At 52.3% G+C, this 275,859-nt stretch overlaps 3 protein-coding genes, 6 non-coding genes and 1 pseudogene across 13 annotated transcripts; 1 reads left to right on the top strand and 9 right to left on the bottom strand.

Annotated features, from left to right (window-relative positions):
• Positions 1–27,475: 27,475 nt before the first annotated feature.
• On the bottom strand, positions 27,476–75,522 carry LOC115645324 (NAC-alpha domain-containing protein 1-like). 2 transcript variants are annotated; one of them, XM_030549795.1, is made up of 9 exons: positions 75,137–75,522; positions 41,111–47,581; positions 37,416–37,709; positions 34,668–34,756; positions 32,640–32,723; positions 30,079–30,225; positions 29,195–29,326; positions 28,148–28,270; positions 27,476–27,652 (listed from the first exon to the last, which is right to left on the bottom strand). In XM_030549795.1, the coding sequence occupies exons 1-9, from the start codon at positions 75,210–75,212 to the stop codon at positions 27,638–27,640; spliced, it is 7,431 nt and encodes a 2,476-aa protein (XP_030405655.1). In that variant the 5' UTR covers positions 75,213–75,522; the 3' UTR covers positions 27,476–27,637. The 2 variants fall into 2 exon arrangements, with proteins under 2 accessions (XP_030405655.1, XP_030405656.1); XM_030549796.1 differs by lacking the exon at positions 75,137–75,522 and adding an exon at positions 58,022–58,168.
• Positions 75,523–92,746: 17,224 nt separating this feature from the next.
• Positions 92,747–122,386, bottom strand: TBRG4 (transforming growth factor beta regulator 4). 4 transcript variants are annotated; one of them, XM_030549797.1, is made up of 11 exons: positions 122,323–122,386; positions 120,042–120,540; positions 115,818–116,141; positions 113,092–113,263; positions 106,920–107,077; positions 106,170–106,280; positions 102,590–102,734; positions 100,330–100,575; positions 99,111–99,222; positions 97,558–97,672; positions 92,747–93,050 (listed from the first exon to the last, which is right to left on the bottom strand). In XM_030549797.1, exons 2-11 carry the CDS (start codon positions 120,462–120,464, stop codon positions 92,949–92,951), a joined length of 1,908 nt encoding a protein of 635 aa, XP_030405657.1. In that variant the 5' UTR covers positions 120,465–120,540; positions 122,323–122,386; the 3' UTR covers positions 92,747–92,948. The 4 variants fall into 4 exon arrangements, with proteins under 4 accessions (XP_030405657.1, XP_030405659.1, XP_030405658.1 ...); XM_030549799.1 differs by having other exon boundaries at positions 122,340–122,357; XM_030549798.1 differs by lacking the exon at positions 122,323–122,386 and adding an exon at positions 121,772–122,033.
• LOC115647313 lies at positions 94,081–94,218 on the bottom strand. The gene has a single exon (XR_003999270.1). It is a non-coding gene; the product is annotated as a small nucleolar RNA SNORA5 (small nucleolar RNA).
• On the bottom strand, positions 99,560–99,697 carry LOC115647315. Its single transcript, XR_003999271.1, has one exon. It is a non-coding gene; the product is annotated as a small nucleolar RNA SNORA5 (small nucleolar RNA).
• On the bottom strand, positions 101,448–101,585 carry LOC115647316. Its single transcript, XR_003999272.1, has one exon. It is a non-coding gene; the product is annotated as a small nucleolar RNA SNORA5 (small nucleolar RNA).
• On the bottom strand, positions 107,383–107,502 carry LOC115647317. The gene has a single exon (XR_003999273.1). It is a non-coding gene; the product is annotated as a small nucleolar RNA SNORA5 (small nucleolar RNA).
• LOC115647311 lies at positions 114,588–114,727 on the bottom strand. The gene has a single exon (XR_003999268.1). It is a non-coding gene; the product is annotated as a small nucleolar RNA SNORA5 (small nucleolar RNA).
• Positions 119,022–119,159, bottom strand: LOC115647312. The gene has a single exon (XR_003999269.1). It is a non-coding gene; the product is annotated as a small nucleolar RNA SNORA5 (small nucleolar RNA).
• A 12,903-nt stretch (positions 122,387–135,289) lies between the features above and the next one.
• LOC115647272 lies at positions 135,290–190,877 on the bottom strand (annotated as a pseudogene).
• A 42,484-nt stretch (positions 190,878–233,361) lies between these two features.
• LOC115647273 (cathelicidin antimicrobial peptide-like) lies at positions 233,362–267,421 on the top strand. The gene is made up of 8 exons (XM_030554175.1): positions 233,362–233,453; positions 234,127–234,209; positions 237,683–238,041; positions 251,465–251,589; positions 263,395–263,617; positions 264,945–265,052; positions 266,091–266,174; positions 267,214–267,421. The coding sequence occupies exons 3-8, from the start codon at positions 237,856–237,858 to the stop codon at positions 267,301–267,303; spliced, it is 816 nt and encodes a 271-aa protein (XP_030410035.1). The 5' UTR covers positions 233,362–233,453; positions 234,127–234,209; positions 237,683–237,855; the 3' UTR covers positions 267,304–267,421.
• Positions 267,422–275,859: the final 8,438 nt, after the last annotated feature.

Below are 275,859 nucleotides of genomic sequence, written 5' to 3' on the forward strand. Positions count from 1 at the left end.
AGAGAGGAAGCTGCTCAAGGATGGGATCTGGTAGGAATTCCTTACATACCTAATGTTTGCCTGTGTTTTTAAAAAAACCCGTTTTTGGGAGAGCATAAACCACGAATGCTTTGAGAGTTTCTTGCTGCTGAAGTTCTCCAAATATAGCTTCACCATGGAAAGACAGTCAAGCACCGCAGAGGTTTTTTTTCTTTCTAATCATGTGATAAACACATGCAGCCCTTCCCGCAAAACAAGCCTTTGGCTCTAAAAGGTCATGGCCCTAGAAACTAGATGGAAACCGTTCTCAATCAGCTTGCCCATCCAATGTAGCCTTGTTCCCCAAGTATGTTTTGATGATTTTTGTCTAGTCCAGTATTTGGGGATATCCCGAGTGATATCAATTATTGTTCCAGCACTCGCAAGACACTTCTCCTCACCATTAGAAAGTGTTTCCGGATTCAGCTAATTTCCCCCCACCCCTTTCCCCATTTGTTTCCCGTTACTCCTTCCAAAAACACCTTAAACTATTCCTCCACCTTGATGTTACTCTCTCTCCATTACTCATAGACCATTATCACACCCGCCTTCCCCAAGTGCAATTCATCCAGCCACGCTAGCTACTCTTACTTTTTCCCCTGTATACCAGTCACTCCAGCCCCGTAATCATTTCTCTGCTCTTCTCTAACTTCTGGCCTACTTGCTGACCGTCTTTCTGGCCCCGCAGTGCCCAGAACTGAATGTAGTCTCCGACAGGCAGCCTTACCAGAGCTTGCTGGCAGAGGCACCAAGATCTCCCTGGTCAGGGGCATTCTGAACATAGCCTAACTTCTGCCTCCATATCACACTGCAAGTTCCTGCTGTCCGCTAGCAGCCCCGTGTCTCTGGGCATTACTGCTTTCTAGGGGTTCCCCTCCTGTGATGCCTCTCCAGTGGGGTTTCCTCCTCTCCCCACATGTTCGCTTTGCATTTCAGCAGATCCAATCACCTGCCTCCTGCAAATGCTCTCACTATGCCTGTGCTGCAATTAGACACCCGTGGCTGGCCCATGCTGCCTGATTTAGCTCGTGGGTCTCAGGCTGTAGGGCTGTTTAACTGCAGTGCAGATATTCAGGCTTGGGGAGCTCTGGGACCCTTCCACCTTGCAGGGTCCTAGAGCCCAGGCTCCAGCCCAAGCCCACACTGCAGTTAAATAGCCCTGCAGCCCAGGTTTTGAATCGCAGTGTAGACATCCCCTTGCAAAGCACAGCCTGCTTTAAATAGGGGAGTTGGAGCAGGAAGCACATGGCTGCTCCCTAAGCTGGCTGCCTTCAATTACTTGGTTTTTGCTACCCTTGGCACTCAGAATACACTGCGGCATGGGTGCCCTGGAGCCCTGTGACCTACAAGGGGAGGACTGAATCTGTCAGTGGCAGGTTTGTATTGCTAGGAGTGTCTAATCAACAGGAACATTCAAGTCGCCAAAGAACATGTCAGATCTATTGTGTGCACCTTTTTATTTGTATACAAAAATGATGGAGATCTTGTGTGCAGCAGCTGCAGCTCTTGGGCTCCTGGTTCATGACCAGTGCTGCCCTCCATCCTCTCAAAGCTTGGCTGTCCCTGCATTACAACCATTGCTCGTCTCTCAACCCCCTCTTCCCAGCACACACAAGTAAGTACACACACACGTGTTCACACGGACACAGAGGAGAAAGGAGTGTTGGAAAGAGCTGGAGTAGCACCACACAAGTGGTCCCGGTGTTGGTGCGCTTTCCCTTCGGACCACAATCATTCTCTTTTATGCTGAAAGGCGCATTTATTCTGGTGCTTTCTGCCTCCCTTTACAATTGTGTTATTCTGGGAAAGAAATAGATAGGAAATTGCAATTTCTGACTGAATGGCCTGTCTAAGAATTGAGTTCAAATACAGTATTGACTCTGTGTATAATTTTGAGAGGCAGACGAAATCAAGAAAACCTTCTGCATCTTGACTGCCTAGTACGGTTGTAACCTTGTTTAGGTACGGGGAAGAAATTGGGTTGTTGCTACACCCTTAAAGCTCTGCTTGTTTTAGCTTTATGTAATGGTATTGAGTCTAAAACACTTCTGAAATGACTGCCTCATCTTTGTCTTCTGTCCAGGGCTCTTCTTAATGCAATTGGGACTAAGTGGAAGCCATTGCTGATTTACCTTAGGCTAGTTTTTTGTACAGAAAAGCCTTTCTAGTCTTCAGAAGCCCTAAGATGACAGTGACGTGATTACTTTCTACATGGATCATTCTTAATTTCCATCAACTTAAAAAAGAGGCTTTCAAACCCAGGAGTATAAAGTTAAATCCATATATTCTGTAGGCACCTAACGGGGGCTGCATTTTCAGGAATACTGGGCACCAAAGTTTCCCATTGACCTCCCCTGGGCCTATGGAGTGCACAGCACTCTTGAAAAGCTTGCCACTTCTTCAGGAGTCTAACGTCTGTTTTTTTGAAAACATTGAAAAACATCAGAGAAGTACTGCCCTAAAGGGGAATTGACGTGAGATCTTGCAGCAGAGAGAGGCTTTCTCTGCAGATGGTAAAATGGTCAGGTGACTGAGACTGCAGTGATATCTGTCTGGCACAATAAAATTGTAGCCTGACATTTGTCTTGATGCAGTGTTACATCAGTACATGATGCGACAGCTTTCTGTATTGAAGTGAAGCCAGGACAGCATGTCAGGATGCCCCAAATTTGGGATAGTTAAAGTATCATCCTGCAAATTAAATGTGTAGGACAGATGAATGGAAAACTGAGGCTGCTGTGCCTTGTTGAATGACTTTCTGGACATCTGGCAAGTCCCATAGCATGCACCCAAACAACAGAAAAGCAGGCTTCTCTTGCTGTGCACAGCTATGTCTTGATGTTGGATTTTCCAAACTGTTCTATTGGGGAAACATTTTAACTGGGCCAATCTTATCTCTGGTGTAACTTTATTGTCTTCAGTGGAGTTACTCCATGGATTAATTTTTGTACTAGTTTCCAAGATTTAGGATCTTTCATTCAAATGTGGTGCTTTTAGATTCTAAGCTAACTGGAATATCAAGAAATGTGTATAGCTTTGTCACAGACCTGAGAACCCAGGCCTCAGTTTCCTTTGGCTCTATAAATCAGTCCTGACTCACTTTGCCTTCAATAATCCTGTATTCATGGGGAACTTCATTCATTAATAACCAATAACTAACTTAAAGAAATAGTCCCAGGTCTCCATTTCCTTCTTACCAGAATTGCCAGTGTCTTCTTGCCTCTTCTCATCAGACAACTGCCGGCATCCCCCTGGCCTTCCCGGACTCAGCTGCTTCACCCCGTCCATGTTGGGCCTCTGTCTCTACTCACTGTCTCTATGGGGTATGTGTCTCCTGGTCAATGTGCTCTTCCCCCTGCTGCTCCCTTCCCAGGTTCAAACTGCAGGTGCTCTGCTCGTGATGCAAACACCAGCTCTCTTCCTGGAGCTCCTGACAGGAGCTCCCCTTCTCCTGGGACTCGGACAGTTCTCTTGGGGCTCTAAGCACTCATTCAGGGCTTATTCCCAGAGAGACCTAGTCCTCCTCTTGTGGGTTCCTCCAGGCTGCATCAGCTGCAGGGCTTCTCTAGAGAGAGCATCTCCCCTCCCTGGGTGACTTCTTGTTATACAGTAGTAGTCTCCTCATAATGCAGCTGCTCCATTTCTAATTAGTTAAAGGGGCCCCACCTGGATCACCTCAGGCTCCCAGGTATTCCCCACAGAGTTGTCATGGGCCAGTTAGGCCCTGATACTCCCTGAAGAGCCTCTGGCCCCATGACAAGCTTCTAATGTGACCCCTATGAGATGTGTGGGGGGGGGAAAGGATTTTTATATCCCAAGCAGGCTACTCTGTGCCTAGCACAATTCTGCTGCATCAATACTGTCTTGCTGCCACCATCTTCTGACTAGACAGGACATTCTCCAGGCATTGTTGGCTCTGGTCCTTGATCGAGAGATACTGCTCTGTCCACTTCCAGCTGTCGCTGGCCTGGTGGAAGCTCTCCTGTGGAGCAGATGGGATTAAATTCTTCCCCAGTGTGTCTGTAGTGCCACCTAAATTCCCACTGAAGGCCTGTTTGGAGTGGCTTAGTCCTCTCTGCTGTGGCACTGGCATGCTACCCCGGGAGTGGGGTGGGGGAGCCTTTCACCATTGACTGGCTTCATGAAGAGGCTTTCTGTGAGATGGGGCCTCATGAGGAGCATTGCACTGAATGGGGCATGTCTGGGGTTCATTTCAGGGCAAAGCATGTGTGATGACCCCAGGGAAGGAGCAGGTGGGAGACCGTTTGCCTGAGCTGAATGACTGACTGCATTTTGTCATTAATTAGCCTACAGTGCATTTATTTTTAGTTCAACACCATGATGCCATAAGTCAGGATTTTCCCAGTGCTCACCTGCTGATGCTTACTGCGTTGGCACCTTAACGGCAGGGCCTCCAGGCCTGCTGATGCCAAAGATGTGTTAATTTGAAAAAATATATGTGTGTTCTGAATGAGTTCTTAAATTGATCAGACAGCTTTGTTTCCCCCGTTTGGCTAGTAACTAGCTGGCAGGCCCATGGCAAGGTGAAACAATATGGCAGCCCATTTGTAAAGTCACCAATTTCTGTGTGTGACTCTGAATGTCTGAGATGATCAACTGGGCAGAACACACATTCACATCCTTGCAACCTAAAGAAGTAAGATGCTAGAAGGTGCATGAACTTGGAGATTGAAATTAAACCTTGTGGTTTCTTTTCAGGTTAACGAATTCACCTTTTGCCTGTTTTGTGGTTAAATTGGCATCATTGCGTGTTTTAGCTCTGTGTAACCCAATCTTTCCTATCATAGAAGATTAGGGTTGGAAGGGACCTCAGGAGGTATCTAGTCCAACCCCCTGCTGAAAGCAGGACCAATCCCCAGATTTTACCCCCATTCCCCAAATGGTCCCCTCAAGGATTGAACTCACAACCCTGGGTTTAACAGGCCAATGCTCAAACCACTGAGCTATCCCTGCCTATGCCATGGGGCAGTGAGGCATTGTAGCTTCTTGGTTAGTGTTGTGTTGGAGAGCACTGCTGTTAAAGAGGACACAGTTGATCTTACTCAATGGGTAGGTGCAGGACAGTGGTGTGGGAAACACAGGGTAATAACATGCTTTTAACCTTTCCATTGGATGCAGGCCTTTTGTGAATGCCTGTTAAATATTCCTGCAGGATTTGTGCATTGGAGTCCAGATTTTTTTTTAACAGCACAAAACATTGGTACAATGCTAAATCCATCAATTCTTCAGAAAGGGGGATGTGAGAGCATTTATCCAGAGTCTTTATGTAGTTTGAGTTCTTAGTGCCTTTTTATATATTCACTGTTTGGAAAGAAATGAAGTTTAACAGTCATTGAACATTTGTGAAAATAAAATATTTTTGAAACAATTGTATAATGAAATCTATAAAAGACAGACCAGTTGCAGTATTTTTTATACTTTATTCATTGGGAGACTTGACTTAATTCTGGTATAAACTGTTAATTGTAGCTTTCAGTTTAGCCAGTGAACGAGCAATGGGTGCTTCATCCCAGACAGGCCCAGAGTGATTCTTAAGCACATCAGACCCTTGGTCTACCAGTAAAAGACACGTCTCTTTCCCTTTTCATTCAAAGATTTTTGGTTGGACTATGAAGCCAACCAAGCTACCAAAGATCCAGTTGAGTTTCGTACATGAAAACAGGGACTTTGCATGTTTTGAAGTATGTTTTACCTTGTGGTGATCTTTGGTTTCATCTGAACATCATTTTTATGCCGGTGTTTTTGTATGTATGCTTTTACGTATGGAGTATTTGTTACAGGTAAATATAATTCTGCACCTGATGCTTGTTCTGGTCTTTCATGCAGTGTGCTGTCCTCTGTCTGAGTTCAGTGTTTGTCCTGGACAATGATACACCCGGGAAATGTTTCTCTCTGGCTTCCTGGGTTTAGCAGAAAGCACCTTTGTCCAACTTCAGCCCAAAGAGTCACAGCCCTGGTCCAATCCAGAGCTCATAGAAAGCTGCTGGAAAGCATCTTATTGACTGCAGTGGGCTTTGGAAAAGGCCCCGAGAGACTGAACTGTGTTACCTGGACAGCTGCAGTAGACAGCGCAAATGATTGGTCCTCGAGTTGTGGGGAAGAGACCGACTTGCTGTTACTAATCTATCTTCTCATGCTATGCAGATACCACCACACGCAGCGTCCTTGACCTATTGCCTCTTCCCTACCGCCTGCCTTTTACTAATGTAATGGAGAAGAACATGTATAGAATGGAACTAATAAAATACAGATTCCAGGTGCTCTCGGGTGACAGCTCCCTGCCCTGCCCTGCCCTGCCCGATGGGTTCCAGAAAGGTCAGTGAGTCTAAGAACATTCTCCTCTTTCCCTGAGGGCGGGCGGCTGCTGCGCTGTCTGATGAGCTGCTGGAGCCCTTAGGTCATGAAAGTCTGAGAGAGAAACATGAGCCCATCAAGCCGATTTCTGCCAAAACAAACTAGTTCTTCTTCCAGTTCCTGGTCTAATCTTACACTCAAGCCATTGAGCGTCTCCAGCCGCTGGTAATAGACTATTGCCCAGGCTGCTGTGTGGTGGCATTGTAGTTTTCCCAAGATAATCTGCCTATGGACCCTGTATGTGTAGTTGTTCCATTAGTGAAATGCTCTTCCCCTTTTGGTGTCCGCACCCCTCAGGAGTTGCAGACTGCCCTCACGTAGCCACTCTATATGGGCTTAGCGCTTCGTCTTTCTTCAGAATTCAGTCCCCTGAGCCTTGCTGATGCTGTTCTCTGTACGGCTTGTCCATGTCTTTCTGCTAACGTAGGGGCCAGAGCTGAATACAACATTCCCCCCAAGGGCTGCTGCAGAACATCAGAGAGAAGGCTGAGTCCCTGGCCTGGTCTACACTACACGTTTTTAAACCGAATTTAGCAGCGTTAAACCGATTTAACCCTGCACCCGGCCACAGAACGAGGCCCTTTATATCGATATAAAGAGCTCTTTAAACTGGTTTGTGTACTCCTCCCTGATGAGAGGAGTAGCACTGAAATTGGTATTGCCATGTCGGATTAGGGTTAGTGTGGCCGCAAATTGACGGTATTGCCCTCTGGGTGGTATCCCACAGTGCACCATTGTGACCGCTCTGGAAAGCAGTCTGAACTCGGATGCACTGGCCAGGTAGACAGGAAAAACCCCGCAAACTTTTGAATTTCATTTCCTGTTTGCCCAGTGTGGAGCTCTGATCAGCACCGGTGGCGATGCAGTCCCAAATCCAAAAAGAGCTTCAGCATGGACCGTACGGGAGATACTCTATCTGATCGCTGTATGGGGAGACAAATCTGTTCTATCAGAGCTTCGTTACTGAAGAGGAAATGACAAAACATTTAAAAAAATCTCCGGGTTATGACAGACAGAGGCCACAGCACAGTGCTGTGTGACAAGCATAACGGAAAGCGAAAGAATCAAATGGATGCTCGTGGAGGGAGGGAGTGGGTACTGAGGACTTGAGCTATTCCACAGTCCCCGCAGTCTCCGAAAAGCATTTTCATTCTTGGCTGACCTCCCAATGCCTGTAGGGTCAAACACTTTGTCCGGGGTGGTTCAAGGTATATCTCGTCAATTTACCCTCCGCTCCCCAGTGAAAGAAAAGGGAAAAAAATCGTTTCTTGACTTTTTTTCAGTGTCACCATATGTCTACTGCATGCTGCTGGTAGATGCGGTGCTGTGGCACTGAACAGCAGCATCCTCTCCCTTCCCCTCCCTGATGGCAGACAGTACCGTACAAAAGGACTGATAGCGGTCCTCATCATCCTGTGAGTGATCCTGGATGGCCTCGGTAAAAATAAGAGTGACTCCCAGTCATTCCTGGCAGATGGTACAGAACGGCTGGTAACCGTCTTCATCATAACAACTGGGGGCTGAGCTCCATCAGCCCCCCCCCCCATGTCTAAAGAAAAGATTCTGTACTGCCTGGACTATCATAGCAGCTGGAGGCTGCCTCCCCCTCATTTAATCTTACTAAAAAGTCAGTGTTTCTTATTCCTGCATTCTTTATTCATCACACAAATGGGGGGACACTGCAACGGTAGCCCAGGAGGGTTGGGGGAGGAGGGATGCAACAGGTGGGGTTGCAAGGGCACCCCCCCATGAAGGGCATGCAGTTCATCATTTCTGCGGGATCTGACACAGAGCGACTGTGCTCTCTGGTACACTGGTTCTCTAGTACACTTGCCCCATATTCTAGGCAGGACTGACTCTATTTTTAGATAAAGTATAAAGGAGGGAATGACCCGGGGAGTTGTTCCCATTTTTGTCTTTGCTCCCCCGGCCGACCTCAGCGAAGGCCAGCCAGGAGCACCCATGACAGCAGCAGACAGTACAGAACAACTGATAACCATCATCTCATCGCCAATTTACAATGGCGTGGCAGACAGTACAATAGGGATGGTAACCGTCTCTGCTACCTTGCAAAGGCAAATGAATGCTGCTGTGTAGCACTGCAGTACCGCCTCTGTCAGCAGCATCCAGTGCACATACGGTGACAGTGACAAAAGGCAAAACAGGCTCCATGGTTGCCATGCTATAGCTTCTGCTAGGGCAATCCAGGGAAAAAGGGCGCGAAATGATTGCCGTTTGTTTTCACAGAGGAAGGAATGAGTGACGACATTTACCCAGAATCACCTGCGACACTGTTTTTGCACCATCATGCATTGGGATCTCAACACAGAATTCCAATGGGCGGGGGAGACTGCAAGAACTATGGGATAGCTACCCACAGTGCAACGCTCCAGAAATTGATGCTAGCCTTGGTACATGGATGCACACCGCCTAATTATTGTGCTTTGTGTGGCTGCGTGCACTCGACTTTATACAATCCGTTTTACAAAACCGGTTTATGTAAAATTGAAATAATCCTGTAGTGTAGACGTACCCCCTGTCACCTCTGTGCTACAATGATTTTACCTCCACTCTGTACTGGCTCCTCCTGGAGCTGTTTGCAAACTCCAGTCTAATGTGCTGCTACCTGGTATTGGAGCAGAGCTAGATCCAGGGTGATGGCTTCCCTGATCGACTCCCTCCCTTTGGGCAGAGTTCTGATGATTTCTCCTGCTGGGCACTTTTTTCCACACTGAATTTCATTTTTATTTTGTGCCTCTTGCTTTGTAATTCAAGAGCTTGATGAATCTGTCCTCACTAATAGCTGCACCTCTTCTCGCTATAGTATGACTCTGAAGTCTAACAGCCTGCGTTGTTCTGCTTTTAAATCAGTAATGGCAGATCTAAAAGAAGGGTCTCATCACACAGCTGTGGGACCCAGCGTTAGCCACTATCTCTCTTCTGCTTGCCACAAGCCATTAATTTTCAGTGTCAGCCAGTTTTTTGGTCTGTCTAAATGTTTCTGCCAAGCCACTGGATTAAGATCATCAGAACTAGTGGCAGTGTTTGAGTAAACCCTCGTATTACCTGCCAGCGTTCCCCTTGTCCACTAACTAATTGTGTCCAAGCAAGCGCAATGTAGCCGTTATCCACCCATTCTGCCTGCTGCTCACCCTCCAGCTGTTCAGTGAATTGTGGGCTAGTGAACAGAGCCCTGGACTGAGAGTCAGGAGACTTGGTTTCACTTCCTAGCTCTGCTGCTGACCTGCTGGGTGACCTGGGACACGTCATTGCCCTGTGCCTTGGTTTTTCCATCTGTGAAATGGGGATAAAGGAGGAGGTGTCTTTGTGAAGTGCTTTGAGCTCTGCTGATAAGAGCTAGGGGTTATTATTTTTCTGCCTTTCCAAAGTATATATTTGTTCATTATTTTACTAGCAATAGAAATGTCAGAAGCCTGGCCAAGTCTCAGCTTCTATTGATGTTAGAGGAGTTATGTGATAGTGAGTGGAAGCTGGCAACCTAATTCACTGAGGCTGGGTTTGTCAAAGCAGCTTCAAGCCTTCCAGGCCCTCTAGTACCAGGATCACACTTCTGATCTCAGTGAAATTTGGTCTTTTCAGTGGCTTTTCTCTACCCTCTCCCTGTTTCCCCTGCTCCTGGAAGTGCCATAGGACACTAATTTGATTTAGCTCGTCTAGCTAATAACCTTGGTTGAATATCATCCTAACAATTGATAGGCACACCTTGAGCAGACTTTGCTTGTGAGGCTTATTTAACACCTTGCCCCAGAGCTGCCTTTGCTGAGGGGGCAAAGGGGTTTTTCCAGCTGTGTTGAATGGAAATAGGGCTGTTATCAGTGTCATAGAACATCAGGGATGGAAGGGACCTCAGGAGGTCATCTAGTCCAACCCCCTGCTCAAAGCAGGACCAATCCCCAACTAAATCATCCCAGCCAGGGCTCTGTCAAGCCAGGCCTTAAAAACCTCTAAGGAAGGAGATTCCACCAGCTCCCTAGGGAACCCATTCCAGTGCTTCACCACCCTCCTAGTGAAATTGTGTTTCCTAATATCCAGCCTAGATCTCCCCCACTGCAGCTTGAGACCATTACTCCTTGTTCTGTCATCTGCCACCACTAAGAACAGTCTAGCTCCATCCTCTTTGGAACCCCCTTTCAGGTAGTTGAAAGCAGCTATCAAATCCCACCTCATTCTTCTCTTCTGCAGACTAAATAACCCCAGTTCCCTCGGCCTCCCTTCCCTGTGGAGCTATCCCTTCGCTTCTGGGAGGTGTGTGTGGATAAAGGGCACTAGCTCCACCATAGCACCTGTTTTCTGGCAAGGGGAGAGAAGAGGATGGCTTCAGACATGGGAGACTTCTCAGCCTGAGCTGCAACGTACAAGGCTGAGGACCCAGAGTAAGAGCTTCTGGGCAGAGTACAGAGCCAGGTGCAAGCTTTGAGCAAAGGAGCTAGTGACTGGTCCCTATGATGCACTGCTTCCAGGGTAGGTCTGTCCTGTCGGCTAGTAGCAAGACCAGTGTAAATGCTCAGTGAGCTCTTAGCCTTGCTCACCCTCCAGCTGGCCCAATCCTAATGTCCATTTCTGGACTTCAGCATTTGCACTGCAAGTTCCTCAGGGCGGGGGTCCTGCCTTGCTGCAGTGGGTATCTGCTCTGGGAGTCGTGCACTGCTTTAGTGCAGGACCCTGGGGCTCAAGGTGGCTGTGACTGGGGTGCCCTTGGTTGGGAAGTGCCTGGGCACAGGGAAGGGTAAGGATGCTCTGCTTTTCTGGCCCTTTCCCCCTGACACTAGGGACACAGTGGGGATACACTTTGAACTGACCCAAATCTTCAACCAGAACGTGAATAGTCAAAGAAGTTTCTCCAGCCTAGACTGAGTTGGGTCTATGCCAGCATGAACCTTTCTTCAGGGCATTCATGGCTACTCAGCCCCTCTAGGTATCAGAGTTCAGGTGTTAGAAGAAACCTTTAGGCTAACATGTGCTGTACCCAAAGCAGTATTAGGGGCTATCACACATCTACCAAACAGGCAGGCATGAGAGGGGGGAGTTCTTTTAAAGGGAGACATCACAGGTGAGGAAGATGATCTGGAAAAGGCTGGGTCTGCTGCTGACTATGGAGAATCCTAAATATTGCTACTTAAATGAAGAAACCCGGAGCAGGGGTGCGGCTGGTTAAATTGCTGCTGTCGTAACTAGCAGCATAAGAATGGATCAGACCAATGGTCCACCTAGCCCAGTGTCGTGTCTTCTGCTAGTGGCCAAGGCCAGGTGCCCCAGAGGGAATGAACAGAACAGGCAATCGAGTCATTCATCCTCTGTTGTCCACTCTCCGCTTCTGGCAGTCAGAGCCCAGGGAGCTGCATCCCTCGCCATCTGGGCTAGTAGTCATTGATACTCTTGTCCTCCTTGAACTGATCTAGTTCTTTTTTGAACCCTGTTATAGTCTTGGCCTTCTCAGTGTCCCCTGGCAAGGAGTTCCACAGAGACTCTGCATTCTGTGAAGAAGTGCTGCCTTATGTGTGTGTGTTAAACTTGCTGCCTATTAATTTCACCAGGTGCCCCGTGGTTCTTGTGTTATGTGAAGGGGGTAAATAACACTTCCTTATGCACTTTCCCCTCGTGGTTTTATAGACTTCAATCATGGCTCCCTTTTGTTTTTTTTTTCCAACCTGAAAAGTCCCAGTCTTTTTAATCTCTCCTCCTAACTTGCAACTTTGTTAGCATGTGTGGCAAGACCGAGAGGTGGGACACAGTTAACTCCTGTGGCTGGCAAATAAATTAACCTGGTTTTCCATTTCCAGGAGAGGTTGTGCCATATTTCTCAGTCCAGGAGGCAATGGAAGGGGGGGGGGGTCCAGCAGCCAGGACCCTGTCCTGGGCAGCAGCAGCAGCTGGGGGCTCTATCCCCCCCCCCCGTCCTCCTACCTTTCTTGTGTGGGTCTGGAAGTCATACCGTAGGGCAGCCCTAACACTGGACAGATTGAGGTGGAGATCAGCTCTAACCAGGGCTGGTGTTACCATGAGGTGAACTGAAGCAGCCACAGAGTGACCAGACAGCAAGTGCGACAGGACAGAGGGAGGAGGGTAATAGGAGCCTATATAAGAAAAAGCACCAAATATCAGGACTGTCCCTATAAAATTGGGGCATCTGGTCACCCTAGGCAGCCACCTCAGGTGCCAGCCTTTGGGAGGAGACCACTAGGACCCAGAGTGTAGAAAATTGTCTGCTGCTGGTCCATCTGTATTCTCTCTGCTCTAGATGCACAGAGATGGAGGAGTGCTGTGCTGGAGGAAGGAGGGCACAAGAGACAGAACAGGCAGGCAGGAGGCAAGGTGACAGGGAATAACAAAGCAGCAGGAGCTGCAGGGGGAGAGAGGAAGAGGAGCCTCTTCTGTACCTCTCGAGCACCCCCAGGAGCCTGGACTGATTCTCACCAGCTTCTCCAGGAGCTTCCTGTTTCCTGCTGCTTCCCCGAACCCGCTTGAGGAGAATAGAAAGTCAGCTGAAGTAGTAGGAGCCAGTTAGGCCCTTCAGACGCTGATATCTTCCCTCACTCAGGCCCTGCGACCAGCCTGCTTATTTGTCCCCTTCAACTGAGTGTTGAGAGCCACTATAGCTGGCAGAGAACAGCAGCCATTAGTGAAAGAAGAAAACGCCCCTCTGGGGCAGCATTCAGAAAAGGAAAGAAAGCAAAGGAAGCTTTTCTATCTAAGCAGGAAGGAGCTCTCCTGAGATACAGACACACATGTTCACGGTGAGCCTTCCAGCCCCAGTGAGGATGTGAGTGGTGAGGAGATGTCTGATCTTCCCGTTAGTCAGAGTGCAGGTGACCTGGCAGCTACTGCAGCATCCATATCTCCATCTCCAATGGATGTAACCATGCACATTCCTGTAGAAAAGTGTAGATCAGAGAAGAGTGTGGTGGAGGCGTAAGAAACAGCTGCTGCTGAGTTTAGTTCCTTAAGTCTGGATGATCCAGGACTGTGGACCCCCTTGAGCAGTAGCCTGAGGGACTTCCTTGTACTGCATGGGCCACAGCAAGTGAAAAACTTCATGTTCCCTAAAGACAACGAAAAATAGAAGTTTCCATCCAACATGTTACTGATGTGAAATCCCCAATGGTGACAAAGTGGAGATGCCCTGGCTTATGTACTCAAAAACGCAGAATGCTGCACACTGTTTTCATTGCAAATACCTCCAGTCTAATGTTCCAGCCACACCGGGTTCTACAGGAACAAAGGAAAAATCTGGCATGCCATGAAAAGGCAGCAAATCACCAGAGAGCATTCCATAGGTGGGAAGAGCTTGATGAGACTAAGGTTAAAGGCCACCAGAGATCATCAGCACCAAGAGAAGATTGCATCAATGTCTCTTTACTGGCAAAGTTCTGAAAAGGCTCATTGCCATTGTGAGAATGCTTGCTACCCAAAACCTAGCACTGCGTGGCACTTCAGATCAGTTGTATGTGCCAAACAATGGAAACATCCTTAAAATTGTGGAGCTGATGGCTGAGTTGGATACTGTACTGCAGGAGCATCTAAGAAGAATCACCATCCAAGAAGTGTACACACACCACCACCTTGGAAAAATAATTCAAAATGAGATTGTCGGAGAAAAACTCAGTTCTCGCTTTTTGTTTGGGTGCAGCAAAATCAAATACTTTATTCTAACTCCAGCAATTGCAATAGAGGGAGGGAGTGCCCTAGGACACTGGGTCGCCCCAGTCCTGGACAGGTCTCTCAACAGGTAAACAATTACAGCAAGCATTTATACCTTTGTTACAGATAACGAGCAATAATATAGACAATAATGAGCAACAGCTGCATTTTGTTTATACATAGGCTATCCTGCTATCTTATTTTCCTCACGTTGGGCGCCAGTCTACGTATTTAATTATCAGTGCAAGGTCGTGATAACTTCTCACACAGTTCTTTCCTACTCGCCTCACACTAACCTCGCTTCTACAAATCTCACGTCATTAGGGTTACAGCTGGCCTAACTCTTGCTAACAGACTGACATGCATTAAGATCCCCTACAAATCCTTGTCAATTCTTTCCCTACTTCCACACTCCCCCCTTTTGTACTTCTAGTACAACAGATATTTTCAAATCTCTATTTGCATTAAACCATGGATTTCTGATTCTACATCAGATGTTTCAACCTTTGGGATTTTCACTGGTGTAATGACAATACATAATTAGCATGGTCATGAAAGGTATTACTATTATGTCTTTTACAACAGCAATGACAATTTTAAACTAACAACAATGCAAGCAATAATATCCCCATAGCAATAATATGATGCGGTTGTTGTACAGTTTTGGTTACAAAGCATAATATATCATACTTAGTACACAAAGTAGACACTCTATAAGCTGTATGAAAGGCATTCTTTTCAGCTTGATATATATTCTGAAGCATGTGACTTTACCCTTGCAATTCAGAGATTCTTTGAACCTCTGGTAACAATGAAAGCAAATTTTGAAATCGATCAGGTACTAAGATGGTCCAATTAAACTAAGGGCTACTTGCAAAATTCTATCTGCAGGCCAGTAAACAATATGATTGTCTGCAGTGGTGATGAGATTAAAATGTATATCTTGCAATGTGGCGGTTTTAACATACATACAGCTATCATTAGCTTGAAAAGTAAGTGTCCTGTCAGGATAGTTCAGTGTCCTCTACCCTCCCAGCAAACATTATCATAAACAGTGACAACTTCTCTTGGCTTCAGTATATGGATACACTGAAGCTGCAGGGGTTCTAACAGCCAAATGTCCATTGACTCCCTATTCCTATACAAAATATCAGGTGTTATTTTAGAGGTACTGACTATAAATCAGTTAGGTATACCAGGTGGTCTAATTTCCCAGATGTCTCAGTGAATAATCCAGTCCCATATGCATCCTTCCCATGGACCCGTCAGGATTCGGTATGTGGGAGCCCACCCCCCATCCCCCCAACTGGTCCAAAAGCTTGGAAGGAGCACTGTGAATGTCCACACTTCCACTCAGAAAGTGTCCAGATATGTCTGCATGACCACAGATCAGATGGTACTCCTGATGTGTCTGTAAGGGCAGTGGGCCAAGTCTGGTGCTCAAGATCACTCCAAATGGCCATCAGCTGGTCATTCAGGAAATCCTGAATTTCCGAACGTGCTAGATCCCACTGCAATGCCTTCCCAGCCTCAGTGATATTCAATACCATCTCTGTTAGTAACTTCTGGGTCATAGAACTAAGGGTGGAAATAACATGTAACTCACCAACTCTAGCCTGTATTTGGGTTAGCTGAGCTCCAGAAATAAGGCTAGTGGCCTTTTCTAGTTGGCCTGATTTCTCATCATGTTCTTGGCTTTTAAAAATATTCCAAATGGCTGCTGCACTATTGGCCCCATCCCATAGGGATCCGGTCAAGTCCCTCTTCTTCCAGAGGAAATAACCCAGGCCCTCTGTTGTGCTAATCTAATGGTAGCCCCTAGTGTTGTATTAATCACAATCCATTGATATCCTAATACATATCTGTTTGGTGTAGTACTATATCACATTTGTTGGTTATATACCTTTAACTAATCTCAGGTACTTTCAAGAGGCATTGACATTAATAGCATAGGAGGGGGTGTATTGCAATAAGGTACAGGTTACATTATTCGTCACTGGAATGGTTTCAATATAAGTAAAATTTCCAGTGGTGGAACAAACTCTTTGGGTATTCATTTGATTATTTACTAATTGGCTAACCAAATAACAATAAGGGCTTCTTTCTTGTAACGCAGTACAAATTCCAGGTATAGCCATCATATCTACTTCACTATGGAACCCGTCAATTCCAATTATAAATTTTTGGAGTTCATTTGCAGTAATATTATGGATCTTTATTTCCACTGATCCATTTGTTCTCCACTCAATTGTTCACTTATATGGGATATCCTGAACTTTAAAAATATTTTTCCTTTTTTTTTTTTCTTTTTTCCCCCCAAACAATCTTTAAATAAATCACTAAAGGGTGAAGGCCTTGGTCATTGGTTTTATCAAATATATGGCATTGTCTGTATTTGGATGTATTACAGGAGTAATAGTGTAATGGAGGTGGCAGAGGCAGTGACAATGAAGTGCCTTTAGTACTTGTCATTTAAAAATCCAATTAGAGAGAGCAATACATGCTGAAGTATTTAACCAAAACACAGGGCACAGCCTGTACAATAAACCCCAAAATCCAATCAATACCACATTCCCAAGCAGGGTCCCACAAATTTCTTCCTGCCAGGGTATAATTCTTTTTTTCTTCACCAGGATCAGTTCTTAATGTCCTTTCTAGTCAGGAATTCCTGGACTTTTGCAATTTCAGTGGAGTGAGTGTTTCTTCTTCCCCGAAACAGTCGTGGTTCAGCATCCTACAGGGGAGAGGTTACCAGCACATTACCCTGTAATGGTTTTGATTCTTCTAGAAAAATTCAAAGGCACAGTAGATCTGTCAGTGGACAAGGGAGAGGTTACTAGCACTTCACCTTGTACTTTTTACCTACTGTCCAGAAGGCACCATGGAGCTAGAAGGAGAAATGGCTAATCATCAGTAGGAGAATTCTCCTGAGGTGGAGGGGTCTTTTTGCAGTGAGAATCATGGGTCCAGGCAGTTAGTCTTTGGCACTTCACAGTGGCGTTGGTAGTCAGCAGGACTTTCCAGCGTGGAGCCAGAGTAGTCTTTCGTTGGTGGACCTTTACATTGATCCAGTTTCCTGATTCCAAGGAGTGGCAGGGCTGCTAGGGTCTTTGGGTAGCGCTGCTTTACCTGTGAGAAAAGAAACCTAACACATTTCATTAGTGCCTGGCAGTGTTTTGCAGATCTCATAGCTGCTTGGGCACATTCAAGCCCCCTTTCCTTTTCTTGGTTGTCAGCCAAGTCTTAGCTGTGAGCAGTGTCCTTGAATGGAGTCAGTGTCTTATCTTTAGCTTGAGCATACTAGCTATTTTTTTTTTCAGTTAATTCATTCTGTTCTTTTTCCTTCTTCCCTTCTTGGCTTCTTTCAACCTACAAAGGAAACTTCCACTCTTCACTCATACACCTTTTTCCCAACCATGAACACATAAACATTTCCATTATACAGTGCATTAGTCTTATTATTCAACGTATGCCACATATACCCTTCCACTAAAATAACTTATTACAGAGCTTTGGAGCAACAAGCCAGGACAAGCACACCCACTTTGAGGAGTTCACTCAATACAACCTCTAGTCCAATAGCTTCCCACCATCCCCAGCCCTCTGGCTAGAAATCTGAGGTAGCCAGAAAGATCCCATGTACAATATGGGGAGTGGGTTAACCCCTCATGTCCTTGCTTCCAAAGACTGTTTGTCAGCAAATTTTAACAACAATTTTTTAATTAACAATCTGGCCAATGAAGTTTCTTTTTCTTACTTAAGCAAATGTATTAGACTTTAGTATATCCCATTCTCCTGATTTATCCAAACACCTTGTATTCCAAAATTGAATAAAACAAGTATCTGCATTTAACCCTTCTATTTGATTTTAACTAGACTATCCTATGAAACTATTAAACACAACAATTTTGGCCATGAGACACACACCACAAGACAGGACATAGAGCACAAAACATAATTCCTGTTGTGCCAGTAAACACATGATACGTTGAATGCTGTTCAGCTGGCATCAGTTTTCTCTGATTATCTGAAAGACAAAAAAACCAGAGGTCTACCCCTTCTGGGCAGTCAATCATCACTTAAAATATACAAATACCCTTGTTGATTTCAGGCAAAACAGAGGAATTACCCCATATTTCCTTGTATTTGTTTCATAGGCAGCCCAGGTTTCAGTGGCTTCTACCTTATCAGTTAGATAATTTGCATTAATACAGAGGCTTTCTGGCTTGCTTTTGGATCCAAAGCTATCCACAGCTTAAAGATTCTTACCTTAAAAGGGACATAATTAACTTTACCAGAATTTTGATTGATTTTTACTTTTAACTCCTGCTTTCAAACACTGAAAGAAAACATCACTACTTATAGTGCCCCTTAGAGCCTAATAAAATTTCAATGACATAGCACTGTATATATTTCTTTAGCTAATTCAGCTAAACTGTTCATAGCCAAATGATTGCAATCTAATAATTTCTTTGCCTGAATTTATTTACAAACATTTCAAAGACACCAAGAACTTTCCTCTTTAGCATTTTACAAAGTTCAACTACTGTTCCCTCCTGCAACTACAGAGTTAACTTCTCACTCTCCCTTAAATCACTTGCTTGTCTCCCAACAGCCACTTTTATCAACTCAAATCACCATTTCAAGTATTGTCCTGGGTATTTGAAATCCCCATGCTTACACTTACTGACTCCTTTCTTGCACTACACCCTCAAAATTCTCCAACCTGTTTTGCAATCTTTCTGTCTGTTGCCTGCCCGCTTGGGTCCAATCCTGCTTTCCTTGCTGAACCGTCCCTTCCATGGGCACCAACTTGTTCCACTACCAGTTTAGCTAGGAGGGTGGGCTTCTCAACTAGCCCCCACCCTTCCTGGTCTCTTCCCTTAAACATTTTTACTCACAAGACTACCCCAGTCCTCCCTCGTGAGGTTTGCCACCTGGGCAGAAAGGCATGGCCCATTAGCGTTTAACTATTCAATTTCCTCTTGTAGCAAACACACTGCTGTTATGGCGTATGCTGAGCACAAATGGTTACATTTTGACAAGTCCCTGAAGGACCGGTACGTACTTAGCCAGGGCTTCCTTTCCTACCTGGAAGTCCTATCTCAAGGCCTGCAACTTGCCCTGGGCGTAGGTTTGAGTTGCTGCCTGGTTCATGATCTGTGCTCTTAGTTGCTCAATTCTAGTTATCAAGTACACATCTCTTCCCTTTTCTCCAACTTCTCTATTGGCCAGTCCTGCTACAACTGGGGTAGATCCACCTGCCACCCTTCCCGGTCAACCAGCATGGACAGAGGAATGCTAAACCCCTCTCCAGTTCTCAGACTTACTGCGGCTCAGAGTGGGCACTCCTTTAATCATGCAATCCTTAACATATAACATCAACAATACCAAGCAAAGCAAACATAAAAATAACAAGGGTAAAACAAATAGATGGTGTAAATTCTGCAGGGCTCCCCCCTTCTCAATTGCTCACCAAACTGTGACAAATTTCTGTTACAAATCTATCCCTTGTGTCAGGTGATCAGGCTGACACTGCAGGACGTTGGGGGAAGATAAAGAAAACACACCATATGACTGAATTTTAAAGCTTCATTAATAAAATAATAAAACAACAATGGAGAATGTTGGGAACGCTCCCACATCACTCAGGAAAAACATTAATGCCCCAAGCCCTATGCCATTTTCATACTCACACATGTCCAGACTGGCCACGTCTGTGTATAACGTTCAGAGAAGGGAGAGAGGTGGACGGAAGATTATCCTGTATACAGCTTGTCCAGAATTTCCAACATGCTTTCGCTCTTGGGAGGGCTGTTCTCTTACATCCTGGAATCTCCTGCGGTGTTTCTTTCAGAGATTCCAGTTCAGGTTGGCTGCCTGTGGCTTCTTCGGTGTCACCAAGCCACACTGGCTCTGGGGTCACAAAGGCACTCTGTTGGATCTCACTGGACAGTTAACTTGTATTGCCTTTGGTTTGCCTCTGTCTATATTTTTTCACGGCCAGCTGGGGCCGAAAGCAGTTTTTCTTTGTACTTGACCTTGAATGCAGAGCAACTTTCTCTTTATCTCTAGGCCAAGCTGAATTTCAAATTAACCCGTTCCTTTCCTCAATAGACAAATTGCTCACACTGTCAGAGGCTTTTTGGTGATTAAAAGCTCCTCTTAGATGTATGATCTTATTTAGATTGAAGGTACCTTCTAGTGGGCATTGTTTAGATGGATTTTCACACGTGTAAATATTCCAATTCTCTAAATACCTGCAGGTTGTTGGATCATGATGTATGTACATGTAATATGTGGGGGTACCCTTAGGGGGTGAGCTGGAATGCTTAAACTGTCCCCTACCCATTTTCCAATCACACACACACAGGGGGGATGCCCTGTCCGCGCTAGCGGCACATAAACTAACGATCTCTCCCTACAGGGTACTCACACAGGAGAGGCTAACGAGGATGGCCACAACTCTCCTACACCTCCCTTCAGCAAAGAGCGTCGGCTAGTCTCCGGGAGACGGCGCCGCTTACTCTGATTGCATCCAGTGAGATGATCAGACTGTCAGTAGCCCACATGGAAAGGAAAGGGAGAGGGAAGATAGGTTCACACGCTCCTAGACCCAGGTAGCTTCCTCACCAGATGATGCCAGGCCGAGTCAGCCCACCATGGGTTGGACCTCCTAAAGATCCACTAGTTACCGGGCTTGCGTTAGAGTAGTCCTGGTCACGAGCTTTTGCTTCACAGGGTACTCTGGGCGTCTTCTGGGAACAGTCACTCACACTGGTGTACACACACACACACACACCAAGGCCTTTATTTCCAAATACCACGATGCATCTGTGCCTTATGTCTGGACCCAATATCATGAGGCGGTATAACAACTCCTCTTGAGGCAGTAAAAACCCCTCAGCACCGGTGCATACCTAATGCATTTCACTATGCATTACCTTATTGGCCAACCCAGCAGTTTCCCAGTACTGCTATAAACTAACCTTATTGGGGCCTTTCCCCAATACTACTTTGCATCTGATCTTGCTGCACAGTTCAGATGGCGTGAGCCCAACAGAGACAGAAGGCCCCACGGACAGTCCTCCGACGACACCCTAATAGAGATTTCAAAAGGTCTCATACCTCTCTTGTAGCACCATGGGGTTCGAAAGGGAACGATCTGTAGCAGCTGCCTGTATCTCAGTAGGCGTTGCCATCCCGGACGAGCCCCCAAATTGTCGGAGAAAAACTCAGTTCTCGCTTTTTGTTTGGTTGCAGCAAAATCAAATACTTTATTCTAACTCCGGCAATTGCAATAGAGGGAGGGAGTGCCCTAGGACACTGGGTCGCCCCAGTCCCGGACAGGTCTCTCAACAGGTAAACAATTACAGCAAGCATTTATATCTTTGTTACAGACAATAACAAGCAATAATATAGACAATAATGAGCAACAGCTGCATTTTGTTTATACATAGGCTATCCTGCTATCTTATTTTCCTCACGTTGGGCGCCAGTCTACGTATTTAATTATCAGTGCAAGGTCGTGATAACTTCTCACACAGTTCTTTCCTACTCGCCTCACACTAACCTCGCTTCTACAAATCTCACGTCATTAGGGTTACAGCTGGCCTAACTCTTGCTAACAGACTGACATGCATTAAGATCCCCTACAAATCCTTGTCAATTCTTTCCCTACTTCCACAAGATCATACAGTTACTGGCAACAAAAGTCAGACGGAAGATTGTGGCAGATCTGAAGTCAGCAAGCTATTACTCTGTTATTCTGGACTGCACACCTGACATCAGCCATAGCGAACAAATGCTGCATTTTGTAACAACAGAACCTAGTGAAAATGTCCCTGCAATGGTGACTGTCAGAGCATTTTCTAGAATTTATTGACATTGATGATACTACTGGAGCTGGTATGACAAATGTGCTTCTTATGTTTCACTTCTAGCATGACAGGAGCAGGTAGACTCCAACCCCAATCAGGCCTGGGTCCTACTGCAAGGGCCCCAGTTGTGGGGATGGACTGGCCATTAGAATGAGATTCAGACGTGTTGCATAGGGAACCAGAGTCTGTCCATTAACTTGCTGCTCATGTGGACTGGACTTGAGCTAGGGCTCCTGAAAGAGGCCATGTCACTATGTAGCATCCAGCAACCACCCTCCTCACTCATCACCACTAGCAACTGTGGGATGCCCCGAGTTCCTCTCAGGCTGGTCACTGATCAGCTGCACCAGCCTGTTTTCCCAGCCTACAAAAATTCAAGCTTTGGAAACTTTCCCATCCCCAAGTGGGCAGAATCGCAAGTAACATTTTCATGAGCTGAAATCCAAAAACATTAACACAGTGCTTTGATTTTAACCAGTTTCAGAGTAGCAGCCATGTTACTCTGTATCCACAAAAAGAACAGGAGTCCTTGTGGCACCTTGGAGCCTAACACACTGATTTGAGCGTAAGCTTTAACCATTACTTTAAAATAGCGGGGGGGGGGAGTGTACCATAATTAGCTTAAATTTTGAAGCAAAAAGTTGTCCTAAGTCAGGAAAAAAATTTATTTTGAAAGTCAAAAAATCCCTTTTCTTTTACAACTTGAAAGCTTTGAATCAAGAAATTCTTCAGTCCCACCCCTTTTGGTTTCAACAGCTTCGACTTCTATTTTTGTTCTTTTAAATGCCCAACTCTGCCCTGCAGTGTGGTGGAGAAGACAGCAGTGCAGAAGGGGTGTGGAAGTGGGAATTGAGAGCAGGCAGGTTCTCACTGCCCCTGTCCTGGCCTCTACTGGGAATGGCAGACTCAGCAGTTCTGGGGAGGGTGGAGTCAGCAACCACCCACCCCAACAAGCCTTTCATCTCTCGGAGCTGCAGAAAAAGCTGTTTTTGCAACTAAACAAACTTTTAGGCCTTCAAAAAACACAGCCAGCCTGATCGGGCAGGGGCACTGGGGTGAGGGCAGCCACAGCACCCTGGCTGAATGCAGCAGCCATCAAGCCAGGGGGGAGTAGGTTACCAGTTTACATACTGGGGACTCAAGCTGGGAACTGGCACATGAGGCAGTGTGGCCTGGTGGATAGAGCACTAGACCAGGCCTCAGACCTGGGTTCTAGTCCTGGCTCTGCCATGGGCCTGGTGGGTAGCTTTGGATGAGTCACCCCTGTACCTCAGTTTTTCCACCTGTCACTGGGGCTAATGAGCCTGAGAGTGGAAAAGTGCTATGTCAGAGCTACTTATTATGGCACTTGAAATACAGGCCCCCAGGGCCTGGGGAGGGAGGAGGGAAAGCAGTGCCCATGCCAGGTGAGGGGTTCAGAGAACTCAGAGCTCCCTTGAGCAGTAATAAGAATGGGCGTGAGGGCGATGAAATTAGAAACAAGCCTCAGCTGCAGAGGGCATCCTTTATGCACCCCTGCAGCTGTGCTGGGCTCTTGGGCCCCTTGGGCCAGCAAGGGAAGGGGGGGGGTGCCTGTCATGCCACACAGGGCCTCCCTCTCCCTAGTTGTCCCCTGAGGCGGGGGGGGAGCCTGCCAGCTCTCTTCTGGGGAAAGGGCCCTCCTTGTCCCTGCACCAGGGATGGGGAAGAATTCTGGGGTCAGCTGCTGGGTTCCATGAGCCCCTGCTAGCAGGCAGTGGAGATGGAGCAGGCCCAGCTACACCCCCACCAGCCTGTGTAGTTCTCACTTGCACCCCCCTTCCCTGGAGGAAGATTTCCCCTAGAACTCTGGCCTTGGCAAGGGGGTAGGGAGATCCCACCCCAGCTGGGAAGTTTTACCCTACTACCTCACTGACCCCCTCCCAGTCCAGCTGCTGCCTGCTGGCCCCTGCCCCCTGCAGGGCCCATGGGGGAGAGGGGGAAGTTCCTGTGACTGGAAAGGGGAGCTGTCCTAGCCACTGTGGCCTTTAAACTGCATCCCACGCTGGCCAGGAGCCCTGTGCTCAGACTTATCAGTGCCTAGGACTGGCTCCACCTTGCTACTGAGCTGTAGGGGTGCCACGTGCTAATCCCAAACACCCCTACTCTGCCTCCAGCCCTTCTCCAAGGCCTTGCCCCACTCACTCTGTCCCTGCCCCCTCTGTCGCTTGCTCTCCCCTACCCTCAGTCACTTTCACTGGGCAGGGGGTGGGGGGGTAAAGGAGGATGTGGGGTGCAAGCTCTGGGAAGGAGTTTAGGTGCAGGAAGGGGCTCAGGGCTGGGGCAGGGGGTTAGGATGCAGGAGAGGGTTTGGGGTGCTAGCTTCAGGAGGAGGCTCAGGGTGTAGGCTCTGGGAGGGGGTTTGGATGCGGGAGGGGATGAGGGGTGCAGGCTCTGGCCGGGTGGCACTTACCTTGGGTGGCTCCCTGTCTGCCCTTGCCCTGCACTGCTTGCAGAAGCAGCCAGCACATCCCTGGCAGTTCCTGGCCAATGGGATGGTGGTGCTTTCAGGCAGGGGAACATGGAGACCCCCAGGGGCATGCTAGCACTTCCCAGCACAGGGTGAAGGCAGGCAGGGAGCCTGTCTTAGCCCCACCAGATTTTAAGTGCTTAAAATCACCCATCTTGGTTTCAGTAGCTCCCAGGAGATAGAGCCCAATTCCGGGAGATTCCTGCCAAAACCAGGAGGGATACAAACTACACTGAGCTTGGGAGGCAGGCCCAGCCCAGAGCACTGTGGTGTCACAAAGAAACCCCCCCCCCTTTGCTGTAGGGCAGTGAGATCCCTGGCTTAGCCCCCTGGAGTTAGGGTATTGTGATTTCCCCACACTGCCCCTAGGTTCATCCCTCCCCCTCGTCTGCAGGCACTGCGTTGTCTGAAGCGCAGACCCCAGGTGCCTGCTGGTCTATGTCTGAAGCCCCACCACTCTAGGGTTGCCAGGTGGCCAGTTTTCAACCGGAACGCCTGGTTGCAAAGGGCACCACTGACCAGGCTGTTAAAAGTGGGGGCCCAGGGTTAAGGCAGGCTCCCTGCAGCTCCTAGAAGCAGCCACCAGGTCCCTGTAGCCACTAGATGCGTGGGCCCCCAGGGAGGCCCCATGCACTGGCCCAGCCCCAAGGGCTGGCTCTGTAGCTCCTATTAGCCAGGAACTTAGAGCAATGGGAGCTGCAGGGGTGGCAGCTGGGGGCAGCACACAGAGCCTCCCTGGCTACCCATGTGCCTAGAGGCTGCAGGGACCTGGTGGCCGCTTCCCAGGGGCTGGGGTAAGGGCCTCAGCAACCTTGCATCTGACCCCCCCTGCCCCAGCCTGGAGTCCCCTCCCACACAAACCCCACACCCCAACCCCCTGCACCCCACACCCTTCATATCTGGAGCCACCCCCTCACAGCCAGAGCCCATACCTGTCTTCCAACCAACCCCAGGCCAGAGCTCTCTCCTGCACTCCAAACCCCTCATCCCTGGCCCCACAGCCTGCACTGCCAGCTGGAGCCCTTGCACCCTAACCCCCTGCCTCAGCCTGGTGAAAGCAAGTGAGGGCAGAGCCTTGGAGCAGGGGCATTTGGTTTTGTGTGATTAGAAAGTTGGTACCCCTACCCCATCCATGGATGCTGCCTGAGGCTCCTCCCTTATCTGGGAAGGGAAAGTGGCTGATGTGATTACAAAGCCATTAGCCATTATCTTTGAAAGCTCATGGCAACCAGGGGAGGTCCTGGATGACTGGAAAAAGGCTAATGTAGTGCCCATCTTTAAAAAAGGAAGGAGGAGACTCTGGGGATTTACAGACCCATCAGCCTCACCTCAGTCCCTGGAAAAGCCATGGTGCAGGTCCTTGAGGAATCCATGTTGAAGCACTTGGAGAGGAAGGTGATCAGGAACAGTCAATATTGATTCACCAAGGGCAAGTCATGCCTGACCAACTTGATTGGCTTCTACGAGGAGATAACTGGCTCTGTGGCTATTGGGAAAGCAGTGGACAGGATATATCTTGACTTAAGCAAGGCTTGAGATACATCTTCCACAGTATTCTTGCCAGCAAGTTAAAAATATAAATTGGATGAATGGACTTTAAGGTGGATCGAAAGCTGGCTAGGTCATTGGGCAGTGATCAATGGCTCAATGTCTAGTTGGCAGCTGCTGTCAAGCAGAGTGCCCCATGGGTCAGTCCTGGGCCTAGTTTTGTTCAACATCTTCATTAATGATCTGGATGAGGAGAATGATCTCACCCTCAGCAAGTTCACAGATGACACGAATCTGGGTGGAGAGGTAGGTACTCTGGACCCTATCTCTACTCTCCAGTATGACCTAGACAAATTGGGCCAAAAGAAATCTCATGAGGTTCAACCAGGCAAGTGCAGAGTCCTGCACTTAGGACAGAAGAATCCCATGCATCACTACAGGGTGGGGACTGACTGGCTAAGCAGCAGTTCTGCAGAGAAGGAGCTGGGGATTACAGTGGATGAGAAGCTGGATATGAGTCAGCAGTGTGCCCTTGTTGCCAAGAAGGCTAATGGCGTTTTGGGCTGCATTAGTAGGTGCATTGCCAGCAGATCAAGGGATGTGATTATTCCCCTCTATTTGGGACTGGTGAGGCCACAACTGGTGTACTGCATCTAGTTTTGGGGCCCCCACTACAGAAAGGATGTGCAGAAATTGGAGATTCCAGCCAAGGGCAATGAAAATGTTTAGGGGACAGGAGCACATGACTTATGAGGAGAGGCTGAGGGCATGGGGCTTGTTTAGTCTGCAGAAGAAGAATGAGGGGAGATTTGATAGCCTTCAACTACCTGAAGGGGGGTCCCAAAGGGGATAGGACCTTGGCTGTTCTTGTTCTGTCATCTGCCACCACTGAGGAGCAATGGTCTCAAGTTGCAGTGGGGGAGGTTTAGGTTGGATATTAGGAAACACTATTTCACCAGGAGGGTGGTGAAGCCCTGGAATGGGTTACCAAGGGAGGTGGTGGAATCTCCTTCCTTAGAGGTTTTTAAGGCCTGGCGTGACAAAGCCCTGGCTGGGATGATTTAGTTGGGGTTGGTCCTGCTTTGAGCAGGGGGTTGGACTAGATGACGACCTAAGGTCCCTTTCAACTCTGATAGTTTGATGCTACAAGCCCAGCCCAATTCTCAGCACTCAGCAGAATGAGTCAGGTATATCCACACTGCAGCCCAGGCAGAGACATGCTAGTGCCTCTCAAGCTAGCATGCTAAAGCTAGTGTGGACATGGCAGAAGGGGTGCCTAGCCACTCAAATACAAGCCTGGCTGAGCTCCTGGGTTTGAGCTCAGGTTGCTAGGCCTGGCCACAGCATCCACTCTGCTGTTCTAGCTTGAGCAGAACTAGCACCTGCCCCTCTTGCCAGATGGGAGGACTGGTCCCAGCTGCAGCATAGACAGGCCCTGCCCTCCTTTCCAGCTTCCACCCAGCTGAACTGGAGCTTCAGCCCAGCTCCCACCCTGCCAGAACCAGGAGCTGCCTGTTCATGTGTGACCTAGATCAAGGGAGAAGAAAGGAGACCAAACCTGGGTGCATTTCAAGTGAATACATGAGGCCATTTTATTGAGCAGCATGAGAGATGCAGACTAGTAGGAATATTTGCAGTTCTAGAGTATTTAATACCAGCTGTACTGTATAGGAGTAACTGTGCATCTATACAGAGGGGGGTGGGTCTGTTTGCACATCCAGGCCAGCAGCTACATGGTCAGCTCCTGCAGGAGAGAGCAGAGGGTTAGATGGGGACCGCAGGGTCCAAGGAGGGGAGCACAAGGGGTTTTCTCTGGCATCTCTACAGGAGGGCCGTTGCTTAGTGCTTTAAGTCTCCTGTTTTCAGCATCATTACACAGGACAAAGCCTGGGGGACACCTGGCTGGAAGGTGGAAGGACCCCTGGTGGGAGGTGGAAGGGCCCCTATCCATCAGATCTTGGCAGTACCTCCCCCTACAAGCCTTCTGCTCATGAGCAGAGCTTCCCTAGGCAGAGGAGGTTTAGTAGCTCAAGCAGAGCACAGAGCCAGGAGGTCCCAAGTTCTAATCCTGCCTTGGCCAGCTACTGCCTTCTTGGGAGACTTGTCTCTGCCTCAGTTTACCCCCTCTGAAGTTGGGGCATTGCTTCCTCAGATGGAGACTAGTCTGTGACCACATCCCCATCAGCAGGGTAGGATCTTATGGCAGGCGGCCAGGCACAGCCTGGGCACTGGCTCTTACCATGATGGCATTGACGATATCGTTGTTGTTGTGTCTGAGTGCCCGCACAGCTTTGGGACGCGACACGTTGGCCTGGGCCATCACCAGCTCAATATCTCTCACCTCCAGTCCAGTCTCATCAACCTGGAGGGGAAGAGCAACTCATCATGCTCCAGACTGGGAGAGGGCACAGTGCCACCCCCAGACCCTGCTCACACCCCAAAACCAAATATATTTGGAAGGGGAGGGGAATTGGCTCCAAAGGCAGGAGTGTTCACTTCATCCTGCTGGTCACTTGGACAAATCTGCCCTGAACAAGGGATGGCTACTGCCCAGCTCTGTATCCTCAAGCCGAACCAAGCTAGCCGAGCCCACTCCTTGGGCACCTTTCTGCCTCCAGGCCCGTCCTCAGGCACAGCTACACAGCCATGCTGGTTCTCAGTGAGCGAACCCTGGGGTGCACTATGGCACTCAATGCTGCTCTGGCATCCTGCCTTCTTCCCACTGATCCCTGACAATGTACTGGTCTGCCCTGACTAGTTAGGTCTGTCCCCACCAGGCAGAGACTAGACTGTTCTCCCCTCTGCTGCTCTAAAGCACAGGAAGGAAGCTGGCTATGTAGGAAGCTATCCCAGTTCCCAGCACCCAGGCCGGATGCAGGACAGACAGCAGCGTGCCAACAGCGTCCGGCCATCGGAATGAGCCTCCAGTGGGTTACAACCAAGACATGGACACGAGTTCTCTTCCTTGTGGCTGGTTCACATCTCCTAACCTCAGCACCATGTAAGCGGGGCCCAGCAGCTCATTGGTGGCACTAGGGATGGGGCAGAGTCCAGGACCAGACATTGGACTGACAGCAAGTGGTGCTGCAGCAGTCACCTTCCCAAGGGAAGGCCCAGGAGCTCTGCTGTACTGGCTACACCCATGGACCCTGGAGAGGGATGAGGTGTCACCAGCTAAATCTCTTCTGCCCTTCACCCCCAGCCTGACTCAGTGCTAAAGCTGGTGCCCAGTGAGTGTTGTGGAATCGGACTGCTACTGCCCCCAGCTTCCTTTCTCCAGCCTTACCTCCTCCTCTTCCTCGCTCTCCTCTTTGATCGTGAGTGCTGGGGCCGTTTCTGTGATCAAAGGCGAGTGCTCCATCGGCACCTTGAACTTCTCCGCTGCCGCCTTGTGCACCTGCTGCGACAGGTCTTCGATCTGCAGGGACAGACCCGGGTCAGCAGGGGAGCGGTTAGCACAGGAGGCGGATGGAGATGCTGCTCACTGGGGAGTCCCTGCAGTGACTCCAGGGAGCAGGCTAGCGATCTGCCAGCCATATGAAGGGCTGGGTGGGGTGAGAGCAGGGAGAACCTGTCTGAAGTAGAGTAGAGCTCTCGCCTGCCTCCAGCTCTGAGGACATGGAATAGGGTAGGTCATGGGGAGCACCAGTGCCCCCAAGAGCAAGGTGCAGACCAGGCAAGGAGAGAAGGGGGAGGGGGTCGCAGCAGGAAGACTCCTGTGCCCAGACTTGTCTCCTAGAGGAGGGAGAGTCCCCACCCCATGGGTGGGGTAAGCAATGCACTGTACTAGTGACAACCCTGTCATGCAGGAGCTGACCCAATTTTCCTCCTCTACAGCTCTGAGTTCAGCCCTGCCCCCTCAGAGAACAGCCCTATCAGGGCTGGAGCATGGGAGTGAGTCAGTGATGGCCAGGGTAGGGCCAAGCCCTGAGTGGCAGCTAGTCAGGGTTCCCATTTACACCAGGCACTAGACTGGCCTGCAGGAGCCAGTCAGATTCCAGGCCTCCCAGCAGGACCCGAGTAGCTGCTCGTGTGAGTCCCTCAGCAGCTGGAATCCAGGCTGTGCCCGCCTGGGCCAGCGACTAGCTCTGTGCCATGGTGCTAGTGCTCTGTGCCATGGTGCCCCAAGACACACACGGCAGAGGGGTCAGGCGGCCCCCAGAGCCTCACCTTGGCCTCTCCAAACACTATGTAGATGTCGGAAGCCGGGCTCTTGAACACGTCCGGCTTGGTTATCACAAATAGGATGTTCTTGGACTTCCGGATCGTGATCCTGGTGACGCCGTGAATCTGACGCAGCCCCAGCTTGGACATGGCCTGCAGGGAAGACGGACTGACATGTTAGTGGCCTCAGGCAGCAGCAGCAGCCCCTGCAGCTGGAGCGATGGACCAGGGACCCCAGAACAAGCCTCATGGACAGAGGGGGACCGCCTTCAGTCTGTGAAGTGACCTGTCTGAGGCCTTTGGCTGCCGCAATGGAAGTGCTGACGCCAGGAGTTACCACGGCTGGCTGGCCATTGGTTTGTCTCCAGGGACGCTGGATGGCCTCCATCTCAGAGTGCGGGCTGTGTTGTCTGGGGCAGCACAGGCTGAGGGCATCCATGGGCAGCACCTGTTAGCCCATTCCTGGTTCTGCTCCTTGGAGATGCCAGACTCATCTTGCACAGAGCTATGCAGACCAGGAGAGGGGGCTGTTGGGCTGGAACAGGCTGTTGATGGTGCCAGGAGAGACACCCATGTCTAACTGTCAGAGGGCCAGTGTCCCATCTCCCACGTGAGCTCTGCCCTGCCTGAGAACCCACCCTCTGACTTGCATTACACCTGGTGCCACTGATGCAGTAGGGACTGTCTGTGTGGGGAGTGGGAGAGCAGGGGAGGACTTTAGGGGATGGATGATGCCAGGGCCTGTAACCTGAGCTAGGTAAGGGAGGGGAAAGGTCAACACCTTTGCCAGGGAAGGGGACAAGGGAAGGGAGTGGCAGGAGGGAAGCAGTTTGAGTTTGGGCTTGGGGCTGTATGGGCAGAATTCAGGGTATCCTAGCTAGGATCCAAGCACCCTGAAAGCCCAGAAGGACTCGGTGGAGGGGTCCTGACTGTGCCTGCAAGCTCTGCTGTAACCTGTGTTCCTGTTGTCCAATAAACTTTCTGTTTTACTGGCTGGCTAAGAGTCACTGTGGGTCCCAGGAAGAGGGGTGCAGGGCTGGACTACCCCACACTCTGTGACAACCACTTCCTAGCCCCCGCAGGGATTTTACACGCCAGTGTTTGGAAGCAGAGGCTGGAGAGATGTAGGCATGTGACCCTGCCCTGCAGGGAGAGGGGCAGGCAGCCCAGTGAGCATTCCCCATCCCTAGTTGCTGTGACGTGGCATTGGGAAGCGCCCTGTACAGCAAGGCCACCCATCCAGACAGTCCAGAGCCCTTCTGCACACAGTGGTAGGTTAGCTCTGACTCCCACCCAGCCCAGGGGAGTTTGGTGATAGCAGGACAGGGCTAGTTGGGCAGCTTCTCTGATGGGGCTGTGTGGACAGGACACACAAGTGGTTGTACAAGGTGTGTTAATGGATCCACCCCCAGGCACATGCTCCAGCCCCCAAGATCCTCCTTGGGATCAGCCCAGCAGGCTGCCAGGAGAGCAGATGCTGCCAGAGGAGACCTGGGTTTGGGCTGTGCAGCTGCAGGAGGGCTGGGAGCCCAGCCTCTGCATGGAAAGGGGCAGAGGGCTGCAGGGATGACAGGCCTGGCCAGGCAGCACAAGCCAGAGCCCTGGGAGTTCACAGGCTCCTTGGGAGCCCAGCCCACCCCTCGCTGCTGCCACTCCAACCCCTGTGCTCTCTCAAGCAGCATCCTGAGCTGTCCTGTCCCTGGGGAACAGTGCCAGAGGCAACCCAGACAATCCCTGGGCAGACCTAGCAAAGCCAGTGCCACAGAGACCTGCTCCATGTCAGAGGTGCTTTAATCAGGGCTAATCGCCAGAGCCAGTGACGAACACAGACAGGCTTATCCAGCGCCTAATCCCCCCTCAAACCTGTGGCTAGTCGGCCAGCCTGGGTCTCATCTCAGCCACGAGGCACTCCCTGTTTCTGCCTCCCATTCATCTCGGCAGCCCCTTGTGCCCTCATGCGGCAGAAGGGGTGGGACTGTGCTCCTGCTCCCCAGGAGGCCCTGGCTCTCCATCCAGCCCATGGCCCAGCCTTGTGTTTAAAGGCTCCCCACACACTTGCTCCAGCCCATCCCAGGCTGATGTCCCTGCTGAGCCCTCTTGTCCCTCCAGCGTCACCCTGCAGATGGAGCGCGGGGGATTGGTGCGCCCAAGGGACACTGGAGGCGGCGTGCTGGGCAGTTCAAGGTGCATCTCGAAGCCGGAGTCATTGTCTGTGTTTTGATCATTTGGCCAATTCAGCAGCCCCCTGCAGGAGCTGCCGCACTGGACGGGCTGCTCCAAGCTGAGTCATCGCCCAGGCAGATGGAAACAGGTGTTGGATGCAGCCCTGGCCTGGGTCAGAGCTTCCAGCCGCTCCTCCAGCCCCCAGCAGGGCCCTGCAGGCAGGGCTGTAAAACCACTGACTCCCAGCCCCTGCCCTGCACAGAGCGAGTCCTGCCCAGAGACCTGACGTGGCTCAGGACAGGCATTGCCAGGAGCCTGCAATTGAGGCTTCCCTCCCCCACAGCAGGAGCTCACCCGGGGGGCCAGACCTTGAGCAAGGTGCGGCACCCTCACACCACACTGACCTTTCTGGCTTTCTTCTCACTCCGGCTCTGCTTGGCTTTGCTGATGGTTTCCTCCCCGGTGCTCAGCGAGTGCGTTAGCTGGGCCTGCAAAACAAGTGCCCTGTAACAGTGGCTCCCCCATGTCCCGGCCTCTAGAGGGAAGAATGGAGCCATGTGCAGGGGCCAGGACAGCCATGCCTCTGGCCACAGCCAGACCAGAATGGAGGAGGCTGGAGCAGTGCCAGAATCCAGCTCCGTCAGAGTGCCAGGCTCGTTCAGCCTGAACGTTTGCCCCCTCTGGATGGCGTGTCCAGTGGGGGAAACAGGCACAAATTAAGTCATTTGCCCCAAAGCCAGAGAGTCTGGGCTAGACCCAGACTGGGGGTGCGTGTTGCAGTCCCCACAGGGTGACCAGATGTCCTGATTTTATAGGAACAGGCCCAATTTTGGGGTTGGTCTTATATAGGCTCCTATTACCCCCCCAATCCCTGTCCTGATTTCTCACATTTTCTGTCTGGTCACCCTAGATCCAAGTGCCACACAAGCATACCGACATCCATGCTGGCATCCCAAGTTCTCCCATCTCAGGGTGGGTAGGAACAGCCTCACGCCCCTCCCCAGAGACAGGCACTGTAGCAGTCCCCCCGTTTGTCTCGTGCATTCTGGGAAGGCTCTGGCAGAGAGGTAGGTCTAAAGCCACCACCCTGCCTTGCCCTCATTGCTGTTAGCTGGGGAGAGGCATGAAGCATGTGCCCGGTGCCTCAGGCCAGTTGCGCAGCTGGTTCTCAGACCCACACTCCACCTAGGAATTGCACCAGAGCTTTCCTCAGGCACTTTCCTCCTGGCAGCCAGCACTGCCCCCCAGCCTACTCTGGAGCCCCACCCTGAGGTGGGGGAGGAGGGGAGAGACCGTTCGGCTACATCACACACAGAGGGGCACATGCTGCTCCCGCTGCAGGATGGCCGTTCGGGCGGCATGTCGTGCTGGGAGAGAAGCAGCAGCAGCTGCCCTGTTCTCTAGCTGAATCAGAGTGAACCTGCGTCTCCCTCATGCCACCACCACCTTGCCGGACCCCAGCTCAGCCTGCCCCCACTCGCAGATACTGCATCATGCCACTGTTTGCTGGCCCCTCAGGCCCCACTCTATGGAGACAGGGCACAGCCTGGAGAGCAGGATCTCCCCAGCCCAGCTGATCCCCGCAGGCAGCTCAACCCTGAGCCAGGACCCCTGATTGACTCCCAAGGGAGGAAGCTGGCTGCTGGACGTACTCCTCTCCTGGAACAGGACAGCATTGGAGGCAGAGGGGAGGAAGCCAAATGCAGCTCATTGTCTCTGGCCTGGAAACCCTTTGGGGCAGGGGCTGCATCTGACAGTGCTCCAGAGCCCTTCAGCATTGCCACGAACGTGTGGATCGGTGGGAGGGACACTGGAGCTCTGACAGACACAGCCCCTGCCCCAAAGGGTCTCCAGGCCAGAGACAAGGACGGCCCTTGGAGATGGGTATCCTGCAGCCAGGTCACTACGGCAGGGATCGCAGGGCACAGCTCCCAGTCCAGGGACACCTGGTGACTTGGGGAGCTGTAGGAGGAGTTCCAGGACTACAGAGGCCATCTTCCAAGGTCTCTTCACTCCAGAAGGGTGCTCAGATACCAATGGGTGTCTCCACCACCTATTGGTCTGCCCCCTCACCCCAGAATTATCCAGGCAGAGGGAGCAATAAGACACTCTCCCTCCCATCTAGGTACATAGCCAGGGTGGGCCTGATGTGGAGATCTGTTCACAACCCCTTGCCAGGGATGGGGGTGCTCTTTCTTGGATGCCATGTACGTGGCCTTCACAATCCCATCTCCTGGGGCCTGTTTTTTCCCCCAGAGCTCGGCCTGTCTGCTGCTGAGTTAATGCTGTCCTGTACCACAGGCCTCTGCTTCCCAGCCTCCTGGTGGGAAAGGGGAGGGCCCCCCCAGGGAGCTAGTTATTCAGGCTAGTTCAGTCATTTACTGTGCCAGGACCCTCAGGCTGTGTGGGCCTCTCCCTGGGCAGCCCCGTACCTGAGTCTGAGCTGTCCGGGGTTCTGAGATGTCTGGCTCCTCCAGCTCTGGAATAGACTCATCGTTGCTCTCCGAGTCGTTACAAGAGCCTGGAAGAGAGGAGGCCATCAGTGCCATGGCTGAAGCCCCTTAACCATCTAACCCCTCCTATTGACAGGGCCGAGGACACTCAATCCCTTTCTGGCACCGAGTCACAGCCCTGATGGCTGCAGGAAAGGCCAGTTGCACATGCAAGTTTTCCCAGGTTGAGGCCACAGCACTGCTTCCCTTTCAACAGCAGTGCTGAAACCACCACTCAGCAGGAGGTGCAGGGGCATCCAAGGGGCATGAATGCAGGACACAGTGGGTGGGATGCACCTGGCTCTGTTCCAGGAGGGACTTGTCCCTAGGTGCTGGACATATATAGCCCTGGAGCTTATGGTCAAGCTGGACAAGTAGGAAGGGAAGGGACACACCCAAGGTCACCCAGTGGGTCAGTGGCAGAGCCAGGAGACCTGTGCTCTGTTCTTAAGAACCAGTCCCATGCCCTGTTCATGGGCTGTGCTGTCTGTCTTGCATTTACACAGCCTTTTCCATCTCCAGTGGATCCTGCCTGCTTTAGAAGTGAAGTGCTGCCACTTCTGGGGTGGAAGGGGCACCTATTTACCCAGCAACGTTAGCTCATTGTCACCTGTCTCCAACAGACATTCCACATCCCTCAAGTCCTGCAACTCCTCAGATTGGAGTTTGCCCAAGACTACCAAGAGAGAACCCTGCTCCTGGGACCTTTGCTACCCAGAGTGCTTTGCACCTGAGTTGTAAAGCCTCACTGAGGGAGGCCATGTGACTTCACAGATGGGCCCAGGCCACTGCCTTGATACTCTAACGGTTTCCTGGCTCTGCCAGTGAGCTTGAGCTGCTCACTGCCTCTCCCATCCTGGGTCTTGTCTGTTTAGACCCAGTCCCTTGGGGCCAGGACTAAGGAAAGCTCTGGTGTGGACAATGCACTCCCCTGAGTGTCGTGCTGACCTAACCCTGGGTGTGGACCTGGGTAGGCAGGGGAGGGGATGTCCCCATTGACCCAGCTACTGTTGCTTTGGGAATAGGGGTTCTTAGCCCAAGAGCAAACCCTTCTGTCACCGTGGTCTGCGTCTTCACGTTGGTACCTGTAACTTAGGGGCCCTAGGCGCCAGGTGCTGTCGGGCCAGACATGCTGTGGCAGCGTTGCTAAGCTGGGGCTCCAGCCAGCGGGATGGCACGTCAAGGCCTTGGTTTACCAAGGCAGAGGCTGGAGCACCCTGCCCTGGTGAGTCACTGACATGGGGGACGGACGGGTTCCTGGACATGCCCAGAGCAGCTCTCGGCGCTTTGGCAAAAGCAAAGCCTAGGACCCGGGATGATTCTACAGGAGCTGTCCTGGCCAGGGAGGGCCCCAGGGTCTCCCCTCCACATCCTGGCTCACCACATTAGATGCCCAAGGCACCTCCTCAATTCTCGCCCACCCCCAAGGGCTCATGCCCCAGCCTCCATCCTCTTCACTGAGCAGGGACAGGGTGGGAGCCACTGCTCAGAGCTGCAGGGGTGTGAAACCCCGCAGCCTCCCACCCACACTGGGCCTCTGCCCCAGCGTTGGTTACTTACTGCACTGGTTGTGTTCCTCATGGGGCTGGCAGGCCACCCTCCCCACCCAGCACGGAGTGGGAGTGGGATGGGCAGCTGGGCACGTGCCCCATGCTAGGTCCCATTCACTCTTGTTTGCTTTATATCGCACCATCCTGAATCAGGGCCTGGAACCCCACTCACCCCTCAGGTATTGAGTGGTTAACAGCACCCTGGTCTGAGCAGAGAGATCAACCCCTTGGCATAGGCACCAGGCCCAGCAAGCCCGTGGTTTGGGCCTGGGAAGGGCTAGCGATGCACAGCCCTAGGTTTTATCTGGGCCTCTGCGGCAGTGCTGGGAATTGCATGGCAAGAAGCTCGGAATCCAGCAATGCTTCCTTCCCTCCTCCCATGTGTTTCAGTTCCTGCTGGACAAGGAACAGGCCTGTTTGCGTAAGAGGGGGGGATAGAAAGCTTTGAAAGCCTCACCGTGCAGCTGGTCCCTAGGGCAGTGCAGCCAGCCAAGCTGCTTCCCTTTGTTTGCTGTGCTCGACAGGGTTTGCTTTGCAAGAGCTCCAGCTGGAGAATTCCCCTGCCCTGCGGCACACTCTTAGCCGTACAATGCAGGAGGCTGCGCCGGGCATGCAGACCCATTAGAGACCTGTCAGCTGCTATCCAGCAGCTATTACAGGAGCCCATTGCGGCTCTGCTGTTTGGCCAGGAGACGAGGATTATATCAGCATCTAGCTTTGTGGGCATCCACAAGCGAGCGCCTAGGGCAAGTGCCATTCCTGGAAATAGTCCATTGCCCTGTCCTACCCTAGCCTGACCCCTGGGATGTAGCCTAGCACTGTTAGCCCTAGAGGCTGGCTCTGGTACCCAGCAGTCCCAGTGCCAGGGGCCAGAGGCCTGACTAGAGTAGGTTAGGAGAACGCCATTGAGACCAGTGGAGCCATGCCAATGACCAGCGGAGGATCTGGCCAGGCCTTGTAGGGTGCTTTCCCCAGAGGTTCTGCTTAGCCACCCGCCTCTCTGAAGCAAGCTGCCGCAGGAGAGCTACCATGCTCCAGCGAGCTAGCAGAGGGCGTTCAAAGGCCAGGAGAGGACTGCATGGAACTCAGTAGGTTTGGGGAGGAGGCCATTCCCTTCCTCCCACCCGCACACATGTACCTTTATGGTTAACTTCACAGCTTCTCTGCCCCACCAGCGGCTTGTCCTCCAGCAGCGTCATGCCAGCCGCCTCCCTCAGGGTCTCGATCTCTGGGCAGCGGTAGGGTGGCTCGCTCTCGCTGGAAGAGCTTGATTCCAACTGGACGAAGCCACGATGGGCTTGCCTCTCTTCTGCGGAGGCGGAACCCCTCCCTCTGGTGTCTTTGTTCCCTGGGAGCTGGGGCCTCCCTCGGGAATCCTGGGTGCTGAGGAAGGGGTCTCTGCATGGGACAGGGGATGCGGAGCTCTCCAGAGCTGCAGTAGAGGGAGGAATTGCATTAGGTTGGGTTCCTGCCCCTGCCCCTTGACAGATTAGGGTCTCCAGAGCGGAGGGCCCAATGGAACCCACTGGGGGGCCAGCTGCATGGGGACACGTTTCTCCCATCAGTGGTAGCACTGGGACCAGAACCTGGGCCCTATTCCTAGCCCCCTGCTCCACCCAGCCTTCCAGCTCCTTACAAAGGGAATCTAGGCCAGAGCCCTCTGGATGTGCCCCCTTTTCAAGCAGGAGGTGTAAATTCCCACTCAAGGAGCCCTACCCGTGGCTCTCTCATTGAGCTAGTACGTAGCCATGGAGGCTAGCAGCTCAAGCCACATTAGGACAGCAGCAGCTCTGGGCTAAGCAGCAGAGAGTCACATCCTCATATTCCATCTAGAGTGCATCAAAACAATGCAATATCGGGTGGTTAGGAAGGAGATCCTGCCCTAACAGAACCCACTGTCAGAAAAACAGGGCTTAGGATGTTTAAAGAAAACTTGATTTGACATTGTTCCGTCTGGCAAGGAATCACTCAGTTGTGAGTGAGAACTCTTCCCTTCCATTGTTCTGCCTTGTGGGCCCCACTTCCCTATTGTTTGTCTGGTTCTTGGATTGTTTCAGACTGTAGCATAACTAATTTTGCAAGGTTTAAGTCAGCTACGGTAGTGGACTCTGGTGGAGTAAAGAATTGTTTCATAACGGGCTGTGATTGGCAAAAAATACTGCTTGGTAGGACTTCTGTTTAAAACGATTGGTTAAAGGTAGAGTTAAGCAGGACTCAAGTTTAAGTATAAAAACTGGGGTCCAGAAGGAAGTGTTTTTGAGAACCAACTCCAGGATACAGCCCAAAGATCAGAGCTGCCAGCCCTCAACATCCTGCCAACCATATTGTGCAGGAAGCTGGAGGAGCCCCCTCCCCCAACCTGATCCTACCTGGCCACCAAGGTGCATGTGCTTTCTTGGGAGTGGTGAGCATTGTGTGCTTAACGTGGGCACTCTGTTCAGAGAGGTTATGGAGATTACTGGGTAAGGCCACTTCCCTGATAAAAGGCCCTGCAAGCTCTCAGCCCTAGGAGCTAGGTCAGGGTGGGAGGTGCTTAACTTAACTGGGCCCATGGAAGGGTAAAGGTGAGGTGCCCTAGAGCACAGGTTCTCAACCTCTTTGAGGGTGTTCCCCCTGCCCCAACATGCTACAAAAACTCCATGGCCCACTTGTGCCACAACTGGTTTTCTACATACAAAAAACCCAGAGCTGGCAACAGGGGGTAGCAAGCACAACAGTTGCCTGGGGCCCCTTGCCCCTTTGTCCTGAGGTTCAACAAGGACAAGTGCAGAGTCCTGCACTCAGGACGGAAGAATCCCATTCACTGTTACAGACTAGGGACCAAGTGGCTAGGCAGCAGTTCTCATCCACTGTAACCCCAGGTCCTTTTCTGCAGAAGCTGGACAGCAGTCAGTGTGCCCTTGTTGCTGAGAAGGCTAATGGCATTTTGGGCTGTATAAGTAGGGGCATTGCCAGCAGATCGAGGGATGCAATCGTTCCCCTCTATTTGAGATTGGCGAGGCCTCATCTGGAGTACTGTGTCCAGTTTTGGGCCCCACACTACAAGAAGGATGTGGAAAAATTGGAGAGAGTCCAGCAGAGGGTAACAAATGATTAGGGGGCTGGAGCACACAACTTTGAGGAGAGGCTGAGGGAACTGGGATTGTTTAGTCTGCAGAAGAGTGAGGGTGGGATTTGATAGCTGCTTTCAACCTGAAAGGGGGTTCCAAAGAGGATGGATCTAGACTGTTCTCAGTGGTGGCAGATGACAGAACAAGGAGCAATGGTCTCAAGTTGCAGTGGGGGAGGTCTAGGTTGGATGTTAGGAAACACTATTTCACTAGGAGGGTGGTGAAGCACTGGAATGGGTTCCCTAGGGAGGTGGAATCTCCTTCCTTAGAGGTTTTTAAGGTCAGGCTTGACAAAGCCCTGGCTGGGATGATTTAGGTGGAGTTGGCCCTGCTTTGAGCAGGGGGTTGGACTAGATGACCTCCTGAGGTCCCTTCCAATCCTGATATTCTGTGATAAGTAACTTTTCCCTGCCATGCATGACAGCAGCATCCAGCTGGGAGGACCACTGGACCTGCCCTCTTGGGAAGGCTTCTTAGAGCAGTGATTAATTGGCTAATAATCCCAACTGTCCCTTCATGCAGTGGCCTGGTTAGTTTTTAGCAGAGCAGGGCTGCCTGCCAAGCAGAAAGGGCTGTCACCTCTGGGAGATGCCAGCATCACCCAGCACTTTAATGGAGTTCAGAGATGTGCAGAGGTCACTGACATGGCAGAGAGGATATGGCCAGGCCAGGAGATAAGAGCCTCCAGATCTGGGACCCCCGGATGAGGAATGCAGCTGTTCCTGTTTGAGAAGCTTCCTCCCAGTCCAAGAGCTAGTGACCTTTGTGATGCATGCTTGAGATTGTCCATCATCCCTCACCATAGCCAGAAATGCAGCTCCCTGGGGTGCAATGAGGGGTTTACTAACACTAGCCTGGGAGAGAGGGTCAAGGACACTCTCCCAGCTGAAGCTGCAAATAAATTTGACTGGAGCTCAGCTAGCCCATCACCTATTCTTTCAAGGAGAGCCATGGGATCCTTTGTGGCCCAAGGGAGTCAGGACATTGGTCTTGAGCAGTTAGGGGGCACCAGCAGCAGGACAAGCCTTTTCCCCTGCACCTTGGACGGGTGCTGGTTCAGTACCAACATGGAGGGAAGGATGCTCTCCACGGAGCTGTCACTGTGTGACATGTTTGAGGTAGTAGTGTGCTAACCATTCCCACCACTGCACCATGCCTACCTCGGGGTAGGTGGTTCCTGGCTCATGTGAAGGTTACAGGATGCAATGAGTCCAAACACAGGACTTGGGTAAGAAATTTAGAAGCATTGCCTGAGCCACATCTGAGCAAAACTGGGACCTTCACACCTGCCCCATGGCCAGGGTTTGGGTTTAGTCCCATTGGCGTATGGGGGAAGTTAGGGGCTGGCAGCAAGGGGAGCTGGAAAGCTCTTGTTCAGCTCCTGGGGCTGAACATTTGGTCAAATGCACTGCAAGGATCTCCCTGCTCTTCGAGTCAGTGATGCTTTCCCAAGGGAGCAGGTCTGCTGCCAAGTGCTTTAGAGAAACATGTCTCCATGGGACTAGGCCAGAACTGCTGGTGGATGTTTGTGTTGGAGAAGCCTGTCCTCGGAGGGCCCACCAAGACCACTGGCACTAGGTCCACTAAGCCTACACTGATGTTAGCCTGTTCTGTAAGGGAGAGGGTTAGAAAAGCACCTGCCTGACCTGGGCAGACCAGGTCATTCCCAGCAGATGTTCCATCCCCTAATACAGGGAGCAGGAGGGGGAAGAAGGGACGTTACCTTCTAAGTATTTCCTGGAATCCAGCAGGAGAGATGGCTGGTCTTCAGTGCAAGTGTCCTCTGTGACAGAATGTGCTTCAGATGTGGGAAGCCCTGAGTTTTGGCCTTGGATAGGATCCTCTGAGCAAGGTGGCAAGAAGGATAAAGCAGGAGGCACTTCTATGAGTTCAGAGCAAGGAGGAGGGGAAGGTGCATCCTCCACAGTGACTTCAGGAGAGGCAGGCTGACGTGACTGGAGGGGAGCAGCTGCAGGGATGGGGCAGGGCTCTGGTGGAGGAGACTCTGGAGGCTGGAAGTCACTAGCCAGGGAAGCTGCCGAGGGCTCAGGAGAAGGAGAGGAATGGAGTATCAATGGACTGGTTGCTTCTGTAGTCGAAAGCGTCTCATTCTCCCTGCTGCTTTCAGTATCGCCCAATGGGATTTGGCTTTGCTGATTACCTCCGTTTGCTGGATGCTGTGGGCTCTGCAGGTGTCCTGCTTGGCTGGCCTCTGGCATGGCACCATCTACACCTGCCTCACCAGGGCTCTCCCAAGGCTCTTCTACCCTGGGTGAGATCCCCAGCTCCGCAGGCTCCTCCAGGCTCAGTGACCTCTGGTCCTGGTCTTTAGCATGAGTTCCAGAGGAAGTCTGGATGGACTCTTCCTCCAAGGGCCCTTCACTGTGCAGGCTGGAGTCTTCCTCTGCGGAGAGATCCTGTTCCTCTAGCACAGGGGTCACTGACTCACTGCTGCCCATGGAGGAAGCAAGTAGCACAGGGCTGGGTGTCACCTCCGCTGCAAGCAGTGTCTCACAGATGCTCTCCAATTGTGCTTGTTCTGAAGTGCTCTCGTCCTCAGAGGGCTGCCGAGCACCCTGGTCCTCACTGGGCTGCCGAGAGGCACTGCCAGCAGCAAGTTCATGAGTGGGCGTTTCAGGTTCAGGCTGAGCTTTGATCACCCTCTCTTGTGCTTCACTGGCCTCCAGGGAGTCTGGGGTGGCCTCTCCTGAGGAGCTCTCCAAGACCCTCTCCTTGAGGCTGGCAAGGACACTTTGTGCTTCTGTCACCATCTGGCTGCTCACAGGACAAAGAGGCCCCACTTTGAGCTGGGAGGCCTGGAGGTTCCCAAAGGAGCCTTGTAACATGGCAGTGATTTCCTGCCACTCACGAGATGCTGCTGGCGGGTCAGCAGGGTTCTCCACCAAGGCACCAGATGGCTCACGCAATCCAAGGCTGATCGCCAGGCTTTCTGCAATGACGGCTTTGGATTCCAGCAAGTCAGGGCTTGTTTTTGTTGGCCCTGAATATTCAGCAGAATGCTCTGCTTCCAGGCTTGCGCTGGGGCTGCTGTCCCCAGGCTCTGCAGGGGGCTGGCCATGAATAGCAGGCTCGCCTATGTAGATGATCTTCTCAGAAGCAGTGAAGAGCAGTTGCTGATTGCTAGGCACTGGCACATTGGATCTTAGCCTGGTGCACTCTGAGTGAGTGGAACGTGGAGCTTCTTGCAGGGAGGAATAGTGCAAACACAAAGCCAGGCTGTGCTCAGGGGGTTCTGGGGCCAGGCTGTGCTCAGGGGGTTCTGGGGCCAGGCTGTGCTCAGCTGAAGAGACCCCTGAGGGGCTGGGCTCGGGCAGGGATGGAGAGTCTCTGCTGCTGATGCCCACGTGGAGATATTCTGGTGGTAGAACTGCTTCCTTCAGCTCTGTTGGAATGTCACCCTCTTGCTGCTCTGTTAACTGGCTCTCAGCTTGTTCGGGAGCACCCAGTTCTCCCCCCGCCCTGGAGGATTTCTGCTCAACTAGTCTGGTGCTCCCTCCCATGCTCTCCTCAGAGGCCATGAAGAAGCTGGAATCCATGTGCATGAAGGACTGTGTGGTGTCTGGTGGCTCTGGGGAAGATTCTCTGGAGGAAACAGCCTTGTCGGGTTCCTCCTGTGTAGAGTCCACAGTGGTCATCTTATCATCAAGAGCAAGGGGAGGCCTGAGTGCTGCACAGCCTGGTGTTTGCCTGCCTTCCGGGGAGTCTCCACTGAACAGGTCATTGCTGAATGCAGAAGAGCTGCCTTCAGAAGCTGCCTCTGCACTCTCTGCCAACTCCACCTCCATTTCTCCTTTGGGCGAAGGAGTTCCTGGCTGACTTTCTTCGGGCTGAGCCTCGGCCTCCCTCTCCTCATCGGTGAGGTAGACCCCTTCTTCGGATGTAGCTTCAGAGCCGAGTGCTTCCTCTTCCGTCACATCACCCAGACTCTCACTCTGCTGCAGAGCGGCTGGCTTCATTTCTTGAGGAAGTTGGGTGCTACCCAGCCACTGCTCTTGGGTAGAGGCCCCCTTCCCACCAGGCAGCTCATCACAGCCCAGCTGGTCTCCAATTGTTTTCTTGGCTGTTTCTTCTGCATTGGTGCTCTCTATTTCCCCTTCGAGCACAACATTCTTGCTGCTGCTTGTTGAGACAGATGAGTCTTGATCCTCTCCAGCTCCATGCTCAGGCTCCCAGGGAGACTCAGAGCTAGCTGTCTCCAGAACATTCATGTTGCTGTCCCTCAACTCAGGCAAGTCTGGATCCAAGCTACAGACACGTGGGGCCTGGAACACCTGAGCCCCTGGTTCAGGCAGGGTTTGGCCTGGAGCAGCTGCAGTGGGAGTTTCCATTTCAAGCTGGTCTCCTAGGGGGCAAACCTGAGCAGAGACAGAATCTGTTTGGCTGCATGACTCACTTCCTGATACAGAGGCATAGGTGGCTTCCTCAGCAGATCTGGTCTGCAAGTCATGGCTGACAGTGCTTGAACAAGGAACTGGGGTTACCATTTCCACAGGTTCTCCCAGGCTCTCCAGGGCCTGAACAGCTGCCTTTGGCTGGGTCTCTCCCATCGCAGCAACGGGTGAGGCACCAAACGTGGATTCCAAGTCAGATTCTGCAGCCTCAGCTGTGAGCCACTTTTCTGCGCTTGCCATGAGCTCCTCTTGATTCTGGTCTGTGCTGCTGTTCATTTCTCCCGGCAGCTGGATGCCAGGAGAGGCAGGGCTGCTCTCGTCCAGTTGAGGTTCTTTTGAGTTGGAGTCTTTGGTCTCTCCAGTCCCTGAGCATGGCCAGATTGGCTCAGGGATGCTGCTGTCTGCCAGGGCCGGCTTCTTGCCTAGGGCTTCTTGCCCCCAGGTTGGTTCGGTGCTCTCTGGAACCGCTATGGCCTGAGGGAGCAGCGAGAACGCCGTTGTGCCGAAGTACCTTTTCACATAGGTCTCTCTCTCAGACTCTGAGCTTGCATCCAGCTCTCTGCACTCCTGCTGCCTGCTCCCATCCAGCGTCCTCTGGAGTTCCTGCAGGTCTCTCTGCATCGTGTGCAGGTCCAGGCTCTGGGACTCTGAATCCCCCGGTGGGAGAAGGGGCTCTTGTTGCTGATCCACCACAGCCAATGTGGGCTCATTCTGGCTGGCTGTGTCCACGAGCATGTTTGGCTGTGTGTCATTTTGTCCCAGAAGGGGCACGGAATCCAGGCTGGCTTCCAAGAACAGCTCCCCTTGTTCCTCATTGTTGTTGACTTGATCGAGAGAGGAGGCTTCCTCCAGCTCCTCCTCAGAGGAGGAGAAGCAGGCGATCAAGCACTCTCCTGCTGGCTCGCTGTCAGCTCTGGTCACTTCAGGCTGTTCCAAGCTGGCACCATCGGAGGCTCCCAGTTGGGCCACAAAGTGATCTTCCCTCTTCCCTCCCAGAGAAGTGCTGTCCTGGTCTAGGAGCTCCAGGAGGTGCACTTCAGACTCCTTCAGTTTGGTGCCCATCTCAAACACAGAGGCATCCCTGGCGGTAGGCTCAGCGAGTTCAGTGGGAGCTGGCTTCTGTTTCCAAGGCAAGGGTATTGCAGATCCCATCCCATCCCCACCTCTCCATGGAGCCACACACACTTCAGCTGACTGGCTTATCGGCTCTGCATTCTCCATGACTACCTCCAGCCCAGGGAAGACCTCAGTCTCCTCGTCTGTATCAAAGCAGGCTATCAGACACTCCCCTGAGTTGGGGAGCCCTTTCTCCAGGGCCTCCTGCATGTCCGACAGTGAGGACTGGTGCTCCAGGGAGCTCTCTGAGGAGGAGCCAGTATCCCCTGGAGAATCTGCCTGGTCAGATTCAGCTCTCAGAGCAGACTCCCCAGGGGATGGTGTGCTGTCTGGTTTCAGAGAGAGGCTCCAGCCTCGGCCTGTGGGTGAGATGCTGCCGCTTCCTGGGCTGTCTGAGTCGCTGTGTTCATCCACCAGCGCTGCCTTGGGTTCAGCGAGTGCTGCTGATTTCAGCATCCCCTCACTTTGGGCTGGTGGCTGCCTCTCTTCTTCCTCCCCCTCTTCCTCTTCTGTGGATCCTTCCAGCTTATCCTGGTGAGCCACATTACCCTCCGGCACGAACCCAACCTCCACCCCTGTGTGGGGGACTGTGCCCAGCGCCGAGAAAGCCGTGTATTCCTCATCGGTGTCAGAGGCATCTGATGATGTCTCCATCTCGCTCTCGCTGCCCGAGCAGGAGGCCCCCTGCTCAGAGTCCTCTGCAGCTGGCTTCTCCCCTTCCTGAGCTGAGGGGGTCACCACAGCGTATTGCTCAGTGCTGTACAGCTGCTCATCTGCCTCGCCATTGTACGAGGCGGAGTCGGAGGACTGGGAAGTGTCATCTTGGTAGGCAAAGGACTCATCCACGCCCTCGTTGATGGAGTTCTCCGACAGAGAATGCAGGAAGGAGGCAGAGGTGCTGTCATCTTCCTCCGCCCCGTAGACGATGTCGTTCTCTACAGACTCCCCCTGGGGGAACAGTGTGATCTCCAGCGACTCGGCCTCAAAGATCAGGCTCCCGCGAAAGGGCAGCAGAGTGGCAGGGATCATCTGGTCATTGTCCGTGAAGTCTGATGGGAGCTCTGCTGAGGAGCCAGTGGTCTCGGCCTGCAGGCTGCTGGGTGTCTCTGCATCCGAGGAGCAGCTTGCCCCAGACACGCTGCTGGACTCTGACTGGAGGCCTGGCAAGGGGATGGGGGAGCAGGACACCAGGCTGGACTCCAGAGGCTCTTTCGCTGCATCCCCTGTCCCCAGGCTGGCACTGGCTTTATCTGAGGTGAAGACTTCCACCTTCAGGAGCTGCCTGTCCAAGGTGCTTTGCAGTGGCTCATCCCCAGAGTCTCCTCCTGGATGGGGCAGGTCCTTCTCCTCAGCTGGCAGCAGCTCCCCTGGATCCTCTGGCTCTGTGGTGAGCGGGACCCATGCAATAGAGGTAGCAATTTCAGAGTCCCACTCTTCTTCTGGCGTGGTCTGACCATCCCCTTCCTCCTCCACTGGCACTGAAGGCAGAGTCATGTTGCCAGAGGAAAGTCTCTCCAAAGACTGGTCACCTTCCTCTTCCTCCTCCAGCTGCTCAGGAGACAGACAAGAGCTCCTGGCAAACCGAGCCGGCTCCTCAGAAAGCTCCAGCTCCAACAGGGATTCCCCATAAGCAGTTGAGGCTTCCACGGTCTCCGACTCAGCAATCAGGTTGGGAGAACATGACGGGGATGTGCTGGAGGTGCCAGAGGAAGCCCAGCTGCCCCCCTCGGCGGTGATGTAGGACCCCGATGGAGAGGTAGGTGGGGAGCACAGCCCTTCGTTGTCCATATCGCTCTGCTCCTCGCTCAGGTGGTCCTTGGCATAGGGGAGGTGCTTGAGGTGGGAGTAGACTGTTTTGATTGGCGTCGAAGGGGCTGTGAAGTACAGGTCCGGATCCAGGACTGGTTTGACCTGGGGGGGCTGCAAGGGTCCTGCCTCGGCCAGCTCATCAGGAGGGTCTTTGGCAGGTGTGGGACATGGGGAAGGCACATCGGCCATGGTTTCACCCTGAGAAAACAACTTCTCCTTTAGCGCCACGCTCGGCTCTTCAGGCTCCCAGGGCAGCAGACGAGGAGGCCGATAGAGACACACTTGCCTGTTGTCTCTGGGTTTGGGGCAGGGAGACTCCCCTGGTGTGGCCTGGGCAGAGAGTTTCCGAACAGCCTCAGAGCTGCTCTCTAGGATCCAGTTTTCCTCGTCACTCGACTCTTCTCCGGCATAGGCTGCGAGGCTTTCAGCGCCAGCTGCCTCTGATACGGGAGCCTTGTCGTCCAGCAGTGAGCTGTGCAGCTCCACCCCCGTGTCTGGCTTGTCATCGCTGCACTGGGTCTCCTCCCCCATCACAATCCTGGTGTCCAGCATGTCCACACTCAGCACTTCCTGGAGGCCTTTGGGAGGCGTTTCCAGCAGGACCTGGCTGCACTCGCTCAGGCCAGTGGGGGAGCTACCAACAGCTGTGTCGCAGCTGGCTCCTTCTGGCTGGGGCCTGTCCTCTTTCTTGGCCGGCAGGAAGGCCAGGGCTCCTGGGCTGCAGAGGGTGGGCTCCATGGCAGTGGGGCTTGTACAATTGGGGGCTGCTGTCAGGGAGACCTGCAGTGGAGTCAGGGCGGAGGGGGGTGAAGAGTCACCACTGGGGGTGGACGTGCTGGAGGCATTCTGAGAGCCATCTGGGGAGAGATCAGAAGGACACATTGAGTCTGGCACTTGCTCCAGGACTCCCCTACGCCACCCAATGCCACAGCAGGGCTAAGCCTGTGGAGCCAGCAAGGACTTGGAGCTCCAGCCTGGCCACCAGACCCCTTGGATGAAAGCATTACAACCCAGATTTGCTTTTCACTAGCCATGGGGGTCTGCGCTTCACTGTAGCCTTGGAGTGGCCAGTTGTGCTTTCTGGTTCCCATGTACAAGCTCCAGCCCTGGTTCCAGGCCAGGGAGGTGGGGAGACTGAAGTCTAGCAAGAGGACACCTCCTCCCACCCCAAAAGCCTGTCTCAAGTGCTGTTCTACTCTGAAGAGGGACTCTGTCAAGCTGGCCCCTTCTCACTCGAGATCCAGCCCCATTCATATCCAGTCACAGCCAATCCTGTTAACAAGACACGGATCTTGTTCTACTACCCTCTGCAGAACCTGCCTAGCTAAGGACCAGCAAGTCGACTTGGTTCTGTTCTCCCTTGTGCATGAGCATCATTCATCAAGTTCCAATCAGCTACCCTTGTGCAACCCCTGCCTTCAGCAGGGAGCAGGGCTTGACCTGCAGAACATTTGTGATGGTGCATAAGGGATGAATGTCAGCTGGATGGTTAGATCCCCAAGGGCTTGCAACCCTGGCAATTCAAAGAGCACCATCTCCCTCTGGTGCACTGGTCACCCATGATCTGGAACTCTAGAGTAAACAGTGCCATTTACAGAGTCACTTTTCAAAGTAAGGATAGTCACAAATGCTGAAGTACAACCCCATTCAGCCGAGTAGAGGGTACTTCCAGCTAGTGGAGGATGCTATTTCATTAATTTCCTTGCCATACAGACTACACAAATAATGCATGAGACTGACGTTTAGTGTTTCCTTAGGAAAAGTTCAGTCTGATTTCAGTTTTGTTAGTTCTAGTGTCTGATTTTAGCCAGGTTTCTGTTGATCAGAAGTCAGACTTGACTGTGGACCATTTCGACATAAGCATCTGCCCAGCGACCAAACCAAGCTGAAATATTGCTACTATTTAAAACGTCTGAGGTTTATGTGAACGCAAGACAGCATCTCTCAGCAGTGTGTGATAACGTAAGTGTAAGACAGTCAGATACACAAGTACCGGACAGGGAGTGCTTAATTTGATTGTTGGGCAAGCCATGCTTGGCAGACCCATACCAAAGAAACTAAGTCAATTGTGTGTTGCTGAAAGGAACCGACAGAGCCTTGGAGACCCAGATATTCTTTCGATGGACCGGGTTTCCCCAGCCATTTGATTAGCATATTGGGCAAATTATTCATTGTTTGCTGTGTTACTGCAAGTTTAGCCCTTTATGTTGTACATGGATTGATCCTAGTTTGTACAAGTCACTGGCAAACACTATACACATTTCAGAAAGCTGTTCCCTTCAGCACCTGCTCTTCATGGGTTGGTCACTGCCAGGGAGATAAACAAGGAACATGTCCTGAGCACCTCTGGGCAAATAGTCATTGTGAAACCTCAGGCTTGGATGTTTTCACCCCCATCCAGCCCCCAGCCAGGCTAGGGGAACAGATCAGGACCTGCAAGGAGCAGGACGGACTCCCTGCTTCTGTTCACTTCTTTACACAGCTCTAGTTTCTGCCCTGACTGGCACCAGAGGCTACCCCCATAGTTTAGGCCTAGGGAATCTGCGAACAAACCCCACCACTGCTGTCTCCAGCTCTGGCAGACTAGGAACAAAGCCGAGATCAGCAGCTTGTCTCACGCTGACAACGAAACAGCGATCGGGTGGGGAACAGCTTTCAGGCACTACAGCTAACCAGATGCCAAAGTAGCTGTTGGACGAATGGCTCTAGATCCCATTTGCAGTCCCCTGCCCCCTAAACTCCCCATCCCCTCAGATGTGCTTCCATTACATCCCCCCACCCAGGTTTGTGGTTAGAGATGGGCCGCTCCCTGGGCAAGGTAGGAAGCAGAGCAGAGAGAAAATTACCCACAAGTGTCCAGGGAGGCTAATGCAGTTGCCTTGTTTGACTGGAGAGCTGCAGCAATTGGCTACAAGAAAGCTCTCTAATGCTGGAGCACCAAGTGCTGTAGCAGTGAAACTTGCCAGCTCATTCTCTGTCTCCAGCAGTCACTTTACCCAGCCCAGGCGTGCAGCAGCAGTGTGAGGATGCCATGCATGACAGGACAGATGGGACCAGGACACAAAGGCTCCCTGATCCACCCAAAGCCATGCCTTCCTCAGGTGCGCAGTCATGCCAAGATAAACCAGTGTCCTGGCCAAGTCTGAACTCCTCAGAATTGCCTGGAGTCTTGGAGGAAGGCAGCAGACTGGTTTCAATCACACCCAAAGAGCAGATCCTGCCCTGGTGCCGGGACACTGACCGTACCAGCGCAGAAAACACAGACAATGCCACTTTCTGGAGTCAGAGCCCAGCTGCAGCACCCTAGACATTCTGCATTAAAATGCAGACTCACCTCCATGCCTGCTTGGCTGATATCTGGAAAAGAATCTCATGGGAGACAGCTGGGCCTGCAGCCAGAGCACACACAGTGTACGCTGCAGGGATTGCAGAGGGGCCATTTCTTTAACTCCATAGGCAGCTACCTTCCCAGGGGAAGAAGGGGGCAGGATGGACAGAAGCTGCTGTTGACCTGATCACTACACCTGAAGGGTCAATTGGATGGGGGCAAGGACAGGGGCGGCTCTAGATATTTTGCTGCCCCAAGCACAGCATCATGCTGCGGGGGGCCCTCTGCTGCTTGCCGGTCCCACGGCTCCAGTGGACCTCCCGCAGGCATGCCTGCAGAGGGTCCTCTGGTCCCGCAGCTTCAAGCCATCTCTGAGGTCGGGGAGAGGGAAGTGCAACTACCTGATGAGACAGTGTTACCCAATGACTGTTCTCAGTGGTACCTGAGGACAGAACAAGGAGTAATGGTCTCAAGTTACAGTGGGAGAGGTCTAGGTTGGATATTAGGAAAAACTATTTCACCAGGAGGGTGGTGAAGCACTGGAATGGGTTACCTAGGGAGGTGGAGGAATCTCCATCCTTAGAGGTTTTTAAGGTCAGGCTTGACAAAGCCCTGGCTGGGATGATTTAGTTGGGGGTTGGTCCTGCTTTGAGCAGGGGGTTGGACTAGATACCTCCTGAGGTCCCTTCCACCGCTGATATTTTATGAGGAGTAGCTTTGTAGGAGTGCCAGGGGAGTTAGGAAGCTCAGACAGGACTTGATTAATCCTCATCCTGTCAGCCATATGCAGCTCCATTTAGCTAAGGCAGAAGGATTAAGGTCTGAAGATAACCCTGGGGGGCTTGGAACCTGTGGTTCCAAGAATCCAAGGGTTTCCAACCTGGGTCCTGGCCTAATAATTCATCCCCCCTGATTACCAAGCACATTCAAGGAAGTGAAACAGACAGTTTGTAAGAAGGCAAAAGAAAGTTTATTCTGCCTTGAGGTTAAGGCCCAGGACACAGCAGACCTGTAGTCTGAGACCTTGGGCATGTTGGCCACTATGCCTCAGTTCACCCACCTCCACAAGGAGGACAATGCTTGCATGTCTCAGCTGTGCTGTGAGGCTGTAGCTGTGAAGTGAGCTCTTTGGATGGGCAGTACTACATTAGGAACAGGGGCCCTGGGGTTCTGAGGCCAGGACAGCTGCAGACTCATTGGATCTGCTCCTCCATTCACCTGTCTAGAGAGGGTACTTGGTGTTGGCAGAGATTCATGATATACCCTGACAGTCTGAGCTGGACTGACTGACTGCCCCAAGCACACAAAGCTGGGGGGTGGGGGTGGGGGGAAAGAGAGAGGAAGTGGACTGGCCCAGGCTCCATCCAAACCATGCTCTGGAAGTTAAATGAGAGGGAGGAAGGCAGCTCAGACAGTGGAAATTTCCCTAGTGGGGGAATGCCACAAGCCCACCTCTTTTTCAAATTCCACAACTATCGAGCTGCTGGGTGGATCAGAGATCAGAAGGTGAGACACACAATAAACCCAGCGATTACAAGGTAATTGGCAGGACCATGAAGTGCACACAGACTGCAGGAGCCACCTGCAGCTAAACCCACTGCCTCAATATTTGGAAGGTAGTAAGGTTAAATGAGCAGGAGAGGGAGATGCTGGGAGGGTCACTATTTAGACACAGCCCTTTTCATCCAGAAAGCACTTGCTATATTAATCAGACATCTTAGTTCACTGAGATGCAGCCACCTCTGGGGTGGAGTAAACACACTGATCCACCTCTAGCTTCCATTAAGGTAGGTGAGCCCCAGGAGCCTCAGGCTGGATTGCTACTCACAAGAGAGTCTGCTCAAGGTCTTCTGTCCAGCTTGCATCTCTTATTTGGTTCCCACCAGCGAGACAGACTAGTTCATCCAACAGTCTAATCCAGAGGTTCCTTTGCTTTACTCCAGCCAGTGCAGCGATATGCTGCTAAGTACCGCTCCCCTTCGCCCGGGCACAGCAGCATGGCCTCAGGCAAGAGAGGCGAGGCACTGGGGACTTCTAGCTACAGGCCTTCCCAGAGACACCTTGCGGGAAGGAGGCGGGGTCACTCTGAAGACCACCCCAACTGAAAGCTTTTACCCTTCACTCCTGGGAGCTATGAAGTGTCTCTTGTTCACATTCAGCCCATGGCACTGGAAAGGAAGGGACTTTGGGGGCCAGGTTTCCTATCTGGAGGATCTTTGGGAAAACCTCTGGTCAGGTCCACCTTAAAACCAGCTTGGTTGCCTTTATGTACATTTTAAAAGCCCTGTTAGTGATGGATAGCAATACAGAGGCCCACCTCTGAGATCAGAGCCCCCGTTGTGCCTGGCATATGTCCACTGAGGATCTTTGCCTCCAAAGCTGCTCTTCTGATTGACACACAAAGGATGATTCTCCCCCTCCTACCCCCCAGGTGGGGTCTGAGCACTGAGATTCAGTAGCCTGCTCAGGAAAGCTGTGGCAGGGCTGAGAACAGAACCCTGATCCAATTGTGAGGGGAAGCTACTTCCAGGCACTGCAGCCCTGAACAGTGAGCGGCTTTGCAGCCCCAGAGCCCCCAGCCAAGCGAGCAACGCCATTGGCGGTGTCGGTCCTGTAGCACAGACTCTGCTTAGGACAGGAGGGCGGTTCTCGTCCCAGTGGGATGATGGGAGAGTTTGGTTTGACACTAGTGCCCAGTGTTAGTTACACAGGACCTTTGTCAGGCTCTACTGGCAGATGTCCAGTAATGTAACTGTCGGGTACTTACATGTTGGAAGGCTAGAAGCTGCCCAGGGAACCTGCCCTCCTGCCCCTACCCTGTTGTCCTGTAATAGTGTAGTTATTACCCAGATTTTGCTGCTTACATTCAACTGCTCTCCAATGCAAGGTGAGGTGCATCTATCAGGGAGGAGAGGACAGACCATTGATTTTCTCCACCACCATTCCCTACACTCTCCGGGAGGGCAATACCAAGCTATGAAATCCTGCATAACTCGGCATTTCCCTCCAGGGAGCATGCAAAGGGAGTTTGGATCTACACCCAAAGCGGCTCCAACCAGACTCCCTGAATTCAGGCCAACCACTGACGGGAGCAGCTGCTGGAACTTCCCCTGCCATGTTTGGCTTTGCACTACTGCAGTGTTACTCTGACTCCAGCTCCATTTTGCTCAGCAGGGCTTGATGTCTGCTCTAGATTCCTGAGCGGGATGTGGTGCTGTGGGAGCCTCCCCAGAGAACCTGCACTGACCTTGGGAGTGTTATCAGCATTACAGGAAAACTTCTACACCAGAGACAAATGATCATTTCAGTCTTTGCTATGGAGACCACGCCCTGACTTAAAAGGATGCTCAGCATTTTTCCCCCCCCAAATGGATTTAAAAAGCTTGCAATAGAGTGCCTCTAAGGAGGTTTCCTGTTCCCCTCCTGAGATACCAAGGTCTTTTCAGAGGAGTCCAGGAGCAGCACCCCGCTCACAAGACAAGTGCAACAGACTAGAGATGACTCTGGACCCCAGCAAGGCAGAGCACTCAAATGCACCAAGGAGATGGGGAAAAGCCAGCTGGGTTTTGCCAGCTTCCCACCTCTAGTGAGCTCAGACGTTACCTGAGCATCAAGCAAGTGCTGTGTTCAGCTGGTGTCTCCAAGGAGCTCCCATTACCAGATAAGAGACACTTGCCAGGATCAGGAGCTGCATGGAAGGTAGGGCAGGAGGCAGCCAAAGTGACACTGACCCTGTTAGAGGAAACAGCAAATCACCCCGCTCTCCAGAACCTCTCCAGAGCCTTTTGCAAGGAGTGACCAGTTTGAACTGGTGTAGTGGCCTCTGGCAGGAAGGAATGGTCTTCCAGCAAGATAGTTATCTTGCCACCAACTGGCTGCAGCTAATTAGAGCCAGCTCCTGCTGTCAGGCCTTTGGTCATTGATTTCATCTAACAGGAGTACTTGTGGCACCTGAGAGACTGACAAATTTAAGCTTATGCTCAAATAAATTTGTTAGTCTCTAAGGTGCCACAAGTACCCCTGTTCTTTGTGAATACAGACCAACACGGCTGCGACTCTGAAACCTGATTTAATCTAAAGTACTTCTCTGCCTGCTCTCCTCTTGCCCCCATTCCTGTAACAAAGCACCTTACAGTCCAATGTATTTATCCTCACAACTCTTTGCGAGTTAGGGCAAGGCTGTTCTCATTGCACAGATGGGAAACTGAGGCACAGACTAAGGGACTTGCCCAAAGTCACACAGGAGCCTATGGCAGAGCAGGCTTCAGATCCCTGCTCTAAGTCCTAGGCTAGGGCCCTGACTACTGTTGATCACTGGCTTCAGGCTCCTGGGGCAGGAGGAGAACAGATTTACTTGGGAGCCTTTGAGAAGCCAGGTTGGATTCTTTCACCTGAGCCACTTCTGCAGCTAAACAGCATGTCCTGCTGCCTGGGATCTCCCCCCAGAGCCCCACAGTGATTCAGCCATGGCCAAAAGGCTACAGCAGGGGCAAGAAACCCAGTCCAGGCACACACCAGTCCCTCACAGGCACTACACCTGGCACACTTCTAGGGCTTGCTGGTCTCCAAGCACACCCACGGGGTCAGGCCTCATGCCCTTCCTTCTCCTCGGGTGGCAAGCTGCAATTCTACCATGTGGAACAGGCCCAGGGGTCCAGCCCCCTCTAGTGATCTCACTGCCCAGGGGACTTGCCTGCGTTCTGGTGCCAACACTTCGCTTGTGGGAGCCTGACCAGCCACAGCGACCAGCCGCCTTCTGGAACCAGACTGGCTGTTCCCACAGGAGAACAAAACCCAAGAGAAAGTGGATTTTAAGGCAGCTGAAGAAACTTGTGTTTAGATCAGAGCTGGGCAAACAGCCCGTGAGCCACATCGGGCCTGTGGGATCATCCTGCCCAGCCCCTGAGCTCCTGGCCCAGGAGGTTCTACCCCGGCCCCTCCCCTGCTGTGCCCCCTCCCCCTGCAGCCTCAGGTCGCTCGCTCTGGCACAGTGCTCTGGGCAGTGGGGCTGGAGCTGCAGAGCCAGCCTGACCCGATCTCTGCTCTATGTGATGGCAGCGTGGCCCAGCTCCAGCCGCCAGTGCTCCAGGCAGGAGAGTTCAGGGTGGTGGTCAGGGGCGGGGGTGTGGATAGTGGTTAGGGGGTTTAATGGGGGCAGGGATTTCAGGGGCAGTCAGGAATCAGAGGAGGGGTCAGATGGGACAGCAGGGGTCCAGGGGCCATCAGGGGACAGGGAGAAGGGGTGGCTGGATGGGGCAGGAGTCCTGGGGGGCCAGATAGGAGGTGGGGGCCAGGCCATGACCCCCTCCCCTCACCAGCCCTCCATACAATTTACAAAACCCAATGCAGCCCTCAGCCCAAAACGTTTGCCTGCCCCGGTTTAGCCTAACCCTAAATTCCCATCCCTGCTGGTAGCAGAGGCAGGTCGAGCCTCTGCAGACCATCCCTCCAACCAGGTACCTGGAAAGGGGCATGTGCGTCACTCTGGTTTCCTGGAACTGCTTCCCAACTGCCCCCATGAAGCTGCTTTGCTCTTTTTGATTGGGAGTTGCCAGGTCTTGTCCCATCCAGCACTGTCTCAACTCCAGTGAGTGAGGTGTGGGACATCCTGAGCCCTTGTTCCCCTTCCTGTTCGGTTCTCATGAGAACCCCTTATTCCAGCAGCACCATCCCCAGTAACCAGGTCAATATACAGCATCTGCAAGTTACTGCAGAGCAGCTCCGCATCCCGCCCAAGCAACTGGGGAGATGCAGTGAGAACTTTGCAGTGACTTGCAGAAGTTTAGCACTGTAACAAGCTGATAGTCATATTCCCCTCCCCCCTCACTGCCAGCAACTAGTGTGTGTCATGAGTCAGATCTTAGTCTTTTCAGCATCCCTGTAGACTGGAGGAGCTGGTGCTAGCTCAGAGATGGTTTTTAGGACAGTTTGCAGTGCTGATGCTTGCCCCATCCAGCACCATCTCTTGTCTATTTAGATCACACAAATCACCAGTTTCTACTGGACTAATGGCCCTTCTAGTTAGTATCTCATCTCTGGCAGGACTCAACACTAGATGCTCCAAAAAGGCACAAGAAACAGCATAAGGGACTATTGTGGAATACACAGGAGTTTTCCTAACCCCACCCTCACCAGTCAGTCACTGTGTTATGCCCCATAAGGCTGTAACCTCACTCCCCGAGTGGTCCATCCCCAGGTAAATGTCTAGTCTCTTGAGACTAAGCTTCAGCTGTAAGCCTGTCAGGGCAGGGCCAGCCCATCTCACCTGTCTAGACTCCAAGACAGACTGGATCTCTACACATTTAGAGAATACTCCCACACCCCACCCCAAGAACACTTCACCTCCGAAGGAAATCAGCTGCACAACAACAGGCTAGGCAGTAATACTGCTTCAAAAGGATCTAGGGACAGCGGATCACAAATGGAATAAGTCAGTGCGGAATATTAATTTTTTGCAACTGCATCACAATGCGTTCACAGGCGTGTCTTAGGCAAGACTCAGGAGGTAGTTGGTCCAAGCTACTCTGCAGTGGCAAGTCCTCAGCTGGTGTAGGGTGAGAGAGAGACAAATTGGAGAGACTCCAGAAGAGAGCAACAAAACGATGGAAAACCTTACCTAAGCTTTCTAGGAGGAAAGCTTAAAACAAATGGGCCCGTTTGCTCTTGGGAAAAAAAGATGACTGAGCAGGGGGGACTGGGTAACAGTCTGCAAATATATTAAGGGACTGTTATAAAGGACAGTGACCAATTGTTCTCCAGATCTAGATAATCCCTAGTCCTGCCATGAGTGCAGGGGACTAGACCTCTCCCAGTCCCTGCCAGGCCTATAATTCTATGTCCACTGGAAGTTAGACAAGGAGTAATGGGCTTAATCTGCAGAAAGGGAGATTTAGGTCAGGTATCAGGAAAAAAATTAACTCTCAGGGTAGTTAAACTCTGGAGCAGGCTTCCAAGGGAGGATGTGAAATCCCCGTCACTGGAGGTTGTTAAGAACAGGTCAGACTAACACCTATCAGGGGTGGTCAAGGTTTATCTGGTCCTGCCCCAGCACAGGGGGCTTTCTAGTTTATATTTTTAGAAGGAAAAATCCCCAAAGCACTTCACAGAGTTACAGATAGAACCACCTCCACCCCTGGCATGCAGCCACATCTGGGGAGGAGCACAGCAATCACTCTCTTGATCATTTGGAGAGTCAGTGACAAGTGCCTTACTCAGCTGAAGCCCCAGACAGAATCAAGCTGGACAATTATTGCACAGTCTGCCCAAGACACTGGGGAGAAACCCCATTGTGTGAAGTACCACAAGCTGTCAGGTCTGACATCAGTCACTACCACAGGCTCACACAGCAGCTCTGACCTGACCCAGAGGGGGAAGGCAACCTACTGAGTCATTAGCGTCACTCCCTGCAGAGTCTGCATTCAGGATTCCCCCCCAAATGCCAACCCCCACAGCTGACCCTACAGCCACAAGCTAGAGGCTGGCTGAGGAGCTGCCAGTCACTCTGAGCAACACCCCTAGCTCAGCTGAGCACAGCCTGATTGTCCAGCTCCCAGCACTGCCCTGGGGTGGCAGAACCAGGGCATCACCCCATTAGCACCTGCAACAAGAACAGGGCTGGGAAAGAGCATTGGAAGCCTCCAGAGCCCACAGCACAGGGGGAGCAAAGAGACCACTAGGTAGGCATCCCCCACCCCAAGCCCTACAATGCAGGGCCCACTGCCAGGTTCCTATAGGGCAAGGCCAGCCCCCATAGCCAGCAAGACTCCTAGAGAGTCAGGGAGCAACACATTTTCACTGAGTAAGAGCTGGGCCCAGCAACTCATTCCAGAGCCCATTCAACAGCCAGCAATTGTGGTTTGTCTGCCCAGCTGACCCCCAGCCCTATGGGTGAGAAAGGCAAGACAGCCTAGCCCAGTAACTGAGACCAGCCAGCTCCCACACATGCCTCCCCCCAGTGCTGTGGAGTTACCTGTAACAGGCTGCAGCTGATTCTCTCCTGAATACATTGGGGAGTCAAGCCCAATGCCCCTGGATCTCAGAGAGCCTTTGTCTTCATCAGGCTGGAGGAAAGGAGCCCCCTCCAGCCAGAGCAGTAAAGTCACTCTCCTTCTAACAAGAAGGATAAGGCCCAGTACTCCCTTTAGCTCTCTAAGTCAATAGCCACTAAGAGGAGTCTATAATCCCCTAGAAACCTACCCACCCAGCCAGGACACTGGCTTTTATCAGGTAGGAGAAGGGGCGGAGCCTGAGCACTGCACAGACTTCTGGGAGGCAGGGGCGTGGTTTAGAAATCCTGCCTTATATAAACCACATTGGTAGCTTTCCTGCAGCCTGTAGGTCCTTTCAGGCCTGGCTATGCCTGCTAGGCTAGTTCTGGGGGGTGTAGCCACAGCTCACTGTTGAGCACTAAGGGGAAAAAGAGGCAGGCTGCATGGGCACAGTGCGATGGATGGAGGTGGCTAGTGGGTTTGGTGAGAGTCACCTCACTCAGGGTAGCTGGGCACTGGGACAGGGGTCGAAGGGAGTGAGGATGTTGAGTACTGAGGGGAGCAGGTAGCTGTCTTTTTCCCCAGGAGTTGAGTCCTTGCTGTATTTCCTTCATGCCCTGCAGCCCCAGCACATGTTTTCTGGTCAGGGTTGTTCCAGAGACGTGCTCTGAGGAAGGAGAGCTGGGTTCCAGACCCCTGCAAAGGGTGATGGTGCTCCTCTAGCTCGGCTTCCACAGGCAGTCTGAGCTGCGTGAGGGTGGGGCTGTTGGAGCCCTGTCAGTGTTCCCACACTCAGCAAGCTTGGGCTGGGGGATGGGCCACCAGGCAGGAACATCTGAGAATTGCTTTATAGCTCTCCTCTCTCTGAGGCTGCACTAGCCCAGCGCAGGGTGGTGCTATGGCTACCTGGTGTTTTTTGGGGTGGGAGGTGTCTTGAAATAAGGTTCTGACCACCTGTGGCATTGCAAATCCCATGAGACTCCTTGTAAGCATTGCTTCAGTGTCTTGCTTAAACTTAATTTAGGTAATTCCATTCTCCCTTGTAAAGTCCCCCCTGCCCCATTCCATCATGTGGGCTGTTAGACAGCTGCCCTGTTCCACCCCAGAAGTGGCTGCAGTTCAGTGGTGACTGGGCTAATCTTTCGCTTTATAAAATCAATGAACAGTGAGGCTCTACCTGCATAGATAGATATGGCTGTGAGGCTCAATTAAGCCTTATTTCTGGGGCCTGTATAACGGATAAAGGGCTCTGAGATCCCTGAATCATTCAAGGTGCCATAGAAAAGCTAAGTCACACGGGTCACTTCCATAGAGTATTACGCTGCTTGGGGCTTGGAATGTGGTGACTCTTGCACTGCATCCTGGGAAGAGGCGTGTCAGGCCCAAACCCCTGTCGCTGCAGGGGGAGTGCAGCCCCATGGGAACAGCCAGAGATCTAGCCTGGCAAGGAAGAATTTGTGCTGCCTCATTGCCAAGACTGGCTCTTAAAGAGGCAGGCATTGCCTGCAGCACTTGGGAGAGGGGGTACAGGTGTCCCCTGCAAACCAGAGCGAACGGACAGCTCTGGAACTGGCTCTGACATGTAGGTTTCCCTGGGTTGCCGTGGTGAGTCTCTCTTGTTCACACAGCAATGCTCCCCAATGCCCACAGGGGTGCCTGCTATTAACCACCCTGCTCAGGTTTTAGGAGCCATGCACTAGTAATGCAGCCAGCGCAGCGATTATGGCTCAGATTCACCCCTGCTGTAACTCTGCTCAAGGGCAATTGTGTCTAGGAGCCAAAGTCAGTGGTGGTGCACGTGAGACAGAAAATGGATGTAAGCAGCAAAGGGACCCGTCTGGGATAGGATGGGTTTGCAAAAGGATCGCGGCTCATGCCAACGGGCTTAGCCCGGAGCCTGCCCCTGCTTACCTCAGGCTGGAATTTGGCCCATTGCTGCATGAGCTTCCAGCTAAGTTGCTGCCCACGTCCCCAAGCCAGGGCCGGCCCCAGCGCGCCAAGCACATGCTTGGGGTGGCACGCCGCGGGGGGCGCTCTGCCAGTTGCCGGGAGGGCGGCAGGCGGCTCTGGTGGACCTCCCACAGGCATGCCTGGGGAGGGTCTGCTGGTCCCGCAGCTCCGGTGGAGTATCCACAGGCACGTCTGCCGGAGGTCCACCGGAGCTGTGGGACCAGCAAGCGGTAGAGCGCTCCCCGCGGTGTGCCACCATGCTTGGGGCGGTGAAATGCTAGAGTCGGCCCTGCCCCAAGCTGTTTGTCGGTGCAACAGGCTGAGTGGAAGGATCAGTGAATCTATATGCCTAGCCTCAAACCAGGCAAACAGGAGAAATGGCTCCTTTCCAACCAGCATCAGCCACCTGGTTCGCTGAGGATTTTAACCTACAGCTGGGCCCAGTCCTGACCTCCCATGTTCTGGCAAGACTGGCCCCAGCTCAAGGCTTTGCTTAAATTCTGGGTTATCTGATGCAAGTGAGAGCAGAATGAAGCTGTAACACCTTAGCTAGTGACCTGGCTCTGTAGCTTGGGAAATCCTATGGAGACACCCCTCACCTGCCTTTATCCCTGTTAGTTTTGTGCAGTCAGGGAAAGTTTTGTGTGTCTTTCCAGCCAGTGTCTGGGCTGATGTGTTTATGTCAACCTTAACTGCCACAAGGGGCAGGTTTTCCTCTCTACCATACCAGTGCCGCAGAGTTTACAAAGGGGACTAGTTAGAGGGCATCCTGCCAATTTATATTCTCTGTTCCATCTCGGGTAACTACATTCTGCCTCCATAAATTCCCCTGTGGTTTTTATTGGCTCAGTTATTCTGACCTAAATTATAGTAGGACATGGCTGTGTTTTGTCATTCAGCTACCGCCTTCCTCATCAGTAGATCTCAAAGCGCTTTACAAAGGAAGTCAGTGTCAGTACCCCCATTATCCAGATGGGGAAACTGAGGTGCAGGGAGGGGACATGACCTGTCCAAGGTCACCCTGTAATGGGTCTTGGGAGCATGGCACATTTCAGAAAGCAAACTCGTGTTCTGCCTAGATTAGTTAGTTCAGCGATAGGCACGGTACAATCTGCTGGGGCTCACTTTGGATCAGCACTTTATGTAACGTACATTGCCAGGCAAAACACGGAGGCCGGGCTGAAGGCAGTAAATATATTGCCATGACTTACAGGGAAAATGTCATTTAAAGAAACACAAGTGGAAAGCTGGCCCATTCCAAGTAAGATGAATGCAGGGCTAAGGTACCCAAATCAACTTAACTGTGTCCTCGTATCCCTGGCATCCTCCACGAGACAGAGAGCTGTGCCTAGGACAAGCATGGCGGCTAGCTGACAGCCACAGCACTGGTCCGTACCTGGGCTGCTAAGGATTTCTTAGACTCTGTTGCTATGGCATTGCACCTGATGATGCAACATTTCAAACCACCTGGCCTCTGGTTTCCACAGCAGCGTGTACGCAGCCTGAGCCATGGGGTGTGGGAGGCTTAAGAGGCCTTCAGCACTGCAAGCCTGGTTGCGGTGGAAGGGGAAGGGTTAAAATGGCTGCAGGCTTTCCAGCCCAGGGATAAATACTAGGAAGCTGGCAGGGGGGATGGCTAGGCCTTGGCTTTGCATTTCCATAAGAGCTTCCATCCACAGATCTCATCATAACAACCATCACCAGAGAATCGGAGCAGGTGACACGTTAGTCAGCTCAGCCTCTCGAATGCCAGTGAGGTCGGCCAGTATCATTAGCCCCATTTTCAGATGGCGAAACTGAGGCATAGAGGGGGAGTGAGTTGCCCAAGGTCACCTAGGGAGTAGTGGCAGAGTCAGGAATGGATTCCAAAGCTCTAGATTCTGAGTCCTATTCTGTAACCACAAAACCTTGCTTCCTCTCACACAAAAGCGGGGTCCTGCCAGCCGCCTGCCTGGGGCCGTGCACCGGCTCCATCAGGTAATGGTAGTGTCACCTCCCTGAACCTCACCTAACCCCACTGTAGCTAGATCCTGTCACAGCCCTGCTGCCCTTCATCAGGGGTCAGAATGAAATGCTGACGTGCTACAGCAGTTCAAGCTATTAAGGGCAGTAAGTGACAGAGGTGGGGTTAGCGAGTGGGGATTGGGATTGCTAGCTCCCGGTCCCATGCTCGTTTCTCTAGGCCAGGTAGCGAGCAGCCAAACACCACCTCCTCTCCTGGCCCTACAGGGCCGAGTCGGGGCTCTCCTCTCCTCCCTCCTACAGCCTGGGGTGGGGGGGTCACCTTGACTCTGCCGTTAGCTAAGTCCTGAGCGAGGATGACTCCAGCCTGGAGTCTGTCACATGATCCCAGCTGTGAAGGTCAATGCCAGAGCTGCACCTGCTGCCGTCTTCCTGTCTGCCAAGCCATGGCTGCCCACTCCGACACTCTATACCATGCCCAGGAACTGGGGAATGAGCAGGAGCAGATCTAGGCCAGAGATGGCTGGGCTGCAGCCAGGCACTGGGGCCTGATGATCGTGAGCCTGTTTCTGGGAGCAGCAGGGAAAGGGGTGCTGGGAAATGTGGGGTCTTCTCAGACAGGAGGGCTCTCCCAGCTGCTGGGGGTGAGACAATCAGGGCAGCAGACCCTAGATCTGCTCTAGAAATTATTTGGGGCTAGTTCTTTGGCCTGGGCTATGCAGGAGGTCAGAGCAGATGGGTCCCTTCTAGCCTCGGAATCTAGAAAACTCTGGGGTCAGAGGCACAGAACGGGAGGTTGTCTTAGGGCCCAACAGCCACGGATGGTTTGGGGGGCAGGGTTATGAAGTAAGGGGGCCCCTCTGGAGAACACAAGCTGGCTGGGCTGGCAGGTGGGCTTGCCACCATTCCCTGGGGTCCCAGAATGTGGAAACCAGTCGATCCTGCCTTTCTCTTCCCACAAGACACTAGCTAGAGAAATGGGACCAAACAGGTCAGGTGAAAGAAAGGTGGGGCTGGTGCAGTGGCAGAGGAATAACCGTACTCCCAGCTCGCGCCACCCTGATTATTCGTATTGCCAGCTCCCAAAGCGCTTTACAAAGGAGGGCGGTGTCATGCTCTCCATTCAGCAGATGGGTAAACTGAGGCAGGGAATGGGGAAGTGACCTGCCCGGGGTCACCCAAGTCATTAGTGGCAGAACTAAGGCTCGAGCTCATGTCGTAGTCTAGTGCACTACCCACTGCGCCACGTTTAAAACGTGCAGTGAACTAGCTAATGCCCCCCGCTCCCATCTGAGAGAAGACCATCTCTAGGGCTGAGCTGACCCATGCCTCGCCACTGGGCCCGCCTTCTATGAGCCACTCAAGGCAGCGTCCTGCCCTGGGGACCATCTGCCGTCAATTTAAGCAATTAGGTCTCAACTAAATCTGGCCTGGCTGTCAGTGTTTTCCCCACAGTGGCGTTAGCGTGATCGAGCGTGGAGCAGCCACTCGAAGAGCTCACAGCAGCCTGCCCGGCACGGAGCAGGGAGAGGCTGGGATGGGTACATAAGGTGTACAGCACCGTGCACATTGCAGGAGCATGCTCTGAGCATGGCTGCAGGAGTGCAATGCCCAGTGATGCCCTCTCCTCGCACTAGTAACCACGGTTCCATGTCCTTGGGAATCCTCCAGGCCAGCAGTTTGCTTTCTGCCCAAGGAAGGAGTCAGTAAATTAGCCCCCTCCGTGGCCAGATGCTCACCTGCTCTCAGGGCCTCTGTTTCCCCCCATCTGCTCAGGGAGGAGGTGGATAATCCAAAGCAGGCCGAGCAGGAGGATTAATTAGCTAATGTTCCCAAAGCGCTTGGGAGATGTTACATGCTAATTATTATTATCGAGGGTGGGCTGCTGGGTTCGCTTCCCCGGGGGTGGCTCAGGGGGTTGTTCCCCAGCCATGTGGGGACTTGGGGTGTCACTTTCTGCCCACACCTCAGGCAGGGAGCGCAAACCCTCTCTTCTGTCTGGACCCTGTGTTTCGCTGGCCAGTAAAACAGCCTCTCTCAGGTCTGCTGCAGAGGAAAACAGGCTGCTAAGAGGATTAGGTTATGGTGCCCTCAAGCCAAGCTGCAAAGCCATATGGGCGCTGCCAGGTTGAAGGGCACCTGATCCTGACTATGGACTACGAAGTTCACCCCCGACTGCCTCTGTCGTTCCTGTCTTGAGGTGAGTGTCAGAAAAAGGCTGGATGGGCCAAGGCGGCTAATTAGCCTCTGGGCCCCATGACAGCAGCTGGTCCTCGGGGGGGCTGAGGACATGCAGCCTGGCTGGGGCTGCAGGATGAGGGCCAGGGGAAGGGGAGATGTTAGGGCTGATGGGGCACCTTAGCTTGTAGCGTTAGGTCTATTACATGCGAGCCTACGCATGCACCTGAGGTCAAGGCCCCATGGTGCTGGGCACAAATACGTAGTGAGAGAGAGGCCCTGGCCCGCCAAGCCTACAGCCTCCCTGGACAACAATTGAGGGAAAGTAGGCTCAGTAGCTCCAACGTATGGCTGGAGAACGGAGGCCCAGCCCAATGAAGTGACTTGCCAAGTGGCAGAAGGAAGAACTAGACGCTAGATCTGCTGGATCCCAGTCAAGTGCCTTAACCACGGACGACTCCACCTGGGTGGGTTTCTTTCCAGGCTGCTCCAACCTCCTGGAGTGCCCAGGTGTGGGGCTGTTTGCCATTCAATAACCCCACGGCCCTGTAAGGTTCATGAACCCTTAAATTATTCTCTTCTCTCAGCCTGAATGGCAGCTTTGCAAAGCTGTGGCCTGGGGACTGTTCTTTCAGGGCGGCTTGGCAAGCCACAGCGGCCCAAAGCCCACAGCCAGCAAGCATGAAAGGTTGTGCCCCACGCAGCAGTGGGTTTCAGCGGCTCAGAACCATGCTGTGCGCAACAGTGTTTAGGACAGGAAGTGAAGAGGAATATTGTAGCCAGCTGAACCAGCCGCAGGAGGTTAGGGAAGCAGGATGTAAAGACCCGCTGGATTCACCCTCACTTGTGTACGTTTCACTGCGGAATGGATTGTGCTCACAGCGGGACGCGGGCTCTTAGTTTTCAATCTCAGCAGCACAGCGCCCCACTCCACGGGGCTGGGACAGTGGCTCAGGACTGACTTAGAGGGCAGAGCATTCCCCCTGCCGCCCCCAAACAGCCAGCCCCACTTTCTGCAGCAGCTTTGTCCCCCTCTAGCTAGGCCCCGTGCTGCTTGGAGTGGGCGGGCTGAGACGGAGGCAGCTCCAGGCAGGTTGTCTCCGATCCAGGATGGGTAGCTCTGTACATCTCACAGCCACCACGCAAGGCAGCTGGTCGGGAGGAGACTCACCAGGGTGGGGTGAGGTGAGTGGGTGCAAGGGGCCAAGTCTGAAAACAGAGGGGGCATCAGCAGAGCTATGTGGAGAAACTTTCCCACCCAAATTCTTACCTGCTCCAGGCCCCTAAAGCAAAAGCAGGTGGAGAGCTGAGCTGGCTTACGTTGCTGCCTGCTGCGAGCAAGCGGAGCAACCAGACCCCTTTGTAGCCAGCTAGCTCGGTGGGCAGCTAGCTCTGAGCCCTGCTAACCTAGCAGGATTCCCTACTCCAAGCCAGCTGGCCACTGGGTCACACCATGCTCACCCCATCAGCATGGCCATTCCTTTCCACTGCCGACATGACCCCTGGGCAGATCGGGAGAGACAGGGCCAGGAGCGGTGGCAGCACCCTAAAAGTGTGGGGGGGCACAGGCACCTGAACTGTGGTCTCACCCCCCTGCATTGCCCCTCCCCCATGAGGCACCGCCCCAGTACACCCCTTCCCCTCAAGCCCTCGACCTTGCACCACCCCTTCCCCCAAGATCCCATTCCTGTGCCGCCTCTCTCCCCTCTCCTTTCTCTCCACTTGCTCCTCTCTGCCCCCTCCCTTCCTCCCTCCCTCATGCTTATGGCCGGTAAATAGCAGGGGGCCTAGCCTTCCCACTTTTAAAAGTGATGGGGCCATGGCCTTCCCCCTCTCCCCCCGTTCCAGCACCCCAGAAAGAGCTCATCACACACCACGCGGTGTCTGTTGGGAACCAGTTCCAATGGAGAACTAAACTCCAAATGATTCTGCTAAACAGAACTCCCCCAGCCCACATTGTAACTTACAGCCTGACTACCCCTTCAGCGAGGTTAATGCCTGTCTCAGCCTCCGAGACTCCAGCTGAGGTCAGGACCCCTTGGTGCACCCAGCGAGAGACAGCCCCTGCTCCAAAGGGCTGGCCAGGACAGATGCAGGCTTATCAGGGAGAGGGAACTGAGGCACAAAGTGACCCACCCGCAGTGACGCAGCCTGGATGTGACCCCCAGCTGCCTGTGTCCCAGCCTGGTGCCTGGCCTGCCTTTGGACCTGTCAGCCTGCTGTTAGAGGGCTCACACCCTAGTCTGTCTGCAGCTGCTTATCTCATGAGTTGGTCTGCGGGTCAAATCCCCCTCTGGTGTAACTGCAACCTTCGGTGGTGTAAAAGCTGGAGGAGCCTGGCCTTACTCCCATTCGCCATCCCTGAGGGCCCCTGTGCAGCTATAATCTGGGTACCAACAGCACATCTCCTTGCTCCCTTTCCCTAGGGTGCGAGGGCTCTGTGGGAACAGTTGCCTGGACTTTAGTAACCAAGGGCCAGCAGCAGGGATGGAGGGCATGGGCAGCCTTGTCAGGTTCACCGCTGTACTCAGCTTTTGAGGGGGCATGAACCCTGCAGACACTGGGGTAGCCTGGCAGAGGGGCTGCTGTGGGGGGCTTGCCACCCCTGTCCTCCAGCCCAATGCAGGAGTTAATGCTACTTGGAACTTTACTGACCCCACCGAATGCCGTGTCCCCGGCTGGGTCGCTGGGGATCGGACCTGGGGCCTCTGGATCTTGATGAGTGAGCTGCTGGTTCCTGATCTCGAGGGCCCATCTTCTGTCTGTGAACCAGCCACCAGCAGAGGATGGAGCTCCTCATGGAGTGAGTGGGGTGTACCGCTGTGCACTGCACTTATCAGCTTGCATAGCCAAAGCCTGGCTGGTGGGAGGGGAGTGTGCCCCGGAGAGCCTGGTCCTAGACTCTGGGCTCACCCACAAACTCAGCCCCTCTGCTGTGCTGGGAGAGGCTTCCAGGGAACCAGGGCGACTTGCTTGGAAGGTGCGGCTCCTGCCTGTGCTTCCCACCCAGTTCCTGCCAGGTTCGGGCCCCCTTCACTCGAGTTGATGGGGGGAACAACCAAGCCCATCCCAGACTGCACCCTGCAGAATCAGACCCAGCTGGGCTCCGCGCTGGCTCGTTACTACCCATCTCTCTCCTCTGGGCCGCTCGCCATTTTCCTGTGCCAGGGCATAGATCCAGTGCCCTCCTTCCACACTCCATGGCCCTCTCCCCAGCCTCCATCCTGCTCCCCACATTCCCCGATGCCCGCTCTGTCTCCCTTCTCCTCCCCGCATTGCCCTGCCCTTCAGCTGCCCTCCCTACGGCTCCCACCCTTTCTTCAGTGCCCCCATCTCCCTCGAGCAGTTCATGCACCTCCACATTGCTCTGGCCCCTCACTGCCGCCTGCCTGTCACACCAGGCCATGGGTGGTGGCCATCTCCACTGAGAACACCTTGGCTTCCCGCCCACTGAGGACAATGGGAGACAGGAGCCATCTTTTCCTGGGGGGAGGGGGAAGGGAAAGAATGGTGGCCATCTTGGCTGAGGGCGACATGTTGCTTCAGTCCTTTTGGGAACAGTGGGAAATGGAGACCATTTTTAATAAGGGCAAAAACTTGATGGGGAATGGCCTCAACTTGGCTTTACATTGGGAACAGCTTTAGAAAAACATCCCTATTTGCCTGAGCCCTTGTGATACCCGCAAACCGGCCCCTTTGCTGGCAGAGAGGCCACGGACTGGCTGGGCCATGGAGACTGAACCCCACTGTCCTTGGAGATGGTCCCCTGGATTGAGACACCTTGACCGGGGGCGGTGTGTCGGGGGAGCGAGCCCGGCTGCTGTCTGTGCTGCCCCAGCACTGTGGCTAACGAGGGAGCTCCAGGACGGGCAGCCTGGCACCTCCACCCGCCCTGAATTCACCCCCAGGGATGTGAGTGAAAAAGGGAGGGTATCCCGACAAGAGGACCCCACCCCTCTTCAAGCTGTCCCCAGATGCAAAGTGAAAAGGCTGGAGCGGAACCGAAGAAGAGCTGCTCCTTCAGCCTTTTCCCATCTCCTGCCCGCTCGCGGGGGAAGACGCAGTGAAACCCCGATGTGGACCAGCCAGTCAGGACACCGCTGCATTGGCCGAGCTGCGTGGGAAGCCAGGGTAGGTTCGTTACTGAGCCGAGCTCTCTGGAAGATGCCGAGGCGAGATTTCCAATGCCTGGCTCCCAGGCTAAGGTACAAGAATTCCACAGTAAGCTATCGGGGCGCTTTGGGGAGGGCTGAGGAGATTTTCTCCCCCTCCCCTCAGCACTTCCCCTGCCCTTCCTGCCTGCGGTGAAAAGCAGCCTCTGCCTAATGGATGCGCCTAGCTCTGAGCAGAACTGGAGCACTCTCCTTCTCCTGCACAGCCGTTCCCCTGTTCCATAGGCACTGCCAGGCCTGCTCGGGATCCTCTCCCCGGTGCTGGCAGCCAGTAGCAATGGGCCTGCGCTGCAAAGTGGGGACCAGCTCAGAATTCCCGCAAGGGGAGTCAGATCCAGAGGCCTGCTTTGTGCCATCACTAGCACCATACGGGGCGTAAATGCGGATTCGCCCAGCGCGAGGCTGGGCGGAAAGGGACTCCCTCCCAGGAGAGGGCGCAGGAGACTCAAATCCTGGGAGAATGCACTCATGCCTTCGTCCCTGTGGATGAGAGAGAGGTGTGCCCGCTGGGTGTGATCGTACCAGTGCCCTCTCTTTTAGCTGAGAGGCAGGCTCTCGAGCGTGCCAATGAGCAGGCTGCCCTCTGCGGGCCACACAAATCATGATGCTGTGGCAGCTATCAGGGCTTCTCTTTTAACTCAGATTGCTAGGGGCCTGTGGGCACAGGTGCTAATGTTTATTTTTCCCTGTGGGTGCTCCACCCCCACTCCACTCCACTCCAAGGCCCTGCCCCCAACCCCCTTGCCTTGAGGCCCTGCCCTCATGCCACCTCTTCCCGCCCCCTCTCTGTCCCCTTCCCCAAGGCCCCCCCCCACCTGCCCACTGCTTTGCACTCTCCCACAAGTGCCTCTCACAAGCTGCCAAACAGCTGATCAGCAGCCCCACCTAACAACTGATCTGTGACCCCACCCAACAGCTATGGCTGGTGGGTGCTGAGCACTCATCATTTTTTTCTGTGGGTGCTTGCACCTCCGAGCACCCATGGAGTCGCACCTATGTCTGTGGGTCTGGCGCCAAAGGGCCTGAGTTCTGCTCCTGATCATGGCCATAAACTCTTCTTCATGGAATGGTTACTAGAGCTTTCCGCTGAGACCTTACAACCAGGATCCCTGTACTATGTCTGATCATGGCTGAGCCCTCAATGCCTGTCACAACACAACAGAGATTTGCTGTAACATCCTTCTATAAATATAGCTGATCCTACTTCAGCCATCAGAGGGGCTAGAAGCTGGGTTTGTCAGGACTGAACAGGTGAGCTGCTACTGCCTGAGCAAAAGGAGTAATTCTCTGGCCAGTCAGCGTCCAGTACTGTTTGGAATGGTGTCCTCCACCTTAGAAGTGGCTGCATCTCAGCAGGGAGTCAGACAATTGCAGCCTGCTGTATATGCAGCCTGTAATGTACTTGAGAATGAAGTGCAATAGGTATATCTATTTTGAGTGCCCCAGGGCTTTTTGAGCATCCTCTGCCAAGGGGGAAACAACCAACAATATCACAGAAGATTTCAGAGGCCATTTGTTTTGAAAAGTCTTCTGTGGATTTTTGTCCAACTTAGCGACAACCTTAACCAGGCTGATTTTAGAGGCTGGCCACCCTCAGGGGTTGCAATGGGGACCTGCTGCAAAGCTAGGGACCATGAGTTGCTTGCTATGCCGTGAGCTGAAGAGCTGAGCTCTCCTGTTGAGAGATAAAACAGCCTCACGGTCTTGGTGGCACAGGCAGAGAGCGTGTGACATGTGACACAGTCAGACCAGTGGGTTACGCTTTATTCTTGGGCAAATTCTGGGTTTTTTTTCCTATGAGGCTGGAAAGGGGGTGGGACAAAGATCACTCCTGGTTTGAGATCATTTAACATTGAACACAGCTGTTGGGGTTTAACATTTCCCCCTATGGCATCTTGGAGTGCATTAAGGTTTGGGGATGGAGTCTTTAAATCAAGAGTGGGTATCTTTAAAAGACATGCTCTAATTCAACCCCATGGGATTGGGCTTAATGCATGGGGGACAGGGTGAAGGTCTGTGGCCTGTGGGATACAGATCAGGCTAGGTTATCGGATGGCCTTAAAATCTGTGACTCTATGCAATGGCCACTCTTTGTCTATGTAGCACCAGCCATGTCGCCTGATGTTGGAGTCAGCACTGCTCTGGGATGGGGGTTGTGATTTTAGTTAGTTGCCTTTGTTGCAAATCCAGCAAAGAAAACACCTTTTTTTTTTTTTTTTTTTTTTTTTTTTTTAGGATCCATAAAAACTAGAAGCTATTATGTTGCTGGTTGTTTAAAAGGATGATTGTTTTTCAGCAGAAAAAGTGTCAGGTTTGTTTTTTCTCCTTTAAAGAGGCACTGTCAGGTTAAAACTCTGGGCCCTGCAAATCCTTTCTATTGCAAGTAATCCTGATGTGCGTGGCCCGGCTGAGGCCAGGGCACTACTTGTGTGGGAATTAATCTGGTGAGAAAAGTTTGCAGCATTGGGCTCCACACAGTTAAAAGCCCATTTCCTTATCTATGTTGCAAATAACATGAGATTGTTGAAGTAAAAAGGAATTTCTCCCAGCTGGGACAATGAAACTAGGCTAGTCAGTTTCATGCTTGTTTCTTGTCGGTTTCACATCTCTCTGGTGCCTTCATGCAATGGTGCCTGGTCCCAGTTACCTGGAGGGTTGTTATGTTATTATAGCTCTTCCCTTTATTACTTTGTTACTGAAAATCTTTTTTTTTTTTAAATCTTGAAAACATTTCTACTGATAGGAGACTTTGCGAAATCTTTTTAAACAGAGCCTGAGTCCCAGGGCTTATAAATCAGGATCTTTCTCCAGGTCGGGAACTGTCCCCAAATCTACCTTGTGAGCCTACGCAGACCTGACAACGGCCCTTCAGCTAGATGTATCAAACCCAGCGAACTCCCCCTCATGTCTGGTTAGAATCATCTTAGAGCAGGCCAAGCTGGGGCCTAAAATCTCCAGAGTCCTTTTCAGGATGTATTTCAAATTAACCCCTTCAGTGCTGAACAACGCACTTGCACACATTCATCGACACACACGTTACAGATGAACTCACTAAGGGCCCAATCTAAGGCCCACTGAAGTCAAAGGCAGCCTTTCTATTGATTTCAGTAAGTTTTGGGTCAGGACTTAAACCCTTGTAGGCCGTGTCTGTGACCGATACACAGAGCCAGGCTGCCCCCACAGCGTGCTGGGGAAAGGTTTCCAGGAGAGGACAAGGACGCTGCCTCAGTTCTAAGCTAGCTTACTTCAAGGCCTTGTGGGTATTTAAAGCCTAAAGTCTTCTGGTCTACCTGATGGGCCCTCTCTGCCTTATGTTCCATCATGGCAGGTGTAAGGGGGCGTAGAAGCTGCTGTCCCAGAGGATGGGAGATGGGGCTTGTCAGTCCAGAGCCCCTGGCTTTTGAATGTTCTCTTCCCATAGCTGCTTTTGTTGCAAGACGGCTGCTTGCCTTCCTCGCCAGGAGCGGGTTTTCTGCATCTCTCTCTCCCTCCCCACACTCAGCCTGGCAATAATTAGGCCGTCAGGCTTTTTTCAGTGGTGGGTTTGTAGACATTTTAAATGCTGTGTCAGATACCCAGATAACTGAAATAAACACACAGGTGCCTCCAAACCACTCCCTGCCGAAAGATGCACGCATGCACACACTCTTCTGTGGCAAGTACACACACATGCAGATCTGCCAACACACTCTGTACACACATACCACACCGGCAGAGACAAACACACACCCACAGATCTGTACATACCCATCAGACAGGCAGAGACAAACACACATACACACACACACAGAGCTGTACATACCCACCAGACAGGCAAAGACAAATACACACACACAGAGCTGTACACACCCACCAGACAGGCAGAGACAAATACACACACACAGAGATCTGTATACACCCACCACAAGGGCAGAGAAGGAGGCACACACAGACACATGCACATCTGTACACACCCACCACACAGGCAAAGACAGATACACACACACGTATTTGTACACACCCACCATACAACCAGAGACAAAAACACACATACAGAGATTTGTACACATGCACCGTATGAGCACAGAAACACATGCATACACAGACATACGCACATCTGTATACACCCACTACACAATAGGAGACAGACATCCTGGTATGTACACACACACACACACACACTTTACCCAGTACCTGTCTCTAGTCCCTTTCTGCCTGGGGTCTCAAAGCACTTCACAACATGCATTAGTTAACCCTCATCCCCTTCCCCCCAGCCGTGCTGCAGGTCAGTGCTGTCCCTTTTACAGATGGGGAAACTGAGGCACAGAGAGAGCTGTGTCTCTATTCCCACAGAGCCTCAGTGATGGAGCTGGGGATAGAAAGCACTGGTCCATGCTGGGTTTTGGGCTCTGCCTGCCCAGTTAGGCCCTGGAGCTCCTCGGGGCAGGGACTGTGTGGCTTTGTGTTCTGGCCTCAGGCCAAAGCCCCTGCTTTCCCCACTAGATGACACTCCCCTGAGCCATCCCGTCAGGGAGTGGTGAGTACAGCCCCATGCGGTGGCTTTGAGGGCTATGGAGCAAGGCTATGCCCAGTGGTTTGACCTTTGCCTGCCTGCTAATGTGGAAAAATCCCCCCTCATGTACAGAGAGTACATAGCCCTTACGGTACTGGGCAGCCGATCTGGCTGGTCCTGCCTGCCCTGTCCCTGGAGGAGCTGTGCTGGCAGCCCAGACATGGCTGGGACGTGCGTGTGTGTGCCCCATGCAGGGCAAGGCCCAGAGCAAACACGGCATGGGGGTCCCCCAAGGAAGGGGAGGGGGTTGCCAGGACCAGCACTGCTCAGGCCTCCGGGGCTGCCCCTGCCCGGCCAGGCTCAGCGAGGACATTCTGTGGGATGAGGAAACGTCCCCCAGGCCCATGTTCAGGGCAAGAGTGGGATCCGGTGCCACCAGCCTTTCCAAGGAGAGCAGGGCACTGCTGGTCACTCTGTTCCGAGCCTGTGACAAGAGGAGACGTGGCTGGGAAGGGAATCGCCGCCTGACAGCTCTGCTTGGTGCTGTGGCTTCAGGAGTCCTGTAGCACATCTCCCCTGCTCCTCAGCTCTGCCACCCGGCCCCGGGCCCTGCCTTCCCCACCCGCTTCTGGCCACTTGCCGCTCTAGGATGTGGGCCAGGCCTGGCAGCGGTGGCCTATGTGCTTTGCATGTGGGAGGGCTCAGGGGCTGCAGCTCCATGATGGACCCTGAACTCCACTGGGGCAGGTGCTATTAGCACCGGGATCGGGGCAGGGAAAGGCGTAAGGAGGGATCACAGTGCACAGATTCACAGCTGCCCTGGCACGAGGGAGCGTGGGCTAGCGGTTGAAGTGCTGGCCTCAGACTAAGCCAGAGCTCCTGGGTTCTCGTCCTGTCTCTTGTCGCTGACTGCGGGCAGGTCACCGCACTGCCTGGTGCCTCAGTTTCCCTGTCTATAAAATGGGGCTAGTGATCTTGACTGACCTCCCAGGGCAGAGCTGGGTTCCTGGGTCCACTACGGGGTTCTGAGAACAGGGGGTGGAAGGTGCCCTGGAAATGCCAGCTGAGTCAGCAGGGCTGGGAATGACTTTCAGGCTCACTGGACTGGGAGGGATGAAACAGGAAAACCCACATGCCCAGTCTCTGACTGACCCCGTTCAGCGGCTGTCGTGGATGCAGCAGGAAGTCAGGCCTGGGCGCTGGTGAACGAGATGGGAACGGGTGGAAGGAGCAAGGGGGAGCCCAGGGGGATAGGAGATTCCTTTGGTGTATTCCAGGGGCCAGACGGTGGCTCCTGGAAAGCCTCTGATGGAGGCTGAATCCCCCCAGGACAGGGAAACGCTGCCCAGCCCCACCCCATGTTCACTTCACATACTGGCCTCAGGCCTACACTGCTCCTGGAAGTCAGGCGAGACTCATCCCGTCGCCGACCAGACTTTGCCATCTCCCCGTGCCTCGGTTTCCCTCTTTGTACAATGAAGACAGGCATACTGAGGGCCTGGAGATCTAAGGAGGGAGTGTGGGTGTGGAGGGCTGCCCTGTGAGACATCTGCCCCGTGTTCTCAGCCCAGCAGGAAGGTCAGTGCAGCCGACAGCTTGGCCGGGCTTAGGGGAGGGGGTATCCTGTCAAACAGTTGAGCAGTACGTTCTGATCTAACTTCGCAGGGTGCTTTGGGTCCCTGGTGAGCTCCCCCAGCAGATGGGGAAGGGACTGGGGTCCGATTGCCATCCGTATCCCCAGAAAGGCCATGTGTATGATAGTCACCTCCCCTGCCCCATAACCAGGCTCAGCAGAGACCCCCAGAATGCAAACTCCACTGGCCCCGCCAGCTCTAAGCCAGCTGCTAATGTTGGTGTTAAGGGCCCAGGTCCCCGCCACGTTAAAGCCCCTCTCATCTCCCCCCAAGACACACACAAGCCCCTCTGTTATTGTCCTGCTAGGTACGTTCTCTCCCCTGCCACTCTCCAGTGTGCTCACTGCCTTCTCCCAGCCCCTCACCGCTGGGGTACAGCCCCCCACTGCTGGAGTACAGCCCCCCGCTGTCTTCCCCCCTCCACCCAGCCCCACATCATCTTCCTCACTCCCTCCAGCCCCACACCATCTTCCCCACTCCCTCCAACCCCTTCTCCTCTGCCCTCCCTCCCTCCTCCAATCCCCCTTTTCTCTTTGCCATTTTGGCTGCTCCGGGGATGGGGGGGAGCTGCTTCCACACCCAGGTCAGGGACCCCTTCACACGCCCCCCCCAGCCCCCAGACCTCTTGGCCGTTCCCCAGCAGGGTGCGCGTTTGCTTTGCCAGCTCCCGGCGCCAGGAGAGATGCCAGGGCTCCCTTCGGCACTCACCTGCCTCTGCCGGGCGCAGGCCGCCGGGGTCCATCCGCAGCAGAGCCCCTTCAGCCTTGGCGGATTCTCCAGGCATGATCTGTCATCCAGAGGGAAGGCCGGGGAGGGACCGTGCGCGTGCGAGTCTCCGGCTGCAGCCAGCGCTCTCGATCTGCGTGCCAGGCAGGAATCCCACGGCTAATCAGCGAGGACAGTGCGTAGGTAGCTCGGCAGCCCAGAATGGGCTCTGTGACCTGCCCCCCTCCCTCCCCTCACAGCCCCAAGATGTGGCTGGAGGCTGCGCCGTAGCGGTCCTCGAGAGCCAGTGCATTAGTGCTGCGCGGGAGAGGGGGGCCGGGGCTGCTGCTGCTCGAAGAGCCCTGTCATGCTGGATGATGTCAGCAGGATTTTTTCCCCTCTCCTCTCTGTAGAGAAAGCAGGGTGTGTGCCAGGCACTGCAGAGCCGGGCGGGGGGGATGGAGGGAGAGACGGAGGAGAAAGCGACTGAGCGCGCTGGCTGCACAGTGCAGAGCTACTGCCTCCCTCCAGGGTAATTGCATCAGCCTGGGCCATGGCAGCTCCCCGACGCAGCCCCCTCCTCTGCGCGCAGGAGGGATTGGGGGCAGGCCAGGGCCCTGTGGCTGCTGTAGGTCTCAGCACATGGCCCGGCGGAGGCGAGAGGGCTGCATGGAGCCATGGAGAGATGACACGCCAGCCCCGGGGCTCGCACATGTGTGGGCAAGCACTGGCTGCCCCGGGGCCATGCTCGGACACACACGCACATGCAGTCATGAGGGCACAGGCCTGCACACCAATGCCCCCAGGCCTAGGCCCGTGCCAGGAGAAGGGCAATGGAGGACCAAGTGGGGAAGGATCCTCCAGCCAGGCCTGCAGCAGTAGCCCCGTATTCCCTGGGGCGCTCCATTACAAAGGCCAGGCCGGGGGCAGCAGCAGAGAGGCCCTCCCTGGCGCCAATGACCCTGCCAGGGGCCCATCCTCTGACCCCTCCAGATACCCCGGGGAATGGAGTGGGAATCTCTGCCTGGCTCCAGGGTTAGATATTGTTTTAGGGAGTCGGTGGGGAGGGGCGTTGGCTGTGTACAGGCCCGCTAGGGAAGTTGGGAACTGCCTTGCCTCAGTTTCCCCATCAGTGCGATAGGGATAACACCGGCTTATTTAACACAGTGGCCGTGAGGCCAAATCAATGCCTGGGGAGTGCTAAGTACACAGGGGTGAACTTGGAGGGGGCACTGTAAGATTTTTGGGGTATCAAACCCAGATCCCTTTCTCCCCCCATGTCAGAGTCCAGGGCTAGGTGGAGCAGGAGTTATACCAGGCAAGCATGGTTCCATTGGCTCAGTTAGTGGGTTTCCTCCGTCCTGATGCCCCTTGGCGGGGTGGTGGTAACATGCAGGGCGCATTGCCAGGTAGTGCATGGTTCTGGTGCTTGGCCATCCCGGCCAGGCAGACGGCAGCAGCATGCTGGGGTCTGTGTGCCATAAGCCAGCCAGTGTCATTGCCCAGCTTCGTCTGCAGTGCCAGGAGCAGGCACGCTCCAGGAGAAGGCAGCGGGAAGCTACCCACAGATTTCAGATCAGGCCCCCAGAGAAGCAGTGAGGACCTAGGCAAAGCACTTGGTTACACAATATTGCCAAGTAGTTTGTTCATGACCAGAGGAGTCTGTCTCCATTGGAGTAACTCGGCTAGATGCTCATGATGGGCCCTTCTGCCCCTAAAGTCGATGAGTCTGTGACCCAGAGGCTAAACTTTCTGATAGACCCAATCCTCTATCCACCCACAGCCACATTCATATCAAACAATGGTCCCCAAACCTTTCAGGATCGCACCCCACCCCTCACCCCTGTTCTTGCCCCCCCCCTGCTTCCCAGGAGCCAGGGCCAGGAGTGGGGCCACGGCTCCCAGGGGGAGGGGGTTATGTGAACAGGGAAAGGGGGGCTGTAGCTGGGTGCAGAGCCGCGACTGGGCCAAAGTTGGGGGCCGAGGGTGGGGGCAGGGGCAGGGCCAGGGCTGGGGGTGGGGCCAGAGCAGAGCTGAGAATGGAGTGGGGCTGGGTGGCACTCCCATCCTGCCCCCGTGGGGGCTGGCCCAGGCCGCATTGTGCCCCCCCATGAATGTTTCTCTGTGCCCCCTGTCACGGAGTCCCCGGGCGATGCTTTGGAACTGCTCCCCACAAAGCCAGGCAGGACTTTGGGGAGCCTCCTTTCCCTTGGAGCAGATTGTCTTCAGGGCAAGAAACTCACAGGGCTTCACCTCCTGGGTCTGACCTTGGAGCATTTAGCATCCTTTGCCCCTCCGTGTGCTTCCCACAGCGAGCCCGCCTAGGCGGGGTCCTGGGGAAGCCAGAGGGTCCTGCACCCCCACTTCGCAGTCAGACGTGACTCTCAGCCAGCCAGTAAAACAGAGGTTTATTAGATGACAGGACCACGGTTTAAAACAGCTTGTGGGTACAGCGAATGGGACCCCTCGGCCGGGTCCATTCTGGGGCCCAGCGAGCCAGACAACCCTGTCTGCCCTCACTCCTTGTCCCCAGCCAGCCCCAAACCGAAACCCCTCCAGCCCCTCCTTTCTGCCTTTTGTCTCTTTCCCAGGTCAGGAGGTCACCTGATCTCTTTGTTCACCTTTAGCTATCCCCTTGCAGAGTGAAGGGCCCTGGCCATTTGTTGCTAGGATACAAAGTGTCGGCACTTTATGCACACTGGAGACTTGAGAAATGCATAGGGGAAACTGAGGCACACACACAGTATTTAGGGGAAACATTAAGAACAGTTCCACTTCGTCACACCCCCTTAGGGGGGCTTGCCCCACAGTTTGGGGACGTTGGGTATAAAACTAAAAGCCAGAGACAAAACGCACTGGAGCTGACAGCAAACATTCCAGACAACGTTATTATCACAATCGCAAGCAACCAGTCAGTGGGGCCAGATCCTCCGCTGGTGTCAGTCAGCAAGGCTCCAGTGGGGCCAGATCCTCCGCTGGCGTCCATCATCAAAGCTCTACTGAAGCCAATGGGGCCAAATCCTCCGCTGGCGTCAATCAATGTAGTATTGCTGACTGCAATGGAACTACCCCAATTTACACCACTCTGGCAGCGTCTCACAGGTGCACTTCGGATGTGGCGGGAAATGCATCTGGAAGCTCCCTTGGAATTCAGGCTCTGCTGCATCCAGCTTCCTTGGGCGGGAAACATGAATGGGCAAGAACCTGCCGGAAGCCGTTCTCGTTGTACAGAGAGTGATGGTGGAGCCCTCATACTGCTTACAGGAGACATTGTTTTGGTACCAACTTGTACAAGTCACAACCCAGTATTTGGTGGCTGACTTTTACTCAGTTACCTCCTGCTTTGATAGACCCATAGGCTCTTTATGAGAAAAAACTCTCCCCAGAGCCACTCTCCAGCATGGATTATGGTACCTTCCACTGACTGGGCCCACTGAGATGCCCTTTGGCTGCTTGCAGCTCCCAGGACATGGGGGATGGTTCATCTGAACTGAGCAGGACTTGAGAAGTGAGCTTTCAGACGACTCTAGTAGACTCGAGTTGCTTCAGAGAGGTTCCTTTCTCGTCAGAAGCCCATAGTGTCACCAGATGGTGGCCAGCTTGATGACCAAGAGCTTTGTCATCCAACCAGGAGGTTGGTCTTTCTTAGCCTCAGCACCGTGCCATGGTGCATGACTTTCCTTTCAAATGTCAATAGCTATGGTTTCTGGCATCACGTGGCTATGCCAGAGAAACATTAGACACCTATGGGGGGAGGGATAGCTTGGTGGTTTGAGCATTGGCCTGCTTAAACCCAGGGTTGTGAGCTCAATCCTTGAGGGGGCCATTTAGGAATCTGGGGCAAAAATCTGTCTGGGGGTCAGTCCTGCTTTGAGCAGCAGGTTGGACTAGATGGCCTTCTGAGGTCCCTTCCATCTATGATTCTATGGTAGAGAGACCCTTCTTGTTATGTTCACAGCATGTGTACATACAGACACTTCAGGTAAAAACATAGAATACTCTTGCTGGAAGGTTGCAATGTAGCATGACTTTGTTCCTTAGAATCCAGAACTCTAAGGTGCAAGATCCTAAAACCAGAGAGAGACAAAGCAGGCTGCTCCCTAATGCAGAGAGGAACAACTCACCCCTCCTTACTCTAGGCTGGCTCTGCAGACTGATAGCAGGTGACCCAGATCTGGAGGACGTGGCAACCTTCTACTTCTAGAGGAACTGGTTAATGGCTACAAGAGCCAACAACCATTGGATGAGAATGTGATGCCACAGGCTACTGTATTATAGGTCACAAGACCCAACACACTGTTCAGTTCTTGAACCCCTCTTGGTGAGGTGGGAAACTTGCTGAAACAGCTCTTTGGTAACCCTTTGATCAGAGATGTCCTGATGGCACATTCACTGGTGCACTCACTCGCACCAGCCCTTCAAGGAGCCCTCGTCTGATTCTCCCTGACCCTGCACAGTGACATTAGCACAGAACTGGTGCCTTCATCCCCTGAAGGTGTTGCCTGCATGTGGAAGGGTGCGTTTGGGGTAACGCACTGGGCTAGACCTCAGGAGGCCTGGATTCGATTCCTGATTCTGCCACAGAGTTTCCACTTGACCTTGGAAAAGTCAGTCGGTGCCTAACTCCCAATGATTTCAATGGGAGTTAGGCACCTAGATCCCTCCACACTTCCCCACCTGTAAAATGGGGCTACTAAATCTTCCTTTGACGACCTTTGTCTAGTCTAAGCATCGGGGTGGAGGCGGGCCCTGGCTATGTGTCTGTCCACTGTGTTGTCACTGACCCATGTGCCCAGTGTTCTCCTAGTATAATGCACCTCTAGATGCTGCTGGACTACAAGCATTGGCCTGCTAACCCCAGCATTGTGAGTTCATTCCCCGAGGGGGCCACTTAGGGATCTGGGGCAAAAATCTGTCTAGGGATTGGGCCTGCTTTGAGCAGGGGGTTGCACTAGATACCTCCCAAGGGCCCTTGCAGCCCTGATATTCTATGACTAGCCCCTTATTGTTAAAGGGAATGATTCTCCATTTCCCTGGTGTCACTTGTCACGGAAAAATGCCTCATTACTCCATAGCTTTTCCAAGACTGTGTCCATGATGTATTTCCCACAATCCTCTCTCACTTCGGGTGTTTGCAGTGGCTTTTCTGCTTATCTAGCACATTGTAGGAGGGCGTCTCCCACTCCCCGGGGGGGGGGGGCAGAGACATATAATCCCCTTTTACAGATGCAGAACGAGGCACAGAGAGACTTGACTAAGGTCACACTGGAGAACTGGTGGCCAAGACAGGAACTGAACCCAGATTTCATGCATTCCAGTCCAGATCCTCACCCATAAGCTTACCCCCGGCATAGGCTTTGCCACCCCTGTGAACTCATCATGTTATTTGAACAATTCTTCATCTTCAACAGTGCAAATCCTCCTTGTTGGCTTCTTCAGGAGGCGCTGGACCCTCTTCCGCCGCTCCTCATGGAAAAGCCCCATAGCACTGGATTGAGAAGGGACAAACCAGCAAACAGAACTCGAGAGCAAGGAGCTCGCTGGCTGCTAAACGCTGCAGGGGGAATCCCAGCCCTGTTTGAAATCGATGGCAAAACTCCGCTGACGTCAACAGGGACTTTCACCCACTAGATTTGTACAGAGGTGGATTAAGATTTATTGAGGCCCTGGGCATGAAGAACATTTGGGCCTCCCATAGCCCGGGGAGCGGGGCCAGATTGGCTGGGGCCCGGGGGCCGTGCGTCAGCCCACCACTGTGTACAGCAAGTTCTTTAGAACCTTCTTTAGCTTTGATGGGGCCCTGCTGGGTTTCATCCCTATTCAACTCCACAGGACTTTCTGACAAGGGATGCTCAGTGGTCCCAGGTTCAATGGCCTCTGCCGACACCCCACCCAGGCGTGCAGGGTCACACGCGGGATTTAGGCTGCGTGCATTCAATAAAGCTGTTAGTGCTGTAATTCCCACGACGCCCGGCTCTGCCTTGCTCTGGCTTCTGCAGCCCAGCTAGCCACCTCTGCAGCAGCCGCTCCAGAGCTAGACATCTGACGGGGCGGTGTGATATTTATGACCCAGTTCTTGTGGATCAGCCATACCTTCATTCGGCTCTTTCCTTCAGCAGCTCACCCAGAGGTTGCAATGCAACAGCCGCCCCCGTACAGAGCAGTGACGCCAGTGGCTGAAATAACAATGACACGGCTTCCAGTTTATAGTGACAGTTTGGGCTCTTTCACACCGTGATCATTTCATTTGCAGTATGAGCCTCTCCTCACCAAACCACACGCGCTTGTTTGCTAAACTGCTGCCTGCCGTCACAGCGTTCATAAACGTCATGACTGAAACTTGGCACTGATCCCATACAGCACCTTTCAAAATGCTTCCCAAAGGTGGGTCAGTAGTCTCATTTTACTGGGGGGGAAACCGAGGCACACAGCGTCGAAGAGACATGACCACGATCACACAGCAGGTCAGTAGCACAACTGGAAAGAGATCTCAGGCCTCCTGCAGCAGTGGCAGAAGTGCCCCCAAAGTGGAGGGGAACAGGTGTGCAAACTGTGGCCCCACCTCTCTGTGCTGGCCTCCCAAGATCCTGTACCACTTCTTCCCTCGAGGCCGTGCTCCTTCGCTGCCTCTTCCCCCAGACCCTGCCCTCTGCTTGCTCCTCTGCACCCCCTGCCCTGGTTGCTCACCTTACATCTGGTAAAAGTGGGGACCTGCCCCCCCTTCCGGCACCCCGGCCTCCGGCCTCCCAGTGCCATGCTCTGAGCGCTAAACAGCGCTTGCCTCCTTTAGTAACGCATCAAGGGTAAATTCCCAACAGATGTAAACTGGTGTCACTTCACTGACTTCTGAGCTGATCGACCCCAATTAAGGAGCTGGCCTGTGCCATTAGCAAGGATTGGGGTAGAGTCTCCTTTGCTGGCCATTTTAAAATCAAGACTGGACGATTTTCTGCAAGATCTGCTGTAGGAATTATTGCCGGGACGTCCCCTGGCCTGTGTGACACAGGGGGTTAGACCTTGGGATCTGTGACCTCAAAATCTAGTCAGCTTCAAGCAGGAGTTTATTGCTAGTATTTCTCTGACAAGGGCGCCCCGCAATCAGGACTGGGAGGCTGCAGGAGCATGGTCATCGTGAGGTTAACTGGGTTGCCACAGTATGAGAGGATGGAGCCGTGTGCCACCCCCCCACCGCCACTGCCTGTGTGTTAGTCTGTTGGGATGCCATTGACCACAGCAGCAAGGGAGTTAGCCCCGGGCTCCCATTGAAGCTAGTGGAGGATCAGGGCCCTGGTTCCCCAGCCTGCAGTCCTGTGAGCAAAGGGTGATTTTTGTCGTGCTGAGCAGTCCCTTTACAAACGGAGCCCTGCAGCACACACCCAGGAAATCACAGTCCTTGCTCCACAGAATTTACAGCTACTACGGCCCTGAGCCTGGAATGAGCTTAGTCCAGAATGGAAGCCAATTAAAGGCAAAGGCTCCCGATCTCATTCTAAGCCAAGAAGCAAGACCTGCAGATGGCACCAGTATGGGGTTGTAGAGGAGGGAGGCTGAGGGTAAGAGCAATACAAGCATGTGGTTACATAGCTTTTACCCATTGCTTTTCATCAGCAGCTCTCAAAGGGCCATTACCTCCATTCTACAGGTGGAGAAACTGAGGCACCAAACTTTGCCATGACTTGCCCGGGATCACTCAGAAGGCTAGAAGCTGAGCTTGGAACAGAACCCAGCTTTCCTGGGTCCCAAGCCAGCGTGCTACCCAGTAGGCTACACTGCTGCCCTGCTAGGTAGGGCTTATTGGCCAATCTAAAGAGCCCCAAATCATTTACCATTTCCCCTCTTCATTAAAAATGAATCAACATTAGCCATGCCCCTGCCCCTCTCTAGCCCAGGTGCCGTGCTTCCCCTGGCTCCTCAGGGCCAATTTTTGTGGCTTTCCAGTCGCATTTGGCAGTACTTTCCCCTCTCCCCTTTTCCTGTGCGAAAGACAGTCAAAGACCCACCCAACCCACAGGATTGTGCAGGGGAAACCACCAGCTGCTGCTACATGTACAGAATAAAGAAACTAAACCAAAAAAATATGCAGCCCCCGCATTACCCCGTCTCTCTGATCTCTGAGCATCTCCGGCACTGCCTGGCGGTAACCAGAGAGGAGGGGGATGTTTGACGTTGATGGGGTCCCTTTAAAAAAACATGCTGCCAGCGGAGGAAATGCAAAGGCAAGGGCAGTGTTCAGGCAAGAGTGGGCGAAAGCTGGGGAGCTGACGGAGCAGAGAGCGAGAGCCCGTGCTAGGTGGTGTGGGCTGCAGAGGAGCAGGACCTTGTGCCAGCTGTGGGCAAGGAGATAGACCGAGGGTGTGGGGTGAGGGCTGGTTTGCAGTTACCCCAAAGCCCATTTATAGTCCTCTAGTCGTGCAGAAGGAGCCTTCAAATGGCCCCTGATAATATCCCCTGTGCAGGCGGTTTCTCAGCCCGTGGGAGGGCTCTTTGCTGGCAGCCCCCGGGTTGGTGGGGGTCTCAGGAGGTGGGGCGAGAGCACGTTGCCCTGCAGCCCTTCTCTGAACCACGCTGAGGATGGCACTGTTAACCTGCATGAAGCGTGCTGCCGTCCTACCAGAGATCTCACAATGCACTCTCATGTCTCCGGCAAGCAGGGTCCATGCTCGGCGCTCTGCCAGCAGAGAGAGGATTGGTTCTGCCTCTTCGCTCCCCCCGGGCCCAGGAGAGTCTGCTGCAGTTGAGGGGCTGATGCCATCATGGGGGTCACCAGGGGCCTGCCCTGCCCTGATGTCAGGGAACCCCAGTGGGGAGAGCTGGGTGGGGCAGATTCTCACCAGACAATCACACCAGGGCTATTTCCATATGGGGCCTGGAACCTTATCTCCCCCATATGCCCAGCCTGTGGTACATATCTTAATGTCAGAGCTGAAAGGGGGCGTGAAGGGCTCTGGAGACCGGTAGTGGTACCTCCAGGACCATGAGGCTTAACCATTTCCAGACTGTGGCCTCCTTTTCCTTACTGGGAACCCCCCCACCCTGCTGCTCCCTTCCATCTAGCCAGGACCCTCCTCCGATTTCATGCCCCCCAGGGTGCGAGCCCCTGCTCTAGGGCATTGGTTCCAACCCAGCCCTGGAGAGGTCGTTACCATGTGACAGCTGTGCCACAGCCGCCATTAAATGGGTGGGTGGGTCCTGATCCAAAGCCTGGTGCCCACCAGAACAGGTGCTCACTGCTCGAACCCAAGCCCACCCCAGCACTGCAGCAGCCTAGGGATGGGTCTGGCTTGGGGTCAGAACTTTCCTGCAGACACAGGGGACCCTCTGTCACAGTGGCTGTGCCTGTGTCTAGGGCTTCATTCTCCAGGGCTGTTAACCTGGTGGAGTTCGCCAGCTCTCACTGCATCTGCCCCTACTCCGGTCCCACACTGCCATCCCAGCTCAGCGACTTGGGGATTGTTCTCCCGCTGCTTTCACCGGCTCACTCATCTTTTGCATCATCCAGGGCCTGCAGCTGCTGTAGGCTCTGTAGCCCGGCTTGGGTTTCTCGGCACTCTATTCCCCAGAGCACAGGGCCTGTCTTTTCCCCTTACCTCTGGCTGGTGCTGTCCTATGGCACGGCAGCGGTTTTTACCCTGGCTGTCTCAGCAATGGGGTGCACTTCCTCCCCACAGCAGCGGGGGGAAAATAGCTTTAGGAAGAATGTGGTGGAACCCTTTTCCTTGGGTGGAGGAGGGGCAGCCTTTGTGCCCAGCAGCTCCCTGAGGCTGGTCTCTCTCCTTTACACAGAAAGGTACATTATTTGGGCAAGTGAAACAGATGGAAAATCAACCTTAAAGGGCCAGTGTCAGGTGAAAAATGAATGTCTTTTACAAACCCCAAGTCCCTAGCTTGTCACTAACAGGACCGCCCAGAGGATTCAGGGGGCCTGGGGTCTTCGGCGGTGGGGGCCCCCTGCTGCTGAATTGGTGCCAAAGACCCGGCACTTGGGTGGCGGGTCCCAGAGCGGAAGGACCCCCCCCACCAAATTGCCGTTGAAGACCCGGAGTGGAAAAAGCTCCAGGGGTCCAGGCCCCACGAGAGTTTTCTGGAGCCCTAGGAGTGAGTGAAGGACCCCGCTCCAGGGGTCCTGAAAAACTCTCGTGGGGGCCTGGGGCAAATTGCCCCACTTGCTGCCCCCCCCGCCCCCCGAGCTGCCCTGGTCACTAACATCCTTGGGCTAGTCTTGAGTAAAGGATTGTAGGGATCTGATCTGATTGTCACTGTTTTTGCTGCAGCTTAACTCTGGGTAAGGCGAAGAGACTGGTCAGTTCAGGGGTCGGCAACCTTTCAGAAGCGCTGTGCCGAGTCTTCATTTATTCATTCTGATTTAAGGTTTTGCTTTCCAGTAATACATTTTAATGTTTTTAGAAGGTCTTTTTCTATGTCTATAATATATAACTAAACTATTGTTGTATGTAAAGTAAATAAGGTTTTCAAAATGTTTAAGAAGCTTCATTTAAAATTAAATTAAAATGCAGAGCCCCCCCGGAATGGTGGCCAGGACCCAGGCAGTGTGAGTGCCACTGAAAATCAACTTGTGTACCACTTTCTGCACACATGCCATCGGTTGCCTACCTCTGGGTCAGTTTCACTTTTCTAAGGGGTTACTTTCACTTTCCTTCCTAGTCAGTTTCACCTGCCAGTTCACCCCCACTGGCAGGAGGCTGCATGGTTGGGGGTTGCAGAAAATACAGGGGAAGGGTATTCCTTGCCGAGGGCCAGAGCCTGCTTCCATTGACATCAATGGGACAACAGAAGGCCTGGGATATGGGGCCTGATCCTGCAAAGTGCTGAGAGCCCTGAGCGCCACCGAGGGCAAGCCCACCAGCTCCCTTGGCAGTACGTGCCATTGCCACACTGGTCTGGAGGTTGTTATAGGGCTACGCGGCACCCCACAAGAAGGTTTACACAAGTTCTGCTATTGAGGCTCAACTGTATTGGAAAACATATCTCTAGATGACGAGCTTAATTCTTGCATTGGAGAGGCAGCTACCACCTTTGGCCAACTGACCAAGCGTGTGTGGGATAACAGGAAACTGACACTGAATGCCAAGGTACGTGTCTACCAGCGGTGCGTTTTGAGCTCACTGCTCTATGGTGGTGAGAGCGATCCATCTATGGCAGACTGACAGAAGGCGAATCATAGGACTGGAAGGGGTCATCTAGTCCAGTCCCCTGCACTCATAGCAGGTCCAGTATTATCTAGACCAGGGGCTTCTGTTGAAATGACTGGCCAAATCCCACGGACGGTGGTGAGTGCAGCATTGGACCCTGGGTCTACCCTGTGCTTTGCTTGGGTTGTTCCCTTGGGCGCTGTGTGTACCTATCGCCGGGGCAGCGTCACTGTAACAATGCTGATTCATAACAACGGTGGCCGGGGTGATGAGTCAGCAGCTGCAGCCAGTGGGATCTTTTCCTCAAGGGATGATGTTTATAACAAGGAAGCAAATCAGTTAAAGTATGCAAGAGAGGGAAGAGAAACTAGCCAGCCTGGGGTTCACCCAGGCCCTATGATCCTTTCCAAAGGCACCTTCCCCTGGCCCCCCACGCTCCTAAACCCTTTGATCGCTGGGGTCTGGATAGTGCCCGTGCCCAGATCATCAATATAGGGTGTAACACCCCCCCTCCCTGCCCAACCTGGAGTCTCCTGGATTGTGCTACATGCCTGGCATGTGGGATTTGTAACGACCCATTCGGCGCCAACAAGCTGAGGTGGGCTCCATGTGTGATTACATGTGGGTTCCTTCTGCGTGCCTCGGCGGGCGGGCTTGGGGGCACCGGGGGCTGTGTTATCTGGGCAGGAGAAGCCCAGAGAGGCATTTGCTGCCCTATATGGAAGCACGAGCCCGCCTCGTTTATGTACAGATCGCCTCCAGCTGCGCGCCTGAGCATTCTTGAGCACGTGGGCTGCTGTGGCACTCACCACCTTGCCCAGGGCTGGAGACTGCCCCCTCCCTGCCATGGCAAGTCTTTGATCCCTGGGGGCCTGCTGGATGCTTGGCATTGTCCACCTCCCTGGGAGGCCCTTATCCGCTAGCCTGATGTGTGCTGCCAGCCCCTGCTGTCATGGGATCGCCCCCGAGCGAGGGGAGTGGTGCCAGCGTCTGGCTGGGATCAGTAGAGGCGTCAGGGCTAGGAGCCTGGAGTGCTTCCCAAAGTGCCTGCTGGCTACGAACGGGGGTGTGCTCCAGTGACTGATAGACAGGGACGGCCCCCGGGGGCTGTGCTGGCCAATGCAGAGCTCTGGCTGCCTGCTCCAGCCCTGCACACGGCCCCGAGGACGCAGGAAGCGCCCAGCCTTTCAGCGCTAGGCCACTGGGTCAAACCTACCCGCACCCTTCTAGGTCCTGGGGATGGCAAACGGGTGTCAGGGGCACCCCCCATCCTTCCCATATTGCCAAGTAGGGAGGGGCCCTGGCTAGGGAAAAGGTTGAGAACCACTGGTCTAGCTACTGGTACCACGCCCGTCACCTTAACCTCTGAGCCCCCCAGTGCATGGCGGGAGCTGCTGTCTGACAGCAGCTTGATGGCCCTTGTGGACCATGAGTCTGGTGGGTGTCAGCCCATTGCCGGTTGCACAGGTGCCTGCATCACCCCTAGTTGCCTTCCTTGCTGGCTGCCTCCACCGAGAGGCACTGCAGGGCTAGCGGAGATCCTCCTTCAGCTCCAGGGCTGGGCCCTGTGCTTTGGGAACCCAATGACGGGGATTCAAGCCCTGGGGCTGCCACAAAGCCCTTGCTGGCCCTGGACTGCTTAGGCATCTTGCACGAACTGCGGGTGGGGGGTGAATTTCGACAGGCTGTCCCTGGTCTGAGGTGTCCATGTAACGCGAGCAGGGAAAATAAATGACTGACTCTTCCTGGTGTCAACCCAGCCTGTAACCATAGAAACCTTCCTTCCCTGCTCACCCTGGGTCTCCATGGTGACAGCAAGTGAAATCAGGCTTCCAACAGGCCAATTACAAAGCAACGAGGGGAAGATGGGAAATCTTTATGATATCCCCCCCTTCTTTCCATCACAGGGGGTTGGGGGTCCAAACCACGTGGCCGGCACCTCTGGAGGCTGTTGCACCAGCTGGGGGTTCCCCACCGCTTGGAAAGCAGCTGGTCTGTCTCAGGGGTGCCTGTCCCAGGACCCGCTCTGCAAAAGGCCAGGGCGAGGCTCAGGAGAGCCGTGTGCACAGCTACGCTGGCTCGGGTCCCTTTCCTCCCCCTGGCCCAAGGCTCAGCAGAGGGGAGGCAAATGGGCTGGCTCTCTCCTCTGGCCTGGAAAGGAAAGGCCCCTGCTGTCCAGCCAGGGAGCTTTCCCTGGGCAGAGTGAGGTTGCTGCTGCTCCAGCCACGTGGGCTCTGGTCCCTCCCCAGCACAGCTCCCTGGAGGACAGTGCTTTTGGGGTCCCTGGCTATGGCCTGGCTTGTGGGTCTCTCACAAGGCAGTGGTGACTAGCAGACTGAGCATGGGATGGGGAGCCGGGAGGTCCTGGCGTTGAATGCCAGCTCTGAGAGCGGGCCCCATGGGGCTATGGCAAGTCACCTCACTGCTCTGTGACTCAGTTTCCCTGTCTGCATGCTGGGGACTCTGACCCAGTTGGGGCTCACAAGGAGGGGCTTCCCTCAGACAAGCCCTTTGAAGAGAGCAAGAACTAGGAAAGCTAGAGGGTGCAGTTTTGGGGGAGCCACCCCCATCCCACCAGGGCCCCCTAATTCCCCCAGCCAGTTCCCCACCAAGCTGGCCCCCTGCCCTCCTCACTCCAGCCAGACCCCCTCAAATGGGCCACTCGCCCCTCAACTCGTCAGCCCCCTCCCCAGCAGGGCTCCTGACCCCCACCTCCAGCCAGCCCCCTCCAGTGGGTCCCTGGCCCCGAGCTCCAGCCAGACCCCTCCCCAGCAGGGTCCCTGGCCCCCCAACTCCAGCCAGCCTACTCCCATCTGGGTCCCTGTGCTCCCCCTCCAACTCCAGCCAGCCCCCCAGCTTGGCCTGTTTACACTGAAAAAGTTGGCTGCCACAGAGCTCAGTCTACACGAGCACTGAACTGGGCTGCTGCTGCCAGCGATATGAAGAAGGGGCACCAGCGAACTCCCTCCACGTGCAGCACCTGAGGGCCTGATTTCAGTGGAAATGGGGCTTTGCCAGTCTCTTTCACCCAGATCTGTAGGATTGTGCCCACGCAGACAGAGCCATGCCCTCGAGCTGAGTGTAAGGCCTTGCTTTGCCTGGGCAATAACAACCAGGACAGTGCCTCTCCCCCCAGCTCTCCCAGTGTTTTACAAAGATGGGCATGGACCACACCTGGACTGCAGCTGGGGAAATGAAGGCACGGGATGGTGTAATGAGGAAGCGCTGGGGGCCCCATGAGGCTCTTGGGGGTGAGGGCACAGACGATTCTACAAACTCAATCGGATGGAAGATAAATGAGGGAGACAGGGCCCATCTGCAGTCCAGGTGTGGTGCATGCCCATCCTTGTAAAACACTGGGAGAGCTCAGGGGGGAGGCACTGTCCCTGTTGTTACTGTCCAGGCAAAGCAAGGCTTTACACTCAGCACGAGGGCATGGCTCTGTCTGTCTCCATGGGCACAATCTTATCTCCTCCCTGTGGTTTCTCCATCTCTCTTCTTATTGCCTCAGAGCAACCCCCCACCCGCTACTTGCTGCCCAACCTCCCCAAACACAAGGTCCCGGTACTCCCCCGGTAGCTGCTAGGGTGCTATGGCAGGCTAAGCACTTCCCTTCTGGAAGGCAGAGCTGGGGGGCACTGGCCTTTCACTGAATCCACTTTCCAGCCAAAGGGCGGGCACATCCCAATGGCCTCATTGCTTGAGGCATTTGGGAGGAAGCCTGGAGGAGCAGACTGCTACGGACATCCCTGCACTGACCCCTGATAGATGGACATCGCTCACCTCCAAAGCCCAGAGGCTGCCACCGCAATGCCAGTTTGTGCATCTCTCCTCAGTCCAGCTGCTTCTGTACAGCAGCTTTCGGACCACGATTGTGCATCCGCACCCACTACATGCCATGTGTCTGTACCAGTGCATGCTGGGGAAATCTGGGCAGCCGCCTCAGCAGGGGATGTAATGTGTGACTGACATACAGAGCACTGCACACAGTAGAGAGCTGGAAGGCAGGAGGCCCAGCCGCGGCTAGTTATGCTGCAAATTACAATGTGTTGGACTGGTCCCAGAGAGACACCCATAGGGCAGCCTGGCCCAGTGGCAGGCATGGAGCATTGTCAGCAGCTGAGGTTACCATCAGCAATGCTGTGATTGGACACGAAGGATGTTTAGAGCCATTCATGCCACGAACTGGCTCCCAACTCACCGTAGCGGGGGCAGGCGTCTATAGAGACTCAAAGCGTGAAATGCTCAGACAGAACCTATTAGCTTGTCCAATTCCAGACAGACAAATCCCTCTTGGCTCAGCTGATCTCAAGCCTATTGGAAATGTTTCCAATCCAGGCCTCACAGGAGCTCAGGGTCCCTGCAAACTCTCCCATGGAACTGCAGCCTGGTAATCCGGTCTCCTCTTCTGGCACTGATAGCTCGCCAGGGATGGGAGATGGTTCCTGCTACAGGCTGGCAGTGGGATATTGGTGCGGAGTTCTGCATTCAGCACCGAGGCCCCCGTGCGATGGCACAGGGGTTTATTGTGCTTCGGGCACACAGGAGTGAATGTGCAGCCCCCCTCAGCCCTGATCCAACCCAGGGAGCAGCGCCAAAGCCAACGCTCCAGCAAGGAAAGGATTCTGGGTCTGAACGCAGGGGAAGGGGAACAGAGATGTGCTGCTGTGCAGTCAGCTGGAAAGTGACAGCCCCGGGCAGTGATGCTCAGCAGCCCATGGACCCCAGGAAGCACGCTGGGTTATATAAGCCCTTACAAAGAGAGAGCAGCTGGTTTGGTATTTCTTTGGAGCATGAGGATTCAGAAGAGCCCATCGCTAAGGACACGTTCTGCAGCAGCTGTGATAGGGGAGACTGCGGAGAAATCACCTCCCTGGCTGCTGCTCCCTATCTCCTACACTAAAGTGTAACCCCATTTTTTCCACAATCACACACAACTCCACTGGCTTATTTTCAGATCCAGCTCAGATTTACTGTTACACATATCCCTGAAGGCACCTAGGAGCTGGCCAGGCCACTAGGGGTGCAGCTCTGTCTGGTGGGAAGTGCCAGGGGATCTTGAATGACCACCCGAGCTTGGTTTTGCACTTAATCCACAAGATAGAACCTGCCTCTGGATTCGACTCAGAGGGATGAATGCCATGAGCACTGGGCCACTATCAGAAACAGGCAAGGATCCTCCTTAGAGGTCTGATCTCCCACTAATAACACAGCCAGACCCTGGTCAGTGCATGAGACCTGCCAGCCCAAGATACACATTCCTGAAGGCGTATCGAAACCTCACTGATTCTGCGGAGGCATTCTGGTTCAGTGAAAGCTACTGATCCTGACTGCTGAGAAGAGTGCCTCCATCCCCTTTGGTGGACTGGGTTAGGCCACGCTCATGCCCCCAAGAGCAGATGGCTCCTAGCCCCTCCACAATGGCCACAAACACATGGCTGCTCTCTGGGCAGGCAGAGACCCTGTCACAGCTTTGTTAAGAAGACCCAAGTCAGCCAGATACCACGGCTTGGCTGAAAAGAGCTTCCAGTGAGGGAAAGTGCCACCTGGAAGCCAGCCCTGCACAGTTCATGCTCTCCGGGGCCTTCCCCTGCTAGCAAGCAGGCTGATTAGGAACCAGAGTAGCTAATGGACTAGCAATCCTGGGTTCGAATCCTAGCTCCTGCCCTTGATGTGCTGTGTGACCCATGGCAAGTCACTTCACTGCTCGGTGCTGCAGAGGAGATGAGGCTTAGTTAACGTACATAAAGCCATGAGATCACAACATGAAAAGTGCTAGAGGGCTCCAATCCGGCCAGGGGCTTCTAGGTCTCCTTGTAATATACTCAGTGTCTGGGATACGCCATTAACAGCAGCCCAGGAGGTAAATTCACTTCTGGTGAAAGTCTGCAGAGGACCTCATGTTTCCCCGCTTCCCCCAAAGCCTCTGGAGCTGGAGAGCAGCAAGGGAGAAAACCCAGCTGTAGCAGGAAGCGACCAGTGGAACTCCTCTCAGGCCACAAGCAACTTCTGCTTCCATTTTACACTGTCACCCAGACAGCGCTGAGAGGGCAGATGGTTCTGGGCAGCCTCCTCCAGTGAGCAGAACAGGAATAAAGAAACAAGCCTCCAGTCAGAAGGTAAAGAGAGGAGCTGTTCACTGTCGGCACGCCCCTTCCCCTGGCCTCTGATCCAAGAAGTGGCACTTCTCCCACCTCCTGCCAGAGACGGGCACACACACCAGCCTCTTGCCTTCGCTGGGAGCTTGCATGGTGCCAGCCCCTCCTGCAAGTTCATCAAACAGCTCTTCCAGGCCCCTTTGTGCTCTCCTGGTGTGCAGGGACTGGAAAGCGACCCCCATCCACCCCCTTCACGAGCACACTGCATGTATGGGGAGCAGCCCGAGCGCTAGCTGGGCATGCAGGCTGTGACGCACGCCCCCAACTGGTGAACATGCGGTGGGGCAGCGGTGCCCCATGCAAGCTGGCCTGTACAAGAGGGAATTTATTCCAATATGTATTTATATACACAACGCTACCCACACCTCTGCCTTCCTTCTCCCCACCCCCCGGGAGCACAATGCCCATTCACAGCAGCAGCATCGGCACTCCAGTCGACTGAGGCAATCCTCCTCTCTCTCATGCCAGATGTGAACACCAAAGCCCATCGTTCGATGGGTTCAAGGGTCACTTAGCCATCTCTGCCCCCACGGCTTTGTTCATTTTGTCCTTGAGGTAGGCTGCCTTCTGCCACTTCGATTTCAGCTCCAGAAACTCATAGTAGGGAACCTGCAGCGGAAGAGGGCAGGGAGCGGGGTCAGGATTTACACTGGGGCAACCGTGCTGATCTTTCTCAGGGCCAGCTTGCTAGGCCCCGGTGGAGAATGGCAGGACTGATCAGCAATCAGCCAGGTGATACTGATCAGCCCCAAAAAGGGAGGTGGTCCCTGCAGTGGGGTGTCTAAGGGGTCACAGCCCCAAGCCTGCCAGAAAATCCTCCAGACACTGCCAGGGATGCACAGTGGCCCTTGGGACAACTCTTCCATCATATCCAAACCTGGGGCCTGAGACTGCCTGGCTCTCCTCCGGGAGTGTGGTGTTAGCAGAGCACTGGGGGAGCTACAGGAGACAGCCTCAGCTTGAAAACAGATTCCCCCTCCCTAGCTGCCTCAGCAGGAGACTCCAGCAGGACCTAACCTGCCTTGAGAGGCAGTTACAATCAGCCAGTGTCTCCAGCCCACTCCAGGGAGGGAGAGCTCTCTGGCCATCTTGCTGTCTGGGGCTGCAAAACGTCTGATGGGAACCAGCTTCTGTGCAGCTGCATCCTGCAGCTCTGCAAAATCTCCTATCCCAACAACGGTCACGTAACTAGACAGTGCATGGAGGACTAATGACCCCACATCTGACCCCTCCAATGGGTGGCAGCTGCACCAGCTAGACTCACTCACCGTGGACGCAGCACTCTTCAGCACATGCTTTTAAAAATGCTTAGAAATAAAAATAAGGGTAGTGCTGGCCAGAGACACTAGAACCCAGGTGCATGTGTGCAGAATGTATTCCACTGGTAGCCTCCGGCCAGTCAGCAGGGAGCAGTCTGCAGTCACTCCTTGGCCCTTCTGCCAACTCTGCCACAGAGGGAGCTGCTGTCGCAGGCTGGTTCTGCAATGCGGACGTGGGTTTGCTAGGACAGGGGCTCAGCTACCCAACCTCCTTAACAGCCGTAACAGCTTCCATGTGACGCAGGCCACCACTGTTCCGGCAGCTGGAGGAACGCTTCCTTATTTCAAAGCAAGATCAGTACTGTCTCCCAGCCCACACTGGGTGGCTGTAGCATATTTTTATCCCCAGCACCCAGTGGTAGAGGTCCGGGGCCCATGAACTACAGATGTTGCTGTGGCAGCCGACCGGGGCAGTACCCACCAGGGCAGAGGTGAGTACTGAATTTGACAGGGCTGCAGGGCAAACGCCCTAATTGAAAGTGACGTTTCCTGGCTACTCTGTGTAGGTCCCATGGTACTGTATCACTGCTGCTCGGGTCCCCACCAAAATGGTGCAAGAGAAGCTTAGGAAGTGTGCCGAGCGAGCAGGCTGTTCATTGGCAGCTCCACCAAATGTTCCTGGCAGCTGGCCGCCTGCTATTATTAATGAGTAGTTTGGTAGCAGGGCCTCGGGGGCTGCCAGCCTCTGCCAAATCAGACACGCTGGAGCCTTTCATATACCTCTCCACACCAGGTGGGGGCAGCATCTTACACTGACAACTGAAGGTTGTGTCTGTTGAAGGCTCTGAAGTCGTTTGTATAAACGGTAACTTTGCAGGTGGCCTTTATAACTCTTCAGCGCTTTAGAGGCACAAAGTGCGACAACCAATGCCAACTGTTATAAATGGATAGGCAAACGGCAATAGGGAATTACTGCAGCCACTTCTGGGGTGCAGCACAGCAACAATACAAAGCTAGTAGCGATGAATACAATACCCCACACCAATTAACATCAGAGAGGTAACTATCTAAAGCAGAGCAGCTAAGATGCTGACTCCACAGGAAGAATCGGGAGTTTTAATGAGCACAGGATTAGGATCTGCTCAATTTTGTATTGGACACACAGCATTTCAAATGTTGCATGGTCTATTTTGTCTCTTCACCCACCCACTTTCTTATCCCTTCCCCACAGGCCCGTTCCCCACTACCAGGGCAGGCAAAACTTGGATTTAGAAATGAGGAAAGAAGAGATGCTCGGCAGAGAGGGATATTTAAACGTGCAGCCGTGTGGAGAGGGTGGAATGTGTAGCCAATGGAGGGAGCAGCTAGGCCAGGTGGGGATGACACATACTATGCAGAACATAAGTCACTGATCTACCATGGAAACCAGGGCCCCAAGGCAGCACAGCCAGAATCAGTGGGAATTTTGTCACTAGTTTCAGATCAGGTCCTGCCTCAGGCTGTTGATATTGGCCACAAACTGGAATGAAGCTGACCCTGCACTTGCCTGCTCTGGGATATGGTCTATTGTATTGGCTTTAGTAGCAAGTGAAGGTGGCTGCGGGCCCAGCGAGGGTAGATGAGGGGAGCTCTGTGTCTTGCTTTCCTGAGCCAATGTCGCTGCAGTTACTATCAAGCCTCAGAGTGCCGGCTTCCGCAGTGCCTACTGCTTTCCCAAGCGGGGGCTGCAGATTGCGGTCCATGAAGCAGCAGTAGGGAAAGTTCCTGGTCGTGCCACAAACTTTTCCAGAGCCGTGGGCAAGTCCCTTAGTCCATGTGCCTCAGCTGCCTACAGGGCCGAGACTCCCTGGCCTGGGTTCTGCAGCAGCTCAGACTCAATGATCAGTATGGTCCCTTCTGGCTTTAAATCGCTGTCTCCATAAGCTTTGCTGCCCTCCCGGGGGCTGAGAGAATAAACAATGACTGAGGAGCACCTGAGCGCTAGGGCTAGGGCTAGACAGGCACCGTGGTAGAAAGGTATTGAAAAAACAGAGTCCTATCGTGTCTGCCTTTGGATCAGCAGCTTTCATCTCCAGCTGCACTGGAAGTGTGGGGACGAGAGGGTCCCTGGGGAAGGGATCTAGTCATTTACACCAGGAGAAAACATTACAGCTTGGTAGGAGTCCCCCTCCATATACAGCTCAGGGAAACCAGAAGCTGCAAGGAGCTGGAAAGGCCACAAAGGCCCCACAGCGACAGCACGTGGGCAGGAGACGAGAACAGAACAGGCTGTGGAGAAACAGCAGGAGTTCCGTTGTGCTCCTCAGACACTCGGCGTAAGTGTCGCACCGAAGGCAGGTGTTGCTGCGGTGCCTAGAAAACTGGGGAACTTTAACACGGCTTGCAACGGCCCCCCTCTGCTTCCGACCTCTTTGCTGGGAAGTTTACACCTGTCCTCTCCAGAGAGGGGTGCTGCCAGCCCTGGTCCGCAGGCAGGCCTCCTGCCAGATGGATCAATGGGCACGAAGAGGCAGGGCTGACATTTCACTTCATTGTTGTCCCCGCCACTCCCCCATCTTTGGGGTCCAGAACAGTGTGTGGCCCTGAGAGGATTGTTTGCTGATCCCAGGGGGCTGGAGCCCGGGTGACCTACAGACCATCTCTCTGGGCACGCAGGGGTGGAGACAACACCAGGTGCCCCACCCATCGCTCTGGTTGCCTTGACAGGCTATGTTTTCAGGCTATATGCTTGGAGCTCTGCCCCTCCTCCATACGCTCTCGCTACCCTGAAATTAATGGAGTCCCAGCTGCTGGGGCCAGAGGCAGCCTCACCGTTCATTATGGCTATGCAAGTGTCTCCAACCAGCAGCAGCTGCAGAACACCCCGCACCTGAGACATGCACCAGACCTCACGCAAGCACCTCCACATTAGAGTCTTTTAGTCAAAATGTGGGACCCTTTAACAACCTGCCCCCAAGCTGAGCCAAAGCACCTCCTTGAACCCCCTCAGAACAAGGAGTTCCCAAGATCCACTACCACTTGGAAGTGTGTGTGTGGGGGGTAACTTTCAAGTGACAGTGATTTTTGGGTGCCCAACTGGAGATCCCCTGCAGGGACTTCATTCTTCCAGGTGGCTGCTCAGCACTGCCTGGGAAAAGGCCCCTTAAACTGGATATTTGATAACAACTGGCCAAGGCAAAGCCTTAGAGGGACCTAGGTAAGGTCACATCTCCCCAGACATGCAGCACAAACAGCAGGGCTGCTCCCCTTTGGATGTCGGCCCCTGCTGCTGATCTGGGGACCACTTTAATATCAGTACAGGAAGAGACCCACTAGGCCATATAGCCCCTTCCTTAGTCACCACGGGCAGGATGACTCCCTACAGCCCAGTCACTGGGCTCTGGCTACTCCAGTTTGCGGCTCCTCCCCGTTTGCCTGGGAAAACTAGTCCCCAGATCTCCCTGGCAGGAAGTTCTGGCCTCCATCTCATCTCACTGCATTAGACTGAACCCCTCTCCTGCACCAACCTAAATAATCCCACCCCTTCGTGCTCATTCTGTCAACCTTTGTCCCCGTCGTCAGCTCGGAGGCCAGGTCTCTTCTGTATCCAGCTCCCAGGCCCCCTTCAGATCAGCCCCTCAGCCCAGTGATAGTTCCGGCTGCTGTTTTTTAAGTAACTCGTGCAATGAATCTGGATCACTGAGCGAGGCCCCATTCCTCCGAAGGGGAGAGGGAGACTGGAAGGGCTCCTGGCTACTGTACACCCCTAAGGTGCAGGCTGTGCTGTCTGACAGCTATCACGTAACGGAGGTCGAGCCCCCGTTCACTCTGGTATTGGGAGCCAGGGGAGAAGGTATCGGCCCTCGCTGGCTACTCACATCCACGATCAAGAACCCGGCGGCTTGCATCTGTCGTCGGGCCATGGCAAAGCGGCCCAGCAGGTCCTTGCTTCTGCTGCTGAAGTTTGGGAACTCCCACCTCAGGAAAGCAATCCTGCAAGAAAGACGCACACAGAGGGAATGGGGTTGAATGACTCGGCAGCGGGCGCTGGCTCAAATCTCTCACAGTCTAGAGCGCTGTGTACCCTGGGCTCAGCAGGCAGGACACTTCGCTGGCTCTGAGCAGCTGCCAAAGCTCCAAAGGAACAAGCACTTGGCAGTGCTAAGAGGAGCCGCTCTACCCAGCTGCGATTGCGGACTGCTCTGGCTCGGACAGTGCACAAGTGCTGGCATGCAGGATCAGACCCTCGGCCCACCGACTGGCGTCCATTATCCTGCGTGCAGTGGTCACCAATACCTAACGCTTCAGAGGACAGTCACAGGAGCCCCACAGTTGTGCAGGGCTACATGTTTGGGGTCAGGAGCAGCAATGCCAGGGGTCAGGGTCGGAGAGATTAGTTCAGGATTAGTGCAAGAGATCAGAGGGCCCTTGTCTGAGCATTTATAGCCACAAGCACTATGCCCAGGAGATGACTCAGCCCTGTGATTTGTCTGATGTGTGTGTGAATATGAATGCTGGGGAAAGGTGCTAGAAAAATTTAGCCACAGAATAAGTCCAGCAATAACGTGAGAGGGCAGTTTAGTCCCCATGGGCTCTCTTGAGGGGCCAGTTACAGTGGCAGATTGATGTGGACACAGCTCCACCTGGCACTGGACCCAGATCGAGCCAGCCCTACTGACTGGAGTAGTGCTTCGCAAGTTCGTCTCAGCATCCATGCTGTTTCCGAGCCCTAGGGCGCTAAACCTTGAAGGCCCAAGCAGGTTAATAAAGAGAAAGGGGCCTTGCTGGCTAGGGAGCCTGCCTTGCCCGATTAGCACCAGCACCTTCCCATACAGCCCCCGCCCTTCCCCTAACAAGGGAGGCTAGTGGTTCTGCTCACAGCTTCTAGGGCTGAGCGTGGACATGAGCTATGGGCACACTCACTCCAGCCTGAGCCCCCACAATCCCCAGCTGCACTTCTTTCCCAGTAAGGAAACTTTTAGATGAAGATGCTGGTTATCCCAATTGGCCTGTATCCTGTGTGTGTGTGGGGATTTCTAGGGAGGAGGCAGAGGTAGGGAGGGTTCTCAGAGGAGCCAGGCAGCTTGAGGAAGGCACCTTCTGCACCAGCAGCTCTGATGTTCCCATTCCCCAGAGTCCGTGGCTGCCCCAGACTCTGCTCACAGCGCCCATCTCCCTTTGCCTGAGTTTCAATGGTCACGATGCAGCCATTGCTGACAGCAAGTCTGTGCCATGAGCTGCAAGGGAGTCAATGCACCTGTTTTGCTTTCACGACTGCAACAGAGCAGAAACATCTCACCTCATCCTGAGCACGCACACGCACTGCAGCCTTCCCTCCTCATTCCCACAGGGCTGGGGCGGACTTAGACCCCTTCATCCTGGCCTACATGGCAGCAGCCAGACCTGATCTCTGGTGTGGCTAGGCACTCACCTCCTGGTGCCACGGGGCGGGGGTTTTGTCCCTTCTGACTGGAGCAGGTGGGGGGCAGCAAAGTCCTTTATGGGAAGAGGCTGATTGTCACTGTTCAGCATCATCTCGGCGTCTACACAGGAGAGAGGGGAAACCACAGGGACTCCTGAGGCCTGGCTGGCTCCTGATTAGCATCAAGTCACATCCCCAGGGAAATCTGATGATGCACAATGTGCAAAGCCTTACCTAGGCCCATCGGCTCACCAGTGAGAGGGTGACGCTAACTTCCCAGCCACGGGTACAGCCTGTCACCGAGCACCTGCCCTGCTACCAACCTACCCTGAACAGAGCTGCATTCTGGCTTTGATTTGCTAGCCATTGGCAGCATGGCCATTCCACTGTGCCTTATGCTCTGTGTGGACGGCGGGGAGCTGCAACCACACCTAGCAGCCCCTCTCCTAGCTCACGGCAGGTGTCTGTACCATGGTTTTATCCCCAGGGCCCAATGAGAGGGACGTGGGGTCCATGAACTACAGGTGTTGCTGTGGCAACCGGCTGGGCCAGTACCCACCACGGAGAAGACAAGCACTGAATTTGACATGGCTGCAGGGGGAGGAGAAAGTTCTTTGGTGGACCTGACAGCTGCTGTTCACACAGTGGTACGGGAGGATGGGGCATTTCCTGCCGAGCAGCTACACGGGCTGGGACGTAGGGACTGGTCTGGCTGACCCAGAGGGGAGACAATTTTCCATCTGTCTTGTCGCTTCCCCAAGACAGTCAGGCACATGGCTGAGACGCAGTGTTCCACCCACTGTTAACAAACCAACTGATCCCGAGCCATGGAGCTGGAGAGCATGGCAGGACAGAGCCTGTCGCCCCTGTAGCCAGGGGGTAGAAAGGTCACGTGCACTGAGGGCCTCATCTTAGTACCCATCACAAAACCACCATTAGCTGTCTCTGCTCAGGACTGGAACAGCAGAGTGTGCTGGGGGTCTGGAGGGAGGTGCACTGGCAGGGCGAGGGGGCACCACAGACTGATGCCCATGCTGGGAGGGAGGTGCACTAGCAGGTGACGGATCAGTGGCCTAACGGGGGGGCTGTATCAGGACTGCCACGCAGTGAGCGAATGTCAGGAGAGGAGTTTACATGCCATGTGCCCCCTGGACAACGCAGCGGCTGCCCAGTTCATTAGCCGTGGAGTCACTGCAGCCTTGGGCTCGGGTCCCAAGAACACACTCACCGAGCTGCCAGCCATAAACGGTGTGTACGTTGAACCGCCTGTTAACCTCGTCTTTGGCCACCTCGTTCAGCACCTCCTGCAGGCTGCTCTGTAGCGGAGTGGCCTTCCTGTCCCCTGGTGGCTCCGGGGCACTCAGGGCCTCTGGCGGAAGGAAGGGCCCCTGGTAGCTTGGGCACTCCAGCCTGGCGGCAGCGTTGATATGCATCAGTTTGAGCCTGTAGTTCTGTCCTCTGGGTGTCTGGTCATCTGTTGGGTAAGAAGGGCAGCAATGGAGACCCAGCCCAGGGGAGGGGCCTGGACCGAGGGCTCAGCCACTCAGATCTCCTAGAAGTTCAACTTGGTCCACTTCGTAGCAGGAGTCATGGCTGGTGGGTCCTAGCCCCACATCTGCCACTTGGAACCCGATCCGGCAGGGCCCAGGTTATACGCTGGGGCTTGCCTGTGACAGCAGGGACTGCACTCAGTGACCCAGTAGGTCCCATCCAGCGCTATGTCCTGCCAGAATGACTAGAACGAGTGCCGAACAACCTCCACCCCCGCACTCACTGCAGCCAATGCTCAGCACCTTGCAGGGGGGCACCTACCGCTGCTGCACCTAGCGCCTGATCACCAGCAACTTGGTAGCACCAAGCCCGTGAGACGGGCTTTAAGAGAGAACCCCCAGGAGCACGAGGAAGGGACACGCACTCTGCCCGGCACAGGGTCCTTGAGGCGTGCAGAGTAAGATCCCTGTGCCCAGATGTGTTATCTCTGCACCGTAAGTCTGCATGGCAGGAGAAGCTCTGTGCTACAGCGACCTGAGCACACAGACCCAAGCGTATCCGGCCATAGTTACTTCAAGAGGGAGCGTGCCCAGTGTGTCACATCATCCCTAGCAGCAGAGCCAGCACCACATGGGAACCTCCCCCCCGGGCAGCACCACTCAAAGGACATCACCCTGCTAGACAGACGCCCCCTGTGGCAGACTCTGGAAGTGGCTGTCCTAACTAGTGGCTGCTGCCAATCTCCTCTGTGGTGTACTCATGCTGAGAGGGGCTCAGGGCCTTTCCCGTTGCTGAGCCGGCAGAACAAAGCTCATTCCCTCTCCCGCCAGAGCAGCTTTGCAAACCTCAGAGGCTGGGTGTCTGTAGCATGGTTTTATCCCCAGAGTCCAATGAGCGGGACGTGGGGCCCATGAACTACAGGTATTGCTGTGGCAGCTGGCTGGGGCAGTACCCACCATGGAGAAGACAAGCACTGAATTTGACATGGTTGCTGGGGGAGGGTAAGCTGCAGAGTTCTTGGGTGGACCTGACAGCTGCTGTTTGCATATGTCCTTCCCAGACTTTAGGATTCAGCGGGAATGGGTGGCTGAGTGCAGGACAGAGCAGCAAACTAGTCATTCCACATTCTAGAGCTGTGCTCAGACTCCAGCTTCCAGGACAAGTCCAAAATCCACAGCTGGTGGCATCAAACCACGCCTTGGTGAAGCGTTAGCTACATCAGGAAATACACAGCACCAGCATGCCCAGGGCTGGGCCAGCAAGGAGGGTAGTTACACTGCCCCAGAAAGGTGATGTGGGGCCAGGACTGGAGTAGCCCAGGGCTGTAGATCAGCAGGGATGCCCCCTGGCAGAACACTCTGGGGAGGACACACTCAAGCCAGTGCTATTAGCACTTCATTTTCATGAGCATCACACTCACTTCCACCCTGTTCCCCATCACACCCACAAACCCAAATGCAAATGCCCAGCAGAGATTAGGAGCTCATGCTGCTGGGTTAGCCACAGCCCCCATGCCCCACAGCCTGGCTGCTGAATTATTGCTGCGCAGAAGCCATCAGCGCTTTGATGTGCTTCCCAAAGTGGAATCGCCAGGACTCTCTTTCAGCCACTTTAGGACTGTCCTGGGGGTTGGAACAGGCAGCAGCGAGGCCTGTTCCCCATATACGGCCCAGTCTGCAGGGAGGGGAGACTGAGATACCATCCCTCATTCAATCCTTCACCTCTCTGCTGAGCCTGTTACAACGGGGCCACCTGGTGGTGGATTTCTGACATGACATCTGTTGGCAATGGAACTGAGACTATAGTCTCACCCCTCATGGGATGGGCAATGACCATCACCTGGGCCTGATGGGAACTGACAACCTGGAGGACAAAAGTGCAGAATTTCAATTCCCAATCCCTTGAGCTCTCAGGTTTCCCTATGTATTAAAAGGCTCCTCCCCATCCCCACCGGCAGATGCAGGCACACCCCACGTCCAAGCCACGTCTACATTTACCTAGAAGCTGGCTATAAAACGGTGGGGCCAGCACGCTTTGCAGGTAGGGAGTCTTCACCTGCTGCAGCACGCACAGTGACCACACCAGGTCTGTCAGCAGGTGCGGGTCCAGGCTGCCCAGTTGGTCGCCAAGCTTCTCGTGGACCTGGGGAAGGAAAGTCACAAGCTGTCAGATGGGTTTCCTGGGCTGGGTCTTCCTAGCTCTGCCAAGAATTCAGAGGCCACTGGACTGATACCTGGGTGGCTTGGCCTAAGCACAGCTAGTGAGACACATCATAGCTAGAGAAACGCTTCTCCCAGCAGAGAGGGTATTTGCAGTCAAGGGATTTTTCTCATTTTGGTTCTTCAGAAATGTGGAAGTAGGTTGCCCAGCAAGACTCTCTCTAAATGAAACATGCTCTCTAGGGTTTGTTATTGTAGAGTTGCTACTACAGAGGCAGCACACACCACTCATTGTATGCTTGCTGCTCTCTGAAGGGCCAAAAACTCACTACAACCGGATCACTCCGTTTTTGGTGGGCCAAACAGCATCGAGGGCCGTGGGATGCTTCAAAGCCACACGCGTGAAGAACATAGCCTTCGCCCGGGAACGAATGGGATGAGAAGCCTTGCGTGCCCTCCCTGGCCGCAGTGGGGTGCCAAGCATCATTATCCTGTGCTGGCAGGATGTCCCTCTGGGTTCGCAGCAAGCAGCAGGGCCTCTTACCATTATACTGGGGTTCTGTAGGCAGAGGCTTTCATAGACTCCCAGAAATGAAGGGCTGGGAGGGACCTCAAGAGGTCATTTAGTTCAGCCCTCTGCACTGAGGCAGGACCAAGTAAACCTAGACCACCCTGACAGGCATTCGTCCAGCCTGTTCTCCAAATCTCCTCTGACAGGGATTCCACAACCTCCCCTGGAAGGTAGTCCAGAGCTTAACTACCCTTAGAGCGAGAAAGTATCTGCCTTGTTGCAGATTAAGCCCGTTAAACGTCTTGTCCTGCCTTTGGTGGTCAGCATCCTTGTTATAACAGACCTTAACGTCTTTTTAATAAGCCAAAGTTGGTAGTTAATGGCTTAACAAACTGCCTCTTTAGAAAGGCTTTCTAATTCTGGTGTCCACGACAACCCTGCAGACCAGGGCCCTCGATCAATGCACACAACAGGCATGGGGCGGCAAGGCAAGCTGTCCCGGATACTGCCCTGCCACTGTGCCGCCCCCTTGCCCTGGAGAGAGACCCCGTAAGGGTGAGTGGCCTCACGGAGACCAAACAGGGGCCCCAGAGGCTGGTAAGTGAATATGGAAGAGAGTGGGGGAGCGGAACAGACCAGAGGAGGACTCCTGGAACTACGGACCTCAGACCATCCCTGCACTTTGGCTCCAGGGAAGAGGTCACTTTGGTATCTGACAGCTCAGCAGATGGTACAGAGACAGTTAAGCCTGTGGCCAGAGCAGGCCAAAGGACAGTGGGGCAAACTGAGGCGAAGGTGCTGCAATGCCACATCCAGCCAGGAGGGGCTGTGTTGAGGCAGCAGCTTTGCTACCGTGTGGCTTAATGATCTAAGCATTAGATCCAGAAATGCCAAGACTCACTGAAGCCTCCAGTTCAAAACCCAGCAGAGTCACCTCAGCGCTGCTCTCCCAGGGATGAGGAGCTACACATCAGACCATCTGCTGCAGAGGTGATGGGACTATGAGGTAGCTGAGCTCCTGCCTGCTCTGTGGGAACAGGTAGAGAACATGTGGCCCCAAACCTATACTTCTGCCTGCGTGTAACCAGCTCTCATGGTGCACCTGGGAGCTGGGTTAGACTGGCCAGAGAGCTGGGTTAGACTGGCCAGAGAGCTGGGTTTGATTAGCTTGGGGTTAGACTGGCCAGAGAGCTGGGTTAGACTGGCCAGAGAGCAGAGTTGGTTAGCTCGGGGTTAGACTGGCCAGAGAGCTGGGTTAGACTGGCCAGAGAGCAGAGTTTGATTAGCTTGGGGTTAGACTGGCCAGAGAGCTGGGTTTGATTAGCTTGGGGTTAGACTGGCCAGAGAGCTGGGTTAGACTGGCCAGAGAGCAGAGTTGGTTAGCTCGGGGTTAGACTGGCCAGAGAGCAGAGTTTGACTAGCTTGGGGTTAGACTGGCCAGAGAGCTGGGTTAGACTGGCCAGAGAGCAGAGTTGGTTAGCTCGGGGTTAGACTGGCCAGAGAGCAGAGTTTGATTAGCTTGGGATTAGACTGGCCAGAGAGCTGGGTTAGACTGGCCAGAGAGCAGAGTTTGATTAGCTTGGGGTTAGACTGGCCAGAGAGCTGGGTTAGACTGGCCAGAGAGCAGAGTTGGTTAGCTCGGGGTTAGACTGGCCAGAGAGCAGAGTTTGATTAGCTTGGGGTTAGACTGGCCAGAGAGCTGGGTTAGACTGGCCAGAGAGCTGGGTTAGACTGGCCAGAGAGCAGAGTTGGTTAGCTCGGGGTTAGACTGGCCAGAGAGCAGAGTTTGATTAGCTTGGGGTTAGACTGGCCAGAGAGCTGGGTTAGACTGGCCAGAGAGCAGAGTTGGTTAGCTCGGGGTTAGACTGGCCAGAGAGCAGAGTTTGATTAGCTCAGGGTTAGATTAGCTCTTGCTCAGAATGCTCCGAGGATCATCCATGCCTACCTAGCAAATGAATTGCAAGCACTGTGCTGCCCCCGCTGCCTGGCTTGAGGTGTGCAACTGTCCCAACTCTGAAGGGCAGAGGCAGGCGTAACAGGCGAATCGTGGCATAGTGCACAGGCACCGGTGCCTGGTCTTTCCTCTCACTAGCAGGGAAGGGCACTAAGACACTAAAAGCTTCAGTCCCCACAACCCAGATGTGCACTTCTGGAGGGCTGTCATAGTCCCATTGCACTAAGTGATTATGTGCCTATTGCCTCTTGGTTTATTACGTACATTGGTCACCAGTACAGGCAGCGAGGAGAGCCACTCTCCCTTCCAGCCACTTGTGTCAGGATGACGTAGCCAGGAGAGGGGCAGCCTACCTGCCTGTCATGTCTCAGCAGGCGACTTAACAGAAGGGAGAATCTTTTGGGGTTGTGGTGGTGGGGGTTTTTTCCTTGCCTCTCTCAGTCCCCAGACAGATACACCATTGCTTTAAATCCCTGGCCCAGTCCTATGACAGGCAGGTTTGCCCTTAACCCTTTCCTGACAATTGTTTTACCCTATCACATCATTCATAGAGGGAGGCCTCCAAGTCAATGCTTGACTGAAAACACTGAGCCTGGTACTTTGACATACGCAGCACGACGGAGAAAGTGCCGGGGCCCTGCTGGGATGCCCTGCTTCCTGTTCACAAGAGCTCAGATCCCAGGACTTCACTAAGCCAACGTGAGCACTTACTGGAGATGACCTGCGGTGCCCCTCGGGTTTGAACAGACTGTGTTCTGGGAGATGGGTGTGTGACTGCAGGGGTATGGCATGGCTGTCCTATTTCCTACAGAAGTCAGAGCTGGAGAGCTTCTGGACACCCCTAAGTCTGCAATCTCAGATGTCTTCAGGAGAGCTGCAGCCTTGGCAGACCTGGCCCGGTTCTGATGTAGCCTGAGGGTGTGCTGGGGGACGGGAGGGGCGAGAAACGTTACCATGTTATAGAAGTTCTCGCTTCGGCTGGGCTGGAAGTTCAGGCGGGCGAAAGACAGGATGACGTTGCACAGCTGCAGCACGGTGAATCTGTCGGCATTGTCCAGGGTATACTGGAAAGCAGAGAGGGAAGGTGGTAAGTGTAGACCCAAACAGCTCCAAAGCAAACACTGACACTGACGCTTACAACATCCAACCCTCGGACAGTGCTGCCCCGCTGACGCAGGGCGGAGATAAGCCAAATGGCCCCTATCAACCTGTCAAGGGCTTTATATTAGCATCCAGCATTACACTGAAGGAGCACAAAGATACGGGGGTGTAAGCATAAACCAAGAAAGGCAGAATAACCCAGCTGTCAGATGAGGAAATGGAGGCACAGACAAGTTAGTCGGGACTGAGCTGGGGTTAGTTGCCAAGCAGTCTGTGCCTCCCCCAAATGATCCCCTCAGCGTTAGCTGCTGCCACACCAGGCAGCCGTCTGCAGCGAGCCAGCTCTGATGTGCCCCACACTGTGACCTCCAGTATAGGAGAGACATTTAAGCTATTTTTACTGACACCTGCTGTCTTGCACTTAGGCAAGTCAAAGAACGACGTGAGCTACCACTGAGCAAGGCATCAGCTTGGTACCATAGTGCTTAGACTTTACAAATACATCTCAGCATCATTACCTTACCTCACAGCTGGGGAAACTGAGGCAGAGAGGCCCAACAATGGCTGTTTCCCCCTTTCCTTCCCCACTCAAGTCTCCTCACCTGAGCGAAGGCCTCAAAGAGGGGCAGGTTGAGCCACTTGAGGTAAGCGAAGGACTTGATGCAGCGCCCCACGTCGCCATGAGCCATCTCGGGCACGCGGGCGTGCAGGTCTGATGCCATCTTCTGGAAGACCTGGGTCTGGTGGAAATTCAGCTTTCCTTAAAGAGGCAGAAGAAAGCAGCAGCTGCTGAGGAGGAGTCAGCCAGGAGCTCCAAAGCACTATGCAAGGGAGGAGCGGGACGTCGGGGGGGGTAAGGCACAGGGGGAAAACGAGCAAAAGCATCAAGCCGTATTCCTGGAGAGGAAGAGGCTCTGTGTGAATGCTGTTCCCTCCCCATCTCTAAATCAGATCTTAGCTGCAAACTAGAGAACCAGGCCAGGCCTCTGCCCCAAGCCCACCAGCCTCTCTTGATCACCAGGCGGTGCTGAGAAGGGATGTGGACTAATGATGCTGGCCTGTGCTGGGTGTCTGTAGAAGATTTTTATCCCCCATCTCTAGACAGAGGTGGCATGAATTACAGGCGCTTCTGTGACAGCTATTTGGGTCACTGAGGAAGAGAGCACTGCGTTTGACAAGGCTGCAGAGTGCTTCACACCTGATGCTAGCCTGACTGTAGGCTCATTAACAAATACCCAGGGGCAGCATAAATCCCCTAGAAGTACTCATGATATCCACATGAATGCTGAGCCGGCCCACCAGGTGAAACTTCCCAGGGGAGAGTCAGAGACAGCCTCAGATAGGCGCCTGGGCCCTTGTGTTTGAAAGGATGAAGCAGCACTGTTACACTGATGTTGGTGTAATCAAATCAAAGTAGTAGTGGGAAGAAGGATAGTTGGGAGGGCTAGCTCAGTGGTTTGAACACTGGCCTCCTAAACCCAGGGCTGTGAGTTCAATCCTTGAGGGGGCCACTTAGGGATCTGGGACAAAAATCAGTACTTGGTCCTGCTAGTGAAGGCAGGGGGCTGGAGTCAATGACTTTTCAGAGGGTCCCTTCCAGCTCTATGAGATAGGTATCTCTCCATATATTTATTTCAAGAAGTGTGGTGACAAGGGCCAGGAAGCAGGAACTTTGCAGTTACTAGCTCAGCTTTCTCTGATTTCCTCTCTGGCATGTCACTTAACCTTTCTGGGGCCTCAGTTGCACCAACTGCTTAATGGAGACCATATTCTGTTTCCCCAAGGTTGTTATCAATGTATTTCAAGTATCTGCAAGATGGAAATTTGAGATCAAAGTGCTAGCATGTTCATTTATTTGCCTTCCTAATCACATAAACAAACCCACGTGCACCATTTCAGAATGCAGAGCTCCAGATATTCCCATGCCAGTGGGTGCGTGTCCCTACAGCTCTGCACCAAGGGACGGTACTCATTTTAAATTCTTCATTAAATCCAAACAGCTTTCTTCAACACACAAGGAATTCCTTGGCTGAGGAATAAATTGGCAGGAAGCTTGAAGTTAATACTAAGCCACATCCGAAAACAAAATCAGGACTTTGGGTGATGGATACTACAGAAAACAGGGAGCTAAAGAACCATCATCATAGGTGAGGAGTGTTGTGGGCAAAAATCCCCAGAAACAGACAATAGCAAGGGAGGTGAAACAGTGTCAGATGGGCCAGGAGAGCTCTCCAGAAGACAGAGAGGGGAGAAGAAAAACCTGTGAAAGTCCATCAAAGTGATACTGAACCACTGAATCCTGCCAAGTTATAAAGTTTGGAAAAAAACTTAAGTTCAGTTATTGTAGAACTGATAAATGAAATTGTTTTCAATTGTTCACTTTATTAATGTAACTTCTGTTCACCATTCACTACACTTGCCTATACTGTAACTTCTGTTCCATATTGTAATTCAAACCCCATTTTAAAACACTCACTCCATTCTGTAAAAGCTCATGAATCAAATTGTTATCATAATAAATGTGGAATCGTTGTCTTGTCCCCTTTAATAAGATCCTGCTGGTTTTTACTGGTCTAATATAATTGGTACAACATTTTGGTGGAGAATAGCGAAAGGGGGATTATTGGTATTTTTTCCTCACTTATTGTAAACCAATCTGTGTGCACACAACCAGCTCTACAGAGCACGATTCTATTCTTGGTTAACCAAAACCTGCTGGCCCCCGTGTGGATAGCAGGAAAATAAAGAGCTCTTAAAATTGTTAACAAACCTGCTGGCCTCCGCGTAGGTAGCAGAAAACATAAAATTGTTAACAAAACCTGCTGGCCTCCGAAGAGGTAGCAGAAAGAAAGAAAGAAAGAAAGAAAAATCAGGGGCAGCAAGAGGGTCCCAGGGGCCAGCAGTGCTGCTTGCTGAACAAGATTAAAAATGTTTAAGAAAAGGCAAGGAAAAACAGTCTCAGAGGAAGTAATGGAGTCAAAAGTAGCTTCTACCTCACCTTTTATTAAAGAGATAATGCCTTCTAAACAAATCTTGCAGAGATATGGGCACAGTCCTTAGACTGAACAAGCCCTTGCAGATATCTGCACCATTTTGGATCTAGAGGATAGCTTGGCCCAATATATCCTCATATGTAAACCCCCAAATGAAACAAAAAGAGACGCTGCAGGGATCTGGATGCTGTGGGAGGCTTGTAATGACAGCTACCTCCACCTAACAGCCCGTAAAAAGAAAAAAAATCTCTCTAAAAGAGAAACTATTCCAACTAAAAGAAAAAAGAAAAAAAAAAAAAAAAAGGAACATTTGAGACCCCAGAAGGGGCAGACTTTTGGGACCCCTCTGGAGAGTGGGAAAGGGGATATTTGGGTAGATTCCTCCTCCCAGGGCCAAAATGCCATTGCAACAGTAACAACAGTGCCTGCTTCTGCCTCAGACCTCCAGGCCATGGCAAAGTGGCTAGGAATTTTAAAATGGAAAAAAAAAAAAATCTAAAGTCACAAAGAAATGAACCACCTAATTAGCATTTGTGCAGCCCCAAGTACCAAACACAGTGTGGCAAAGACTGAGCAGGGTCTGCCATATGGGAGCACTGTGCTAATTTGTTTCTAAGCTTCTATTTTTCAGGCTCTGAACCAGAACATCAGAAGAGCTGGTACCAGCTGAAGAGTTATAAAATACCATGGTTATAGCGTCGCAACAAAGTCTGTGTTCAGTGTTCTGTGTTGCATGTTCTGTGTCTGTCTCTAGTGGTGTCCTGTGCTAGCATTGGGTCCAGAAAAAAAAAAAAAGAAAAAAGAAATCCTACACTAAACAAGACAAATGTCTTTTCCTCTCTTTACTTCCCCCAAGTTCATCCAACTTAGCAATCACCACTTGTGTCCAAAAAAACCCTTTGGTCCCCAGTGCATCAGGTTTATTTTTTGTTAGGTTATCTAATAGTCATTTTGTTGTTAATTTTTGTTATTGATACATTTGTATTGTTAGTTACATTTGCTTATATTGTTAATTCCACACTTTCCTCTATGCACTCTGGTTCTACTCCTCCAAGCCCTAAAGGGTAGTTCTTGGGCCCTCATAACTTGTAAAACCTTGCCCCATAATTGTAGGGCCCCATCTTTCAGGTCCCCAAAAACCTCTTGAAAACAACTGTTAAAAATAGGGGATTCTGCAACATTTTAGCAACAAAATGTTAGTTTAAGTCCAAATCAGCTTAACTTTGCATGACAACTGTGGTCCTCCTACAAAATCTTCTTTGCTGTGTGTGCTTAAAAAGGTCCTGACTTCAGTAACTTCTATTGTTTGATGGCTACTGCTGCATCAAACTTGGTCCTCATTTTATTTGTCAATGTACCCAATGACTGTAATGGTTTTATTGTATTCCCAATTATTATAACTATAATTGTTTTCATTTATGTGTAGGTTATATCTGGTGTTTAGTCAATTGTAATAGGTTTAGTTATATTCACCCTAGTTATAATTATTTGGTTTGTTTGCAACAGATCACCTTGCCCTACAATGTCAACAACTACTGTAATGGTCATAAATCAAGGGGCAAAGTGTTGTAGAAGCAGCCCACCTGGTCAGCAGTTCTAAACATAATTTTTCATCCCCTCATTGTCCTATTAGTAATCCTAACTGTTATGTTGGTTCTGCCTTAAAACAATTACATAAAGTGTGACCCATTCAATGCCCCTGGATTGCAGGGTCAAAAGGGGGACAATGTAGAACTGATAAATGAAATTGTTTTCAATTGTTCATGTTATTAATGTAACTTCTGTTCACCATTCACTACACTTGCCTATACTGTAACTTCTGTTCCACATTGTAATTCAAACCCCATTTTAAAACACTCACTCCATTTTGTAAAAGCTCATGAATCAAATTGTTATCATAATAAATGTGGCATCTTTGTCTTGTCCCCTTTAATAAGATCCTGCTGGTTTTTACTGGTCTAATATAATTGGTACAACATTATGGTCAGGGTGGCAAACTGGTACCTAATTACCGAACTGATCTGCTCCAGGAGTTTGAGTCGTACCTAAGCCACATCTGTTATCTCTGCAGAACCACCGCAGCTCTGGGAGGGTGAGCAGGACTCTCTTCTGGCTCACGCCAACAGAACCGTTATCTAACTACATTCTAATGGCAGAATTTCTGTGACAATGCATGAACCAGCAAGAGCCCAGTAAGACTCTAAGACTGCAGGAGTTCTGGGGCAGGCAGTCAACAGAGGTATCGTATTTGTTCAATTCCTCATAGATGTTAAGGCCAGAAGGGACCAATCAATCACCCAGTCTGACCTCCAGTATAACACAGGGCAGAGAATTTCAACCCATTCCCCCTCTACTGAACCTAATAACTTGTGTTGGACTAAAGCATCTTCCAGAAATGCATTCAGTGTAGATCTGAAGACATCAAGAGACGGAGACTCCACCACTTCCCTTGATAGCTTGTTCCAATGGTTTGTCACCTGAATTACAGGCGAGATGATCTAGTCCCGACTCACTGAGAGAAGCAGGGAATGCTCTGAATGCCATTTCTACTGTCGCTTTTTAGAGTATGGTCACTCGATCTAGGTAGCCCTAGTTCAGCCAGTTGGTCACATGCAAGTCAGACAATGAAGTGGACTGCTCAGCTGGGATCAGCATGTTTATAGAAGGGGCTGTGTCACAGTTTTACCTGGTAGAAGGATACACTGCCCATTTATCTGGACTGTTACCAACATGAAAGCAGCGTTTGTGATGTCCTGCAGAGGACGAGAGGCAAAATGTCTGCAGAAACCATTAGCCAGCAAGAAGAGGCCAGAGAACTAAGACACCCATTATTATACCAACGGATGTGTTACTTTCTGGTCAAATGAATGTTGTTTATATGTAAGCAAGCTATGAATAGGTCCATTATTGTGATGGATCAGAAAGCTCTGATCTACTCTGTATCTTGCAAACAAAGATATGCAAGTTAAGACTGAAATACATTGGCCCGCCACATCCAAGAGCACAGGCAGAGACCTACTGTACTATGTAGTATATTAGCCACTGGATAAAATAGTATTACTTAACAAATATTCCTTAACTAATACTCCAAGGGGGAGAGGTCAAATAATTTTGTGACATTACCCCTTTACACCTAATTCCATCTGGGCAATCCAGTTCGTTGCCAATCTCACAACCATAGCACTTCTGACCTGTTGAAACAGGCAGATAGTAGGACTTACACCTTTTGCGGGTGGGGAAACTGAGGCACATAGGTTAAATGACTTGCCTTTGGTGACAGAGGGAATCCACTGTAAAGCTTCTATTAGAATTTCTGGCTTCCTACTGTGTGCTCAGAGGCCTCTTTCAAATGGTGTGGGTTTAACTAGTTTTCTAAGAAAGCCTTTGTTGCTAGAAGTCTGTGGTAGGTGTGGATGGTGATGCTTAATGCACTATTGGAAGGTGCTCTGACACGAGGGTAATAAGAAACTAAATAGAACAGAATGCAAAAGCTGAGTGCGCTGGTAAGGGCTATGTTGTAACTGACAAAATCAATTCCATTGCGGGTGTGTATTAGAGGTACCAAATAACTCAACCGTCACCTGCCCAAAGCTGGGTCAAGAGAGGTTTCAACTCACTGGGTAAAGTTATTTGTATTTGAATGTATGAGCCTGGGATTCTGACCGAATCATCATGATAGTGATGCTTTAAAGTCCTAGTTCAACGCAAAGACTGTGCTGCACTGGGCTCTGCTGGTGGGATACTTGACTGAGCAGCTCAGGGGACGGCTGGACTCACTTACCATATGCAAAGGCCAAGTCCACCAGAACGCTAGTGCTGAGGATAAAGTGCTTCTGCACCAGATGGTAGGAAATGGCCCGGAGCAGGGGGACAGAGCGCCGGTTCTGGAGCGCTAAAGCTAACGCCACTTTCCGAATGTCCTCAGCAGTGAATTGCTCGGCAAATTCCAAAGCCTGCCAACAGACATTAAGCATAGAGAGTAAAGGTGGAATAAAGCTATTTACAGGATTAATCACTTACATATCTGGCAGATTTCAAAGTATTTTACAAAACCCCCTCTCAAAGATCATCCAGCACTGAGATGGAGCCACCTCTGGAGCAGAACATAGCAGATCACAGTAAAAAACAGTATGAGATATGATGTGAAAGCCATTGTATCCAGAGAGGAGACAAAGGAGGCAGAATGTAATTACTACTGACTGAATGTGGTAAGGGTATCAGTGCTACCCTGATTACGATTGCAAAAAATACTATGGGACCTATTACAACCACAAGTGGCCAGTATGGACTCAGTACAGGAGTAACTGGGTGAAATTTAAGAACGGCCATACTGGGAATGGTTCATTTAGCCTTGTATCCTCTCTCTTCCGACAGTGGCCAATGCCAGATGCTTCAGAGGGAATGAACAGAACAAGGCAATTATCTAATGATTTGCCCTGCTGCCCAGTCCCAGCATCAGTCAGAGGCTTAGGGACACCCAGGGCATGGGGTTGCATCCCTGACTATCTTGGCTAATCCCTGGGGGAGCCTGACCATTTATTTCTACCCTTTGTTTTCTGTCTTTTAACCAGTTACTGAGAAGACCTTCCCTCTTGTTCCATGACTACTTAGTTTGCTTAAGAGCCTTTTGTGAGGGACCTTGTTAAAGGCTTTCTGAAAGTCTAAGTACACTATCTCCACTGGATCACCCTTGTCCCTGTTTGTTGATCCCCCTCAAACAATTCTAATAGATTGGTGAGGCATGATTTCCCTTTACAAGAGCCATTTTGACTCCTTCCCAACAAACCAAGTTCATCTATTTCTATCAACAAATCATGACTGATAGTTCTGTTCTTTAATTCAGTTTCAACCAATTTGCTTGGACTGAGGTTAGGTTTATGGGCCTGTAGTTACTTGGATTGCCTCTGGAGCCTTTTTTTTTTTTTTTTTTAAAAAGACCTTTCTTATGCAGGAGAGGAGACTAGATGATTGAATGGTTCCTTCCAGCTTTAAACTCTGAGCATCTGTTTACATTTCATCCAAAAGACAACATCACTCTAACTTTAAGGGCTGATGCTGGGCTCAGTCCCAAGGGATCTGAGCATCTAAACCAATGCACCAGCAAAGTGAGTACTGACACAGGGCAAAGAGTTCCCCCTACTGCATCACTAACTCCATTTCCTGGTGTTTCCCTTGGAATCTCACTTATTACTAACCTTATCCCAGTGTCTTTAATTTGCTATATGGCAAGATCCCAACCCAACCAGTCTAAACTGTGGTATTTTTATTAGCATGTACCAGTGTCTGTAGCAAATATTTATCCCCAGGGTCCAGAAAAAGAGAGACGTGGGGCCCATGAACTACAGATGTTTCTGTGGCAGCTCTTTGGGCCAGTACCCACCATGGAGAAGGTGAGTACTGAATTTGACATAGCTGCGGTCAACCAACCACCTAGAGACCTCACTGGTGGTTTCAACGTGGGGAGCGTTTCCCCAGCCCAGATCACGTGCCTGAAGGACATCTAGTAAGCACTGGAGCAATGAGCTAATCTGCGGGCACAGGCCTGCAGAGCTGGGATTCACAAGCCATCTGATTCAGAACCAGGCTGAACTGGAAGGAGAGAGGAATGGAAGGGAACATTCCTTTTCTCCCCATCTGTCATGACTTAAAGAGGAGTTTCAAGGCAGTCTGCCACCACAATGAGCAGATTCTGCAACTGTGCTCAGATCTCAGTGGAGCCTGGTCCTGGGGGTGAGGCAGGCTCTCTACAGAGTCTCACTATGGAGCCATTTCAGTACAGTAACTCACAACAGTTCTCTCCTTAACCTCAGACCAGACCAGTGGGTCTTTTGGCTTGTCATATTCAGGATCACTGCTTTAAAAAGAAATCATTATGGGGATGGTGGTGAGAAAACTTTCCACATCAGAAAAGACCTATGAGGCCCCTGAGTGAACATGCTGCCACGGATGCCTGACTTGCTGTATAAATGCCTATGAGTGCTTATTTGTGAGTAGATTTTTTAATCACTTGACAGCCTTAATTTTGCTAAACTTTTTCCTTATGTATCCAGCACATTTAAGGTAGTTAATTTAAATAAAACCTGTAAAGTTCTGTTTTTGTGCATTTGCAATTAAATTTGACTTTCCATCCAAATACAGCTTGACACAAACTGCAAGTAAAAAATTAATCATCTAGGAAGTGAGAAATGCATCATTCATCACTCTCATGTAATAAATGTAAAAATCAAGACTCTAAGTACATGTAAGTTAAGCTGTATCTGGTTCAATATCTGTGTATAGATACAGTTTATCCTCCTGGTTAACAAAAAGAAGCACCGAATCTGGTGTAGAGGTCGTATTTAGTTGCAAATCAACATGTTTCAATGACTACTAGCCAATGAAAATAACTATAAAGTACAAATGGAAAGCACAATTAAAATTACTGATTTAAATCAAGGCTTCCTGCTTGCTGATTGAAATCCATCCACCCTGCAGGAGACTCAAGCATGTCTGAGCTGCTGCCTATACCTTGTCCTCCAGCCGGTCCATCAGGGTTTGCGAGAGGTGCCCGACCTTCACCATCAGTGTCACCACAGCTCTCGTGTCCCCAATCTCCGTCCAGCGCAGCTCCAGGTGCTTCACCACGTCACTCAGCAGCTCATTCTGATCCTCCGCCTGCTCACTGGCTGCCATGTACTCTGCCAGGGAAGCAATCTGCCTGAAGTTCAAACGTCTCAACCGCCAGCGCACCTCCTGCTTCACCGATCTCAGCTCCCTCTTATGCCTCTCCAGCCCCAGAAGGTGGAGGCTCTTCAAGAGGGGCAACAAAGAGCTATTCCAGACCCGGGAAAGCTAGGCAGCAAAGAGGAAATATGGGAATGTTGTTAGGTACAAAGGAGGCTGTAACAGAGCGAGAAGTGGAATGAGACACTAGAGGATTTATCAGATGGGATCAATCATCCAGCATTGGCAAATGCCAGATGCTCCGGAGGAAGGCACCTCCCCAAAGAGTGGTTTTAGTGCTCTCGGGTCTACACTCCACATTCACTGCCCCTTTAACTTCAGCCACAGCCTGTGCGTTTCCCAGCAGCATGAGCAGCTGCTATGTCCAGCCCTGGTCTGGAGACAGAGCAGTGGCGCTCTAGTTTTCCCAGGGCTGAGCTTTCATCGCCTTTAGTGTCAGTCAACATTTCTCCCTCTTTTTCCTCTATGTTCAGACCAAACTCCCCCACTCGTGTACATTCCACAACCACCTCATGATTCCAAAGGCACAGGGCACTTGCAGTTCTTCCCCAAGGAGAAACTGATGATGAAGCGGCTGAAAGGCCATCATTTTTATGCTTCCAGATCTTGACGATATGTGCAAGTTCCACTGACCTAGGTCACCTACAGGGCAGCGTAGGGCTATCACTGCTGGGCCATGGGGTCAAATTAGCTTTTCTCACTGGAACTGCCAATAGGCAGCTGGAAAAAAATAAATCAGAAGTCCAAAGTTCCACAGATGATACTCTAGATTCTAAAGCACCTTTCATGCTGAAGAATCCCCACGGGTTGTGTGGAAAACAAAGGAAATATCACCAAATTGCAGCCACCTCTGGGTTGGAACATGACAGCTATTTATCAACAGTACAAAACAGTTTAAGGAAAGGGAAGAATCACTTCTCAGCTTGAAGCGGAATCAAGGGAAGTAGAATGTACTGACTCAGATAGAATTTGACCAGGGTGCTCTACCAGTGCTCTGGCAAATGGTACCATAGACATTGTAATAATCAAGACTTCAGTCTTACAACTTGTCAGAAACTTGGCATTTTTTAGTAGCACAGCAGCCTCTCAGAGCCACCCTTTGACACTGACTCAATGACTCAGGGTAATGATCACAACTGTAGAATAGTAATTTTTAGAGATCTCAGAGCGATTTGCAAAGATTCTGTAAACACGCATCATCCATTAGGCAGCTGAAGAAACAGATCACGAGCTACCAAAGATCACACAGGTCATTGGCAAGCCAGGAACAGAATCTCAGCATTCCCACTCTCAGTCTCGTGCCCCATTCAGTCTTTCAATACAAATCACCAACATAATTTCTTGCAGCACCTTGATACCAAATTCCACTGAGAGACTTCTGTCCAACTGCTGGCCTGGTCCAATCCTGCCTGTCTTTTGATAGCTCAGGGCTTGTCTACATGGGGTCTTACATCAGCTTAAGTTTAGTTTGTTTGCATTAGTGTGTCTTGTGCCCACATACAACTTTTAATTATAATCAAGTTATTTAGCATCATAGGTGGCAGCAATTAATCCTCTTTGGAAGAACAGTTAACTCCTCACTGCAGTGAGCGTATTTGCTTTAAGGTTCGTGTGGACAAATTCTTAATTATTCCGCTTCAGGCAATCCTCCCACTGCCTGCCACAGTACACTGCTTCACACCTGGATTAGCCTGCCTGTGGATCTGCCTGCACGCCTTCCATTGCTCCACGGTCACCTCGCCAGATCCTCATTTAAATGCTGGCATGCAGCTAGGTGTGGCACTTCTTTATACCAGCAGTGGGCAGCATAGAGCTGTGTGGCATAACAAAGTTGTGTGAATGCCACTCAGTTAATTTACATAAAAATGGCCATACTAGGTCAGGCCAAAGGTCCATCTAGCCCAGTATCCTGTCTTCTGATAGTGGCCAGTGCCAGGTGCCCCAGAAAAAATGAACAGAACAGGTCATCATCAGGTGATCCATCCCTGTCGTCCATTCCCAGCTTCTGGCAAACAGATGCTCAGGACACCATCCCTGCCCATCCTCGCTAATAGTCATCGACGGACCAAACCTCCATGAACTTATCTAGTTCTTTTTTTAACCGATATGGTCTTGGCCTTCACAACAAGGAGTTCTACAGGTTGACTGTGCATCTGGTGAAAAAACACTTCCTTTTGTTTGTTGTAAACCTGCTGCCTATTAATTTGATTTGGTGACCCTGAGTTCCTGTGTTAAGAGAGAAAACAACACTTCCTGATTTACTTTCTCCGCACCAGTCGTGATTTTATAGACCTCTGTTATCTCCCCGTAGTCATCTCTTTTCCAAGCTGAAAAGTCCCAGTCTTATTAATCTCTCCTCATATGGCAGCAATTCCATACCCCTAATCATTTTTGTTGTCCCTTTCTGAACCTTTCCCAATTCCAATATATCTTTTTTGAGATGGGGCGACCACATCTGCATGCAGTGTACAGGATGGGGTGTACCATGGATTTATATAGAGGCAATATGGTATTTTCTGTCTTATTATCTACCCCTTTCTTAACGATTCCCAACATTCTCTTCACTTTTTTGACTGCCACTGCACATTGAGTGGATGTTTTCAGAGAACTATCCAGAATGACTCCAAGATCTCTTTCTTGAGTGGTAACAGCTAATTTAGACCCTATCATTGTATATGTATAGTTGGGATTATGTTTTCCAATGTGCATTACTTTGCATTTATCAACATTGAATTTCATCTGTCATTTTGTTGCCCAGTCACCCAGTTTTGTGAGATCCTTTCGTAGCTCTTCACAATCTGCTTGGAACTTAACTATCTTGAGTAGTTTTGTATCGTCTGCAAATTTTGCCACCCCACTCTTTACCCTTCTCCAGATCTAAGTGCACCAAATCAGTGCACTCATAGTAAACAAACTAATCCAATTTAACATTCCCGTGTAGCCATGCTCTTAAGGTGAGATGCTTCAGTATTTCTACTGATCTATACCAGGTGTCTGTAGCTTTCTTTTATCCCCAGGGTCCAGTAACAGAGACATGGGGCCCATGAACTACAGATGTTGCTGTGGCAGCCAGCTGGGCCAGTACTGAGCACAGACAAGGACAGTACTGAATTTGACAAGGCTGCTGTAGTTTAAGAATAGGTAATGGAGAACATAATGTAACACGTGAAACCCACTCTTACTCTCGTTTAGCTCTTGTTTTACTCTCATTTTACTGAGATTTCATTGGGCTAATCCAGGGTTCCACATGGCTGTTGAGAACTGAGTGTGGATTCATTGAAGTGCCCAAAGGGGGAAACTAAAGTTCTTAACGTGGGTACAACACTGCTGTTGGCAATGATCAGTCCAATTCAAACTCCATTAATCCTTGTGTTGCTGTTCACCACAGCCCTTGTGAAGACAAAAGAATTTAGCAGGGCTGTCTGAAGCACCATTGCCTCATGTCACCAATATGGGAGGAAGCAGTAGGATCTCAACAGAGACTGCAAATTGGGAAGGCAATGCAGTGTCTGCTCAGCTATCACCCCAATTCCTGCCTGTGCCCAACCACTGGGCACATAGCGCCCACAGCCACTACAGCCTTTGAACACACAGAAATAGAATATCTAAGTAATGTCGCATTTTTAGTTGTAGATAAATGTCTATCAGGGATGGTCTAGACAGTATTTGGTCCTGCCATGAGGGCAGGGGACTGGACTCGATGATCTCGCGAGGTCCCTTCCAGTCCTAGAGTCTATGAATCTATGTATTCTGCCTTTTCTGAAAGCAGTTGGTCACTCTCTCTCCCCCTTCCATGTGCTCTCTCTCTCTCTCTCTCAGCTGGAAGTTAGGAGAACCAACATCATGTGACCAGCCAGCTCTGCACACACCACCAGCTAGGGATCTTTGGGAAATTATGTCTCATCAAGTGTGGTTAAAAGCATCAGGGAAAGGGCACTTTCTATGCTGCTTCTCCCAATCACACTCCTCCCTCCAAGAGCGCCCATCTAAAGCATCATGGGAACATACCTGGCTATTCAGAACGTTGAGCACTTGCTGGAAGCGACTGTCCTGCAAGATGCTCTCCGTTTCTAGTTTTTTCTCTGCCACAAGTCGGGAGAGTTGGATGACTACTGTGGAGGCCTGGTTCCCATTTAGACAGTGATGTTCAGCAACGTGCAAGAGATCTTCAGGGCTAGAAGCTGCTTCAATGAGTTCCTCAATCTCTCTGTGCTCTGGATATCCGCTATACACTTGCTCCTTGACTGAGAGTTTGTCTGTTTGCCTGGAGAGGGTTGAAGTATGTAATGAAGCGAGAGCTGCCTGAGGTAGAGCTCTTGCTATCACTGTCTTGGATGCTGGTGCTAACAGAGAAGCTGGGATTGCCAGGGGTGCGAAGGTGGAGCCACCAAAGAGCCGCCGACAACAGCGTTGCACCAGTCTGGCTGCCATGACGCAGCTAGATCTATTGGGAGGGAATAGGAGGGGGACAAAACCGAACCGGGGTCAACTCCATATTTCAGAGGCCCTACAAAAGGAAAAAACAAAACACTTTAACAAAAGTATATTTAAAAGTTAAAAAAGAAGAGGGAACTGAATGACTCTAGGGCATAGAGTTTTCCACCAATAGTCTGGTTTGAATCTAGCCCAGGCCGGTAGCATCCGAAAATCATGTGTCACATAGGCTATGGCTACATTTGTAGTGGTGTGTAGTGTAGACATACTACATACCCCACTAATATGGGTATAAACAGCAGTGTAGACAATGAGGCACTGCTTGGGGTAAGTAGAGCAGAGACACAGCAGAACCTTAGGGTACGTACCCTACACATGTCTCTACATACCCAAGCAGCATCTCCCACTTCTACTCTGCTATTTTTAGCACTGCAGCATCCTTGCTGCCAGAGCCTGTCCCTGCTGCCTCCCCTCTGCCAAAGCCTTTCGCAGCCACGTGTAGCTACACACCACAGTGGGGACGCAGCCTTTTTTTCACCATGGCACGTAGCTACGTCTACTCACACGCTGCCACAAGTGTAGACAAGGCCTTAGGGACACCAACTGCTCTAGAAGATAAAGTGTAGTCCCGTGCTCGGAACTATCAATGAATTTCAGTTTGTTTTACATTCATTCATGATATTTATATAGCATCATTACGGTCTGCGAATGAAAGAAACACTTCCTTTCACTTTCACTCATTTATCCACAAGTCAGTCTAAGTCTTAGGCACATTATCAATAACTTATTCTAAATTGAGAGCAACTGGGGGAATAAAACCCATGAAAATGTAAAAGTGCCCATTCGAAGTGACAATGAAAATCTAAGGTTGGTATGAACTCCCATTGGCGACCACTGACATCCATCATAGAATTGTATCTACTTCCTCTCAGTTACGGCAGTATCTAGGCACTGCCACAGTACTGCTCCATGGCTTGGCTCGGAGCATGATCATTTAAGTACCGTGTTTTGTCACACGCACATTGCAGGCACAAAACGCTGGTGGTACTTCTGGGAACCGTCTACTAGCCCGGCTGAAGCCAGTTGTGAAATCACTGAGAAGAGCCCTCTTCTCCCCTGACGCACAGGCCAGCTCCTCTGGGGCAGCAAGAGCACATGGGGACTGACACCAGGCCCAGTTCTGACGGCCCCCCCCCGAACCGGATCGCCTACTTCCTGCTCCTACTGATAAGTTACATACCGAGGCCACACCTACACTAGGGGCACTGTGCCAGCGTAGGAAGACCAAGATGTGATTTACTCACAAATTAGACACAGCTCTAGGGGTGGAACTCTGCTTTTCCCCGTACAACGGGGTCCACCCTCGCGGCTCTTCCCGGCACGGATCGCACCCCGGAGTGACACCGCTACGCTACGGAGAGTCAGTCGTGTAGACACAGCCCGAGAGGAGCCGCTGAGCACAAGACAGGCCCCACGGGGGAGGGCGCCGGGGCTGGTGAATGTCACCACGGAGAGGCCCAGGACGCGGCACACAGAGCGGGCGCAGGGCTGTGCCCCACGCGGGGCGCTGAACGGCCTCCCGTTCCCACCGGGCGGAGAGCGCGGGGAGGGAACCGCCTCGGCCACAGCCCCCCCCCCCCCCCCCCGATTTCTCCGCCCCGGATACACCCCCCCCCCGCCCCGGCCGGGAGGCGGAACAGCCCCACGCGCGGCGGGACACGGATCCAGGCCGGTCCGGGGGGGGGGGAGAGGGGAACCACCCTCTTCCCGGTGCCGTGACTGGCCCGGCCCGGCCGCCCCTCCTCGGGCTCCCGGCCCCTCCCCAGCGGCTCAGGGCCCGGCCGGAGCCACTCACCGCCCCGCCAGGCTGACCTCGGCCGTCCGCACCCTGCCAGAGAGCGCGCCTCAGCGGCGCGGGCTGAACACGTCACTGCCCCCGCGACGCCCCTCCGCAGCGCCCATTGGCTGCCAGTGGCGGGGGAGGGGAGGGGCAACACGCCCCGGGCGCCATTTTCACTGAGGGCGGCGGCGGGGCGGAAGCCGGGCAGGGTATTTCCGGCCGCCGCCTGGGCATGGGCGGGCGGGCTGGGGAGCGCCTCGCGCTGCTCGGGCGCCATTTTGGGTGGGCGGGAGGCAGACAGGCTGCAGCAGCGGCTCCCTCAGATGGTGCCAGAAGACGGGGGCGGGCGGATGTGTGGTGCTATGGGCTCCCTGGGGAGCGGGGACGCTCCCCTCCCAGGCAGAGGCGGCTGCGCCCCGCAGCTTCGGGTGTCTAGGTTGCAAGGGCTGCGGGCTGCTGGGGGGGCCTAGATGGCCCCAGTCGGGGTGTCTCTCTAGTCTCCTCCTTGGGGAAGGAGAAGGACTAGTGACCAATTCTGGCTGCAGCAGTCCCTGGGCTGTTGTAGGCCAGGTGCAGGGCCCTGCAGGCCACCTGTGCATGGCATTGGCGGGGAGAGCGGGGACCACCCCAACATTAACTAGCTAAGGGCTGGCCGCCTAGGCCACTCCTTGCCCTGTAGTATCTGCACAGCCGCTCAGGTTATAGATGCTTACGTTCAAAGGCTAGGGATAGGTCCCTCCACCTTCTGCTGAAATAGGTGGATTTGGGGGTGGGACACTATGGGAAGCTAGTGGTTTTGCTTACGGGGTGGATGTTCATTTTTCCTAAATGGACACTATCTAGTGTGCAGAAAGGAACAACTTCTAGTATTGCCAACTCCAAATGTTCAAAAACCATGTTAGGCTCTCAAAAAATCAAAAGATTAGCTTTTAAGGCATGAGGGTATATTTAAAAGAAGGATTTGATGGTCTTTTAATTTGCCTCCTGTCTTTTGAGACACTAGGATGTATTGGGATCACATTTTGAGGTTTTCTCCACAGCCATGAGGGTTAGATATCTATCGTTTTATTTAAGAAGGGAAGTTGAAATCATCACATACCCTACTTGACTCTAGGAACTGGGGCTTTAAGGAAAACAATTATTGAGACTCATGACAAAATCATGAGTTGGCAACTGTAAGAGCCTTTCAGCTGTAACTTCTATTATCCCGTGTTCATTAGTAGTTGTTACGAGCGGTAGTACTTCATGTCCTGTTTTCAGGCTTCCATCAAGGAACATGTCTGATAAATGCCAAGTGGGGCTGATTCCAACCCACAGACAGCAGTAGTACATAGAAGTACCAGCTGCTGTGTTACAAGTATTTTACACACTGCGTGCTGCTGGTCTATCCTTTGCACATTTGATTATATAGCAGTAGCAACCAATGGTGCAAGTCTGCACTGGGGCCTTTTTGTGCTGACAAACAATTAGGCTAACGTTCCCTACTCAGAGTTTACAATCTAAAAAGATAAAATACATCATTGGTGGTCAGAGGGTACAACGTTCAAGCAAACCAATAGGTACCACTTGCTATTTCCATTTTGTTTTTAAAGTTCTTGTTTGTTTTACAGTTAGGGGTGTTAATTTTATACTTTTTCCTGGTGCTAGAAAATCCTGCCAACTGGGCTTAATAAGCAGAATAACTCCTGTTCTACACAAACAACCTCCCATTTAATCTACCAACTAGAGAATTTGCCCTTTAAGCAAATTCCATTGACTACCCCGGGGGTAGGTAACCTATGGCATGTGTAACAAAGCCGGCACGCAAGCTGATTTTCAGTGGTACTCACTGCCCAGGTCCTGGCACCGGTTTGGGGGGCTTTGCATTTTAATTTAATTGAAGCTGCTTAAAAAATTTAAAAATGTTATTTAATTTACATACAACAATAGTTTAGTTATATTATAGAATGCTAAAAATAGACCTTCTAAAAACATTAACATTACTGGCACACAAAACCTTCAATTAGAGCGAATAAATGAAGACTCAGCACCGCACTTCTGAAAGGTTGCTGACCCCTGGACTACCCACTATACACCTCATTCAATGTCTGTGCTATCAATTAGTCAGTGTTCTCTCATTCTAGAACTGTCTGATTATTCTTTCCTCTAGGGAAGCACGTAACACTTGTTTTTATTGATACTTATATAATTTGTAGTTGCACTTAAAAGTAAAGCAGTGTCTCATGTGCCCCCACCCCTCTTTTGTACTTGGCCTGATGATCCTTAGATCTGCAAATTCTTAGCGGGAGGCCAATTTCCTCACTTGATATTACTTAATGTGACTTTTAAAGAAATTCTCTTACAAAAGGTTTTTTTTTGGTATTGATTCTGTGGGAAACTTAATCTCATCTTTCACTGAAATCTCCCTCACTAGTTTTAGTTTGATAGGTTTGGATCAGATCAGTGCAGAGCCAACCTATGCAGTGATAAAGGACTTTTATGTCAGGCCATCAGGAAATAATCTATCTTTAAAACATCCACCACATCATTAATACATACATTAAAAAGACATGCTAGAAAAGTAGGGAAAATGTTACTACGGTCTCCGTTGACTTTAGTTCTTATATTTGTCATATTGCTCTGATGTAGAGCCCCTAGAATATACAAAAGTCTTAAATCAATACACATCCTTTGTAGTTCTGAGCAAAGTTTCTCAGTTAATAGCATCAAATGCCATCTTTAGATCTACGAAAGCAGCATACACTGTGGTTAAGAGCACTAGATTATATTTATACATCATATAAGATAAACCCCTTGTCGAGTCTGGCTCTACCAGCCCTGAAGCCGGACTGCTCTATATGTAGTAAATTAGTGTCTAAAATTCATATTTCAAGTTTAGATGGTAAAAATCTGTAATAAATTTTCTGTGCCACATCTACCAAACTTGTGGGTCTCTATGAAGCAGGATCTTTCTCCCTCTTTTAAAAAGAGGAACTATGATACTAGACTTCCAGCCAGATAGAATCCATCCAGTGTGATTTAATGACAGTAAATAATGTATCCATGAATGTGGACCACCAATCAGGAGTCTTCCAAAAAACTTTAGAAAAGAGATTGTAAGGACTTTACCAGTAACTCATATTCACAAATTTGACAAGAGTTCTCAGATGTAAATATTACATCTGGAAAACCTTAAGTCTTCCAATCTCCTAGCTAACATGACACAAATGTCTGGGATCCATTTTAGTCTTACAACCATGTTGTTCCAAACAGGTAATCAAGGCATCGTCACCCATGAGAAATAATCTCCCTTTTTTAGAGAGAATTTTATCATTCATTATAGAGAGAAATTGGTGGTCACTTATCTGTATGAGAAGGTATAGCGAAATCTCTTTAGAAGGGCCAATTAATTATGGGGATAATATAAATAATACCACCAGTTTATGAAATATAGGTAAAATGGCTTTCTCTATCCCCTGCACACATTCCATTTACAGGTATCAAATTAAATTTAATCTATTAAAGCATTTGGTTTTTGTCCAGAGATGTTAAACACTGGATCTCTAGCATTTCAAGGGGGAAGTTCAAAAAGCTACTTCATGTTTTCTTCCCCTTATACTGAGTTCATTGGAGAACCTATCTAAGCATTAATCTCCCAAAATAATTAGACCAAGCAATTGGGAACTAAAGACCTACTATATGAGTTTGCTTGTCCAGGCACTCCCACAATACAACAGGGAGGCTATGAGGGGAAAGTATGTATTTAATATTAATATTTGCAGATCAGGAATTTGTTTTAAAATATAGTCTGAATGTCCTTTGATTCCCAAGGCAAAATCTGGGCTCTCATGGGTAAGACAACCTGACAAGTTCTCCTGATACACAACTCCTTTTTGATGATTGGCTTCCTTCTTGGAGAAAGGATTCAAAACCAAGAAAGACTATGATTTCAGACTCAACTAACCATGTTTCTTGTAAAATCAATAAACGTTTTGAAAATGTAAAGAATTCCATATCATTCATCTTATTTTATACTAGGATAAAGTATGTAAATTGTTCTGGCAAAAGTTCTCCCTGGGTGGAGGGAAAGAAATCAGACAATTTAGTCATATATAAGAAATGGACACAATGGCTTCATTATAAGAATTTGATTAATCTGCAAATACCACATACTTCTAAAGAGTAATCTATGTTGGAGATTGTGAACACTAGAGAAGGAATCGTATCTCAAAGATCCCATAAAAAAATAGCACCATTTTTGACAGGGAGAATGGTAAATCTGGTGGGCCTAGAAAAGGAGACTGGAAGGTCAAATCAATAGTACAAAAAGTTCTAGAATGTACCTGACAAAGAGTTGATGTAAAATCCTGAGAGAGTTTCATAAGATAAATAACAAGAACTAGCCTCTTTTTGTATACCTTATATCAGGTGTAGTCTATTTTTTGTCAAGGTCCAGACTCCAGAGAAACACTTTTATATCACAACTACCTCTATTAAAAAAACAAAATGCTGTGCATTAGTAATATATCCCGTTGTTTATATTTTTAGTGCATTAAATGAAAACTCAAACCATTGTATAACCTAAAAATAGCCTTCCAGAAATGTAAAAAATTACATCTGAGACTTTGAGAAAGTTCATAAATGTCAGATGCAAAAATTAGCATTAAAACACTTTCAGACAACAGTTTTAAGTTTACAACAAAAAATTCTGATTTTGTCAAATAAAATTATTGTAAGCATATATGTATATAGATGAGCATATTCAAAACTTTCAAGCCTTGTGTGGCTTATTAAATATTAGTATCAGAGTTTGAAAGAAAATAATACTTAAAACGATTTAGGATTCAAGCCTTTCCAATAACAAATACACACCTACATGTGTGTATTAAGCAAAAGAATAATGAATAATTACCATGACATACCTGTTACATTTTCAGTAGTGATACTACAGTTTTAATTTTATATGTGTCATAGCATTCCTTCTCAGATCTGAACCTTTAGTGTTCAGAAAATGAGATACTAGCATCTGAATCCTCTAAGCTTAATTACCAGCTTAGATCTGATAGCACTGCCACCACCCAAAAATATAGTGTTTTGGGACACTCTGACCTCCCCAACCTTCCCTGGGGACCCCAAGAACCCAGATCCATTGGGTTCTTAAAACAAGGAGAAATAAACCATTCCCCCACCTTTCCCCCTCCCAGAATTTCCCTCCCTGAGCTATCCTGAGAGATACTGTTTCAGCCTCTTAAATCACCATACAGAGAAGCATCTCCCTTTCCTTCCACAAAGAGACAAACAGATTCAAGGAAAACAAAGAGAGATTCTATCTCTCCCCCTCCCGTCTCCCCCCCACCCGTCCTGGTGAGTTATCCCAATCCCCTGGAATAACACAAGGGAAACAAGGAAAAAAAATCAATCAGGTTCTCTAAAAAAAAGAAACCTTTTAATAAAAGAAAGGAAAAAGTAAAGAATTATCTCTGTAACTTCAAGATGTAAATATACAGGGTCCTATAGCTTACAGACACCAGAAAGAGACTTCCCCCCCAGTACCAATACAAATCAAAATATTCCCAGCAACTACACATATAAAAGTTAACCAGCCAGATCCACAATTGCAAATAGAGTAAAACAATTAAAAACCTAAACTGCCTGTTTTTACTTACTATTAGAAAAGAAACTTAGAAAGCCTGTAGTAATGTCTGGTCTTTCTCAGACCCTCCGAGATAAGAACACACAACAAACAAAGAACACACACAAAAGCTTCCCTCCGCCCAAATTTAAAAGTATCTTGTCTTCTGATTGGTCTTCTGGTCAGGTGTCCTGTTCCCTGCTTGTAACCCTTTACAGGTACAAGAGACATTAACCCTTAATCTGTTTATGACACCCCCCCCCCAAATCACAGACAGTGGGGAACCTCGCTGGTGGCGATTACTTCCTAGAACTCAAAAATAAACAGATTAATACAACACATGCACCTTTACATATACTACTAAGTATATAACTAACAGACTTCTACATTTTAAGAACACTTTTTAAATACTGGATACTGAGAAACTTTCACGAGAGAGTGCATCAGCTGCTTTGTTAGAAGCTCCTGAAATGTGTTGAATTTCAAAATCAAAATCTTGGAGAGCTAAACTCCATCGAAGTAGTTTTTTGTTGTTCCCCTTGGCAGTATGAAGCCACTTTAGCGCAGCATGGTCGGTCTGTAGCTGGAACTGCTGTCCCCAAATGTATGGGCGTAGCTTTTCCAGGGCGTACACAATGGCGTAGCATTCCTTTTCACTGACTCACCAGTGAGTTTCCCTCTCAGACAGTTTCTTGCTGAGAAACACGACAGGGTGGAAGTCGAGATCCGGTCCCTCCTGCATGAGAATTGCTCCTATATCACGCTCAGATGCATCTGTGGTTACTAGGAATGGCTGGTCAAAGTCCGGGGCCCTTAGCACAGGGTCCGACATGAGCATCGCCTTAAGCTGAGTAAAGGCCTTGTGACACTCATTAGTCCACTTGACTGCATTCGGCTGGGTCTTTTTGGTCAGGTCGGTCAGTGGGGCAGCGATTTGGCTGTAGTGTGGTACAAATCGCCTGTAGTACCCAGCCAAGCCTAAGAAGGATTGGACCTATTTCTTGGACTTTGGGACAGGCCACTTTTGGATAGCATCCACCTTGGCCTGTAGGGGGTTTATGGTTCCTCGACCCAACTGGTGTCCCAGGTAAATCACTCTGTTTTGGCCTATTTGACACTTTTTGGCCTTAACAGTTAGTCCGGCCTGCCTGATGCGCCCAAAGACCTTTTCCAGGTGTTCTAGGTGTTCGGGCTAGGAGTCAGAAAAGATGGCCACGTCATCGAGGTAGGCAACTGCATATTCGCCCAGTCCTGCTAGTAGACCATCTACCAGCCTCTGGAAGGTGGCGGGTGCATTTCGCAGCCCGAAAGGAAGTCCATTAAATTCATACACCCCCGTATGGGTGATGAATGCTGACCTTTCCTTGGCAGGTTCATCTAGCGGTACTTGCCAGTACCCCTTGGTTAAGTCTATTGTAGAGATGAACTGGGCCCGTCCCAACTTTTCCAATAGCTCATCGGTGCGTGGCATTGGATAGTTGTCCGGACGAGTTACCGCATTTAGCTTACGGTAGTGCACGCAAAAGTGTATTTCCCCATCTGGTTTGGATACCAGAACCACTGGAGATGCCCATGCACTGGTAGATAAGCGGATTATACCCATCTGTAGCATGTTCTGGATCTCCCATTCTATAGCAGCTTGGGCATGAGGAGACACCCGGTAGGGTGGGGTTCTAATTGGGTGAGCATTACCTGTGTCAATGGAGTGGTAGGCCCGTTCAGTCCGTCCTGGGGTGGCTGAGAACAATGGGGAGAAGCTAGTGCACAGCACTTTGATTTGTTGCCGCTGCAGACGTTCCAGGGTGGTTGAGAGGTTCACCTCTTCCACGCCACCGTCTTTTTTCCCTTCGTAGTAGACACCGTCAGGTCACTCAGCATCATCTCCTCCCTGGACTGTAAACTGACAAACCTGTAAGTCTCTGGAATATAAGGGCTTGAGAGAATTAACATGGTACACTCTGGGCTTTAGGGAGGAATTGGGAAAGGCTATGAGGTAGTTAACAGCTCCCAGGCGCTCTTGGACCGTGAATGGCCCTTCCCATGATGCTTCCATCTTATGGGCCTGTTGCACCTTCAAGACCATAACCTGGTCTCCTACCTTGAAGGAATGCTCTCTGGTATGTCTGTCATACCAGGCCTTTTGCTCTTTTTGAGCATCCTTTAGGTTTTCTTTAGCAAGGGCTAAAGAGCGTCGGAGGATGTTTTGTAGGTTGCTTACAAAATCCAGAATGTTAGTCCCTGGAGAAGGCGTAAACCCCTCCCATTGCTGCTTCACCAACTGTAATGGCCCCTTAACCTTGTGACCATACACAATTTCAAACAGTGAAAACCCTAAACTGGGATGTGGTACAGCCCTGTAGGCAAAAAGCAACTGCTGCAACACTAGGTCCCAATTATTGGAGTGTTCATTGATGAATTTACGTATCATGGCCCCCAAAGTTCCATTAAACCTTTCCACTAGGCCATTGGTTTGATGGTGGTAAGGGATGGCAACCAAGGGGTTCACCCCATGAGTTTTCCACAGTTCCTTCATGGTCCCTGCCAGGAAATTAGATCCTGAATCTGTAAGGATGTCGGAGGGCCAGCCTACCCTGGCAAAAATGTCTGTTAGGGCCTGGCACACAGTGTTAGCCCTGGTGTTGCCTAGAGCTACTGCTTCCGGCCATCGGGTAGCAAAGTCCATAAAAGTCAGTATGTACTGCTTTCCTCTGGGTGTCCTTTTTGGGAAAGAACCCAGAATATCCACAGCTACTCGCTGAAATGGGACCTGAATTATGGGGAGTGGCTGGAGAGTGGCCTTGACTTGGTCTTGGGGCTTTCCCACTCTTTAGCACACCTCACAAGACCGGACATACTTGGCAACGTCCTTGCTCATCCCCTCCCAGTGGAAGGACTTCCCCAACTGGTCTTTGATTCTGTTCACCCCAGCATGGCCACTAGGATGATCATGGGCTAAGCTTAAGAGCTTTTCCTGGTACTTGGTTGGAATGACCAACTGTTTTTGCGGGTGCCAGTCTTCCTGGTGTCCCCCAGAAAGAGTCTCCTTGTATAAAAGTCCTTGTTCTACAACAAACCAGGATCGATTAGAAGAGCTGAGAGGCGCTGGGGTACTCCATGCCGCCGCCCAAGCTTTCTGAAGGCTGTCATCTGCTTCCTGCTCAGTCTGGAACTGTTCCCTTGAAGCTGGAGACACCAGTTTTTCCTTAGACTGGGGACTTGGGCTTGGTCCCTCTGGAAGTGATGTAGGTGATGGGGTTGTTTCCATTGCTGGTGAACTGCTCTCTGCTGGTGCATCAGGGGGTATTTCAGGCTCTGGCTGAGCCTCTTGGGTGTGGTTGTTTGCTGCTTCTGCCAGTTCAGGCTCGCTGGTGCCCTCTGGCGTTGGGGTTGAAGATGGATTTGCAAGCACTGTCGTCAGGGCTGGCAACGGTTCTGGTGCTGGCTGCTTTTCCAGTTCCTGGTCTGGGACTGGAAGCACTGTTGCTGTTTCCATTGTTGGCATGGGATCCGGGTCCACTACCTCTGTCTGGGTCTCTGTTAACACAGACGGGGCCTCAGTGGACGGCTCAGGAACAGGAATGGGTCTGGAAGCTTGCCTGGTTTGGCTATGTGTAACCGTTCCCACTCTCTTGGCCCGCTTCACCTGGTTCGCCAAGCCTTCCCCCAGTAGCATGGAGATGGAATAATTGTCATAGACTGCAAAAGTCCACATTCCTGATCAGCCTTTGTACTGGACAGGCAGTTTAGCTGTAGGCAAGTCTACAGCTTGTGCCATGAAGGGGTAAATTGTCACTTGGGCCTTTGGGTTGATGAATTTGGGGTCTACGAAGGATTGGTGAATAGCTGACACTTGTGCCCCCGTGTCTCTCCATGCGGTAACCTTCTTTCCGCCCACTCTCAAAATTTCCCTTCGCTCCAAGGGTATTTGAGAGGCATCCGGGCCTGGGGATTTTTGGTGTGATGGTGGTGTAATGAACTGCACTCGGTTGGGGTTCTTTGGGCAGTTGGCCTTTATATGTCCAAGTTCATTACACTTAAAGCATCTTCCAGCTGACTGGTCACTGGGTCGAGGTGGGTTACTGGAGACTGGTGAGGTGGAAGAATAGGGCGGCTGTGGCTTTCCTTGGGTTGCAGGTGGGGTCTTTGTCTGCCCTCGGTTGTAGGGTTTATTGTCGGTGTGCCCTCTGGGGTATTCGTTCCCCTTGACAGTAGCTTTTTTCTTTTCTGCCACTTCCATCCATTTGGCTCCAATCTGCTCTGCCTCGATTACCGTTTTGGGTTTCCCATCTAGGATGTACCTCTCTATTTCCTCAGGAATACCATCTAAGAACTGCTCCATTTGGATCAGGAAATGCAGCTCGTCCATATTGTTAACCTTTGTTCCTGATATCCAGGCTTCATAATTCTTTGCAATGTGGTAGGCGTGTCGGGGGAATGACACATCTGGTTTCCATTTTTGGTTTCTGAACCGCTGACGGGCATGTTCAGGTGTTATCCCCATTCTGTATCTGGCCTTGGTTTGAAAAAGTTTATAATCGTTCATTTTCTCCTTAGGCATTTCAGCCGCCACCTCTGCTAAGGGTCTACTGAGCAGTGGCCTCAATTCTACCATGTACTGGTCTTCAGAGATGCTGTACCCAAGGCAGGCTCTTTCAAAATTTTCTAAGAAGGCCTCAGTGTCATCACCTGCCTTGAAGATGGGGAATTTCTTGGAATGTGGAACAACAATTGGCGAAGTGTTGTTAGGGTTGGCTGTGTTCTGTTGCTTAGCCTGTTCTAATTCCAGGGCCTGCCGGTGGGTCTCCCTCTGGAGTTCCAGCTCCCTCCTGTGGGCAGCCTCTATGGCTGCTTGCTCTCTTTTGTAGGTTTCCTCTCTGATTTTTTTCTTCTCTTTCTCTCAGCTCCATCTCTTTTTGTTTTATTTCTAGTTCTTGTAGTTTCTTTTCCATGTCTCCCTTGTGATCTGCGTTTCTGATTTGCTCCTCTGCCTTCAGTCTTGCCAGTTTCTGTTTCAGGTCCTTGGTAGTCATGGTTCCTGTTTTCTTGTGTTGGGGTGCCCTCTGGTGTTTACTGCCTGAACTGCTGGTTCTCTGCTGGCTTCCTGGGGTTGCTTAGCAACAGAGTCCTTTTTAACTTACTAGCCTCTCCCGAAAGAGTTAAAAAGCAAAAGAAAACTGTCTTTCATTCACAAATGTGTCCTGGCTGGAGTGCGTTGCTGACCACTTAAGGCTGCTTTGTTTAACAAACGACTGTCGTTAAACCTTAATAGCCCTCCCTATGCCCAGCTAGCACAGAGCAAGGAAGAGAAAAAAAAATTTCTCTGGCTGCAGTTTAAAAAAATAAACCCCTTCCCACTGCATATAACCAGCTAGCAGAGAAGCAAATTAATAATCTTACTGGCTTTTGGATTGTTATCTATCCCACCGAGCTGCCAACCATGTCATAGCATTCCTTCTCAGATCTGAACCTTAGAGTTCAGAAAATGAGATACTAGCACCTGAATCCTCTAAGCTTAATTACCAGCTTAGATCTGATAGCACTGCCACCACCCAAAAATATAGTGTTTTGGGACACTCTGACCTCCCCAACCTTCCCTGGGGACCCCAAGAACCCAGATCCCTTGGGTTCTTAAAACAAGGAGAAATAAACCATTCCCCCACCTTTCCCCCTCCCAGAATTTCCCTCCCTGGGCTATCCTGAAAGATACTGATCCAACCTCTTAAATCACCATACAGAGAAGCATCTCCCTTTCCTTCCACAAAGAGACAAACAGATTCAAGGAAAACAAAGAGAGATTCTATCTCTCCCCCTCCCGTCTCCCCCCCCACCCGTCCTGATGAGTTATCCCAATCCCCTGGAATAACACAAGGGAAACAAGGAAAAAAAATCAATCAGGTTCTCTAAAAAAAGAAACCTTATAATAAAAGAAAGGAAAAAGTAAAGAATTATCTCTGTAACTTCAAGATGTAAATATACAGGGTCCTATAGCTTACAGACACCAGAAAGAGACTTTCCCCCCAGTACCAATACAAATCAAAACATTCCCAGCAACTACACATATAAAAGTTAACCAGCCAGATCCACAATTGCAAATAGAGTAAAACAATTGAAAACCTAAACCGCTTGTTTTTACTTACTATTAGAAAAGAAACTTAGAGAGCCTGTAGTAATGTCTGGTCTTTCTCAGACCCTCTGAGAGAAGAACACACAACAAACAAAGAACACACACACAAGCTTCCTTCCGCCCAAATTTAAAAGTATCTTGTCTTCTGATTGGTCTTCTGGTCAGGTGTCCCGTTCCCTGCTTGTAACCCTTTACAGGTACAAGAGACATTAACCCTTAACAATCTGTTTATGACAATATGGCAATACAAATTCAAAATAATATATGTGAATATTTACTTATAATACTATCAGTGGACAGTTACCCCAAAATTTGGACCCACAACACCCCAACAGTGGCTTGCCTATAACTGTAAAACAATTAACAATTTGTTCCGCTTCAGTGGATAACAAGAAGTTGAACACCTTGGAGGAATTGCTCGGGTTTTACGAGGAAGTTTGTCTCTGACCCTCAGAGAATTCCCTGGAACAGACTAGTTCTGTTAACCCATGAGAGGACATGAATACAGTCTTCTGCTCAGAAGATTGATGCTCAAGCAGTAATTTTTTGAAAACAAAGTGAAATTTATTTAAAGAAAATATTCAGTTACCATACATTTAATAATTGAGAGAGAATGTACTAAGACAGTGCTTCTCAAACTATCTGATGTGGCGGACCAGCAATTTTTTTTGCAATGTGCTAGGGACTGGTACCATATTTGTGCTGTATTATTATCATATTCGCATAGGCACATGGCACATCAGATCAGAAAAACTAACATTCTTCACTGTATTAATTGGAATGGGAGTGTGCATACCAAGTGTAGCGTACTTGTGGAGATGTTCCCATTTAAATACAGTGAAGACTGACTGAAAGTCTGTGTGGATAGTATAAAATGACTACTATTAGTTTATCATCCAAGAAAATATTTGAACATTTGTAGTAATATTAATTTATATTGGAAACAATATAATGAATATAATAAAAGATGGCAGACATTTTGTTTATTTTGTAAACAAATAATATAATATTACAATACAAAAAATATTAAAAAAATCGAACAAGCAGTCTCCTAACAAAGATATTATTAAAAAATTATATATAAGTAATAAAGTCAAACTTTATAACGAATAAAGTAAAAGTTAAAAAAAATGGAAAGGAATAGGTAACATTAAATTGAAATCATAGTAATTGTGAAAATGTCATAATACTAAAATATCTAATTGATAGGCTATTTTATTAACACAATGATAGGCAGGTTAAAACCTTTAACCTTTACTAATGTGAAAGATAGCCTGCTTCTTCGTCAGCTTATCCAGTCATGGCTCAATTGAGGACAGTGCCAGGTGCAATGGAGAATGAATATCCATACTATTCCTGTATTTTGTTTTAATGACACTTGTTGGGAAGCCAGTCTCGCAGAAGTATGTTGAAGGAAATGGGAGAAGAGTTTTCAGAGCAATTTCAGTAAGCTCAGGATATTCTGCTTTCAGTTTCATAAGAGGAAGCAAGTGATGTTGTTTCGAAACTCCTCTTCAACCTTTCGTCAGCAGGCAGCTCCAACAATTTATCCTCCATAGTGACAGTTAAGTCATCTTTCAATGGAATAAACGGATTTCAGATCCATCCAGTTCCTTTCCGTGGATGATCATCTCAGCGATGAGCTGCCAAAATCTTAACAACCGGTTCCCTATAAAAAGTTCTGATTTAAGGGATGTTTGACCACAGTATGTATTTTTGTACCTTTCTCCATAAGAAATGGCAATGCAGTGAATCATGAGGAGTCATACTTAACAATAAAATTTTTTTTTACGTTTATTACAATAGAAACAAAGTATTGCTTTATTACACAAATTTAAAATACATTTGAAAAGAAGAAAATATAAAGAGATGTATGAGTAAGCAAACAATAATAAAGAATGAAATGCCTTTTCTTGTATTTTAAAATGTTACGTGATCTACTTAAGTGATTAAAAAAAGTAATATATTCATGTATACAATGCAACAACAAACAACATTTTAAAGAATATTTAAGTAGTAATTTCAAAATGGCTTCTTGATCTTCTCCATAATCTTTGGTGTTGGATACACGAACTCTGGTATCTAATGCAGATTGATGACTTCTCATCCATGATTTAACATATGGTATTGGGTTCCAGGAACCTAGTGGTTTTCCCAAAAAATTTATGGTCACAAAGCTTGAGATAAGTTTAATTGTTAAATTCACCCTTTTATCACTACAATAATATTCATCAATGAAAAAGCTCTCTCTGCTTCTGTAGAACTAATTGCAATTGTATTCATAATTTGCTTTGCTCTCCTTATTGTTTCTGGATCAGGAAGATTTTTTGATTGAATGTTATTGTCTACATTGTCACGAAAATCATTTAAATCAACTACAAATTTTATGAATTTACTTAATTCATGCACTTTTTCTTCTCCTGATTTCCAGGGTAACCTGACTTCTTCAATATTCCATGAAGTGGGATCCATAACATTGAATAATTCAACTATTTTAGGTGTATTATGAGAATGACCTAAATTATCTTCTTTATATTTAATGTGCTTTTCGTTTAATAATCTTGCCTTCATTTTTTTCAATAATGCACTCTTACTTTGTCTCGTTGCAGTGATTTAAACCTTACTGTAGATGGGGTCCGCCGGGGCTCGACCCTCCCGGAGGGGGAGGGGAGCCACACCAGCCTCACTGTCGTCCCTGGGCCGTTCCTCGGGCCTGCGGTCCTGCCCTGGGGAAGCTTGTCCCTGCAGTTACAATCAGCTCTGGCCCTTTGGGGCAGGGCAGAGCAGTGGCAAAGTCAAAAGGGGCCAAGCCCTTGGTTCAGGCGGGGCACCAAACAGAGTACAATCAGCTCTGGCCCTTAGGCCGGGGAGAGGGGGAGTCTGCCACCCGGATACGGGTGGCAGGGGGAACGCAGACCCACCCACTCCTCTGCGTTCCAGCCCGGGGCCCTGGTAGCAGCTGTCACCGCTACTGGTGGTCAGTGGGGGTCCTGACCGAAACACACTGACATTGGCAAAGTTAGCTCTGCAGCCTGACTGGAGTCAGGCGCCCCCGGGCTACTTCCTACCTCCCCCCGTACCTTTACCTGGTCCGGGGCCTCCGTTCCGGGGACGTCCAGAACCATCAGTTCCTCCCAGTCCGGGCTGGGCGGCAGGTCCGGTAATGTTTCTGGGAATGCAGGCCAAGCCTGGTCTGGGGGCTCCTCGGGGCCGTAGTAGGGGCGAGGGAGCTCTGGCAGCTCCTCGTCGTAGTGGCCTCGAGAGCGCTCCGGCGGCTCCCCGTCGTATCGACCACAGGGATGCTCTGGCAGCTCCTGGCTTCCGCCTCTGGCTCGGGCAGTCTCCCAGCTACGGGCATCGGCAGGCACGTCTGCTCCTGCCGGTGGCAGACCTGCACCTGAAGGCTGGGGCCTGGCTTTTATTCTTCCAGGTCACCGCCTGACCCTCTGAGGGGCGGGACTTCTGCCTGGCGGCCCCGCCCCCATGGATGACTGACGGGGCTCGACCCTCCCGGAGGGGGAGGGGAACAACACCGCCTCGCTACACTTACATTATCTTCAAACTCTATGCATTTAAAAGCATCACTTTCTATCATTTCATTAATTTTATTTTCGTGTATTCTAAAACTATCTTTTAATTGTCTGAAAAAAACCAATCGTTCGTTTGATTAGTTTATCTGCCTTTGTTAAACTCAATTGTCTTGTTGCAGTGCATTTGATGATAATGCAAGTTCATCCAAAATGTCAATCATTAATGCCAAGTCTTTTAAAAATTCTTTGTTTTTCAATCTTTTTGCCATGCCAGAAAATTTCTGATTTTTGGAAAAGTAAATATGAAGAGCTGGATATGCTCTCCAGACCGCTTTGACAGCTCTAAGGCTACAAGAAGCTCATTGTGGACCAAAATCATGGCATATTTTGATGATTTTAATATACAGTTCTTCAGAAACTTGTTTAAGTTCAAACTGACTTTTATTTGACTGATGAAAAATTGCATAAATCTTGTCCAAAAAAATCTTGAAATGGTTTATTTCATTTATATAATTTATAGCATCATCTAAAGCCAGTTGTAGCCAATGATTCAAACAATATCAAATTATAATGTTTGGAAAATCTTCAGTCAGTCTTGTAGCAACTCCAGATTTATGTCCAAGCATGGTGCTAGTGCCATCAGAACAAAATCCGATTAAATTTTTCTTTAAATAATCTGTGTCAAATTCTGTATCAGTTAATGTATGTCTCAAAAGCATTATAAATACTTTCTGCTTTACTACACACTCAGCCCAGAAGAAAAGTCTGTCCTATCTCGGGGACTCTCTTTCTGCCCTGCCACCCCCACCAACATGATACAGTTCTGTGGCGATCTGGAAGCCTACTTTCGCCGTCTCCGACTCAAAGAATACTTCCAGGACAACACTGAACAGTGCACTGATACACGGGTGCCCTCCCACCAACAGCACAAGAAAAAGAACTCCACATGGACTCCTCCTGAGGGTCGAAATGACAGCCTGGACCTATACATTGAATGCTTCCGCCGGCATGCACAGGCAGAAATCGTGGAACAACAACATCACTTGCCTCACAACCTAAGCCGTGCAGAACGCAATGCCATCCACAGCCTCAGAAACCACCCTGACATTATCATCAAAGAGGCTGATAAAGGAGGTGCCGTTGTCATCATGAACAGGTCTGACTATCAAAAGGAGGCAGCCAGACAACTCTCCAATACCAAATTCTACAGGCCACTTCCCTCAGATCCCACTGAGGAATACACTAAGAAACTACAGCATCTACTCAGGACACTCCCTACACTAACACCAGAAGAAATCAACATACCCCTAGAGCCCCGACCAGGGTTATTCTATCTACTACCCAAGATCCACAAACCCGGAAATCCTGGACGCCCCATCATCTCGGGCATTGGCACTCTCACTGAAGGACTGTCTGGATATATGGACTCTCTACTCAGACCCTATGCCACCAGCACTCCCAGCTATCTCCGCGACACCACTGATTTCCTGAGGAAACTACAATGCATTGGTGACCTCCCAGAAAACACCATCCTAGCCACCATGGATGTAGAGGCTCTCTACACAAACATCCCACACACAGATGGAATACAAGCTGTCAGGAACACCATCCCTGATGATGCCACAGCACAACTGGCTGCTGAGCTCTGTGCCTTTATACTTACACACAACTATTTCAAATTTGATGACAATATATATCTCCAGATCAGTGGCACTGCTATGGGCACCCGCATGGCCCCACAATATGCCAATATCTTCATGGCCGACCTGGAACAACGCTTCCTCAGCTCTCGTCCACTCACACCCCTTCTCTATCTACGCTACATTGATGACATCTTCATCATCTGGACCCATGGGAAGGAGACTCTGGAAAAATTCCACCATGATTTCAACAGCTTCCACCTCACCATCAACCTCAGCCTGGACCAATCTACACAGGAGGTCCACTTTCTTGACACCATGGTGCAAATAAGTGATGGTCACATTAACACCACCCTATATCGAAAACCCACCGACCGCTATGCCTACCTTCATTCCTCCAGCTTCCATCCCGGGCACATCACACGATCCATTGTCTACAGCCAAGCACTGAGGTACAACCGCATCTGCTCTAACCCCTCAGACAGAGACCAACACCTACAAAATCTCCACCAAGCATTCTCAAAACTACAATACCCGCATGAGGAGATAAGGAAACAGATCAACAGAGCCAGACGTGTACCCAGAAGCCTCCTACTGCAAGACAAACCCAAGAGAGAAACCAACAGGACTCCACTGGCCATCACATACAGCCCCCAGCTAAAACCCCTCCAACGCATCATCAAGGATCTACAACCCATCCTGGACAATGATCCCACACTTTCACAGGCCTTGGGTGGCAGGCCAATCCTTGCCCACAGACAACCTGCCAACCTGAAACATATTCTCACCAGTAACTGCACACCACACCATAATAACTCTAGCTCAGGAACCAATCCATGCAACAAACCTCGATGCCAACTCTGCCCACATATCTACACCAGCGACACCATCACAGGACCTAACCAGATCAGCCACACCATCACTGGTTCATTCACCTGCACATCCACCAATGTAATATACGCCATCATATGCCAGCAATGCCCCTCTGCTATGTACATCGGCCAAACTGGACAGTCTCTACGGAAAAGGTTAAATGGACACAAATCAGACATTAGGAAAGGCAATATACAAAAACCTGTAGGAGAGCACTTCAACCTCCCTGGCCACACTATAGCAGACCTTAAGGTGGCCATCCTGCAGCAAAAAAACTTCAGGACCAGACTTCAAAGAGAAACTGCTGAGCTTCAGTTCATCTGCAAATTTGACACCATCAGCTCAGGATTGAACAAAGACTGTGAATGGCTTGCCAATTACAGAACCAGTTTCTCCTCTCTTGGTTTTCACACCTCAACTGCTAGAACAGGGCCTCATCCTCCCTGATTGAACTGACCTCGTTATCTCTAGCTTGCTTGCTAGCACACATATATATACCTGCCCCTGGATATTTCCATTACATGCATCTGAGGAAGTGGGTATTCACCCACAAAAGCTCATGCTCCAAAACGTCTGTTAGTCTATAAGATGCCACAGGATTCTTTGCTGCTTTTTCTGCTTTCGTTAATTCTAATTCCACTAAATTGAGAAAAATTGTTGGTGAAGAATCTTGTAGTTCACATTTTAGAAGAATTACAAGCACAGTTTTACTTGAAATTGTAGAAGCTTCATCAATAATACAAATCTTTGAATAGTTTTCGGTGATTTTACTAAAAATTTGTTTTCTTATTAATTCAGCAATATGTTCTACGATTCTGATGGCTGAAAATCGAGATTATAGGCAGTTCCCTAAATCAGTTTAATTCTTAATTTGTAGCTCTACTTCATCCTCCATATCTGACATTGTTCGGTTTCTTTTTACTAACCTGTAAACGATGTTGACAATTTTGCTGGTTATTGCAATATTTTGTTCAGTAAGTTTATCAATCACTGTAGTGAGAGGTTCTTTTTTAGATTCATGTAAAATATTTATAACTCTCAAATGAGAGCTTGATTCAAAATGTTCCTTCATTTTTTTCTTAATGAAGCTTGCTGAACATTTTTATCAGTTCCAGCTGATTTAATAGTACACTTCTGCCATTCCGAAGAAATGTGTAGAGATTTTCCTCCAAGGACCCCAAATGTGACATCTTTGCACAGTTGGAACAGCCAAGTTTTTTGCCTTCAATTATCAAGCCAATGTATTTCTTTAAAAAATTTGTGCCTGCTCAGAATTCCAACAATCAGGTACTACATTTTCACAATCATGTAAATCCTCTTCCGTTGTGGACACATTTTCAGGTGATTCAACTTTTAAGATATTTTCATCACCAAAATTATTGTCATTAGCATTTTCAGTAATTAAATCATTATTTTCATTACTCGAACTACTGACTAATGATTTTGTCCTTTTACTGGAAAACCAATCACTAATGCTTTTCTGGCATTTCATTTGTGAAGGGTAAATAATATTGAATAGAAAACTTTAATCTTCGAATAACAGTCCAGTTAGTGTTACACACTGAAATATCACATGCAATTTACTAGAAACAAACAGACCGACTATGACTGGTCGTGTAGAAAACAGTTGCACAAGTGCATGAACAAGGCAAATGCGACTTCAATTAATTAACACAAGAAACAAGATGTTCTCTCTCTCTCTATCTCAACAAGATGAACTTTGGGAGCGATGACATTTGACTCACATGCGTATATCAATTTAACGAATGAGGCAAGTGCGACCCTGTTAATAAAATAATAAACTAGACTGGGGTGAGCAAACATCGGCAGGGCCGGCTTTAGGGTGATTCCACCGATTCCCCCGAATCGGGCCCCGTGCCCAGTGAGAATCCCTTCCCTGGCTAGAGCTGCCTTTTTAATTTTTACTTATCCAGCAGCGCTCTGGGTCTTTGACGGGTTCTTTGGGGTCCACTTGGGGCTATGAGAACTGCAACAGGCAGCTTGTTTGCAGAAAGTGACCTAGACAATGTGTGTGCAGATACTTGAACGGCTGCAGCAACTGTCTGCAAAGTCCACAGCTAGTTGCTGCCAGCCAGCCCCAGACGGCCACCAGGCACAACATTGCCAAGTGCTACCCGGGCACAGTCTGCTCCATTTGGCTTACCTGGGGTAGGATGACCAGACGGCAAATGTGAAAAATTGGGACGGGGTGGGGGGTAATAGGAGCTTATATAAGGAAAAAAAACCCCAAATCGGGACATCTGGCCACCCTAACCCGGGAACACGGACCCTGCCCTGCTAGCCACCGCTCGCCTTACCAAATGCTACTGCAGGAGAGATCTGAACCCACCCAGAGGCAGAACTGGGGGCTGACTGTCCCCTGGAGGAAAAAGGAGCCCCCCCCACATCCTGTCCTAGGCAGCCAACCCAAGGTACGCCAGCTACACAACCACTGCACAACAGCCCGTCTACACTACACTCAACAAACAATCCGTTGTGCTGCAAGAACCCTATGCAGGCCCAGCAGAGCATACAGCACCTCAGCCCCAGCAACACAACCATAACACACTGTACACAGCCCTCCTCCTCCCATACACACCATAAGTGACCTGAACCGCACAACCAAGTATTATACATCCCTCCTCAGTGCACAACCCCCAGCCCTCACCCACTACTGTGCAGACCCTCTCCCAGCCGCACAACTCCCCTGCTACGCAGCCATCCTGCAACACACAACTCTGTCCGGTGCACACGCTATACACATGACCCTACTACAGCACTCCCCGAACTAAAAAATGCACAATGCTCTGAGCCAGGGGATGGGGGAAGGTGGAGTGGGGGCCAGAGGGGGGGAACATCCTTGTGGGGCAGGGGGCCCCTACTGGGCCTGGGGCAAATTGCCCCACTTGCTGTCCCCTGCCCTGCACCAGGTGGCCCTGGAGCTCGCAGTCCCCCTTACCTTGGCGACCGCTCAACCTTGGCGACTGCTCAAAGCAGCAAGACAAGCTAGAGCTCAGCTGAGCTGAACTTCCCAGCTGCCAGCGGGGGGCCACTGCGGCTCTGCAGGGCAGAGGCTGGGGACAACCCCTCATGGGGCAGGGGGCCCCTGCAGGACCCGGGGCAAATTGCCCCCGGTTGGCCCTGGCGCTCGCAGCCCCCCCTTGCCTTGGCAGCCGCTCAAAGCAGCAAGACAAAGCTGCGGCTGGTCACTGAGGCTCTGTGGGGGAGGGGCTGGGGATGGAGGGGCATCCTCGTTGGGCAGGGGGCCCCTGCAGGGCCCGGGGCAAATTGCCCCCAGGCGGCCCTGAAGCTCCCAGCCGCTCCCAGCCTCCCTTTACCTTTTGGCGGCCGCTCAAAACAGCAGGATGAAGCTGGAGCTCAGCTGAGCTGGCGGGCTGACCACGATGCGGCTCTGCAGGGCGAGGGGAGGCAGGGAATCCTCGGGGCTCAGGTGGGGGACAGGGCGGTCCCATGGGCCACATCCAGCCCACGGACCAGAGTTGTTCTACCTGCCTGACTCTTTAACATCCGGTTCTCTACCGGCATCTAATTTTAGCAACCGGTTCTAGCGAACCAGTGCGAACTGTCTGCAGCTCACCACTGCATCTTCTGCTGGAAAGTAAAACTCTAAACGTTCTGCCAAATTTGTCAAGTGTTCACCGATGACGTTTGTTAGAGATGTAACATTTAAGGTCTTTGCCTGCATCGGCGATGATTGTTGCTAATTTGTGAAATGTCATAAACAATCTCTTGACGCTTGACTCTTCCATGCTTCTAGCTTTTGTTTCTGTCTGTCGATCTTATTTGCCATTGTAAGTCTCAAAGCCATCCTTCCCTGCACAGAGGTGTTGAAATAATTAAAGATGGCAAAGATATCAGCCAAATAAGCCAGCTTGGCTATCCAGTCCACATCTCGGAACAATTGTGACCAATTTGTTTTTTTGTCCTGAAGAAACTCGGCAACTTGATTTCGGAGCTCAAATACTCTTAACAGGACTTTTCCCCTTGATAACCAACGTACATCGGCATGCAGATAGGAGCTGTTTATGATCAGCTCCCATATCATCACATAATGCAGCGAATAGTCTACAATTTATAGCATTCACCTTTACATGGTTCACAATTTTCAAGACCTCATTGAGTACACTGTTTAGTTCTACTGACATTTTTTTTTGTTGCAAGACTTTCTCGGTGAAGGAAACAGTGCATCAACTTGCATTTGGGTGCAAGCGCCTTAATCTGGGTAACCACTCCAGAATGCCGTCCTGTCATTGTGGCAGCGCCATCAGAACATATGCCTACAGAAAACTTGAAATCCAATCCACATTTGTTGTTAATGTAGTCACTCACAGTCTTGAACACTTCAGAAAAGACGGTTACTCACCTTTGTAACTGTTGTTCTTCGAGATGTGTTGCTCATATCCATTCCAGTCAGGGTGCGTGCACCGCGTGCATGTTCGTCGGAAGACTTTTTTACCCTAGCAACACTCAGTGGGCCAGCAGGGCGTCCCCTGGAGTGGCGCCGCCATGGCGTCGGTTATATACCCCTGCCGGCCCGCCGCTCCTCAGTTCCTTCTTGCCGGCTACTCTAACAGTGGGGAAGGAGGGCGGGTTTGGAATGGATATGAGCAACACATCTCGAAGAACAACAGTTACAAAAGTGAGTAACCGTCTTTTCTTCTTCGAGTGATTGCTCATATCCATTCCAGTTAGGTGATTCCCAAGCCTTACCTAGGCGGAGGGGTCGGAGTGAGATGTGGTAGCGTGCAGAACCGCTGAGCCAAAGGCTGCATCATCTCTAGACTGTTGGACCAGAGCATAGTGCGAAGCAAAGGTGTGGACCGATGACCAGGTCGCTGCGTGACATATCTCCTGGATAGGCACGTGGGCCAGGAAGGCGGCTGATGAAGCCCGAAGGGACATGAGCCAGGTCATAGCATGTGCGTATGCACGCCGTTACCCAAGAGGAGATCCTCTGGGAGGAGATTGGTAGACCTTTCATCCGTTCAGCGACTGCCACTAACAGCTGGGGGGATTTCCGGAAGGGCTTTGTCCGCTCAATATAAAAAGCGAGCGCCCTACGGACATCTAAGGAGTGCAACTGCTGCTCCCATCGAGAAGAGTGAGGCTTCGGAAAGAAGACCGGGAGGAAGATGTCCTGGTTGGCATGGAAAGCCGACACTACCTTAGGGAGGAACGCCGGATGAGGTTGCAACTGCACCTTGTTCTTGTGGAAGACAGTATACGGTGGGTCCACCGTAAGCGCTCGAAGTTCAGAGACCCTTCTGGCCGATGTAATGGCCACCAGGAAGACTGTCTTCCACGACAGGTACAGGAGTGAGCAAGTCGCCAATGGCTCAAAAGGCGGATGCATAAGTCTGCTTAGGACTAAGTTGAGGTCCCAGGTGGGGGCAGGGCGGCGTCCTGGGGGGTAGAGGCGCTCCAGGCCCTTAAGAAATCTAGTAACTAAGGGATAGGAAAACATGGAGTGGCCACTTTCTCCGGGATGGAATGTGGAGATAGCCGCCAAGTGCACCCTCAGAGAAGATATCGCCAGGCCCTGTTGTTTAAGAGACCAGAGGTAGTCCAAAACAGCGGGGATCGAGACCTCAGAAGAAGTAACATTCTGCGTTGTACACCAGCAGGAGAAACGTTTCCACTTGGCCAGGTACGTTGAACGAGTGGAAGGCTTTCTGCTCCTTAGGAGAACATGCTGTACCGGAGCGTAACAGCGTAACTCCGATCTGTTCAGCCATGCAGGAGCCATGCCGTGAAGTGAAGGGCCTGCAGGTCTGGGTGGCGAAGACTGCCGTGGTCCTGCATTATGAGGTCTGGAAGGAGTGGTAGGGTAACTGGGCTGGCCATGGACAGGTTGAGCAGTGTGGTGTGACAGGCATGAATGGCTTCATCGCAGTGTTGACAAGTTAGATCTGCTTTGTGGTGTCTGTGAGCTGTGAGAATTTGGTGGAGGGCTCGTCCAGGTAGGTGCCCCCATTTTTTGTGCATCCACGTTAAAAAGGGGTCCCGGGGGTCAGTGAGGGTAGCAGAAGACACCTCGGGGCTACTGGGGGTCTCGGCCTTAAAGATCCGAAGACGTTGGTCGAGGGTGGTATGGAGTGGATTCCTGTCTGGTCAGTGGCAGGGACAGTGGGTAACAAACCAGGGTAATTTAGTTTTAGGCATGAGGGTGAAGACTTGCTCCCATAGGTCCTTGTGCGCGTGCAGCTGTCCCTCATGAGTGAGGATGGATACCCCGTAAGCAGACTCAATACCGAGGACAACCCGAGTGCAAGGATGAGCCCAAGTGGGGTGGGAGGCGGCTAAAAATATCCCCTGAACTTCGGCTAATTGGGCCGAAACATGGCTAGGGAGAAGGTCAGCTCGGAACATTTCACACTGCTGGCAGAGAATACCAGTGCAGGGGGAGGGGGCTGTGCCCCCGTCGGACACGATCCATGGGTCAAACACACTGAGCTCAGCTGGGCTGGGATCTTCTTCAGCTGTGGGACTTGAGCAGAAAGCCCACTGACCAAAGGCCTCCTGTGCTGTGAACACTAGCTTCTTCCAGGTGGCTGATGACCCGTGAAACTGTGAAGCTGGAGTTGTCACGGAGTGTGGGGGAGTCTAGCCCTGCACCCCTCTTCCTGGGACCCACAGTGACTCTTAGCCAGCCAGTAAAACAGAAGGTTTATTGGACAACAGGAACACAGGTTACAGCAGAGCTTGCAGGCACAGTCAGAACCCCTCCACCGAATCCTTCTGGGCTTTCAGGGTGCTTGGATCCTAGCTAGGATACCTTGAATTCCGCCCACACAGCCCCAAGCCCAAACTCAAACTGCTTCCGTCCTGCCACTCTCTTCCTTTGTCCCCTTCCCGGGCAAAGGTGTTGACCTTTCCCCTCCCTTACCTAACTCAGGTTACAGGCCCTGGCATCGTCCATCCCCTAAAGTCCTCCCCTGCTCTCCCACTCCCACACAGACAGTCCCTACTGCATCACAGGAGTAAACGACAGCCAGGGACTGAGCTGTACATGGGGGCCCTGGAGCTTGTCATGAGCCAATTTAGCCCAAGGGGCGGCCAGTTTGACTCCAAGGAGCATGTGTCCCACCGATCTGTACCGGTACTCCGGACCATTAAAGGTGTGGGCACTGTGATACACCTGGTGGTTTTCCTGGGCGATGACGGCACTTACACTGTGAGTTGTGACTGACAATGTGATAAGAACTGGGTCTTTGGGGTCCCACCGATGTAGGATTGGGTTAGAATGGGGCCATGCTGTTAAACCGCTTACTGCCTGATCAGCTTCCTCGGTCCAGAGTAGCCTTTTGCTTTTCGCGAATTGCTGAACAACGAAAAGAGCATTAAGCAAGTTGGCCGGGAGGAAAGCTCGGTGGTAAAAATTGAACCCCCAAAACTGAAATGAGACTGATGGCAGTAGGCAGCTCTTTGCTCTGCTAACCTCCCACCCGTCATTATGTAGGGCCTGAAGGACCTGATCGGTGACGGTTTGAACGGTGCCGGAATTGGGGCCACAGATGAGAATATCATCTATGTAATGAACGACCTCGAACCCGGGGTGGGGTGAAACGACTTGAAGGGTCCGACTTAGGGCCTCAGTAGCGCAGGCAGATGAATTCCGGTACCCTTGGGGGCAGACCCGCCACTGATACTGGGCGCCCTCGTACGCAAAATTGAGAAGTCCTTGTGGGTCATAAAGGGGTATCTGACAGAACATGTCTTTAAAGTCGAGGGTACATGCCCACTTGGCCTGCTGGTTAAGTAGGACACGTTCGATTGTGGGTAGATCCCACTGGCTTACAAATGCAATAGCTTCGATATGTTGGTTAGCTGACTGGTAGTCGATAACGATATGGAACTCATGAGGCTTGTGGGGCTTTGGAATGCCCCATGCGCTAGATAGATATCGACTGGTGGTAACATGACAGATATGTCGAGCGCTTTTGAGTTGAGCTAGGAGTTGACTAATGGAGGCCTTTTCCTGGGGGGGAGTGGGGATAGGTTGGTATTTCCACGGGGTTGGGTTACTTGCCCTGGGTTCGTGAGGATTAACGATTGAGGCGATAGGTAGGGTGTGAATGATAACTGGGGCTAATTTGAAAGTTTTTAACTCACCCACCCCAAGGATGGCCTGATCTCCCAAGAGGGCAGTAAACTGGACGGGGGTGCCCCGAAGGATAGCCTTTACCTTGGCTTCGGGCCGGGACTCGATACTGTTGAGCCCCTGGGCATGAATGATGCGACCTGTACGCTTATGGGGTATGGATGGGGGAATGATAGATACCTGGGCACCTGTATCTAATAAAAACTGGACCTCCTGATTGTCAAGGGTAACTAGAGGAAAATACGGCCTGGAGTTATCAGACCGGGTGTTGGCCGCCATTACACACCTGGTCTTACATCGTTTTCCTGATGTGGGCCCTCTGGATGGTCCTCCCACCCCAAGGTTATGGCCAGCTCTTTTTGTTGTGCGGGGTTTAATTTGCAGGTGGCATCCTTGCTAAGCCCCCCTTTATTGAGTAGGAACCCGAAGATTTTTCGTTCTATATAAGATCTTTTGGGATACTTGGGCTTAGCCTCGGGGGCTACTGCGCATGTGGCCACTATGGGTTGGGGGCTAGGCCACTTCAAGTGATCCATAGCCTGGAACAGTGAGGTGACCGGTCGGCCTTGAAAACCTCGCATCCATAACAATGTACTTGTGTCTCCGAGGGGACTACTATTGAGTGCTATGTCTACTACTTGTTCATGTATGAGGATACCAGCAGGGTCAATGATGTAGCAATAGGCCTGAAATGGACGTAATTGTTGCTGTGCTTGCGTCAAACCCAGTGGTATTTGTACAGGATCCCACCAGATGAGGGATGCCCCCGCCATGGTATAGATTAAACTGTGGGGGGTAGAAATATCCTTTGGGGGAAGCTGGAATGCTTGGGGGCTGTTCTGCACTTGTAAGTATGCGGCTGCCGGGACGGAAATGGGCCAGACCGGGGTGGTAAGAAGTACTCTGCGGACAGTTCCTCTAGACCAGGAGGCACTTCGGGAGAGTAGGGTTGCCTCCTCCTGGTCGATCAGTTCCTGGCCGAGTTCTAGGATGAGCCATCCTAACCAAGCGAACACCGGCTCATTTGGTTCTCGGCTGGTGTCACTAATGAACTCCTTCATCTCCGCTTTGCTGCAGGTACGCCATTCGTAGGTGATATTCTGTGCTCCAGTTGGGTCCACTTTAGTACATGTTAACTGCACTGGCATGGCCTCAACAGGGCTAGGGTTTGGTTTTTCTGGGTTCACCTCGAGGGGTGGGGGTGGTAGAGCTGGGTATAAACTGGGAGCTAACGGGTATGGTGGAGGGGAGGATTCGGGGGTTTCAGGTGGTGGTTGGGCCGCATCGGGAGCCTTGGGGGTCTCAATTATCTCCCGGGTGGTGGAGGTTAGAGCCCCCACAAAAATAATTAATTTATCCAGGGCCAGACCTAGGATTTTATGATAGGCACTGGCAACGGCTTCTGGCTTATACTGGTCGGGGCAAAGCTTTTTAGATACTTTCCCGTCCTCTAATTCCTGAATAAGCTGAATTACCAGTTCATGTGCGGGGCCCCTGCTCGGGAGCCTTGGGTTAATGGTGGGTGGATAGGTGCCCCCGACCGCTTTTAAGACCTTTTGGGCATCCTTCCACAAGCGCGCTGGATCAGTCCCAGCACCGGCTCCCCCGGACTTGGTGCAAGTCGGTCGATAACTGGCCTCTGTGGGGGTTAGCCGAAGGCCCATGTGACATGTTAAAAGACAGCCTGCAGCACCGATGGATAGGATAACGGTATAGGTTTGGCTCGAGTACCTGACTCCAATAATACAATTCCAGCTAATTGCCTCAGGGTGCCCCCGATCGAGCAAAACATGATGTTGGAGATGATTAAACTCATCATCGGGGGTTTTGTCAGTAGCCTTGGTTCGCCATGGACAATTAAAATGTGTGGGTGGCGGAGAAAAATTTCCCTCACCCCATCCTGTTCATGACGCCATGACCAAGACAAATGAGGTTCGAGTAAGTGTTTAATGGGGGGGAGGAACAACGGAATGCAAAAGAGTGGAACTTAAAGCCAAATGGCTGTTTATTATTTTTGACTGGATTAGTAACGGGGGATGAGTTACAACTTGGACCGGGAAAGGGTAATTCATCAACTAAAGATATCAGAATAAAAAAAACAAAAACACACACACAACTTTATACTGAGCAAAGGAGGGAACAAAGGGGAAGAGACTAGGCAAAATGGAATATTTACAAAATTAAAATGCACATACCACACTTCAGATGCAACTGACCAGCAGCACAGACACCAAGCGCATGGCAAATTGGTGGGATGTGACTCTGACACGACAAAACACGAGCCGGCGAAATCCGGAGGAGACCCTGGCTGATAGGGTGATCAGGCCTCTCAGCTAATACGGGGGCACTCCTACCGTTTTGGCGCAGGACACAGTTTTATCTGGAGACCCTTACTCGTGTCAGTGTTGGATTGGTTCCTAGCTCCTTTGCCTTCCAGGTTCCGGGCTAGTGCCCTTTACGTCAGCAGGGGCTGCACCCGACACACCACTCCTTTGCTCATCACACGCTTGCATTGTAGCACATGGCTCTGTTCTGACTGATAATCAGCCAGACCGGAAATCTGAGCGTGGGTTTAAGGTTGCGACAAGTCTCACTGCTCTGAGTTCCTTTATATCTGTCTCCTAGGTGGTGCCCCCAACCCAGGTCTAACGTGTCCGTTACTAAGGTCATGGATGGTTGAGGGGTGCTGAAATTCCATTTATGACAAACTGCTGTCACGTGTTTATTACAGAATGTCAAAATAAATTGCACCACAATTTTGCCTTAAATGATGCAGATTTTTTGTAATGATTATAAAAAGTAAATTGTTCTAAAAATTGGAATTTTTTAAACCACTTCACTGTTTTTAGAACTTGGAAAGATATAATTCAAGTTATTTTTATGTCAGGATATTACTGCTTTCTGAAAAACGTTTAACAGAAAAACTGCTCAGAGCACTAGGTGTTCGATAGAAGTAAATTTTAAAGAGAGGCTCAAACTAAGTGATAGATGACGAGGACAACTTAAACAGCAGGTGTCGCTAAACTTGCATTGTGTTTTCCCGCAAACTACTGCAGTCGTGTGTTCCCCCTGCCCCCCCATCCAATTCTGCCTGCAATAAAGTACATTTTACCTGCTCCCACTATTATGGCAGCGGGTCCTGTGGGACCCACGGGATCCCACTCTCACTACAGCACTCTAGCGAACAGGGCCGGCTCCAGGCACCAGCGCAGCAAGTAGGTGCTTGGGGTGGCCAATGGGAAGGGGCAGCACGTCTGGCTCTTTGGCGGCGAGTCCCTCAGTCCCTCTCAGAGGGAAGGACCTGCTGCAGAATAATGAAGCGGTGGTGGTAGAAGTGCTGATTGCGGCTCCTCCCAACCCCTGGAGCTGGCCCTGGAGCTGGCCCTGCTAGCAAACATCGCTATTCGCTGTAGATCCTGTTTGAAATCCACATAGAATTCCATGATGACATCTTTAATATGCCAAGCAATGCATGCAGTTAACCGGATAATGCCAGCAACTGCATTGTGGCTGAAATCGTTCTGAGACTGAAACAATGTAGAAGATTAAACTTTTTTTTGCTTCCATGTCGGTGCTCTTGCTGACTATCAGTGTATGAAATCATGACTTGGGTACACCTGCCATGATCTCACTCTGGACTACTGCATTAATAGGCTGTGCATATTCAAATACACAGTCCTTGCTTCTCTAGCTGGTAGGAAGAGCAACATTTGGCTACGTGTCCATGAATGTGCTGTACAGAGAACATGGATTAATTAATTTTTGTAGTAATGATTCCATGCTGCACCCCCCGCCTCCTTGGCTCCTCCAGGTGCGCCGCAGCCATGCTGCGCCTCCCCCGCCCCGTGCTCCTCCAGCCACATCCTGCATCGTGCCTCACTCCTCCAGCTGCACCACGGCAGTGTTGTCCCCCCTCGCTTTTTTTTTGCTTGGGGCAGAGGCAAAAAATTTAGAGCTGGCCCTGCGCTCCCTGCCCCAGCTCACTTCTGCTCCGCCTCCACCTCCCTGGGCCTGAGCGCGCCGCCGGTTGCTTCTCCGTGCTCTGGGGTGGAGGTGAGCCCTTGCGCCCCTCCCTCCTCTTTGGGCGCCTGAGGCAAGAGCCTCACTCGCCTTGTCCTTCTTACGGCACTGGAACGTTTGATGGCTTTGAATAGGAACTACGCTGACCTGAACTAAGAGACAAAGGCTGTTTCTGTTGGTCATTACTCAGTTTATTGCACGCACTGGAACTGGTGGCGGCATTACCTTCATGTAAGTTCTTAACCGAGGAGTCTGAGGTATTTGCACTACTGTCAGCACATTCATTATAATTCACTTTGTCTGCTCCTTTTCTTATCTTAACAATGAACCAATCCATATTTTAAAATTAAAAAGGGGTATCATACGACTGAATTAAAAAGTAAAGCCACGGGCTTGTTATGCTGTTTCAGTAGAGTACATGCGACAAAGATTCTAAACACCGTAGACACTGCGCTGGGCACGCCTGACGCGGCTGCTTATATAGGTCAAAGAATTTTCTAGAACAGTAGTTGGAGGAGGAGGGGAGGACCAGTGGTAATGTGGCGCCGCAGCAGTGGGGACGCATGCTGCGAGTGAACATGGGCTTTCCATACATTTCTACAACATCTATATTATGCAATTTGGCACTTATAGCATAATACAAGAATCAATACTTTAAAACTAAAAGAGCATATCATGCGATTAAATTAAAACGCAAAGCCGCTGGTTTTTTGAGACATTAGGGTATGCCTGGGCACACCTGGCAAGCCCCGTACGCATGCCTATGATCCTTTCCCTGCAGTCTGCAGTTCAGCTCAGTCAATTTGGACGTTATGTCAGTAAGGAACCCGAAGTCCAGCAGCCATGCATTGTCTGACAGCTCATAGACTCATAGACTCTAGGACTGGAAGGGACCTCGAGAGGTCATCGAGTCCAGTCCCCTGCCCTCATGGCAGGACCAAATACTGTCTAGACCATCCCTAATAGACATTTATCTAACCTACTCTTAAATATCTCCAGCGATGGAGATTCCACAACTTCCCTAGGCAATCTATTCCAGTGTTTAACTACCCTGACAGTTAGGAACTTTTTCCTAATGTCCAACCTAAATCTCCCTTGCTGCAGTTTAAGCCCATTGCTTCTTGTTCTATCATTGGAGGCTAAGGTGAACAAGTTTTCTCCCTCCTCCTGATGACACCCTTTTAGATACCTGAAAACTGATATCAGGTCCCCTCTCAGTCTTCTCTTTTCCAAACTAAATAAACCCAATTCCTTCAGCCTTCCTTAGGCCATAGGTCATGTTCTCAAGACCTTTAATCATTCTTGTTGCTCTTCTCTGGACCCTCTCCAATTTCTCCACATCTTTCTTGAAATGTGGTGCCCAGAACTGGACACAATACTCCAGTTGAGGCCTAACCAGCGCAGAGTAAAGCGGAAGAATGACTTCTCGTCTCTTGTTTACAACACACCTGTTAATGCATCCCAGAATCACGTTTGCTTTTTTGCAACAGTATCACACTGTTCACTCATATTAAGCTTGTGGTCCACTAGGACCCCTAGATCTCTTTCTGCCATACTCCTTCCTAGACAGTCTCTTCCCATTCTGTATGTGTGAAACTGATTGTTCCTTCCTAAGTGGAGCACTTTGCATTTATCTTTATTGAACTTCATCCTGTTTACCTCAGACCATTTCTCCAATTTGTCCAGATCATTTTGAATTTTGACCCTGTCCTCCAGAGCAGTTGCAATCCCTCCCAGTTTGGTATCGTCCGCAAACTTAATAAGCGTACTTTCTATGCCAACATCTAAATCGTTGATGAAGATATTGAACAGAACCGGTCCCAAAACAGACCCCTGCGGAACCCCACTTGTTATATCTTTCCAGCAGGATTGGGAGCCATTAACAACTACTCTCTGAGTACGGTTATCCAGCCAGTTATGCACCCACCTTATAGTAGCCCCATCTAAATTGTACTTTCCTAGCTTATCTATAAGAATATCATGTGAAACTGTATCAAATGCCTTACTAAAGTCTAGGTATATCACATCCACCGCTTCTCCCTTATCCACAAGGCTCGTTATCCTATCAAAGAACGCTATCAGATTAGTTTGACACGATTTGTTCTTTACAAATCCATGCTGGCTATTCCCTATCACCTTACCACCTTCCAAGTGTTTGCAGATGATTTCTTTGATTACCTGCTCCATTATCTTCCCTGGCACAGAAGTTAAACTAACTCATTGCACACTTCATTCCTTGATTTTAGAAAAGTGATGATTTTGGGCATTAGATTCAAAAATATTTGCAGGGCTTTCCCCTTGCTTAACCACCTCACATCTGCATGGAGGAGCAGCTCACTATAAGCAGCATCCACTTCAAGTAAAGTTTTAAACAGGCAGTGCTGGAGGGCTCTTGCTCGAATCAAGTTTCCAATTCTGACAATGATTTTCATTACATGTGAGAAGTCCAGAACTTTACTCGCTAGTACTTACTGGTGGATTATACAGTGGTAATTCACAAATGAAGGAAAATCTGGATCATTTCTACAAAATCCAACAAAGCCTGCATGTGTGCTAAGTGTGGCAGGTGCACCATCCATTGTGATTGAAACAAGTTTCTTGATTTTCTTGATTTGGAGTGATTTTCTCAAGCATGTACTTTTTGAATTCATTGTAGATATCTTCGCCTCTTGTTCTCTCTTTAAGGGGCAAAACGGTCAGATGGTCCTCTTTAGTTGTTGCATACTTAAAAACCATTAAAAAAAAACAACTACCTATGCTGTGTCGGTCATGTCAACTGATTCATCAAAGTGCAATGGAAAACATTCACAGTCATTCAAATCCTGCTGTAGTTGCTGAAAGACGTCTTTGGACAAAGATTCCACTCGTCTTGCTATTGTGGAAGCACCGAGAGATATGTTCGAGATTGCCATCATTATTTCCTCTTTGTTTTTAAAGTCTTTAAATAAGGAGTCCGTTGCCACAATCATTGCTTCTTTAAATACTTCTCCATCTGCAAACAATTTCTTGTGTTTGCTAGCAGGTGGCAAACATGAAATGATGCTTCAGTAGAGGCCTTCCCTTTTGCTGCTGGTTTAGTAAAACATGACTGTTGAGCTTTCAAAATGGCCTTGAATTCATTAACTCCCTTTGTACAGAGCGTGCTAGTCAAGCGGAAACTGTCCTTGAATTTCCTATGCCTTGTTTTGCTATCCCTTTCTAAATTCCCCTTTTTACTTATTGATATACTTGTGTGACATAAAAGACATACGCACTTACCTTTCACTGTTGCAAGCAGAAATTCACTTTCCAATTCCAAAGGGAAGTTGTTTCTTTTTAGATGGCCTGGGTTCATCACTCATTGTCAATGCTAGCTAGCTAGGCATGTGTTTTATTATAAAAAGAGAATACTAGCTACTAGCTACCACTGTCATCTATAGGAAACACTTCCGAGCGGTAGACATGTGCACCATGCACAATAAGCTTTTTTCTTTTTTTTTCAGTTCTGCACTTGCAACCAATAAGAAGTGCCATTTTAAATGTAGTTATGAAGCTGTCACGTTGAGGGGGTCAACTCATCAGGCCTAGCTAGCAACGTGACTGGTTTGAAAGGGTCTGGTCTGATGTGATCATGCATGCCACTCTATTTGATGCCTAACTTTAGCTTAAAAAAAAAGAAAAAAACAAGATGGGGGAGTGAAATCGACTGTCAGAGGCTTCATGATTGACCAATCAATCACAATCTACCGGTTGGTGACCACTGCTCTACTGCAAGTGTCTTTCATGCCCAATAACTCGTAATGTAGAAACTGGTCCTTAAGCGCCAGAGGATTCTAAAGGCCCTACCTACGTACAGCTGTCTGTAAGAAAGACATGTTCAATTCAGACTTCAGACCAAAATCCTGCCATGTGAGCTTCTCTAGCCAAACTGTGCAAATCTCACAATTATACAGTTTCATACCATGAATGAAATTCTAACACTCTCAACATCAGATCACAAGAATTATGGTCAATGGAAAATAAAACAAAGGAGGAAGATTCCAGGATTTTGACAAGTATACAACATTTTGTCCTATCACAGTTTAAAGTGATTATCAAATTCAATTAAAAAAGACACTTGCTCTGGTGGTGGCCACACGCTCTCAGGCTCTAGGTGGCAGGACTCTTCTTCCCAGCATCGCCCCTACCTTGTCAGGGTTATGATCCCCCTCTAAGTCTGGCCTGTAGAGCCTCTTGGCTGAGGCGTCTCCCTGTGCTGGGCCCACTGCCCAGGGTCCCCCTTGCTCTCTCCAGCTGCTCACCATACCCAGCTCTGGACTGCTCCAGCTCCAGCTCCACTCTGTCTCAGCATGGCTGCTGCTGCTGCTCTTCCCCCAGCTCACTGGGCTGCTTTTCTGGCCCCTCTGTCTCTGGTCGCTGCAGCTCTGCTCCCAGCACAGGATCTGCAATCCCTGGGCTGTGCTCTGGCTTTAGAGCTGCAGCTCTGCTCCCAGCAGCTCAGCTTGGGCCCCTGCTCTCTCCTTAGCTCGGCCCCACTCTGTCTGACTCAGGCAATTCCAGCTCAGACAGAGGATGGGACCCCCCTGCTCTCCTGACTCCTTGATTAGCCTGCCCGCCCTGTCAATCAGGCTGAGCTGGAGCATTGGCCTCTCCCCATTGCCCCGGGGACTGTCAGTCTCAGGGTCCTGATTTCCCATTGACCCTTCCCCTTTTGGTACTGGGAGCTAGCCAACCAAAACACCTCCACTGAATGTTTGTAAGGAGATAAGTCCCAATACTCTTGCAAGTACTTTCCCAAACAAAAGTGAGGGTTCCGGTTCCTTCACTGCAGGCCCACCTCAGTCAGCTCTAGGCTCAGCAGCTGTCTCTGCCCAGGCTCCAGTGAAGCCACCAACAGCCTCTGAGGCTCCCTGCTCAATCAAAGTATGGAGAGAGCTCGACGGCAGCATTCTCACTCCTTTGCCCGCCTGCTCCCCCTGCACGAGGAAGTCTCCCTCTCTTTCCCCAAGGCATCATGGGAGTTGTAGTCTCACGGGTAGATTACAGCACACAGGCTTTTCCCATGGAACGCTTCCAATAAAACTCAGAGGCCCCTCTAGTAAAGGGTGCCTACATGTTATTTGACTCAGGTACTTGATCTGCTTTTGTTTCCCCTTGCACTGGGAATCCGTTTTAGCAAATGAGTTACAGCACCAATCTTTAACATTAGCTAAAGATTAGTTCCTTCTTCTCATCCCGCATGTTCAGAACCAAATGCTGGGTGCTCATCCAGCAACTGGAGGAGCCAATGGGGGCCGGGCCTGCCTGCCTTTCCAGCTAGGGAGGCAGAGGGCACACGAGAGGAAGAAGAATATCACTGAAGCTGGGAAGGCATTGCAATGGGATTTGGCATGTTCAGAAATTCAGGATTTCCTGAATGACCAGCTAATGGCCATTCGGAGTGATCTCGAGCACCAGGCGTGGCCCACTGCCCTTACAGGAGTACCATCTGATCTGTGGCCACGGAGACATACTTGGAGATTTTCTGGGTGGAAGTGCGGACGTTCACAGTGCTTCTTCCAAGCACATGGACAGGTTGGAGGGGTGGGGGCTCCCACATACCGAATCCTGCCGGGTCCCTGGGGAGGATGCATGTGGGATTGGGTAATTCACCGAGACATTTGGGAAATTAGACTACCTGGTATGCCTAGTCGATTTTTAGTCAGTGCTCCTGGAATAACACCTGACATTTGGATGGGGATAGGGAGTCTGTCATGGTATAATTCCCCACTCTGAACCTTAGCGTCCAAAAGATGGGGTACCAGCATGAATTCCTCTAAGCTCAATTACCAGCTTAGTACTTGTAGTGCTGCCACCAACTGGGAATTCCAGTGCCTGGTACACTCTGGTCCCCCCCAAAACCTTGCTGGGGACCCCCAAGACCCAGACTCTCTGGATCTTAACACAAGGAAAGTAAACCCTTTCCCTCACTGTTGCCTCTCCCAGGCTTCCCCTCCCTGGGTTACCCTGGAAGATCCCTGTGATTCAAACTCCTTGAATTTTAAAACGGAGAGGAAAATCCACCTTCCCCCCCTTCTCTCTCCCCCTGAGAGAGAGAGTAATCCTAACACTGAGAGAAAATTAACCTCTCTCTCCCCCTTCCCTCCTTTCTCCCCACCAATTCCCGGGTGAATCCAGACCCAGTCCCCTGGGGTCTCACCAGAATAAAAAAACAGTCAGGTTCTTAAACAAGAAAAGCTTTTAATTAAAGAAAGAAAAAACAGTAAAAATTATCTTTGTAAATTTAAGTTGGAATATGTTACAGGGTCTTTCAGCTATAGACACTGGGAATACCCTCCCAGCCTAAGTATACAAGTACAAATTAAAATCCTTTCAGCAAAATACAACTTTGAACTCCTCCCAGCCAAATACACATTTGCAAATAAAGAAAACAAACAGAAGCCTGATTCGCCTTATCTACCTAGTACTCACTATTCTGAACTTATAAGAGCCTGTATCGGAGAGAAACCTGGTTGCAAGTCTCGTCCTTCTGAGCCCCCAGAGTGAACAACAACCAAACACTAACAGCACAGCACAAAAACTTGCCTCCCTCAAGATTTGAAAGTATCCTGTCCCCTGATTGGTCCTCTGGTCAGGTGACAGCCAGGCTCACTGATTTTGTTAACCCTTTACAGGCAAAAGAGACATGAAGTACTTCTGTTCTATTAGCCCTTGACTATCTGTTTATGACACCAGTAGATTCCTGGGGTACCTCCCTGTACGCGAACAGCAGGTGAGGTAAGTACTTGTCCCACTCCTGCGGGTGCTGGTTCATAAATGTTTTTAGCATCATATTTAGTGTCCCGTTGAACCTTTCCACCAGCCCGTTGGACTGGGGGTGATACGCTGAGGCCCAGTTGTGCTGGACCCCACATTTCTGCCATAAGGACCGGAGCAGGGCCGACATGAAGTTGGATCCCTGGTCTGTTAAGACTTTCTTGGGGAACCCTACCCGGCTGAAAATGGTCAACAGCGCATCTGCCACGGTGTCTGCTTCGATAGAGGACAGGCCACCGCCTCGGGGTAGCGAGTGGCGAAATCTACCACCACCAGAATGTATTTCTTCCCCAACCGGGTCACTTTGCTGAGAGGTCCCACTATGTCCATCACCACCTTCTGGAAAGGTTATTCTATGATGGGTAAAGGTCTCAAAGCTGCTTTCCCCTTGTCTCGGGCCTTCCCCACCCTCTGGCAGGGGTCACAGGATTGGCAGTACTGTCGGACATGGGTAAAGACCCCAAGCCAGTAAAAGTTCTGCAGCAGCCTCTACCTGGTGCGCCGGATTCCCTGGTGCCCTGCGAGAGGGATGTCATGGGCCAGGTACAGTAGCTTGTGGCGAAACTTCTGGGGAACCACCAGCTGCCTCCTGATCCCCCACGACTCCACTTCCCCTGGGGGAGCCCATTCTTGGTACAGGAACCCCTTCTCCCACAGGAACCTCTCCTTCCAACCTCTCCTCATGGTCTGTACCGCACTAAGGTCAGCCTGGTCCCGGTGCTTCCGCAAGGAGGGGTCTTTCTGCAACTCGGCCTGGAACTCAGCAGCTGGGGCAGGGATGGGGACCTGCTCTCTCTCGCTGGCTGGGTCTGAGGCCGCAGCCTCTCTGAGCCGTGTCCCTGGGCGTTCCCTCCCCACCGGGTTAGGGTCCTGCGCCTCGGGCAGAGTACCCTCCCCATTGTCAGGGCGCAGTGCCCTGTGCCGACTCTGACTACGGATCACAACCAGGGCACCCCGGGCATTGCTTGGCCAGACCTCCAGGTCCCCCCCCATTAACACCTGTAACCGGACGGACTCACCCCCGCGGTGCCTCCTACTGGTCATCCTCAGGAATTAGCTCAGTCCAGTGTCCAGAGCGCCCTCTGCAGGCCGGTGATCCACCTTTCCAACTACTGGCTCCGTGTCCCTCCCTGGACCCAGTCTCCTTTTACATAGGGTGCTGCCCCCTGGCAGTGACCCCTTGTTCTCCGGGTCTCCCCTCCCTAGGGAACCGCCGCCCTCTATTCCCACCTTGCCTCAGTGTATGGCTACTGCCAGTCATTGTCTAGCCCCACACCCTGGGGCAGACTGCAGTATCAGCCACTCATCCCTGGCAAGGAGGGTTTGGACCTGCTGCCTTGGCCTACCCCTGGGCTGCACCTTGCAACCCCAGTACTAGCTCCCTGCAGCCAGGCCCTTCTCCCTCTACAGGCAGAGGGAGACTCTTTGTGCTCCTGGCTTCTCTGCCTTATATAAGGGCCTGTTGCTCAGTTTGGGGCTTGGCCCCAGCTGCCGCCACTTCCCCCAATCAGCCCAGCCTGAAAGGCTGCTTTCTCCAGCCCCAGCCCTTATCCAGGGCTGTTTTAACCCTTTCAGGGCCGGAGCAGTGGTCCACCCTGCTACACACCTCTATGGGAAAATATGGGTGTTTCCCCACGTCCTTGGGACCCTCCTTGGCCCCCCACTTCAGGTGTACCCTCTCCACGGGCACCTTGAATGGGGTCCTGCCCACACCTGTCAGGGTCAGGTAGGTGTCGGGAACCATCTGATCTGAGGCCACCACCTTGGGCCGGGCCAGCGTCACTTCTGCGCCCGTGTCCCAGTACCCAGTGACCTCCCTCCTATCTACCTCCAGGGAAACAAGGCACTGTCTCCGGAGGGGCAGCCCTGCGCCCACCCTGTAAACCAAAAACTCGGAGCCTGGAGCATCCAGCCTCCCAGAGGAGCTGACCTGGGGCCCTCCTCCCTCCTTTGCAGGTGGTATGCGGCCAGCCCCGCTTTCCTGCGAATGCTGCCCTTTGTCCAGCTGAGTCTCTACCAAGTTAACCCAGTGTGGGGTCGGCCTGCTCAGTCTGTCCTTGAGCCTGGGGCACTGGGACCATATGTGGCCCCTCTGGCCACATTGATAGCAGCTCATGTCCCGTTGGTCCCCTCGAACTGGTCGGTTGTCCCTGACGCTGGATGTTCCCCTTGGGAGGGGGTTCTCCCTATTCCCCCTTTGGGACATCCCAGGATGATTCTCTTTCTGCGTCGCGGCTGGTCCATTCTTTGGGACTCCTCCCTGCCACCCCCTGACCGGCTCTTCACAAAGTCATCGGCCAGCCGCCCTGCATGTCGCGGGTTCTCTGGCTTTTGGTCCCTCAACCACAGCCTCAGGTCGGATGAGCACCGCTCATACAGTTTCTCCAGTACCAGCAGTTTAACTAGGTCCCCCTTCATCTGAGCCCCATCACACCACTTGCTGGCGTATCCCTCCATGCGGACGGCTAGTTGCAGATATGAGACCTCAGGGGTTTTATCCTGACTCCGGAACCTCTCCTGGTACATCTAAGGAGTCAGCCCAAACTCGCGCAGCAGGGCCTGCTTGAATAGTTCGTAGTTCCCTTTCTCCTCCTCTCCCAGCTGGTGGTACAGTGCCACGGCCTTGGGGTCCAGTAAGGGGGTGAGAACCTGGAGCCTGTCTGCCGGAGCTACCTGGTGCAGCTCGCAGGTCATCTCAAAGGCATCCAGGAAGTCGTCCATATCCTCCCCCTCCTTACGCTGGGCCAGAATGCACTTCTCAAAGCTCTGCGCAGTCCTGGGCTCCCCCTCACTCACCGCAGCTGGGGGCTCACTGCCCCTCAGCCTTGCCAGTTCCAGCTCATGATGACGCTGTCTCTCTTTCTCCTCCAGTTCCCGCTGTCTTTGTCTCTTCTCATGTTCTCTCTGTCTCTTTTTCTCCTCCTGGTCATGTTCTCTCTATCTCTCTTTCTCCTCCTGGTCATGTTCTCTCTGTTTCTCACAATCCTCCAGCTCTCTCAGTTTTAGCTCTCTCTCCCATTCCAGCCGCTTCCGCTCCACGGATGCCGAGCACCACCGGGACTTCCACTTCAGCTGTGGAACTTGAGCATAAAGCCCACTGACCAAAGGCCTTCTGTGCTGTAAACACTAGCTTCTTCCAGCTGGCTGATGACCCGTGAAACTGGAGCTGGAGTAAACGACAGCCAGGGAATGAGCTGCACATGGGGGCCTTGGAGCTTGTCATGAGCCATTTTGGCCCAAGGGGTGATGAGTTTGACTTCAAGGAGCATGTGCCCCACCAATCCATACCGGTACTCCGGACCATTAAAGGTGTGGACACTGTGATATACTGGACGGTCTTCCTGGGTGATAACGGCACCTACACTGTGAGCTGTGACTGATAAGGTGATAAGAATTGGGTCTTTAGGATCCCAACAATATAGGATTGGGTTAGAATGGAGCCATGCTGTTAAATCGCTTACTGCCTGATCAGCTTCCTTGGTCCAGAGTAGCCTTTTTGCGAATTGCTGAACGATAGCTAGAGCATTAAGCAAGTTAGCCGGAAGGAAAGCTCAATGGTAATTAAATGTGCCGAGCGTCCTCTGAATTTGTTTTCGGGGGGGATGAACCCCCACCTTAAACTGTGGCTGTAATAAGTGATACGAGGAATGTTGGAGGACTCCCTCCTCAACGTTAAACCCCAAAAACTGAAACGAGACTGACGGCAGTAAGCAGCTCTTTGTTCTGTTAACCTACCACCCGTCATTATTTAGGACTTGAAGGACCTGATCAGTGAGGGTTTGAACAGGGGCGGAATCGGGGCCGCAGATGAGTATATCATCTACATAGTGAATGACCTCAAACCCAGGCTGGGGTGAAACGACTTGAAGGGTCCGACTTAGGGCCTCGGTAGTACAGGCGGGTGAATTTCAGTACCCTTGGGGACAGACTCGCCACTGATACTGGGTGCCCTCATACGCAAAATTGAGAAGCTCTTGTGGGTCAAAAAGAGGTATCTGGTAGAACATGTCCTTAAGGTCAAGAGTACATGCCCACTTGGTCTGCCGGTTAAGTAGGATACGTTCAATTGTGGGTATATCCCACTGGCTTGCAAATGCAGTAGCCTCAATGTGTTGATTGGCTGACCGGTAGTCGATAACCATACGGAACTCATGAGGCCTGAGGCTTTGGAATGCCCCATGCGCTAGATAGGTATCGACTGGTAGTAACACGACAAATACGATGAGTGCTTTTGAGTTGGGCTAAAAGTTGGTTGATGGAAGCTTTCCCTTGGGGAGGCGTGGGGATAGGTTGGTATTTCCACGGGGTTGGGTTACTTGCCCTGGGTTCGTGGGGATTAACAATTAGGGCAACTGGTAGGGCGTGAACAATAACTGGGGCTAATTTGAAAGCCTTCAACTCACCCACTCCAAGGGTGGCTTGATCTCCTAAGAGGGCAGTAAACTGAACAGGAGTGTTACGAAGGATAGCCTTTACCTTGACTTTGGGCCGAGACTCGATGCTATTGAGCCCTTGGACATGTATGATGCGACCGGTACGCTTGTGGGGTATGGATGGGGGAATGATGGATACCTGGGCACTTGTATCTAGTAAGAACTGGACCTCTTGGTTGTCAGGGGTAACTAGGGAAAAATACGGCCTGGAGTCATTAGACCGGGCGTTGGCCACCATTACGCACCCGGCCTTACGCCATTTTCCTGATGTGAGCCCTCTGAACAATCCTCCCACCCCAAGGTTATGGCCAGCTCTTTCTGTTGTGCGGGGCTTAATTTATGGGCAGCATCCTTACTGAGCCCCCCTTTGTTGATCAGGAACCCGAAGATCTTTCGTTCCATATAGGATCTTTCGGGATACCTAGGCTTAGCCCCCGGGGGCTACCACGCCTGCAGCTGCTGTGGGTCGGTGGGTAGGCCACTTTAAGCGATCCATGGCCTGGAACAGTGAGGTGACTGGTTGACCTTAAAAACCTCGCATCCATAATAACATACTTGTGTTCCCAAGAGGACTACGATCAAGTGCTACGTCTACTGCTTGCTCGTGTACCAGGATACCAGCAGGGTCGGTCACATAGCAATAGGCCTGGAATGGACATAACTGTTGTTGTGCCTGTGTCAGACCCAGCGGTATTTGTACAGGATCCCACCAAATGAGGGGTGCCCCCGCAATGGTATAGATTAAACTGTGGGGGGGGGGTGGAAATGCCTTCTTGGGGGAGCTAGAACACTTGGGGGCTGTTCTGCACCTGTAAGTACGCGGCAACTGGGACAGAAATGGGCCAGACCGAGGCGGCAAGAAGTACTCTGCGGGCAGTCCCTCTAGACCAGGAGACACTTTGGGAGAGTAGGGTTGCCTCCTCCTGATCGACCAGTTCCTGGCCGAATTCCAGACTGAGCCGTCCTAACCAAGCAAACACCGGCTCACCTGGTTCCCGGTCGGTGTTGCTAATTAACTCCTTCATCTCTGCTTTGCTGCGGGTACGCCATTCATAGGTGACATTTTGTGTTCCAGTTGGGTCCATTTTAGTGCGTGTTAGCTGCACTGGTATGGCCTCAACGGGGCTAGGATTTGGTTTTTCCGGGCTCACCTCGAGAGGCAGGGATGGTAGAGCTGGGTATAAACTGGGAGCTGATGGGTATGGCAGAGGGGAGGATTCAGGGGTTTTAGATGGTGGTTGGGCCGCATCGGGAGTTTTGGGGGTCTCAATTATTTCTCGGGCAGTGGAGGTTAGAGTCCCCATAACAATAATTAGTTTGTCTAGAGCCAGGCCCAGGATTTTATGATAAGCACTGGTAACGACTTCTGGTTTACACTGGTCGGGGTGAAGCTTTTTAGACACTTTCCCGCCCTCTAATTCTTGAATGAGTTGGATTACTAATTCATGTGCGGGGCCCCCGCTCAGAAGCCTCGGGGGCCTAATAGTGAGTGGACAGATGCCCCTGGCTGCTTTTAAGACCTTTTAGGCATCCTTCCACAAGCGTGCAGGATCGGTCCCAGCTCCGGCTTCCCTGGACTTGGTACAGGTCAGTTGATAACTGGCCTCTGTGGGAGTTAACCGAAGGCCTATATGGCACGTCAAAAGACAACCCACGGCGCCGATGGATAGGTTAACACTATAGGTTTGGCTCGAATAGCCGTGTTGGAGATGATTAACTCATCATCGGGGGTTTTGTCGGTGGCCTTGGTTCGCCATGGACAATTAAGATGCGCGGATGGCAGAGAACAATTCTCACCCAATCCTGTTCGTGACGCCATGACCGAGACGAATGAGGTTCGACTAAGTGTTTAATTGGGTGAGGAACAACTGAATACGACCAAGTAGAATTCAAAAACCAAATAACCGTTTATTATTTCTGACTGGACTAGCAACAAGGATAAATTACAATTTGGGCCGGAAAAGGGCAATTCATCAACTACAGATACTATCAGAATAAAATACATACACAACTTTATACCAGGCAAAGAGGGAAACAACGAGGAAGCAACCAGACTGAACTAACAACAGGAATGATTTACAACTCAAATTGAACAAAGGCAGTTTATCAACCAAGAATACTATCAGCAATTATATACACAACCTTATACCAAGTAGAAAAAGGAAACAGAGGAAAGCAATTATACAGTAATAGACTTTTTCAAAATTAAAATGTGCTTACCACACTCCAAATGCAGCTGACCAGCAGTACAAACACTGAGTCATGACAAATTGATGGGATGTAATCCTAACACGACACAACACGAGCCGGCAAAAAACAGAGAAGAGCCTGGCTGAAAGGGTGATCAGGCCTCTCAGCTAACACGCGGGCACTTCTAACTGTTTTTGGCACGAGACACTGTTTTATCTGAAGACTCTTACTCGTGTCGGTATTGAATTGGTTCCCAGCTCCTGCGCCTATCAGGTTCCGAGCACCCGACACACTAAGAGCTGCACCCGACACACCACTTTTGCTCACAGCAGAAGTAGCGCACAGCTCTATACTTTGCTCATGGCACAATTGTAGCACACGGCCCTGTACTGACCGACAGTCAGCCAGACCGGCAGCCTAAGTGTGGGTTTCGGATTGTAACACGGTCTATTTTATTGTTGCAGGGCAAATGAAGGAGCCATAGTTTAATGGAAATATTCAGCCCCTACAGTGGTCTTGCAGCAGGGAAAGCAGAGTTGATGGGAAGGGAACTGGTTTGGATAGGAACCCCAGTCCCCTTACTTTGCAAAATAATTTGGAGAGGGGAATCAGATCACTCTGTGCCTCAGTTTCCCCTTCTGCGGGGGGTGGGAGATAAGTCTCAGCCTGCTGTGTTGCAGACCTTTCGCATTCTCCCCTCTTGATGTATTTGATTTCCTCCTCCAAACCTCCCTCTCTCTCTCACCTGGAATTCACAGCACTAGGCTCGGGGCTTTTTTCCTGGGGTACATTTCATGATCCCAACTTTAGTTTTGAAACAGACACAGGCAGGCACAAACTCACCCTCAAACAGCAACACCACCGAAAACCACAAAACAAACCCGATATTACAAACCTGCGGGGAATGACAGGGTCAAACACTCACTGCTGGAAGCCCCAGCAGCTGCTCAGGTGGGTGAGGTCCACTGCAGAGATTCCTGTCTCCCACCGGACCAGAAGCTCCCTCAGCATCTCCTCCAGGTAAGTGCTGGGGGCAGGGGAGGGGAAGGAAGGCTGCAAAGCACATGTGCCTTCTCTCCCCTTCCCCGCTCCTGACCTGCAACAGCCCGACTGCCTCTGCCTCAGCCCTCTGCCAGGCAGCATCTCTCGTTGCCTAGCAGCAACAGCTGCTGCTTCTGGGAGAGATGCTGCCCAATCGGCACAGAGCCCTCTCAGCTGCGGGGCCCAATTCGGGGGAATCGGGCAAATCGTCCTAAAGCCGGCCCTGGGGGCAGGTGTTGGGGACGGGTAAATCGCACCAAGTACACGCCCATGCTCATGACCCTGTAAAGGAGCCGCCAACTGATATCCCCGGCGGGCTTTGGAATCAGGCAGAGTAGAGGCTGGCCCACCGGGGCTCCTCCCCCTCCAGAGGTGGCAGGAGGTCTTGCCAGTTTGTATCGAGGCGGGACGTGAGGGTGAGGTATGTAGTAAGTAGAGGCCCTAAGATATAAACCTTGGTATCAAAGGCCCGGTATGAGGCCTGAGGCCTGAACTAAAGTAATGGTCAAGACTCTGCTAACATAAAGCAAAGTGAAGCTGTGAGCCAGAGGCAGGCCCTGCTCACAGAAGCTGGCAAGGAAAGGGCTGATGCTGCAAGAAGATACGTACCTAAAAGGTACTGAACACCAGAGATCAGAACATTCACATACTTGCACATTCCACACAGATAACAAGGAACAGGCTGACACATCCCAATAATAGGGCCAAAAGGGTAATATGATGGGTAGAGTTGTTTTGTTCGAACCAACATGTACAAGGTGAGAGGTGGCACCTTACTATGTAGAGGGGTTGTACCTTGCTATGTAGAAGGGTTGTACCTCAATACATCAGGAGTGATTTGTAACTTGTTTGTACCTGTGTATAAGAATGCATCCCTGGGGCTGTGTCTTTTTCCGGCCGAGGGGGCAGTGGAAAGTCCCGGCACTGACTGAGCTGAGTCCATTGACCGTGGGCACATGTTAGTAGTATGCCTTTTACTAGAGTAACAATCTAGGGGAACAATCGTTGTGTCAAATACGGCAATAAACCTGGCCGACGTGCCTTCGTACCTTATTAGACTCTGTGGAAATTAGGGGTTCTCTTCGGGTCTGCTGTGTCAGCTATTTGCAGAGCTGGGGCAGCACACAGAGGGAACACACGCACGCAGCCGAGTGATACCAACATTGGAGAGAGCAGAGCACCACAGCGGTAGCATCTGACAACAAGGTAGTGAAGAGTGTGGCGCACGAGCATGTACAGATGTTTCCTCAGTGCGGTCTGGAACAGAACTGGCTGCAGATCGTGCAGCCAGCTAGCAGTAAAAGGGCGGGGTGGGGGCCGATAAAAAGGTCCACAGGACCTGAGGTGGAGGGTGGGTGGGGCGTGCCCTCTCGTAGGAGCCGGTTGAGGTAGGCCCGAGCAGCAGGCGGTAAAGCGGCCTTCACTTCCTGAAGTACATGCTGGGGAATACGAGGTCTGGAGAGCCCCATATGCTGAGCGAGTGTCAGGGGATCCAGCCAGTTTCCCCAGTCGTAATCCAGGAGGTCTCTGAACCTGGTGACTTCTGCCAAGACCAGCTCTGGCGCAGTACGGGGGACTCCGCCACCTGCACATGGAGCTGGGGATTGTGTAGCAGGGGCTCCGCGAGGAGATCTGCCCCCTTGGTGGCCGCCACGGACTTGGTCACAGAGAACAGCTTCCAGGTCCGGAGGAGGTCCTGGTAGAAGATCGGCAGCCCAGAGAGGTCTCGTGGAACACCTCTCGGATGGAGATAAAGGAGCTGCCGGTTGTATCGGAGCCCTCAGAAGTGGCACAGGAAGGCGTGCGCCAATACGCTCCACGCCGGACTACCTACACCATAAAGGAGCCTCTGCAGGGCCTGGAGGTGGAAGAGGACCTGAATGCGTAGGGACTTCAGGCCCTGCGCCCCCTCTTCCAGGGGCAGGTGGAGGACCCCTGCAGAGACCCAGTGTATTCCTGGCCAAAAGAACTCCAGAATCGCCGTCCTGAGGTTGGCCAGGAAACCTAGGGCCAGGACCACGGTGTTGAGCCAGTACCAGAGCATGGACAGGACTAGTTGATTGAGCACCAGTGCCCTCCTTCGGAGGGAGAGGCACCAGAGTAGTGTCCATTTCCGGAGCCATTCCGTCACCCTGTCCTCTAAGCCATGCCAGTTCTCCAGCAGAGACGGATGCGTGGCAGAAAGGTAAACGCCGAGATAGAGCAGCGGACCTGCGCTCCACTGGATGGTCTGAAGGGCGGGTGGGAGGGAGCTTGCCTGCCACCCATCCCTGACCACCAGGCCAGAGCTCTTGACCCAGTTGATGCTGGCAGAGGAGGCCACTGAGTAGATGACCTGGCAAGCCTCCACCCACGCCAAGTCGCCCAGGTCCTGGACCATGAGGAGCACATCATCGGCGTACACCAACAGGACCAGCTGCAGTTCCAGAACTTGAAGCACCAACCCCGTCAGCCTCCAACGGAGGAGACAGAGGAAGGGCTTGATCGCCAGAGCATACAGCTGACCCGAGAGGGGACACCCCTGCTGTACTCCTCACCCGAAGCTGACCAGCTCGGTCAAGGTCCAGTTGAGCCTGACCAAATACTGCAGAAGCGTTCAGCACCTGGAGAAAACCCACAAACTGGGATCCGAAGCTGAACGCTTGCAGAGTGCTCAGGAGATACCCATGGTCCACCCTGTCGAACGCCTTCTCCTGATCCAGGGACAAGAGGGTGAACGACAGATCTTACACCCTAGTTCCAGAAGGTCCCAGACCAGATACAGGTTATGAAATATCGTGCGGCCTGGGACGGTGTAGGTCTGGTCCGGGTGGACCACGTCCACCAGCACGGACCCTAGCCGCAGCAAGATGGCCTTCGCTACAATTTTGTAGTCCGTGCTGAGAAGCAAGAAGGGACGCCAATTCCGTAAGTCGCAGAGGTCCCCCTTCAGCAATAAGGCGAGCATGGCCCGCCTGCACGAGAGAGGGAGGACCTTGCCCTGCAAAGACTCAGCCCAGATGGTGACTAGATCTGGGCCGAGGACGTCCCAGAACATGCGGTAGAACTCCACTGTCAGCACGTCCATGCCCGGAGATTTATTGGTGGGCATGCGACGGAGGGCTTCTGAGAATTCTGCCAGAGTGAGAGGCAGCTCTAGCCAATCCCGGTTGCCCACGCTGACCATCGGGAGTCTGTCCCAGAGCACTCTGCGAGCGTTAGTATCGGTCGGATCCAGGGAGAAAGTCGTGTAGAAGGCCCTGGCCCTCCCGCACATCTCCACTGGATCTGTGAGGGGGGTGCCGTCCTCTGCCAGAACGCAGGTGACGTGCTTCTTGGCCCCCCTCTTTTTCTCCAGGGCGTAGAAGAAGCGGGAGCCATGATCCATCTCCCGAAGGAGGTGAATGCGGGATTGAACAAAAGCGCCCCGGGCTCGATGATCCTCGAGGGCCCAGAGCTCCTCCCGCTTCTCCCGGTACGCTCCGCAGAGGGATGTATCCTCGGGGCTGGCGGCCAGATGCCTCTCCAGCTCCAAGACCTTCCATTCCAACTGCTCTATCGCCGCATCCCTCTGTCAGCTGGCGCCCCGGGTGTAGTCACAGCAGAAGAGCCAGGCACGTACCTTCGACAGGTCCCACCACCGCCGTGCTGAAGAAAGGGCACGCCGCTGCCCTCGCCAGACCAGCCAGAACTCCAGGAAGGACGCCACGAATCCCGCATCCTCCAGCAAACTATTATTAAAGTGCCAATTGGCCGGCCCCGGCCTCTCTGCGCAGAGAGAGGCCATCACGGTGGTAAGGTGGTGATCTGAAAAGTGGGCCGGCCGAATGCTGGAGCAGTGGGCCCGTGAAAGGTGGAGACATGGCAAGTAGATGCGGTCCAGCCAGGAGTGGCGCGACCAATGGGCCTCCACTTGGACAAAAGTGAACGTCGAGACGTCGTCCGGGTGGTGGTCGCGCCAGACATCCACCAGGAAGTGACGTTCGATGATCTCCTGGAGGAAGTCCGCGGCGGCCAGGCACTGCTCGATCCCCGAGCAGTCTTGTTCCTTGAGGGTGGTGTTAAAGTCCCCGCCAGGAGCAGGCACTCGTGAGGATCCAAGGAGCCGAGGAAGGCGGACGCTTGCTGATAAAAAATGCCACCTCTCCAGGCCCGATGTTGGGGCGTAAATGTTGACAAGATTGACCACTGTTATATACTTGGGGGCAGCTGGCTTAGGAAGAAATCACTTGAGGCCAGAGAGCAGACAGCTAACAAAGCTACCATTTATTTACCGACATGGAGCTCACCTGACCAGCTCAAGCTAGCTGGGCTATCCCCTAATAATCTAACTCAATTGCCATAGGAACAAAAACCATGACAACCAAATACACAACAACCACAAGCCCCTCCATGTGGACCCGGAGGTGCAGCAGGTGGCCTGGCAGAGCCTCAGTGACCCCCAGCACCTTGGGCCGTAGGATAGGGGAGAACCGTGTCACCACCCCAGTCGTGTGGACCGAGAAGTGGCTAAAGTAGATCCCGTCCCCCCACTCCAGCCGCCGGCTATCTTCAGCAGCTGGATTCGTATGGGTCTCCTGCAGGAAAACCACAGAGTACCCCCCTTCCCGAAGGAAGGTGGAAGCTTGCCTGGTTTGGCTACGTGTAACCATTCCCACTCGCTTGGCCCGCTTCACCTGGTTGGCCAAGTCTTTTCCCAGTAGCATGGGGATAGGATAATTGTCATAGACTGCAAAAGTCCACATTCCTGACCAGCCTTTGTACTGGACAGCAGTTGCGCTGTAGGCAAGTCTACAGCTTGTGACATGAAGGGGTAAATTGTAACTTTGGCCTTTGGGTTGATGAATTTGGGGTCTACGAAGGATTGGTGGATAGTTGACACTTGTGCCCCCGTGTCTCTCCACGCAGTAACCTTCTTTCCGCCCACTCTCAAATTTTCCCTTCGCTCCAAGGGTATTTGAGAGGCATCCGGGCCTGGGGATCTTTGGTGTGATGGTGGTGTAATGAATTGCACTCGCATGGTGTTCTTGGGACAGTTGGCCTTGATATGTCCCAGTTCATTACACTTAAAACATCTTCCATCTGATGGGTCACTGGGCCGAGGTGCGTTACTGGAGACTGGTGAGGTGGAAGAGTAGGGCGTCTGTGGCTTTACTTGGGTTGTATGCGGGGTCTTTGGCTGTCCTCGGTTGTAGGGTTTATGGTCGGTGTGCCCCCTAGGGTATTCGTTCCCCTTGACAGTAGCTTTCTTGCTTTCTGCCAGTTCCATCCATTTGGCTCCAATCTCCCCCGCCTCAGCGAGATCTTTGGGTTTTCCATCTTGTATGTACCGTGTGATGTCTTCAGGAACACCATCCAAGAACTGCTCCATTTGTATGAGGAGGTGCAGTTCTTCCAAGGTTTTAACATTGTGTCCTGATATCCAGGCCTCATAATTTTTTACAACATAGTAGGCGTGTTTGGGAAATGACACATCTGGTTTCCACTTTTGGGTTCTGAAGCGCCGACGGGCATGATCTGGGGTTATCCCCATTCTGTATCTGGCCTTGGTTTGAAAAAGTTTATAGTCATTCATTTGCTGCTTAGGCATTTCAGCTGCCACCTCTGCTAAAGGTCCACTGAGCTGTGACCTTAATTCTACCATGTACTGGTCTTCGGGGATGCTGTACCCAAGACAGGCTCTTTCAAAATTTTCCAAGAAGGCCTCGGTGTCATCCCCTGCCTTGTAGGTGGGAAATTTCCTGTGCTGTGGAGCAATAATTGGCGCCGGGTTGTTAGGGTTGGCTGGCACATGCAGCCCAGCTTTTGCCAAGTCCAGTTCATGTTTTCTCTGTTTTTCCTTCTCTTCATTCTCTTTTTGTTGTTTTTCCATTTCTTTTTGTTGTTTTTCCATGTCTCGGCAGTGGGCCGCCTCTTCTTCTTCTTGCTTCCTTCTGTGGGCCAACTCATCTTCTTCTAGTTTTCTTTTGTGTGCTGCCTGTTTGATTTGTTCTTCTCTTTCTTTCATCTCTATCTCTGTTTGTTTTATTTCCAGTTGTCGCCTGTGTTCAGCTTCTCTGACTTGTTCTTCGGCCCCAGTTTTTGCCTTAGAAGTCCTGGTTCCAGTTTTCTTGTGTTGGGGTGCCCTCCGGTGGTTATATTATGAACTGCAGGCTCTGTTGCCTCCTGGGGTCTGCCTAGCAACAATGTTTTTTTTCCCTTTCTCTCTCTAGCTAATGTTCAATTAAAGGAAACCAGAAAAACCACTTTATTTGCATGTATATAGTGCTGGTATTGACTCTCAATGGGAGTGCTATTGTGTGACAAAAGACCCTTAACAGTCTGGTAATGGCTTCTTGCTTAACATGCAAGCCACAAACTGCCAGAGAGAGCAGAAAAAAAAATTCTCTTTGGTTTCTTTGAAAACCAAACCCTCTCTGCTAAAAAGTCCCTAGCAGAGAAAAGAAAAATATAATATTCCTACTGGCTTCTGGATTCTATCCCACTTCTGCCACCATGTCATAACTTTAGTCCCAGATTTGGACCTTAGCGTCCAAAATATGGGGGTTAGCATGAAAACCTCCAAGCTTAGTTACCAGCTTGTACCTGGTACTTGCTGCCACCACCCAAAAAATTAGAGTGTTTTGGGGCACTCTGGTCCCCCTGAAAAACCTTTCCTGGGGACCCCAAGACCCAAATCCCTTGAGTCTCACAACAAAGGGAAATAATCCTTTTTCCCTCCCCCCCCCAGGTGCTCCTGGAGAGATACACAGACACAAGCTCTGTGAATCCAAACAGAGTGACTCCTCCTCTCCGTTCCCAGTCCTGGAAACAAAAGCACTTTCCTCTTCACCCAGAGGGAATGCAAAATCAGGCTAGCAAATCCAACACACACAGATCTCCCCCTGATTTCTTCCTCCCACCAATTCCCTGGTGAGTACAGACTCAATTTCCCTGAAATTTCCCAGTAAAGAAAACTCCAACAGGTCTCAAAAAGAAAGCTTTATATAAAAAAGAAAGAAAAAATACATACAAATTGTCTCTCTGTATTAAGGTGACACAGACAGGGTCAATTGCTTAAAAGAATATTGAATAAACAGCCTTATTCAAAAAGAATACAAATCAAAGCACTCCAGCACTTATATTCATGCAAATACCAAAGAAAAGGAACCATATAACTTACTATCTGATCTCTTTGTCCTTACACTTAGAAACAGAAGATTAGAAAGCAGAAACTACTTCTCCAAAGCTCAGAGAAAGCAGGCAGACAGACAAAGACCGCAGACACAAACTTCCCTCCACCCAAAGTTGAAAAAATCCGATTTCCTGATTGGTCCTCTGGTCAGGTGCTTCAGGTGAAAGAGACATTAACCCTTAGCTATCTGTTTATGACAGAAGGAGAGCACCTGGCTCCTGTAGAGACCCATCCTACAGCCCCGGGTGTTTAATGTAGCAAAGATGATCGGTGCCATGAGGAGGGCTGGGGGGGATCCTCGCTGGCAGACACGTCCACAGCCTCCGTTGGGCTTTGCAGCAATCCGTGACCCACCCCGTAGGTGAGTAAAGAGTCACGGAAGAGGGGGACCCGCTGGTAGGCCGCGGCGGCCTGCTTTCCGGTCCTCTTACCCTCCCCCATGAGAGCCCTCGCGGCCCGGAGGATCTGATGGAAATCCCCCCACCACTGGAGAATAAGCTGGACCTTGTTACAGGAGCCATGGACGTCCTCAAGGAACTCCCGCAGCCCCTCTCTCAGCGTATAGGGGGGCGGAGGCGGGGTTACGGATCTACGACTGTCCCCCAACGGGGCCCCCATCATAGCCCTGTGGCCCACCGAGGCGGGCAGGCAGGCAGCAGACCCCCGACGTGGTGTCCAATGTGCTGGTGCCTCACGGCCTGCCCCACTTCCCAGTTCAACAGGGGGCGTTGGAGGGAAAACAGCAGCCCCTGGTGGGTCGGGACAAGGAAATACAAAGGCCGCTCCCTGGGGGCTATCCTTTAGGATACGGAAGGAATCAGCCCCAGAGGTGGCAATGGCATCACGGGAGGTGGAGGGGACAAGGATGGGGTCGGCATCAGGGACAGGACAGGGGTCAGGAGTAGGGGCAGGGCAGGGATCAGGAAGAGAATCAGGGAGGAGTGCAGAAGCAGGATCCCGAGCCTCAATGTTTGGGCCGCTGGAAGGCGGCCCCTCTCAGTCTAACTCAGGAATCTGGGGAGTGGGAAGGGGACCCTCAATGATGCCGGGCTCAGCCACTATGGCCGGTGAGGCAGCCATGGCATCCGGAGATGGACGGTTTTCAGTGGGGTCCCTGCCCGGGAAGGAAGTTGATTGCCCCACACCTAAGATGGACGCCCCAGGGGAATTGGGTCCTGGCAGCATGGCACTGGCCATTGCCTCAGTAGGCTAAGCGGCCGTCAGCGGGGTGCAACCTGCAGCCGGACAGACGGATGACTCCAGGGGACCCTCAGAGGTGAAAGCAGAAGCAGCAGTTAGGGGAAGGAAACCCAGGGAAAGGGGAACCGGGGTGAGGTAGCTCAGATCGAGGCCCGCTGGCAGAGAGTCGTCCTCCCCCTGCGTGACTGGGGTCAGACCCAGGGCCTCGATCTCCTCATAAATGGAGGGGAAATCACCTTCCACCACCCCACGGCACTCCCCGCCAGCACCCGAAGTGACACTTACCTTGGCGCTCCAGATGCTAAGGGGGCGAGAGGGGCTCCGGGGGCTTCCACAGGAAGGGACCGCGGAGGAGGGGCGATGTTACCTTCTGGTGCTGCCACATTGTCCCCAGCCAGCACCAACGAATGGGAGTTGTCAGGGGGCAAAGCGGAAGGCTCGGCATCGGTGCCCCCCTTCCTGCCTTTCCGGGGGGTCTCTGAATCTGAAGGATGGAACGGGGTCCAAGCCTTCCACTTGCCCCACTTCCCCTGTACTAAGGGCCAGCCCTCCATGGCATCATCTGGGGGCTGGCTAACAGAGGTCGGGTCGGGGGGCAAGGGCCATGGCTCAGGGACTCGGGGAGGCAATGGTGGGGCAGGACGAAGGAGGTTGGATTCTTCCTGGGGCAGGCCCTCTCCCATGCCCAGTGGTATCTCTGCCGCACCCTCCTCCACTGGCCCCGCCAGATCGCAGCAGCGGAGGTGGGGCTCTCCTGCTCATCTGGGCGCGCTGAAGGGAGTACCCCTTGGGTCTGAGTGGGAGTAGCGGTGGACCGAGAAGGAGGAGGGACAGCTTCAGGTGCCGGGCAGCCAGGGCATCAGCGATGACAGGGCCGGGACCCTGCTGGGGCTCAGGGGTCCCGGACGCTCCTCTGTGCTGGGCCAAAGGTCAGTCCCTCTGGATGTGCCTCATCGCCCAGCAGAGGTAGCATTGGGCCTCTCCCATACAATAATGCACCCAGTAGCGGGCTCCCTGGTAGGGGACCAGAAAGGACCTTTGAGCATCTCTCCGTCACGTACCGCCGGCAGCAGTTGAAGCTGCACTTGCCAGCGGAATGAGAGGACATGATGGAGGGCGGGGTCTTTGCAGCCCAACGGGAGAGGGCTGATGACAGAGATAGGGTGCCCCAGGGCAGAAAGGGTGGGCAGCAGGGCGGCATTGGGCAGGAAGGGAGGGACGGAGGTCAGGATTAAGCGGACCCCCAGGTCTTCCAACGGCATACAAACTTAAGTATAGAACCCTTCGGTGCTTGTATAACTAATTCTATTTCATCTTTTCGTTTTCTTTTTTGGGACCCAGAAAGTTGTTTTCGATACATTGTAACTTGTAAGGGTATTTTTTTAAAGAAATAACTGCTTAAATTATTGTTTAAAATAACTAATATAAGATAGCCATGAGTCTGTAGACACACCTCACAAGGCACTCCACCCTGACTGAGACACAGTAGACTTGGAAACCCATGTCATTTTTACAAAATCACTTTTTAATTTTAAATATATAGTGGGCATCAGTCTTAATGTTAGTTACAACTCTATATCAATACTGTAAATAGATTAATGGCATTATCCAATTTAATAAGCTGGGTTTCCAAGCAGTGGGGAAAATAGGACCCTAATTTTATTCCTAGGTAAAGCACAAAATGACCAAAATGAAGGCAGCACAGAATCATCTCATCTTGATTAACGTAGGACAGAAATGTTACAGAAGTCCTATCCACTAAAATTAGTGCAGCCATGGACAGAGACAAACTAATTTCTCTTTCCTACCTAATGTGACCTTGTTACAGAAGGACCCTCTCCAGGTTTTGTCACTCATCCTCTCTGATAAACAATGCCAATTATGACAGTGAACTTCCATCACCAGTTCATTTTACATAGACAACTGAGTAATCATATGATGATAACTTCTGATCACTTGCTATCTTGACTGGATATCAATACTGTGCTAGCAGCATGACTGCTTGAAGAGCCATTCTTTTCCATCAAGAGCTTATTCAGAACAAAAATATTTTTTGAGATATTTCTGTGTTGCACCCACACCTCTAAGCTCTGCCTGTTCATATGTCTGACCTTAAAATTGTGCCTTATTTTGGTTGGAAAGATGTGAGCAATAGCAGCACATTTTTGGCACTGACAGAAATACATGATAAATCACTGCCTCTAAAGTTCCATCAAAAAGTTGGAAGGTGAACGGGGTTGCCACGGACATTTCCAGGAGCGATGTAAACCAGTGCTGGCATAGCCATGCCGGAGCTATCAGCATGACCTGGTCCCAGTCCCTGTGGATCTTGAGGACCACCTTGTGGACCAGCGGTATCAGTAAGAACACATAAAGCTCATACTAGGAGTAGGAGAACTGTCAGCCCTGCCATTTTCTTGTTGTTCGCTTGTGCTTGCATTATTAGTATTATCTTCAGTCCGCGGTTTCTTTTCAGGAATCTTTTTAATCCGCTTCCCCATTTTGTGAGGGTTAGTTTAGTTTAAACTAGATAATATAATCTGTAAATCCACTTAACCAGGCACACGTAAACTGCAATACATCACGATGCGCTGAAAGCGAACGAACGCTTGAGGGCACCACTGTCAACCTCTCCGTATTGTGGAACTCCCACTCTTCCCTCAGGATACCTTGCAGGGCCGGCTCCAGGCACCAGCATAGGAAGCACGTGCCTGGGGTGGCACACTGTAAGGGGCGGCATTCTGGCCAATCTTAGGGCGGCGCTCCTCTGACTGCCCCACCTTTTTTTCCCCTCTGGCAGTGCTCCTCCTGCCACGCCACCCTTTTGCTCCGGTGGTGCTCCTCCTGCCATGCCTGCCAATGGATCGTCTTGCACATCCCCTGGGGTGTGCTCACTCCACTTTGGAGACCACTGTATTAGGGGATAGAATTACACAGATAGGGAAGGAGTAAATGTAAATAACTAACAGCTATATAATAAACAAACCCAATGACACAGCAGCTTTTCCCTGCCAGCGTGAAGCTCAGGCCCAAGAATGAAACTAAACTCACCCTGACATTTAAGAAATATGACCTCCAACTTAGAAACCCTAATTGCTTTCTCACTCAATTCCCAGCACTTCAGTGCCGGCAGTGAAGTCCAGGACTTCTACTCCATAGGTAATTGAAGCCCTTGGAGGAGGAACACTGGAAAGTCCCTCGATGGATGTCAGGACAGAAGAAGCGGACCAGGAACCCTCTGGATGGTGTTGTTCTCCAGGTGCAGGACAGATAAGATGGTAATGTGTGTCTTCTTTTCTTTTCACTCTGGGAACAAATGGTGTTCTTCACTGATGCACAAGTGCCACGAAGACCTGAAGCCATACACACCGTTGTTATGATGGACTGCCCCATCAGCCTGTGATCCCAGTTATTTTATAGAATCTATGGCGGGAAAACATGATATGATCTATAGAAAGGCGGGAAACTGTCTGAGGTGATGGAAACTTGGGGATCACCCAGTGGCGCGAAAAACCCACTCAGTCCAGTTTTATCCAGACCAGGCTGACAGTGTACAGGTCACAAGATGACAGTTTTCAGACTCCATCTTGGATTACCACAGTGTTCTTAAAATTGCTGCTCGTAGGGTCTGATACTCACACATAATTTAATAAACAGCGTGTAATGAACCAGAGAACAATACAACAGTCCATACCCAAAACAGAGTTGCAGATAGTGCACTATTTGATAATAGTCCAATATCCAGTCCACATCCTTCATTCTCTTGGAATGCAATATTACTTTCAGCAATGCCTGTTTTTTCAGTCTCGTTTGTATTGAGCGTTTCCTCCCATGCAAGAACACTAGTCTGGACTGTTTTTGTATTTAAATCACACATTTTAACAAAATCATCACAGCTTTTTTCATCACAGGCTTGCTCTGAACTATTAGGCCCACTACTAGCTGTAGTGACTAGCGGTTCTGCCTGATCTTCTTTAGGCCTAAACCTACAATCAAACAAAGTACGACCACCCTTCCTGATTTTTTCAAGTAGGGCTTCTTTTTCTCTCTGTTTCTGAGCTCCGGAGTTACGTTTGTACTCCATAATGACACTCTGCCTGACCGCCAGTCACACCAGCAGGGTGCAGCAGCACTTTGGCAAACTATTAATGTCCAAATGGGCTATTTTTAACCATCGGCGTAGGGTGGGTTTTTTTTAGCAGTTGTAATGTAAATTGTGCTATTGTGGGCTTCAGCTATTTTGCTGACCCTCACGCCAAAATATATTGTCTGCCTGAGAAGTGCTGCACTTCCTTTCACCCACCAGAGGGCGCTATGGCTTGGCACCAAATACAGCCGGGTGGTGTGTGGGGTGGACATGTGTGCACCAGGGAGCCACTGCCGCTGTGCACTGTGCAGGGCAGGCTGGAGCCAGTCCCCATGCTGCTGCTGGCCCGATGTGACATCGTCCATGGACGTGGAGCTGGACCACATGCGGCATCTGGTGAACGTGTGCACAAGCTGCGCCTGCGCGGATGCAATCCGCCTGACATTTGGGGGGCCCACGGACCCTTTTAAATCATCCGGGCCTGTAGACGTGTGGACTCAGCCCCGCGGCGCCTCCTGCTGGTGACTTCAGGGAATTAGCTCAAGCTCAGCCCGGAGCACCCTCTGCAGGCCGGTGATCCACCTGTCCGCTGCTAGCCCCAGTGTCCCTCCTTGGACTCCGGTGCCACTTTAACTGGGTCTCCTCCCTCCCAGGGGAACCCTCACCCCACTATCCCCTCTTGCCTCAGTCGTGGCTACTGCCAGTCTCTGTTTAGCCCCCGTGCCCTGCGGCAGACTGCAGTGTATCAGCCGATCATCACAGGCAACAAGTGGTTTGGACTGGCTGCCTTTACCCACGCTCCAGCTGCCCCTCTGCAAGCCCAGTACCTAGGAGGCCTAGAACCAGCTCTGCAGCTTGGGGAGTTGCTGGCCTAGGGCTTTCCAGCTCCTAAGGCCTTTCCCCAGCCCTGCCTTCCTCTAGGTCCCCCAGGTGAGTTCCCGAGCAGCCAGACCCGTCTCCCTCTCTAATCAGAGAGAGACTCTTTTCTGCTTCTGGTTCCCTGGCCTTCTTATTAGGCCCTGTGGCTCAGTTTGGGGTGTGGCCACAGCTGCAGCCACTTCCCCAATCAGCCCAGCTTAAAGGCTGCTTGCCCCAGCCCCTTCCCCGGGCTGTTTTTAACCCCTTCAGGGCAGGAGCAGAGATCCACTCTGCTACACACCTCCCCCCTTAAAACTCCCACCCATGGGGATAGGAGGGTTTTTTCCCCTGGACTAGCCGCCCATGTGCCTCCAGTGCCACTCGCTTCCTTTCGGATTCCTCCAAACACTTCCGCAAGCGGACCTCCTCATCTACGACGGCCGCATACTCGTTAGCGAGGTCCACCGCACTCGCCTCAGACTCACGGAGGGCCCGCTCTGCTGCCTCAAGCCGTGCCAGTAGATTTGAGTCCCCCAGGCCCTCTTCCTTCAGGGTCTGGGTCCCCTTGGTGGTCTGTCCCACAACCACCTGGGTCCATTTTGTTTCTCAGAGATGTCCCCCCTGGAACCTCATCTCCTGCTGGGCCTACTCTGTCTGCGTCCCTCTCCCCCTGGCAGGCGGGGTGATAGTTTGGGTCCTGGCCTCCTGCAGGGTCCCCATGATCTCCACCTCGGCCTGTGTCACCATCTTCAGTTCCTGCATGGCCCCTTCCGGGCCTCCAGGCACCTCCATCGGCCAACCCTCAAGTCTCTTGAGGGGGCAGTGCCTCCTAATGTGGCCTGGTTTCTGGCAGCCCCAGCAGACTCCCTGCCTCCTCGCTGCCTTAGGCCTTCTCCGTCTCTTCGTGGGCCTAGACCCCCCCGGGTTGCCCTGCCCTGTGTTCCTTGGGCCCAGACAGTCCCTCCAGAAGTGGCCCACTTGCCCACATGTGCAACATACTGGTGGCTGCCTGGGTTCCCGCACCCAGCAGACTGCCTGAGGGACCTGCCGCCTCCTCTTCTCTGGGTGAGGCACCCTGCCCCCAACCCAGTACGGACAGTCCCTCCTTAAATGTTCTTGCCTGAAACAGGCATAACACATCTGGCGCTCAGCCGCAGGCCTCCCGGTCCCGGCTTTCCGCCTCTCCCAGCTATCTCCACCATGCCTCCAGAACTCCATCCTGAGGACATTCACCAGGGCCCGCTGCTCCTGTACCAGCTGGCTCACTTGTTCCCGGAGGGCCTCCTGCACCTCCCACATGTCCTGTTGGGCCTCCCGGATCCCCTGCAGGTGGTCAGCCCCCTGTCTCTGGGGCCCTGACACTGGGGTCCAACCAGGGATTCCATCGGGGGCCTCCGTGTAGAAGATCCCTGTGTATCCCGGATCCATCATCCTCCAGATCCCCTCAGTCCAGGCAATAGTCCGCAGTCCTTGTCCAGGCCCCTTGTGTCAGGGGCGGACCTCTATGCCCGCATTCTCCACCATGTGTAGAAGTGTGGACTCACCCCCGCGGCGCCTCCAGCTGGTGACTTCAGGGAATTAGCTCGATCTCAGCCCGGAGTGCCCTATGCAGGCTGGTGATCCACCTGTCCGCTGCTGGCCCTCATGTCCCTTTCTGGACCCCGGTGCCACTTTAACTGGCTCTCCCCCCTTCCAGGGGAACCCTCACCTCACTATCCCCTCTTTGCCTCAGTCGTGGCTACTGCCAGTCTCTGTTTAGCCCCCGTGCCCTGGGGCAGACTGCAGTGTATCAGCCGATCATCACAGGCATCAAGGGGTTTGGACTGGCTGCCTTTACCCACCCTCCGGTTGCCCCTCTGCAAGCCCAGTACCTAGGAGGCCTAGAACCAGATCTGCAGCCCGGGGAGTTGCTGGCCTAGGGCTTCCCAGCTCCTAAGGCCTTTCCCCAGCCCTCCCTTCCTCTAGGTCACCCGGGTGAGTTCCCAAGCAGCCAGGCCTGTCTCCCTCTCCTGTCAGAGAGATACTCTTTTCTGTTTTTGGCTTCCTGGCCTTCTTATTAGGCCCTGTGGCTCAGTTTGGGACGTGGCCCCAGCTGCAGCCACTTCCCCAATCAGCCCAGCTTAAAGGCTGCTTTCTCAGCCCCAGCCTCTTCCCTGGGCTGTTTTTAACCCCTTCAGGGCAGGAGCAGAGATCCACTCTGCTACAGGGCCCCTAGGTAATTGCCCCCATTTACTCCCCATCGGCGAGCCTGCGAATGTGGACCTAATTGAAAACCTAATCGAAATACGCCTTTAGAATTGGACCTGTTTGAAGACCTGACTGGCTCCTCCCTTCAGGTGTTTGGAGTGATGTTTCTTTCATCCCAGTCTACCTGATCGCCATTGGCTGAATAGTCTAACACCACCATTTTGGTTTTCACAACTCGGATTCCTTGCGGCCGTCGCTTTCTCTCTCATTGTGACTACTTAAAACTAACTTTGACTATTTAAATCTTTATAATTATAAAACAAATTACATATTTATATGCATCTTATCACCGTGTTTCACTGTCACCACTCCAATTTCACTAATTTACATAAGCCCAAATCTCCTTCTCCTCCTGCTTCAGTTAGTGGTGGCAGATCAGCACCCTTGATGCTGGACAGCGCCTGAAGCTGACCAGCGTTTTCAGCACAGGGAGCAGCTGAAAAATCCTCTGTATCCGTGTTGTATCTGTAGGATTGTTGCGTGGTTGGGCACTTTAGCGAGAATGTTTCTCCTTTGTGACAGGGTTGGAGGGCTGGAGCGGGTGTTGAAAATGTAGTAAGACATAAGTGAAAGGCAACGTGTGTAGATGTATCCTGAACAAATCTGTCTTCAAACTGATGCACTGGAAATTGTTCATGAGTGAGTGCAGAGCTTAAATTCTCATACTGTATTTCCTGGATGCCCCCTCCCCCTGCCTTTCCCCCAGTCTCTGCCTACCAGACAAACAAAAAGCTACTCAAGGAGGCTCCACAGCTGTATCATGTTGTTTTCATACTTCTTTTTTCCTTCCCTGACCTTGCTCCTGAGATCAGTTGCAGCGTGTCTTCCTTTCTTGATCCAGGACCTCACACACGGCTCAGCAATGGACATCATGGGAGGTGGTCCTGCCAAACTAATGAAAAGTAGTGTTGATGTGGTGTGCACTTTCAGAGATGATTATGTTCATGTGTGAGAAACTCTGTTCACGTTCACTTGATGTTATGAGTATGATATTGACGCACTTTACAAGAGATTTTATGGGAGCTGGCATTGCCTTGTGATGATTGTCTTTGAACCCACGCACTACCGCTCTCTCATCCAGTTGCAACGTATGGCAAAGAGTCTGGACTTCATGTTCTGCATGGAGGATGCTGGCATTCTGCGGCCAGTTCCCAGGATGTAGAAATTTGACAACAGCAACAAGTTGCTCATCCATTTCGTCTATGAGCCTGTGCTGCAGCAGGTTTGTCAAACTTCTATAGAATGGGGATCAGCTGATTGATATGATGCCCTTTGCACTGATGTTCAGCGCAATGCCCTGAAATTCCATCACAGCTTCAGCTTCTCGTCTCTTTTGCTTCCCTGATTCTTGCACTTTGTGCCCCAAAACTCGCAGCTGCCTCTGAATTTTGTCATGTGCACTTTGGATGTTGATTTCCCTGGACTGTAACCCAAGTGAGTTGTGCTAACTCTTGTAGAGCATCAGAGAGTATGCCCAGATTGAGTCTAAGAGATGTTGATGTCAGGGGTTTCTGGAGTCCTCTGAACATGTCTTTTTCTTTACCTTGTGCTTCAGCTGACTACGGGAAGGTAAGCAGGAGAGCACGGTAATTCTTCATACTGCTTTCACTGCCTGGCTACTTGATACAACCCATTGTGTTCCCAGAAGGCGCCCAGTTTTCAAGATTTCTACATGCAAAGTTGCTGCACATTCTTGATGTTCCCTTCTGCTTTTTGGGGAGGCATGTTACAGAGAGTACAGTTTGTCCATAAACACTTTAAAGTGGTTGACTCCCTAAACATCTTGCATGATGTCGTGAACAAAGAGTTCCCATCGGTGGGCAGAGCAGTGTCAAGCAATTACCTTTGGAAAATGCAGCGGAAAACCACTCCGCTTTTCTGACCTAACATGACTGCGGCTCCATCACAAATAAGAGCAAGAGTTGAGGCATCAGTGGCTGGAAGTTTGATTAGGTCAACAAATGTGTTCGTAGGCTGCTCCAGCTCGTCTGCAAATCGAATGTAAATGATGAGTGGAAGCCTGGCTCAAAGTAGTGGCCTCATCGGTCATTACTGCAGTTTTGCACTTATGGGATATTATATTTTTAAATATTTTTTTCTTCATTTCCTCTGCAATATGCTGTTCTATACTAGTGCAGGTGACTTTGAGTTCAGAATTCGCACCAGATTTAGGCTGTTTAACTTCTGCAGATCAACTTCTGTTTCAAAATTATAGGAGGGACGATTTTGTTTTGCCAGTTTATACAAAGTACGGAATCCTCTGCACGTAGCCTCAGTATGCTGCAACTGCCCTTGCACGACATACCATCAATTTATCTTTCTCTGCCTAACTCTGAATAATTTCTGCGTTTTTATGACTCTGAGACTTTGTGCTCATGTATCTCTTTCCTCAGAGAGACTTCATTTTCTTTAATTTGCTGTCCCCATAGTTTGAAATATCAGAATTAGTCCAAACTTTAACAATCTTCAAGCCATGACCTCTCCTCATAAATCCAAGAAACTGTACTTTTGTGCTGATACTGCAACCCAGTTTACCTTTTCTAACGTTTAGCTGTGGTTTTTGTGTTTTTTTTTTTAGCAAAAACTCTTTTTTTGGCTGTCTGACCAACACAGCGATAGGTCACTTCCGCCACGTTCCAGTTCATTGTTGTGTTCTTGCTTGTTAGGGTTACCCTGTACTGCTTCTTCATCTTGACGAACAACAGTTTCACTAACTTCCCCATTGTTCTCCGAATCAGAGAGTTTCCTCTTTCTTGTGGGAAAAATTAGTGATTTTATTTTTTTGACTTGTGTTTGGAAATTGAGTACTGTACAGAGAAATTAACCATACGTACAAATCCGGTGAGATTATCCAGTGATCTTCGCCCTCGCTGATTACGTCAGAAAGACATGCTTATTTACATTCTGTGTCAGCTGCCTATATCTGTAGTCTGCCAGCCTCCAAAGGGCTCCAGCTGCTCTCCATATACAGTATGTAAATATGTTAATTTGTCATAGTTACCATGAAAATAAATTGCACAGTACTCACAGATATATAGTGTTGCATTATTATTTTTATCAAAGCTACACTTTGTATTGTGTACACCAGGAGTTCTCAACCTTTTTCTTTCGGAGGCCTCCATCCCTCAACGTTCCATAAAAACTCCAGGGCCCAGAAGGAGGCTCTTGGGGCTTCAGCCATTGGACGGGGGGAACACGGGACTTCTGCCCTGTGACAGGGTGGTGGCTGCACTTCCACTGCGGGGCTGTGGGGTGGGAAAGGGGTCTTGGGGCTTTAGCCCCAGAGGGGGGAGGTGCTGGGGCTTGGGGCTTTGGACCCCCCAGAGGACCATGTAGCCTGGTTGAGAACTGCTGGTTTACACCACGCGACAGCATCAGACTGAGGTTAATACTTGAAAACATTTATGAGAGCTCTGCTCTGGACAGCTCTGGCTGAACTTAAGACCTGAGTGAGTGTGAGTGTCGTATTTGTTTGTGTGTCTGCGTCTCCCAGTTGCTTAATTAGACTCTAGTTAGGACAACAAAGGAATGCAACACTGTTACAGAAATTGACTGATGGATCATCTGGGCCTGGGGTTGTTAATTTTCACATGTCTTATGAAATCCATAATGCCATGGAATGTGCTGAGGTTTCTGCCAATCCTCTCTTGTAGCCTAACCATAGAATAGTAGCCTGCTAATCTGGTGGGACCTGAACATGCCAGGATCCCAGAGGTAGAATTGAAGCCAATTGCTCCATTATCCTGTCCATAGAGTGTAAAGGGCTGGATTATAGGCTTTATTATTTAATACATATAATGGTAGACATGGCTCCTGATACTCAAATTTATTTCTACAGCCTGTCAGGAGTAGAAGTAAATCTAGCTAAATTAGAAGGATTTAGCCATTATTAGACTGAAATCTTTAATGGAGCCAATCAATTACATACACGTGAGGTAGTTGGGGTAGTTAAAGTTCCTCCAGCAGTGGGGCTCTGGTGGTGATTTGAAGGGCCAGGGTCTCTGGCTGCTACCTGGAGCCCAGGGCCCTTTTAAATTGCTGGTCTGGGGATGTTGTCCCCTGCCAGTATGGTCGGCTGCCTCCTGCCCAGACTGGCTTACTTCCACCTCTGTCTCCAGGTCCCTGCTGTGCATCAACGATCATTATGATTTGAATCAGCAAGGCGACCCACTACCTGACATTCCTGGGTCACGACCCATACTTTGAAAAATGCTGCCTTAGAAGCCGGACCCTTGGCTTCGGTGGCAATTCGGCGGTGGGTATGCTGAAGGTGCAGGACTGGCAGATCACCCGCAGAACTGCTGCTGAATCCGCATGACCAGCGGGCCTCCTGCAGAAACACTGCAAAAGGCTGCCTGACTGCTGTGCTTGGGGCGACAAAAAAATAGAGCCGCCCTGGTTCTTGGTTTAGGCTTGTAGCAGTGATGGAATAAACTACAGGTTCAAATCAAGTCTCTGGAACATCCTCAGCTGGGATGGGTCATCAGTCCTTTGTTCAGTGCTTCAGTTTGTAGCAAGGTTCCTCCAGAAGTAAGAAGCAGGATTGAAGACAAAATGGAGATGCTGCTGCCGCCTTTCATAGCCCTTTTGCCATGTGGCTTGTGCTTTCTTTGTTCCAATCACGAGCCACCCAGGACATGGCATGGAAAAACCTTAGGGCTGGTCTATACTACAGGGAAAAATCGATCTTATATACGCAACTTCAGCTATGTGAATAACGTAGCTGAAATCGAAGTATCTAAGATCGAATTACTCACCGTCCTCACGGCACGGGATCGATGTCTGCGGCTCCCCCTGTCTATTCTGCAACTCCGTTCGGGTTGGTGGAGTTATGGAATCGATATAAGCGCATTTGGGGATCGATATATTGCGTCTAGATGAGACATGATATATCGATCCCCGAGCAATCGATTGCTACCCGCCGATACGGCGGGTAGTGAAGACGTACTGTTAGAGTTCTGTCCATAGGCATGTCCCTGCATGCCTTGCTGAGTCACAAGCTGTATCTGCCTTCTCTCAATGGGTCAGTTGTATAGCTGATGGTCCTTAATGGGCCATCAAGCAGGCTAGGCAGCGCTGACGCCACATTGTCTGGGGTGTTACCCAGAAACATAACACAAGTTTGAAATACAGACAGGATAGAGCCTGTTGTCAGATGCTACTGTTGGAGAAAAACTCTGTTCTTGCGTTTTCTTTGGGTGCAGCAGAATCAAATACTTTATTATTTCTCAAGCAATTGCAATAGAGGGAGGGAGTGCCCTAGGACACAGGGTCGCCCCAGTCCCGGGCAGGTCTCTCAACAGGTAAACAATTACAGCAAGCATTTATGCCTTTGTTACAGACAATAACAAGCAATTATACAGACAATAATAAGCAACAGCTGCATTTTGTTTATACATCCTGCTATCTTATTTTTCTCACTTCTAGAAGACACCAGTCTACATATTTGATTATCAGTGCAAGATCGTGACAACTTCTCACACAGTTCTTTCCCACTCACCTCACACCATCCTCGCTTCTACAAGTCTCGCGTCATTAGGGTTACAGCTGCCTAACTCTTGTTAACTGCTAGCCTGACTCTTGCTAACAGACTGACATGCATTAAGATCTCCTACAAATCCTTGTCAATTCTTTCCCTACTTCCACACTACTGATGTGGTGCTCTGCTCTGTTCAATGTCGATATCAATTGGCTGCGTGCATGTGTTTCCTCTGTGTGCTGCCCCAGCTCTGCGCAGATCGCCGACCCAGCAGATCCCGAGAGAACCCCCAATGACCACAGACTCTAGTAAGGTATGAAGGCACTTCGACCAGGTTTATTGTCAAACGAAGCACAATGATAGTTCCCTCTAGATGTTACTCTACAGGACATACTACGAGTATGTGCCCCCTGGCAATGGACTCAGCTCAGTCAGTGGCAGGACTTTCCACTGCCCCCTAGGCTGAACAAAGACACTGCCCCAGGGATGCATTCTTATACATAGGTACAAACACGTTACACATCACTCCTGACATACTGAGGTGCAACCCCTCTACATAGTAAGGTGCCGCCTCTCACCTTGTACATGTTGGTTTGAACAAAACAACTCTATCCATCATATTACCCTTTTGCCCCTGTCATTGGGATGGGTCAGTCTGTTCCTTGTTATCTGTGTGGAGTGTACAAGTATGTGAATATTCTGATCTCTAGTGTTCAGTACCTTTTAGGTATGTCTCTTTTTGCAGCATCAGCCCTTTCCTTGCCAGCTTCTGTGAGCAGGGCCTGCCTCTGGCTCACAGCTTCACTTTGCTTTATGTTAGCAAAGTCTTGACCATTACTTTAGTTCAGGCCTTAGGCCTCAAACCAGCCTCTGATACCAAGGTTTATATCTCAGGGCCCCCTCTTACTACAATACGTATAACTTTAAATACAAAAATGCTACATGCATACAGATACCACAGTCATAACCAGCAAATCATAACCTTTTCATAGACACCTCACACGACAACCTTTATACAACAGTTGATGCAAATATATACTCAATGGTTGCAACAACGATCTATACGGTTACAGTTTGTCAATAACATCACAGCAAGTCACATGTCCATGAATGATTCAGCAATTTGCCAGGCCGTTGCCATTGTTTACTTGTTAGTTTGAACATTCCCAGGAAAGCTCAGATGTGGATTGGTGTCTCCCAAAGTCCATTGTTAGTTAAGTACTCCCAATTGCTTGAATAATTCCTTCATACTATGTTGGCCAAATTTGCCTTATGTGTTCCCTACAGCAAACACTTTAAATATAAGCATAGAGCCAAGGCTCATAACTTCAGATATAAAAATGATACTCACATGCAGAGAGCATAATCATAACCAGCAAATTACAGCCTTTCCATAGACACCTTACTTGACCTCCTTTGTACACGATTTGGTGCAACTATAGGACCTTGGTTGAAACAATGATCTATATGGTCACAGTTCATGTCAATAATGTCACAATGCATTAGTCAGATTGAAGCTATCTTCTCCAGTTGTACGTTCTTCCAATGGTCAGCAAAACAACAAGTCTTCTTTAACCAGACCTTCATTCACATAATGTACAAGCAGTAGGAAAACAGCTAGATTAGCTACATCAGTCGATTCAGCCAACTGTATAGCATAATATGGACTACTTTTCACTCTATGTACAATTGTAGTCTCTACATTATTTGATGTTATTAATTCTTCGTGACAACGTATTATTGGACAAAGGTACCATGTCAATTCTTTTTGCAGCTTTTTCTCTGAGCATGCAATGACCTATGTTTTTTATACAGGACCAATCAAGCTCTCTGCTATGGTACGGGCTTCTGATGTTTTTGCTACTTGGTAGCTCACATGGTATGATGCTTTAAGTGCATTTTCATTACCAGTACTTGCTTTGGATATAAAACTGGTAATGTCACTTTTCCTCTCAGCTAATTTTCGGTTGAAAAAAATCAACAGGCTTTTCGAGTTGTGGAGGATGCCTAGTTTCTAAATGGTGCCGAAGTAGAGAAGGTTTGAGGCTGCTGTTTGCTAGAACATTACCACAAATTACACACAGTGGTTCTGGACGTTCTTGATCACCAGTGCAGGTAAAGCCATATTTTATATAATCATCATCATATTTTCTTTTCTTTGTAAGTGACTTTCCAGGACCATCATGATCATTAGACTTAGATTTTCCACAGTGTGGACTTGAGGAAACACTAGCTGGTTCTTGCGTCTTTACACTTTCCTTTTCAGCCACTTGTCCATTGAACTTGTGTATAAAAGTTCTAATAAAAATAACACAGAGAGACTGCTAACAACCAACAAACTAGAAAACGAGAAGATTCACTAACGTGTCACAGAAGCAAAACAGCACTCCAGAGAGAATGACTTAGTATCGAGGTGCCTTAATGCTGCTACACTAGCTACAGTGTGGTTCCGGCTGGTTTGCCACGCAAACACCTTTTCTTCCGCCACCAGGACTGTCCCTGGGGGGGGGGGTGCTCCATGAGGGACAAATTAGCTTGGACCACCCCCCACGTACAGCATGGCCCCTGCTCACTCTGCCCATCAAGCCACCCAACTTCCCCTGTCTGCCAAGGGGTCCGAGCTGCCGCCTGCCCACCACAGGGCGCAGGCTGCTGGCCCTGCACTGGGGTCTGGACTGCTGGCTCCGCATTCCACAGGGCTCGGCTGCTGGAACCCGGTAACCACTGGGGCTCGGGCTTCTTGCTCAGCTCTCCACTGAGCTCGGGCTGCTCGTCCCCACTGACCAAGGGGCTTGTGTTGCTGGCCCGAACTGCCCAGCCCCGTGCTCCACAGGGTTTGGGCTGCTGACCCCATGCTGACTGCTGGGGCTTGGGCTGGGGCTGGCCCTCCCCCCCCCGACCCCGATGGCAACTGAGCCACCCTGCTCTCCAGGGCTTCTGCTGCTAGTTCCAACTGCCCACCCCGCTCTCCATGGGGCTCTGGCTGCGATGACCACTGGGGCTCAGCCTGCTGGCCCCAACTGCCGTGGGATCGGACTGCCGGCCTCCCCACTGACCAGGGCTCAGCTGCCTGCTCAGCACTCCATGGGGCCCATCCTTGTCTGTGTGGCCCCACCCACACATGGGCCCACCCGTCTCTGCCAGCCCACTCACATAGGCCCACCCATGTCTGCATAGCCCCACCCCGCCTGTGTCAGCCCGCCCACATGGGCCCATCCTTGTCTGTGTGGCCCTACCCCCACCTGTGTCATCCCGCCCACATGGGCCCACCTCTGCCTGTGTGGCCCGACTCCCACCTGTGCCAGCCCACCTGTCAGCCCGCCCACATGGGCCCATCCTTGTCTGTGTGGCCCTACCCCCACCTCTGTCAGCCTGCCCACATGGGCCCACCTCTGCCTGTGTGGCCCCACTCCCACCTGTGCCAGCCCACCCACGTGGCCCTACCCCCGCCGGTGGCAGCCCGCCGACATGGGCCTGTCCTTGTCTATGTCAGCCCGCCCATATGGGCCCACCCCTGTTTGGGTCACTCCGCACAGAGGCACCACCTTCATCCCTGCTCCCCTGGCATCTGCCGTCTCCTCTTACTCTCTCCTCTCATTTTCACCTAACAAAGCCATGGCTGGTACCAGGTCCTGACCGGACAGGGACAGTGCTGCACCCATCTAGGACTGTCCAGCTTTAAACCGGAAGAACAGCCTCCCTAGTCTGGACCCTGCTCTCCCACCTAAGCCCCAGAGCAATCTGTGCTCCAGGAGAAGATAGGTGGAGGAGCGCCTAGCTCGCGTGCAGGGCACAATCCGCTCAGCGTGTCAGAGGCTGCCTAACCCACACAAAATGGGGGAGGGCCTCCCTTATAACCTTTAGCCCGGTGGTTTAATCCTCCGCTGCTTGATGAGGAGAAAGGATCTGAAGAGAGATCTCCCACCCTCTGGGGAGTGTTCAAAGCTGGGACTGCAAAGTGAATTTCATCTGTTTCTGGCTCAACTAATATTTAATTGTTCAGCCCAAGTGGAACAGTTTCAGCAGGAGAGCTTGAGAAAGCTCTGCCTGAGTGTATCACTTAGCTCTGTGGTTAGGGGCTCTCACCTGAGAGAACCCTGCTTGTCAGGCTGTTGGGGGTGGCCTTGATCGAGGCGGCACCCGCTTCCTTGGTGCGTACCCTAACCGCTGGGTAAACGGGACTGCATCCTCTGACAGAATGAACCCGTCGAAAGGGAATACGTGAAGGAAATTCAGTTTGTTTATTTCGGGGGCGGACTAAGACAGTGCTGCAATGAGACATTTAAGGCTGCTTGTTAAAATACCATTCCGTATTGCTGGAGCATCAGCATTGACCTGGTGCTTGGGGGCACGTCCCAAGGTACCGCTTCTCCAGCGGCCTTTTTGGTTTTGCAGCTATGAGTCCTGGAAAGGGGATTTCTGAGGATGTGGGGGGACAATCCCCAAGTTCTCTGACTCTCAGACTTGACCAAGGCTGAGAACAAATGAAGATGTCGACAAGACATTGAGACTGACTTACCAAACATTCAAAAAGTCACGGGTCAGGCCCCCAAAAATCACAAGACTGGCTTAGAATTCATAAGGTTTTTAAAAATAACAAACGTTGGGTTCTCTTCACCTGCTTGTGTGTGTCTGGGGTTAGGGTATCCTGGGGTGAGACTTTCAAGTATTTCTCTGCAAGGCTCAGTGCTAGAAACTTACCTTTAGTTTTTTCATGCAAACTGAGACTGTCACCTCATCACAGGCCTCCAGGAGCTGGCGCTTTAAGAAAAACGCCAAATATCGTGGGAGTCGCGATAAAAGCGTGAGAGCTGGCGACGCTGCAGAGAACTGCTGCTTTCGTCTCAGAAATGGAACTGAGCCATGTTTTCCTGCCAGAAATGGGAGAGGCCTTTCAAGGCTCAGGCAGGGGTTTGGGCCAAGCCGGGCACTTGGGGAGCTGCAGTGACTGGGAGCATGGAGAAGCCAGTGGAGGTGGAGGGATCGGAACTTAGGGGCTGGCTGAGCAGTGGGGAGCCTGAGGTTTATTTGGGACAGGGGTAGAGTCTAGGGGTGCTGCCTTGAGGTGCTGTTTTGAGTGGGTCAGACAAAGCCTGGGGCAGCCTCCCCATTGACCCCCACTTCCCATTGCTCCCCATCTGCCCCTTCCCCCCACAGCCTTTCTGCCCCAGCCCATTTACCTGCCCCCTTCAATCCCCATTCGCTGCCCTGCGCACCCCTTTAACCCTCATTCCTTCAGCCTGCCCATCCCCCCCACATTGCTCCATCTCCCCCGCTCCGCACCCCCCACAGCCAGTCACTGTTGGGCTGCTCCCTCCATCTACCCCAGGCTGCCTGGGCGACAGCTGGGGGCATTGAGAGCACAGGAGAGACCGTCGCCAGCCTCGGCTGGACCCAGCCGCCCCATCGGCCAGGAGGAGGACACCTGGGAGTGGGGGGGGGTGTCCCTGGCACTGAGTGTCCTGGATTCAGAGGTCCCTGTTGCTTTGCAGACAGCAGCACGGGATGTGGAGGGAGGAGGGCGAAGGGACTGGATGGACCCAGGTGCTGCGCTCTCCTCTGGGGAGGAGGCAGCGAGAGGGGACACAGACCCCTTGGAAGAAGCATTGTCCAGAGGGCCCTGAGCTGGGGCAGCTCCCACCTCTCCTCCCTCTCCCAGAGGAGCCCTTGGCACAGCCCCTGGGGCTGGGTGGCACCTCGCTGAGAGCCTCACACGGCACCTCCACTGTGCACCTCCTCAGCCCAGGCTATCTCCTCCCACTCACTGCCTCCCCCTCCCCCTTGCCCAGGGCCTCAGGAAGGACAGGTGGGGTGGGGGAGGCTGGGTCACGCCGAGTCAGACCTGGGAGGAGGGGGGTTCTCTGCCCTGGGTGGGTGGGCTGGGCAGGGCACAGGCTGTGCCCACCCACCATAGGCTACGCCAGTCCTTGGAGTCTTCATCCAGCCCCACGTCCCACAGCAGTGCACCGCCTCGTGGCCTGGCTGGGAGCCGGGGAACCGGCCACTCCCAACAGTGTGGGGACACAGGGTGGCTCCCAGCGATCAGAGTGGAGGCCGGGAAGGGGCTATAGTGTTGCCCATGGGCAGGTGGGAGGAGACTTATTCCCCACTGGAGAGGGATGGGGATGGGGTTACTGCAGCGACTGGGAGCTCTGGGCTGCCTACAGGACCCTGCCCTGCGCCCCTTGGAGCCGGGGCCGTTGGGAATGAGGGAGCCAGGCTCAGAGGTTCCTGCTTTTATTGCTGTGAGTGAATAAATGCAAAACACACAGGAAGCTCCAGGCTCAGCAAAGCGGGTTCATCACCCGGCATAGAGGGAATGAGCCTCCCACGACCGACATGGCCCAGTCGTGCCCTCTGTCCGCAGCGCTTGGAAGGGGCTGGGGTCTCCCGTACCCGACAGCCAGCAGCAAGCTCATGCTTTTTAGGGCTGGATTCACACTGGTGTAAATCAGGAGTGACTTCAGTGAGGTCACGGGAGATACATGGGTGTAAAACCAATTAGGGGAGAATCAGCAGACGTTCTCTTTGTAGCATGTGATGCCTGGAAAGGGGCGTCTGGAGCCGAGCGGCTGGCACACACAGCTCTGGCGATCCGAGGCAGGAGCGTGCAGGCCTGAAACGCTGCCAGCTCGAGGGGCCTAGTGCTCATTACTAAGGTGGCCCAATAGTATCAGGCAGCCAGGTCTCGATGGGTGGCACCAGCTGAATATGGTTCAGTTTCTCGGTCCTCTCACTCCCTGCAACAAATGGACTGGAGAGAGCAAGAATTTAGAGAGAAGAGTGAACAAGTGGGGACGGGGCAAGGAAGTGGTTAACAGCACCAGCCCAGACTGGTTTCCAAAGTGCCCTCCTCCCCTCCCCTCCTTTCCAGAGGCTGGGCCGAGGCCTGGACTCTGTGGTCTCTGCTGATCTAAATGAGCACAGCTCCAGCGGCTTCCAGACAGCTGACGCAATCCTCCTCTTCCAGCGGTGGCTGCCTAGCCGCAGATGGAGCGTTAAAGTCCTTACGGGAGCCTTTGGAGCTGGTATAGTCTCCCGAGAGAAGTGGGAGAATGTGAGCAAATGAAAAACCAGCGAGGACAAAGCAATGGAAACTAAGGAACAGCCACTGGGGCGATGAAATATAACTGGGCTATTATGGGGGGGGGGTCTGTATTGCCTCAGGCTCTGTGCTGTACCTTGCTGAGCAGTACAGGATCCCTCGCCTCTGCCCTCTAGAGATCCCCATGGCAGAAACCTCCCAGCCACAGCTGAGGGAGAGGAGTAGGATTTTATAAACATGTTTTTTCCGATACTGATTCAAGTGAGATTGAGCTGTACAGAAGCAGCGCGTGGAAGGGGTGGGTTGAGAGGAAGGCCCATTGTGTTCCTACCAGGGACCTGCAGATCCCAATGTATATCTCCTTTGCCCGCAGGTCCTATCTAAAAGTTCCATGTCCCAGCAATCCCCTATCCAGCCAAGGAGGGCTGGGTAGGAATCCGAGTTGGTACCCAGTGACCTCCATCTTTGGTCAGCCAGCAGAATTGCTCTGGAGTGGCTGGAGACCCCTTGGTCTCCTAGAACCGGGCACTGCTGCCTCCACTCCAATCCCAGACACTGCTGGGCTGGGGCAGAAGGGGCTGAGAGGTGCAAGCCAGTCTCCTGTATCACACCCCATACTACAGACATGGCGTCCATGGGGAGAGGGGAGCTCCCAGCCAAAGCGAGGGCCAGGGTGTGGGGAGCTAACGGGCCTGGGCCACGTGACTGGGACTCACGACCTGAAGGGAATGAACCTCCATAGGGTCTGACAGCTGATCATTGGGCCATGCTGTCTCGAGGAGCAGCCTGCTGGGCAGAGCTTCCCCCACGGAGGTTTTGGGGTTCGAGACAGCAGTGAGGCTGGCGCTGACACCTCCTGACAGGACACTCGGCATTGCCAGGCGCTGCATTCACAGGCAGGAGAGGCCCCGGAGTCATGCTGCCGCCGGAGGGCAGTGAGCAGCCTCTGCTCAGACGGAGTGTCCTGCTGGCCTGGATCCTGTATCGGAGCCTGTCCCGCCCTGTGGGGGATCCCCAGGGACAGCAGGGACAAGGGAAGAGCCACCTCTGCAGGGAAGTGCTGGGAGCCTCAAGCGCAGGACTTGCCAGTTGATGCTATGAGCCTCTGACCAACTGGGCTGCTGCTCTATTGCGCCCTGCAACCATGCAGTAGCGTAGCTGGTGGGATTCAGCAGAAGCGGTGCCTGCCAGCCGTGCTGCCCGCCGCATGGCCGGAGGAGCCATGGGGCAGCGGGCCGGCTCGGAAGCACAGGAGGGAAGGTGAGCGGGGGGGAGGGGGAAGGGGTCTGGTCTGGGGACGTGACCAGAGGGGAGAGCCAAGGGGGCATGGCCAGAAGGGGAGCCTGGGGGGCGCCTTTTTTATGTTCTGTGCTCCCCCTAATCCGAAAACCTGGCTACGCCACTGCAACCATGACAGGAACGTCCACACCCAGCGGCTGCTCCAGGGGGGACCAGCCAGGGTAGCCCTGGCCAGCGCCAGAACCAGCAGCAGCACCAGCCACCGACACCTCGTTGTCCTCTCAGGCTGCGTCTCCTTGCGGGACTCAGCATCTACCAGCAAACTCACCTGCTTCTGGGAGTCAGCCACTTGTGGGGCTAGGAGCTGTGTAAGGGGCTGGTGAGAGTGAGAGGTTTATAACCAGCCTTCCCCTCTCCCACCCAGAGAGGTACCTTGGGGTTTAGGAGCCTCCTCCCTCCCCCAGGGAAACAGGGAAGGGCCTCGTGTGCAGTACACTGAAACTGCCACTTAACGGATCTCTCCAGCAGGTTTCTTCACCGCATGGCAAGCTGGAGCAAGAACTAATTTGTAACGTCGCCCATAGATCCCGGGCCCGGCTTGACCCTTCCCCTGGGGAGTTTGGGGGATGGGAAGCCAAAATTCCTCCGCACGTTGGAAAATGTTGGCCTTAAGAGACGACTCAGAGACTTTATTCAAATGACGCTTAAATGTCTGTTCTGTCTCCTTGGAGGCTTGATCCAGCCCCATTTCCCTGTGAGCACGGCCCCTTCCCGGCACCGAGCCTCTCCATGGCCTGGCTGGGACCCTGGGGGCCAGCTAGTCACCAGGTGGGTGGATATCGGCTGGGTCCCAGCTGTCTGAAAGTCAAGACTAGGGGACAGAGGTTACTGCGTGACTAAAGGCAGGAAGGAAAAGCCCTGCTATAGGGCCACACTGCAGCTGTTCCCCCGGGGGAGAGGGCAGGGGGAGGCTGAGTATAGGGGCCAGATCTACCGCATACAGAAGGTTCAGTTGTTCAGAGCAGAGATCAGTGAGAATCTCTCTGGGGCAGGGTCATTTCTGGGGAGGCCATGGATCCCCTGGGTGGGGAGATGTAATTGCCACAGTGTGGACGGGGGGAGGGAGGATCCCTGGCTCCACACAGAGCATCCTGCCAGAGCGACCCTGTATCCGATCTCATCCCACCCCCCCGGGGACCTCAGGAAGGGGCACGCGGCAAAGACCCTCCCTGCAGGGACGTGCTCAGGGCCTCGGACTCACCAGTGGCTGCTGTTGTGCTCCGTCCACCTGGGCTGAGGCCTCATCACGCGCTGCCACCGCGCCGGGACCCTCCACGCTCAGATGCTGCTGCAGGATGGGCCCAGCCAGGGCAGCCCCGGCCAGCGCCAGAACCAGCGACAGCCACAGATGCCTCATGGTCCCCTCGGGTTGCATCTCCTTGCGGGACTCTTGGGCTGTAGCACAGATTCCCCTGGGAGAGGGGCCTCGGCCTCGTGTGGGGCTGGGGGTCGTGTGAGCGACTGGCGAGTGCGAGAGGCTTTTAACCAGCCTTCTCCTCTCCCACATGGGGAGGTACCTTGGGGGTTAAGGAACCTCCTTCCCTTCCCTCCCTTCCCTCAGGCCAGGGAAACAGGAAAGTGCCTCGTGTGCAATACACTGAAACTGCCCCTTAACGGATCTCTCCAGCAGGTTTCCTCACCGCATGGAAAGCTGGAGCAAGAACTAATTTGTAATGTCGCCCACAGACCCTGGGCCCGGCTCGACCCCCCCCCCCCGGGATGTTTGGGGGTGGGCGTGAGGGGCAGGATGTGTTAGGACAGATTGTTCTGTCCCATTACTCGTATGCGATACTTTGTCTCTCACACTGAGCCATCAGCCCCGACAGTCACTACACGGCATCTCCAGGGCGTCTGATCAGCCCAGTGTTAAAGGAGTCAAAGCCGTGGGGCTCCCACCTCTCACATGGCAGAGCTGCTCAGAGCCCCCGGGGCTGGAACGAGGCGTCCCGGGTGATATGAGGAAAGGGGGGACGGAGGGGGACTAGTAAGGTGTGTGAGTGTGTTTTACCCCCCCATGGTATGCAGGCCTGCTCTGAACAGGGTTAGACATCGGCCCCCTCCTGCACCCCTGTCTGCACTCCCTCTATTCTCACCACCAGGCCGAGCCAAACCTGGGGTAGAGAAAGGGAGAAATTCAAACAAAAATCTCAATGTCGATCCCCCTCTTGCCTGTCTGAGGGAAGGTCAGTCCCTGTGAGCCCTGGGGATCCCCACACCCCGTGTGTACCATGTCCAGCCTTGGTAGAGGAGAGGGAAATGCCAGTAAAGGTTTAATTACGTGAACTCTTTTGCTGTGTTCAGTGCGACTCTGTTTCCATTTCCTGCCCCGTGCCAGGGAGCAGTTCAGGGCTTTGCTGAAGCGTGTTGAGATTCTTGTGCCACTGGGAATGGTTCTGTGTGATAAAGCCAGAGGCCAAGATTTTCCAAACTGACCAGTGAATTGAGGGGGGCAGCCAATCCGTCTGTAGGGGATGAGACGTGTCTGAATATCACGTACCTTGATGGTGTCTGGAGTTGGGCACCCAAACTGCTGAGTCACTTTTGTAAATCGTGGGTCTCCAGAGATGGGGTTAAAAGTCAGAGCTAGTGGATGTGCCGTGTGGCCCCACAGCCATGGAGAAATTAGGGGCAAATATTTCCCAAGTGGCCGTGGATTTTGGATGTTTCAGTTTCCAGGTTCCCCATTACTACACCTAGAAGCCTGATTGTCTGAGTCTCCTGATCAGCCCCCTCCTCCCGCTCAGCCCTTCGGGAGCCCAGGCCCTGCGTGTGTCAGGGGGGGACCCTATAGAGTAAGAGAGCCAAAATTCCTGGGTATGTTGGAAAATGTTGGCCACATGACAGGACTCAGAGACTTTAAACAAAGGCCGATAAAGCCCCATTAATGTCTGTTCCACCCCCTTTGTGATTGGGCTCTGGGGAGGGTGGGAGAGATGAGACCAGGACACCTCGTGTTATTAAACAGCAGCCCCTCCCACGGGGCAAGAAGTGACATCAGTTGGCTCCAAACAGGGTCAGCTCAGTGGCCCATCCATGCTGGTCGCCGACCTGCCATGGTGCCGGCTGGGCCCTGTTACTTCAGAGGAAGGAAACTTGGTACCCTGGAGCAGTCAGGGCTGTACATGGGGGTATCCCCTGCTGAGAAATGCCCCCCACCAAACCCACGCTTCCCACTGGCTGAGCTGGGCAGGGTCCTTCCGGGCGCAAAGGGACTGCAGCAGGCCTGGGTCTCCCTGGGAAAATGAGAAGGGACACCTGCCTCCTTCCCTGGTGGCAGCCCCAGGGTCCTCTACTTACTCACCCACTGGGCGACCTGCCCCCAGCACCCCCTGCCGAGCTCTCAGAGGCCACTGCCAGCCCCCTGGCAGATCCTCCCTGCCCCACTTTAAAAAGTGATGGGACCATGGCCCCCTGCCCCCTTCTTCCCCCCGATTCTGGCGCCCCTGCGATGGGCACTGGGAGAGGAGTCATCTCCCCACCTCCAGGGAGCCAGGCTCAGAGGTTCCTGCTTTTATTGGTGCGAGTGAATAACTGCAAAACACACAGGAAGGTCCAGGCTCAGAAAATGGGTTCATCACCCAGCATGGAGGGTCTGAGCCTCCCACGACTTCCCCAGCTGAGACATCAGTTCAGCCTTTCCGGCTTCCCCTTCTGACGACTCCATGTATGAGTGAGTACCTGCCAGGTCTCCAAAAGCTGATCTGCGGCCGCACGGCCCGTCTCACTCTCACACCCTGAAACACACACGAGTGAGACACAGCGTTAGGGGCTGGAGGCATCATGCCCTCTCTATGGCTGCCCCCTCCAGGCCAGCACTACAGACCCCGGGTGTGGGTCCCAGCCAGCCCAGGCTGTGAGGCAGCGAGTCCGGGAGAACGACAGGGCCTGTCAGTGTCCGGCAGCCTCAGCCCAGAATCCCCTTTGCATGGGTCCCAGCTGAGCCCCACGTCCTCCCCACAAGACTCTTCAGCCGACAGGGGGCTGCACCCACTGATGTGCTGTGCCCAGACCCTGTCTGTATTGCAGTGGGGGGGTATAAAGTGGGCCTTGCCCTGCCTGGCTCAGCCATGGGCCCTGCTTGGCCTCTGTGCTGTGGAGACTTGATGGGGGCTGGGCACTGGGCGTTGTCTGGGATCCCAACATGTAGGAACCTGGGGGCAAAGCAGGAACCTCCCAGCTACAGCTTCCCCCCCCCACCAGGAGAGAGGGTGGGGGGAGGCTGGGTTCAGGGGCCGGGTCTGTCCCATACAGAAGGTTCAGTTGGTCAGGGCAGGGGTCAGTGAGAATCTCCTTGGGGCAGGGTCATTTCTGGGAAGGCCGTGGATCTCCTGGGTGGGGAGATGTAATTCCCAGAGCAGAGTTGGGGATAGGGAGGGTCCCTGCCAGAGCGACCCTGTATCTGATCCCATCCCACCCCCCAGAGATCCCCAGGTAGGGGCACGAGGCAAAGAGCCTCCCTGCAGGGACATACTCAGAGCCCTGGACTCACCAGCAGCTGCTGTTGGGCTCCGTCCACGTGGGCTGACTCCCCATCACCCGCTGCCACCGCGCCAGGGCCCTCCATGCCCAGCGGCTGCTGCAGGATGGGCCCAGCCAGGGCAGCCCCGGCCAGCGCCAGAACCAGCAGCAGCACCCGCCACAGACGCCTCATCGTCCCCTCCGGCTGAGTCTCCTCCTGGGACTCTCGGGCTGTGGCACAGATTCCCCTGGGAAAGGGGCCTCGGCCTCATGTGGGGCTGGGGTTTGTGTGAGCGACTGGCGGGTGCGAGAGGCTTTTAACCAGCCTTCCCCTCTCCCACACGGGGAGGTACCTTGAGGGTTAAGGAACTTCCCCCCCCCAGGGAAACAGGAAAGTGCCTCGTGTGCAATACACTGAAACTGCCACTTAACGGATCTCTCCAGCAGGTTTCCTCACCGCATGGAAACCTGGACAAGAACTAATTTGTAACGTTGCTCATAGACCCAGGGCCCAGGCAGACCCCTCCCCTGGGGTGTTTGGGGGTGGGTGTGAGGGGCAGGATGGGTTAGGACAGACTGTTCTGTCCTGTTATGTGTACATGATACTTTGTCTCTCACACTGAGCCATCAGCTCCGGCAGTCACTACACGGCAGGCCTGCACAATATATGCGGCCCACGGACGCTCACTGTGTGGCCCACGGGGGGCTTCTAAATCCTGCGCACACGGTGCTCTGTGCGCAGCCCAGAGCCCTTTGAATCCCGGCCGCGGCTCCAGTGGCCGGGCTGGGGCTGGGATTTAAAGGGCTCGGTCTCCCCTCAGCAGCAGGAGCTCTGGGCCCTTTAAATCCCTGCCCCAGCCCCGCAAAGCTCCGGGTTCCCCCGGCCGCCGGAGCCTCGGGCCCTTTAATTTGCCCCTGAGGGTTCCCAGCCACCTCTTCAGCTGGGAGCCCCTGACTGATTTAAAATCAAGTATCACCTCCCCACCCCCAACCTTCCTTTTTGGCCCACAGCTGTTTTGGTGGAGTGGCGCTGGGGAAGGAGGGTTTGTTTCTGCAGGGCTGGGCAGCGCTGGAGTGGGGTGTTTCCATGGGCTGGGAGTTGCTGGGGGGGGGGCATGTTTCCGTGGGGCTGGGGGTTTTTGGCCCTCAGCTGTTTTCTTTGGAGTAATGTGGCCCTCGTCGCTTTATGAGTTGTGCAGGCCTGCTACACGGTATCTCCAGGGCGTCTGATCGGCCCAGCGTTAAAGGAGTCAAGCCGTGGGGCTCCCACCTGTCACACGGCAGAGCTGCTCAGAGCCACTGGGGCTGGAATGAGGCGTCCCGGGGTGATATGAGGAAAAGGGGAGCTGAGGGGGGCTAGTAAGGTGTGTGAGTGTGTTTTACCCACCCATGGAGAGCAGCCCTGCTCTGAACAGGGTTAGACATTGGCCCCTCCTGCACCCCTGTCTGCACTCTCTCTATTCTCACCATTGGGCAGAGCTGAACCTGGGGTAGAGAAGGTGGGAAATTCAGACAAAAAATCTCAATGTCGACCCCCCTCTTACCTGCCTGAGGGAAGGTCAGTCCCTGTGAGCCCTGGGGATCCCCACACCGTGTGTGTACCACGTCCAGCCTTATGTGTGCACAAGGGGGGGGGCGGGGAGGAGGCGAGGGCAGCACCAGTAAAGGGTTAATTACATGAATTCTTTTGGCTGAGGCAGCAGGTGCTGCAGCCTATGTGTGTTCAATGCGACTCTGCTCCCATTTCCTGCCCGGTGCCAGGGAGCAGTTCGGGGCTGTGCTGAAAAGGATCTGGGGATTACAGTGGATGAGAAGCTGGATATGAGTCAGCAGTGTGCCCTTGTTACCAAAAACTCTCACAGTATACGGAGCTGCATTAGTAGGAGCACTGCCAGCAGATCGAGGGAAGTGATTATTCCCCTCTATTCGGCACTGGTGAGGCCACACCTGGAGTATTATGTCCAGTTTTGGGCCCCTCATTACAGAAGGGATGTGGACAAATTAGAGAGAGTCCAGTGGAGGGCAACAAAAATGATCAGTGGGCTGGAGCACAACTTACAAGGAGAGGCTGAGGGAACTGGAGTTCTTTAGTTTGCAGAAGAGAAGAGTGGGGTGGGGTTCTGAAACCAGCCTTCAACTACCTGAAGGTGGGTTCCAAAGAGGATGGAGCTTGGTTGGTCTCAGTGGTGGCAGAACAAGGAGCAATGATCTCAAGCTGCTTTGGGGAAGGTCTAGATTGGATATTAGGAAACACTATTTCACTAGGAGGATGGTGAAGCCCTGGAATGGGTTACCGAGGGAGGTGGTGAAATCTCCATCCTTAAAGGTTTTTAAGGCCCGGCTTGACAAAGCCCTGGCTGGGATGATTTAGTGGCCGTGGATTTTGGCTGTTTCATTTTCTGGGTTTCTCATTTGCGACACCTAGAACCTGATTGTCTGAGATTCCTGAGCAGCCGCCTCCTCCCGCTCAGCCCTTCGGAAACCCAGACCCTGCACATGTCAGGAGGGGACTCTGACCTAAGAGAACCAAAATTCCTGGGCACATTGGAAAATGTTGGCCTAATGGCAGGATTCAGAGACTTTAAACAAATGGCCTATAAGGCCCCATTAATGTCTATTCCGCCCCCTGAGCGACAGGGCACTGTGGAGAGTGGGAGAGATGAGACCATGGACACCTCGTTTTGTTAAACGGCAGCCCCTCCCATGGGGTAAGCAGTGACATCAGTTGGCTCCAAACTGAGGCAGGCCAGTGGCCCATCTGCGTTGGTGGCCAACCTGCCATGGTGCCAGCAAAGCCCTGCTCCTTGAGAGAAAGGAAATTTCTCTAGTGCCCAGTTCAGTCGGTGCCCCCACCCATGGGTCAATGAGCAGCTGCTGCCCTGCCAGCTCTGGGGCAGACCCTCCCTGCCCCACAGCCTGACGCCCATCGCACAGGCCCTGGGGAGGTGGGTCTATTGGCACCGACTCCATAGGTGCTCAGGAGCTCAAGCACCTGCAGAGAAATATTAGGAGGTGCTCAGCATCCCCTGGGCTGGGGGGAGGGCAGGGCTGCCAATCATCCGTTCAGAGGCTGGCCCTGCACCCCCATCAGCTCTTCAGTGTCTGTTCTGACGATCAGCTGGAGAGAGGGACTGCCCCGCCACTCGCTCCTCTGCTCTTAAGGCAGGAGAGGGCAGAAAGGAGGGGTTAGGCGGGCGGGAGGCGCTCCTGGGAGCAAGTCTTGGGCAAGGGCGGCTCTAGGCACCAGCACGCCAAGCGCGTGCCTGGGGCGGCAAGCCACGGGGGGCACTCTGCCAGTCACTGCGAGGGCGGCACACAGGTTGCCTTCGGCGGCATGCCTGCGGAGGGTCTGCTGGTCCCGTGGCTTCGGGGGACCTCCCGCAGGCGTGCCGCCGATTCCGCAGGACCGGGGACCTCCCGCAGGCAAGCCGCCGAAGGCCGCCTGCTTGCTGTGCTTAGGGCAGCAAAATACCTAGAGCCACCCCTGGTCTTGGGGGAGGAGGCCGAGCGGGGGCGGGAAGAGGTGGACTGGTGGTGGGGACTCGGGAGAGGGGGGCGAAGCCAGGGTGGGGCACCCATTGGAAAAACCAAAGGTCAGCACCTCTGGGTGGGTGCATAGGCGCCAACTCCGTGGGTGATCTGGGGCTGGAGCACCCACAGGTAAAAATTGGTGGGTGCTCTGCACCCACTGGCAGCCAAGCTCCCCACCCCAGTTCACCTCAACTGACTTCTGCCTCCTCCCCTGAGCGCGCCGTGTCCCCGCGTCCCCTCCCAGCGCTTGCCACCGCAAAACAGCTGTTTCGCAGCGTAACAAGCTGTGGGGGGGAGGGGGAGGAGTGGGAACGCTTGGGACGAGGCGGGGATTTGGGGAAGGAGTCCAATGGGGCAGGGAGGGGGCGGAGTTGGGGTGAGGACTTTGGGGAAGGGATTGGCATGGGGGTGGGGCTGGGGGCTGAGGGAGGTAAAGCACCCAGCGGCGCCGGGAGAAGTTGGTGCCTATGGGTGGGTGCCATTGGCAACACAGGCCGGGGGGGGTCCCCAGCACTGGGGGGCCAGGGGAGCCTGGCTTCTCCCTAGAGATTCATCCAACCCCATGTCCCCTGAAGCAAAGACCGTTCCCAGCACCCTGTCTCCTCATGGCCTGGCTGGGAGCCGGGGAACCGGCCACCCCCTTCGGTGTCAGGACACAGGGTGGGTCCCAGCTGTCAGAGTGGAGGCTGGGCCAGGCCCTAGTGCTACCCATGGGCAGGTGGGCGGATCCCAGCTCCCTGGGCCTCGCTCCAGCTGTGCTGGGGATGCAGCCTTATTCCCCACTGGAGAGGGGCAGGGATGGGGTTACTGCAGCCACTGGGAGCTCTGGGCTGCCTGCAGGACCCTGCTCTGTGCCCAGTGGTGAGCTCCAGCCAGTTCGCACCGGTGCGCAGGAACCGGTTGTTAAATTTAGAAACCTTTTTAGAACCGGTTGTTCCAGGACATCCGGTTCTAAAAAAGCTTTTAAATTTAACAACGGCTTGGGCAGCTGTCCACCTGGCCCAGCCCCACCTCACTTCCCCCTGTCCCCTGAACACTCCACCCTCCTTCTCCTCCCCCACCCCTGCTTCCCGCGAATCAAATGTTCGCAGGAAACCTTAAAACAAGTAGCAGGCAGGTAAGCCGGGCGCATGGGTGTGGGGGCGGACATGCAGAGGGCTCCAGGGAGGCACAGCGCACGCGGCCCAGTCCGGCTCCCCCTGGCCCCGGCTGAGCGTCCCCGGCTTGGGCTGGTCCTGGCTGAGCGGCTCCGGCCCAGCTTGGGGGTGTCTGGGCCCCGTGGTGCTGGTCCTGGTGCCGGCCAAGTGGCTCTGGCCCAGCCTGGCCCGGTCCGGCCCTGCCTGGCTCGGGGAGTCGGGTCCCGTGGCGCCAGTCCCGGTGCTGGCCGAGCAGCTCCGGCCCGGCCCAGCCCAGCCCGGGGAGTCAGGCCCTGCGGCGCCGGTCCCAGTGCCGGCCGAGTGGCTCCGGCCCGGCCTGACCCGGTCCGGCTCAGGGATTTGGGCCCTGTGGCGCTCGTGACGGGCCGGCAGAGCGGACCCGGTCCGGGCCCCAGGGAGTGTGGTAAGGGGGCAGGGAGCAGGGAGGGGATGTTTGGTGGGTTGTGAGGGGGTGGATAGGGGGCAGGGCGGTCAGAGGGCAGGGAACAGGAGGATTGAATGGGGGCAAGGGTCCCGGGGGGCAGTCAGGAAGGAGCAGGGGTTGGATGAGGTGGGGGGACAGTCAGGGACAGAGAGAAGGGGTGGTTGGATGGGGCAGGGGTCCTGGGGGGCCATCAGGAATAAGAGGAGGGGTTGGATGGGGCAGCAGGGGGCAGTTAGGGGACAGGGAAGGGGGGTGGATGGGGCGGGGTCCTGGGGGTGGAGTGTCAAGGAACGTGGGGGGTTAGATGGAGCAGGAATCCCGGGGGTAGGGAGGGGCATGGCCCCCTCATGGGGTGAGGAGGACGGAACCGGTTGTTAATATTTTGGCAGCTCATCACTGCCTACGCCCCTTCGAGCCGGGGCCAGTGGGAATGAGGGAGCCAGGCCCAGAGGTTCCTGCTTTTATTGATGTGAGCGAATAAATGGAAAACACACGGGAAGCGCCAGGCTCATCAAAGCTGCTTCATCGCCCAGCACAGAGGGACTGAGAATCCAACGATCTACAAGGCCCAGTCCTGGCCCCCCGCCCGCAGCGCTCAGCAGGGGCTGGGAGTTTCTGTACCCCGCAGCCAGCAGCAAGCTCACTCCTCATGTGTAACCTTTGCAGAAAGCTCAGCAGCGCTGGGGAACAGGTGTGGGAGGGGAGGCCGGCTGGGATCAGCCAGAGGGGAGTGACTGATGGTGCCATCCCCTCCCAGCTGAGATGCCTGTTCAGCCTTTCCGTTTTCCACGTATAATGACTGTGCCTACGACTGACCAACTGCCTGGATTCCAGGATCTGAAGTTCTGCGGCCGCGCGGCCCGTCTCACTCTCGCTCCCTGAAACACACATGGGCGAGACACGGTGCTAGGGGCTGGAGGAGCTGGAGGCACCGGCCTGCTCCATGGCTGCCCCCTCCAGGTTGGCACTAGGGAGACCCCGGGTGTGGGTCCCAGCCCGCCCAGGCTGCGAGACAGCAAGTCTGGAAGAAGCACAGGACCTGCTTATTCCGTCCCCCCTCCCTCTGTTACTCCCTCTCCCCCTCCCTCGCTTGTTTTCACCCAGCTGGAGCACGGGGTTGGGGTGTGGGAGGGGATGCGAGCTCCAGCTGGGGGTGCAGGTTCTATGGCTGGGTCATAGGGGACCTGGGTGCAGGATGGAGGTTCCAGATTAGGGCTGAGGGGTTCATTGTGGGAGGGAGCTCTGGACTGGAGCAGGGGGTTGGGATGTGGGGTCTGGGCAGAAGTTTGGGTGCAGAAGGGTCTCCAGGCTGGAGCAGGGGGTTGGGATATGGGAGGGATTGTGGGGTCCAGGAGGGAGTTTGGGTGCAGGAGGGTCTCTGGGCTGGAGCAGGGGGTTGGGATGTGGGGTCTGGGTGCGAGTTTGGGTGCAGAAGGGTCTCTGGGCTGGAGCAGGGGAGTGGGATGTGGGAGGGGGTGTGGGGTCTGGGAGAGAGTTTGGGTGCAGGAGGGTCTCTGGGCTGGAGCAGGGGGTTGGGAGGTGGGAGGGTGTGGAGTCTGGGAGGAAGTTTGGGTGCAGGAGGGTCTCTGGGCTGAAGCAGGGGGTTGGGATGCGGGAGGGTGTGGAGTCTGGGAGGAAGTTTGGGTGCAGGAGGGTCTCTGGGCTTGAGCAAGGGGGTGGGGTCTGAGAGGGAGTTTGGGTGCAGGAGGGTCTCTGGGCTGGAGCAGGGGGTTGGGATGTGGGAGGGACTGTGGGATCTGGGAGGGAGTTTTGGTGCAGGAGGGTCTCCGGGCTGGACAGGGGGTGGGGTCTGGGAGGGAGTTTGGGTGCAGGAGGATCTCTGGGCTGGACAGGGGGTTGGGATGCGGGAGGGAGTTTGGGTGCAGAAGAGGGTTCGGAGCTGGGTTAGGGAGTTGGTTTGTGGGAGGGGTGCAGGGCGCGGGCTCTAGGTGGTACTTTCCCGTGGAATAGCGGCCGGCATGTCGCTCCAGCTCGGGGGCAGCCAGGTGATTCTGTGTTCTGTCTGGCGGCAGGCGCTGCCCTCACAGCTCCCACTGGCCGTGGTTCCTGGCCAATAAGAGCTGCGGGGCCCCTGTGGCTGCCTGTACACCCAGGAGCTGGAGGGACATGCCAGCTGCTTGCCAGGAGCTGTGCGCAGGGTTGGGCAGGGAGCCGGTCAGCCCCGCTGCGCCACCAACCAGAATTAACAGCCCGGTCAGTGGTGCTGACCGGAGCCACCAGGATCCCCTTTGCATTGCACCCAGCTGAGCCCGTCTCTTCGCAGTGCGGGCCGCGCCCACTGCTCTGCTGTGCCCAGGCCCTGTGCGAATTGCAGTGGGGGGCTCGAGAACAGGCCCTGCTCGGCCTCTGTCCCCTGCAGCTATGACTGGGCCCTGGGCAGTGTCTGGGCTCCCAGCGTTTAGGAGTCTGGGGGCAAAGCAGGAAACTCCCAGCTGGGGCTGGGCAAGGGAGACAGATTTAACCACGTCTGCCGGGAGAGTGTCGGGGGGGGGGCGGGGGGAGAAACGGGAAGGCATTAACTCACCACGGCAAATTCTCATTGGCCGAGCAGGTGGGGATTCAGGCCGGGCGCTGACGCTCCACAGGGACCGAGAGCGAATTACCCCTGTGGTGGGGTGACACTCACCGCACGCCCAGCAGGGGGTGCCCTGCAGCCGGGACGTCTCACACTCCCCCTGGCTTTTCCGGGCAGGCTTCTCCCCATTGTTCCCCCTCTCTCTACCCTTTGCCTCCTGCCCGCTAACGCTCAGGCCTGAATCAGAGTCTGGCTGGGGTCCTGGTTCGCGTTTCCTGCTCTGAAGGGAGCCCCTTTGCCCGGAGCTGATGAGGAGCTGGCGGCCGATCCACCAGCTCAGCCCTCCCCAGCTACAGCTGTCCCCCACCCCAGGAGAGAGGGCGGGGGAGGCTGGGTGAAGGGGCTGGGTCTGCCCCATGCAGAAGGTTCGGCTAATCAGGGACGGGTCAGTGAGAATCTCCCTGAGGCAGGGTCATTTCTGGGGAGGCCGTGGATCCCTGGGGTGGGGAGATGTAATTGTCACAGTGGGGACAGGGGGAGGGAGGGTCCCTGGCTCCACACAGAGCATCCTGCCAGAGCGACCCTGTATCCGATCCCATCCCAACCCCCCGGGGACCCCAGGTAGGGGCACGCGGCAAAGAGCCTCCCTGCAGGGACGTGCTCAGGGCCCCGGGCGCGGGACTCACCAGCTGCTGCTGTTGGGCTCCGTCCACCTGGGCTGACTCCCCATCACCCGCTGCCACCGCACCAGGATACTCCGCACCCAGTGGCTGCTGCAGAATGGGCCCAGCCAGGGCAGCCCCGGCCAGCGCCAGAACCAGCCACAGACGCCTCATGGTCCCCTTGAGCTGCTTCTCCTCCTGGGACTGTTGAGCTCTGCTACCACTTCCCCTGGGAGAGGGGCCTCGGCCTCGTGTGGGGCTGGGGGTTGTGTGACCCACTGGCGGGTGCGAGAGGCTTTTAACCAGCCTTCTCCTCTCCCACATGGGGAGGTACCTTGGGGGTTAAGGAACCTCCTTCCCTTCCCTCCCTTCCCTCAGGCCAGGGAAACAGGAAAGTGCCTCGTGTGCAATACACTGAAACTGCCCCTTAACGGATCTCTCCAGCAGGTTTCCTCACCGCATGGAAAGCTGGAGCAAGAAGTAATTTGTAATGTTGCCCATAGACCCTGGGCCCAGCTAGACCCCCCCCCCCCCGGGATGTTTGGGGGTGGGCGTGAGGGGCAGGATGTGTTAGGACAGATTGTTCTGTCCCATTACTCGTACGCGATACTTTGTCTCTCACACTGAGCCATCAGCCCCGACAGTCACTACACGGCATCTCCAGGGCGTCTGATCAGCCCAGTGTTAAAGGAGTCAAAGCCGTGGGGCTCCCAACTGTCACATGGCAGAGCTGCTCAGAGCCCCCGGGGCTGGAACGAGGCGTCCCGGGTGATATGAGGAAAGGGGGGATGGAGGGGGACTAGTAAGGTGTGTGAGTGTGTTTTACCCCCCCATGGTGTGCAGGCCTGCTCTGAACAGGGTTAGACATCGGCCCCCTCCTGCACCCCTGTCTGCACTCCCTGTATTCTCACCACCAGGCCGAGCCAAACCTGGGGTAGAGAAAGGGAGAAATTCAAACAAAAATCTCAATGTCGATCCCCCTCTTGCCTGTCTGAGGGAAGGTCAGTCCCTGTGAGCCCTGGGGATCCCCACACCCCGTGTGTACCACGTCCAGCCTTGGTAGAGGAGAGGGAAATGCCAGTAAAGGTTTAATTACGTGAACTCTTTTGCTGTGTTCAGTGCGACTCTGTTTCCATTTCCTGCCCGGTGCCAGGGAGCAGTTCAGGGCTTTGCTGAAGCGTGTTGAGATTCTTGTGCCACTGGGAATGGTTCTGTGTGATAAAGCCAGAGGCCAAGATTTTCCAAACTGACCAGTGAATTGAGGGGGGCAGCCAATCCGTCTGTGGGGGCTGAGACGTGTCTGAATATCACGTACCTTGATGGTGTCTGGAGTTGGGCACCCAAACTGCTGAGTCACTTTTGTAAATCGTGGGTCTCCAGAGATGGGGTTAAAAGTCAGAGCTAGTGGATGTGCCGTGTGGCCCCACAGCCATGGAGAAATTAAGGGCAAATATTTCCCAAGTGGCCGTGGATTTTGGATGTTTCAGTTTCTGGGTTTCCCAATTACGACACCTACAGCCTGATTGTCTGAGTCTCCTGATCAGCCCCCTCCTCCCGCTCAGCCCTTCGGGAGCCCAGGCCCTGCGTGTGTCGAGGGGGACCCTATAGAGTAAGAGAGCCAAAATTCCTGGGTATGTTGGAAAATGTTGGCCTCATGACAGGACTCAGAGACTTTAAACAAAGGCCGATAAAGCCCCATTAATGTCTGTTCCACCCCCTTTGTGATTGGGCTCTGGGGAGGGTGGGAGAGATGAGACCAGGACACCTCGTGTTATTAAACAGCAGCCCCTCCCACGGGGCAAGAAGTGACATCAGTTGGCTCCAAACAGGGTCAGCTCAGTGGCCCATCCATGCTGGTCGCCGACCTGCCATGGTGCCGGCTGGGCCCTGTTACTTCAGAGGAAGGAAACTTGGTACCCTGGAGCAGTCAGGGCTGTACATGGGGGTATCCCCTGCTGAGAAATGCCCCCCACCAAACCCACGCTTCCCACTGGCTGAGCTGGGCAGGGTCCTTCCGGGCGCAAAGGGAGTGCAGCAGGCCTGGGTCTCCCTGGGAAAATGAGAAGGGACACCTGCCTCCTTCCCTGGTGGCAGCCCCAGGGTCCTCTACTTACTCACCCACTGGGCGACCTGCCCCCAGCACCCCCTGCCGAGCTCTCAGAGGCCACTGCCAGCCCCCTGGCAGATCCTCCCTGCCCCACTTTAAAAAGTGATGGGACCATGGCCCCCTGCCCCCTTCTGCCCCCCGATTCTGGCGCCCCTGCGATGGGCACTGGGAGAGGAGTCGTCTCCCCACTTCCAGGGAGCCAGGCTCAGAGGTTCCTGCTTTTATTGGTGCGAGTGAATAACTGCAAAACACACAGGAAGGTCCAGGCTCAGAAAATGGGTTCATCACCCAGCATGGAGGGTCTGAGCCTCCCACGACTTCCCCAGCTGAGACATCAGTTCAGCCTTTCCGGCTTCCCCTTCTGACGACTCCACGTATGAGTGAGTACATGCCAAGTCTCCAAAAGCTGATCTGCGGCCGCACGGCCCGTCTCACTCTCACGCCCTGAAACACACACGAGCGAGACACAGCGCTAGGGGCTGGAGGCACCGGCCCTCTCTATGGCTGCCCCCTCCAGGCCAGCACTACAGACCCCGGGTGTGGGTCCCAGCCCGCCCAGGCTGTGAGGCAGCGAGTCTGGGAGAACGACAGGGCCTGTCAGTGTCCGGCAGCCTCAGCCCAGAATCCCCTTTGCATGGGTCCCAGCTGAGCCCCACGTCCTCCCCACAAGACTCTTCAGCCGACAGGGGGCTGCACCCACTGATGTGCTGTGCCCAGACCCTGTCTGTATTGCAGTGGGGGGGTATAAAGTGGGCCTTGCCCTGCCTGGCTCAGCCATGGGCCCTGCTTGGCCTCTGTGCTGTGGAGACTTGATGGGGGCTGGGCACTGGGCATTGTCTGGGATCCCAACATGTAGGAACCTGGGGGCAAAGCAGGAACCTCCCAGCTACAGCTTCCCCCCCCCACCAGAAGAGAGGGTGGGGGGAGGCTGGGTTCAGGGGCCGGGTCTGCCCCATACAGAAGGTTCAGTTGGTCAGGGCAGGGGTCAGTGAGAATCTCCTTGGGGCAGGGTCATTTCTGGGAAGGCCATGGATCTCCTGGGTGGGGAGATGTAATTCCCAGAGCAGAGTTGGGGATAGGGAGGGTCCCTGCCAGAGCGACCCTGTATCCGATCCCATCCCACCCCCCAGAGATCCCCAGGTAGGGGCACGAGGCAAAGAGCCTCCCTGCAGGGACATACTCAGAGCCCTGGACTCACCAGCAGCTGCTGTTGGGCTCCGTCCACGTGGGCTGACTCCCCATCACCCGCTGCCACCGCGCCAGGACCCTCCATGCCCAGCGGCTGCTGCAGGATGCGCCCAGCCAGGGCAGCCCCGGCCAGCACCAGAACCAGCAGCAGCACCCGCCACAGACGCCTCATCATCCCCTCGGGCTGAGTCTCCTCCTGGGACTCTCGGGCTGTGGCACAGATTCCCCTGGGAGAGGGGCCTCGGCCTCATGTGGGGCTGGGGTTTGTGTGAGCGACTGGCGGGTGTGAGAGGCTTTTAACCAGCCTTCCCCTCTCCCACACGGGGAGGTACCTTGAGGGTTAAGGAACTTCCCCCCCCCCCCAGGGAAACAGGAAAGTGCCTCGTGTGCAATACACTGAAACTGCCACTTAACGGATCTCTCCAGCAGGTTTCCTCACCGCATGGAAACCTGGAGCAAGAACTAATTTGTAACGTTGCTCATAGACCCTGGGCCCAGGCAGACCCCTCCCCTGGGGTGTTTGGGGGTGGGTGTGAGGGGCAGGATGGGTTAGGACAGACTGTTCTGTCCTGTTATGCGTACTTGATACTTTGTCTCTCACACTGAGCCATCAGCCCCGGCAGTCACTACACGGCAGGCCTGCACAATATATGCGGCCCACGGACGCTCACTGTGCAGCCCACGAGGGGATTCTAAATCCTGCGCACACGGTACTCTGTGCGCAGCCCAGAGCCCTTTGAATCCCGGCCGCGGCTCCAGTGGCCGGGCTGGGGCTGGGATTTAAAGGGCTCGGTCTCCCCTCAGCGGCAGGAGCTCTGGGCCCTTTAAATCCCTGCCCCAGCCCCGCAAAGCTCCGGGTTCCCCCGGCCGCCGGAGCCTCGGGCCCTTTAATTTGCCCCTGAGGGTTCCCAGCCACCTCTTCAGCTGGGAGCCCCTGACTGATTTAAAATCAAGTATCACCTCCCCACCCCCAACCTTCCTTTTTGGCCCACAGCTGTTTTGGTGGAGTGGCGCTGGGGAAGGAGGGTTTGTTTCTGCAGGGCTGGGCAGCGCTGGAGTGGGGTGTTTCCATGGGCTGGGAGTTGCTGGGGGGGGGCATGTTTCCGTGGGGCTGGGGGTTTTTGGCCCTCAGCTGTTTTCTTTGGAGTAATGTGGCCCTCGTCGCTTTATGAGTTGTGCAGGCCTGCTACACGGTATCTCCAGGGCGTCTGATCGGCCCAGCGTTAAAGGAGTCAAGCTGTGGGGCTCCCACCTGTCACACGGCAGAGCTGCTCAGAGCCACTGGGGCTGGAATGAGGCGTCCCGGGGTGATATGAGGAAAAGGGGGGCTGAGGGAGGCTAGTAAGGTGTGTGAGTGTGTTTTACCCACCCATGGAGAGCAGCCCTGCTCTGAACAGGGTTAGACATTGGCCCCTCCTGCACCCCTGTCTGCACTCTCTCTATTCTCACCATTGGGCGGAGCTGAACCTGGGGTAGAGAAGGTGGGAAATTCAGACAAAAAATCTCAATGTCGACCCCCCTCTTACCTGCCTGAGGGAAGGTCAGTCCCTGTGAGCCCTGGGGATCCCCACACCGCGTGTGTACCACGTCCAGCCTTATGTGTGCACAAGGGGGGGGCGGGGAGGAGGCGAGGGCAGCACCAGTAAAGGGTTAATTACATGAATTCTTTTGGCTGAGGCAGCAGGTGCTGCAGCCTATGTGTGTTCAATGCGACTCTGCTCCCATTTCCTGCCCGGTGCCAGGGAGCAGTTCGGGGCTGTGCTGAAAAGGATCTGGGGATTACAGTGGATGAGAAGCTGGATATGAGTCAGCAGTGTGCCCTTGTTACCAAAAACTCTCACAGTATACGGAGCTGCATTAGTAGGAGCACTGCCAGCAGATCGAGGGAAGTGATTATTCCCCTCTATTCGGCACTGGTGAGGCCACACCTGGAGTATTATGTCCAGTTTTGGGCCCCTCATTACAGAAGGGATGTGGACAAATTAGAGAGAGTCCAGTGGAGGGCAACAAAAATGATCAGTGGGCTGGAGCACAACTTACAAGGAGAGGCTGAGGGAACTGGAGTTCTTTAGTTTGCAGAAGAGAAGAGTGGGGTGGGGTTCTGAAACCAGCCTTCAACTACCTGAAGGTGGGTTCCAAAGAGGATGGAGCTTGGTTGGTCTCAGTGGTGGCAGAACAAGGAGCAATGATCTCAAGCTGCTTTGGGGAAGGTCTAGATTGGATATTAGGAAACACTATTTCACTAGGAGGATGGTGAAGCCCTGGAATGGGTTACCGAGGGAGGTGGTGAAATCTCCATCCTTAAAGGTTTTTAAGGCCCGGCTTGACAAAGCCCTGGCTGGGATGATTTAGTGGCCGTGGATTTTGGCTGTTTCATTTTCTGGGTTTCTCATTTGCGACACCTAGAACCTGATTGTCTGAGATTCCTGAGCAGCCGCCTCCTCCCGCTCAGCCCTTCGGAAACCCAGACCCTGCACATGTCAGGAGGGGACTCTGACCTAAGAGAACCAAAATTCCTGGGCACATTGGAAAATGTTGGCCTAATGGCAGGATTCAGAGACTTTAAACAAATGGCCTATAAGGCCCCATTAATGTCTATTCCGCCCCCTGAGCGACAGGGCACTGTGGAGAGTGGGAGAGATGAGACCATGGACACCTCGTTTTGTTAAACGGCAGCCCCTCCCATGGGGTAAGCAGTGACATCAGTTGGCTCCAAACTGAGGCAGGCCAGTGGCCCATCTGCGTTGGTGGCCAACCTGCCATGGTGCCAGCCAGACCCTGCTCCTTGAGAGAAAGGAAATTTCTCTAGTGCCCAGTTCAGTCGGTGCCCCCACCCATGGGTCAATGAGCAGCTGCTGCCCTGCCAGCTCTGGGGCAGACCCTCCCTGCCCCACAGCCTGACGCCCATCGCACAGACCCTGGGGAGGTGGGTCTATTGGCACCGACTCCATAGGTGCTCAGGAGCTCAAGCACCTGCAGAGAAATATTAGGAGGTGCTCAGCATCCCCTGGGCTGGGGGGAGGGCAGGGCTGCCAATCATCCGTTCAGAGGCTGGCCCTGCACCCCCATCAACTCTTCAGTGTCTGTTCTGACGATCAGCTGGAGAGAGGGACTGCCCCGCCACTCGCTCCTCTGCTCTTAAGGCAGGAGAGGGCAGAAAGGAGGGGTTAGGTGGGCGGGAGGCGCTCCTGGGAGCAAGTCTTGGGCAAGGGCGGCTCTAGGCACCAGCACGCCAAGCGCGTGCCTGGGGCGGCAAGCCACGGGGGGCACTCTGCCAGTCACTGCGAGGGCGGCACACAGGTTGCCTTCGGCGGCATGCCTGCGGAGGGTCTGCTGGTCCCGTGGCTTCGGGGGACCTCCCGCAGGCGTGCCGCCGATTCCGCAGGACCGGGGACCTCCCGCAGGCAAGCCGCCGAAGGCCGCCTGCTTGCTGTGCTTAGGGCAGCAAAATACCTAGAGCCACCCCTGGTCTTGGGGGAGGAGGCCGAGCGGGGGCGGGAAGAGGTGGACTGGTGGTGGGGACTCGGGAGAGGGGGGCGAAGCCAGGGTGGGGCACCCATTGGAAAAACCAAAGGTCAGCACCTCTGGGTGGGTGCATAGGCGCCAACTCCGTGGGTGATCTGGGGCTGGAGCACCCACAGGTAAAAATTGGTGGGTGCTCTGCACCCACTGGCAGCCAAGCTCCCCACCCCAGTTCACCTCAACTGACTTCTGCCTCCTCCCCTGAGCGCGCCGTGTCCCCGCGTCCCCTCCCAGCGCTTGCCACCGCAAAACAGCTGTTTCGCAGCGTAACAAGCTGTGGGGGGGAGGGGGAGGAGTGGGAACGCTTGGGACGAGGCGGGGATTTGGGGAAGGAGTCCAATGGGGCAGGGAGGGGGCGGAGTTGGGGTGAGGACTTTGGGGAAGGGATTGGCATGGGGGTGGGGCTGGGGGCTGAGGGAGGTAAAGCACCCAGCGGCGCCGGGAGAAGTTGGTGCCTATGGGTGGGTGCCATTGGCAACACAGGCCGGGGGGGGGTCCCCAGCACTGGGGGGCCAGGGGAGCCTGGCTTCTCCCTAGAGATTCATCCAACCCCATGTCCCCTGAAGCAAAGACCGTTCCCAGCACCCTGTCTCCTCTTGGCCTGGCTGGGAGCCGGGGAACCGGCCACCCCCTTCGGTGTCAGGACACAGGGTGGGTCCCAGCTGTCAGAGTGGAGGCTGGGCCAGGCCCTAGTGCTACCCATGCGCAGGTGGGCGGATCCCAGCTCCCTGGGCCTCGCTCCAGCTGTGCTGGGGATGCAGCCTTATTCCCCACTGGAGAGGGGCAGGGATGGGGTTACTGCAGCCACTGGGAGCTCTGGGCTGCCTGCGGGACCCTGCTCTGTGCCCAGTGGTGAGCTCCAGCCGGTTCGCACCGGTGCGCAGGAACCGGTTGTTAAATTTAAAAGCTTTTTTAGAACCGGTTGTTCCAGGACATCCGGTTCTAAAAAAGCTTTTAAATTTAACAACGGCTTGGGCAGCTGTCCACCTGGCCCAGCCCCACCTCACTTCCCCCTGTCCCCTGAACACTCCACCCTCCTTCTCCTCCCCCACCCCTGCTTCCCGCGAATCAAATGTTCGCAGGAAACCTTAAAACAAGTAGCAGGCAGGTAAGCCGGGCGCATGGGTGTGGGGGCGGACATGCAGAGGGCTCCAGGGAGGCACAGCGCACGCGGCCCAGTCCGGCTCCCCCTGGCCCCGGCCGAGCGTCCCCGGCTTGGGCTGGTCCTGGCTGAGCGGCTCCGGCCCAGCTTGGGGGTGTCTGGGCCCCGTGGTGCTGGTCCTGGTGCCGGCCAAGTGGCTCTGGCCCAGCCTGGCCCGGTCCGGCCCTGCCTGGCTCGGGGAGTCGGGTCCCGTGGCGCCAGTCCCGGTGCTGGCCGAGCAGCTCCGGCCCGGCCCAGCCCAGCCCGGGGAGTCAGGCCCTGCGGCGCCGGTCCCAGTGCCGGCCGAGTGGCTCCGGCCCGGCCTGACCCGGTCCGGCTCAGGGATTTGGGCCCTGTGGCGCTCGTGACGGGCCGGCAGAGCGGACCCGGTCCGGGCCCCAGGGAGTGTGGTAAGGGGGCAGGGAGCAGGGAGGGGATGTTTGGTGGGTTGTGAGGGGGTGGATAGGGGGCAGGGCGGTCAGAGGGCAGGGAACAGGAGGATTGAATGGGGGCAAGGGTCCCGGGGGGCAGTCAGGAAGGAGCAGGGGTTGGATGAGGTGGGGGGACAGTCAGGGACAGAGAGAAGGGGTGGTTGGATGGGGCAGGGGTCCTGGGGGGCCATCAGGAATAAGAGGAGGGGTTGGATGGGGCAGCAGGGGGCAGTTAGGGGACAGGGAAGGGGGGTGGATGGGGCGGGGTCCTGGGGGTGGAGTGTCAAGGAACGTGGGGGGTTAGATGGAGCAGGAGTCCCGGGGGTAGGGAGGGGCATGGCCCCCTCATGGGGTGAGGAGGACGGAACCGGTTGTTAATATTTTGGCAGCTCATCACTGCCTGCGCCCCTTCGAGCCGGGGCCGTTGGGAATGAGGGAGCCAGGCCCAGAGGTTCCTGCTTTTATTGATGTGAGTAAATAAGTGGAAAACACACGGGAAGCGCCAGGCTCATCAAAGTGGCTTCATCGCCCAGCACAGAGGGACTGAGAATCCAACGATCTACAAGGCCCAGTCCTGGCCCCCCGCCCGCAGCGCTCAGCAGGGGCTGGGAGTTTCTGTACCCCGCAGCCAGCAGCAAGCTCACTCCTCATGTGTAACCTTTGCAGAAAGCTCAGCAGCGCCGGGGAACAGGTGCGGGAGGGGAGGCCGGCTGGGATCAGCCAGAGGGGAGTGACTGATGGTGCCATCCCCTCCCAGCTGAGATGCCTGTTCAGCCTTTCCGTTTTCCACGTATAATGACTGTGCCTACGACTGACCAACTGCCTGGATTCCAGGATCTGAAGTTCTGCGGCCGCGCGGCCCGTCTCACTCTCGCTCCCTGAAACACACACGGGCGAGACACGGCGCTAGGGGCTGGAGGAGCTGGAGGCACCGGCCTGCTCCATGGCTGCCCCCTCCAGGCTGGCACTAGGGAGACCCCGGGTGTGGGTCCCAGCCCGCCCAGGCTGCGAGGCAGCGAGTCTGGAAGAAGCACAGGGCCTGCTCATTCCGTCCCCCCTCCCTCTGTTACTCCCTCTCCCCCTCCCTCGCTTGTTTTCACCCAGCTGGAGCACGGGGTTGGGGTGTGGGAGGGGATGCGAGCTCCAGCTGGGGGGTGCAGGCTCTATGGCTGGGTCATAGGGGACCTGGGTGCAGGATGGAGGTTCCAGACTAGGGCTGAGGGGTTCATTGTGGGAGGGAGCTCTGGACTGGAGCAGGGGGTTGGGATGTGAGGTCTGGGCAGAAGTTTGGGTGCAGAAGGGTCTCCAGGCTGGAGCAGGGGGTTGGGATATGGGAGGGATTGTGGGGTCCAGGAGGGAGTTTGGGTGCAGGAGGGTCTCTGGGCTGGAGCAGGGGGTTGGGATGTGGGGTCTGGGCGCGAGTTTGGGTGCAGAAGGGTCTCTGGGCTGGAGCAGGGGAGTGGGATGTGGGAAGGGGTGTGGGGTCTGGGAGAGATTTTTGATGCAGTAGGCTCTCCAGGCTGGAGCAGGTGGATGTGATGCGGGAGCGGGTGTGGGGTCTGAGAGAGAGTTTGGGTGCAGGAGGGTCTCTGGGCTGGAGCAGGGGGTTGGGATGTGGGAGGGACTGTGGGATCTGGGAGGGAGTTTTGGTGCAGGAGGGTCTCCGGGCTGGAGCAGGGGGGGGTGGGATGTGGGAGGGAGTTTGGGTGCAGAAGAGGGTTCGGAGCTGGGTTAGGGAGTTGGTTTGTGGGAGGGGGTGCAGGGCGCGGGCTCTGAGTAGTACTTTCCCGTGGAATAGCGGCCGGCATGTCGCTCCAGCTCGGGGGCAGCCAGGTGATCCTGTGTTCTGTCTGGCGGCAGGCGCTGCCCTCACAGCTCCCATGGGCCGTGGTTCCTGGCCAATAAGAGCTGCGGGGCCCCTGTGGCTGCCTGTACACCCAGGAGCTGGAGGGACATGCCAGCTGCTTGCCAGGAGCTGTGCGCAGGGTTGGGCAGGGAGCCGGTCAGCCCCGCTGCGCCACCAACCAGAATTAACAGCCCGGTCAGTGGTGCTGACCGGAGCCACCAGGATCCCCTTTGCATTGCACCCAGCTGAGCCCGTCTCTTCGCAGTGCGGGCCGCGCCCACTGCTCTGCTGTGCCCAGGCCCTGTGCGAATTGCAGTGGGGGGCTCGAGAACAGGCCCTGCTCGGCCTCTGTCCCCTGCAGCTATGACTGGGCCCTGGGCAGTGTCTGGGCTCCCAGCGTTTAGGAGTCTGGGGGCAAAGCAGGAAACTCCCAGCTGGGGCTGGGCAAGGGAGACAGATTTAACCACATCTGCCGGGAGAGTGTCGGGGGGGCGGGGGGAGAAGCGGGAAGGCATTAACTCACCACGGCAAATTCTCATTGGCCGAGCAGGTGGGGATTCAGGCCGGGCGCTGACGCTCCACAGGGACCGAGAGCGAATTACCCCTGTGGTGGGGTGACACTCACCGCACGCCCAGCAGGGGGTGCCCTGCAGCCGGGACGTCTCACACTCCCCCTGGCTTTTCCGGGCAGGCTTCTCCCCATTGTTTCCCCTCTCTCAACACTTTGCCTCCTGCCCCCTAACGCTCAGGCCTGAATCAGAGTCTGGCTCGGGTCCTGGTTCGCGTTTCCTGCTCTGAAGGGAGCCCCTTTGCCCGGAGCTGATGAGGAGCTGGCGGCCGATCCACCAGCTCAGCCCTCCCCAGCTACAGCTGTCCCCCACCCCAGGGGAGAGGGCGGGGGAGGGTGGGTGAAGGGGCTGGGTCTGCCCCATGCAGAAGGTTCGGCTAATCAGGGACGGGTCAGTGAGAATCTCCCTGAGGCAGGGTCATTTCTGGGGAGGCCGTGGATCCCTGGGGTGGGGAGATGTAATTCCCACAGTGGGGACGGGGAGGGAGAGTCCCTGGCTCCACACAGAGCATCCTGCCAGAGCGACCCTGTATCCAATCCCATCCCAGTCCCTGGGAATTCCCAAGAAGCAGGATGAGGTAAAGAGCCTCCCTGCAGGGACGTGCTCTGGGCCCCAGGCACAGGACTCACCAGCGACTGCTGTTGGGCTCTGTCCACCTGGACTGACGCCCCATCACCCGCTGCCACCACGCCAGGATCCTCCACACCCAGTGGCTGCTGCAGGATGGGCCCAGCCAGGGCAGCCCCGGCCAGCGCCAGAACCAGCAGCAGCACCAGCCACAGACGCCTCATCGTCCCCTTGAGCTGCTTCTCCTCCTGGGACTGTGGAGCTCTGCTACCACTTCCCCTGGGAGAGGGGCCTCGGCCTCGTGTGGGGCTGGGGGTTGTGTGACCCACTGGCGGGTGCGAGAGGCTTTTAACCAGCCTTCTCCTCTCCCACATGGGGAGGTACCTTGGGGGTTAAGGAACCTCCTTCCCTTCCCTCCCTTCCCTCAGGCCAGGGAAACAGGAAAGTGCCTCGTGTGCAATACACTGAAACTGGCACTTAACGGATCTCTCCAGCAGGTTTCCTCACCGCAGGGAAAGCTGGAGCAAGAACTAATTTGTAATGTCACCCACAGACCCTGGGCCCGGCTCGACCCCCCGCCCCCGGGATGTTTGGGGGTGGGCGTGAGGGGCAGGATGTGTTAGGACAGATTGTTCTGTCCCATTACTCGTACGCGATACTTTGTCTCTCACACTGAGCCATCAGCCCCGACAGTCACTACACGGCATCTCCAGGGCGTCTGATCAGCCCAGTGTTAAAGGAGTCAAAGCCGTGGGGCTCCCACCTCTCACATGGCAGAGCTGCTCAGAGCCCCCGGGGCTGGAACGAGGCGTCCCGGGTGATATGAGGAAAGGGGGGACGGAGGGGGACTAGTAAGGTGTGTGAGTGTGTTTTACCCCCCCATGGTGTGCGGGCCTGCTCTGAACAAGGTTAGACATCGGCCCCCTCCTGCACCCCTGTCTGCACTCCCTCTATTCTCACCACCAGGCCGAGCCAAACCTGGGGTAGAGAAAGGGAGAAATTCAAACAAAAATCTCAATGTCGACCCCCTCTTGCCTGTCTGAGGGAAGGTCAGTCCCTGTGAGCCCTGGGGATCCCCACACCCCGTGTGTACCATGTCCAGCCTTGGTAGAGGAGAGGGAAATGCCAGTAAAGGTTTAATTATGCGAACGCTTTTGCTGTGTTCAATGCGACTCTGTTTCCATTTCCTGCCCGGTGCCAGGGAGCAGTTCAGGGCTTTGCTGAAGCGTGTTGAGATTCTTGTGCCACTGGGAATGGTTCTGTGTGATAAAGCCAGAGGCCAAGATTTTCCAAACTGACTGATGAGTCTGGGGAGGCAGCCAATCCGCCTGTGGGGGCTGAGACGTGTCTGAATATCACGTACCTCGATGGTGTCTGGAGTTGGGCACCCAAATTGCTGAGTCACATTTGTAAATCGTGGCTCTCCCCGTCGTGGGGTTAACGGTCAGAGCTAGTGGACAGGGCATGTGGCCCCACAGCCATGGAGACGTTTAGGTTGAAAATTTCCCAAGTGGCCGTGGATTTTGGCTGTTTCAGTTTCCGGGTTTTCCATTTACAACACCTAGAACCTGATTGTCTGAGAATCCTGAGCAGCCCACTCCTCCCACTCAGCCCTTCGGGAGCCCAGGCCCTGCATGTGTCAGGAGGGGACCCTATGAACTAAGAGACCCCAAATTCCTGGGCACATTGGAAAATGTTGGCCTAATGGCAGGATTCAGAGACTTTAAACAAATGGCCGATAAGGCCCCATTAGTGTCTGTTCCGCCCCCTGTGTGACGCGGCTCTGGGGAGGATGGGAGAGATGAGACCATGGACACCTCATGTTGTTAAACAGCAGCCCCTCCCACGGGGTAAGCAGTGACATCAGTTGGCTCCAAACTGGGTCAGACCAGTGGCCCATCTGCGTTGGTGGTCGACCTGCTGTGGTGCCAGCCAGGCCCTGCTCCTTCAGAGGAAGAAAACTTCTCTAGTGTCCAGTTCAGTCAGTGCCCCCCCCCCGGCCATGGGCCAATGAGCAGCTTCTGCCCTGCCAGCTCTGGGGCAGATCCTCCCTGCCCCACGACCTAATGCCCATTGCACAGACCCTGGGGTGGTGGGTCTGTTGGTGCCCGCTCCATGGGTGCTCAGGGGCTCAAGCACCTGCAAAGAAATATTTGGGGGTGCTCAGCACTCAGGGGGCTGGCCAGGGCTACAGCTTTGGTGGCTCTGGGGGTGGTTGCCAATCAGCTGTTCAGTGGCTGGCCCTGCGCCCCCATCAGCTTTTCAATGGCTGCACAGTCGATGAACTGTACAGAAGGACTGCCCCACCACTTGCTCCTCTCTGCCTTTAAGGCAGGAGAGGGCAGAAAGAAGGAGGTGGGCGGGCGGGAGGCGCTCGGGGGAGCGGGTCTTGAGGGAGGGGGCCAAGTGGGGGTGGGAAGAGGTGGAGTGATGATGGGGAGAGGTAATTCCCACAGCAGCGATAGGGGAGGGAGGGTCCCTGGCTCCTCACAGAGCATCCTGACAGAGCGACCCTGTACCCGATCCCATCCCACCACCTGGGGACCCCAGGAAGGGCACGAGGCAAAGAGCCTCCCTGCAGGGACATGCTCAGAGATGGAATCTGGAAAGGCTGAACAGGCGGCTCAGCTGGGGAGGGGACGGCACCACCGGTCACTCCCCTCTGGCTGGGCCCAGCCGGCCTCCTCTCCCACACCTGTTCCCTGGTGCTGCTGAGCTTTCGGTGAAGGTTACACGTGAGGAGTGATCTTGCTGCTGGCTGCGGGGTACAGAAACCTCCAGCCCCTGCTAAGCGCTGCGGGCGGAGGCCAGGACTGGGCCATGTCAGTCGTAGGAGGCTCATTCCCTCTGTGCCGGACGATGAACCTGCTTTGCTGAGCCTGGCACTTGCCGTGTGTTTATTCACTCCCACCAATAAAAGCAGGAACCTCTGAGCCTGGCTCCCTCATTCCCAACGGCCCCGGCTCCAAGGGGCTACGGGCAGGGTCCTGTAGGAAGCCCAGAGTTCCCAGCCGCTGCAGCAAACCCATCCCTTCGGTGGCATGACTGCGTGAGGTCTGCTGGTCCCGCGGCTTCAGCGGCAATTCAGTGGCAGGTACGCCGAAGCCGTGGGACAGGAGGACCTCCTGCAGGCATGCCGCCGAATCCACATTACCAGTGGACCTCCCGCAGGCATGCCGCCGAATCCGTGTTACCAGCGGACCTCCCTCAGGCAAGCCACCGAAGGCTGCTTCACTGCTGTACTTGGGGCCCTGCCAGTAATACATTTTAACGTTTTTAGATGGTCTCTTTCTATGTCTATAATATATAACTAAACTATTTGTTGTATGTAAAGTAAATAAGGTTTTCAAAATGTTTAAGAAGCTTCATTTAAAATTAAATTAAAATGCAGAGCCCCCTGGACTGGTGGCCAGGACCCGGGCAGTGAGAGTGCCACTGAAAATCAGCTCATGTGCCGTTACTATCACACACACACATACACGCACACACACACACACAAAAATAGTGAGTTTCATTTGGAAGTCACACTGATTTTACAGTGATAGGGGGCCACATAGGTGTTATGTTCACCACTTACAAATAGAAAACAGAGAAAAATATAAAATACTCTTATTGGAAGTTGCAACGTAGCACAACTTTAATTTCTTAGAATACAGAAACTTAACACGCAAGAACCAAATACAGGAAGAGACAAAGCAGGCTTCTCCCTAAATCAGGGAGGCACAACTCATCCCACCTTGCTCTAGGCTGGCTCTTTGCAGACTGACTCTGCTAGCTTCCCTACAGAGCCCCTGGCCTGCAAGGAGGACCAGGCAAACCTGCTGAGCATTTAAAGTGATAGCGTACAATTTTGACACGGTTTTCAATATACCACTCTAGGTACCTGGACACAGAGCAGCTCCTGCAGGAGGCCAGAGTTCTGTGAGCTGCATCCGCTGCCCCTCCACCTGAAACACACAATCCATTGAGGCGTCCAGAAGCTGCTTCCATTTGACCTCTCCCACCAAGAGAGTAGGGGGGACATGGCCCCCTTGTACATTACTTAGGGCTCCTTTGTAGCTGAGGTGGGGATTAGTAGGTTCCCTTTGTCATTAGCGACCGCTCACAGAACAGTAATTAGACTAACCTCTTCACTCCCCGTAACGTCTCTCGGTGTCCAGAGAGAGACCAAGGCTGTCACAGTGGGCTCTGCGGAAGAGGGAGGCCGGCTCCCTGAACAGGTACAAAGAGCAGACATGGACGTTTTGAAAAAACGGTTCTGCTTTCAAGAAGTGCCAGGCAGCAGCCACCCAGGGGCAGCAGAGGGTAAGGCCCAAGGGCTGGGGTGGCTGTGCTGGCGGAATGGTGACCTCAAGGCCTCCTGGCTGGTTCCCATCAGGGGAGTCCCTGGGCGGTAGGGCTGGGGGTACCACGCTTTGCTATGGGCACGGCACCCCGGCTCACGGCGCCATCTCCATGCCGCTCCCGGGAGACGCCTGGCACCGCCGTGCAGCCCTGCTCGTTGCAGTAGGAGAGCGGGCGAAGGGCAGCGTGTTTTGCCTGGCTCAGAAGGGGAGGGCTAGCGATGGCCAGACTGGCTCAGAATCCATCCCTGCTTCGCCCTTCCCTGCAAGAGCTTCGCTCCTCAGCCCTGGGCCATGTCCCCTGGGCATGCCAGCTGGCTCACAGGCACTGGATGGCCCCTTCCCCAGGGCCAATGACCCAGAGTGCTCTGCCCTCCTACGGCACCTGCTGCTCATGCATTCACTGGGCCAGGACCCAGAGCCCAAGGTAACCCGCCTTAACTCTTTCCTGGCCACCGGCCTGAAAACTCCTGTCTCTGTGTGTGAGAGAGAAAGAGTGACTCCCCCGCAAGGAAGGCCCATGGGGTCCGTGCTCTAGGAGCTCTGCCTGAGAAGGGCATCGTTAATGCGGGGCCTGGAGATGCTCACCTCTCTTCCCCAGCAGCAGCTTCCCCAGGGCTGTGCTGAATCAGAGTAGCCTTGGACCGGCCCCAGCCCCTCTGAGGGCTGCCCTGGCTGCCTGAGAGCCCCCAGGAAAGTGGGAGTGTGTAGACACTTACCCTGTGCTGGGCTTTCTACAAGCAGCAGCCCACCACGGGCGCGACGCCAGGGTCACTGGAGAGGGAGGTCGGGTCCCCTCAAGCCAGTGCCCCCTCCCCGAGCTGTATACCACTGTTGCCCGAGGGCCGTGTCAGAAGAACCCGCCAGACACCCGGGGTGATGCTGTTGTGGGCTTGTGCACTCTCACTGCATCCTCCTGGGAAGCTAAGGGGGTGCGAGGGTGGGATGGTAGGCAGCAGCAGGGGATTGAGGGAGGAGACTGAAGCGGGCAGATAGCCTTGTGGCTTTGGCACAGGACTGGCTCTCCAGAGAGCTGGGTTTAATTTCTGTCTCTGCCACCGTGCCCCTGGCTCATTTTGGGCAAGTCACTTACCGTCTCTGGGCCTCAGTTCTCCTCTGTGAAATGGGGCCAACGATACTCCCTTGCTCCCACCCTTTGCCTGCCTAGATTGTAAGTCCCTTGAGGTAAGTCCTTTCTCTCACAAAGTGTTATGTACTGTGCCTAGCACATGGGTTCCCTGAGCTCAGCTGGACCCGCTCAATGCTACTGCTCAGCTCCTGTGCACGAAGCCTTTGAACAAGTATTTCACAAGCACTTACACGTACACAAAAGTGTAGCCCCACGGAGCTGCCTTAAGGGGGCAGCATCAGTGCACAAGCGCTCACAGCACTGCCCTGCGGCTGGAATACATCGGCCGGCTCCATCCCGTTATATACCACACTCCCCCAGCAGCACGTTTTTACTATTTAAAAGGCATTTGGTCCCACTGCTGTGGTGGCTCAGCCGGGCTGTGGCAGACGGGGTGCTGCTCTGTAATAATTGTGGACACTGTATGTGATCTGGTTATAGGATGGGTCCTGTATGACTGCGTTGGTTCAGTGTAGTAGCTGTCTCTTGGGAAAAACAAGCAGGAAGTTAAACAGTAGCTCAAGATAAACTCCCTCCTGGTAAACAGTTAAAGGTGAGAGAGGCAATGCCTGAGCTCCTCGCTGTAAAGATCCTACCTCCAGGCTCAGCCCCGGTCACAGAGATCATATGCCAAGGCTGCAGGGCCGGGTCCAGGGTTTTTGCCGCCCCAAGCAGCCCTCTCCCCCACCCCGTCAAAAAAAAAAAAAGCCGTGATGGCAATCTGCAGCACTTCGGCAGGAGGTCCTTCACTCCAAGCGAGAGTGAGGGGCCCTCCGCCGAATTGCCACCAAATAGCTGGATGTGCCGCCCCTCCTCCGGAGTGGCCGCCCCAAGCACCTGCTTGCTAAGCTGGTGCATGGAGCCAGCCCTGCAAGGCCGGGTGCCAGCAGTGCAGAAAGACTGCAAAGAATTAAAAGGTCCCTCTTGGTCCAGAGGCCAGGGGAGCAGTTGCTGAGAAGTTGACCAGATGGACAGACAATGCTGGGGATGTCTGGAGTAGGTAGGCCTGCCAGGGGCCCCATCGCAGGGTGGTAGGACTTTACGTCAGACAGACTGTTTGTTGATTTAAAATCCTTTTCCTCTTATGTTATGTTGCTCCAGTTAAGGTTAAATGGTACTTTGGTTGCACAAGGTCATCTGGTCACTGTGAATTCCCTCACAATCACAGGCTCCTGAAGGGAAGAAAGGCAGGTTCTGAGCCCAGACAGAGCTTTTGGGGTAGGCATGGGTGAATCTCAGGGTGCTATAGGCTAAAAGTGGGAGAATCACATGATTCCACCCCAGGAGAGGTAAGGGCATGAGGCCTGGCACGTCAGGCAGAGGACAGAAATACAGCCAGCCCTGTAACCATGGGCACAGCTGCCACCCACATTCTTAAGGCTCCCCTTGCAGATCTAACCTGCTCCCTGTTAGCCTTGCTACAGGAGCAGCTCCTGGACCATGCAGGGCATCTCCGCATCTTTTGGTCTTCGTTCAGCTCCTTTTCCCTGACAGCAACCACAGATCCGTGTTTGGCTGCTTCCCCCAGAAACAAGCAGAGATCTGCCCTATACATGACCTCTGCAGCAGTCTGAAGACAATGCTGGCTGAATACTAAATATCTCCGTGATGTTCCCAGGCACCCTACAACAAGGCAGGGCTGCCTTCTCTACGACACACAGCTGTAGTCCAGCTTGAGAGGGGAGTGGCCAAGAAATATGCTTGCTCCCTTTGGAACATAGAATTTATCTCCATGTTTCAGAGTGGTGAAGCCCGCCCCAGAATCCACCCTAGTCAGCGGAGCGGGGATTCCTTCCTGGCCTCTGCAGCAATTTGCTTATGCCCTGAAGCATGAGATTTATTTACCCTTATTTTAGCCCCTTATCTACAAAGATCAAATTAACGAGCCTCTTTCCAAACCTAGCCACGGTTCGTAAAGCGACGCTTCCTTCCTGGCTGTTCCCTCACCCCCTCCTCAACAGAGTTACTTTAGCTCCTGAGAAGGGCATGCGGGGGACACATAGCCCCCTTGCTCACAGTGTGTGGGGTATCTACATGACAGCTTCCGTACGAACCCAGCTCCTGAAGAAGGAGGTAAGGCCGGTAACCAAACAGCAGCACAGCTGGTCTGTCCCAAATGCATCTGTCTCAGGGGCTCTGTCACCAGGGGCGGCTCCAGGCCCCAGCACGCCAAGCACGTGCTTGGGGCGACATGCTGCAGGGGGCACTCTGCCAGTCACCGGAGGGCGGCAGGCGGCTCTGGTGGACCTCCCGGGACCAGCAGACCCTCGGCAGGCACACCTGCGGGAGGTCCACCGGAGCTGCGGGACCGGCGACCGGCACAGCGCCCCCCGCAGCGTGCCGCCGTGCTTGGGGCAGCAAAATGTCTAGAACTGCCCCTGTCTGCCATGCCCTATGAGAAAACTCCCACTGGCTTCAGTGAGTGCAGGACTGAGCCTCAGGGGCGTAACCAACCTGAAAAAGGCGCCGGGGAGCTCTGGGTTTATCGTCTCTCTGACTCCAGATCAAACGTGCCCTGTTTACATGTAAGACATGGGCAGGGAGGGCTCTGACTACCAGCCCTGCAAGCCCCTCTGGGATTGGAGCAGCTCATCCCCTAGAACCCCTGCACCTGGGCCAAGTGAGCGTAAAATGCAGCTGCTGGTGGAAGTGAGGATTCTGACTCGGAGCATTTTGTGCAGTGTCAACAGGGCCGCCCAGAGGATTCAGGGGACCTGGGATCTTCGGCGGCGGGGGGCCCCCGCTTCTGCAGTAATTCGGTGGCGGGTGGTCCTTCTGCTCCAGGACCCGCCGCCGGAGTGCCCCGAAGACCTGCGGTGGGGGCCTCCCGCCGCCCAATTGCTGCCAAAGACCCGGAGCGGAAGAAGCTCCGGGGGCCTGGGCCTCGTGAGAGTTTTCCAGGGGCCCTGGAGCGAGTGAAGGACCCTGCTCCAGGGGCCCCGAAAAACTCTCTTGGGGGCCCCTACGGGGCCAGGGCAAATTGCCCCACTTGCCCCCCCCGGGTGGCCCTTGGTGTAAATGACTGGGGGCCAAGGCAGGGGGGATCGTGCCCAGAGAGCCAAATCAGGTTCTTTCCTTCTCACACTCCCCCCACCATTGATTGAAACTTTGTAAACAATTCTGCTGGTGATGCATGTGGCGAAAGAGCCCCCAGCTCCCTCTCCAAAGCTCTGGTGCCTCCCCGGAGCTAACGGGGATGGAAAAACAGACATCCGTCCCTAACAGCCAGTGAATCTGATTTCAAATACGCCCCCCGGAGTAGCCCAGTTGAGGAAGACAATGCAATTTTTACAAAGCCCCCTTTCAGAGCAGAACCTCGGTTTCATAGAAACTCCTGTTGCACGTGATCAATTGCGCATCTGCAAAAGTTCAGAGGGCTGTCTGTAGAAAGCACGCCAGTTCAAATTCAGCACAGCGCACCATCAGCGTTCAGGCCTGCTCACGCACTGCGGCCGTCATTGTGTAGATCACCAGGAGAAGGACGGGGAGGAGAATCTTTGTGTTCACGGGAAAAAGATTTTTTTTAAATCACTTAAACTTTGCAAGTAAACAACCCCCTATAGAGGAAATGACCGAGGAGGGAACATTTAAGCCCAAAAAAGTAAAGCTTTTGTAAAACAGGAACTGCCGGACTGGATAAGACCCTAGGTCCATCTAGCCTAATGTCCTGACTCGGACAGTGGCCAGCACCAGCTGCCTCATAGAACGGTGTAAAAAGCCCTACAGATCTGAGCTAATCTGCCTCTCTAGGAACATCTCCTCCTAACCCCAATAGAGATTTATTTAAACTCTAAAGCAGGAGGTTTAATTTTCCTTCCAAAGCACTTTGGTTGCCATTACCTATTATACCACTGGATATTCTGGTATAAATGTTTGGTCCCTCACAGAATCTTGAATGTTATGAATGGGTGCAAATAGCTGACACCGAAAACGTTTTTGCAACTAAACTATAGTGGTTACAGCTAGCAGAATCAGTATACTGCTAGGCATAAAGCAGAACTGCGCCCAGCCCTTTGGAAATACCAAGCACACAGCGGTAAGCTGATTTTCCACTGGCTTGACCCTTGCATGGACATACAGAGCATGATCCAAAGCCACACGGACCCAGCTGACATACTCCCATAGGCTTTGGGTCAGGCCCCCCACCGGAGAGCGAGTAAAATGCCACCAGAGCTGCATGGGAGCATTTTATACTCATAATTTATTTTATGTTGGTGAACCACTTAGCACAACAGGGCACAACTTCATTGCAGCTTTTGGGGCTACCACAATATCCGTGTTAAACTAGAAGAAGAAGAAGGACGTGGCTGGAAGGTGTCAGTGTACGAAGGAGAGAAGTTGGTCTGAGTTGGTATCTTGTATTGGACCAGCCGGCCTGTTCTGCCTTGTATTTAGCTGTGACACTCTGAGTACATTTCCCAGCCTGAAGAAGAGCTCTGCAGAGCTCGAAAGCTTGTCTCTCTCCAGGGCCAACTCCAGGCACCAGCTCAGCAAGCAGGTGCTTGGGGCGGCCAAGGGGAAGGGGCGGCACGTCGGGCTCTTCAGCGGCAATCCAACGGCAGGTCCCTCTCGGAGGAAAGGACCTGCCGCCGAATTGCCACCAAAGACGAAAGCGGTGAATTGTTGCCGATCGCAATCGCAGCTTTTTTTTTTTCTTTGCCACTTGGGGCAGCAAAAACCCTGGAGTCGGCCCTGTCTCTCTCACCCACCAAAGTTGGTCCAATAAAAGATATTACCTCACACACTGCAGGGGCGGCTCCAGTCCCCAGCACACCAAGCGTGTGCCTGGGGTGGCAAGCTGCGGGGGGCGCTCTGCTGGCACCGCGAGGGCAGCAGGCAGGCTGCCCTCTGCAGTTTTCCTGCGGAGGGTCTGCTGGTCCCATGGCTTCGGAGGACCTCCTGGAGTCGCGGGACCAGCGGACCCTCCGCAGGCAAGCCACCGAAGGCAGCCTGCCTGCCGTGCTTGGGGTGGCAAAATGTCTAGAGCCGCCCCTGCACACTTTGTCTCTCTATTATCCTGAGACTGACACAGCTACAGCAACGCTGCCAACAGTAAACCTTAGAGGCATTAGCTAAGTCAATGGAGGAATTCTTATGTTGACCTAGTGCTGATTACATCAGTGGGGGGGCACGTAGGATGGCATTTTCCACACCCCGCAGATTGGTAACTGTACCGATGTAAAGTCCAGGTATGGCCCAGGCCTCAGTTAACTTTCATTTGGAGACATGATCCTGTGACTGTGTCTGTCCTGTACACACAACTCTGTTACTTTACATGTGTCTGACAAAAGGCAGCCTGGCCTGCTGGGCAGGACACTGGGAGGTGTAGAGAGGTTAGCCGGGGCTCGTCTCTCTCCGAGGCAGCGGGGAACCACACCACCTCACTGAACTCGGGAAGATGCCTTGTGGGGAACTAGCCCGGCCGCGGGAGTCTTCCTCTGCGGCCTTCGTGAGGGCAGAAATAAACGCAGTGAGGCCAGGCCCTAGGTCAGGGCGGGGCACTGGTGAGTCAGGTGCTCAAGCCCTCAGACAAGGGCTGAGCAGCAACAATATAAACAGTCGGTCCAGGCCCTAGGTCCCAAGGGCTAGGGAGAGGGGGAGATGGGCATCCGTGAGGTGGGTGGCAGGGAGGACGCAGGCCTCCCGCTCCACGGCGTCCCAGCCTGGGGTCCTGCAGCGGCAGACGATCCGCTGCTGCGTCAGTGGGGATCTCGGCTGCAACACACTGACATGGGCTCTGGCAGTGCTGCAGCGAGACTGGGGTCAGCTGCCCATGGGCTACTTCCAGACTCCCCCTCTGGTGGTACCTGGGTCGGGGCAGTGTCCTCAGGGAGCTCCAGCACCATGGGCTCCTCAGGAGAGCTGGTGAGGGGTAGAGTCGGCAGCTTCTCCTGGTAGCTGGCACGGCACAGGTTGGTCCCGTCCTAGGGTTTACTGCAGGCTGCTGGGCTTTCCCAATCGCGAGCTAGGCTGGAGGCATCTGGCTTCCCCCGCAGTTGCTCTCTCAATGAGCTCTGAGGTCATAAGAACATAAGAACGGCTGTACTGGGTCAGACCAAAGGTCCATCTAGCCCAGTATCTGTCTACCGACAGTGGCCAATGCCAGGTGCCCCAGAGGGAGTGAACCTAACAGGTAACGATCAAGTGATCTCTCTCCTGCCATCCATCCTCACCCTCTGACAAACAGAGCCTAGGGACACCATTCCTTACCCAGCCTGGCTAATAGCCATTAATGGACTTAACCTCCATGAATTTATCTAGCTCTGTTTTAAAGCCTGTTATAGTCCTAGCCTTCACAACCTCCTCAGGCAAGGAGTTCCACAAGTTGACTGTGCGCTGATGAAGAAGAACTTCCTTTTATTTGTTTTAAACCTGCTGCCCATTAATTTCATTTGGTGGCCCCTAGTTCTTATATAATGGGAACAAATAAATAACTTTTCCTTATCTACTGTCTCCACACCACTCATGATTTTATAAGGTCGGGCCTTTATACTTCCGGGGCAATGCCTGACCCTCTGGGGGGAGCGGGGGGGCTCAGAGCTCCCTGGCTCTGCCCACTCTGGTATCTGGAGGGACTCGTCTCTCTCTGGGGCGGCGGGGAACCACACCGACTCACTACAGGTGGGAACTTGGGAGAGCCAGCTTCTGTTCCTGGCTCAGCTACTGACCTGCTTTGTGACTTCTTAAGTCATTTCACTTTTCTCTGCCTCTGTTTCCCCGATCACCCTGTGTCTTGTCTATTTACAGTGTCTGCTCCCTGGGGAAAAGATTTACACTGGGTTTGTGCCCCACCTAGCACAATGAGGCCTTGACCTTGGCTTTGGGGATTGCTACAAAGAATCATTCTATATATTTTCATTTCTGTTTATCCCAATTCTACTCTTCATTCTGTTTCCTTCATCTTAGCTCTCTGGCCACGTCAGAAGGACCTTCCCTGAGCGATTTGCTAACACCCAAGTAAAGAGGTTACAAAAGTCTGTTCTTGCCACACCGGTTCCCAAAGTTTAGCTCTTGCATAAAACTGTTTTCTGATTTGTTAGGAAACAAGAGGCAGCCTGCACCGCTTAGAACTTGGCATGTAGGGGGCGGGGGGCTGCCATTTGACCAGCCCTGGACTGCAAAAATGTGTACTCAATACAAGGCTGCGGAAATGTCTGCGATGCATTTTCAAAGCAGAAGCGGAGGAAGAGTTGAGCAATTCTAAGCGCTCTTCTCTGGGCTGGCAGCTTCTGCAGATTGGCCTGTTAGCTGGCATCAAAACCTGAGCCTTTATTCCTAGAGCTCCAAACCTGCCAAGAGGGTCTAGCTCCCACTCTCCGCTGCCTCGGGATAAACCAGGAGCAATGCCACAGAAGTTATGGACTGACAAGGGTGCGAAAGAAGGGAGAATCGGGCTCAGGACCTTCATGTAACTGTAGCTGGCAGGGAGCTTGCCTGATCTGATCATTTACATCATCACAGTGAGGCTTCAGCAATTCAACTGCAGCGTGGCCCAGCTGTTTGCACACATGGGCCAGAAAACTACCCTGTTATGGCCAGCCAGGTGACAAATCGTGGTCACTGCCCTCGACTGGCTAAGAATTAGGCACCTTCTATTAATTTTATTACCGTCTCCACTACCCCCTAGCCTGTCTGCCTGACCCACCCTCCTGTTATGCTTTGTCTTTTAGACTATCAGGGCTTTCGGGCAGAATCTGTCATTTATTACATCTCTGTTTAGAGCCTGGCACAACAGGCCTACACCCTGCTTGAAGTTTTGGGGCACAAGCATTTAATGAAAATCACATGGTAAGTAACTTCTTCTGTGCTACTTACTCACTCGGTACCTGCTGGCTTGTGCAAAAGAGGGGTTTCCAGGCGCAGCAGGTGTTACACACACATCTGCTAGATGCAGCTGTCCCCGGCTGTCCCATAGAGCTAAAAGAGCCAACACTCAAGAGCATGATCCTGCATGCTGTGCCACTGATTGTTTTTAATCACAACTCTCTAGGGATTTCAGCTGAGAGTGCAGGTTAAAAGCCAGCACTGGAGTTGCTTCTGAGGGTCTAGATTAGGGATTGGCAATGTTTGGCACACGGCCCGTCAGATTAAGCCCCCTGACGGGGCGGGGTGGTTTATTTACCTGCTGCATCCGCAGGTTTGGCCAACTGCAGCTCCCACTGGCTGCAGTTCGCCGCTGCAGGCCAATGGGGGCTATAGGAAGCTGCGGCCAGCACATCTCTCGGCCTGCGCTGCTTCCCGCAGCCCCTATTGGCCTGGGGCGGCGAACCGCAGCGAGTGGGAGCCACGATCAGCCGAACCTGCGGACGCAGCAAATAAACAAACCGGCCTGGCCTGCTAGGGGGTTTACCCTGGCAGGCTGCGTGCCAAACGTTGCTGATCCCTGATCTAGAAGTGCTTGCAATGATTCGGATGCTTATTCAAAGAGATCCACTTACTTTTTTTCCTTTCACACCCTTAGAAGAGTTCACTGACTCTGGAAATATTTGTCACTGGTCCTGCTGGGCATTTCTAGCCCATCGAAGGCAGAGATGGATTGAATTGGTAAGATCATACTGCATCATTCTCAAGGCCTAGCTGGGCTTTCCTCACTTCCAGCCCTAAGTGGCTGGGTGCCACAGAGCTGTTTCAGTCGATCGAGATTTAGAAAACGTCCTTTGTTAATATGCTGTCCCTTCCAGTAACCCATTCTGTAAGCACAGTTAACAAGACACGCCCAGTCACGGGCTTACCAGGTGTGGCGGGGCACGAGGTGTTGCTGTCCCAAGCGGGTTTGTATTGGTTGAGTTATTGCTCCCAGAGAAGCTACTTTTGCAGGCGGGCTGCGTTCACACCCCACAGCATCCCAGGCCATGGCAGGGCCACTGACAAGGGACTCATTGAGTTGCTCTGAAGCCTCAGGTCCAAGTCTGCTTTCACCGAAATGGGTGGGTCTCTCCACCCCTGACTGGGTATGTGGGCATGGCCCTGGGGTCTAAGCCCTGGTGGTGAGCGTTAATAGACTTTCTCCTTTCACTCACGCGGCAGAAGCCTGTGTTTTCAGAGGCCAAGGGTGAAGGTTCTACCCCTGCTGCAGCATGTCTGTGATTTAGCTGTAGGGTGTCTATTATCTTCAGCCCAGAAACTCATTCCACTGTGGCTTTGTCTTTCCCCGCTTCCCTTCCCAGCAGTTAACCGCCCCCTCACCCCCTACTTCCCAGGATCGAATGGCTCCAGGTGATTGCTGTCACACACTGCTATGGCCCAGGGGGCTCTAAGGGTCAGGTACGCACTCCTGGAGGGACCGTGGTGAAGGGCGAACAGCTCCTGGCATGGGGGAAAGTACCATCCAGCGTGTGTGTGTGATCCATGCACAAAGCGAGGGGAGTTGGCAGGTTGCTCAGCCCAGCTCTGGGATACGGACATGAGGCACTGGGCGTTACCATAAGGGTGGGCTCTGGAGAACACTGGCAACCTGCCCTTTGATTGGCTAATTAACTACACATCTCTGCTGTGGTTTGATCCTTCCCATCCCCACGTGTCCTTACCCCTCGCTGGGGCCCCTCTCCTGACTGCTTCGGTGCGGGATCAAAAGAGGGATTTTCGTGGGAGGTTACCTTAGGGTGTGGAAAGCACACAAAGCTGACTGGCACGATAATCTGCTTCACACAGGACCACACACCCCGGGCTCATCGATGGAGGGGAAAATGCACGTTAGGAGCTTAATCCTGCTTGCTTTACTCATCCATGGGCTCTCATTCCCTGCAGTGCTCGTGGGAGGACAGTGACCATGCCGTGAACTGTAGTGGCCCAGGGTACTCAGAGCCGGGGGATAAATAATATCAGAGAAGGACATTTCCCTGCCTTGCCCTTACAACTAAACTACTGGAAGAGGAACGTCTGGGCAGGAAGGGAGGGAACCTTTGTTTAACCACAGGGGAGTTGCCCATGATGTGAAAGTACCTCTCAGCACTAGATGGAAACCCCCCAGTTTACTACAGCAAGGCCAGGGCCAGTAGTCACTTCCCTGTTTATGTAAGAGCCTGGGACCTGTCCCCAGCTCAGCAACTGGCCCCATCTATGTTCAGATGCATATGGCTCTTCTAGGTAGCCCAGGGCAGCCTGCAGTAATGCTGGCACAACTGCACATTTAATTTGCACACGCGTCCAAGGATTGCATGCTTAATTCAGGCAAGTGCAAGGTGACCAGCTGAGTGTCTAAATGATTGTTAAGTATCAGAGGAGTAGCCGTGTTAGTCTGGAGTATTCACCCATGAGAGCTCATGCTCCAATACGTCTGTTAGTCTATAAGGCGCCACAGGACTCTTTGCTGCTTTTAAATGATGGTTGGCATGCATACATCCATGGTTTGCAGCGCAGAGGCCGCTGCCACAGTGACATGGTCACAAATAATTGTGTGCAGATTTCTGAACCCAGCTGATGCTTTGTAGGATTGGTGTCATGACATGTAGGGATTAGAGGACCGTGGAAGGGTCCTGCTGCTGGCATGCCCCCTTCTGGCTGCGCATGGCATACCAGGCTTTCTTCCTCTAATGTCCCCATGGGACGGTTGCTCCAGTCCCTGCGGTGGTTTGCTCATTTCATGACTCGGCCCTCTGGCCAGGTCACAGCCATCCCTTCCGGGGTAACAGACAGTCCAACAAAAACAAACGCCTGACCCCCTCTGCTGCCCTTGGTTCTGGCCCCAGTGGCCGGTAGATGATTTCCCCAGGGGTTCACGCCACCCTACCAAAGGCTGGTAGGGGAACCCAGGCCCGTCCTTTACACTGGTTCCAGTCCAGCGACCCTAGCAGAGGCAGTCAAGGACAGGGTGACCAGATGTCCCGATTTTATAAGGACAGTCCTCATTTTTGGGTCTTTGTCTTACATAGGCTCCTGTTACCCCCAACTCCCTGTCCCAGTTTTTCACATTTGCTGTGTGGTTGCCCTAGTCAAGGATCACATCAGACTCCCTGTTGCTAGCTTCCCTCTAGACTTCTCCCTACCAACGGTGTCAGCAAGGAGCGAATGCTTGTCCTGCCAGGGCCAGGACGCACAAGGCTCCCCCCGGAATACCCCATCAACCCACCAAACAAAAGTATAAACAAACCCACTTCTGCCCTCCTTCGGCTTGAGCTTTCATCCCCCCGAGCCTCAGGGGAAAACCTTCCAAGGGTCTCCTTGCAGGTCCAGATCCTGCCTCAGTATCAGAGCTCATCACTAGAGCCTGCTCCAGCCCCAGAGCCTGCTCCATGCCTCTCCGGGCCTCTTACCGGACTCCCCTGCAGAGCCCACTCATCCCCTGGGCTCCCTCCTGATCTCTCCACTCTAGTCCCAGAGCTTCTCCCTGTCCAGACTTCCTGCCCTTAGAGCAGCCACCCCACTCCTCTGCCAGCTGTGACACATGGGGCTGCCCCTGCCCCCCACAGCTGCAGCCAGCTGGGTTAATTGGCCTCTCATTAACCCTGTTACAGCCAGGATGGGGTATATGTGTCCCATCCCAGGGCCAGGCAGGAGCAGGTCCCCCTTGTGTACACACACACACAGTATGCTAGCTCACAATCTCAATCAGGCCCTTTTCAGTTTCTTTCCCTTGAGTTGGGCAGGGGGATAAGAGGTATTTCCTAAGCAACACCCACTTGTGATGCCAAACTGCAGCATCAGAGCTGGCATTAAAATGATGGTCACTGGGCCCCTGCGTTAGCTCGGCACTGCAATGAATGGGGCAGGAGCTGTTGTTTCAGGCTCTCTGCAGGCTCAGGCAGACATTGTTGCAGAGGGGACAGATGAGATCGCACAGAACAAGATGGCAGTTGGGGAGATGTGGTGCTCCACCACGTTCCTGGGCATCTCTCACCCGGACCCTGGGAGAGAAGAGCTAATAATAAATGAAATGTATGGCAGGGAGCTGCACGGCCACTTGTTCCTTCTTCCTTCGCAGCTGTTTGCCCATGCCAAGACAGACAAATGTTTAGCAATATGCACAGCCCCAGCATTGTCCCTTGTTTGCGCTGAGCTGCTTGTTTTGCATGTACCAGCAGATTGGCCAAGGGAGATTTCCTGTAAAAAACAGAAAAAGCTTCGGTTTCCGGGGAGCCCAAGGACATAAACAGTGAGTCATGAGTCTCCCCGTAGTGGAGCGAGATATAAAAGGGCTTCCCTCAGGAGGCAGGATGGCACTCCACTGGCACTGCCTCCAGTGGGCCCAAGGATGGAGACCTGCTGCCGGTGCCTCCTGCTGCTAGGCATTGTGGCTGCAGCAGCCACCGCGGTGCCTTCTCAACACAAGACGCTGAGCTATGAAGAGGCCGTTGCCCTGGCTGTCGATTTCTACAACCAAGAGTCAGGCATAGATCATGCCTTCCGGCTCCTTAAAGCGGACCCACAGCCTGAGTGGGTAAGTACCAGCTCACTCTCTTTATGGTGCTATGCCCTGGCTGCGGCTTGAAACCAGGCACCAGAATCAGACCCTCACCCACTAGGCTCTTCGCTCCCACAACCCAACTCCCATCTATTCAAAACACAACCCAAGAAGCTTTGAGATATTCACACCAGGTTATAACACAGCAACTTCCTGCCTTGTAAGTCTATAATCGACAGAGCCCGGTTGTTGGGCGGGATCGAACCTGGGACCTCTGAAGCTTAATGCATGAACCAAAAGCCACAATGGCTGTTAGCTGAGGCTGTAGCAGACCCATTAATCTCTAACGGGTCTCGGTGTCACTAGAGGGGACAGAACACCACACCCAGGAGGTGTGCGGGTTACATACCTCCCTAGTGAGGAAAGACATCCTGAGCTTCAGAGACTTCCCAGCTGAAATCCCAGACGAGCCCCCACTTGTAACACCAACAGAGCCCCAGTCGTTGTCGTGTGGGATCAAACCTGGGACCTCAGTGCTTGAGCCTCTACTGCATGAGCTAAAAGCCTCATGGTTCTTAGCTAAGGTGGTAGCACTCATTACGCTCTAAGTGGTCTCGGCGCCACTGGAGGGGGCAGAACACCATATCTAGGAGGTGTGAGGGTTACATAGACAACCACGAGGGGTTGTAACGCAGCCTTTCCACAGGATTTGTTAAGATAGGGATCGTTTTCTCTCTAGGCAAAAATTCATGATAAACCTTAATATTACATATATTGCAGAGCTCTCTCTACATATATGTCCAATGGAGAACCATGCAAGAAGAGAGGAGTTTTGAATTAAGGGCCAGGTGTTCAAGCATTTGGTTGTGCAAAATACAGAGGTGATAGCTAGACTATTTGCACATGTGATTGCTGGGATTGCTTGTGCAAACTGGTAATTGCATTACCAGCAGGGCCGGTGCAACCATTTAGGTGGACTAGGTGGTTGCCTAGGGTGCCGAGATCTGGGGGCGCCAAAAAGCGCCCCCCAATTTTTTTTTAAATGGTTGTGCAGCTGCTGCTGCTGGGACAGAGAGGAAGTCTGAGATGCCGGCGACAGCCGGCAGCATAAGGTGTCCCCTGGGTCAGGGCGCCTCCGTGGCAGCCCAGGGTGTCCCCTGGGTCAGGGTGCCTCCGCGGCAGCCCGCAGTCCAAGATGTCCTCTGGGTCAGGGCGCTGCCAGAGGGGGCGGCAGGCAGCTCCCGTGCAGCTGCCGCAGTAGTGCCTGCGGGCGGTCCGGTGCTCCGCGGCTTGGGTGGAGACACCGCAGTTGTGCCTGCGGACGGTCGGCTGCGTGCGTGACTCCGGTGGAGATGCCGCAGTTGTGCCTGCGGATGGTCGGCTGCTTGCACAGCTCCGGTGGACCTCCCGCAGACGCCACTGCTGCAGCTCAGGCTTCCCAGTCTCCCCTTAACCTTTGGCAGGGGGCCCTAGATACATACTAGTCTCAGTGCCCCGTTTCGGGGTGGGGAGAGTTCATCCCCCCTGAAGTTGTAGTTTAGTACAATTACATCCAAAGATGCTATTAGAGTCTATCCGCATATGAAGGTTCCTGTAGACCAGAGGTGGGCAAACTACAGCCTGTGGGCCACGTCCGGCCTGTGGGATCGTCCTGTCCGGCCCCTGAGCTCCTGGCCTGGGAGTTTGGGGGGTGGTCAGGGGCCAGGGGTGTGGATAGGGGTCGGGGTGGTCAGAGAGTGGGGAACAGGGGGGTTGAATGGGAGCAGAGGTCCCAGGGGGCAGTCAGGAAGGAGGGGGGGTTGGATAGGGTAGCGGGGGGCAGTTAGGGGCAAGGGGTCCAGGGACGGTCAGGGAGAAGGGGTGGTTGAATGGGGGCAGGGGTCCTGGGGGAGCAGTCAAGAAGGAGAGGGGGAGTTGGATGGGGTGGGGAGTCCAGGGGTGGGTGGAGGACAGAAAGCAGGTGGGATGGATGAGGCGGGGTCCCCTGGGCTGTCAGGGAACAGGGGGTGGATTGGATGAGGCACAAGTAACGATCCCCAGCTATTCTACCTAGATCCCCTTGTGCTAAGTTTTATCCCAGTCGGTTGCAACTCCTTTCCTCTGAGTCTCACCCTAACACTCTGTCTTAGTCCTGCCCCCGAGCCACTCCTGAATGTACCATCCTCCTCTCACCCAAGTAACAGTCTCCTTGGAGAACGAGCTCTTCATGCTCTGTTCCTGTGCTCTGTGGGCCAGACACAGACAGTCCTGCACTGGGAGGGGCTCCAATCACAGTTCTGACTGGACGCATCTCTAATTGCCCCATGTGGGCACTGCAGGGGATTTGAACTTTCAGGGTCTGGAGTTAGGAAGCCACTGGACAGACTCCCACTGATTTCAACAGGCTTCAGATCCAGCCCTTGCTGATTTGTGCCCTTTTTGCCCTCACATGGCTTCCCTTGGGTTCCAGACACACAACTGGGTCTGAATTTGGCTCAGGCAGTAAATAAATTTAGATAATCAGCAGTGATATTTACAGCTATTCTCAAACCCAGACGTGAGTGCAGTCACTAAGTATGGGGAATCTAAACACAATTACATGTGGCTGTCCTAAGCAGATCTCAGGCACATACAGAGTGTAACAGAAACGTGTCAAGCCTCACCCTTCACACTGAGAGTATAGCCAGTAACATCACCCCCTGCACGGCCTCTCCAGGTGAAAGTTACCCCTGGGCAGAGGGCCAGCCCAGGGCTATGTACCACTGAAGTCCCACAGACGACCTCTGTGCTGCGTAAGGCTCTCCATGAACGTTCTCTGCTGGTCATCTGATTTGCTGTGTCCATCATACAGGAAGGCTGGCCCTCGACTCGGTTACAACCTCTTGATTTCTATGGTCAGACAATCATCCATTAATCTGTCTTGGTTCCTGCCCCATGGGCTATTTCCCTGATGGCTCGGATGCTCTTTCAGTCTAGTTACACCTGTTGTGGAACACCTGTTTGCTGTCTGCTCGGAGACTTATTGCTCCTCATGGCCTATGAAACATGTCTGCAAGCAGGGGAGCTGGACTAACTTGTGTAGTGGGGGTGCTGAGAGCCATTGAACCAAACCCTGTATATAATGGAGTCCATTTCAAGCCAGGGGGGTGCAGCAGCACCTCCAGCACCTATGTCCGCAAGTGTCTTTCTCAGCACAGGTCTAACACTGCAGCAGCCCCCGGTAGTGCGGTCTGGTCTCCTACGCTGCTCTGCCAAAGGGCCTGCAACCTCACCGCTAACCCAGTCCTGAGCACCCCCCCCACCCCCCATGTAGCTTCACAATGCACCTCAGGGCTGAGCTGCAGCTCCCTTGCTCTTCCATCCCTGGCCTCTCTTCCCCCCCACCCACCCATCAGGGCATATGGATCCTGACCTGCAGCATTCCCAGCCCTGGGTGTCCTCCATCTCTGCCAGGCCACCTCACCCCTTCTGCTGTTCCAGTCCTGCTCCCACCCCACAGTTCCGCCTCTGGCCTCGTGGGACCCCCCTGCTCAATTTTTCAAGGTGATGGATATTGCATGAGGGACTAGGGAAGTGATGGGCTAACAGCAAGATCAGGGAGAAGAGCCCAAAAGATGGAAAAAAGTGTCCCCCCAAAGCCGTCTTCTCCCTCAGCTCAGGGTGTGGTGCTGAGCAGCCCAAGTGGGGGCTGCTATGGTCCCAATGCGCCACCAGGAGGCCTGCACAGCCCCTCTGCATCCAGTGCAGGGAAGGGCCGTCCTATTGCCCCACTAGGGACTTTGTGGGACCGGTTTGTGCACTTGGTTTTCCTGAACACTGTTGCATCTTGTGATGGGCACAGTCCTGTCCCAATCAAGAGAAGGCTAACGAGCCCCTCTGGGCTCAGCTGGCACTAACTAAGCACACAGCAGTGCCTGGGACATTCGGGGGAAACATGCTTAAAAAGGGAGCTCGTCAGGGGAAGAGGTGGCTCCCTGGCGCAGAGTGGCTGGGCCCTGGAGTTCGCTGTCTCTTACAGTGGGGTCTCTGAGAGGAAGACAGCATGTGCACTGCCCCTGTCATGGTATAAACCCTCACTCTGAACCTTAACGTCCAAAAGATGGGGTACCAACATGAATTCCTCTAAACTCAATTACCAGCTTAGAACCTGTAGCGCTGCCACCAACCAGGAATTCCAGTGCCTGGTACACTCTGGTCCCCCCAAAACCTTGCCCGGGGACCCCAAAGACCCAGACCCTCTGGATCTTAACACAAGGAAAGTAAACCCTTTCCCTCACCGTTGCCTCTCCCAGGCTTCCTCTCCCTGGGTTACCCTGGAAGATCACTGTGATTCAAACTCCTTGAATCACAAAACAGAGAGGACAATTCACCTTCCTCCCTCCTTCTCTTTCCCCCTCCCAGACTCTTCCTGAGAGAGAGTAATCCTGGCACAGAGAGAAATCAGCCTCTCTCTCCCTTTTCCCTCCTTTCTCCCCACCAATTCCCTGGTGAATCCAGACCTTGTCCCCTGGGGTCTCACCAGAATAAAAAACCAATCAGGTTCTTAAACAAGAAAAGCTTTTAATTAAAGAAAAAACAGTAAAAATTATCTTTGTAAATTTGAAAAAAAAATGGAATAGGTACAGGGTCTTTCAGCTATAGACACTGGGAACACCCTCCCAGCCTAAGTATACAAGTACAAATTAAAATCTTTTCAGCAAAATACCAATTTGAACTCCTTTCAGCCAAATACACATTTGCAAATAAAGAAAACAAACATAAGCCTGACTCGCTTTATCTACCTAGTACTCACTAGTCTGGACTTATAAGAGCCTGTATTGGAGAGATTGGAGAGAAACCTGGTTGCACATCTGGTCCCTCTGAGAACCCAGAGAGAACAACCACCAAAAACTAACAGCACAGCACAAAACTTCCCTCCCTCAAGATTTGAAAGTATCCTGTCCCCTGATTGGTCCTCTGGTCCTCTGATTGGTCCTCTGGTCCTCTGATTGTCCCCTGACCAGAGGACCAGCCAGGCTTACTGAACTTGTTAACCCTTTACAGTCAAAGAGATATAAAGTACTTCTGTGCTATTAACTTTTCTTATCTGTTTATGACAGCCCCCCACAAGGACTCGCCAGACGAGGTACAAACTGATTGGTCCCAGAAGAACTCAAAGATGAGCCCTGACCTGGGGTTTAGCCATATCTCATGGCCACAAGTTAGCCAAACCTGTAGAGATCCACTTAATCAGAATGCCCCCATATTTGTGAATCCGGGAAGACTGGAGGAAGTTTCCCAAAAGCAGAAAGGACTTTAGAAGGGAGAGACTCTGAAAAAGCCCAGGCGGAGCCTGGCAAAGCCCCGGCCTATCACACTTCCTTCTGCAGAAATCTCCGCTGGCGAAGGTGCCGATGCAAGCAGAGTTGGAACTCTGACCAGCTGGGATCGTGGAGTTAAGCTGCACACCCCATGTTTACGGCAGCGTATGGCTTTCTCTGTCCTGCAGGCAGCCTCCCGTACGGCTGTCTAGCAGGCAAACCCACTGCTAGCTGGATATCTCACTGCACCCACTCTGCTAGTGATCCTCCTGGGGAAGTGTACCTGCTTCCCCAGGCAACCCTGTTGAACTCAATGGAGCAGACCCCCAGCTGATGTAACTGAGCACAGCTCCATTTGGGTCAAGGGAGCTATAGCCATTTATACCAACAGCCCAGAGGATTCAGCCCAGTCAGGGCAGGATCTGATGCATTGTGTGTAAAAGTATTTCTGTCCTGGGTGGTTATGGGTAGACAGTGGGGTGTGGTGGGCGGGGAGGGAGATGGACCGACCAGTGTGTGCGTCCGTTTCAGACGGCTAGGCACGCTCCTGGGCAGCTCTCGCATGTCGTTTGATGGCTGAATGCCTCCTTGAGTTTGGCGTGTGAGAGTCACTGGCAAAGCAGAGACCTAGCGGATTTGGAAGCCAACAGTCACATGCACCATGAGGTAGACATTTCACAGCACCCCTGTGCCAGTGATCAGACTGGGACAAATTTACCTGCATGCCCTAGTCACTCTAGTGAAATCAGCTGGCCAGACCTGGGAACGCTGTACAGCCAGGAGTCGAGTCCTGTTTAGAACTGGGGCCCTGAACTTACAGCTTTGCTGCAGAACCTGGGAGATCTGGGGTTTGTGGCTCTGTGGCTGTTTGCCTGGTGGATGCAACCCAGGAGCTGAAGAACTTGGAAGCATTGGGGTTCCCATCCCTGGAGCAGCCTATGTGGTGGGGCTACCCCATAGCCACAGATCCAGGAAGTCCAGGTCTTTCTTTCCTGTGTCCCCACTCCCCAAATCCTAGAGACATGCGTGTAGGGCATCCTGCTGGTCTGGCCAGCCCAGACTTTGTCTTACACAGAACTGAAGCTTTGTTCTTTAGTCAGGCTCTGGTTTATACAGATGAAGGGATGTTGGTGGAACTCCCCGAAATGGGGACGAAACCCTTATGTAGACCCTGCTCGCTGGAGCATTGGGAGGGTTGATTAGGCAATGGCTGAATATGTAAAATGTAATATAAATTCTGCTATGGGAGCACACTATTTAAAACTGAACGAGCTAGAGCCGGAGGCTATTGAGAATGGGTCTCCCATTTTCACAGCACTGCAATGTTATGGCAGTTGCAGGTTTGCTTTCCAAATGCCAGGGCATTTCTTTTGCAAATGTGGAAAGTGGAAGTTAGTTGGGTAACATCCCCAGTGGCTCGCTAGCTGGAATGGGGTCTCCTAGTCCCTTTAACACAGCAAAGAAATGAGATCCCATTCCCACAATCACATGCAGAGACAGACAGACCCTGGCACCTGTGTGGAACCCCACAGTCTCCAACAGGGTCCATGTGGGCATGGGGGGCTGTCTGTGCAGATCTGACTGCAGGATCAGGGGCTAAAAGTTGCAGCTCTCGCACTGTTCAGACTAGCAATAGGGTGGACATTTTTCCATAGTGAGTGTAACTGGTCACGGGAACCACTTACCTGGATTCTCCATCATTTGCAGGTTTTAAATCAGGACTGGATCGCTTTCTAAAGGAGATGATGCTCTCACTCCTACAGGAGTTACAGGCCTGAGGAAGAAATGGCTGGCTGAGGTTCTTTGGCCTGTTCTGTGTTCCACAGCAGGTCAGACTAGATGATCACAATCATCCCTGTTGGCCTTAACAGCTGTGACTGTATGAAAGCTATGAAGGTTGGCAGCAACGCTTCAGTAACACATCTGTTGGGGTTCCAAATTCCTCTCTCAGGGAGAGCTTGGAAGCGCCCTCACTGCAGTAAGCATCACCGCTGATTAGCTTCAGTTTATTCTGTGGTCTGATCCTCCTGGGCCAAGTTAAGACCAATTGTGTGTCTGTATTCCAAGGGAAACTGTGTGGGCAAAAATGGCACAAGTAAGGAAGCGCCGGATCTGAAGCCCTTTGAAATCAACGTCCAGTGACTTCAAAGGACTTTGGTTCAATTGTCAAGATCCTGACGCTTAAAAACGCCCACTACTGCCCACAGAGGGGCAATCAGAGATGCGTCCACAGTGAGATCTGTGAGTGGTGCAGCTCCCAGGAAGGTCTGTCTGAGCCTAGCCAGCAGAGCCCAGGAACTGAACAAGAAGGGTTAGTTCTTCAAGCAGATCGTTACTTGGGTGAGAGTAGGATGGTAAATTAAGAAGGGGCTGATGAGTGGGACTAGGACACAGGGGTTAGGAGTGATTTGGAGGAAAGCAGGTGCCGCCAACTATGATAACAAAGAACATAAGAACGGCTGTACTGGGTCAGACCAAAGGTCCATCCAGCCCAGTTTCCTGTCTGCCAACAGTGACCAATGCCAGGTGCCCCAGAGGGAGTGAACCTAACAGGTAATGATCAAGTGATCTCTCTCCTGAACACAAGGTATTCCAGGTAGACCATATGGAGGAAAAAAACAAACCAGAAGATGAGGTTTATTAGGCTGTTAAAATTTTCAAAAGCTCTCAATTTCATTCCGATACGGAAGGAAAACAAATACAGAAATCTCTAGTTTGTTTGTGAAACTGAATTTTTGTTTTCTGGTCAGGCCTAATGATTAATCCCCCTTTTTAGAGGGAGAAACTGAGCCAGAGAGAGCTATTACATTTTCCAGTATTAATGCATCTTTTTTTTATTAATGCCCTCTTCACAGATACCTATATTTACTGCAAAAGTTGCCAGTCACATTTTTCAGTTAGTGTGGAACAAAACTAGAGAACATCCCCAAATCTGAGTGAAGCTGGAGTTCCAGGATAAGTTCTGGGGGTTCAGTGAACTAGGGTTCCGCTGCACAGTTACAAGCAGAACTCACTGAGATGTCTGAACGACATAAAAGCAGCCACATTACAGAAGCAGCTTCAGGAATGAGACAGCCAAACTCTGCAGGCTCCTAAACTCACAGACTTTAAGGCCAGAAGGGACCATCTTTATCATCTAGGTGCCCTGCAAGATCAGGGTTAAACCCTAGTGCTGTAATCGAACTTTCAGAGCAACCAGAATTCAATGGAGTTACAGGCTCCAACCAAGATCAGGGTCCCACTCTGTGTACACATAGTAAGAGACAGTCCCTGCCCTTAAGAGCTTATAATAAAAATGGGCAATACTGAAAGAGGGTGGGTGAAATGGAAGGATCATTATTTAGAAGTGGGTAGCTGAGGGCCAGGGGGATAAAGTGACTTGGCACCTTCATACAAGCAGTAGACACTCTTTGCAAACTTTTGAGCCATATTCAGTGAACAAGCATCCAAACGGGGGCTCAAGTACAACTCTGCATCTAAACTAAACCTTACGGGGACATATGCAAGGCTATGGTGACCAGACAGCAACTATGAAAAAAAATGGGACCCGAGTGGGGGGTAATAGGTGCCTGTATAGGAAAAAGTCCCCAAAAAAGGAACTGTCCCTTTAAAAACGGGACATCTAGTCACACTACGCAAGAGGCACTCGCTGGGGCTAAGATGAAAGTTGGATGGAAGGATGTTTGTGTGATTCAGGTGTTACAACTATACAATTAATAATAATAAGTGAATTAAAACATGACGACTCAATGATCAAACAGGCGACTAGGGGAGTATTATTAGACATATTAAGAATTTCTAGTATTTCAGCTACTAACCGATACAGAAGCACGTGATATGAGCGCACTGCCACCCAACCCCATGGGACAAAGCAACCGTTTTAATTTAAATACCAAACCCCATCTGTCCTGCCTGGATTACAAAACCACAGCTAAACGGTCAGACAGAATGTGCAAGAAATAAGCTGAAAAAAGAATCCTGAGACTTCCTGTTCTCATCCCGCAGCAGAATCCAAGGAGACTGCAGAGCCAGCAATACCGTCCACACTGTTTATTGCATTTTATGTGGGAGGGAAAGTATTGTGAGAGCCCCACCCAGAGGGCACAGAGAGTGTGCTTTAATCACACAGAGGATTAGATCTGACTGTTTGATTGCTGTGCTTGACAGAACTGCAGGAGCAGTGGATGAGCAGTAAGTGGTCAGTGTGATATAACCAGCCCTTAGTAACACATATGAGATAGTGTCTTACAAAATGTGACTCCCAAAATGAATTTAAATTGTGTGGAAAGCTGGCCCAACAGAATTAAGACACGTAGCTCAGCCTTTCCCAGCGCAGAGGCCCCAGGACAGCTCCCCGCCTCACCATGCATTGTTTAGCAATAGGTGCATGTGATTTCTGCAATGTATTTGAAAACATTTTCCTTTTCCCCTAACCAGCATCTCCCCTGTGCTTGCCCTGTCAGGGTGGCCAATGGAAACATCCTGCAGACGGATTGAGAAAAGCCATCGATTCAGGGAGGACGAGAGCAGGCAGTCAATGAGGCATTAGCCCACCTGAAGGGGGCAGTGTATAAAAGGGCTTCTCCTGGGGAGGGGCAGGGCTACCCACCCAGCTCTCACTGAATCCCACAGGGCACAGGATGGAGACCTGCCTGAAAGTCCTGCTGCTCATCAGGGTGGTCACAGCAGCCCCCGCGCCATCATTGTCCCCTCTGCCAACCCACGAGGATGCAGTTTTAGCTGCAGTTCAGATCTACAACCAAGAGCCAGGCACAACACTGGCCTATCAGCTCCTGGAAGCTGAGCCGCAGCCAGACTGGGTGAGCGACCTGGGAAATCGCTTTGTGGCCTGTGTATATTCGATGCTGCTTGAGCTCGTGGAGCAGGTCAATAGGGAATCGCTGCCTCTGATGCTAGACTCCTGTACCTACAGTCTGGTATTTGCACCCTTGTTATTATCCAGGGCTGATTTCTGGTGGTGCCAGCTATGGGCTAGGTACTTTCCAAAGAAGATGATTCCTGCTCCCAATCCAAGTAGGCAGATGTTAGGGGAAGGAAATATCAGGGAATTTATAGACAAGTGAACTTGAGTTACTGTAAGCAGCATGGGGTTTTAAGAGGGAGCAAAATATGTGGAGGTTTGCAGTCACACGCTACTTCCCTTTATGACCACACAGCAGCTTCCTGGTCCCGCCGCAGATGAACTCTGGTGTCAGGCCCCTCATTCCGATTCAGCAGGCAGAGGATGTTTCCATCTGAATTATACCGTGAGCAATTCAGGGCAGGCAGTATCTAGGGGTTCCTTTCCATTGATACAACACGGAACTGGCTCGAGCCCCCACCCAGTAACCTGGGAAATTTACACCCCACCCCTGAGTGCCTCGGAGAGGCAGTATTGCCCTGCTCACAAGCACAGAGTATGTGTGTAGAAAAGAAACTTAACTGAAGGAGGGAAGTAACTCGGCATTAATTTGGAAAACACCACAAATAGGGCTCATAAACATAAACCATGAGTAAAAGACCCACCCCCAAGGAAGCTGGGCAGTGTCCTTTTCCCCTCAGGTTCTTAAGTCCAGCAACTGAAGTGTCCCTTTCACGTGCCCAACCCTTTTCTGCACCCCACTGAGTTGAGTGACTCACAGTTGAGAGATGCATCTGCAGAGTTCACTTCCCTGCCACTCTGAGTGGGGTAAAGAGGTACCTTACTCGCTGCCGGCTACTCTGCTGGCCGCTCACTGTCTGCTTCTGCTGGTTACCTGCTCACCATGCCTCTCTGTCAGCCGCCCTGCCGGCTGCTCATCACACCTCTCTGCCACTGCCCTGCTGGCTGTCTGCTCACCGCTCTCGCAGGGCCTCTCCACCAGACACCCTGCTTGCTGCTCATTGTGCCTCTCTGCCATGCCAGCCACTCAGTCACCAGCTATCAGACCTCTGCACATCAGTCTAGTAAATTTCAGCTCTTTATAGACTTGGCAGGAACAGTGCCCCCCCTCTTATGTGATTTCAGCTCTCCATGATTTTTAGCTTAGCAGGCAGGGCAAGCTCTGATTGGCCATTTAACATAACAAAGGCTCCTAATGAAGCCTATTTAGCTCTAGTCTTTGAACAATGGGGAAGAACAGGTTAAACCAGTCTAGGAAAGACCCTTGAGGGTCTACAGCCTCCTAGCCAGAAATATCTGTCCTCACCCCTCCTAACAGCACAGAGCTGTGACATTTGAGCCCCTGGCTTAATGAGGTTCTTTCAGCTGAGGGTGGCCCCTTCATTTGGGACCAGTTAAGCACAGTCTTGCTTTCCTATATTCCTACAATAATTACAACATTGGCAACCATATTTCACTACCTCTGCATTCAGTAGTGAGGTGATTTGTACCTAATGCCCACCAAAGTTGATGACTTTAACACTGCTGTATCTGATGAATATGTAAATAGAGCAGGAGCAAACTGTATTTACATAAACAGCCCCAAGTCTCTCCCACTCCCAGCTAGCCGCCAGGGAAGCATTCATTCAGACTCAGTTTACAGACGTTCTAAAATCCTGGCCCATAGCTAACAGAAATACTCACTCCTTTGTATTCCAGTGGCTCTCAATAGCAGGAGCTGGATTTTGTTCCTTCTTGTGCATCATCAACAGCACCTTGTTTAATGTGTTCCTGTGACGAGGCACGAGAAGGAACAGCAGGGTTTGAGCTTCAGAGCAAAGTTCAATTTGTGGGACTGACAGGTTAGGGAAATAACCATTGTTCAATGAAAGGCTTGAACCTGTGAGCTGCTGAGCAGCCTCTACTCACACCGAGGCCAGTGTAAGTTGAGTGCGCTCAGAGCCGTGCATGATCAACCCCAAAAGGAAGACACTTGGGGGCCCAATCCTGCAAATATTGGCACACACAAGTAACTTCTGCAAGCCAGGAACCTACATATGAAAATTACCGTGAGGCAACAAGCCCTGGAATCCCAGGCGCTCACTTGGAGCGTGTCACTTTTCAAACCAGAATTGCACTTTCAGGAATTAAAAGACATACAGAAACTCTGAGCAACTGGATTTTCTCAGAGAAGGGCAGGATGGGGGAAGAATTGCAAGATACTTATTATTTATTCAAAACCTCACCTGAAGATAATGGGGCTACTCCAGAACTAGCCTACAGCACACAAAGTTACATTTCTGGAGTAATCTTTGAACAGCATCTGAAACATGCTAGACCCTGGACAAAAGCTGAGAATGATTATTAAAAACATTACTTCAGAGAACTAGAACAAGTCAATGTTACATTCTGCTTAGACTGGAATCTCTTTAGGGCAAGGGCCTTGCCTGCATGTGTGTGCAAGCAGCGCCCAGCACAATGCAGCTCTGTAAGCATGCGGACTCACCCCTGCAGCACCTCCTGCTGGTCTCTCAGGGAATTAGCTCAATTTCCAGCCCAGAGCACCCTCTGCAGGCTGGTGATCCACTACCGCTTGGCCCCTGGGTCCCTCTCTGAACTCTGGTGCCCTGTTAGCTGGGTTGCTTCCCCTAGCAGTAACTCCTTTCTCTTTGGGTCTCCCCTTCTCAGGAACCCCCCACCCACTATCCCCACCTCACCTCAGTATAAGGCAACTGCCAATCATCATCTAGCCCCCAAGCCCTGGGGCAGACTGCAGTATCAGCCTACTCATCACCGGCAAGGTTGGGTTTGGACCTGCTGCCTTTGCCTACCCCTGGGCTGCCCTCTGCAACCCCCAGTACCTGTTGGCCTTATGCTAGGCCACAGCCTAGGGCTTTCCAGGCTGGAGCTCCCCTGCCTTTCCCCAGCCCTGCTCCATTCAGGTACCCTGCCTCTAGCTCCCTGCAGCCAGGCCCTTCTGCCTGTACAGGCAGAGGAACACTGTTTGGGTGCCTAGCTCCCAACCTTTTTATACAGGCCAGCTGTGGTCTGATTGGGGCATGGCCCAGCTGTGGCTGCTTCCCCAATCAGCCCAGCTTTTAGAGCTGCAGCCCTCTTCAGGGCTGCTTTTTAAACCCCTCAGCGCAGGAGCGGGTAACCACCTGGCTACAGGCTCTGATGCCAGTCCGGGCCTCTGGGTGATACTGTAACACAAAATAATAATAAAATAAAAATAATTAGGCCAAACACCAAAGTGAAGCTTGGTGCCTTGCTGCTCAAAGTGAATGTTAATTTTGTTTTTTATTGAATGTTTTCTTAGGACATGTCTTCAAAAACTATCCAGCCGCTGACATTCACTGTTCAAGAGACAGCGTGCCTGGTATCAGAGAAACATGACGTCAACCAGTGTGAATTCAAAGAAGATGGGGTTGTCATAAACAGATAGCTAAGGGTTAATGTCTCTTTCACCTGGAAAGGAGTAACCTGAAACACCTGACCAAAGGACCAATCAGGAAACAAGACTTTTTCAAATCTGGGTGGAGGGAAGTTTGTGTGTGAGTTCTTTGTCTTGTGTCTGACCCTCTCGGCTATGAGAGTGATTTTTCTATCTCCAGCTTTCTAATCTTCTGTTTCCAAGTTGTAAGTACAAAGATAGGAAGACCATAGGTTTGGGTTTTTTTGTATTTACATGTGTGTAGTTGCTGGAATGTGTTAAATTGTATTCTTTGTGGATAAGGCTGTTTATTCATATTTCTTTTAAGCAATCAACCCTGTATTTGTCACCTTAATAGAGAGAGACCATTTTTATGTATTTTTCTTTCTTCTTATAAAGCTTTCTTTTTTAGACCTGTTGGAGTTATTCTTTAGTGGGAATTCCAGGGAATTAAGTCTGCAACTCACCAAGGAATTGGTGGGAGGAGGAAGTCAGGGGGAAAATCTCTTTGTGTTAGATTTACTAAGCCTGACTTTACATACCCTCTGGGTGAAGAGGGAAGTACTTGTTTTTCCAGGACTGGAAACAGGGAGAGTGGAGTCCCTCTGTTTAGATTCACGGAGCTTGCTTCTGTGTATCTCTCCAGGAACCCAGGGAGGGAATACCTGGAAGGGAGAAGGGGGGGGAATGGTTTATTCCCCTTTGTTGTAAGACTCAAATAATTTGGGTCTTTGGGGTCCCCAGGGAAGGTTTTTGGGGGGACCAGAGTGCCCCAAAACACTCTAATTTTTTGGGTGGTGGCAACTTTACCAGCTCCAAGCTGGTACCTAAGCTTGGAGGTTTTCATGCTAACACCCATATTTTGGATGCTAAGGTCCAAATCTGGGAAATATGTTATGACAGGGGTAAGGCTCACCTGCTGCAGGGAGACATCTCCGTCCCTAAGCCGCGAGTTATATGGGCCCGTGGTGCCTGTGCTCCACCACCAATGTTTGGGCTTATATTTTCAGAGCTGGCCCATCCATAGGACGGACCGGGGCAATTTTGGGAGGCACCACATTTCATGGGGATGCAGGATCCAGGGCGGCCTGGGGGATTAGCCGGGGGCCTGGCACTGGTAGCAGCAACCCGACCCCAGCCCGCCCTGCTCTGACCTGCCTCTTCCCCCCTGCTCCACCCTCTCCCTGCCCCCATTCCACCCCTTCCTCAAATTCCACCTCTTTCTGGCTTCCGTCCCCTCCCCCGAGCGACGCCAGGAGCTGGCGGTGTGGCACGGAGCGGAGAGAAGCAAGGCGGGCTGGGACCAGGTCGTTCACTGCTGCTGGAGCCATGCCCCCTGCTAACATCCCAGACCATGCTGGAACCTGCATCCCTCTGAAGCATGGGGCCCCTCAAAGTGCAGGGCCCAGGGCGGTTGCCCCAGTCTGCCCTATGGATGGGATGGCTCTGCTTGCATCCATTCTGGGCACCACCAAAAATTATACAAACCTGGCACCCAGGTCTCCATCTGCTCTTTTATCTCACTGATCACCCAGCTGCACCTTGAGTTGACCAATAGTATCTCTCAGGTCCCCAAGCCTCAAAGAAAATGTATATTTCAACCAGAGACATAAGGAAGGAATGGGGCTATGGGACAGTGCCTTTTCTGCTGTAGCATGCTTACTGAATCATACATACATGTCACGGACAAAATACATTCATTCATCCAACCTCTAATTATAGGTCTGCATGGTTTTTAAACTCTGGTTTGCTATTGTCAGCTGGAGCACTGTTCTACCGGGAAACCCTCACTGAAGTCAAAAGAAAGCAGGAAGAACCTCATGTATAACATTACTTTTTACACTAGCACTTTGACAACTCTAATGAGATCAGGGACCCCGGTGCCAGGTGCTCCACAGACACAGTCAGACAGTCCCTGCCCCAAAGTGTTCACCATCTAAATAAACCAGACAGGCAAAGGCTGGCCAAGAGGGAGCGCTCTTATCCTCGGGTCACTGGTGGGTGATGTGACTCACCCAAGGTCACACACCAGGTCAGTAGCAAAGTGGAGAATTCGACCCCACTCTCCCTAATCTCAGCCCAGCGCTGTAACTGCAAGACCCTGCTTCCAGTTCCGTAAGCATGCTCTGCCCTAACAGCAATCCAGCCTCGCTTGGCTCAACTGAGCGTAGATTTTGGCCCATTCTCTCCCTGTCTATATCTACATTTACCCATATGCTGTTCTCTGTGGGGCCCTCTCACTCAGCTGGAGTAGACAAGGAATCCCACAGACCACATAGTGACAGCTCACAAAGTCAGGTGGTATTGAACACGAGCCAGAGTTACACAGATTGTGAGCCCCTCGGGGCAGGGACCTTCCTCTGTACAGGACCTCACATAACGGGGTCCTGATCCACTGTGATGTCCAAACCAGGCTGGAGGCTGGGCCTCTCAACCTTCTGCTGAACTTGTGACCAACCCACACTGGGAAGCAAGTCTCCACACGTGAGTGGCCTGAGTGGTAGCGCTCCCGGACAGTAAGATGCTGAGGTCTCTTTGACCAGCTGCAAGGGAGAGAAAAGACTGCTCTGGATTCTTCTCCACTGAACAGGACCCCCCTTCCATCATTATCAAATGTGAGGTGGCATCTGAGGAGGTGAGTGGCCTAGATGGCCTCCTCTCTGCTCACGGCTGGGCTGATGCAGGGTTAAGGGTTTCCCTTGCTGAGATCCTGGCCAGGTATTTCACACTGACCAAGTGTTCCCAGAACAAGTGTCCAGCTCATCTGCTGGCAGCAAGTTGGCAAAGGCCTCCTGCCACATGAGCCTGGAGATGGAACCTACAGCCGCCAGCAGAACCGCAGGGAGCAAATTCTAATCTCACTGGGATACGTAAGAAAACTAAAGCTCTATACAGTGCCTGGATGTGCGGCAAGGGCTGGGGAGGCTCCTCACCACCTGCCTTTGTCCGACAGTAATATTTACATACATTGTATGATGCAGACACTGAATGGCCTCTGGTCCCACACACCAGGCAAAGGCCCCAGCATGGGCCCTCCTTCTTATCCTAGAACAGGGACCTGCCCAAGGTGGGCGTAAGGGTTACAGACAGCAAAGGGGGAGGGGATAAGAGTTGTTTATAATCCTGCACCTTCAATGACACACCTCTAGCATGCTGTTCCTCCAGCAAGCAAGCTCCTGCCTCTTCCTGAGCCACAGAGCGATGTCACCCTCTGCCCAAGAGCTCGTTGGCAACACTCACTCCTGAAGGCTACACTTCTCCCCAAGTAGCCACCTAGGCCTTCGGTGACACTGGTCGGATGCTCTCTGTTGTTCTAAGGAGGGCACGTGCTACAGGGGAGCGGGCACTGGGCTGGGACTCAGCAGCTCAGGGTGCTACTCTTTGCCCTGCCACTGAACAGCTATGGGACCTCAGGCATGTCACGCTGTTACCGTCCCACCCTTTGCCCACGTTTATCTTGAGTGTAATCCCCTTGGGGCAGAGATGGTCTCTCAGTGTGTGTGTACAGTAACAACTGTAGCCCTGATCAAAGGTGGGGCCTCTAGTCATTGCTAACCAACGATATACAAAAGAGAACAAACGAACGTTCTCTGAGCTGCAGGAGCCAGTATCAGTCTGTGTGGAGATGGTAACCCCTGACCTCTTTTCCCTCTAGCCTAATGTCATCTCACAGGGCCGCTGAGGAAATATTAGTAGGTTTATTCATCGAAACGCCTGGAAGCTTATTCAAATTGGTCTTGCCCGTACCAGCTAAGAAGATCCAGAAAAAGAGGAGATGAAAGCGAGCTGATGCTACCAGACCCAGCTGTGGCTCCATTTCTCCTCCACTGGAAGCACTGTTGGAAGCAAGGCTCATAACAATCTGAACAGCTTCAGAGTATCTGCTGCTACATACCGCATAGCACCTGTTTCAGTGCTGCTCTACGGGGCTCCTCTGCATAATAAACTGCCATGCTGCAAACCTATACTGTTGTCCTCTTCTTCCATATTCTAGGAGGAGATTAGGGATGTGAACCAGAGTGAGTCACCTCACTGTGCTACTGGCCAATGAAAACCCCGAACTAGGAGTCACACGCCATCCTCATTAAAGAGAACCAACCCCTGCCCTATTGCAACAAAGATCCAGACACTAAGGCCCAACTCATTAATAGTGACGAGCAATATCGGGTGCTCAACACAGATGGCCTCAAAGAAAGTTTTCAGAAAGTAGTGAGCCTCCACCATCTGAAAATGAGGCCCCTTCAATATCTCTCTTGTTGGGCATCCAAATTTTGCGCCATCCAAAACCAACAGTCACTTGGGAAAATTTAGGGCCCAAGGTATGTAATACTTTAGACTGGGACTTTCATTCATCTACCACTAGATGGCACCAGGTGGCCTCAGGTGCAGTAGAGGGAATGGGTGTAATGAGCACACACATCACTGGGGATCTTAACTGGGTTAAGAGTCACATCCATCGTGGATTCCCTCAGCCTCCCTGATTTACTGCAGGTTCCAGCCAGACAGTGGGTAACACCCTCTGCCCTACTGGTTTTATGACCCAGGTAGCCCCATAACCCCCAAAGAAATCACTCCCTGCAGGTTTAGTACACTCCAGCAAGGAGGGACTGACAATGTCCTGTGTTAAAGGCTTGATGGTCACTGGTCCCTTTGCAGACCCTCTGCCATGGGGGGAATTTTTCCCTAAAAAACAAGATGGGGCTGCTCCAAGGTTTCTCCCAACCAGGCACACCCGTACAGAGTACAGGCTCCCAGCACTGCTTTCAGCATGGTGTTGATAATGAAAGAGGACCCCACAGCTCCTTCCCACGTTCCTGTACACAATCCCACAGGGACAAAATCCCAAAGCAGGGTCATTAAAGGTGCAAATTCCATCGGACTGAAAACCCTCGAGCTCTTTGGCCTGACAACAAACCTGATTCTGCCACCCTTATGCTCTAGCCTTAAAAATCTATCAGTTGAAGTCATGAATGATATGAAGTCTCATGAGAGGCAATATGGCTGCATCAGGCACTCTTTAGTGACCTGAACATTATAAAGTGAAAACATGGACAAATTGCTATGGATGAGTAGAAAACAACCCAAGAACATAGGAAAAAACCAGGAAGGCTAAGACACAAAAGTTGTTACACTTAGCAAGGGACATACCGGGCAATAAGAAGAGATTCTATAAATACATTAGGAGCAAGGATAAGGGGAAGGAAAATGCAGGTCTACTATGTAGGAGGGAAAGGGAGCTAATAACAAAGGACATCAAGAAGGCTGAAGAGTTGGATGCCTATTTTACATCAGTCTTCACTAAAGGGATTGATTGTGATCAGATGCTAGGGGAAGGAACACAAGCCAGACTAGGGAAAACAGATTAAAAATATTTAAATAAATTAGATGCTTTTAAGTTGGCCAGGCCGGATGCTATTCACTCTAGGGTACTTGAGGAACTAGCTGAAGCAATCTTTGAACCAGTAGTGATTATCTTCCAGAACTCCTGGAGGATGGGTGGGGTCCCAGAGGACTACAGAAGGGAAAACATGGTACAGTACCTCTCTAAAAAAGGGAACAAAGAGGACCTGAGGAATTACAGACCAGTCAGCCTAACTTCGATAGCTGGAAAGTTACTGAAATATTTATTAAATGATCTATTTATAAATGCCTAAAGTAGAACAGAAAAATAAGTAGTAGACAAAATGGACTGGTCAAGAACAAATCATGCCAAATCAGCTTAATTTCTTTCTTGGTTACACTACAGGCCCATCACATGGCGTGAAGCAGTAGATGTGCTATATCTTGATTTTAGGAAAGCTTTTAACACAGTCCCACATGACATTTGCAAAAACAAATGAGAGAAATGTGGTGAAGATGAAATGTGTGCAACACTGGTTGAAAATATAGTAATGAATGTTCACTATCAAACCGGGAGGATGTATTTAGTGAGGTTGTCCAGGGATCTGTCCTGAGTTTGGTACTATTCAATATTTTCACTAATGATCTGGCTAATGGAGTGCAGAGTATGCTTACAAAATCTGCAGAGGACACCGAGCTGAGAGGGGTTGCAAGCACTTTGGAGGTCAGACTAGATGATCATAATGGTCCCTTCTGACCTTAAAGTCTATGAGTCTACGAGGATTAGAATTCAAAATCACCTTGATAAATTGGAGAATTTGCTGTAAGTGAGAGTTAGGTTAGATATTAGAAAATACTTTAACTATAAGGATAGTTAAGCTCTGGAATGGTTTCAGCATTAACTTTTGATACCTTTCCCCCATCACCCTCGTTCCTGGGCACCCGCAATTTAAGCACACACTAAACATTCCAGGAAGCACCCACCAGTCTTACGGGGTACCTGCCACGTCAAAATCTTTCTAACACTTCCACGAAGGTTGCGCCCCCCCTTGGACAGAAGGCCCTGTCCGTTTGCTGAATCAGAATCCGTGTCAGTTTAAACTCAGCCTATTTATACCAAAAGCCCTTTCTCTGCTTGTCTCTGGAAACCCCAGTTTGAACCAATCTATTGAAACCAATCCAGGAGCATGTGCCTTTCTAGAAGGGTTCAGTTTTAGTGACTCACCTTAATCACCCCCCGAATCTTTGTAGTTCTGGGAGGAGGTCTGGTACCCCTCCCCCAGGGAGTAGGAAACTATCACACTGAAGCCATTCCTAGTTTTAATGCATTGGTCCCCAAAGATCCTGCAGGGGGTCGCAGTAGCTGTCACATGCAGTTCTTCTCCCTCAGCTCAGCATCTGCTGCTGAGGAGTAAATGTGATGGCTGCCGTGGCCACAGTCAGCCACCAAAAGGACTATGAGGCCTTTCCCCATCCAGTGCTGAGAAGGGCCGTCATGTCACCCCACTAGCACACCCCTGATTGTCACTCTGACCTTGGGGGATTTGTTGTTTGTACACTTGGGTTTTCCCAAAAGCTGCTGTTCCCTTGAGTAGGAAACATCTGTTGGCAAATGTGCAGGGCAAGCAGAGATGGGAACTTAAATCAGCTCGGATTGTGGGATTAGGCTGCACACCCCACGCTCAGAAGAGTGTACGACTTTCACTCTCCTGAGGTCAAGAGCCCTTGTGGCTCCGTCAGTGATACTCCCCACCAGGGAGATATCTCACTGCATCCACTCTGCTAGTGATCCTCCTGGGACAAATGTACCTGCATCTCTAGGCACCCAGGTTATAATCACTGGAAACCTCACCTGATGTAAATAAGCACAACTCCATTAATTCAATAGATCAAGAGGCACTGTTCCCAGCAGGGAATTTATCCCAGAGGTAGGGTATGATTTTTTCCCCATTGTTCATGAAGGAATGTCTGCCTTGTGAGATTGTGTGTACAGAGCGTGTGTGTGAGTGTGTTGGGCGAGGGGGACAAGACTGAGAACTATGAGCATACATTTGAGACTCCTAGACACACTTCGGAGCAACACTCGCTTGTCATTATATGACTAAACTCCTCAATGAGTTTGACATGTGAGAGGAACAGGGACCAAATGAATTTGGAATTTTCATGCAAAATATCGTCTGATGGACAGAGAGGAGCAAGAAATCTCGTCCAAATGATAGAAGCTGCAGAGAAGAAGGTTCTTTCGCTAACAATGATGTGATTGTAAGGAGGGGCAGAGATGAGAAAGCTTCCAAGCTGTCACTGAGAAAGGAATTTGGAACCCCATCAAACATGTAACTGAAGCTTTGCTGCCGACCTTCATAGCTTTCCTACAGTCATAGTGAAGGCCAGCAAGGACCATTGTGGTCATCTAGTCTGACCTGCTGCAGAACACAGATCAGGCCAAAGAACCACGGCCAGTCATTTCTGCATCAAGCCTGTAACTTCCATTTCTGTGAGAGCATCTCTTTTGAAAGGAAATCAAATCCTGACTGAAAGCCTGCAAGTGATGGAGAATCCAGCATATCCCCAGATAAGTGGTTCCTGTGGTCAATTATCTTTACTATTTAAAAAAACGCACCATATTTTTGGCCCCAAATCTGCAGTTGTACCAAAGGACAGACCCCTGTGCACACATGGACCCCACTGAAATCATGGGGTGCCACACAGGTACCAGGGTCTGTCTGTCTGCACAATATTGTGGAATTAGGGTTTTACATAGCACAGCAAAGAAATGGACAAGAAACCCTATTCCAGTGAGCAAACCACTGCACATCTTACCCAACTAACTTCTGTTTCCTGCATTTGCAAAAGAAATACCATCACATTTGGGAAGCAAACCTGCAACTGCCATAACGTTTCAGTGCTGTGTAGGTGAGGGTCAGAGAGAGACCCATTCGGAATAACCTCAGCACTTAGCTCATTCAGGTCGGAGTTCTTTACTCTAATAGCAGAATTTATATTACATTTTACATATTCAAACATTGTCTAATTAACCCTCCGAACACAGCAGAGACCTAGGTCTAGATAAATATTACAAACTGCATTTCAGGGAGTTATGCCACTTATCTTTGTCTCCTCTAACGAGAGCATAACGCGAGAAAGGAAAGGCACTTTAGTTCTGTGTAGGCTGAATCACAGACTGTCCAACACAACAGGACACAACACACACGTGTAAGTCACTATGGGTATGTAGTGTTCTGGGATATTTGTATTGTGTGTGTGATGGGCACAGGGTGTTTGAAAACCCCAAAAAGCCATTTCTAGGGGAAAATGCATGGCAAAATTATTTATTATCAGTGATTTGCATCACAGCAGCCCCTGTTCAGGGCCAGCATCAGAGTCCCGTTGTGCCAAGCACCGTACCCAGGAATGAAGCCTGGAGTTGGCTGGTAGCCTCCATTGATGAGGACAGTCTTTAAGGCCAGCCTGTACTGAGATGGCCCCACGGTCCCCTTTAAACCAACCTGTCTTAAAAGCACTTCATGCAGACTAGGGGTCTCATTAGCTGAAGGCTTCAGGAGGACACACAAAGCTCTATGGAAACAAGTGGGGATTCCGAGGCTTCGATCTCTGTGCTCTGGATCCTCCAAACTTTGGAAAGGGAGTACAAGGCCTGTAGGTGCAGCTCCCTTGCTCTTCCAGGGAAGACAGCTGGGGAGTTGTGGAGGAGCCTGCAGCATGGCACGGTTGTGGGGACCGTATGAGCAGTGAGGATTTTATTGGCATCAATACTGGCTGTCCCTGAAGGGAGAGGCTGGATTCCAGGATCTGGAGAGTGAGGACACAGGGAAGATGTGCTGGCCAGCTATGTAAAAGGCAGCTGCCCTCCAGCTCTGTCAGACTGGGGATACAGGGAAGATATGCCAGCGAGATCTGGAGAAAGAGGCTGCTTGAGGGACCTGGACTGCCATGAGGGATAAATGCTGGTCAGTTTCCTAAGGGCAGGTTGTGCTGCAGACAGAGGAGGCTGTGTCCACAGGACAAACCAAGAGAACCCCCCCCCCCAATTTCAATTAAGCAGGAGTCTTGTTATAAACAGGGGTCAGTGCTCCAGTTTGTCCTGGAGAGCTGCACGGAGAAAGCACAGGGACACCCGACAGCTACAAAAGTAACATCTTGTTACAGATGCACCTGCAAGAATGAGATTGCAAATGTTTGTGTAACCCACACACCTCCTGGGTGTGGTGTTCTGGCCCATCTAGTGGCACTCAGGAGGCGTGTGGGTTACATGTGCAGGCCTCTTGGCTGAGCAGTGCTAAACCTTCGGGCTGTGACGGAGCTGCAGTGGGACTCTCAGAGCAACCACTATTCAATAAAAGCAGCAAAGAGTCCTGTGGCACCTTATAGACTAACAGACGTTTTGGAGCATGAGCTTTCGTGGCTGAATACCCACTTCGTCAGATGCATCTGATGAAGTGGGTATTCAGCCACGAAAGCTCATGCTCCAAAACGTCTGTTAGTCTATAAGGTGCCACAGGACTCTTTGCTGCTTTTACAGATCCAGACTAACACGGCTCCCCCTCTGATACTTGACCCTATTCAATAGAGCATCAGAAATTAAAGACTGGAGGCTGAATTCTTCACTGCCCTGTGCCTCAGTCTTCTTTCATATGACACTAGCACCTACACATACCAACCAAGATCTATTATGCTAGCAGCTGTACACACACATAGCACAGGAGAATCATTGCCCTTACGAGCGTTCAATCTAAACAGGCCATACAGACGAAGAGTGGGAGAAAGAAAGGGCCATGAGTCACAGATGGGGAACTGAGGCCAGAGAGATAGAGTAACTTGCCAAAAGTCACACACAGACTGGACAGACTTTGCAAACTATTGGCCAGATTCAATCAACATCCAAACTTTGAATCAAATACAATTCTGCATTTAACCTATACCCCAGGGGGTCACATGCAAGAAGCACTCCTTAGGCTGAGGGGGAAAATTCGGCTGGGCAAAACATGATTTTGGGATTAAGGTGTTACAATAATAATAATAATAAGACTCAAGTATCAGTCAAGTTAATAGGGGAATATTAAAGGACACTTCAAGAATTTCTAGCATTTCAGCAACTGACTGATAAAGAAGTAAGTGGTACGAGCGCACTGCCACCCAACCCCGTGTGGCACAGCACCAGCTTTAATTCACATACTGCACAGGGAGAGATGGAATTGTCAGTTACAAACCCCGTCCGTCCTGCCTGGATTACAAAACCATAGCTAAACGGTCAGCCAGCATGTGCAAGAAATGAGCTGAAGAAAGAATCCTGAGACTTCCTGTTCTCATCCTGCAGCAGATGAAGGGGGCTTCACAGCCAGCAATACCGGCCACACTGTTGACTGTGTTTTGTGTAGGAGGGCCCCACTCGGGGGACACACAGAACGTGCTCTAATCACACAGAAGAGATCTGATAGTTTGCTGTGCTTGACAGAATGGCAGGACCAGTGGATGAAGAGGAAGTGGTCGATGGGATACTACTGGCTGTTGGTAACACGTTTGAGACAGTGTCTCATTAAATCTGATTCTTAAAATTAATTGAAATTGGCTTGGGTAGGGACACAGCTATGTGCACTTAAATTGGCCAATGTAAATATAGAATAAGGAAAAACGGTAGCAGCCTACAGAAGAATCAACCCAAAGACAGGGGGATTGATTTGGAAAGGGCGCTATGGGGTATGATTAGGAGCAATGGGGTAACATTAGAAGGAATAGGTTAGTCTAACTCATAGGAAGACTTCATGATAGTGAGATGTCTCCAGCTTTGGAACAGAGTCCTCCTCTTGGACAAGGGGCAGTTCCGCTGCTAGGGATACAAAAGAACCGGTTGGCCTGTCAGGAGCAGTCCGGTGTGTGATTATCCATTGTCGATGAACTGTATGTTCCTCTTGGATTTAGCCAAAACAACGACCTGTGCCTACTGACTGGCTCTAGGGGAATGCTTGCTGTGTGATTTCTGGACTGAGAGCTGTGGGGTAAAGCTCTGGTTGTCTGGACTTTAGGGTAGAGGTGTTTTCTTGATAAAAGTCAGTGTAGATAGAGCAATGGCAACTTATAGCAGCTGAGGTTCTGGCCCAACAGATCCTCAGATGGTTTAACTTGCCCTAGCTCCATTGGCTTTCATGGATCTATGCTGACTTACACCAAGAGAGGTTCAGGTACCTTAGCCTTTCCCAATACAGGGGCCCCCAGCCACCTACAGCCATGGTTTGTTTAGCAATTGGTGCACACAATTTCAGCAATTTTTTAGAAAAAAATCCTCCTTTTCTCCTGACCAACCTCCCTCTCTGCCCGCCCCAGCAGGGTGGCCAATGGAAACATCCTGCAGATGGATGGGGAAAAGTTACTGGTTAAGGGAGGACCAAAGCAGGCAGCCAATGAGGCACTAGCCCACACGGAGGAGGCAGCATATAAAAGGGCTTTCCCTGGGGAGAGAGTGGGCTGCCCACCCAGCTCTCACTGAATGCCACAGGGCACAGGATGGAGACCTGCCTGAAAGTCCTGCTGCTCGTCGGAGTGGTCACAGCAGCCCCCACACCACCATCATCCCCTCAGCTAACCCACGAGGATGCGGTTTTAGCTGCAGTTCAGATCTACAACCAAGAGCCAGGCATAACACTGGCCTATCGGCTCCTGGAAGCTGAGCCACAGCCAGACTGGGTGAGTGACCTGGGGAATCGCGTTGTGACCTGTGTATATTCGATGCTGCTTGAGCTCATAGAGCAGGTCAATGGAAATCGCTGCCTCTGATGCTAGACTCCTGTACCTACAGTCTGGTATTTGCAGCCTCGTCATTATCCAGGGCAGATTTCTGGTGGTGCCATGAAAGACAGTTTCTGTCACAATCCAAGTAGGCAGAGGATGGGGAAGGTGAACAACAGGGAATTTATCGACAAGCCAGCTGGAGTCACTAAAAGCAGTGTGGCCAAAATTGGTTCTAAAGAGGGATTGAAATATGTGCAGGGACGGGTAGCAGCCAGACAGCGATTTCCCTGTATGACCACACAGCAGCTTCCTGGTCCCATTGCAGAGGAAGGGCCTGAGAGCAGCAGTTCATTCAGATTCAGCAGGCAGAGAAGGTTTCCATTTGAATGATACTATGAGTAATTCGGGGCAGGGACCATCTTATTCTGTGTTTGCACGGCACCTGGCCCAAAGGCGGTGGCCAGCCACACGTGTTCAAAGAGAATAAGCAAACATTCAATTTGGGGACATAATCATACGTTTAATGAAAGTTTTGATCCCGTGAGCTACCGAGCAGCCTCTGCTCACAGCGAGGTCAGTGGAAATTGAGGGGGCTCAGACCACACCAAAGTGCTCAGAGTGTTTCATGATCAGGCCCAAAAGGAGGACACTTGGGCTCCGATCCAGCAAACACCTGCACATACAAGTAACTTCTGCAAGACAGGAACCTACATACAGAAGTGACAGTGAGGCAATAAGACCTTGTCATTTCAGACCAGAATCGCACTTTCAGGAATTAAAACACATGCAGAAACACTGAGTGACTGGATTTTCTAAGAGAAGGGCAGAGGACCAGGGTGGGGGGGAAGAGAATTGCAAGATACTAGTTATTCGTTCATGCAGTAGAAACATGGGCCAGAGCCTCATCTGGTGCAAATCAGCCTATTTGAGACAATGGAGCTACATCAGAGTTAGGCCACAATATATGAATTTACTTTCCGGGATTTAGGTTTGAACAGCATTTGAAAAATTCAAGGCCCTAGATTACTGCTGAGAATGATTATTAATAACTCTTTACTTCAGTAGAATTGAACAAGTCAATACTTACATTCTCCTTAGGGCAAGGGCCTTCCCTGGGTATGTGTGTGAACAACACCTCACACAGTGCAGCTCTGATGCCAATCTGGGTCTCTGGGCGATACTATAACATCAAAGAAAAATATTTACAAGGCCAAAGTGGGGCCTGGTGCCTTGATGCTCACTGTGAATGTTAATTTTCCTTATTCGTTGAACTTCTTTTTAGGACGTGTCTTCTAAAACTATCCAATCGCTGAAATTCACTGTGAAAGAGACAGTGTGCCCGGTATCAGGGAACCGCAACCCCAACCAGTGTGAATTCAAAGAAGACGGGGTAAGGATCACTCTCTGCACGGAGACACCTCCCTCTGCTCTTCTGTCTCACTGATCACACAGATGCCCAACAACATCTTTAAAGCAGAGACATAAAGGAAGGAAGGGGGCTACGGTACAGTGCCTCTTCTGCTGTATCCTATTACTGATCCTTACATCAAGGTTACAGAAAACATACATTCATTCATCCAACCCCTGATTATAGGACTACACGGCTTTCAATCTCTGGTTTGCTGTTGTCAGCTGGGGCACTGTTCTACCTGGGAACTATCCTTGAAGGCAAAAGGAGAAGGGGATGCAGCTTGTGTAAAATATTATTCGTGGTACACTGGCACTTTGACATCCCATATGAGATCAGGGCCTCATGGTGTCAGGTGCTGCACAGACAGTCTCTGCCTTGCCCCAAAGTGTTCACGATCTAAACAGACCAGACTGAGAAAGGCTGGCCAAGAGGGAGTGCTCTTATCCCCGGGTCATCGGTGGGTGACGTGGCTCGCTCAAGGTCACACACCAGGACAGTGGCAGAGTGGAGAATTCAACCCAAGTTTCTCTAATCTCAGCCCAGCGCTGTAACTGCCAGACCCTGCTTCTCATTCCGTAAACATGCTCTGCCCTAATAGCAATCCAGCCTCGCTTGGCTCAGCTGAGTGTAGATTTTGGCTCATTCTCTCCTTGTCTGTATCTACAATTTACCCATATGCTGTTCTCTGTGGGCCCCTCTCACTCAGCTGGAGTAGACAAGGAATCTCAGACACCACATAGTAACAGCTCACAAAGTCAGATGCTATTGAACGCAAGCCAGGGTTACATAGATTGTCAACCCCTCAGGGCAGGGACCATCTTTCTGGTCTCTCTGCAGCACCTCACATAACGGGGTCCTGATCCACCGTGATGTCTAAACCAGGCCCAAGATTGAGCCTCCCAACCACCTGCTGAACTTGTGACCAATCCACATTGGGAAGCAGGTCTCCACACACGATTGCCTGAGCGGTAGCGCTCCCGGACAGTAAGATGCTGAGGTCTCTTCTCTCCCTTGCAGCTGGTCAAAGACTGCTCTGGATTCTTCTCCACTGAACAGGACCCCCCTTCCATCATTATCAAATGTGAGGAGGCGTCTGAGGAGGTGAGTGGCTTAGACAGCCTCCTGTCTGCTCACGGCTGGGCTGACGCAGGGTTAAGGGTTTCTCTTGCTGAGATCCTGGCCAGGTATTTCACACTGACCAAGTGTCCCCAGAACAAGTGTCCAGCTCCACCTGCTGGCAGTGAGCTGGCAAAGGCCTCCTGCCCCACAAGCCTGGAGGTGGAACCTACAGCCGCCAGCAGAACCGCAGGGAGCAAATTCTAATCTCATTGGGATACGTAAGAAACTTAAAGCTCCATACGATGCCTGGGAGCGGGGCAAGGACATGGGGGCTGGGGAGACTCCTCACCACCTGCCTTTGTCTGGCAGCGACATTTACAAACGTTGTACGATGCAGACACTGAATGGCCCCTGGTCCCACACACCAGACAAAGGCCCCAGCATGGCCCCTCCTTCTTATCCTAGAACAGGGACCTGCCCAAGGTTTGCGTAAGGGTTACAAACAGCAAAGGGGGAGGGGATAATGGCTGAGTTTATAATCCTGTGCCTTCAATGACATGGCCCTTGCACCCTGTCCCTCCAGCAGGCAAGCTCCTGCCCCTCCTTCAGAGACACCGAGCGATGTCACCCTCTGTCAAAGAGCCCAGCAGTTACACTCACTCCTGAGGGCTACTCCTCTCCCCCACTAGCCACCTAGGCCCACAGTGACACTGGTCGGATGCCCTGTGCTGCTCCACAGAGGCCATGTGCTCCTGGGGAGAGGGCACTGGATTGGGACTCAGGAGACCTGGGCTCTATTTCCTGCTCTGCTACTGACCAGCCGTGTGACCCCAGGCATGTCACACTGTCACCCCCTCACCCTTTACCCCTCTGTCTATCTAGATTGTAAGCCCCTTGGGGCAGAGACTGTCTCCCACTGTGCATGTGTACAGCAATTACCACAGCCCTGATCTAAGTTAGGGCCTCTAGTCATTGCTAATAACAAACAAAACACAAGAGAGAACAAAGTAACAGTCCCTGAGCTGCAGGAGACGGGTTCAGTCTGAGTGGAGATTCTGATCCTGACCCCTTTTCTCTCTAGCCTAATGTCGTCACACGGGGCCGCTGGAAAAGATTCTGGAAAGGACGTGGTGGGGGCATTGTTGCTGCTGCTCTCAAAATCATTGGCTAAGAAGATCCAGAAATAGAGAAGATGAAAGTGAGCCGATGCTGCCAGATCCATCTGTGCCGCCATTTCTCCTCCACCGGAAGCACCATTTGAAGCAAGGCTTAAAACAATCTGAACAGCTTCAAAGCATCTGCTTCTACCTAGTGCTTAGCCACTCTTGCAGTGCTGCTCACCAGGGCTCCTCTGCATAATAAATTGCCATTCTGCAAACCTATACTGTAGCCCTCTGCTTCCATATTGTGAGAGGAGATTGGGGACATGAACCGGAGTGAATCACTTGGCAGTTCTGCTGGCCAATGAAAGACCCAGAGTAAGAGTCACATGCCATCCTCCTTAAAGAGATCCATCCCCTGCCCAATTGCAGCTGAAATCCAGACACTAAGGCCCAACTTGTTAAAAAGGGACTACCAATTTTGGGTGCCCAACACAGGATGTCCCCAAAGGGGCCTGGTTTTCAGAAAGTGCTGAGCAACTTCCCTCCAAAAATGTGGCCCCTTCAAGATCTCTCTAAATTTGCAGACACCCAAAATCAATGGTCACTTTGGAAAATTTAGGATTCAGGGCATGTAATGCTTTAGAAACCCTACGGGAATGGGTTTAAATAGCACATGCAAGCCATGGCTTCAGCCACTAAGGATCTTAATTGGGTTAACAGCCATAGAGAAGGAATACCTGGCCATGGTGTAGGCCCTTAAAAAACTGCAGCCATATCTGTTGGGTGGCGCTTTACTGTGTACACTGATCATCCGCCCCGACGTGGCTTCACCAGATAAAAAGGGGCTAATGCTAAGCTCTTGAGATGGAGCCTGCTCCTCCAGGGTTATGACATGGCGGTGGTCCATGTGAGGGGGAGTGCCAATGTTATAGCCGATGCTTTATCACCGGGCGGGGGCCCTCAACCTCTCCAGGTCACTGACTAAGAAGGGCTGGTTCTAGGCACCAGCGTCCTAAGCCTGTGCCGGGATGGCCCTTTTCAAGGGGTGGCACCCCGGCTGTTTGGGGGCAGCACTTTTCAAGGGACGGCATTCCGCCTCTTTTGGGTGCTGTTGCTGCTTCAGCGGTGGCACTCAGGCTTTTTCTTTTTTTTTGCTTGAGGCAGCAAAAACCTGGAGCTGGCCCTGTGGCTAAGTGACCCCGCTCAGTTCAGACTCAAAGGCGGGGGGAGATGTGACGAAGCAGGGGGGTTTCTTGTTGTTTTCAATGATTTGCATGCAGAGGGCGTGGGACTCAGTTTCCCTGGGTATTACTGGTTTAGTGAGATGGTGGGAGAGGGAGTTTGTTGTTACAGACGGCCAGCGAATGGCCTGGAGAATGGATACCCCAGCAACTGGTGACCAGGAGGCCCAGCTCGGGAGTCACAGCCGGTTCTGGCCAGTGCGAGGACAATGGACTGTGGAGAGAGGACCCCGGTGACCTGACCTGACCAGAGAGGGAACAGAGGATGGATGAGAGGAGCAGCTGAGAGAAGAGGAGGACCAGGAGGCCTCTTTTCCTGGGACAGAAGAAAAGGACAGAGATGAGACTTGGGGGACGGCGATATCAGATGCCCAGCTGGAAGAAGGGGGTTCTGGGCTGGGAGGAGAGAGCAGCCAGAGCCCACCTGAGGCTGGAGTGACCTAGATGTATTGTGCTGAAGGATTCTAGGCCTGCGGCCCTGAGAGTTTCCTATGCTGTGTTCAGATGCTCAATAAACCCTTCTGTTTTACGCTGGCTGAGAGTCACTCCGGTCTAGAGATCAGGGTTGCATTATTCACTCTGGGTCTGGAGGCCCCAGAGGTCCAGAGTGAGTAGACTCCCTGTGGGGGCCCATGGCAAAAGGCAGGCATGCTGCTGAGGTCTCAGAGAGGTGTAGTTCCAGGAGGCGGAGGGGCCTACGGCTTAACCCCAGAGGGAAAGTGGACCCCTGAGAAAGGCTGTCACACTGAAGAGGGTTCCTGCCAGGGACCATGCAGAGCCGAGAGAGGGCATTGAGTCCATGACAAGAGGCCAATATGGCTGTATCAGGTGCTCTTTAGTGACCTGAAAAATCATAAAGTGGAGTCATGGACAAATTGCTAAGGATGAGAAGAAAAGAACAACCCAAGTATGTAGGGACAAAACCAGGAAGGCTAAGACACAAAATACGTCACACCTAGCAAGGGAAAGTGCAGGTCTGCTATTTAAGAGGGAAGGAGAGCTAGTAATAGACAACAACACCAAAATGACTGAGGATTCTGATGCTTACTTTACTTCACTCTTCACTAAAGGAGTTGATTGTGACAAGATGCTTAGCAAGAAAGAGGGAAGGAACACAGGCCGGAATAGAGAAAACAGATTAAATATTTAAATAAGTTAGATGTATTCAAGTTGACAAGGCTGGATGCCATTCACCCTAGGGTACTTAAGGAACTAGCTGAAGCAATCTTTGTACCAGTAGCGATTGTCTTCCAGAACTCATGCAGGGCAGGTGGGGTCCCAGAGGACTACAGAAGGGAAAACATGGTACCTCTCTTTAAAAAAAGGGGAACAAAGAGGACCTCAGGAATCACAGACAGTCAGCCTAACTTCAATACCTGGATACTCAAACAGACCATTAATCAACCCCTGTGTAAGTGCCTAGAGTAGAATAACATGATGAGTAGTAAACAAAATGGATTTGTCAAGAACTAATCATGCCAATTCAACGTAATTTCTTTTTTTGTTAGGCTATTGGCCAGTGCGTGACGTGAAGCAGTAGATATGCTATTGTACCCCTTCTGCCCCTCTGAGTTGGCAGCAACAAGGGCCGGGTTCAGTATCCAGGGGTTCCATTTAATAACTCAATGCCAAACCAGCTCGAGCCCCCACCCAGTGACCTGGGAAAATCTTACACACCCCCCTAGGCGCCTCAAAGAGGCAATGCTTCCCCTCTTGCAAGCACAGAGTCTCGGTGTAGCAGAAAAGGTTTAATACATGAGATAAACAACAAACACTAAATTGGGAAAAACACCTCAACTAGAGTTCATAGACCAAACCGTGAGCAAAGACCCACCCCAGGAAATTGGGCTGTGTCCTCTTTCCTGGGCTCTTGAGTCCAGCAACCCCTCAAATCACCCATAGTCCCAAAAGTCCCACAATCCCAAAAGTCTCTGTCCTGGGTCAGTGCAGCCCCAAAGTTCGAGAGTCTATCTGCAGAGGTCCCCCCGCCCCCAGCCTGGGCAGAAAGGGGCACCTTACGTGTCCGGGGCCAACTGCCCTGCCTCTCCGTGGGTTCTGCTCCCGCCTTCTCCACGAAGTGCTCCGCTTTACCAGCCGCTCCACTCTGCTCCTCCAGCCGTCCTTACAAACTGCTCCGCTCCACCAGCTGTCCCGTGAGCTGCTCCAGTTGTCCCTGCAAACTGCTCGGTCTGTGGGCCGCTCCACCCGTCTCACAGCTACTCTACTCTGCCAGCTGCTCTGCTCCACCAGCCGTCCCCACAAACTGCTCCACTCCACCAGCTGCTCTGTTCCACAGTATAGCTTTGGGCTCCCCACTAGTTAGCACAGTACTCAGTGCTCTCAGCTCAGTAATTTCAGCTCTTTAGTGATTTCAACTCTTAGTGATCTCAGCTCTTAGTGGGGGAGCCCCAGTGCTAGTGCACCATTAGCCCAAAGTGAGTTCAGCTCAGTAACCTGTATTTAGATTCTTAAGGGAATAAAAAAATTAACTCTGACATCCCACAGTGGAGAGAGGAGGGGCTAGAACTGGTGCGTCTGGCTCCACAAGGAGACTGCACCACCAGGCACAGATACCTGTCCCCAGCCTCTCTCAATTCTCTGGGTTTTGGAACCCAGGTTCCTTGTCTAGCAAGGACCACCCAACTGAGGGTGAGTCATTTGTCACCAAGCAGTCCCACAGCTCGGCAGTCTGGGATAGGGTAGGCGTGCCTATGCAAATACACTCTCTGAAATTCTTTCCACCAGATGTCAGTGTAGAGCTTATCCTGACTCTGCTTACATCCTCCCCCTAGCCAAGAATTTGTCGTCCCGACAAATCACATTCCCTACTATACCAACTTATTGGTCCCCTCCAAAAGGCATTAGATAGCCCACTTTAGCTTTTACAAACTTGTGTGCTAAATGTATAGGCTCCTCACTAATCACCCCAGGTGCATCGTAAGTTAAGTGTTTCACTGGTCTTATTACCCTGTCTCGCCTATTGAGAATTTCTATTGCTATGGTAGGGGGGACATTCTCTTGAGTGACGGATGGGGAGGTTTCCTGTGAGCTCCCCTCGGATACTGGCATAGGCCCCTGCATTTCTAGTTCTAACAGTGGAGGGTCGCAGGTGCTCTGGACATCCTCCATCTGTATGTCACCACTGTCCAATAGCCTGTGTAAGTCATTACACGGGGGTCCCACCAGTGGCTCAGGGATGTTAGGAATGGGCCTAAATACTTCTGCCATAGGGTTTAGGGCGGAAGAGGATGTGCTCTCTTCTGATTCAGCGGATTGAGACTGAAATCTTGTCTTCATTCCAGGATACACCATGGTTGTGTCTTCCTCCTCAGACTCACTCTCAGATGTGCTGAGTAGGGGTAGGTTAGCTGCAGGGAGCCAGCTGTCCACGTTGGAAGGCGGCTTTGGCACAGCACATTTGTTCTGCCCAGTTGCCCGGTTGTGGCCAATCTCATAAGGGCTGCGTACCAATTCCCCCACAGGGAGCAAAAGGTTTCTGTGCCCGGTCTTTGTCTGCCTTGTACCCTCTTCAGGTTTGATCTTATAAACCGGCAGGTCTTCTAGCTTTTTCATTACTAGGTAAGGTATTGCCTTCCACCTGTCAGCTATCTTGTGTTTGCCAGCAATACCCAAATTTTGCAGGAGGACTCTGTCCCCTGGCTGGAGCTCTTGCAGACGTACCCTAGCATTATATCGATGTTTGTTGCGGCCTGCATTTTTCTGAGCTGCAGATGTAGCTAAGTGATAAGCATCCCGCAGCTTTTCTCGTAGTCGGGATAGATATTGCTGGTGAGTTTTATAGCTATTTCCATTCTCGGATACATCAAAGCACAGGCCTATGGGTAATTTTGGTTCTCGCCCAAACATTAAGAAATATGGGGTGACTCCCGTAGCGTCGTTCTTTGTGGCGTTGTAGGAGTGCACTAGAAATGCGACATGTTGGCTCCAGGTTGCCTTCTGCTCTGGCTGCAAAGTCCCTAACATATTTTAAAGGGTTTGGTTGAACCTTTCTGGCTGAGGATCACCCTGTGGGTGATAAGGCATTGTCCTTGACTTTTTAATTCCTGCTATCCTCAGCACCTCCTTCAGAAGGTGACTCTTAAAGTCTCGTCCCTGATTCGAGTGTATCCGGGCTGGGAATCCATAAACTGAGAAATATTTTTCCCACAGTACTTGAGTGACGGTAGTGGCCTTCTGATCACGTGTGGGGTATGCCTGCACATATCATGTATAATGGTCGGTCACTACTAGAATGTTCCCAATATTTCTTTTGTCTACTTTTAAGGACAAGAAATCAACGCAAACCAGCTCCAGAGGTTTGTTGCTGGTGATGTTCTTTAGATATGCAGCCCTTGTGGGCAGAGTTTTCTTTGAACACATCGAGCGCAGGTGTCACATTTTCTGCGAACATTTTCGGCCATCCGAGGCCAATAGAACCTACTGCGGATAAGTTCCAGGGTCCTCTCCATCCCTAAATGTCCAAAGTCATCATGCAGGGCCCTCATGGCCAGGGCTCTGTACTCTTTTGGCAGCACTAATTGATTTCGTTGCTTTTGTAGAGGGTTTGTGGTTACGCGGTGTAGCACTCCCTGAATCAGTTTCAGTTTGGTCCATTCTCTCAATAGTAGTTTACCCTCTGGGGTAGGCGGGACAATCGCAGCTGGGCCCTGCCCCTCTTTTTTGGCAAGTAGTGTATCACAAATGTCAATATCTTGCAGCTGGGCTTCCTGCCTGTCAGCCGCATTGAGCATGGGCAAGGGAGATTGGTCCAAAGCAATATAGTTCACTGAAGCAGAAGGCACGCATTCAGGGGGCAGGCCCAAAGCTTCAGCAACACATCCATGAAGGCTTTCAGGGGCCTCTGACTCTCGGCGACTCACACTGCAGATAGCTCTCACGCCATCCGTGGGTATTACAGCAACATCAGGTGCCTGCGGACGCCTGGACAAGGCATCTGCATCTACATTGCTCCTTCCTGATCGGTATTGAATGCTGAACTCATAGCTAGCCAAGGCGGCCACCCATCTCTGGCCTGTAGCATCCAATTTAGCACTTGTTAACACATAGGTCAGTGGGTTGTTGTCTGTCCACACCTGGAACTGAGCACCGTACAAGTAGTCTCGAAATTTCTCAGTGATGGCCCATTTCAAGGCCAAGAACTCCAGCTTGTGGATGGGGTAGCGAGTTTCACTGTTAGACAGTCCTCGGCTGGCAAAGGCTACCGGTTTGCGTTTGCCTTCCACTTCCTGATACAGTACTGCTCCCAGACCCTCCAAACTGGCATCAGTATGCAGGATAAACGGTTTGCTTGGGTCAGCAAAGACTAGGATGGAAGCATGAGTTAGGCGAGTAATGATTTCCCGAAAAGCTCTTTCACATTTTTCATTCCACCGTGGCCCAAATGGTTCGAAGGGGCCATAGTGTCTCTGCAAAGGAGGCTTTGGAGGCCTCCGCTTATTCTGGGTCTTAGATTTGTTCTTGTTGGACTGGTATCCCCTGGTAAGATCATTCAGAGGTTTTACAATCGTAGCATAGTTCTTTACAAATTTGCGGTAGTAGCCACTAAATCCAAGAAACGTCTTGAGTTCTCTGTAGTTAATGGGATGTGGCCAGGTAGTGAGTGCTTCTATTTTATTGGGGTTAGTACTCACACCCTCTTGGGATACGATGTGACCTACATACTTTACTGAGGTTTGGCAGAACTGGCATTTATTAATTGAAAGCTTTAAACTGTATGCCTTCAACCTATAGAGCACTTTAGGAAGTCTTTCTTCATGTTCCTCCAGGGTTCTTTCAAACACAATCAGGTCATCCAAGTAAACTAACACCTGCAGTAAATTCATGTCTCCCACGACTTTTTCCAAAAGTCATTGAAATGTGGCAGGGGCCCCAGAAATCCCTTGTGGCATGTGTTCGAACTGGTAGAACCCTAACGGGCAGATGAAGGCTGTCTTCTCCTTATTCTCTTCTCCCAGAGGGATCTGGTAGTATTCACTCCGAAGATCCAACACAGAGAACCACTGACTACCCAGCAAACAGTCCAAGGCATCTTGTACTCGAGGCATGGTGTATTGATCAACAGTAGTGCGTCTGTTTAGGGTGCGGTAGTCAATACACATCCGGATCTTTCCACTTTTCTTACGAATGACCACAATGGGTGAGGCACAGGGGCTTTGTGACTCTGTGATGATACCATTCGCGATCAGCTCTTGAAGATGATGGTGCACATCTTCCATCTCAGAGAGGGCAATTCTCCTAGACCTCTCCCTGAAGGGTTGGGGATCTTGTAGCCTGATATGGTGTTCCACTCCCTTTGCACATCCCACGTCCCACTCATGTAGTGAGAACACCTTGGATCTCTCGCAAAGCTTCTTCCTCAGGCGATCCTTCCACTCCTCAGACAGCGGTGAGTCCCCGAAGTCAAACTTGGCAGGATTTATTATTGGAACTTCAGCTTTACACTGGGGTCTTACAACGCTTTTAGGCTCAAAGATGTCTGCAATCTTTTGCCCTGGTTTTACAAACACATCATGCCGTGTTTCATTAGCAACCAGTATCGTCACCTTCTCCTGGGCTGTCATAAACACATAGCTAAGGGTTAATGTCTCTTACACCTGAAAAAAAGTAACCTGAAGCACCTGACCAGAGGACCAATCAGGAAATCAGACTTTTCAGGTCTGGGTGGAGGGAAGTTTGTGTGTGAGTTTTTTGTTCTTGGGTTTTCTGCCTGTACTCTCTCGGCTATGAGAAGTGATTTCTGTTTCCTGCTTTCTAATCTTCTGTTTCCAAGTTGTAAGTACAATATAGTGAGGCAGTAAGGTTTCTATTGTTTTATTTTGTATTTACCTGGGTCTAGTTGCTGGAGTGCTTCGAATTGTATACTTTTTGAATAAGGCTGTTTATTCATATTTCTTTTAAGCAATTGACCCTGTATTTGTCACCTTAATACAGAGAGACCATTTTTATGTATTTTTCTTTCTTTTTATATAAAGCTTTTTTTTAAGACCTGTTGGAGTTTTTCTGTAGTGGGGAACTCCAGGGAACTGAGTCTGCAGCTCACCAGGGAATTGGTGGGAGGAAGAAGTCAGGGGGAAATCTGTGTGTGTTAGATTTACTAGCCTGACTTTGCATTCCCTCTGGGTGAAGAGGGAAGTAATTCTGTTTTCCAGGACTGGGAACAGGGAGGGTGGAGTCCCTCTGTTTAGATTCACGGAGCTTGCTTCTTTGTCTCTCTCCAGGAGTAGATATGCTATTGTACCCCTTCTGCCCCTCTGAGTTGGCAGCAACAAGGGCCGGGTTCAGTATCCAGGGGTTCCGTTTAATAACTCAATGCCAAACCAGCTTGAGCCCCCACCCAGTGACCTGGGAAAATCTTACACACCC

This window comes from Gopherus evgoodei, chromosome 2, assembly GCF_007399415.2.
Source record: "Gopherus evgoodei ecotype Sinaloan lineage chromosome 2, rGopEvg1_v1.p, whole genome shotgun sequence".
NCBI classification, from domain to species: Eukaryota; Metazoa; Chordata; order Testudines; family Testudinidae; genus Gopherus; species Gopherus evgoodei.

What these genes read in the sequence shown, in the direction of transcription:
- LOC115645324 (XM_030549795.1), bottom strand. Translation starts at nt 75,212, where the DNA reads ATGCCTGGAGAATCCGCCAAGGCTGAAGGGGCTCTGCTGCGGATGGAC. An exon ending in CTGTGAAGTTAACCATAAAG is followed by an intron (nt 34,757 to 37,415) that starts GTACATGTGTGC and finishes CCTCTCTTCCAG; the next exon opens with GCTCTTGTAACGACTCGGAG. An exon ending in GTGAGAAGAAAGCCAGAAAG is followed by an intron (nt 30,226 to 32,639) that starts GTCAGTGTGGTG and finishes TCTTCCCTGCAG; the next exon opens with GCCATGTCCAAGCTGGGGCT.
- TBRG4 (XM_030549797.1), bottom strand. Translation starts at nt 120,464, where the DNA reads ATGGCAGCCAGACTGGTGCAACGCTGTTGTCGGCGGCTCTTTGGTGGC. An exon ending in CCGCCCCGTGGCACCAGGAG is followed by an intron (nt 97,673 to 99,110) that starts GTGAGTGCCTAG and finishes TCTTTCTTGCAG; the next exon opens with GATTGCTTTCCTGAGGTGGG. An exon ending in CCGGGTTCTTGATCGTGGAT is followed by an intron (nt 93,051 to 97,557) that starts GTGAGTAGCCAG and finishes CTTCCGCTGCAG; the next exon opens with GTTCCCTACTATGAGTTTCT.
- LOC115647273 (XM_030554175.1), top strand. Translation starts at nt 237,856, where the DNA reads ATGGAGACCTGCTGCCGGTGCCTCCTGCTGCTAGGCATTGTGGCTGCA. An exon ending in GGGGTTGTCATAAACAGATA is followed by an intron (nt 251,590 to 263,394) that starts GCTAAGGGTTAA and finishes CTGGGGAGAGAG; the next exon opens with TGGGCTGCCCACCCAGCTCT. An exon ending in GTGAATTCAAAGAAGACGGG is followed by an intron (nt 265,053 to 266,090) that starts GTAAGGATCACT and finishes TCTCCCTTGCAG; the next exon opens with CTGGTCAAAGACTGCTCTGG.